Source organism: Pagrus pagrus (genome assembly GCF_965226575.1).
Source record: "Pagrus pagrus genome assembly, chromosome: 4".
Classification (NCBI taxonomy): Eukaryota; Metazoa; Chordata; class Actinopteri; order Spariformes; family Sparidae; genus Pagrus; species Pagrus pagrus.
Genome location: NC_140188.1, coordinates 12182916 through 12428475, shown reverse-complemented (window position 1 = coordinate 12428475; position 245560 = coordinate 12182916). Strand labels below are relative to the sequence as shown.

Sequence of the window (245560 nt, the reverse complement as noted above, 5' to 3'; positions counted from 1 at the left end):
CAATCAACTTGAATTGCACAGGCCAGCCCGTCCCCCGGTGTAAACTTTCCTGGAGCCCTATATGACTGTATTTCTCCAACTTACCCTAAACATGTAAGCAGAACAGTGTTGTGAGATATTTCCCTTTTTACTGGAGAACCAGTGTTATTCTGGTAACCAAAAGCTCTCTTTAAAACCTTGCTGGGTATCTCACTTTGGGAGAGGTGGCCCTCTACCATATTGAATGCTCCAAAACACATAACACTATTGACACTTCACTGATGCACTGAGGACTGAGTACATCACAGACAATGCATGTAATTCACTTGTGCTTTTGGTTGATGGCAGTGCCTGCAACAGGATAGTTTTGAGAGAAAGCAACTTTAAGTCAGCACACCCAAAGCTCTTGAAAGACAACTTTGAGAGTGCCTCTAAAACAGTTGGTAAGCCCAACAAAGGGAGTAAACGAGACATTTACATGAGGGCTGCAGCTGGCGCGTTCCCTTCAAAAGAAGAAAATGATGTCCAATTGGCACATTCCCAAAGGAGCTAAATAGAGTGACTGGGTCTATCAGTTAAATAGAATGACATCTCCAAATAATGCTAATATTGCTCTGTGTCTGCTACATGTGTAAATATAACACTTGAGTCAAACCTTTGCAACTTTTCATCACCACCAGTCTGCATTATTAGAAATCACAGTATATATTATTTACTATTTAATAGATATAAAGATAAATAGATATAGATATGCACGTATCTATATTGTTAATATATCAATGTAGAAAAGGGAAAAAATTATAATATTTAAAAATAATATTCTTATCTCTTATTTGTTAACATATACAGTTAAGATAGGCCCAAAGTCTTTTTTCTGTTTGAGCACCACCCTCCCTTGCCCACCTAGTAGGTCCACAGAGATCGAACATCACAATTCTGTTATAATGTTTATGCTGTTCCAAAATGTATAAATATCAGTGCAAGCTTTTGATTTGCATTGAGGTACATGTGATGCCACCCAGTGGTTCAGCTCTCTCAGACAGTATGACGTCCACACAGAAGTGGCCAGAACAGGGTTGGGTACTCTTACAGTTGTTGTTGGTGGTGTCGGCTTCTCAGGCTGAGGAGTCAGTGTGCAGGCTGAGAGGGGATCCAGAGAATCCCCAGCTATCTAAGGACGGGGAGATTATGTTGGGGGGGATCTTCTCTTTCCACAGCAGGTGGAAAGACCGGCAGGAAACCTACATGCACAAGCCACTGCCACTGCAATGCACCAGGTAAATAATACCTTGTAGATCTATTGAAATATCTAAGAGAAAGTGAGCATATATACAAAACAGGGGTCATCAACTGAGTGTTAAAATTAGAAATATTCCATGTTGTGTATATTTATACCATCGATATCAAATGCTTTCATGTACTGTGCTATTGTTTCTATTATAAGGACAAATTGGTTGCATTTCCAACTAATTATGGCTGCCCACATCTAGTTTGAATTTCAGAGGGTTCCAATTTGCCCAAGCAATGCTCTTTGCATTAGAGGAAATTAATAACAGCACAGAATTACTGCCTGGCATCTCTCTGGGATATAAGATCTATGATGCCTGTGGCTCTATTGCTAGGGGTGTGAGGGTCGCACTGGCCTTGGCTAATGGTAATGAAAAGGTATCTGCACCCTCCGAGGCACCATGTACGAGACCTGCCCAAGTGCAGGCTATTATGGGAGAGACCTCTTCCTCTCCTTGCATGGCTATAGCTACTGTCATCGGACCCTTTCAAATCCCAATGGTGGGTAACATTTGCAAAAAATCAAATATTATTTGCAAAAAATAATAATTATAATTGTGTAACTTTATGGCTGGTTTAAGCATAAAGAGCTTTAAAATAATTGTATGCTCTGTAAATGTTTAATATTTTACATATTGCATTGGGACACGATTTCTTTTGTCTTTTAGATCAGCCACTTTGCTACTTGTGCTTGTCTCAGTGATAAAACCAAGTACCCATCATTCCTCAGAACAATACCCAGTGACTACTACCAGAGCAGAGCCCTGGCCCAGTTGGTGAAGCACTTTGGTTGGACTTGGGTTGGAGCTATTAGATCAAATGATGATTATGGAAATGATGGCATGGCCACTTTCACAGAAACTGCCCAGCAGCTGGGTATCTGTCTGGAGTACTCTGTAGCTTTCTTCAGAACAGATCCTCCAGACAAAATACAAAAGATAATTGACATCATCAAGGCTTCCACTTCCAAAGTGATTGTCACTTTCCTCTCCCACATGGATATGGATGTGCTAATACATGAGTTGTCTAACCACAACTTGACTGGGTATCAGTGGGTAGGCACTGAGGGCTGGATCTTTGATTCCCAAACTGCGAGCATGGATAGGCATCATATTCTGGATGGTGCCATAGGCCTGTTCATCCCCCAAGCACATGTCAGTGGCATGAGAGAGTTCATTTTGAATGTGAAGCCACTCAATTCATCTAGCAATGAAATGTTCACAGAGTTTTGGGAGACATTATTTAGCTGCAAGTTCAAGCAGTCAAAGTCATCAGCAGGGAATCAGAGAGAATGTACTGGACATGAAGATGTTACTAAAGTGCAAAACAGCTTCACTGATATGTCACTCATGCCGATCTTTAACAATGTTTATAAAGGTGTGTATGCTGTGGCCCACGCACTTCATAATATTCTGAGCTGTGATAAAACATGTAACAACAAGGTGCAGCAAGATCCATTTACGGTGAGTTGCACACCAAAGACTTGCATTACAGTTTCTAAATTACGTCCCATTAATAGAGAAAATGGTTTACATTTTGATAGGTAAAGTTTTGTAGTCTGTCTACCATGCTGGCAAGAAAATAGGCCTAAAGAATCTTTTTTTACAGTTATTCATATCTTTCTAGATTTTACAACACATAAGAAAGATTAAGTTTCAAACAAAGGAAGGAGACGAGGTTTACTTTAATGAGAATGGAGACCCAGCAGCAAAGTATGAAATTATAAACTGGCAGCCAACAGAAAATGGCATTGTGGACTTTGTCACAGTTGGTCTTCATGATACATCTTTACCTGCAGACAAACAGCTGACTCTGCAAAATAAGTCTTTATTTTGGGCACAAAATTCACAACAGGTAAGCTACCATATGATCACAGTCTATTTGAATAGTGATACTGGTGTTCTTGTGTTATTAGTTATTGTTACTGCTCGATAATGTTTTGTTTCCGTGCATCAAAATGAATAATAGATGCTTGAAAAGATAACACCTTGGCAATGTGAATGGACATACATTTTTCTCAGTCATTTTGTCCATGCAGGTACCTTTGTCAGTTTGCAGTGAGAAATGTCCCCCAGGAACTCGCAAGGTCCTGCAGAAAGGAAAGCCTGTCTGCTGCTATGACTGTTTAAGATGTGCAGAGGGAGAAATAAGCAACATCACAGGTGTAGTAATAAATAATGAAAGAGAAAAGTAAAGTCTAAAAGTTGTCATGTTCACATGCCAGTTTTAAGAAATGGCAAAGAAAAACTGATACATAAATCTGAAATCAACTGTACATTCATAAGCACAGTCCATGTGAAAAATGTATGTAACTTAAGCGTAAAGGTGTACTTTTGGAAACATGACCAGAAACTAAACTGGTACTGAACACACCCTCCAAGACCTTAAGTGGTCAGTTTGAAGACATAGGATACAGTATGGAGGAGATTTAGAGTGGATCTGACCAGGACTATTACTCCAGGGATGAGAAGGTCAGGCTGGGACAGGAGAAGTGTGCAGCAGGAAACGAGCGAGAGAAAGTCAGGCATCAACAATTGGCATGTAGAGAATATTTTCACGTCTTACTCCGTAATTGAGGATTTATTTACCACCTCACCCCAGCTGCACCTTCAGATCCTGTCAATGAATATCATAAACAGGATCTAAGACAGGGATTAAATTGCCAGAGTCAAACACCCACTGGAAACATGACACAATTCTCACTTTGGTTATATAGGGATAGCTTGTGGCAAAGGCCCTGGTACTCCAATTGGACCCCACGGGGAACACAGTCATCGGCCTTCTCCAAGTTCACAAAATCCATCTAGACTGTATAAGGAAACTTCCAAGGTAGTTTCCCTGACTTCCGTGTGACAATGAAGAGTTATGTCAGCCATGACAGCCCAAACATGTTCAGAGATTGGGCAGCTAGTGGTTTGGTCAAGTCTTCCCCTTCAGATTTCAAATCTTCAGATTCTGCCTCCTCAGTGATCATGTTAGTCCGGCTCAGGAGCTCTTCCAAGTGTTCTTTCCACCACTTGCTAATATCCCCAGTCTGGGTCACCAGTTCTCCTCCTAGAGGAAAACGGCCTGAGCCAAGCCCTGCTTTTCATCCAAGTCCTCGAACAGTTTGCCAGAACTTCCTTGAGGCCAACGCAAAGTCCTTCTTCTTCTTTTTTTGCATATAGCACTAGTGCACAGGCTGACAGTTTTGCAGCAGTCCACAAAATTGTAGCACAAGTATAAATGTATAAGAAAGATTAATTGTTGTGTGAGACTATTCCATGTCTGTGTTGGGGAATTTTCCAACACAGACATGAACATTTTCCATGACTTCCAAATGAATATAGTAATGAGATGCAGACATTGTTTTACAGTTTTTTGCTTATTTTGATTATTCATGCACATAGCATTGACATATAGAGAGAGAAACTCCTGTGTATGAACTTTCTGTCATCACACAGCATAGCAAGGCTGACATATAGGCCTATGTTGCACTGTACAGCCTTAAATAGAGTGATTAACAGACTGATTAGAATAGAGTAGCGGCGCTGTGTCTCGCTCAATTTTGCAGGGGGACACTTCAGTGAGAGTTTTCTGGACAGTGAGGGGAGATGCAAATAGACATTGCTTTACAGAACACAAGTTATTCACATATCAACAAACTATATAGATACACAGTAAACATGATTGTCTAATGCCATATCTCTATTATTATTTTTTCAGATTCCATCACCTGTGTGCGTTGCCACCCTGAGTTTTGGTCAAATGAGAGAAGAGATGCCTGTGTAAAGAAGGAGGCAGAGTTTCTCTCATATGAAGAGATTATGGGAGCACTGCTCACTGCAGCTTCTCTCTTTGGAACATGCATGACTGCTGTTGTGGCGTTCATTTTCTTCAGATACAGACAGACTCCTATTGTCAGGGCCAACAACTCTGAGCTGAGCTTCCTGCTGCTCTTCTCATTGACTCTGTGTTTCCTGTGTTCTCTGACCTTCATCGGCCGGCCCTCTGAGTGGTCCTGCATGCTGCGACACACAGCATTCGGCATCACCTTTGTCCTCTGTATCTCTTGTGTTCTGGGGAAAACAATAGTGGTGTTAATGGCCTTCAGGGCCACACTTCCAGGTAGTGATGTGATGAAATGGTTTGGGCCTGCACAGCAGAAACTCAGTGTCCTGGGTTTCACTCTCATACAAGTTATCATATGTATCCTCTGGTTAACAATTTCACCTCCTTTTCCATTTAAGAATTTTAAGGAATTCAAGGATAAAATCATCTTAGAGTGTGCTCTGGGCTCAGCTGTAGGCTTTTGGGCTGTACTTGGGTACATAGGACTTCTGGCCATGTTATGTTTTATTCTTGCTTTTCTTGCTCGGAAACTGCCTGATAATTTCAATGAAGCCAAATTTATCACCTTTAGCATGCTGATATTCTGTGCAGTATGGATCACTTTTATCCCAGCATATGTCAGCTCCCCTGGAAAATTCAGTGTTGCTGTAGAGATATTTGCAATTCTGGCTTCAAGTTTTGGACTGCTCATTTGTATTTTTATTCCAAAATGTTACATTATCTTACTGAAACCAGAGAAGAATACAAAAAAGAACATGATGGGCAAAGGGGCACCAAAATCATTCTGAAAACTATATTATGTTGTGAAAGTCATTCTAACATTGTAACAAACTTTTTACATGCTAACTTGTGAACCAGACTGTGTCGTAGATATCTATGTTCATTATCAACATTTGCATTTTGGTACTGGGGTATTTTCCCACAGAATGTTATTTATTTTGTGACATTGTGTATTGCGATGATAATGTTATACTAGCTTGATACCAAATTCCTCACTGATTTCACAATTTCTAATATAAAATTACAGTCAAACAACAAAATCCACAGTTTCACAGAAAAAATAAAAGAAAACATCTGTGGCTTAACTTGTCTGGTTTCCTCTGGTCTCCAGAGGGTTGAGTTCTACCATGACAACTTCCCCCTTGTTGTTGAATGTGTATAAATCCCTGCCATGAGCTGTAGAGCTGATTGGCCCAGTCTGAAGAGCAGAGCTATGCCATTGTTGCGCCTGGTCTTCTTCGTTCTGCTAATGGAGAAGGGAGAGTCTGTGTGTCGACTGCGAGGCTCGCCACAACCAGCTGAACTGGCCCAAGATGGTGATCTTGTTATCGGAGGAATTTTTTCATTTCGCACAGGGCAGGATTATGTAATTAACACATTTCAGACAGTTCCAGAAGTACGAAAATGCAAGAAGTATGTACTGTTACTGTAGGTCTATGTAGTGAACATTATTTATGTGTATTTTGTGCTGTTTTTGAGACATTAATATAAAGATTTATTTTTTCATTCTATCTTACATCAACCAGCTTCAATTTTAGAGAATTCAAATTCGCCCAAGCAGTGATATTTGCTGTAAATGAGATCAATAACAATCCTGATATGCTTCCTGATTTTAAACTTGGCTACAAGATCTATGATAACTGTGGAACTATGGACATACTGAGAGCTGCATTGGCCCTGGCGAGTGGAGTAAAGGGAGAAGTCAGTCACAACAACTGCACTAAAACAGAGACAGTGCAAGCTATCTTGGGACATTCAGGATCAAGACCAACTATCGCATTTGCACCAGTTGTTGGAAGGTTTCAGATACCTGTGGTGAGTCTAAGAAGAACGTCACTCAAGTTATTCAGATGTAACGCTGTGTTAAGTTTGCTGTTGGAAATATCAACTGTTTATTATGACGTTCTGCAAAATTACAACCATAGCAGTGATTATGGAAGAATGTAAAATATTTGCTCTTTCTCTGCCACTAAATTATCTTTATGCTTCACTGCAGGTCAGCCATTTTGCCACCTGTGCCTGTCTGAGCAATAGGAAAGAGTATCCTACTTTTTACAGAACTATTCCCAGTGACTACTACCAGAGCAGAGCACTGGCAAAGCTGGTCAAACACTTTGGTTGGACCTGGATTGGGGCTATAGCTGTGGATAATGAATACGGCCTCAATGGCATAGCTGCATTTATCCAAGCAGCACACGAATATGGTGTGTGCATTGAGTATTCTGAAGCATTTTCATCATCAGATCCACCTGACAGGCTGCAGAGAATAGTAGAGATCATTAAGCATGGCACTTCCAAAGTGATAATGGCTTTTATGTCTCACAGAGAAATTAAGTTGCTGGCAAAAGAGTTGTATAAACAGAACATTACAGAACTGCAGTGGGTCGGCAGTGACGCCTGGATCACAGATCACTCTCTGACAGACAGTGAGGGACACAGCATCCTGGTGGGCTCCCTTGGCTTCACTGTCAGCAAAGCTAAAATCCCAGGGCTGGAGGAGCACCTGAGGCAGCTTCACCCCTCACACTTCCCTGACAGTCAGTTTGTCAGAGATTTCTGGGAAGACATGTTTGACTGCGCTCTGAACAGAAGTGCAAATACACAAAAAAAGCCATGCAGTGGCTCTGAGAGCTTGCAGAATGTTAAATCAACCTTCACTGATGTTTCTGAGCTGAGATTCACTCATAATGTATACAAGTCAGTTTATGCAGTGGCTCATGCTCTTGATAACCTGATTAAATGTGAGGGGGTTGAAGGGTTCTTTTCAAATGGGAGCTGTGCTGATATCAAACATATACAGCCATGGCAGGTGAGGAGACAGTGTGACAGAGTTATAACAGTAAAAATCGCCATTTGATTAAATGCCTGTATAATTTCTTCTAGGTCTTGCAGTATCTCAACACTGTTAATTTTACCACCGAAGAAGGGGAAAGAGTTTATTTTGACAGTAATGGAGACTCACCAGCAAGATATGAACTTGTCAATTTACAAATGGCAAACAAAGGAATCATGGAGGGAGCAACAGTTGGCATTTATGATGCCTCTCTTCCAGAGAGTCATCAGTTTATCATGAATAGCATCCCAGTTGTCTGGGGAAATAGGCTGACAGAGGTAAAGCAGAGTCCTTCACTGATTCACTAAAATTGTTCTGAAAACCTTGAGAGTTATATATTTTTTGAATTAAAATGTACATATTGAATGCAATGCATACAAATTGTGTTTATGAATTGTGTTAATGTGTGTAGGAGGTGCCTGTTTCAGTGTGCAGTGACAGCTGTCTCCCAGGAACTCGTAAGGTCCTCGAGAAAGGAAAGCCAGTCTGCTGTTATGATTGTGTGCCCTGTCCAGCAGGCGAGATCAGTAATCTGACAAGTAAATAAACAATTTATCAGTATTTAATTTGCTGTTTAAAATGCAATACAATATATAATGACAAAACTGTACCTCAAATGAAACAGAAACTCAGAACTCAGTTTTATGAGTGAAGATGTCTGAAACTATCTTTGTATTCTTTGTCATTTTGCAGATTCAATACACTGTATGAAATGCCCGTCGATGTACTGGTCCAACGAGCAGAAAGATGCCTGCATCCCCAAAGCAATAGAATTCCTGGCATATGGTGAAATCCTGGGAACACTGTTAGTTTTATTTTCTCTACTGGGAGTCTTTCTAACTATGATCACAACGCTTGTCTTCTACGGCCACCGAGAAACTCCACTCGTACGAGCCAACAACTCTGAGCTGAGCTTCCTGCTGCTCTTCTCCTTGACTCTGTGTTTCCTGTGTTCTCTGACCTTCATCGGCCGGCCCTCCGAGTGGTCCTGCATGCTGCGACACACAGCATTCGGCATCACCTTTGTCCTCTGTATCTCTTGTGTTCTGGGGAAAACAATAGTGGTGTTAATGGCCTTTAGAGCAACACTCCCAGGCAGTAATGTGATGAAATGGTTTGGGCCTGCACAGCAGAGACTCAGTGTTCTGGGTTTCACTCTGATACAAGTTTTGATTTGCATACTATGGCTGACGATCAACCCTCCCTTTCCTTCTAAGAATTTGTTAATCTATAAGGATAAAATCATCTTAGAGTGTGCTCTTGGCTCAGCTGTAGGCTTTTGGGCTGTACTTGGGTACATTGGACTTCTGGCAATGTTATGTTTTATTCTTGCTTTTCTTGCTCGGAAACTGCCTGATAATTTCAATGAAGCCAAATTTATCACCTTTAGCATGCTGATATTCTGTGCAGTATGGATCACTTTTATCCCAGCATATGTCAGCTCCCCTGGAAAATTCAGTGTTGCTGTAGAGATATTTGCAATTCTGGCTTCAAGTTTTGGACTGCTCATTTGTATTTTTATTCCAAAATGTTACATTATCTTACTGAAACCAGAGAAGAATACAAAAAAGAACATGATGGGCAAAGGGGCACCAAAATCATTCTGAAAACTATATTATGTTGTGAAAGTCATTCTAACATTGTAACAAACTTTTTACATGCTAACTTGTGAACCAGACTGTGTCGTAGATATCTATGTTCATTATCAACATTTGCATTTTGGTACTGGGGTATTTTCCCACAGAATGTTATTTATTTTGTGACATTGTGTATTGCGATGATAATGTTATACTAGCTTGATACCAAATTCCTCACTGATTTCACAATTTCTAATATAAAATTACAGTCAAACAACAAAATCCACAGTTTCACAGAAAAAATAAAAGAAAACATCTGTGGCTTAACTTGTCTGGTTTCCTCTGGTCTCCAGAGGGTTGAGTTCTACCATGACAACTTCCCCCTTGTTGTTGAATGTGTATAAATCCCTGCCATGAGCTGTAGAGCTGATTGGCCCAGTCTGAAGAGCAGAGCTATGCCATTGTTGCGCCTGGTCTTCTTCGTTCTGCTAATGGAGAAGGGAGAGTCTGTGTGTCGACTGCGAGGCTCGCCACAACCAGCTGAACTGGCCCAAGATGGTGATCTTGTTATCGGAGGAATTTTTTCATTTCGCACAGGGCAGGATTATGTAATTAACACATTTCAGACAGTTCCAGAAGTACGAAAATGCAAGAAGTATGTACTGTTACTGTAGGTCTATGTAGTGAACATTATTTATGTGTATTTTGTGCTGTTTTTGAGACATTAATATAAAGATTTATTTTTTCATTCTATCTTACATCAACCAGCTTCAATTTTAGAGAATTCAAATTCGCCCAAGCAGTGATATTTGCTGTAAATGAGATCAATAACAATCCTGATATGCTTCCTGATTTTAAACTTGGCTACAAGATCTATGATAACTGTGGAACTATGGACATACTGAGAGCTGCATTGGCCCTGGCGAGTGGAGTAAAGGGAGAAGTCAGTCACAACAACTGCACTAAAACAGAGACAGTGCAAGCTATCTTGGGACATTCAGGATCAAGACCAACTATCGCATTTGCACCAGTTGTTGGAAGGTTTCAGATACCTGTGGTGAGTCTAAGAAGAACGTCACTCAAGTTATTCAGATGTAACGCTGTGTTAAGTTTGCTGTTGGAAATATCAACTGTTTATTATGACGTTCTGCAAAATTACAACCATAGCAGTGATTATGGAAGAATGTAAAATATTTGCTCTTTCTCTGCCACTAAATTATCTTTATGCTTCACTGCAGGTCAGCCATTTTGCCACCTGTGCCTGTCTGAGCAATAGGAAAGAGTATCCTACTTTTTACAGAACTATTCCCAGTGACTACTACCAGAGCAGAGCACTGGCAAAGCTGGTCAAACACTTTGGTTGGACCTGGATTGGGGCTATAGCTGTGGATAATGAATACGGCCTCAATGGCATAGCTGCATTTATCCAAGCAGCACACGAATATGGTGTGTGCATTGAGTATTCTGAAGCATTTTCATCATCAGATCCACCTGACAGGCTGCAGAGAATAGTAGAGATCATTAAGCATGGCACTTCCAAAGTGATAATGGCTTTTATGTCTCACAGAGAAATTAAGTTGCTGGCAAAAGAGTTGTATAAACAGAACATTACAGAACTGCAGTGGGTCGGCAGTGACGCCTGGATCACAGATCACTCTCTGACAGACAGTGAGGGACACAGCATCCTGGTGGGCTCCCTTGGCTTCACTGTCAGCAAAGCTAAAATCCCAGGGCTGGAGGAGCACCTGAGGCAGCTTCACCCCTCACACTTCCCTGACAGTCAGTTTGTCAGAGATTTCTGGGAAGACATGTTTGACTGCGCTCTGAACAGAAGTGCAAATACACAAAAAAAGCCATGCAGTGGCTCTGAGAGCTTGCAGAATGTTAAATCAACCTTCACTGATGTTTCTGAGCTGAGATTCACTCATAATGTATACAAGTCAGTTTATGCAGTGGCTCATGCTCTTGATAACCTGATTAAATGTGAGGGGGTTGAAGGGTTCTTTTCAAATGGGAGCTGTGCTGATATCAAACATATACAGCCATGGCAGGTGAGGAGACAGTGTGACAGAGTTATAACAGTAAAAATCGCCATTTGATTAAATGCCTGTATAATTTCTTCTAGGTCTTGCAGTATCTCAACACTGTTAATTTTACCACCGAAGAAGGGGAAAGAGTTTATTTTGACAGTAATGGAGACTCACCAGCAAGATATGAACTTGTCAATTTACAAATGGCAAACAAAGGAATCATGGAGGGAGCAACAGTTGGCATTTATGATGCCTCTCTTCCAGAGAGTCATCAGTTTATCATGAATAGCATCCCAGTTGTCTGGGGAAATAGGCTGACAGAGGTAAAGCAGAGTCCTTCACTGATTCACTAAAATTGTTCTGAAAACCTTGAGAGTTATATATTTTTTGAATTAAAATGTACATATTGAATGCAATGCATACAAATTGTGTTTATGAATTGTGTTAATGTGTGTAGGAGGTGCCTGTTTCAGTGTGCAGTGACAGCTGTCTCCCAGGAACTCGTAAGGTCCTCGAGAAAGGAAAGCCAGTCTGCTGTTATGATTGTGTGCCCTGTCCAGCAGGCGAGATCAGTAATCTGACAAGTAAATAAACAATTTATCAGTATTTAATTTGCTGTTTAAAATGCAATACAATATATAATGACAAAACTGTACCTCAAATGAAACAGAAACTCAGAACTCAGTTTTATGAGTGAAGATGTCTGAAACTATCTTTGTATTCTTTGTCATTTTGCAGATTCAATACACTGTATGAAATGCCCGTCGATGTACTGGTCCAACGAGCAGAAAGATGCCTGCATCCCCAAAGCAATAGAATTCCTGGCATATGGTGAAATCCTGGGAACACTGTTAGTTTTATTTTCTCTACTGGGAGTCTTTCTAACTATGATCACAACGCTTGTCTTCTACGGCCACCGAGAAACTCCACTCGTACGAGCCAACAACTCTGAGCTGAGCTTCCTGCTGCTCTTCTCCTTGACTCTGTGTTTCCTGTGTTCTCTGACCTTCATCGGCCGGCCCTCCGAGTGGTCCTGCATGCTGCGACACACAGCATTCGGCATCACCTTTGTCCTCTGTATCTCTTGTGTTCTGGGGAAAACAATAGTGGTGTTAATGGCCTTTAGAGCAACACTCCCAGGCAGTAATGTGATGAAATGGTTTGGGCCTGCACAGCAGAGACTCAGTGTTCTGGGTTTCACTCTGATACAAGTTTTGATTTGCATACTATGGCTGACGATCAACCCTCCCTTTCCTTCTAAGAATTTGTTAATCTATAAGGATAAAATCATCTTAGAGTGTGCTCTTGGCTCAGCTGTAGGCTTTTGGGCTGTACTTGGGTACATTGGACTTCTGGCAATGTTATGTTTTATTCTTGCTTTTCTTGCTCGGAAACTGCCTGATAATTTCAATGAAGCCAAATTTATCACCTTTAGCATGCTGATATTCTGCGCAGTATGGATCACCTTTATCCCAGCATATGTCAGCTCTCCTGGGAAGTTCACAGTAGCTGTGGAGATATTTGCTATTCTGGCCTCCAGTTATGGGCTACTTTTCTGCATTTTCCTACCAAAATGTTATATCATTTTGTTTAGGCCAGAGCAGAACACTAAGAAACATATAATGGGAAAGACATCTTATAATGATGTACATTATTAACCATCACTATCTTTTACACATGTATAAAGAAAAAACACCCTTCCACAAATAAAAAAATAGAAAAAACTACAACAAATGAGTAATGTGAAGAATATTTCCCTATCTTATGAAAAAAGCCCTTGAACACTAGTAAACTATTGGCACCAGCAGCCACTACACATTACATCATACTACACACTGCATTTAGTAATAATTGCACTAAATTAGCAAAGTGGTATATATCATATATATGACTATGGTAATCACAGTTCATAAAACCGATCAAATGTTTGAGAGAAAAGTTTTTAAAAAGCTTTTAGAATCATTGTAACTTCCAAAAGAGATATTGTTTGTAATGTAAGCCTCCTGTAATATCTGAATATTGAAAATAAATTACATTTCTTTTTCTCATTTCCTTCCATCACTTTGGGACAAATATAATTGATGTTTCTCTGCAAAGGCCTTAAACACAGGGTATTTGTCTGCATGCTAACCACTTATATATTACACAGTTTAAGTAAAAGCCAGCTGCATTAATAACACTTCATCACCCCTTTAAATTAAACTATAGCTTAAAGGTAAGTAGACTGTAATGTACAGTATTTCTTGTTCTCCGACATGTAATTATAAGTAATCCAAATAAAGGTGCAAGTGCAAATAACCAACAAGCATAATAATAATAATAATTATAATTATTATATAATAATAATATCCAACAAATAATCAACAGCTTTGGCTCTGCTTGTTTGACTAAATCTAAAATGTTAGACTATAGCTTTATTAATGTCTTCCTAACTAACTAACTAACTAACTAAATATAAAAGTTAAAATGCAACAATAGTGGATATGTATGTCAGTGTGAATTAACATAGTATTCCCTTAAGATACACTGTAGTAGAGATAAAGAGTGACTGCAGGAAATCAACCTTATTCAATCCAATTTTGCAGGTAAGGCTGGGGTTGGGGCTGAGTTCAGGTATAGACAGAAAACAAGGTTTGCACTTATCAGAACATGAAGCCGCAAAGTATGGGAATGTGGTTGGATTGAGAAACAGGTTAGCCAGAGGTTAGAGCGCAGGATTTACCATAATCTACTGCCACTTAATTGTAACCAAAGCTGCAACAAAAATGTCAAACCACTAAATGACCAACCCTAGTTCAGAAACAAATGCTTATGAAAAATCAACTAACAACTGTGTAAGTGAGAAACTTTATGATAGCATCACTAAAGTATGACTGCATCAATAAAGCATGAGGCCTGTATCAGCCTCAGATTCCCCCTGACATGTATAAAAAAAATATTTGCACTGAAAGTTCAAATATACAATGATGCAATTCAACAGAAATAAAGGTTACACAAGTGCATACACAAAAACAACACAGAAGAAAAACAATGGAAGTCCCCATCTGTTCTGAGCATCACTTCATTAACCAGTGGCTTGACTCCATTGGGAAAACTGCAGCAGGGCCTCAAAACACAAACAGACACAGGAGATTAGGGATTGCTTCATCCTTTTCACAACAACAAGAACAACAGGTGGCAAATTGCTTCAAGGGTCTATGTTAATTAACAACTTTGTCACAACATGTAAATGTTACATTTCAAATCAATTAAGGGTTTGTTTTGATCCTTGTGTCTCTTTCTTCCTCGTTTTCCCCATCTTCCCTCTGACATCATGTTTTAGCTCTACCATGCCATCGTTGGGTCTATCAGTAATCCAAATCAAATGTTGGATTTTAAACAGTATTATAAAATTATATGTAGTTAAAGATCATGTTTCAGTTGAAACCCTGAGAGACCATGAAGGCTCTAAATCTCCTGTCCATTGTCCAAAAGTATTTGTCAACATCTGGCTGCTGTCTGTATAGTCTTGGGCCCCATATCTTATGCAATAACATGACTTATCAATCTGAAACTTTAGGAAGTCATAACCCCACAACTGCATTACAGCATATGCTCTGTTTATTGCAATTGTGCAGGTACAGTGTGTCAGGCATGCATAACATCAGGAGGGAACGTTCAACCATTGAAATGCTGTTTTAAATTCAAATTGGATTTTTCTTTTATCCCTAACAAAAAACAAATTATAATAATAAGTGAAATTTAGCAATTACACCACTGAGTGTTTTATGTAATTTTATGGTTACACTTTTTGGACATTGGATGGCAGAAGCAGTACAATCATACAATAAATCATCTTTTGATTTTAGATCATTTTGGCTTTTTATTCAGGTACCAAATAGGGGGGTTCGGCTGTTGCAATCCCTTCTGCCTGGCCTGTTACTGCTTCTATCCTCTTTTAGAGCCGCACTTCATCGCCTGAGTGTCTCGGGCCTGTGGACATCAGGCTTCAGGATTGCATTTCTTTTCACACGCACACAACAGGTGATCAACAACTGCACTATGCAATTATATGTAAATAATTTTACAAGCTCAAATTATTATTGACCCTTATTCGCTTCCATAGCCCACCTCCTTAGCTGATCAGTTGCCCGTATCCGTTCTATGGAGTATACGTACAGCACTGAATGGCTACAAAGCCATGAACATGTGATGTTCATTTTCAGAGGTTGTTTCATTTCATTGTTTTCAGTATGCAGTGAAAATGCAAGCAACTAACTAGCAGGTGCATTTTTTATCGCACCTTTGACCACATGAAATCAACAGATTGTAGCGTTTCCACACAACACATAGGACCAATATATACTGGGTAATAAAGATATGCTGATTAGTTATGAAACACTCATGAAGAGCATACCTACAAACGATGGTACATTCTATTAAGAACATGATTTTAATGTTAGAAAAATGTTGAACAATAGGTTTAATATGCATCTGGATCTGGGCTGACATCAGAATACACTGATATACACTGTGGGACAACAATACATGTATGATTTCTTTTTTCTTTAAGTGTTTCCATGAGAAAATATTAAATATTCACTTCACAATGTTAAGAATTTTCTTTTTTTTTAAACCTGTATCTGTACCTGGTTCCAGTTTTTCTTGGATTCCTGACCTAACTTTCTGCTAATTTTGAAATATCCTGTGAAGTACCAAACTCACAAACAAACAAACAAACAAACAAACAAAAAACAGAAAGCATGACCTCCATGTCAAGGTAAAAGAAACCGACTCAAAAAAAGAAATGGATTTTAGCTGAAAAGATATAAATTGAATTTTTGAAGAAAGAACCGTTGTGGTAAGTTATATCTGTTACTATTTATTTTATTTTTTTTACTGATAGATGCATGGGGTTGTATTACAAAGAAAAAAACAACAACATCTGTATGACAGTTATGAATTCAAATCTGGAGACAATAGATGAGAAACACTGAAAATAAATAATTTAAAACTTGGCATGGCTTTGCTGTGACAATAATTCAAATAGACTCATCTCATCTCATTTTCTTGACCGCTTTTTCCGTATGGGTCGCGGGGATGTTACCGCTTTTATCCCCCCTTTCAGGGGGTTGCAGGGTTACTGGAGCCAATCCCAGTTTCCATATGGGCGAAGGCCAGGGTATATCACTGGACGAGTCGCCAGCTCGTCGCAGGGCCCTTTCTGATGGCACAGGGTTCCACACAGGGTGCCACCTGCACGTCAGGAGCCATTTCGGGGTTCAGCATCTTGCTCAAGGATGCTTCGGCATTTGGCTCGGTTCCGCCCAGGGGAGCCGGGGTTCAAGCCAGCGGCCTTCCGGTCACCGGTCACCGGTCACCCGCTCTACCTACTGAGCTACAGCCGCCCCGTCAAATAGACTGCCTCTTTTAATTTGCATGACAGAACTGTGAAATGTTTTTATTACAACTGTTGTTAATCATGACAAAGTTTGTTTCGATTACAGAGCTAATTGTTTGACTTCTGCTGGTTCACAGAGATTACAGCATCATGGTGACAACACCGTGCTGCTGAGATTCACTGAATATAATTGAGACCCAAAAAACAAAGGTTTCACAGAAGCTGCTCAGTATTAGATTTTAAGACACTAATGGAAAATTAAGACAGATAACATTGTGTGTGCCATTTCCATCCTCTTTTTCTCTTTCCCTGGGGACACATGCCTCATTTGCTTTACACCCTAAAGCAGCAGGTCCATGGACATGAGAATGGGCATGAACTAGGGTTGAAAAGACATTGACAGGGTATAAAGGGTGCCACATGGTGCAGAGTTAAAACAAAAACAGCCTGCAGAGTGAAGCAATGCCACTGCTCAAGCTGGTCTTCCTGGTTCTTCTGATCAGGAGGGGGAAGCCTGTGTGCCGGCTGCAGGTGAGAGCACAACCACCTGAGCTGACGAAGGCTGGAGACTTCATCTTAGGTGGCATTTTCACCTTTCGTACTGGCTTCAGAGGCAGCGTGTCCACTTTTCAAACCTTACCTGATCCTCAAACGTGCCTGAAGTAAGTATATCTTTTTGGTTTTGTGCTACCTTGTTTTATGCATTTTTTGTAAAAAAAAAAACAAATGATCGTATTTTTTTTTAATTTATTTTTTTTCTAGCATAAATGTAAGAGAATTCAAATTTGCCCAGACCATGATCTTTGCAATTGAGGAAATAAATCAAAATCCTGCTATTCTACCTAACCACACACTGGGCTACAAGATATACAATTCATGTGGAATGACAAATATCATTAAGGCTGCTATAGATTCAGCCAACGGGCAGAGGGAGATCATAGATGAGAGGAACTGTACAAAGGCAGACACTGCACAGGCTGTATTAGGCCACTCTGGCTCTGCACCTACAGCGGGATTTGCTCGGATTTTAGGAAGGTTCCAGATACCAGTGGTAAACATTTCACTTTTATTCAGACTGTACATCAAAATTCATCATTATAGTGGTTTCTTTGTGTAGGATTAACATGTAATTATCACATTTCTGTTTGTTCTACAGCTCAGCCACTTTGCAACCTGTGCTTGTCTGAGCAACAGAGAGGAGTTTCCATCTTTCTTCCGAACTATTCCCAGCGATCTCCACCAGAGCAGAGCCCTGGCCAAGCTCGTCAAGCACTTCGGCTGGACCTGGGTGGGGGCGATTAGTAACGAAAACTCCTATGGTATCAATGGGATCACCGCATTTATAGAAGCTGCAAAGGAAGAGGGGGTGTGCGTTGAATATTACCACACATTTGGGCAAGAAGATTCTCTTCATGAGTTAAAAAAAATTGTTGAAACTGTGAAGTACTCCACCTCTAAAGTCATCATGGCCTTCATGTCCCACAGAGAAATTAAGTTGCTGGTGAAAGAGTTGTACAAACAGAACATCACAGGACTGCAGTGGGTCGGCAGTGACGCATGGATCACAGATCACTCTCTGACTGACAGTGAGGGACACAGAATCCTGGTGGGCTCCCTGGGCTTCGTTGTCAGCCGAGCTAAGATTCCGGGGTTAGAGCAGCACCTGAGGCAGCTCCACCCCTCACAGTTCCCTGACAGTCGGTTTGTCAGAGATTTCTGGGAAGATGTGTTTGACTGCGCTCTGAATGGAAGTGTCAACACACACAGAAAGGCATGTCGTGGCTCTGAGAGCTTGCAGAATGTCAAATCATATTTTACAGATGTTTCTGAGCTGAGATTCTGTAATAATGTGTATAAGTCAGTTTACGCAGTGGCTCATGCTCTCAACAACTTGGCCACATGTGAGGAGGGGAAGGGCCCCTTCGCAAATGGGAGCTGTGCCAATACTGAATACACTCAACCGTGGCAGGTGAGGAAGAAAACAAAAAGGTCCCTGATCATTGATTTGTTTCCATCCGATAAAACTCTGATGCAAATTAAATTCACACCAGATGACAAAGAACGCGAGCCTGCTGTATTTAAGTGCCTCCTCTTCTCTGCAGGTGCTACATCATTTACAGAATATCAACTTCACAACAAGTCAGGGGGAAAGAGTGACCTTTGACCAGAACGGAGATTCACCTGCAAGATATGAACTCATAAATGTACAACATGTGACCTCGGAGACAATGCATGTTGCCACAGTTGGTGTTTTTGATGCCACTCTGCCCCGTGGGCATCAGTTTATAATGAATGGCATGAAGATAGTGTGGGGAGGAGGAAGTCATACGGTACATATTCACATTGCTTTGTTCTCATATTACTGGCTGGTCAGTCACAATGCCATACTGTGTAACATTTCATAATCATCTAGAATAAAGTGCTGGTTTACGACTATTTCTCAGTGAATTCAAAATGACTGAAAACCAACAGAAAAAGAAGTGAACACAATGTAAATCACACACAACTCCTCCACTTATTCATGCACCAGGTGCCTGTGTCAGTGTGCAGTGAGAGCTGTCCCCCAGGAAAACGCAAAGTCCTGCAGAAAAGAAAACCTGTTTGCTGTTATGACTGTATACCATGTGCAGAAGGAGAAATCAGCAACATTACAGGTTTGATTCAGAAAAACATTATATATATTGTATCTAAAATGTGCATATCCCTCTCCCCGATGACCATAGGACCTGATCAATGTTTTTGTGTCTTTCAAAAACAGATTCTTTTGAGTGCCTCAAATGTCCAATTGATTACTGGCCAAACACCAGAGGAGACTCATGCATCCTGAAGGAGATTGAATTTTTGTCTTATGCAGAGATCATGGGAATAATTTTAACATTCTTTTGTTTGGTCGGGGCGATTTTGACAGCTTTGATGATGTTAGTGTTTTTTCACTTTCGAGAAACTCCTATTGTCAGGGCCAACAACTCTGAGCTGAGCTTCCTGCTGCTCTTCTCCTTGAGTCTGTGTTTCCTGTGTTCTCTGACCTTCATCGGCCGGCCCTCTGAGTGGTCCTGCATGCTGCGACACACAGCATTCGGCATCACCTTTGTCCTCTGTATCTCTTGTGTGCTGGGGAAAACAATTGTGGTGTTAATGGCCTTCAGGGCCACACTCCCAGGTAGTGATGTGATGAAATGGTTTGGGCCTGCACAGCAGAAACTCAGTGTCCTGGGTTTCACTCTGATACAAGTTATCATATGTATCCTCTGGTTAACAATTTCTCCTCCTTTTCCATTTAAGAATTTTAAAACATTCAAGAACAAAATCATCTTAGAGTGCGCTCTGGGCTCAGCTGTAGGCTTTTGGGCTGTACTTGGGTACATTGGACTTCTGGCCATGTTATGTTTTATTCTTGCTTTTCTGGCTCGGAAACTACCTGATAATTTCAATGAAGCCAAATTTATCACCTTTAGCATGCTGATATTCTGCGCAGTATGGATCACTTTTATCCCAGCATATGTCAGCTCTCCTGGGAAGTTCACTGTAGCTGTGGAGATATTTGCTATTTTAGCCTCCAGTTATGGACTTCTCTTCTGCATTTTTATCCCAAAATGTTATGTTATTCTGCTGAGGCCAGAACAGAATACCAAAAAGCATATAATGGGTAAAACAAAAGATATACATTGTTAATTTTATACTGTTGTGATTTCTTTCTTTTTTATTGTTAATTACTAATTGACTATTACATTTTGAAAACAAAATCATGTTTTTCTTCCATTTTATAAAATAAACTACCATTTTTCAATTCCCTTTTCATCCCTAATATTGAAGATGATGTACATACAGTAATCTTGCATGTAATAATGAAAAATTAGTCAATGACTGATCTTAATTTGCATTGCATAATTATTACTATAGAGTATCCTCACTAACTGACATACACTTCTCACAGCTATTTCAAAAGTGGCCATACAACAGTATGCATGAAATGACATTTGCTTTATAATGAGTGGGGGACTGTTCCTGAATAATTTCCCAAATAATAATTAGGTCAGTTTAAAAAATAAAGAGCTTTTCAGGCAAAATAACCACAATATTATGCCAGCAAAATCAATTGCGGTCTTGTCTTCAATTGCTAATCCTGAATTAAACTGTTGAGATTATAAAAAGACCATGTGTTGTGTATCTTTTGGCCAACCTAATTCCTCTGCCATCTTTCTTAGCCCAAAAAGCTTCTTGGAGAAAGGTGTCCTCAACTTATGTTTATTTATTACGGCATCACTGATGTAGAATTTAGAGATAAAGACATACACATTTTCTTCAAGGCAATGGACTATAATTTTCCTCCACAAATCTGAAAAAAAAGACACAAAATGTGATTCAGACATGATTCAGACGGACTATAGGTCAGCATGGCTCAGTTTTGTCATCTAACTACAATAAACACACTTTTTAAATTGTCATAGGTGTAACTAATGACATTAAAAGGTAACTCCACACATTTTACACATTGAAGTGTGTTAACAGGTCTTGCTGAGTACTGCTGCATATGTGAAAAAAGTAGTATAAAGTCTTTTGTGGCTTCAAGGAAGCTGCATGTAATATGATTAATTGCCTTCAGTGATGTCACTCAGTAGCTAAGTTGCATTGTGGGTAATGTAGGCCCCAGGTCTTGAAAAGGGAGTAGACTGTGTGGCATCGATTTTAATAATTTGTTTTTAGACTGTCCTTAATGAGTCCAACAAGGTTATAGGAGGAGAATGGTAGACCAGACCTGCTTTTCAAAATAAAGCTGTGTGTGCACAGAACAGGCAGCAAGGGTTAAATGATGAAGTTGTTCTTCAATAATTATTAAATTATAATTAGTTTTTACTCATGAATCCTGTGTAGTTAAATGCATAAGCAGGAAATTCTATGTTAATAATTTTATCACCCAGCTCAAAATGACCAAGTAACCAATTAACTAACCACCTTATTATCTTGTCTCATGAATAATGATGACATATATGTTTGGTACGTGACAGTTATTTGATGATTTTGTAAAAATGTGTTTGTGCACATCTGCTTGTCATTTAGTGCTTGTTTCCAGAATCAGCTGTAAAAAAGTGAACCAATTCAGCCTCAGTAAACATTCCAAACCTACTCAGTAAACAAGATTAAGATTGATTGTTTTTAGGAGACAGGGCCCGTGTGTATTCTTGTCAGATTTACTCTTCATGCCTGACATCCTTCAGGTCTTACCTCTGAGGATGGCCCACTAAGTTGCCTCCTACACCTGAGTAGCAGAGAGGAAGCTATAAAACACATCCTTCCAAGAATCCTGACTGTGCCAAAGGCGAGGCTCTGAGATGACATCAGTCACATTTGTCTTCTTAACACTGTTCACTTGGATGGTGTCATCCGGCACATGGTTCAGACTGGACCAGTGTACTGAGCTTAGTCAGCATGGGCATGATGAAGAGACAAAGGGCTTCAGCTCAAATGCATCATATAAAAAGGCTGTTACTCATGACAAAACAAAACTGTCACTGACATGTGAGAGGTGAGTATATTGTTGGTAACTTAGTGTTTTCTGTTTCCTTCATTATCTTCCTCTTGTATGTTGCTCATTAACTTGTTTTTTTTTTGTCAAGGACCTGGATACCCCAGTGTGGTTTCCCACAGATTCATCAGCAATTAACCTGTAATTTAATGATTTCCTCAGTGGGGAAACAGCCTGAATTATGGGGGCCTAAACACCATATTGAGAGACCCCTCAAAAGACAATTAGATAATCTCTAGAGGATCTCTCATGACTCATTCACAATTTGAAGACAGTTTACTGTAATTCTATACAAATTAACAGTCTCACAGGTTATTATGCTCTTCACGTTGCAGTGGGAGATTTGAAAATGTTGTTTTACAGTATTTCACAAATTTCTTGCTTCTAAAATGCCAGTTTAGCTTATGACTGGTTACAGATGGTGAGCAGTTGGGTGATTAATGCAATCTATGTAGTTAAGGGTTATGAGTATGTGATCATTTGCTATATAATGTGATCATGAATTGATGTGTGTAACTTTTTTCTCACCCATTTAGATCTACTGGAATAAGTGTTGCCTTGAAGAGTTCTTTTACACTGGACAGAATCAAAAAAGACTGCACTCTCTTTCCTGGTGTGACTTTAAACTGCATGTTCAACGGCTGTGTGAACCTGTTGCAAAGAGTGAAAGACACTGTGAAAAGAGAGAAGCAAAACAGGCATGTCTGCAAGTGTCAATTTCAGGAGTTCTTGGTATTTTTCTTATCTGAGACCCGCTGCCATCTTGAGGTGAGTGCCAGAGGTCAATATCACATTTTGTGTATCAAATGCATTTCCACTTGTTCTAATTTGTTACTAAATGTATTATGATCATGTTTGTTTGTGATTTTCCTTCAAGCAGATGAAGACTGATAATCACAGCACACATTTGAATTACAGATGTCTTTGTCCTTCATCTGTTCAACTGAGCTATGTGGCTCACTGCTCCCACATCACTACCTTTGTTGTAGAGGCCTGCTGGAAAACAATGAATTGTATCTGCATCTGTAAAGAATACAACCTTGAGATAAAAATCCTTGGACTTGGACCTGCATTTTTAGAGTTCCTCATCTTCAGCCAGTCTGAGAGCCAAGTGAGCTTGATGTCCAATCAAAGACTATCAAAGAAGTCTTATGTCTGCTATGTGCAGGTTTGCATGTTTACCCATAATATTTCTTTGCAGTGCCTAAGTTCTGCGAAAGTCTCTCAATAAAAGTGTGTTTCACAGTATAGTCAATGCTGAAATCGAAAATACAGTAAACTTTGAAAGTATTGCAATCATGCCAGCTGTTTTTAGTTGTAATTTTGCTTACAGTAATATATTTAACATTTTATTGTTGGAGATGGATGTTGCAGATTTAAAGCAATTTGCAAATTGAAGTGAATGTGAAAAGACCTTGTATGTATACTAAATGTTTATGTATTATTTGTCTAGAAGTGCAGAATTTTCAAGTTTGCATATATACAGTATATATACACACACATATATATATAGAACAACCACATGGGATAACATTACTATATTTTTCTTTATTATTGAGTGAATTTATAATTAATTTCCATATTTTGTCAGCAGGTGCCATTGAAGTTTTGTGCACCACTCGCTCCAAAAGAAATATTTCTCACACAAGCAGGTAATATTAAAAGCAAATATATCATTCTTTACAAGAAAAGCATTTGTTAATTTCCTTGAAAAGTAACATAATGATCTGAAACCTTTTTCCTCATGTGGCATCAAATTTGCTGTTAAAACAGGCAGGGTGGAGAATGTGCGGCCTACAGACACCAGCAGATGGGTTGCAAGATGTTTTCTGGCAGCTGTGTTACTGCATGGAATCTACATGACAAGAGTAAAGATATCACCAAACCGAGTTGGTCCTGCTCATGGCAGTAACTCTTCAATGGTGGTGCTTTTTACCATGACATGGCACTGTTTTTCCCCATCACGTAGCATCCATCAGCCCTCTGAGTGGTCCCGGATAGCTGTCGGGATCTCTTTTGTCATCTCCCTATCTTGTGTTCTGGGGAGAACTGTACATGTGTTAATTGCCTGCAGAACTGCTCTTTCTGTTATCAAACTGTTTTGCACCACACAGCAGCATTTTAGGGCTCTGCCTGTGACTGTATTGTTTATCTGGTTGACCTTCAACCCTCCTTTTACAAATAAGAACATAAGACACTGGTTTGAAGACATACTTGTTGATGATACTATGGGATCACCACTAAAATCATGGGCTCTGTTAAGGCAGATAGAGCTACTGGCCATGTTTTACTGTCTGTTTGTCTCACTTCCCAGTTTGCTACAATCCATCCTGACTAAATTAAATGTTTTAAGTGTCCTCTTAAATGTGCAACTGATAACCTGTCTACAGAATTCAAGGGTACCAACAAAGTATGTACTGCTAATCAAGATCAACCGGTTATTTTAAAAAATATAAACAAATGCCAGCCTGTCATACTCTAAAGTTCTATAGTTGACTTTGATGTGAACATGATGATACTGTAAATAAAAAAATCTAAAATTAGGCCATAATGTTCTATTTATCCTTCATTAATACCCTCTCAGCATGCAGTTTTACAAACCCAGTTTATTTAACAGGAGCATTTTAGCTTGAATAATAAATATTGTGATTTATCAAGCAATTGCACATTCCAAAAGTGAGGAAAAAAACAAAGAAAAAGAAAAATCTCATGTACACATTAACTCTCTTTGTGAATATAAAATTTTTTTAACATGATTTCATTCCTTTCATTTTACCTGACAACGATTGCAGACACTCCACAGCGATTGGAGTCATGACAGTTGGATGTAAAAACCCTCTGACGTTACATTTCTATTAGCTCTTCTACCATTGTACACAATTTCTGACTGTAACGAATGTACAATAGTATACTATCTCAATATTAAACTTTTTTTTTTATGTAAATGTATCCTGTGTGATCATTTGTATTAATGTTATATTATGGCGTTTTCACTTAAAATGTTTACAGTATGCTTCTATAGTAAAACATAATGATGTAGGCTATTTGACATTATTTTTCAATGAATCATAGTAAATTACTAGATAACATTAAGTGTTAAGTGTTCCTGAAAATGTATTTAATTTAAGCCCACTAATGACAAATACACATGCATACACACATAGATTTGAATTGGATTATATCTTTGTAAAGCTAATAATGTAATTAATGGAGCTGTCTCAACTAATAGACAGTTAGCTGTCAACAACAACAACAACAACAACAACAACAACAACAAAAACATTCAATGGATTAATAAACTGGACATGTTAACAAATCAAAAGCAAATAGACAAATAACATTTACAACACAGTGGATCTGAAATAACACATTTAGTGTGACCAGGTTATTATGTATTAAAAATACTTAGCTGACAATACAAAAAATATATACAATATATTGTAGTCATGTGTTATTAGTTATCTCTTTTTACAAAATATTTCAGCTTGGTGTGCAGCTGGCCATGGCAGCCAACATTTTAGGTGTGCTTGGAGTTTGTCTTGCATCTGGACAAGTGAACATCCCTGGTACTTTTGATGCCGCTCGCCACAGTGACTTCTCAATACTCACTACCCTTCCACGGAATGACCGAGATGACCAGCTGGGAGCTCTAGGATTCCCTGGCTTCACCTCGTCTGTCACTCAGTGTCTCGAACAGCTGGGAGAATTGAAGAGGAGAAGACACAGCCGTGCTGTCACCTGTCACTCACCCCTACATCTCAGTCGGTAGGACAGACAGGATGACAGACACTTCTCCACTTAAAACTGCAGTATTTTTATCCTCATATAAGCTGCCAAAGACACTACCAGTTACTACGTTACTGTTGTTTGGTCATGTAACGTTGCTTTGTCGGACATTTCTCTTTATTTTGTTGATGATCTGTTTAGTTATCAGACTGGAACATCCCCCCCATTAGCCTGTGAGTGTGTGAATAGGTGAATGAGGCAAACTGTCTTTTGGATAGAGCTGTAATTTGAGTCCATTTCATTACTTAATCAAATAATGACAAATGAGTGAAATTGAAATCAAACTACATGTGTCATTTTACCTCTGTTTAGATAAGGTCAAGCATTTCTGAAAGAAACATTGTTATCCATATTGTAGGATCAATTAATTGATCATTTGATTTGATTTGAGTGTAGAGTAAGGTGGCCAAGTCACAGGAACAGCTCTGATCATACTGGTTATATAAATACATAATACTGGACAGTACAGAATGTCCCTACATTGTATTCAATTGAAGTGTTGATTAATAAAAAAAATAAATAAAAATAAATGAAATAAAAAAATCAGATTGATCAGGTCTTCTGTCTACTTTGGGTCAATCAGAGGGATCAGTTTTGTAGAGGTGCTGTGATGCCTGGAGAACTGTATAAATAAAAAAAAATAAAAAATTTACAATGTGTTCTCATGATGATTCTTATGGTAGAAAAAGCTATAAAGGAAAGGCCCCAGGTCAGGATTTGTTTCATTGAAGGGGAGGGTAGCTCATGATGGATTGGATAACTATTGCTTTATTCACTCTGCTGGCAGTAACAAAGTCAGAGAACCAAACATGCAAATTGATTGGACAGACAGGGTTCATGGAATTTTCAAAAGAAGGTGATCTTATGATAGCAGGAGTTTTCTCTATAACTAGTACACGCACACTAATAGATAATGGCTACCAGGCAATTCCATATGCATACTGCACAAAGTAAGTGACTTAAACATGCAATGTCATAGCACAATAACATGTTTTATGTGCCACTCTGATGTGTTGCAGAGTTATCAGGTGTAATAACTTGCTTGTCAGTAATGTGTCAACCCTTACCACTTCTTTACAGGTGGAATGACAGAGAATTGAAGTTTGCCCGGACAGTGATTTTTACTGTGGAGGAGATCAACAGGGATACTAAGCTCCTTCCTGGAGTGAGTCTTGGCTATAGGCTGTACAATGGTTGTGGAAGTGAAAACCTGATACGAGCAGCTGTAGAAGCTGTAAATGGAGAGGATTCAAAAGGCTGCAGTGGTCACATCCAGGCTTTCGTAGGCCATTCATCCTCTGGAGTGAGTAAATCCATAAACAGCCAACTAAGTCCACTGTCTGTTCCACAGGTGAGAAAAAATAAATGGCATATAACTGCAATCTATCCTTATTTAACATTCTATTTGTTTTTTTGTTATATATATCTAATGTTAATGTTTATATGATGTTATATATATATGTATATATAGATAGCGTAGTTTGCACATTTTTGTTTCTTTCGTTTTTTTTAGGTTAGCCACCTTTCAACCTGTGCTTGTTTGAGTGACAAAAGACTATACCCCACCTTCTTCAGAACTGTGCCAAGTGACCGCTTCCAAATCATCGGTCTGGTGCAGTTTATGAAATACTTTGACTGGCAATGGGTGGGGATTATTCATTCTGAACAACTGTATGCAGAGCAAGGGACGGCTGAATTCACTAAGGAAGCAATGAAGGTTGGCATATGTGTTGAATACAGATTACCTTTCTCTAAGACATCTCAAATCATTTCAAAGTTGGATGCTATTGTAGAGACACTAAGGGAATCCTCATCAAAGGTGGTCCTGTTGTTTATGTCTCTGTCTTACACTAAATCATTCCTATCCAAAATGGAGAATTATAACATAACTGGAAAGCAGTGGGTCGGCAGTGAGTCTTGGATCACACAAGCAGACCTGGCTTCTGTTGAGAGAAAAGACATTTTACAGGGGGCAATGGGCTTTGCCCTCCCTCAGGCATCCATACCAGGTCTTGCTGAATTCTTACTCAGCTTGAAACCTTCTGATGAACCACAGAGTGATATAATTAAAGCTATCTGGGAGAAGTTCTTTGACTGCAGCTTCTCTCCATCAAATACCTCTGCTATGTGCACTGGCACAGAAGATCTCAGGACAGTCTCCAGTGACTACACAGATGTGACACATTTCAGGCCTGAGAATAATGTGTACAAAGCTGTGTACTTGGTGGCATATGCCCTTCATGCACTACTGCAATGTGAAAATGGGTCTAATCCCACCACGGGAAAGCCCTGTGTGAACAAGAATGAAGTTCAGCCTAAGTTAGTAAGTTCTAGTCAATTCATTTTTATTGAATCATTTTCATTCAAGGTCCAATTGGATTACAAAATGCCCTGATTGTTTCTCTTTGGCTTGCTTGTTGTAATGAGAACTATAATGTGTCAAATTGTCTCTCTGAAGGTGTTGGAACATATTAAGTATGTGAACTTCACCACAAAGAATGGGGCCAAGGTTTTCTTTGATGAAAATGGAGAGTCAGTTGCCCAGTATGACTTAGTTAACTGGCAGATGAAAGAAGATGGCTCTGCTGCGATTGTGAATATTGGTCAATACGATACCTCTTTTCCAGACGGGAAAAAATTTAAGCTTAAAGCCAACACCAAAATAGTTTGGGGAGGAAACAGTGATCGGGTAAAGACAGTGGAAAGTTGCATGTCTAACCCTTGTTCTCTGAGTGTTGAGAGAACTTTGGATGACAGCTGAATAATAACCTTAAATTCATAGTAACTTTTCCATTGCAATGTCAGTGATGTTCAAAACATTTGGTTGTATTATTGACTTTAATATCCTGTGTTTTGCCTTTTCAGGTGCCAAGGTCTGTCTGCAGAGAACCCTGCCAACCAGGGACTCGTAAGGCCATAAACAAGTTTAAGCCTGTTTGCTGTTTCGACTGCTTTGATTGCCCCGAGGGAACAATAAGTAATCAGACAAGTTAGTAAGAATTTTCAAGTTGAATTTTAGTCATGTGTATTGTTTTCCGTATGTATTAAAGGGTATGAGAATAATAATAAAAAAAAATGGTTTGATTGTATTTTAATGAGTTGTAAATGTATTTCTATTTGAATTTTGTATGATTTCACTCTTTTAACAGATTCTCTGGACTGTCTGATCTGTCCGTCTGAATTCTGGCCAAATGAAAAGAAAGATCAGTGTCTACCAAAACCTACTGAATACTTGTCCTTCAAAGAGGTCATGGGGGCACTTTTAACTGGATTTGGCTGTGTTGGTGTATTTTTATCCCTTCTGACAACTATAGTTTTTTTGACTCATAAAGAGACTCCCATTGTAAAAGCCAACAACTCTGAGCTTAGCTTTTTGCTTCTCTTCTCATTAAAACTGTGTTTCCTGTGTTCTCTGACCTTCATCGGCCGGCCCTCTGAGTGGTCCTGCATGCTGCGACACACAGCATTTGGCATCACCTTTGTCCTCTGTATCTCTTGTGTTCTCGGCAAAACTATAGTAGTTTTAATGGCCTTCAGAGCCACACTTCCAGGCAGCAATGTCATGAAATGGTTTGGTCCTACACAGCAGAGGCTCAGTGTTCTGACTTTCACCCTCATTCAGGTTCTGATTTGTATCCTTTGGCTGACAATCAACCCTCCATTCCCAAAGATGAACATGAAGTACTATAAAGAAAAGATCATCTTAGAGTGTGCCCTGGGTTCAGCTGTTGGATTCTGGGCTGTGTTGAGCTATATCGGGCTTCTTGCTCTCTTGTGTTTTATACTTGCTTTTCTTGCTAGGAAGCTGCCAGACAGCTTTAATGAAGCCAAACTGATCACCTTCAGCATGCTGATATTCTGTGCAGTCTGGATCACATTCATCCCAGCATATGTCAGCTCTCCTGGCAAGTTTACTGTAGCTGTGGAGATATTTGCCATCCTGGCATCCAGTTTTGGTTTGCTGGCATGCATTTTTTTCCCAAAATGTTATATTATTATCTTCAGACCAGAACAAAACTCAAAAAAACATATGATGGGGAAAATACAACCAATAATTCTTTAGTCTGTAGTTTAGTGTCCCCTAAAACAAATAGTAATACAGTGACCATAAATAAACTCACTTTGTCGAATAGTCTGGTAGATAATGTAGAAACACAAGCTATTGTTGGAGCCTAAATCATGACCTTTCACTTGTTGTGATGTGTTGAATAAATTAAATACACTGACTTGTGTTCTTTCCTGTGTTTCTTTTGATTATACTGTATATAGTCTATGAAATCAACCAAAATGTTTCAACTTGCAGTTGTGTAGCGGGGTATTCTAGAACAAACTAAGAAATATTGTAAAAGTCAAAATGATAGGTAGCACAAAACATTCTTTCCTTTATCAATAAATGATAAAAAAAAAAAAATAAATCTAGACACAATATGCAAAAACATTTTTTCATCACTCCACTTAATATGCATTGATTTGGGTATGAATGGTGCAGACGTGTCACTACCCTTTTCTAAGTGCCCTTCCAAATATCCATAGTTGGTTAGCTGCAGCACTTACAACAGCATTGGTGAAGTGAATGATAGGTGGTGAGCCTGAGGTGGTCAGTATCATAGTTTAAACATTTTGTATATCACATTATTAAAAACTCCTTTGCTGGACATCAGTTGACTGTTAATATTTAAATTTCAGGTTTAGTCTTATTTCTGATTAAACAAAAAACATCAGGTCAGTTTTGTAGTAACATTATGTAACTATTTTATCTAAATACAGCTTCAAAATCCTTCTGATGGGATTTAATGGTGTGTCTCAGCCACTGTGATAGACACGTCATCGATAGCAATAATCCATCATCAATTAATCAATCAATCAATCAATCTTCATTTGTATAGCGCAAATTCACACCAAAAAGTCAGATCATGACAGTTTCCAAACTGAGCTGGTCTAAACCGGGAGATTATGGTCGGCTGTAGACCTCAAGGGGAAAACACAGGTACTGAGGTGAAGGATGAATTATGCACAGGCAATGAGACATTAATACATTCCCAGGATGTGTTCTTCAATGTCACACAGCTCAGTGTCCTATGTAGAGCTAGTAGATGTATGTATATCTAGTTGCTAGATGGTTGCTAGATGGATTGAACAGCTCCAAAGGCTTGGAGCTGTTCAATCCATCTAGCAACTTGCCCTTCCAGCTCTTTGAAGGACATTAACCATGTCCTGTGGTTAAGGCAGTCTTGGCTTTGTCTTCTGGGGCCATGGCCACCTGCTAGTACCCACTCTGGAGGTCTAATGAGGAGAGCCATGCTGAACCAGAGACTCTTCTATCCACAGCAGTGGGTAGGAGTCCTTCACAGTTTTGTCATTCAGCCGGTAGCTGAAGCGGAATCTCGGGCTCCCGTCTGTCTTTGGAGCCATTACAACTGGTGACACCCATGGACTTTCTGATGGCTCAATAATGCCACCATCCCTCATCCCCCTGTATCATCTGGTCAGCCGCAGCTTGGCGGGCTTTGGGCAATCGTCTCAGCCACTGGTGGATTGGCTGTTCATTCCCTGTATTGATGGAGTGCTGAACCAAATCTGTTTGTCCCACGTTGTTGGGGCCAGTGGCAAAACTACGTCAATACTCATAGATGAGGTTCCATAGTCTATCCTGCTTTTCAGAGTTAAGGCCTTCTCGATTCTTCTCCCAAATGTCTCAGACAGTTTTGGGGCTGCTGACTCTGCTGCGGAGATGGGGACCACACAAGCAGTCTGTATGACTGCAGGGGGGTGTGATTGGGTGTGTGGACCTCATCCTGGGGTTATGGGGTCATTATCGGACAGTGGAAGAGGGGCTTCCTGCAAAAGGGTCTTCCCATTGTGGAGGACCAGGAGAACACGGTAGGTCCCTTTCTGCATCACTGTTTCCACCTATCCTGTCGGTCATTTTATGAAGTGTAAGGATCATGAAGGAAGGGGATGGACGTCCCGTCCCTCAACGTTACAGTGCATGCCCTGAAGTCTAGTGTCACCCCTGCTGCACACAGAAAGTCGGGTTGGCAGGCTGAGTAAGTCCCTATTTCAATCTGAACCTCCCACCTCCCCAGCATCGGAGCTTTCCCTCCGGTAACTGTGATGAGTGCAACATCGGTGGCTTGGAATTGGGTTCCAGTGAGCAGGAGGTCTGGGTGAAGGAGTGACACAGTCGAACCCATAACCAGCAGTGCTTGGGTCCATTGGCCATTAACCAACACAGGTACTCTACAGCAGTCAGTGGTGAGTGTGACAGGGGTGACAAGAGCATGGGTGATAGTGAGGTGGAGTGCTTTTGCAACAGGTTGTGGATCATTGTCTGTGGGGAGGGAAAGGTGGCTCGGGTTGCTCCCCTCTACACCGAGCCTTGAGCGTTTTACGGCTCTGGCGCCTGCAGGGCGGAATCAGGCACTGTACAAAGGCACCATGTATGACCTCTCTGGTGACATCTCCAGCAGGCTGGGTTCTGTCTGGCCTCCAGTGACATTGCTCTGCGTTCCGAGCCCGTGGAGGACAACTTAGGTCCAGGAGGCTGAAAGGCCTGGTTCCTAGGCCGTACAGAGGCCTTTCTGGGTTGGTAGTCCAAGCCTTCTGTGAGGATGTCTTCCACTGCCAATGCTTTCTCTAGTGCTGCCTCCAAGTTCTTGGACTTGCTGGAGTAAGGGAAGGGGCAGTAGGCCGCAAATGAAGGCTTCCTTTGTTAATAACAAACGCGTTGTATCGTCAAAATCAGGAAACCCCCTTTGTGCAAGGTAGCGCAGCTCCACCACAAACACCCCTAACTTCTCCCCGGGTTCCCGCACTCTTTTGTCGAACCTCTGCTGCATCGCGACTGCAGGGGTGGTGCTTCCAAACCGCCTCTCTAGGGCCCTAAATATAGCTTGTGGATTTTCTAGGTCAGCTGTGGTCACATCCAACAGTACCCTTCTTGTCTCCCCCTCCAACGCAAAGACTAATTGAACAGCCCTTTCAGCTGTGGACCAGCCATTGGCTGTTGCTAGGAGCTCAAACTGGGTGCAATAGGTTTCCCAAGAGGCCATCATAATGCCCCACTTTTATGTGGCTGCCCCTAGGGACAGGGTCTGGGGTTGGTTTTTGAAGAGCAACCAAGGCAGCACTCAGTGTGGTTGTCAGGGAGGCACCAGGTCCTCTTGTTGGTTAGCAACAGCAGCCATGGAACTAACAGGGGCTACAATGGGGGACCTACACCTGTCTAGCATAACATTAGCATCAGCATGGCTCTCCATTTCTTGTGGTTTATTAACACAGCCTTGTGGTTCTCCCATCGTGGACATTATGCTGCCTCTAGAGCTCTTCAGAAAATTTCCAAAAGCACGCTCCATGGTCGAGGTAAGTTTTGGGTGCATGTACATCATTTACCTCTGTGTTACCGGCGCGTGGCCGGGGAATTACGGCAAATTGGAAGGGGCTTTTTTCTACAGTGTCGGGGACATTGGTCAGCAATGTGGCCAGTGCTGAGTGAGACTGCTTTTCTGTTCTCCTTACAACTTGGCTGGCCTCCGTTGGCTTTATCCTCGGTGTTTCTGACGAGGTGTACGGGTTAAAGAGGTCGGACTTTCCGGTTCGTTCAGCCATTTCGTCCCGCGGTGTTAGCTAGCGGCCGTAGCCCATGTTTGTGTGGGAAACGGAGGCTTGGTGATCCCACTTCTGACACCAGTGTAGCGTTTGCGGCCCAACAATGCGGGCTAGCTAGCAGAATGACAAGGACACTGTGACTGAAGTTTTAACCGGGTACCGGGTTTAATTCCCCTTTTGTACAGGCTATCAACAGGGTTGCACGAGTGCCCAAAACAACAAAGGTTGATAATCGAAAACTGGCTAGCTATCTGACTATATTTGTAGCAGCTTCTCTTCACAGGGTTTTTCCCCGAACTGCCTGCCTATTTCCCTCCACTTTGTCCACCAAAAAAAAAAAAAATCAGATTAATCAGGTCTTCTGTCTACTTTGGGTCAATCAGAGGAATCTGTTTTGTAGAGGTGCTGTGATGCCTGGAGAACTATGTAAATAAATTTTTTTTTTTTTAAAATAGATAATTGAGAGTGTGTTCTCATGATGATTCTTATGGTAGAAAAAGCTATAAAGGAAAGGCCCCAGGTCAGGATTTTTTTCATTGAAGGGGAGGGTAGCTCATGATGGATTGGATAACTATTGCTTTATTCACTCTGCTGGCAGTTACAAAGTCAGAGAATCAAACATGCAAATTGATTGGACAGACAGGGTTCATGGAATTTTCAAAAGAAGGTGATCTTATGATAGCAGGAGTTTTCTCTATAACTAGTACACGCAAAGTAATAGATAATGGCTACCAGGCAATTCCATATGCATACTGTACAAAGTAAGTCACTTAAATATGGTAAACATTTATTCGATGTCATAGCACAATAACATGTTTTGTGTGCCACTCTGATGTGTTGCAGAATGATCAGGTGTAATAACTTGCTTGTCAGAATGTGTCAACCCTTACCACTTCTTTACAGGTGGAATGACAGAGAATTGAAGTTTGCCCGGACAGTAATTTTTACTGTGGAGGAGATCAATAGGGATACTAAGCTCCTTCCTGGAGTGAGTCTTGGTTATAGGCTGTACAACGGTTGTGGAAGTGAAAACCTGATACGAGCAGCTGTAGAAGCTGTAAATGGAGAGGATTCAAAAGGGTGCAGTGGTCACATCCAAGCTTTCTTAGGCCATTCATCCTCTGGAGTGAGTAAATTCATAAACAGCCAACTAAGTCCGCTGTCTGTTCCACAGGTGAGAAAAAATAAATGGCATATAACTGCAATCTATACTTGTTTAACGTTGTATTTGCTTTTTGTTATATGTATGTATGTATATATATATATATATATATATATATGTATATATATATATAGATATATAGATAGATAAATAGATAGATAGATAGATAGAGATAGATAGATATGATGTTAATGTTTATATAATGTTTATGTACTGTATATATAGCGTAGTTTGCATGTTTTTGTTTCTTTTGTTTTTTTAGGTTAGCCATCTTTCAACCTGTGCTTGTTTGAGTGACAAAAGACTATACCCCACGTTCTTCCGAACTGTGCCAAGTAGCCGCTTCCACAACATCGCTCTGGTGCAGTTTATGAAATACTTTGACTGGCGTTGGGTGGGGATTATTCATTCTGAACAACTATATGCAGAGCAAGGGATGGCTGAATTCACTAAGGCAGCAATGAAGGTGGGCATATGTGTTGAATACAGATTACCTTTCAAGACATCTCAAACCATTTCAAAGTTGGATGCTATTGTAGAGACACTAAGGGAATCCTCATCAAAGGTGGTCCTGTTGTTTATGTCTCTGTCTTACACTAAATCATTCCTGTCCAAAATGGAGAATTATAACCTAACTGGAAAGCAGTGGGTCAGCAGTGGATCTTGGATCACACAAGCAGACCTGGCTTCTGTTAAGAGAAAATACATTTTACAGGGGGCAATGGGCTTTGCCTTCCCTCAGGCATCCATACCAGGTCTTGGTGAATTCTTACTCAGCTTGAAACCTTCTGATGAACCACAGAGTGATATAATTAAAGCTATCTGGGGGAAGTTCTTTGACTGCAGCTTCTCTCCATCAAATACCTCTGCTATGTGCACTGGCACAGAAGATCTCAGGACAGTCTCCAGTGACTACACAGATGTGACACATTTCACGCATGAGAATAATGTGTACAAAGCTGTGTACTTGGTTGCATATGCCCTTCATGCACTACTGCAATGTAAAAATGGGTCTAATCCCACCACGGGAAAGCCCTGTGTGAACAAGAATGAAGTTCAGCCTAAGTTAGTAAGTTCTAGTGAATTCATATTTATTAAATCATTTTGTATTAATGGTCCAATTGGATTACAAAATGTCTTGATCGTTTCTCTTTGGCTTGCTTGTTGTATTGAGAACTACTACTACTACCTCTTTCTGAAGGTGTTGGAACATATTAAGTATGTGAACTTCACCACAAAGAATGGAGCCAAGGTTTTCTTTGATGAAAATGGAGAGTCAGTTGCCCAGTATGACTTAGTCAACTGGCAGATGAAAGAAGATGGCTCTGCTGAGATTGTGAATATTGGTCAATATGATACCTCTTTTCCAGACGGGAAACATTTTAAGCTAAAAGACAACACCAAAATAGTTTGGGGAGGAAACAGTGATCAGGTAAAGACAGTGGAAAGTTGCATGTCTAACCCTGGTTCTCTGAGTGTTGAGAGAATCTCATTATTGTTATTTAATTTTGGATGACAGCTGAATGATAACCTTAAATTCATAGGAACTTTTGCAATGTCAGTGATGTTCAAAACATTTGGTTGTATTGAGTTTAACATCCTGTGAATTGCCTTATCAGGTGCTACGGTCTGTCTGCAGAGAACCCTGCCCACCAGGGACTCGTAAGGCCATAAACAAGTTTAAGCCTGTTTGCTGTTTCGACTGCTTTGATTGCCCCGAGGGAACAATAAGTAATCAGACAAGTGAGTAAGAATTTTCAAGTTGAATTTTAGTCATGTGTATTGCTTCCAGTATGTATTAAAGGGTACGAGAATAATAATTAAAAAAAATGTTTTGATTGTATTTTAATGAGTTGTAAATGTATTTCTGTTTGAATTTTGTATGATTTCACTCTTTTAACAGATTCTCTGGACTGTCTGATCTGTCCGCCTGAATTCTGGCCAAATGAAAAGAAAGATCAGTGTCTACCAAAACCTACTGAATACTTGTCCTTCAAAGAGGTCATGGGGGCACTTTTAACTGGATTTGGCTGTGTTGGTGTATTTTTATCCCTTCTGACAACTATAGTTTTTTTGACTCATAAAGAGACTCCCATTGTAAAAGCCAACAACTCTGAGCTTAGCTTTTTGCTTCTCTTCTCATTAAAACTGTGTTTCCTGTGTTCTCTGACCTTCATCGGCCGACCCTCTGAGTGGTCCTGCATGCTGCGACACACAGCATTTGGCATCACCTTTGTCCTCTGTATCTCTTGTGTTCTCGGCAAAACTATAGTAGTTTTAATGGCCTTCAGAGCCACACTTCCAGGCAGCAATGTCATGAAATGGTTTGGTCCTACACAGCAGAGGCTCAGTGTTCTGACTTTCACCCTCATTCAGGTTGTGATTTGTATCCTTTGGCTGACAATCAACCCTCCATTCCCAAAGATGAACATGAAGTACTATAAAGAAAAGATCATCTTAGAGTGTGCCCTGGGTTCAGCTGTTGGATTCTGGGCTGTGTTGAGCTATATCGGGCTTCTTGCTCTCTTGTGTTTTATACTTGCTTTTCTTGCTAGGAAGCTGCCAGACAGCTTTAATGAAGCCAAACTGATCACCTTCAGCATGCTGATATTCTGTGCAGTCTGGATCACATTCATCCCAGCATATGTCAGCTCTCCTGGCAAGTTTACTGTAGCTGTGGAGATATTTGCCATCCTGGCATCCAGTTTTGGTTTGCTGGCATGCATTTTTTTCCCAAAATGTTATATTATTATCTTCAGACCAGAACAAAATTCAAAAAAACACATGATGGGGAAAATACAACCAATAACTCTTTAATCTGTAGTTTAGTGTCCTCTAAAACAAATAGCAATACAGTGACCATAAATAAACCCACTTTGCTGAATAGTCTGATAGATAATGTAGAAACACAAGCCTAAATCATGACCTTTCACTTGTTGTGATATGTTGAAAAAATTAAATACACTGACTTGTGTTCTTTCCTGTGTTTCTTTTGATCATACAGTATACAGTCTATGAAATCAACCAAAATGTTTCAACTTGCAGTTGTGTAGCGGGGTATTCTAGAACAAACTAAGAAATATTGTAAAAGTCAAAATGATAGGTAGCACAAAACATTCTTTCCTCTATAAATATCTGCCATCAAGGTGTCAATTAGTTGGTTAGGTAGTTATTAATTAGTACTTAAATCTGGACACACTATGCAAAAAATTTTTTTTATCACTCCACTTGATATGCAATGATTTGGGTATGAATGGTACAGACGTGTCACTACCATTTTTTAAGTGCCCTTCCAAATATCCATAGTTGGTTAGCTGCAGCACTTACAACAGCATAGGTGAACTGAATGATAGATGGCGAGCCTGAGGTTGTCAGTATCATTGTTTAAACATTTTGTACATCACATTATTAAAAACTTCTTCGCTGGACATCAGTTGACTGTTAATATTTAAATTTCAGGTTTAGGCTTATTTCTGATCAAACAAAAAACATCAGGTCAGTTTTGTTGCAACATTATATAACTATTCTATCTAAATACAGCTTCAAAATCCTTTTGATGGGATTTAATGGTGTGTCTCAGCCACTGTGATAGACACCTCATTGATAGCAATAATCCATCATCAATTAATCAACCAATCAATCTTTATTTGTATTGCGTCAATTCACAGCAAAAAGTCAGATCATGACTGTTTCCAAACTGAGCTGGTCTAAACCGTACTTCTAAGAATATAGTTGTTGATAAAATATTAGATTGTTTAATGTTTATGAATTAAATGCAAAAGCACATAGCGAATAAGCCCTGGCTTATAAACAGCCTATCATGCCCATCATGATGATGGAGTTTGCTATGCGCCGCAGCCTTGCAGCCAGCAAACACACCGACCCCTTCTGCTTCAGATAGAGCGGACAGGCCAGTTCTGCCCGTTACTACTCCACCACCTGTCCTGTGTGCTCTCCCTATGACCCAAGGGACAGCTGTGACAGACAAAGTGGTAAATTATGTCCATCTTGACAACTGCTATTGTAACTTCTTGCTTGAGGTGAGTGAGCAAGAGTCAACTTGAGGCATATTGTCCAATAAAAATGTATGTATCACCCTATGTTGGACTCATAGCAATGCAGACTCACTATAGTCATTTACCTCGAGAGTCATTAATGTACTGCCTCATTGATTTTTTGGAGATTGTATTGTTTTTTTAGTTTTTTTAAGGACGTCGTGGGCCACATGGAGATGGTCTGCGTATTTTGCGTGTGTCATATACTATAACATACAAGATCATGCAATAACAAAAGCCTTATCAGAGCAGAGATATATTCATTAGACACTACCCTCACTACCAAATAACCAACATCCGATGGACCTCCGATGGCTTAATTAGAAACCATTGGCTGTAATTTGACAAATATAGTGCCCTATTAATAATAATCAGACAAAACACAGAGCTCAGAGGATGATTCACTCATTTGGGCTTTATTTAACATAGTTTCACTTCATTACAGGGTAATTTGTTGGTAATTAATACCTTGTTAGCATATTATTATACTTTCTTTGATGCTCATTAGCGACACATTACAAAAAAAAACGTAACTGCAAAATAAATCAAAGACCATCTTTACTTCCTACTCTTTTTTTTTTTTAAGTCAATCAGCGACATATTACAACAAACCACCTGTTTGGCTTGTCCAGTACAATTCTATACTTCTGACAACATTTCCAGTAAAATATAGTTCCAAAATGCATGGCCTCTTCAGTGTGTGACTGCATCTCTCCAGCCTGGAGATAAGCAGGATGACCTGTGATGACATGAAATTTTTTTTGTAGCTCCTCAACAACAAATAACGGCTTATTACATTTTGTTAGTTTACGTAGGTTATAGCTGTCCTTGTTTACTATCTAAGAAAGACCTTATTACAGTATATCTAGTCTTTATTTAATTTGATACAAAGTACATCATATTACATCTTATGAGTACTGGCTACTGAATGTTCTGTAATCAACCCAAAGATATCTAATCTTTGTAGTAACGTTTTTAGTAACGTGTATCATGAACATTTATTGAACTACTGCCATCTGGTCACCTCATTTTCTTCATGAGTGGTGAGTTATGAGCTGATTTATTATTGTAAGGGTCATTATATCATGGGCAGTATTTATGAAGTAAAATAGCCATAGCATGTCCATCTCATTCATTGTATCATTGCATTATCATTGAGTTGTGTATGTGGCCTGAATACAGAGAGTAGACCTTTCCTTGTTGCCCTCTGGGAAATAAATCAACCATTTATGAAGAGAGCATGCCTACCTGCATCTGACACAGTTGTTATAAGAGCTGTGTCCTCTCTTTTAAAACATGCCTAGCAAACATGCATGAGCTACAGAGAGCTATTATCTCATTTCTGTTTGTTCTCTACCCAAGCACAGTTTCTGGTTGTGAACTGTTTGGTAGATTTAACATGCCAAGTTTGTTCAAGCAGGGAGACATCATGATTGGGGGAATTTTCCCAGTTTTCAACAAAGAGATAAGTAGCACTTCAACGTTTGAGAGCGAGCCACCTGGAGTAAAGTGTGCAGGGTAAGCTTTAATCCATCTCACGTTTCCATACTGCATACATTTTCCTGTACTCTTATCTACATCATTGTCATTGTATGTACATGTACAGCTGCAGCTTTGTAATCTTACAACCTATTTCAATCAACAATGCCTTTTTAGATTTGACCTGAGAGCTTTTCGGTGGACCCAAGTGATGATATTTGCAATTGAAGAAATCAACAATGATCCTGCTCTCCTGCCAAACGTATCTCTTGGCTATAGGATCCTTAACTCTTGCGCATCTCCTACAAATACATTACGTGCTGCACTAACACTGGCTAGTAGACCAGAGGAGATACATTTGACTTCCCCTTGTCCTCCGGCTATGTCTGCACTGATAGCAGAGTCAGGATCATCTCAGTCTTTAGCTGTGGCTGGTACTCTCGGACCGTTTCAAGTGCCAATAGTAAGAGATTAATTACAGGTTCTATTGCATGAGTGTTCTGTGATATTTGATGCTTTTCAGTGCTTGTTTCGAGGCTTTCTTTTCAGACTTCTTTCGGTGTTCTCTTTTCAGGTAAGTTACTTCTCAACATGTGCCTGCCTGAGTGACAGAGCTAAATATCCTACATTTTTTAGAACAATACCCAGCGACTACTTCCAGGCAAAAGCTTTGGCAGCACTTGTCAAGCGTTTTGGCTGGCAGTGGATTGGAGCCATACAGTCCGACAATGACTACGGGCGAAATGGGATCCTGGCTTTTACTGAGGAGGTTAAAAAGCTGGGGGTTTGTGTTGCGTTTGTTGGGACAGTTCTACGCACATACACCATGGATAAAATTCTGGAGGTTGTGGAAATGATCAAGAAGTCAACTGTCAAAGTCATCCTGGCTTTTGTTCCAGAGGGTGACTTTTACCCTTTGATGAAAGAGGTTGTGAAACAGAACATTACAGGAATTCAGTGGATTGCCAGTGAGGCCTGGATAACGGCACCTCGACCTTCCACACCTGAGATCTACCAAGCTTTTGGTGGAGCCCTAGGATTTGTGGTGCAGAAGATGGCTATTCCAAATCTAAAACCATTTCTAACAGGCATTAGTCCTTATACTGATCCAAGTGCAGCCTTTGTGAAGAATTTCTGGGAGATTATGGTCGGCTGTAGACCTCAAGGGGAAAACACAGGTACTGAGGTGAAGGATGAATTATGCACAGGCAATGAGACATTAATACATTCCCAGGATGTGTTCTTCAATGTCACACAGCTCAGAGTGTCCTATAATGTGTATAAAGCAGTTTATGCCATTGCACATGCCCTCCATCAGCTGTTATTCTGCCAACCAGTTGGAGAAAAGATGGTGAGGCCATGTTTGAATACATCTGAAATTCAGCAAAAACAGGTGAGAAATAGTGCAAGTAAAATTTCTAATACCTCCAATTGTCTAAAAATAAACAACACATATGTCAGTGTAGAAGTCATCATGTTAATATGAACACTTAGAAATATCAAACAATCTGTTCCCTTTCTCAGGTCACTGATCAACTACAAAGGGTCAATTTCAGGAATCGGTTTGGGGATAATGTGTTTTTTGATGTAAATGGTGACCCTCCTGCTTCTTATGATATTATTAACTGGCAGCTGAAAGATGGGCAAGTGCAACATGTCACACTGGGTCATTTTGCCTCTGCTGCTAATGGTGATTATGAGCTCAGCATCGAGGAGGAAGAAATTGTGTGGAGGACAGGGAAAACGGTAATCATGGACGCTTTCAGTGTCCTGTGTGTACATGAAATTAACTGAATTTCACTGCATTATTGTCAGATTGTTTCAACGTTATTTTCTCAGGTTCCGACATCGGTGTGCTCTAATGTTTGTCCAGTAGGAACCAGGACAGCTCAAATAAAGGGAAAACCCACCTGCTGTTTTGACTGTATCACATGCGCTGATGGAACTATAGCCAACTCAACAGGTATAAGAAGCATGTATGCCATATTTAACAAACATAGATTATCCAATATCATAGCGTGTATTTAGTTTTTACCTACATTTTGTTAGAAATATTACTGTCGGTGCTGCGAGATGTGGGATAATTTTATGTCTCTATATCGCATGTTTGCAGAGGTCAGACACTGGTCTTATTCTCTCGGTTCATGTTTGACAGGTGCAGCTGACTGCACACCCTGTCCACAGGAATACTGGTCCAATGAAAGGAAAGATAAGTGCATTCCTAAATCAGTGGAGTTCCTCACATATCACGAGCCGATGGGAACAGCTATCACAGTCATATCTTTGCTCGGAGCTTCCCTATCATTGGCCACGATGATGACCTACATCCGCTACAGAGAAACTCCTGTGATCAAGGCCAGCAACTCTGAACTCAGCTGTTTCCTGTTGTTTTCCCTTTTTTTGTGTTTTCTCTGCCCCCTCACTTTCCTCGGCAGACCCACAGTCTGGACATGCATGCTGCGCCACACAGCTTTCGGTGTGACATTTGCACTTTGTATTTCCTGTGTTTTAGGAAAAACTATTGTTGTTGTTACGGCTTTCAAAGCCACAATTCCTGGCAACAAAGTTGCAGGAAAGTTTGGTCCTGCACAGCAAAGGATCATAGTTTGCTTCTGCACCTTGATTCAGATAGTGATATGTGTGTTGTGGCTTACCTTAAAACCACCTTTCCCAGACATGGTTTTCAAATACAGCAATAAGAAGATCATTTTAGAATGTAACACAGGCTCTGAAGCTGCTTTCTATGCAGTGCTGGGGTACATAGGAATCCTTGCAATAATATGTTTGGTCCTGGCATTTCTAGCAAGAAAGTTGCCTGATAACTTTAATGAGGCCAAATGTATAACATTCAGCATGCTGATATTCTGCGCTGTCTGGATTACCTTTATCCCAGCATATGTCAGCTCTCCTGGAAAGTTCACTGTAGCTGTTGAAATATTTGCAATTTTGTCCTCAGCATTTGGCTTATTACTTAGCATTTTTGCACCTAAATGTTACATAATATTGATCAAGCCAGAGAAAAATACAAAGAAAAATGTCATGGGAAATAATAAAAAAATATGACTTATTTATCTTAATAGATGATGCTACACACTGCCCCTTACTTCTAAGTAGTTGCATCTTTAAATCAAATGTATTTGCTTCATACACATTATGACATTAAAGATGCACAAGATTTACAATACTCTCGCTGAAAACCATGGGTGGGAATTATTAACCATTATTTGATGGATGGATTAACATTAGTTGACAAAACCATTAAATTATGCAGTACCATGTTTTGTAAACTATTTTATAATAAATGATTTCCCAGTGTGTATGTGACTGCAGTGTTAAATAAAGTTGTAATTATTAATATAGATATGGTATATATAAATACTGTACACTATTTAACATTAGCTTAGAAATGAAATGTGCTGACTTCAACAAATGACCATCACCTACCACAACATGAACTCCAACACAAAGTCAAAGTTAACATTTTTGTAAAGCATGTGAGCTATATTGTGATATTGTGGCTTTAGCTGGCTAATGTTAGCTACATGTGGTTGTTTGCTTATGCAGACAAATTGTTGCCAAAATACTGTCTTGAGGGGCTCATGTCAACTACCTGATCCAGATGTCCAGGGCTAATCTGGTTGGTAGATTGGCTGGCTTGCTGTTTGAACATTGCATTGTCTACTGGCATTGCGGGCCAGCACAGGAGCCATGCTGGATAGCAAAGTTACTGCGAGCTGGCTAACCTTACTGTAGCTTGCTCACTAATATTAACACTGACAAAATGCTATCTGAGTGGAAATCTTAGTTTGCTAGCTTGCCAAATGACTCCACCAGCTTACATAGTCAATGATACTAAGTTCTGATTATGACAACTGTTGATTATAGCCAACAATATATTATGTACAAAGCAAAGGCGTATAACTAAAGATTGCTTTCTTCTATCCAAGAGGGATGCACGGCAGGGAAGAAGTATTTCATCAAAATGGTTTTATTACTCATGGAAATTAATAATAAACACATGCAAAGTACTGTCATTTTCATTTCTGCATCATGTTTTTCTTACTGTTTTTTTCTGGTTTCAGAATTATGATATAGCACTTTGGTGCAAAAATGCAAAAGAGGAGACCAAAAGCTGAGGCTAAAATAGCAAAAATATGGACAGCCACTGTGTATTTCCCAGCTGTGCTCACATAAACTGGGATAAAAGTTATCCACACTGCAAAGAATATCAGCATGCTGAAGGTGATGAACTTTGCTTCATTAAAATTATCAGGTAGCTTCCGAGCCAAAAAAGCCATTAGGAAGCACATGCAGGCCAGGATCCCGATGTATCCAAGAACACACCAGAAGCCAACCTCTGAACCAGGAACACACTCAATGATGATGGTAGCACTGTGGTAATCTGTATTGTTGTTGGCATGGGGTGGACTAGTGAACAGCCAGATCAGACAGATTATTACCTGAGTGAAGGGGAAAAAACAGGATGATTTGATTGAGTTGGAAAAAAGATTTATAGACTTATGGAAAGTGTTTCTACCTGGACAGCCGTTCCTAAAAGTGCACTGGCTCTCTGCTGGTTGGGTCCAAACCACTTCATGAGATTACTTCCTGGCAGTGTGGACCTAAAGGCCATTAGGACAACTGCTGTCTTGGCTAGGAGGCACGAGATGCAGAGGGCAAAACTAATTCCAAATGCTGGGTACCTGATGCGGCAAAGCCAGTCTGAAGGCTCGCCGATGAACAACAGGCCAACAAGGAAACAGACAGCAAGAAACACCAAGAGGAGGAAGCTCAATTCCATGTTGTTGGCCCGAACAAGTGGTGTGTCTTTGTATGTGAAGAATATAGTGAGAATAGAGAGGGAAATACAAGCTCCAAGGACAGATACAACACATAGCACAATACCCATTAAGTCATGGTAAGACAGAAACTCAATAGTCTTTGAGATGCAGAGTTCTCTGTCTTCATCGGGCCATGAGTCCTCTGAGCAGCGTAGGCACTCTAAAGAATCTGTAGATGGGGAGAGAAGAGGACTTTGTAGTTTTGAGAAGGAACATTTACAAGGAGAAAGGGTGAAAAAAGACAACACACCAGTCTCATTGCTAACTTCTCCCTCAGCACAGGGGACACAGTCGAAACAGCAGATCGGTTCCCCTTTTCTCCTGGCGATGCGGGAACCTGGAGGACAACTGTCACTGCACACAGACCGGGAAGCCTGAGAGGCAAAATTCAGCCACTCAGAAAGATGCTGATTTCAGTCAATATTCACCAGCATCTCTGCTTTGGTATGCAATACTGTAAAGACTCTGTTTCACCAAAGGTCTGATCTGATTTATTTTAAAGAAATTATTTTGAATTGAAGAGCTCAACTACAATAATACATTATTGAATTACATTGGTAAAATACCATTTTCACTCTGTTATCACCTCAGCTATCACCCATTCACAAATTCAACTATCACATGGTAATTATACTAAAATTTTTATCACAATGTTGGCTTATTGGTTGCAACATTGTAATTGATGTCAGCTTGAGTAGATTATATTTGATGGCGACATTTTCTTCTGCTTGTTTAAAACATGCACATGAACAAGAACAAATTAACTGATGTGTTGATCAGCAGAACATACAACAGTCTAAGAGGTGAACATGGCCTCAAGCCTGTTTGCAGTGAACACACCTGCTTCCCAATAGGCCACTGAATAACTGAGTCATTTATGACCAGGCTTCGGCCAGCAGGCAAAGAGGCATCGTAGAAACCTACTTTTACCAAATGTAGTGACCCGTCAGGCCTGCTTTGCCAGTTCAAAAGGTCATAATATGCAATGGGGTCACCGTTTTGGTCAAAGTTGACTTTCTCCCCCAGTGCTGAAAAATTTGCATGCTTCATGTAGTGGAGAAGCTGAGGGTGGAAAGAAAAACAAATGATCTGAACAATAAATCTGGTGCATTTGACTTCTTTTTCACTGTTTTTTCAATTTTTATATGTAAAAATACATTTAACCTACAATTAGTCTCACCTGCCAAGGTTTAAATTTCTTTGGGTCTGCGCAGGTGCCATTAAGAAAAGGCCCCTGTCCAACTATGCAGTTACACATATCTTCCAAGGCATGGGCAATCAGATACACAGCCTTGTAGACATTATAGGACACTCTTAGCTGTGTCACATCAGAATACGGAGAGTAAACATCATTTAAATCCTCTGTTCCTTTACATGGCAATCTGTCAAGGTAGTTGTCGCCCCCGTGAGAGTGGCTATTCACTGATCCGTTCAGTCGACAGTTAAACAGCTCTTCCCAGTATTCTGCCAAGAAAGCTGATTCATGAATATGGGATGGTCTGAGACTAGTGAGGTGTTGTTTCAGCCCTGGAATCACATCAGCTCTCCGGATGGCAAATCCCAGTGTTCCTGTCATTAAGTCTCCAAACTCTTCCCAGAGTGATTTGGCAGTGGCCCAAGCTTCACTGGCGATCCACTGCAGACCAGTTACATTCTTATGTTGGATCTCTTTAAGAATACCCTTCATCTCCGACTCACCAGAAAAGTTTATGATGACCTTTGAGGACGCCATCTAAACATTAAAATTTACATACAGTTAATATTTAATGACATTTAAACTATTTGAATAACTGTAATTAAGTGACAGTGTGTTGGACCCCTTCTTTTTTATATGAAATATAATTAAGATTTAAGCACCTATAATAATATAGAACATAGCAGTTTAAAATACTTCACTAATGATTATGTCTGTGAATAAGACACATTTACATTTAAATAATATTAATAAGAAGACATCAGAGGAATGTCTGTCTGAGAAGTGTCAGGTTTTGATGGTTGTTTTTCAGGACATAGTTGCAATCGTAAACTTTGTGAGCTAAAAATGGTTTTAGCTGATATCAGAATTCTTAAGTATTATTCTTATTATAAAAATAAACCTAATGGTGACAGCCAAGGAAGCAAAAGATAATGTTCCTGAGAAGGAAATAGATTTTCAGTGACACAAACTATTTGTACGTTTTAAGTATTTGTGTGCTTGATTTAATTATTTTAACTTGTAAAATGTCTTTTCTTTTGTGTGTTGTCTTAATGAATACAGCAATTATACTCAGTCAAGACTGAGTACCTCAATTAGTGAAACAAACTATACATTTAAAGATTAGTGCAGTCGATATAAATCCCCCCTCTTCTCAAAGTTGTATTTTTCTCCTTGTTCCTCCAGTGGATTGTTTGAGTTTCACTGTCCATAATGATGTATGTGCAGAGTTTAAATCTAGAAAGCTGTTTTCACATTAATTGCTGAAAGTGTGCATTTTCTCTTTGTTTATTGAAAACCTGATTTTATGATTTGTGATGTCACAAATCGGTTTGGAAGCCACCAGCGCACATACACTGAGAATGGACTTAACAGTGAAGTAGGAGACATCTTGTGTCAAGCAGTTAATCTTGTGAAATGAAAATATTTGCACAATCATATATTCTGACATTTTTTAATGAGAGAGATAAAATATGTATTATTTTAAGGATTTTAATGTGGTAACTACACTTTTAGAAAAAATATTCAAGGTCACATTTCTAATTCTTTTGTCTGACTTATCAAAGACCAATTTGCTTAAAATGCAGTAATTGCAGGTTTATATATAAAGAAAAAAACTCAGACTTAGACCTTTATTAAGGTAAAGGTATAGATGAAGGTGACAACTTGATGAAGGTCTAAATACCGAAATGTTGTTGTCATTAAATGTACTTGCAAGTAAAGCTGACAGATTTTGTTGGCCCTCTGTGTTCTCCTATGCACCTGTAGATCTTAAGGTGTGCAAAAGCTGTACTCAGGTTTATATATACACAAATTCATGAGATTCACACCACATAAGTACCTGAATAACATCCAGAAGCTCATCTAGAGCCTGCTGACTCAGGACTACAGGGTAGAAATGAGTGTAGGCAGTACACACACCATATTGCTCTGATTCCTGCAGAAAGAGCTGGATGGCAAAGCGGGCATAATCAGATTCCACCCCAATTACTCCCACCCAGGTCCAGCCGAAATAACTAACCAGACGGGCCAGGGCTCTGATCTGGAAGGCGTCACTTGGCATGGTGCGCATGAATGTAGGGAAGTCCCTTTGGTTGCTCAGACAGCTGCAGGATGCAAAATAGCTCACCTGTTATTATAGCAAAAAACAGTTAACCTTCTGCACCATTTGGATCACTGAAAAGGCTGTTGAACAAGCATCACATTTCACAGAACAATACCACCGTTCAAGCATTAGGTGGTGCAGATTTCTACCTGCACTTGAAATAAAAAAGAAAAGGAATTTGATGACCTCACTACCCAGTTGTTAAAATGGAAGATTATTTACTGATTTTAAAATACGGAAATTTGAAATTTTCTAAGTCATTTTTTCACACTATAATCTCAAAGCACTGCATATGTGAAGGTCCAATCAACAACAACAAGTATCTCATCAATGTCCAGTAAAAAACATGTTCCAGCATTTTTTTCCCAACTAGTTATAATATAATATAAACCATTATACCATAACCATTATAAACCATTTTTAAAACTCAATGGATTATCTGAAAAATTGTCACTTAAGAATCAAAACAAAACAACAGCCCCATTTCAGCTTTATAATAATATAAAGCTGAAATGGGCCTGTTGTTTTGTTTTGATTTTTAAGTGACGATTTGGAAGTGCAGCAGTTCATTAAAATAAAGAATTAATAAAAGACTTGACATGGCAAAAACACAAATTATTAACATTATTACAAGAACAGCTCTCAGCTAGTCTCACCAGGGGGATATGGAAAGAACCGAGGCTTCTTAGCAGAGCCATAGACACTCCAGAGGCAGCATCTCCTATGATTACTGGGGACACAGTCCTTTGTACGGCAGCACAGCCTAAATTAGAACCAGTGTTTCTTTTTTGACCTTTGTCTCTGTTCACAATGTCAGCTCTGTAGCCCGTCTCCGGCTGGCCATTTACCAACAGCAAAGATGCTCTCAGAGACACAGGAATGTCATCAGAACTGTCAAGGATGTGGAAACCCAGTTTCAGCTGTGGCAAGAGGTCACTGCGCTGGTTGATCTCTTTGATTGCAAAAGTCATCGTCTGGATCCAGCGCAAAGCACGAGAGCTGTAACTGTGGAAAAATTTAAAGCAGTTCATCACTGATATTATCCTGATCCTGATAGTATCCTGATATTCGCTCAACACTAATCTAATGACATGTAATCTACTGTGTAGACCAACTACAAAAGCCAACTACTATAAAATGCATTCAAGTGTTCACTTACTACTTATACATATCACGTGTTGGTTTCGTTCTGTATGTTGGAAGAGAAGACACAGGGCTGTAGTGTAGAGGGAATAAGCCCCCTATAACTACATCTCCGTCTTCATGCAGACTGTTTTTCTCCTCTTCCCCCAAGAAAACACAGTTATCCAGAGCAGCAGCTAAACCACGTTTGCCCCAAACAAGAGAAAGAAACATAAGAAGCTTTGCAGCCGGTATTGCCATGGCTCCTGCTCAGTAATGTTGAATATTTTAATGGCTGAAAATGCAAGAGTAGCTGCCCTTTCTGGTCACATACAAAGGATAATGATATTTCAGGACGCACCTGATTTATATACCGTAGTTATCACTCATAAAGCTGAGGGGACTGCCCAGATACAATCGGTGTGACATCACAAAGGGTGACACCTTGTGTTCCTGGGGTAAGATGAATATACAGTGGCCTTAATGAAAAAAAAAAAAAGTTTGTTCATCATCAGAGCCTCAGTTGTTTTCTTACTCACATATAATTTACTGTACTTGGCTGTTGCTTGTTAGATTTGTTCACGAGTTAGTGCTGTATATACAAGTTGTACTCATCCAGTACAATGTTGAGATTCTTTATTGTCATACCACATCACTTACAGTGAAGCAGTCATTGGTAATTAAATTCTTAGTTCTCTGGGTCCCTATAACAATGCTCATATATTATGTATACAAATAATCAAAGACATAGATTAGAGCAGAATTATCAGAATGGAATGAAATAACACATCATACTGTGGTAGACAGGTATCCAGAATATTCACTGTGATACTGGGATGTTCGCAAATATAGATATATATGCTCTTTAAGCCAACCAAATTATCTGTATCTTGACCTAAACCAAAAGTGGGTGGGACTAACCAGAAGTTGTTAATTTAAGCCTAAAATATATATGGGTTGAGCAGAAGTTGCAGTATTTATTTTTTATAGAAAACAATGTACAGAACAGTCTCAGAATTTAGCTTCATCAACATTTTTGATCACAGGAGTAAGGGAACTGGCTGGGGCGATTGGGATCTGTGATGATCCTGTTGGCCTCCTTTCTGCACCGCTTTTTTGGAATTGGGGTTGTAAATCAACCATGCTCTAGGTTAGAAGGGCAGTCTGTAGAAATGATGCCATGTCTGAACACCATTAGTTGTTGATCATAAAGCAGACACCCTTGCTCTTTTCACCAGATTTTAGGATGCAATATAAATTTAGCCTGACATGTAAGAAAAATTCCCATGTACAATGGTCGCTTTAAACTGATTTGCACTTTGAGTTCGAGAGAGAAATACTGTTATTTTACATTATGCACAAGTCTTACTCAAAGTAACTTCTTTTAACTCTGTCTTGTTTTTGCCCTCTCTTTTCCATGTGAAACTCTTTCCTCCTCCATCATCTGCTTCTCTGTAAAGGTGATGCAAAGGTCTTCGGCAAAAGTGATGGTGGTATTTTCAGCCGAGGGGGAGATGACACTTTTCTTGGAAGATAACATGATGAAGAACATCACTGGAATCCAGTGGGTAGCTAGTGAGGCCTGGGTCACACCGTCTGTCTTTACAGGCAGTGAGTATTACCCCTACATGGCCAACATCTTGGTCCTGCATGCTGCGCCACACTGCCTTTAGCTTCACATTTTCACTTTGCCTCTCCTGCATCCTGGGGAAGACTGGTGGTGTTGGCTGCTTTCACTGCCACCAGGCCAGGGGACAACATTATGAAGTGGCTGGGGCCCAAGCAGCAGAGAGTCATCATCTTCAGTTGCACTCAGGTTCAGGTGGTTACCTGTGCTGCCTGGCTCATTGATGCCCCCCCTTTTCCATCCTGAAATACACAATATGAACACTCGAAGATCATACTGAAGTGTAGTGTGGGCTTTAGCATCGCATTCTGGTGTGTTCTGGGATACATTGGTCTACAGGCCTGTCTGTGCTTTGTTCTAGCTTTTCTGGCCCGTAAGTTGCCAGGCAACTTCAATGAGGCCAAGTTCATCACTTTTAGCATGCTTATCTTCTGTGTGGCTGGCATTCATCCCTGCTTATATCAGCTCCCCTGGAAATTATGCAGATGCAGTGGAGTCCTTTGCCATTCTGGCTTCCAGCTTTGGCTTGTTGTTCTGCCTGTTTTCTCCAAAGTGTTGCATTATTTTACTGAAGCCAGAAAAGAATACAAAACAGCACCTAATGGCAAAAGAAAGTAAGTAATATGCCATCAGTCAACCTTTTGAAAATATCTGAAACTTTTATATAATGTTAAATGTTCTTTAAAAATAGTCTTGATAAATTGTGATTTATTTCTATTTTTTTGTATTGATTTGATGTTGATATTTAATGCAACTGATATGGCAGTATTGCAACTAAAATACTGTTTACACGGAATTAAATAAGCATTGTGACAAGAAGTTTATCATTTTAAGGTATATTTTAAGGATAATTAATAAAACAATTTTCTTGAAAGGCCGTGAGGTTAAATTTTTGAAAAAATACTTTCTGTTAATTTCCCACCCTGCTACACCTGTGAGCTTTAGTTTTGGATTGATCCATATTCAGTGGGTCTAGAACTGTATGCACTGAAGATGAAAATAGATAACTAATGATTGATTACTGTCCTAAATGATCGGTTGTTGCAAAGTAGTTTAATTTAATAAGTTTATTTGTATCAGGGACAATGTACAAAATAACATTAGTCTCGAGATGAGAGAAGATGCTTTGTACCGGATTTAGCTTACTAGCTACTTTCCATCCGTAGTCCCTGGGCAGGTGGGTAAGAACAATAAAAAGATAAAAATTGTCAACTTACATAACAGACCAAACATCCATACACATGTGCAAATATACACCCGCTCACACATCACAAACACTCAGGTATAAAACATATTTCATATCAAAAGGAAATAAAAACACACAATTATTAAAATACTTCATACTTTGACAAAGTTAAAAATAATTTAGGCTTCAGATTAATGCTGACATGTCTGGTTTCTTAGGATCCATTTTTTGACTTCCCGGGAAAAAACGTTGAAGTCTGTACAGAGTTTCAGATTAGTTGGGAGATTGCTCCATGATTTAACAGATTTAAAAGAAAAAGCAGATTGGGCAAAGGCAGAGCTACGCTTAGGGATGTTACAATCTCCACTTGAGACAGATCTTGAAGCTCTGATGGAGTGTTCAGAACGGAGTTTAACAAAGATTTTCAATGGGGGAGGAGCAACATTATGGATTATTTTGCAAACTAAATGGACATCAGAATACATCATCAAGTCAAGTACTGTGTGTTTGTATTGTAACATGGTCAGGCTCGTTTCCTGTCGGAACTAAAGATAACTGACAAAAGATCTTTTGGCTTTATGGCTTGTTGAGAAATTTCCTCCCAATGTTGGGAAAAATGGCACTCCAGGATCGGGTTGTCGCAGTGACTTGTGGACAACAGCACCAAGTGCATTGGTGTAAAGAGAAAACAAGAGCGGACCCAGAATAGAACCCTTTAGGGACCCCAGTAGTGAGGCTATAAGGTTCAGTCAGAGAACAAGTTACCCTGTAAGTGGGGTCCTTGAGGTACGATGTGAACAGGGACAGTGCACAGTCTGAGCGTATCCCAGTTTTTGAGTTCATGATTTGTGACGTCACAAATGGTTTGGAAGCTGCCAGTGCACATACACTGAGAATAGACTTAACAGTGAAGTAGGAGACATCTTGTGTCAAGCAGTTTATCTTGTGAAATGAAAATATTTATTATATTTATTTATATAGTATACATATCATATACTGTATTCTGACATTTTTTAATGAGAGAGATGCATTACTGCATTACTTATTCACACCCTGCACAAGCTATCAGTGTTCGCTAGGCTCAGTTTCAAACCATGCACCATACCCTGTCCACTATGCTCTGCTACTGTCAATCGGTTTGGTACACCCACCCTCAGAGGGAGGCCCAGCTACAACCCAAACAATGGTTACTATTTGCTGTCCTTGCTCAACAATGGTAGAAGGGTATTCTAATTTCCACCAGGATCGCAGAAACTCTACACATCTTCTGTCACAGACTGAAAACTATTCTCTATCTCTCATTGCTTCTGAATTAAAGCAGTCCTGCATATTTGATGAAGTTCATGTACTTGCATGACTCCAGCAGTTTTGGGGTTCAATCCACATGGTTGAATGCACATACTGTATGTTATTTTGGATAAAGGCTTCAGTTAATAAATGCAATGCAATATAATGTAGTAGAAATGATAATAATAAGAATAATCATAATTTATGTTAGTCATGAAAAAGTTATACTTAGGTAATCATGATTACAACACTTGTAATTCAACAGAATACATGCTGAGACTGATCAGTATTTTGGCTAACTTATTGCTAACTTATGTATGGAGAAGACTTGGACATCATTACTTTCTCTCATGACTGATAAATGTTAGTTGTTGCATTAATTAAAATGTCGTTCTTGCATTAAGTTAAACATTAGATTGTGTCAATTCATTCATTATATTCCTGATAGTTCATGAAGGTATTCCATTAATAAATACATTTTCTCCATGCACAAAGTATTAAACGTATACTTTTGATACTGGTTATACCATGTAGAGAAATTTGTACTGTACAAAACGGGAAAGAGTTTTTCCGCAACATTTTTGGAAATTAACTTTAACATAATCTCTTTCTTACAGGTGTAGTGACGTGTAGAAAAAAAAAAATTGTGCTTGTGATTCTCCTATGGTAGACAAAGTTATAAAGATCAGCCCCAAGGTCAGAATTGCTTAAGTAAAGGGGAGGTTGCCTTGTGATGGGTAGGATCATTATTTTTTTATTCGCTCTGCTGGCAAGGACAAAGTCAGAGAAGCAAACATGCAAATTGATCGGGCAGACAGGGTTCATGGAATTTTCAAAAGAGGGTGATCTTATGATAGGTGGTGTTTTCTCCATGAGTGGGAGAGACATACTGGTAGATAATGGCTACCAGACACTTCCATATAAATACTGCAAAAAGTAAGTGACTATGCTTAAAATAGGTTAAAAGTGTATACAAGTGTAGACAAGTAGCATATTTTATGTGTTGATCTGAAAATGTTAAGCTGTAATAACAAACACTTGGTTTGCAGTTGGCATGACAGGGAATTAAAGTTTGCCCGGACAGTGATTTTTACTGTGGAGGAGATCAATAGAGATGGAAAGCTCCTTCCTGGAGTGAATCTGGGCTATAGGCTGTTTAATGGCTGTGGGAGTGAAAACCAGATACGAGCCGCCATAGACGCTGTAAATGGAGAGGATTCAAAGGGCTGCACTGGTCAGATTCAAGCTCTCATAGGTCATTCATCCTCTGGAATAAGTAAAGACATAAACATCATATTAAGCCCCCTGTCCATTCCACAGGTGAACAACATATATGATTGGTAAATGAAATTTGTCCAATTTTGAATGTCCTATTGGTCTATTTACATTTTTACATCTTAAAAAACTATTTGGATTTATTGTAGTTGACATGTTTTTTTTTTAGGTAAGCCATTTTTCAACCTGTGCTTGTTTGAGTGACAAAAGGCTATACCCCACCTTCTTCAGAACTGTGCCAAGTGACCGCTTCCAAAGCATCGCTCTGGTGCAGCTTATGAAATACTTTGACTGGCGTTGGGTGGGGATTATTTATTCTGAAGACTTGTACGCAGAACAAGGTACGACTGAATTCACTAAGGAAGCAATGAAAGAGGGCATTTGTGTTGAATACAGATTACCTTTCTCTAAGACATCTCAAATCATCTCTAAGTTGGATGCTATTGTAGAGACACTAAGGGATTCTTCTTCAAACGTGGTCCTGATGTTTATGACCTTGTCTTACACTGAAGTGTTACTGTCCAAAATGGAGAATTATAACATAACTGGAAAGCAGTGGCTTGGCAGTGAGTCTTGGATCACACAAGCAGACCTGGCGTCTGTTGAGCGAAAATACATTTTACAGGGGGCAATGGGCTTTGCCCTCCCTCAGGCGTCCATACCAGGTCTTGCTGAATTCTTACTTAGCTTGAAACCTTCTGATGAACCACAGAGTGATATAATTAAAGCTATCTGGGAGAAGTTCTTTGACTGCAGCTTTTCTCCATCAAATACCTCTGCTATGTGCACTGGCACAGAGGATCTCAGGACAGTCTCCAGTGACTACACAGATGTGACACATTTCAGGCCTGAGAATAATGTGTACAAAGCTGTGTACTTGGTTGCATATGCCCTTCATGCACTACTGCAATGTAGCAATGGGTCAAATCCCACAACAGGAAAGCCTTGTGTGAACAAGAGTGAAGTTCGGCCGAAGCTAGTAAGTTCTAGTAAATTTATTCAGGTGTAGTTTACTTGTTATATTGAGTGTTTCTATTTTTGTGTCAAGCACACACAACAAAATGAAAAGTTAAGTATTCAGACAAGACTCAATTTAATACTAAATGATAGCTGTGTGTATGCTTTAATGTGCTGATTGTCTCTATAGGTGTTGGAACATATTAAGTATGTGAACTTCACCACACAGAATGGGGCCAAAGTTTTCTTTGATGAAAATGGAGAGTCAGTTGCCCAGTATGACTTAGTTAACTGGCAGATGAAAGAAGATGGCTCTGCTGAGATTGTGAATATTGGTCATTATGATAGTTCTTTTCCAGAGGGGGAAAAATTCAAACTAAAAGACAACATCAAAATAGTTTGGGGAGCAAACAGTAATGAGGTAATGTGAATGAAAGTTTGTATGTGTAACCCAGTTTCTCTGAGAGTGTCTTGCTACCCTGTGTAGAGGTGATGAATCTTAAAGTGTATCAACCTTAGCTGACCTGGTGGAGGTCAGCTCATGCACATATGGAATTTGGAGGGTGGAGAGGTGGTCTCATAATGGAAGGGAATGTCATTTTATTGAGTCTTGGTCTTTTCACAGCTAAATACCTAAATCCATAGGAAATTTTCCATTGCAATGTCATTGATGTACAAAATATTTGGTTCCATTATTGAGTTTTACATGCTGTATTTTGCCTAATCAGGTGCCAAGGTCTGTCTGCAGAGATCCCTGCCCACCAGGGACTCGTAAGGCCATAAACAAGTTCAAACCAGTGTGCTGTTTCGACTGCTTTGGATGCCCGGAGGGAACGATAAGTAATCAGACAAGTGAGCAAGGACTTCAAAATGAAATTTAATTCATGTGAATTGTAGTAATGATAAATTAAATGACATGTGGAATACCAAAAATGTTTTCTTGAAGTGTAAATATTGAATTTTTATTGATTTTTGTTTGATTTCACTTCTTTTACAGATTCTCCAGACTGTTTGAACTGTCCTTCCAAATTTTGGCCAAATGAAAATAAAGATCAGTGTCATCCAAAACCTATTGAATACTTGTCTTACAAAGAGGTCATGGGGGCACTTTTAACTGGATTTAGCTGTGTCGGTGTATTTTTATCCCTTCTGACATCAATCATTTTTTTAGCTCATAAAGAGACTCCCATTGTAAAAGCCAACAACTCTGAACTGAGCTTCATGCTGCTCTTCTCCTTGACCCTGTGTTTCTTGTGTTCTCTGACCTTCATCGGCCGGCCCTCTGAGTGGTCCTGCATGCTACGACACACAGCATTTGGGATCACCTTTGTCCTCTGTATCTCTTGTGTTCTCGGCAAAACTATAGTAGTTTTAATGGCCTTCAGAGCAACCCTTCCAGGCAGTAATGTGATGAAATGGTTTGGTCCAACACAGCAGAGACTCAGTGTTCTGACTTTCACCCTAATTCAGATATTGATTTGTATCCTTTGGCTGACAATCAGCCCTCCATTTCCAAAGATGAACATGAAGTACTATAAAGAAAAGATCATCTTAGAGTGTGCCCTGGGTTCAGCTGTTGGATTCTGGGCTGTGTTGAGTTATATTGGTCTTCTTGCTCTCTTGTGTTTTATACTTGCTTTTCTTGCCAGGAAGCTGCCAAACAGCTTTAATGAAGCCAAACTGATCACCTTCAGCATGCTGATATTCTGTGCAGTCTGGATCACATTCATCCCAGCATATGTCAGCTCTCCTGGCAAGTTTACTGTAGCTGTGGAGATATTTGCCATCCTGGCATCCAGTTTTGGTTTGCTGGCATGCATTTTTTTCCCAAAATGTTATATTATTATATTCAGACCAGAACAAAACTCCAAAAAACACATGATGGGGAAAATACAACCAATAACTCTTTAATCTGTAGTTTAGTGTCCTCTAAAACAAATAGCAATACAGTGACCATAAATAAACCCACTTTGCTGAATAGTCTGATAGATAATGTAGAAACACAAGATATTGTTGGAGCCTAAATCATGACCTTTCACTTGTTGTGATGTGTTGAATAAATTAAATACACTGACTTGTGTTCGTTCCTGTGTTTCTTTTGATCATACAGTATACAGTCTATGAAATCAACCAAAATGTTTCAACTTGCAGTTGTGTAGCGGGGTATTCTAGAACAAACTAAGAAATATTGTAAAAGTCAAAATGATAGGTAGCACAAAACATTCTTTCCCCTATCAATATCTGCCATCAAGGTGTCAATTTGTTGGTTAGGTAGTTATTAATTGGTACTTAAATCTAGACACACTATGTGAAAACATTTTTTTATCACTCCACTTGATATGCATTGATTTGGGTATGAATGGTACAGACGTGTCACTGCCATTTTTTAAGTGGCCTTCCAAATATCCATAGTTGGTTAGCTGCAGCACTTACAACAGCATTGGTGAACTGAATGATAGGTGGTGAGTCTGAGGTGGTCAGTATCATTGTTTAAACATTTTGTACATCACATTATTAAAAACTTCTTCTCTGGACATCAGTTGACTGATAATATTTAAATTTCAGGTTTAGGCTTATTTCTGAATGAACAAAAACATCAGCTCAGTTTTGTAGTAACATTATGTAACTATTTTATCTAAATACAGCTTCAAAATCCTTTTGATGAGATTCAATAATGTGTCTCAGCCGCTCTGATAGACACGTAAATTGATAGCAATAATCCATCATCAATTAATCAATCAATCAATCTTTATTTGTATTGCGCCAATTCACAGCAAAAAGTCAAATCATGACAATTTCCAAACTGAGCTGGTCTAAACCACTGTAGCTGTTGAAATATTTGTAATTTTGTCCCCAGCATTTGGCTTATTACTTAGCATTTTTGCACCTAAATGTTCAGAGAAAAATACGAAGAAAAATGTAATTGGAAATAATAAAAAAATATTACTTTAATTTATCTTAATAGATGATGCCACACACTGCCACTTACTTAAGTAGTTGTATGAGTATGGTAACTTTATGCAGCATTTTATAGAACAGATTTTGCATCTTTAAATCAAATGTATTTGCTTCATACATTTTATGACATTAAAGATGCACAAGATTTACAATACTCTCGCTGAAAACCATGGGTGGGAATTATTAACCATTATTTGATGAATGAATTAACATTAGTTTACAAAACCATTAAATGATGCAGTACCATGTTTGTTAAACTATTTTATAATAAATGATTTCCCTGTGTGTATGTAACTGCAGTGTTAAATAAAGTTGTAATTATTAATATAGATATGGTATACATGTATATAAATACTGTACACTATTTAACATTAGCTTAGAAATGAAATTTGTTGACTTCAACAAATGACCATCACCTACCGCAACATAGACTCCAACACAAAGTCAAAGTTAACATTTTTGTAAAGCATGTGAGCTATATTGTGAAATTGTGGCTTTAGCTGGCAAATGTTAGCTACATGTGGTTGCTTGCTTATGCAGACAAATTGTTGCCAAAATACTGTCTTGAGGGGCTCATGTCAACTACCTGATCCAGATTTCCAGGGCTAATCTGGTTGGTAGATTGGCTGGCTTGCTGTTTGAGCATTGCATTGCACATTGAATGTCTACTGGCATTGCGGGCCAGCACAGGAGCCGTGCTGGATAGCAAAGTTACTGCGAGCTGGCTAACCTTACTATAGCTTGCTCGCTAATGTTAACACTCACAAAATGCTATCTGAGTGGAAATCTTAGTTTGCTAGCTTGCCAAATGACTCCACCCAGTGAGCAAAAAGTGGTCTAGATCACGGCTTTTAGACGTCATTTATGGACATCCAAGACGTCTAAAAGACGTACTCTGGGGAGCCAGAATGAAAGTTTTTTATATGTCTTTTCTGGACTTTGCATAGACGCTTATATGTCATTTATCAACTAATTCTGGCTGTCAGTGGACATCAAGATCATAGCCAGTATGAACGTCTATTCTCAACTAATTCTGGATGTCAGTGGATGTCTAGATTATGGCCTGACTGGATGTATTTTATCAACGTCATTTATATTATTTAGGTCTGAAGTTGGTTGCTGTGTGGAGTTTGCTGATGGAGTGATCTGGAAGGCGCCACTTGGCATGGTGCGCATGAAGTCCCTTTGGTTGCTCAGACAGCTGCAGGATGCAAAATAGCTCACCTGTTATTATAGCAAACAATAGTTAACCTTCTGCACCATTTGGATCACTGAAAAGGCTGTTGAACAAGCATCACATTTCACAGAACAATACCACCGTTCAAGCATTAGGTGGTGCAGAATTCTACCTGTACTTGCAAGAAAAGGAATTGGACGACTTCACTACCCAGTTGTAAAAATGGAAGATTATTTACTGATTTTAAAATGTGGAAATTTGAAATTTGAGATGTATATAAAGAAAATCACAGAAGGAAAAATTTGAATCAAAGACATAGATTAGAGCAGAATTATAAGAATAGAATAAAATAAAACAGCATACTGAGGTAGACAGGTATCCAGTATATTTACTGTGATACTGGGATGTTTGCAAGTATAGATATATATGCTCTATAAGTCAAACAAATTATCTCTATCTGGACCTAAACTAAAAGTGGGTGGGACTAACCAGAAGTTGTTAATTTAAACCTCTTCTCTTTGAATTTAGCTTCAGATCAACATTTTTGATCACAGGAGTAAGGGAACTGGGTGGGGTGATTGGGGTCTGTGATGATCCTGTTGGCCTCCTTTCTGCACCGCTTTTTTGGAATTGGGGTTGTAAATCAACCATGCTCTAGGTTAGAAGGACAGTCTGTAGAAATAATGCTATGTCTGAGCACCATTAGTTGTTGATCATAAAGCAGACATCCTTGCTCTTTTCTGATTGTATTGTCCGGTTCTGGCAATAAATGGAGAGCCACTTAAGTACAATGGCAACGTCCTGGACCAAAGGGTTGAGCCAAGTCTCGATATAAACCAAAATGTTACAGTTCCACATATTTTCATTCCATTAGTTTTATTTCATTTTATTCCACAATTTTTGATAAATTGGAATGAGATTCAAAAATCAACTTCTTATAAACCTTTAAAGTGACCACAAGGAATTTTCAATTTTTGATCTTTGCTAGCACCTGCTGGCGGCAGGAAGCGAGTGACAGAAAGACCGCAGGATGGATCGTGATGTTTTTTAAATTTATTTTTTGTCCTTTCCACAGCTTTACTGACAGGACAGCTTAGAGAGATGACACAAAATGGGGATGATAGAGAGGGGGGATGACATGCAGCAAAGGACCATAGGTTGGAGTCGCACCCTGGACCACTGCTGCAAGGACACAGCCTCTGTACATGGGACACATGCTCTACCAACTAAGCTACTGGCCCTTATGTGTGATTTTATATGTGATATATGCTATACATGTGATCTGACCCAAGCACAGGCATTAATAATAACTCTTTTCGCTGATGGTCTCATTTGCTGTTACAGGTCATTTATAATCATCAAAGGAATCACAACACTGTTTTATAAACACTTAAAACTTCCTTGTAGTCACTTTAAGCAAAGCATGTACATAATACATTCTAAGAGTGCCAAAAACTACAGCCTCCAAAAAGGCGATAATTTTGAATTTACACCTCTCTAAAACAGATTTGCAGAACTGATCATTAGAATTTTCATTAAGGTAGGATTTATCACATTAGACTGCATCAGTTTTAACTAGGTATATACCTAATAAACTGGGAGATGAATATGCATCCACAAAAATATGTTTGTTCGTTTGTTTTTTTTTTATCCCCAGTGCCTTTGTCGTGTTACATCAGTTATTTTTCATCATTCAATCTGCATCAACACACTTTAGTAAATCAGGCGGGGCTGCTGATGTCCAATGTCTTGATGATATAAGGGGGTCACATACTGTATATAGCTTGCCTAATTCCATTCTCTTCTCTTTTGGAGGCTCTGTAACAATATGACTCTACTTGTTTCATTTGCCTTGCTTTACTCTGTCTGTGTCCTCACTATAACTTATAACACGATTGCTAGCGTCACCTCTGCACCTCCATCTGCAGCCAAAATGTGTACGCTTCACAACAGCTTTCATCCAGGCTTTGTGGCCAAGGGTGACTATGTTATCGGGGGGATCTTCCCCCTTCACTATAACCAGGAGATGCCAGATATCAACAGCACCTACAGACCACCACCAGTGAAGTGCAATGGGTGAGTTTAATATATGTGCATTGGAAATTATAGTTTGAGTCCAATCAAATGGCAACAAAACAAAATGTTGTGAAAGTCTTAATCAATGGATTATGTATCTTTATATATATATATATTCACCAGATTTTAGGATGCAATATAAATTTAGCCTGACATGTAAGAAAAATTCCCATGTACAATGGTCGCTTTTGCTCTTTGACTTCAATAGATTTAGGTTCCAGAAAGAAACTTACAAGAATATATAATGCTTTTTTTTATGGGTTCATGATTAACTGATAATTTCCAAAAAGTCTTGTAAAGATGCGATTCAATTTGACTTTTAAAATTAAAAACATCAAATCTGCCTTTGACTTTACCTTTTTTCTATACTTGCTGTGTTAATGTGTGTCTGCTGGGTTGCAGCTTTGACCCCAGGGCTTTTCGCTGGGCACAGACTATGAGGCTGGCAGTGGAGGAGATTAATCAGAGGACTGAGCTATTGCCCAATTACACCCTTGGATATAAAATCTTTGATTCATGTGCATATCCATTGACTGGCCAGAGGGCTGCTATGGCTGTCCTTAACGGGCTGAGCGAGAACGACTCTCCCATGTGCAGTGGTGCCTCTCCGCTCCTTGCTATAATTGGGGAATCTGGTTCTGCTCAGTCTATTGTGGTGTCGAGAATTCTGCAGCCATTCAGAATCCCGATGGTAATTCATGTGTAATTCCCCAAAAAACATCAACATGTCACCCTATAATGTGGTTTACTGTACTCCTTAACTGTACAATTTTTGTCCTTGTTCACACAGATCAGCTACTTTTCATCATGTGCATGTCTCACTGACAGAAGAAAATTTCCTACCTTCTTCAGAGTAATCCCTAATGATGACTATCAGGTGAAAGTCTGGCATTTTGATAACATTTCAGTGCTTTAGCAGTAAAAAGATATCTTCTGAAAATGTCATATATTTCTATGTCATCTAGTGTGGTTTTATGAAAATATACGATTTAAATGATCTTTTTTTCTTTTTCAATATCTGTGTTTTCAGACAAAGTGAGTTGACACTCATTTCTGTTGAACACAGGTGAAGGCCATTGCTCAGCTGCTGGTGCGCTTCAACTGGACTTGGGTGGGGCTGGTGCGAGGGGACCATGAATACGGGCGTTTTGCTGTGCAAGGTTTGCTCAGAGAATTACAGGGTACAAAAGTGTGTGTAGCATACCAAGAAATGATCCCTCTGCTCTACAATCGCCAGAGGGCACTGGAGATCATCCAGGTAGATACAAAGACAAAGTTTTATAGTGTTAAAGAGGTTTTCACCTCAAAACCATTTGATAGTAGGTGCTGATTACACATTAGTACCTTTGTGTAGAATGTTTCTGTTATTTTGTCATAAAATATTAGACAATCCTGCTGAAAATTGCAGTCTATGTGCTGCTTACAGTGTCTCTGTCCCCAAGTTGGACCTATGAAGGGGAGGGGTATAGGATTGCACTGCTTTTCCCACATTGTCTTTAATTTATCAAGATATGTGTAAAATTTCAAGTCCTGCATACAGTGAGGGAATATAAAGAAAAACAGTTATTTTACATTATGCACAAGTCTTACTCAAAGTAACTTCTTTTAACCATGTCTTGTTTTTACCCTCTCTTTTCTGTGTGAAACTCTTTCCTCCTCCACCATCTGCTTCTCTGTGAAGGTGATGCGAAGGTCTTTGGCAAAAGTGGTGGTGGTATTTTCAGCCGAGGGGGAGATGACACCTTTCTTGGAAGATTACATGATGAAGAACATCACTGGAATCCAGTGGGTAGCTAGTGAGGCCTGGGTCACAGCGTCTGTCTTTACAGGCAGCGAGTATTACCCCTACATGGGGGGCACCATTGGGTTTGGCATCAGGAAAGGACATATATCCAGACTCAGTGACTACCTGCAGACAGTAAACCCTCAGATGTATCCCAATAATCTCCTGGTTAAGGAGCTGTGGGAGGCTCTGTATGGTTGCAGTCCTTCTCTGTCCTCAGGCTCTCAGTTGCCTCCCTGCTCAGGGCAAGAATCCCTGTTGGAGCAGCATTCAGCCTACATGAATACATCCAGCCCTAGAGTTGCGTATAATGTCTATAAGGCTGTATATGCAATTGCTCATTCCCTCCGCAACCTTCTTCTCTGCCAACCAGGCAGTGGGCCCTTCCAAAACAACTCATGTGCTCCAAGCAACAATATACAACCCTGGCAGGTATGGGTCCTGTTTCCTAACTGCAAAAATAACATGTTGAAAATCTTGAAGTAATTCATATTATCTCTTGATTTTCAAGCTCCAATACTACCTTCAGGAAGTGACATTTAACATTGCTGGGGAAGAGGTGAACTTTGACCTGAAAGGCGACTCCATACCCTATTATGATATCATAAACTGGCAGAGAGGCACAGGCGGGAACATTGAGTTTGTCAATGTGGGGTTGTTTGATGGAACCAAGCCTGTTGGAGAGGAGCTGGTGATCCAGGAGGACAGGATAATATGGGCAGGCCATCAGAGTGAGGCAAGCTGCTCACACTGTGTTTTTACCTTCATCAGATGCCAACTGTTGAAGTTCTGTAGGTTGAGGTGGAGGTAAGTCAGGTGGTCAGGACAAGGTGGATCTGCTGTGAGTGGCTTTGCATTCATACAGTAAAAAGTAGAGACTAGTAGAATGTGAAGAGATGCATGGAAATGCATCATTTGAACACAAAGGCATATAGGGCTTTATCTCTGAGTAAAAGTATTCTTTGAAACAATCAATGGTGATCTGGTGATTTTGTTTTAATGTAATTTTTATACACATTCATACATATTGACTTAAACTTCAGATACTTAAATACTTTAAATACCCCATGGACAATAACCCGGTCCACAGTGTGTAAATTACAGCTTCCTCTAATAGTTTGGTGGAAAAAATTCTAAAGTGGAAAGTGCATCATGATTAAACAAAATCTATTGATTATATGCATTTTATGGTGGTTTATACAATGTCAGAAAATAGACACAACATCACAATCCTCTAGTCTGAAGTGATGACTGCAAATTGCTTGTAATTTCCAACCAACAGTACACAATTCAAAGAAATTCAATTCACAGAAATATTGAACAGAAAAAGCAGCTTGTATTCACATTTGAGGAGCAGTTTAATAATGTGTTTAATAATTAAGCAAATTAATTAGCCATTATTAAATTAGTTTTTTCAGACAATAGATTGATTGAATAATTGGCTGTCAATTTCACCTCAGTCACTGCAGAGCTGAAAGCCATTATCTGCTCCCCAGGTGCCGGAGTCTGTATGCAGTGCCAGCTGTTATCCAGGGTCCCGGAAGGCTGTCCGTCGTGGGGAGCCTGTTTGCTGCTTTGACTGTGTACCATGTGACAGTGGCAAAATTAGCAATCAGACAAGTGAGCTTAAAACCATGAATATAAATCACAACCATAAATATATGTAATGGATTTGATTATAATCAGGTAATATTTGAATACTGAAAATGTTGACCCTCTTCCCTTTAGATTCAATAGAGTGCACATTTTGTCCTGAGGACTTCTGGTCAAACAAAGACAGAACAGCCTGCATCCCCAAGAAGGTAGAGTTCTTGACCTATGATTCCTTGGGTATAGCCCTAACAGTGACCTCTGTGGTGGGTGCCTGCCTCACTATAGCTGTCTTTGCAGTCTTTTTCTATCATAGAAACACAGCCATTGTCCGTGTAAATAACTCTGAACTCAGCTTCTTCATCTTGTTCGCATTGACTTTGTGTTTCCTGTGTTCCCTGGTGTTCATTGGAGAGCCAACATCTTGGTCTTGCATGCTGCGCCACACTGCCTTCAGTATCACATTTTCACTTTGCCTCTCCTGCATCCTGGGGAAGACTCTGGTAGTGTTGGCAGCTTTCACTGCTGCCAGGCCAGGGGACAACATTATGAAGTGGCTGGGGCCCAAGCAGCAGAGGGTAATCATCTTCAGTTGCACTCAGGTTCAGGTGGTTATCTGCGCTGCCTGGCTCATTGATGCCCCCCCTTTTCCATCCCGAAACACACAATATGAACGCTCGAAGATCATACTGGAATGTAGTGTGGGCTCTAGCCTCGCATTCTGGTGTGTTCTGGGATACATTGGTCTACAGGCCTGTCTGTGCTTTGTTCTAGCTTTTCTGGCCCGTAAGTTGCCAGGCAACTTCAACGAGGCCAAGTTTATCACGTTTAGCATGCTTATCTTCTGTGCTGTGTGGCTGGCATTCATCCCTGCTTATATCAGCTCCCCTGGAAATTATGCAGATGCAGTGGAGTCATTTGCCATTCTGGCTTCCAGCTTTGGCTTGTTGTTCTGCCTGTTTTCTCCAAAGTGTTACATTATTTTACTGAAGCCAGAGAAGAATACAAAACAGCACCTAATGGCAAAAGAAAAGAAGTAACATGCCATAAGTCAACCTTTTAAAAATATGTCAGAAATATTATATTCAATCTGTGGTGGGTGCCTTCGCAATTTCAAAATCTTTACAATTTATGTTTTTTGCACATTTGTATTGACAGGGTGGTGACAGTTTTAGCAATCTGATAAAATGTTCCTTGCCGTTCCGGAGGCTCAGTTTCTTTCTTGATTTTTTGCTAATCCTCTATGCTGCTACACCTGTGAACTTTTGTTTTTTTATTGATGCAAGGTCAAGGGGTTTAGAAATGTACACACTAGACAAGAACATTTTAATAATAATAATACGCTTCTTGTATGTCAGCCGCAGTTGGTAATTTGGCGATAGTCAAATGAAAGGCCAGACACCCACCTTGCTGGCCTAACCCCTTAAGAACATGCTTGGATGACATAGTGACTGTACTCATCCTGAGATATATAAAGATTGGTATTGTAAATCATGTTGGTGTGTTTGGTAGAGTAAAGCTATAAAACTGCTGTTGGGGAAGAGGATGCAGTGTCAATCACAGCAGGCACAGGAGAATCTGACAAACATGAGGGCAAATTTTCTGATTGTGTACTCCTGTCCATTATATCTTCTTTTATGGAATTTCCAGCTTACCAATAATTAAACTCTCTTTTTCACTGTGTTCAGTTTCCCTTTCTTTACATGCTAGTACCCTTGTCCTTTGGCCCATCAATCTCTTTCAGTTTCTTCAATTTGTTTCACCTCACATAGCAGCATTTAAATGTATGATTTAAGGGAAAAGGGCTTGCAGGATGACATGCCACAGTCACAGCTGTCCATGATCAAGGAATAAAATGTACTGCAGATGCATGAGGTATTCATTGCTCCTTTATTCACACAAATATAATAAGAAAAATAATTAGAAGAATGCCCTGAAGTAGGATTTTCCATTTATAAACCTAACTTACAATAGTAAGTGAGACATGGCTATGGAAATACACACATATCAAGCAACTAATTAAACTATTTTTTTATCTTTTATTCTACATGTAAATTCAAATATGACTCAAAACTGTTTTCCTTGTGAAGAGTTTTTGTCAACTGTTTTAAAAAACAAGCTGGCTGGTAATCAAACATAGCATGTAGCAGTTGCACTTCATAGACGAATACTGTCTGCATTTATATGAATTATGTTTTTTTATAATACATTTATGCCAGAAAAACGTATACCAGAGTGTAGAATAAGGTGCCCAAGTAACAAAAATAACAGAGGTAATTAAAGAGGTAAATTAAGCTTTCTGTATTCTACATGTCAATCAGCAGGATCAGTTTCTCAGAAGTTCAGTGACGCATGAAAAACCAAATCATCTTTAGAGAATTGAGAGTGTGCTGACATTGGCTGGTGATGTTTCTCTGACAGTAGAAAACGCTATAAAGGTCAGCTCCCAGGTCAGAATTGCTTTAGTGAAGGGGAGGTTGCCTCGTGATGGGTTGGATCACTCTTATCTTATTAACTCTGCTGGCAAGGACAAATTCAGAAAGCCAAACATGCAAATTAATCGGACAGACAGGGTTCAAGGCATTTTCAAAAGAAGGTGATCTAATGATAGGAGGAGTTTTTTCTATGAGTAGTACACGCAAACTGATAGACAATGACTACCAGGCGATTCCATATGCATACTGCACAAAGTAAGTTGTTTAATAATGTTTAAAATATGTAAACATTTTTGCAATGTAGAATGTTAACAATATATGTTTTACTTACCAATCTGATGTGCTACAAAATGATCAGCTGGAATAAGTTGTTATGTTATGTGTTCAAATTTAACACTGTGTTTGCAGGTTGAATGACAGAGAATTGAAGTTTGCCCAGACAGTGATTTTTACTGTAGAGGAGATCAACAGAGATACTAAGCTGCTTCCCGGAGTGAGTCTGGGCTATAGGCTGTACAACGGTTGTGGAAGTGAAAACCTTATACGAGCAGCTGTAGAAGCTGTGAATACAGAGGATTCAAAGAGCTGCAGTGGTCAGATTCAGGCTTTCTTAGGCCATTCATCCTCTGGAGTGAGCGAAGACATAAACCTCATACTAAGCCCGCTGTCCATTCCACAGGTGAGAAGAATTATTTGAGAAATTAGAGCAAACTGTCCAGTTTTCTTTGTCCTATTTGTGTATCCCTTCTTTAAAGATGTTTCTTTTTTCTTTGAAGGTTAGCCATCTTTCAACCTGTGCTTGTTTGAGTGACAAAAGACTATACCCCACCTTCTTCAGAACTGTGCCAAGTGACCGCTTCCAAATAATTGGCCTGGTGCAGTTTATGAAATACTTTGACTGGCAATGGGTTGGGATTATTTATTCTGAAGGTTTGTACTCGAAGAAAGGTACAGCTGAATTCATTAAGGAAGCAATGAAAGTGGGCATATGTGTTGAATACAGATTACCTTTCTCTAAGACATCTCAAAACAAGTTGGATGCTATTGTAGAGAGACTGAGAGAATCTTCATCAAAGGTGGTCCTGTTGTTTATGTCCTTGTCTTACACTAAATCATTCCTGTCCAAAATGGAGAATTATAACATAACTGGAAAGCAGTGGGTCGGCAGCGAGTCTTGGATCACACAAGCAGACCTGGCATCTGTTGGGAGAAAAGACGTTTTACAGGGAGCAATGGGCTTTGCCCTCCCTCAGGCATCCATACCAGGTCTTGGTGAATTCTTACTCAGCTTGAAACCTTCTGATGAACCACAGAGTGATATAATTAAAGCTATCTGGGAGAAGTTCTTTGACTGCAGCTTCTCTCCATCAAATACCTCTGCTATGTGCACTGGCGCAGAGGATCTCAGGACAGTCTCCAGTGTCTACACAGATGTGACACATTTCAGGCCTGAGAATAATGTGTACAAAGCTGTGTACTTGGTGGCATATGCCCTTCATGCACTACTGCAATGTGAAAATGGGTCTAATCCCACCACAGGAAAGCCCTGTGTGAGCAAGAATGAAGTTCAGCCGAAGCTAGTAAGTTCTAGTAAATTTATTCAGACATAATATACTTACGTAGTATTTAGTGTTTCTATTTTTTAATTCATTAAGGGTTCCACATCTATACAAAATGTCTTGATGATTTCTTTTTTGCAAGTGGTATGTATACTAAAATGTGCCAATTGTCTCTCTGAAGGTGTTGGAACACATATATTACGTGAACTTCACGACACAGAGTGGGGCCAAAGTTTTCTTTGATGAAAATGGAGACTCAGTTGCCCAGTATGACTTAGTTAACTGGCAGATGAAAGAAGATGGCTCTGCTGCGATTGTGAATATTGGTCAATATGATACCTCTTTTCCAGAAGGGGAAAAATTCAAACTAAAAGACAACATCAAAATAGTATGGGGAGCAAACAGTAATGAGGTAAAGACTATAGAAAGTTGCATGTGTTCTCTGAGTGGGAAGATTTTATTTGTACCCTAATACTGTTGCGGTCACAGTGAAGTGTCTTAAAGGGAATTTCTGTTAGCTGTGGGGTGTAGGGTGGAGAGGTAGTCTCGACATTTTAGATTTTGATCCTTTTACAGCTGATTGATGAATGTTACTTCATAGGAACTTTGGAAACATCACAATGCCCCTGACATCCAAAACATTTTGTTGCATTATTTAGTATTTATGTGCTATTTTGCCTTATCAGGTGCCAAGGTCTGTCTGTAGAGAACCCTGCCCACCAGGGACTCGTAAGGCCATAAGCAAGTTTAAGCCTGTGTGCTGTTTTGACTGCTTCGAATGCCCTGAGGGAACAATAAGTAATCAGACAAGTGAGTACGGACTTAAAAATGTAATTCATTCATGAGTATGCTAGGGGTAAATGAAAAGACTGATAGTATGATGAACAATATATATATGTATACATACACACACACACACACACACACACATATATATATGTATATATATATATATATATATATATATATATATATATATATATTTGTTGTTGTTGCTGTTGTTCTATAAGTGTGATGATTGTATCTCTGTATGATTTCACTTCATTGACAGATTCTCCAGACTGTTTGATCTGTCCTCCTGAATTTTGGCCAAATGAAAAGAAAGATCAGTGTCTTCCAAAACCTTCTGAATACTTGTCCTACAAAGAGGTCATGGGGGCACTTTTAACTGGATTTGGCTGTGCCGGTGTATTTTTATCCCTTCTGACATCAATAATTTTTTTGACTCATAAAGAGACTCCCATTGTAAAAGCCAACAACTCTGAGCTTAGCTTTCTGCTACTCTTCTCATTAAAACTGTGTTTCCTGTGTTCTCTGACCTTCATCGGCCGGCCCTCTGACTGGTCCTGCATGCTGCGACACACAGCATTTGGCATCACCTTTGTCCTCTGCATCTCTTGTGTTCTCGGCAAAACTATAGTAGTTTTAATGGCCTTCAGAGCAACACTCCCAGGCAGTAATGTGATGAAATGGTTTGGTCCTACACAGCAGAGGCTCAGTGTTCTGACTTTCACCCTCATTCAGGTTGTGATCTGTATCCTTTGGCTGACAATCAGCCCTCCATTTCCAAAGATGAACATGAAGTACTATAAAGAAAAGATAATCTTAGAGTGTGCCCTAGGTTCCGCTGTTGGATTCTGGGCTGTGTTGAGTTATATTGGACTTCTTGCTCTGTTGTGTTTTATACTTGCTTTTCTTGCTAGGAAGCTGCCAGACAGCTTTAATGAAGCCAAACTGATCACCTTCAGCATGCTGATATTCTGTGCAGTCTGGATCACATTCATCCCAGCATATGTCAGCTCTCCTGGCAAGTTTACTGTAGCTGTGGAGATATTTGCCATTCTGGCGTCCAGCTTTGGTTTGCTGGTGTGCATCTTTTTCCCAAAATGTTATATTATTATCTTCAGGCCAGAACGAAACTCAAAAAAACATTTGATGGGGAAAATACAACCAAGAACTCTGTAATATGTAATTCAAAAATGTCCCCCAGAACAAAGGGTCTTAGTGTGACAACAAATAAAACGATTTTACTGCATAGTCTGCAGATTATGTGGAAACGCAAGACAACCTTGTAGTTGATGACCTTTTACATCTGATTAAAATGAATACACTGACTTGGGTCTCGTTTTTCTTTATTTTTATTTGATCATAAATGCTATTAAGTATATGAAATTTGGTTTGCAGCTGAAATATATTCATCTTGGCCATATGATTCATTAATGACAAAACATTTTGATAGAAAACAAGATAGGAAACTCAAAGTTTCTCCCCTCTCTCGATAACTTCCATCAGATACAGTAGTGCTGTGTTAAACTTTTGAATTAAAGTGAATTCTATGTTGTGATCAGAGCTGTTTTTGGCCATTCACAACTGCTTTAGAACTTTAGAAGTGATATTTTAAGGTGCATGTATTATTGCAACAATCTTAAATTATATGTCTAAAGAATTACCATTTACCAGTCATTACCTTCATCATAAATTGTAATGCTGGCATTACCACTCAACTCTGACTCTTTCCATACTAAACTCATTAAAGTTTCCTTTGGGGAATATTAAAGACCACCTGACACCTCATCCGCAAGACCTCTAATTTTGATCAACCAGCTAACATAAAATTAACTATTGTTACAATCGTCATTCTCAAGACCCTTCTTCATCACATCTAAAACAGATTGTAAATATTGTCATTATGGCATTTTAATTGATTAAACGCACTATAACATTACAAAAAAAAAAAAAAAAAACACATACTGGTTTATATGTTTCACGGGGCCACATTTTCAGTTATCACATGCAGGGACCATCCTTTCTAGAGGTTCCTCAGGTCTAAAAAAAAATAATAAAATCGCCATTGCTTAGTGATTCTATACACACCTTCAAACCTTTGAAATGATGAAGTACTGGTCTCCCCATGCTATATGGGGACTTCCGTAAAATCCAGTTAACATGTTTACAGGGGGACGTGCAAAAAATTGCATACTTCTCATATTGGTATGTGACTACTGGGGACCTATTTTTACAAACAAATCAAATCATTTTGTTTGGATGAACCACTGTTCTTTACCTTGGCAAGTCTAAAAAATAATACAGAAGATTACTTATGAACTGGGTACATTTATGTACATGTGAGGAGCACTTAAATCTGAACACACAAAAAAAAACATTTTTTTCATATTTTCACATTGTTGGTGTCAATTAGGTTACCAATTTTAATGTGCTGCTTAGTAGTCCCTACCAATATTTTTTACAAATCTCAAACTATATTGTCATTTTAAATCCTCATAGTGTTTCTATACAGAGGTACTGGAATTGTGTATTTTTGAAAAAAAGCAGCTTATTTTAATGGAGAGTTAAAGGACAAGATATGGAGGAGTCCTTACCTAGTGGTCTGCAAACCTTTGGCTATAACTACTACACGTTCTTGGTTACCATCTTCAGAATTTGCATAGAGGTGTTTGGTACCCTCCAGCAGAGATGGGGACTCAAGTCTGAGACTGGACTCGAGTCGAACTTTAGTCGCACAAACGGTGACTTCAGACTTGACTTGCGACTCCACCTCAAAAGACTTCAGACTTGACTAGGACTCGAGCTTTGAGACTCGTGAACAACCTGTATTCCATTAAATTGTTGCTTTTTTTTTTTGCCTACATTTTATTTCAGAAAAAAAAAAAACATGATAGAAACGTTGCAGTATTAGTTGTGAGCTATATCCCCCCCAGAACACGTCAGTTTTATCAGGCAGATTTTATAACACTTTTACCAAAATGTTGAAAAATACAAGTATGCAATTGTGTTCACTTTCAATACAGATGTTTTCCACTCACTTTGAACACTGAAAAATGTAATGCATGATGAGGTTGGGCTTTACAGTTAGTAACACAGACAAACAGCATGTATCCTTTGAGCAGATACCAAAATGTTGAAAACTGCAGTTATGAAATTGAAACAGAGTTCTTAATTTGTGTTTCTGCAGATTGCATTGCAGTAGACCCCATAAATTATCCTACAACTGATTTTGATACTGTACTGTATGGATGGTAGCTACAGGACATGCTTTGAATTCATAAGATTTAACAATACAGTGTTAGGGACAGATCAGATGGCCAGAGACTTGAGACTTGAGACTTGACTTGGACTTGCCCCTCAGAGACTTGAGACTTGACTTGGACTTCCAAAAAATGACTTGTGAACATCTCTACCCTCCAGTAGCTGAGAGGGTCAATTTTTCAAACATGGGAGAATTAAATGTGTGGGGGATTCATTTCAAATTAATTGGAAAGGAATTTTAATGAACAAAATAACTAGACCCGGGAAGGCAACTTTATTTCTATTGCACATTTTATACATTAGGACAATGCAATGTGCGTTACAAGGTAACACTATACAGCAAAGGCAAACTAGAAAAGGGGAGTTTTAGCGGTGTGAGGTGTAAAGATTAACACCTTAGCTTTAGCTTACACATTAACCAACCCAATGCTGGCCTGGAAGCATGCTCATTCATTTATTATTTTGCTAAAAACTTTTGCAAGAAAAACTGACTTCCAACAAGGCTATACCAACATGCAAATTTGCTACAAGCTGACATCGACTGCCCAGTAAGACTTAGCCAACGATAACAAATTAATATGCTTGGTTAACACTGGGACTTAAAGTTAGCTAACTTACTGAAGCATGAATAGCAGGGTGGTACAACTTCTCGTGTCTCTTTAGGTGAGCTGTAGCTACTGCGAGTCTCTCTATTTCCCTTCACTACAGTGCACTGTTTTCCCTTCTGCCAAATTATATATAACGTGTCCATAGAACATTTTTAACCATACTGTTTTTGGACCATCATGTCACTGTCATTAACTTGCGATCGGTTTAGGACGTCATCACCTGAATTATGTATGTCAGTCAATTACAGCAATGCATAGTTAATATTTTGACAGACAGACTAGACTATTGGGGGAATATATCGTGCATTTTTTAATTAAACGTAGTCTGAATTGTCATCAACCGTGACACATACATGTTGTCATTGTTTTTTTTATCAAATATTTATTTTAGCGACAGTATGTCTCATTTTAGTTATGGATGAAGGTTCTTGACAAACATTGGCCGCGTTTCCCAGATTCGATCGTTCTTAAGGACTTAAGAAGGCTCTTAAGAAGGGTTCGGCTAAGAAGGAGCGCTAAGATACGGGTGTTTCCCAGATGCGTTCTTAACTGCCTTCTTAGGAGAACCTTAAGATCAAGCCAAAGAAGCTTCTTAAGAAGCTACTAGTGGGAGCTGTCCACCGCGCTGCTGCTGTGCTGAATCAATCGATGCCAGGCAAATCGATCACCCACCTCTTTATCAGCGCATAAGTGTGTGTGTGTGTGTGTGTGCGCTGTCAGACCGGGCTGTCCAGGCAAAGAGATCCAACGGCCGTTGGATCTCCGCACGGGGCAGCCAGTACTTTGCCTGGACAGCCCGGTCTGACAGCACGTCCAGTGGGGAGAAGTGCTGACGCACGTATGCATTTATGTAAACCGTCTGGCTTCGCGCACGGCGACGCTGTTGGTTCGCAGGGAGAATGTGCTGTATTGCAGCCATGGTTTCTCACGCGCGCGGACTTTGGCAACGCATTTATATACTGTAGAGTAGCAGGTGAAGCCTCTCTGGATGAGGTTCAGCTGAGTTTAATACATCTGTTCCCTTGATATCTGTGAAATGCCACAGGGTTGTTGTTTTTTTATGTGTAGTACTATAAACTCATATATGCAGATGTTGCGGAAAACTTAAACGTGTAATTCAATAAAAAGGTTTTTTTTCATCTACCATTTTCTTATTTGTTTTTCTTGCGCCAGTGGTCCGCAGCTATGAGCGCATTTCAACACTGAGCATTGTTTTATTATTTCGAAAAGTGGAGGATATAAATTTCCCTGACGCGGCTTGATCACTGAGCATTCGGTCACTAAGAAGGCTGTTAAGAGTGGGTCAGCTCGATCTTACATTTCCTTCTTAGTGAAAGATCTTCTTAAGCTAAGAGCGACTCTGGGAAACGCATCCTTCTTTCACAGCGTTCTTAAGAGCGCTCCTAAGAAGATCTTAGCACTTAAGAGCTTCTTAACGAATCTGGGAAACGCGGCCATTTTTTGTCATAGTTTCTGTTAACTGAATTAACACTGCTAGTTTGTGGCAATATAACTATAGGCCTGCATACTTACACCATTGATAGATACTTTATTTCCTGCATAAGGCCTGTGTGACAAATTGGGAATCCACAGGATTGAGTAGTGGAGCCAACTAGTGTAAAATAATGCTCTGTGTTGGTTTTCCTCCTGTTTCCTCAAATCTTTGGGAGTCAACAGTTGCCACTGATTTCCATTCTCATTTTCTTTTAACTTTCATCAGCATTTACTATTCTTCATTCTGCATTTACCAATTTAGGCAGGGCTGCTGACGTTTAATTCCACAATGTATTGATGATGCAAGAATGAGAGGGTCACATTCTGTATATAATTTGTCTTACTGTTTGCTTTCTCTCTCCTTTTGGGGATAACTAACAACATGACTCGTGCCTTATTTCCATTGCTGTACTCTTTGTGTGTCCTCATGATAATTTATAACACAATTACTAGCATAACCTCTGCACCACATTTTGCAGACAAAGTGTGCATGCTTCGAAACAGCTTTCATCCAGGCTTTGTTGCCCAGGGTGACTATGTTATTGGCGGGATCTTCCCCATTCACTCTAAACAGGACATGCCAGACCTAAACAGCACCTACAGACGACCACCAGTGATGTGCAATAGGTGAGTTTAATACATGTGGATATACAGCGATACTTGTATGAGGGCTTAAAACTCACTTGCACTTTGAGTTAGGAGATTTAAAGTTAAGAAATGTCCAGGGAGAGATACACAGACACACATGGTGGTGCTTTATTTTAGCATTTGTGATTCCCTAATAATTTGAAAACAATGTTCCTGAACTTTCCTGGAAAGAACTGTGTAATTTGGTACTATATTTGGGGAACAGTAATAGGATTAAACAAGCAACTGCTACTTGTTCTTACAATAAGTAGTTGCTTGTGTATTTAAAAATTGCTCAAGGGCAATGCCCAGGAAGTGAACTGGCACTTCTCCAAGTACCAGTCCACCTCCCGAACTGTGATCAATGCTGGATTAAACCACTCAGCCTTTTCTTCCCAGGTCAAGTCCAAGTAAACTGAGCTATGACTGCCCCAAACTAAATTTATTTTTTGTTTAGCTTTTACTTGCTGTGTTCATGTGTATGTGCATCTGTGTTTGGTTGGTTACAGCTTTGATCCCACAGCTTTCCGCTATGCTCAAACTATGAGGCTGGCAGTGGAAGAAATAAACCAGAGTACTGAGCTATTGCCCAATTACACACTTGGATACAAAATCTTTGATTCATGCGCACATCCACTGACCGGCCAGAGGGCTGCTCTGGCTGTGCTGAATGGAGTGAGTGAGGTCGACTCTCCCATGTGCAGCGGTGCCTCTCCTCTCCTCGCTGTGATTGGGGAATCTGGTTCTTCTCAATCTATCGTGCTGTCGAGAATCCTGCAGCCATTCAGAATTCCAATGGTAATGATGATGCTTTCCTCTGTATTTTATACTCTTTTATTGTACTCTATGATATTCTCGTTTTCCTTTTCTACACAGATCAGTTACTTTTCTTCATGTGCATGTCTCTCTGACAGAAGGAAATTTCCTACATTCTTCAGAGTAATCCCTAATGATGACTATCAGGTGAGAGTTGAGCTTCAGATTTAAATGGGTACTGCACTGATCATTCAGTGCTGTACAAGCAAAAAGACGTTTGGAAAATGTCAATGCTGTGTGGTGTTATTCAGCGAAAATCTTTTACCTCCTCAATTCAAATTTAATCAACGAAAACAATGAAAAACAAATGACACCAGTTAATTATTTTATCCAAACAAATGTTTTTTGATGTGTGAGTTGACACTCATTTGTGTTGACCACAGGTGAAGGCCATTGCTCAGCTCCTGATACGCTTCAACTGGACTTGGGTAGGGCTGGTGCGAGGGGACCGTGAATATGGGCGCTTCGCTGCTCAAGGTTTACTCAGAGAATTAGAGGGTACTAAAGTGTGTGTAGCATACCAAGTAATTATTCCCCTGCTCTACAATCGCAAGAGGATATTGGAGATCATTCAGGTAAATACAAAGATACACTGAACTCAATTTTAAACAATTAGAGAGTTTTCATTTCACCTCAGTACCCTTTTATAGTATGTACTGATTACAGTTCAATGTCATTACAGGTCTCCTTTGTAAAAAGGGTTGGGTTTGGGTTCCCCAGTTCGTCAAATACTGACACTTTGGATTGGAGGTTGGGTCCGCAGCCTCCCCAAAGTGTCAGTATGTGATTTTTTCTTTAATTCTGTCATATAATTAGACAATCCAGATTCATGGGGAGTATGGGTATTATTGTCACTAATGACACTACGTGTCAACTGCTTTGGAAATCCTATGGACTTTTAAGTTTAAAATATGCAAATGTTTTTCCATTATATATCTGTGAGTTTTCATCAATGTCAGTTTTTTATAACCTGTTTTATTTATTGCTCTTTCCTCCTCCACCATCTGCCTCTCTGTAAAGGTGATGCGTGTCTCTTCAGCAAAAGTAGTGGTGTCATTTTTATCAGTGGGGGAGATGACACCTTTCTTGAGAGATTACATGATACAGAACATCACTGGAATCCAGTGGGTGGCTAGTGAGTCTTGGATCACAGCCTCTGTCTATTCAGGAAGCGAGTTTTACCCTTACATGGGGGGCACCATTGGGTTTGGCATCAGGAAAGGTCATATATCCAGACTCATTGACTACCTGCAGACAGTAAACCCTCAGATGTATCCCAATAATCTCCTGGTTAAAGAGCTGTGGGAGGCTCTATATGGTTGCAGTCCTTCTCTGTCCTCAGGCTCACGGTTGCCTTCCTGCTCAGGGCAGGAATCCCTGTTGGAGCAGCATTCAGGCTACATGACTACATCCAGCCCTAGAGTTGCGTATAATGTCTATAAGGCTGTATATGCGATTGCTCATTCCCTCCACAACCTTCTTCTCTGTCAACCAGGCAGTGGGCCCTTCAAAAACAACTCATGTGCTCCAAGCAACAACATACAACCCTGGCAGGTAGGGTCCAGTATTCAAACTTTTACAGTATTACATTAAAAATCTTATTTGAAGTATTTTAGAGTAACTCGTGTTATCTTTTGGTTTTCAAGCTCCAATACTACCTACAGGAAGTGACATTTAACATTGCTGGGGAAGAGGTGAACTTTGATCTGAAAGGAGACTCCATACCCTATTATGATATCATAAACTGGCAGAGAGGCACAGGCGGGAACATTGAGTTTGTCAATGTGGGGTTGTTCGATGGAACCAATCCTGCTGGAGAGGAGCTGGTGATCCAGGAGGACAGGATAATATGGGAAGGCCATCAGAGTGAGGCAAGCTGCTCACACTGTTTTAACATTCATGTGGTGGAGAGGGAGAACGATAGGTGAATAGCACAGCTGACTGTATATTAGTACAGGTACCACCAAGAGTGGCCCACCTTCCTTAAAATAGAGGGGGCAGTAAGTCTGTGGGGGTTCTAACCTAACTTGTTATAAAACACACACACACACGCGCGCACACGCACACACACACACACACACACACACACAAAGGGATAGAAAGATTTAGGGAAAGATCAGCTTAAAGTTTTGCATAATTAAGGGCATGAGCAACAGCTAGCTCTAGTTAGTTGTCAGCAACGAGGCTTTGAGTGGCTCAAATCAGCTCCACTATGTTTCACCTTTTTATGTAAGCAGAGTCAGCACTGCCAATATGGCAACAATAGAAAATAATAATTTAGTGTTTTCCACTGGCATTCATTATGGTGGATTTTTCAAAAATAAGAGCATTAGTAATGTTTTGTTTCAATGATGCATGAAAATGAAACATTTCATTTTTACTACAACCATACGACAGCACAGAGACGGCACTGGTGAAAGTTACAAATGACCTCCTAATCGCTTCTGACAAAGGACTTGTCTCTGTCCTGGTCTTACTAGATCTTAGTGCTGCATTTGATACCATTGATCATCACATTCTACTACAGAGACTGGAACACTTAATTGGCATTAAAGGACCCGCATTAAACTGGTTTAAGTCCTATTTATCGGATCGATTTCAGTTTGTACATGTTAATGATGAGTCATCCCTGTATACCAAGGTTAGTCATGGTGTTCCTCAAGGCTCCGTGCTTGGACCCATACTATTCACCTTATATATGCTCCCTCTAGGAAATATAATTCGGAAACACTCCATAAACTTTCATTGTTATGCAGATGATACACAGTTATACCTATCAATAAAGCCAAATGAAACTAATCAGCTTACTAAACTCCATGCATGTCTCAAGGACATCAAGACCTGGATGACCTGCAATTTTCTGCTGTTAAACTCAGATAAAACCGAAGTTATAGTACTTGGTCCTAAACACCTTAGAGATGCATTATCTAATGATATAGCGAGTTTGGATGGCACTAACTTGGCCTCCAGCACCACCGTCAGGAATCTGGGAGTTATCTTTGATCAAGATATGTCCTTCAACTCCCACATAAAACAAATTTCAAGGTCTGCATTTTTTCATCTACGTAACATTGCAAAAATCAGGCCCATCCTGTCTCAAAAAGACGCAGAAAAGCTAGTCCATGCATTTGTTACTTCCAGACTGGACTATTGTAATTCTCTATTATCAGGCTGCCCTAACAAGTCTCTAAAGAGTCTCCAGCTGGTCCAGAATGCTGCAGCACGTGTACTGACAGGAACTAAGAAAAGAGATCATATTACTCCTGTACTGGCCTCTCTGCACTGGCTCCCTGTAAAATCAAGAATAGAGTTTAAAATCCTTCTCCTCACTTACAAAGCTGTTAATGGTCAGGCACCATCATATCTCCAGGAGCTCATATTACCCTATCACCCAACTAGAGCATTACGCTCCCAGAACGCAGGATTACTTGTAGTTCCTAAAGTCTCCAAAAGTAGAATGGGAGCCAGAGCCTTCAGTTATCAAGCTCCTCTTCTGTGGAACCATCTTCCTGTTTTGGTCCGGGAGGCGGACACCCTCTCTACCTTTAAGAGTAGACTTAAGACCTTCCTCTTCGATAGAGCTTATAGTTAGGGCTGGTCCAGGACAGGCCCAGGCCTGTCCTGGACCAGCTCTTAGTTATGCTGCTATAGGCCTAGTCCGGGGGACAATGACACACTGAGCTTCTCTCTCCTCCCCTCTCCTCTCCTCTCCATCTGTATACATTATGCCTGTATACATGCCCCATCTCTGCATGTCACTGACTTGCTTCTTCCCCGGAGTCCTTGTGCTTTCTAGTCCTACAGGCTCCCTTGGATCCTGGCCGCGCCCGGGTCGTGGATCGTGGATGCGCCCACTGCTATGGCCCTGCCTGATCGTGGATGCGCCCACTGCTATGGCCCTGCCTGATCGTGGATGCGCCTACTGCTATGGCCCTGCCTGATCGTGGATGCACCTACTGCCATGACCCTGCCTGACACCCACCACTACTGTCGCTAATATTAGTCACATCTCTGTTACATACGTTCCACTACTATTATCGTACTGCATTGCTACATACCATCCTTGCCATTGATCATTACTACTGTTATCACTAGTAATCACATTTCCATGTGCATTTCATCATTATTGCTGTAATACATCTTTGTGTACTTTCACTCCTGTCAACCATCGCTTATAATTGAATACATTGTGATCTCGTTGATCTGCTCTGTACATGCGACATCTATTGCACGTCTGTCCGTCCTGGGAGAGGGATCCCTCCTCTGTGGCTCTCCCTGAGGTTTCTTCCGCATTTTTTCCCTGTTAAAAGGGCCTTTTTTGGGGCAAGTTTTTCCTCACTCGAATCGAGGGTCGAAGGACAGAGGGTGTCGTCTCTGTACAGATTGTAAAGCCCTCTGAGGCAAACTGTGATTTGTGAATTTGGGCTATACAAATAAAATTTGATTTGATTTGATTTGATTGATCTCAGATTTTTTTTTTTTTTTCAAGCAATCATGCAATTGACTAATTCTTTCTGCACATCCACTGCAGAGCTGAAAGAAATTATCTGCTTTCTAGGTGCCAGTGTCTGTCTGCAGTGCCAGCTGTCATCCAGGGTCCCGGAAGGCTGTCCGTCGTGGGGAGCCTGTTTGCTGCTTTGACTGTGTACCATGTGACAATGGCAAAATAAGCAATCAGACAGGTGAGCTTAAAAATATTTTTTCTTATGATATACTAGGGTAATATTTCAACACTGAATATGTATAGCTATTCTTGTTTCTTTTTTTTTTTTTTTAACCCTCTTGCCTTTAGATTCAATAGAGTGCACATTTTGTCCTGAGGACTTCTGGTCAAACAAAGACAGAACAGCCTGCATCCCCAAGGAGGTGGAGTTCTTGGCCTATGATTCCTTGGGTATAACCCTGACAGTGACCTCTGTAGTTGGTGCCTGTCTCACTATAGCTGTCTTTGCCGTCTTTTTTTACCATAAAAACACAGCAGTTGTTCGTGTAAATAACTCTGAACTCAGCTTCTTCATCTTGTTTGCGTTGACTCTGTGTTTCCTGTGTTCCCTGGTGTTCGTTGGAGAGCCAACATCTTGGTCCTGCATGCTGCGCCACACTGCCTTTAGCATCACATTTTCACTTTGCCTCTCCTGCATCCTGGGGAAGACTCTGGTAGTGTTGGCTGCTTTCACTGCCACCAGGCCAGGGGACAACGTCATGAAGTGGCTGGGGCCCAAGCAGCAGAGAGTCATCATCTTCAGTTGCACTCAGGTTCAGGTGGTTACCTGTGCTGCCTGGCTCATTGATGCCCCCCCCTTTCCATCCCGAAATACACAATATGAACGCTCAAAGATCATACTGGAGTGTAGTGTGGGCTCTAGCATCGCATTCTGGTGTGTTCTGGGATACATTGGTCTACAGGCCTGTCTGTGCTTTGTTCTAGCTTTTCTGGCCCGTAAGTTGCCAGGCAACTTCAATGAAGCCAAGTTTATCACTTTTAGCATGCTTATCTTCTGTGCTGTGTGGCTGGCATTCATCCCTGCTTATATCAGCTCCCCTGGAAATTATGCAGATGCAGTGGAGTCCTTTGCAATTCTGGCTTCCAGCTTTGGCTTGTTGTTCTGCCTGTTTTCTCCAAAGTGTTACATTATTTTACTGAAGCCAGAAAAGAATACAAAACAGCACCTAATGGCAAAAGAAAGTAAGTAATATGCCATTAGTTAACCTTTTGAAAATATTTGAGTCTCTATATAATGTTACATTTTATTTTAAAATAGTCCTGGTATTGAGTGGATGTTGATGTTTAACACAACTGATAACACAGCATTGCAACTAAAATATGTTGCACACAGAATTAAATAATCATTACAACAAGAAGTTTGTCACTTTAATGCATATTATGAGAAATTGATTTAAGAATTCACTTTGCCGGTCGTGAGGCTCAGTTTAAAAAAACAAAAACACGTGAGCTTTAGTTTTGGATTGATCCACATTCAGTGGGTCTAGAATTGTATGATACTGTAGATACAAATAAATAATTAATTATTGTTTACCATCCAAAATGCCTGGTTGTAATGTAGGAGTAATGTGGGTATGTATTGTAACATGGTCAGGATCTTTTTCTGAAGAAACTAAGGATAACTGATAAAAGATATTTTGGCTTCATGGCTTGTTGAGAACCCCCCCCCCCCCAAAAAAAAAAAAAAAAAAATGAATATATATACCTTGCCTTTGATTATTATCTGGGGATGAAATGCTGAGGAAGAGAGGAACATGGAGCATGTCACAAGCACTAGTGTAAAAAAAAAGAAAACTGTTGAAATATAGAGTTGACCCTGACTGCCCCTCCTGGGTTAGGAATGGATGTTTCCTCCGAATGTTGGGGAGAATGACACTCCAGGATCGGATGTCACAGCGATGTGTGAAGAACAGCCAAGTGGAAAGGAGACCGGAATAGTACCCTTACGGACCCCTTTCTCTCCAACATCAGGAGGATTATGTTCCTCAACCAGAGGCCGGAGCAGGTTCTAGTTCAGGTTCTAGACTAGACTAGACAATGTGCCTTTAAGTGCCATCCAAGTAGCTGAGAAGGTCAAGCTTTAAAACATGGGAGAATTAGGGATGTGGTAAACACATCGGAAAACAAAAGAACGACATGGGGGAAAGCAACATCATTCATTGCAATGCAATGTGCTTTACAGGGTAATACAATACAGCAAAGGCAAACTAGCAAAGAGGAGATTTCATGAACAGGCAACAAAGGCTTTAGCTTACACATTAACCCAGCCAACCTTGGCCTGGAAGTATGCTCATTCATTGATAATTTTGCTAAAAACTTCTAGCAGGAAAAACTGACTTCCAACAAGGCTAGGCCTACATCCAAATTTGCCACAGGCTGACATAGACGACTGCCCAGCTAATGTTAGCAAATTAATATGCTTAGTTAACACTGGGACTTAAAGTTAGCTAACTTACTGTGGCATGAATAGCAGGGTGGTACAACTTCTCATGTCTCTTTAGGTTAGTCTCCCTATCTCCCTTCACTACGGTCCACTGTTTCCCTTTCTGCCAAATTATAAATTATAAAAAAAACGGTGTCAATAGAACATTTTTGACCAAACCTGTATTTGTGGCCATCATGTTGCTGTCATTAACTTGGGATTGATTTAGGACATCGTTACCTGGATTATTTATGTCAATCAAATATGAGGATGCATAGTTAATATTTTGACAGACTGACTCGATGCACTATTAGGGGAATATATCATGCATTTTTTAATGTACCATAATCTAATTTTTTGTCAATCATGACACATACATTTTGTCATTGTTTTTATTATTAAAGATGTACTTTTTAGCTACAGTACGTCTCATTTTAGTTATAGATAAAAGCTGTTGGCAAATATTTTTTGTCATAGTTTTTGTTTACAAAATTAACACTGTGGCAATATAACTATAGGCCTGCATATCTACACCATTGATAGATACTCCATGTCCTGCATGAGGCCTGTATGACAAATTGGGAAACAACAGGATTGAATAAAATTACATTGCTTTAAAGAAATGAAAACATGGTTTTGCTGCTTAATTTTTATTGAATATAAGACAGTAAGTAGCCAACTAGTGTAAAAAAATGCTCTGGGTTGGTTTTCCTCAATTTTTGGGAGTCAACAGTTGCCACTGATTTCCGTTCATATTTTCTTTCATCTTTCATTATCATTTACTATTCATCAGCTTTTACCCATTTAGGCGGGGTTGCTAATGTTTAATTTCACAATGTCTTGATGATGTAAGAATGAGAGGGTCACAAACTGTATATAATTTGTCTAACTCCTTGCTCTCTCTCTCTCTCCTTTTGGGGACAATTTTTTAAACTAACAACATGACTCATTGTGCCTTATTCCCATTGCTATACTCTGTGTTTGTCCTCATGATAACTTATAACACAATTACTAGCGTCACCTCTGCACTCCCATCTGCAGCCAAAGTGTGCATGCTTCAAAACCGCTTTCTTCCAGGCTTTGTTGCCCAGGGTGACTATGTTATTGGCGGGATCTTCCCCATTCACTATAACCAGGAGATGCCAGACATCAACAGCACGTACAGCCCAAGGCCAGTGAAGTGCAATGGGTGAGTTTAATATATGTGGATTAATTTACTCGTTCCCATTGAAAGGTGTCCAATTGTTGGAAACAAACATGTTGAAACTATTTATGGATAGATTATGTTATTTTGCATGTTTTATATTTACCAGATTTTAGAATACAGCGATAATTTTATGAGGGCTTAAACTCACTTGAACTTTGAGTTAGGAGATTTAAGTTTGGGAAATTTCTAGAGAGATACACAAAAAGACATGGTATTGCTTATTTTATAAGTGTGTGATTCCTAATAATTTGAAAACAAACTTGGAGAAGTTTCCTGTGTAGTTTGATGCTATATTTGGGTAGTAGATATAGGGTTACACAAGCAACTAATTTTAATTCATACTTGGAAGTGTACTAGTGAACAATGTATTGTTAAACAATGTATACTGTACACAGTCAAAGCAGCAAACAGGCTCCCCACGACGGACAGCCTTCCAGGACCCTGGATGACAGCTGGCACTGCAAACAGACACTGGCACCTACAGAACAGATCATTTCTTTCAGCTCTGCAGTGGATGTGCAGAAATATTTTGAAAAAAACATGATTAATTACCAAGGTTGTAAATGTATTTTCCCCCTAAAATTTGTTCAAAATGACATGAGGTTGTCAAGACAATTTATCAAAAATTATGTGGAAATTATTTAATTGTCATTGTTTAAAATGTACAGATCTGAAAATTACAGCTATAGACATATCTTTTAAACTTATTTTGGAAAATATGGACAAAGCTTAACAAACCCCAACTCAAAACACCGTCTCTGCCTTTGGAAGAAGACTTAGTTTATGAGTCCCTACAGGGGAAAGTCAACATTTTCACTTTATTATGTGTTATTATTTACACAGACAAAGTTCCAAAATACATACAAGCACACACAGGACCTACAGATATGCAATTGAGGGGCAAGATATGCGGCAGCTGTCACATAACAACACCCCTGATCATGTTCGGGTTTGGTGCCTTGCGCAAGGGCAATGCCCAGGAAGTGAACTGGCACCCCTCCAATTACCAGTCCACACCCCAAACTTTGGTCAATGCTGGTATTGAACCAGTTAGCTTTTGATTTACAAGTTAGGTCCATACAAATTGAGCTACTACTGCCCCAAACGTAATGTAATGTTTGTTTCCATACTTGCTATGTTCATGTGTATGTGTATGTGTATGTGTATGGTTTGGTTGGCTACAGCTTTGATCCCAGAGCTTTCCGCTATGCTCAGACTATGAGGCTGGCAGTGGAGGAAATAAACCAGAGTACTGAGCTATTGCCCGATTACACTCTTGGATACAAAATCTTTGACTCATGTTCATATCCACTGACTGGCCAGAGGGCAGCTCTCGCAATGTTGAACGGGCTGAGTGAGGATGACTATCCCTTGTGCAGCGGTGCCTCTCCGCTCCTCGCTGTGATTGGGGAATCTGGTTCTTCTCAATCCATCGTGCTGTCGAGAATCCTGCAGCCATTCAGAATCCCGATGGTAATGTTGACTCTTTTACTTTGTAATCTATAATCTGTTTTGCAGTACTCTTTAATTGTACTCTATGGTACTCTCTTTTTCCTTTTCTACACAGATCAGTTACTTTTCTTCGTGTGCATGTCTCTCTGACAGAAGGAAATTTCCTACCTTCTTCAGAGTAATCCCTAATGATGACTATCAGGTGAGATTTAAATGAGTTTGGTGACCATTCAGGTCTGTAACAGCAAAAAGACATAAATATCATATATTTCTTTTTTATGCTGTCTGGCATTATCCAATGAAAATCTTGTACCCCCTGAATTCAAATGTATTCAACAAAATGAGGCCAGTGATTTTTATTTTTTATTTTTTTTAATCCAAATGTCTGTGTTTTGATACTAAGTCAGATGACACTCATGTCTGTTGAATACAGGTGAAGGCCATTGCTCAGCTGCTGATACGCTTCAACTGGACTTGGGTAGGGCTGGTACGAGGAGATCGTGAATATGGGCGCTTTGCTGTGCAAGGTTTACTCAGAGAATTACAGGGTACTAAAGTGTGTGTAGCATACCAAGAAATTATTCCTCTGCTCTACAATCGCCAGAGGATACTGGAGATCATCCAGGTAGATACAAAGATGCACTGAGCTCAGTTTTAAACAACTACAGAGTTTTCATTTCACCGCAATACCCTTTTTTAGTCAGTGCTGATTACACCTCAATGTCATCAAAGGTTCACTTTGTAAGAAAGTTTGGGTTTGAGTTACCAGACTTGTCAAATACTGACAATTTAGTTGGGAATGAGACTCAAAAATGTACTTTCTTACAAATTGGACCTTGGAACCTTTGTGTTGAGTTTTTCTTTAAATGTGTGCCCAGATGCATGTGGGCACAATTATGTATCTCTGAGTTACTGTCAATGTCAGTTTTTTATAACCTGTTTTATTTATTGCTCTTTCCTCCTCCATCATCTGCCTCTCTGTAAAGGTGATGCGTATCTCTTCAGCAAAAGTAGTGGTGTCATTTTCATCAGTGGGGGAGATGACACCTTTCTTGAGAGATTACATGATGCAGAACATCACTGGAATCCAGTGGGTGGCTAGTGAGGCCTGGGTCACAGCGTCTGTCTTCACAGGCAGCAAGTATTACCCCTACATGGGGGGCACCATTGGGTTTGGCATCAGGAAAGGTCATATATCCAGACTCAGTGACTACCTGCAGACAGTAAACCCTCAGATGTATCCCAATAATATCCTGGTTAAGGAGCTGTGGGAGGCTCTGTATGGTTGCAGTCCTTTTCTGTCCTCAGGCTCTCAGTTGCCTCCATGCTCAGGGCAGGAGTCCTTGTTGGAGCGGCATTCAGCCTACATGAATACATCCAGCCCTAGAGTTGCGTATAATGTCTATAAGGCTGTATATGCGATTGCTCATTCCCTCCACAACCTTCTTCTCTGTCAACCAGGCAGTGGGCCCTTCCAAAACAACTCATGTGCTCCAAGCAACAATATACAACCCTGGCAGGTAGGGTCCTGTTTTCTAACTTCAAAAATAACACATAGAAAATCTTAAGTATTTTGGAGTAATTCATATTATCTCTTGGTTTTCAAGCTCAAATACTACCTACAGGAAGGAACATTTAACATTGCTGGGGAGGAGGTGAACTTTGATCTGAAAGGCGACTCCATACCCTATTATGATATCATAAACTGGCAGAGAGGCACAGGTGGGAACATCGAGTTTGTCAATGTGGGGTTGTTTGATGGAACCAAGCCTGCCGGAGAAGAGCTGGTGATCCAGGAAGACAGGATAATATGGACAGGCCATCAGAGTGAGGCAAGCCAATACACTGTTTTTACCTTCATTAGATGCCATCTCTTGAAGTTCTGTAGGTTGACGTGGAGAACGATAGGTGGTTAGCCTAGCTGACCATGTATTAGTTTCTTAAATTCAAACCAAGCAGCAACCTTTAGGGCTGAAAAATGAAATCAATGCAGAAGTGGTCAGCAGGGAAAACTGGTTTCAAATTTTAACTGTTTTCAAAAGAGTGATTCTAAACAGACATTTTAATTTTGATCTCCTTGTCAGTTCCAAATCAAATTTCACCAACCCAAGTTTCAAAGCAGCGTACTGCAAACACCCATATAATCTACCAGGACAGTGCTACTTGCTGCATCTCATGTGAGTTGAATGCATGTCCTTCGATTTCCAAATCAGCTTAATTCACAAATGCTATGCGAGAAAAACCCTTCCCAAGGATGGGACTGGACTGCTCTACCGTCACACAAAAGTAATGTTAGCCTAAGTAAAGCGCAAAAATATTACAGAAACGAGAAAAAAAGTTAGTTTAAGTAAACCCCAAAATATTACAAAGCTAGACAAAAACATTTAGACTGTGGGGTGCTAAGCTAACTTGTTATAAAATATACACACAAAGGTAGATATAGTAATAGCCGTGGCTACATCAGGCACACTTGGTAATATGGAGTGGTGCTTTATGAATAGAGTGTGTGCCAAACCTTCTACTGAGCCAAGCTCGATTTCTTTTATGGTGGATACGAATGTGCTTCTAAATGAAAGAACTTGTTCTGGAAAATCCGCAGACAAGTCATCTTTGTATTGGTCTGCTAAAGCACTTGCTGATGTATACAGTTCACCATCGGATTTTAACAAGTTCTTGTGGGCGTAAAAACCCAAACCTCCGTGCCACCTCTTGCATGCCCTGAAATCTGTGTGTTACCTGCGTAATGGCAGTGTCTAGAGCTGCGTAAAATACTGACACTTTGAAGTACTCTTCTGCATTTGATAGCCTCTCATCCTCGCATAACTCATCAAAATGTCTTTTGGTGCGGTTAAAAAAAAAAAAAAAGATAGTTGTTTTACAGGCGGGGGCGGGGCCCATATGGGATGCGGGGCCCCCCAACCTCGTGGGGGCTGCGGGGGTATACTTTACGGCCCAGGGCAACAATGGAAAATGATAATTTTGTGTTTTCCACTGGCATTCATTATGGTGGATTTTTCAAAAGTAAGAGTAATTAGTAATGTTTTGTTTCAGTGCTGCATGAAAATGAAAAATTTCATTTTTACTACAACCATACAAAGACTAACACTGAATTATTTTTGTTTGAATTATTTCTGCAAATCCACTGCAGTGCTGAAAAAAATATCTTTCTCTTTAGGTGCCAGTGTCTGTCTGCAGTGCAAACTGTCATCCAGGGTCCCGGAAGGCTGTCCGTCGTGGGGAGCCTGTTTGCTGCTTTGACTGTGTACCATGTGACAATGGCAAAATAAGCAATCAGACAGGTGAGCTTAAAAAGATTTGTTCTTATGTTATACTAAGGTAATATTTCAATACTGAATACTTATAGCTACTCTTTTTTTTTTTTTTTAACTCTCTTCCCTTTAGATTCAATAGAGTGCACATTTTGTCCCGAGGACTTCTGGTCAAACAAAGACAGAACAGCCTGCATCCCCAAGGAGGTGGAGTTCTTGGCCTATGATTCCTTGGGTATAACCCTGACGGTGACCTCTGTGGTTGGTGCCTGCCTCACTATAGCTGTCTTCGCAGTCTTTTTTTACCATAGAAACACAGCATTTGTTCGTGTGAATAACTCTGAACTCAGCTTCTTTATCCTTCTATCGCTGACTCTTTGTTTCCTGTGTTCCCTGGTGTTTGTTGGAGAGCCAACATCTTGGTCCTGCATGCTGCGCCACACTGCCTTTAGCATCACATTTTCACTTTGCCTCTCCTGCATCCTGGGGAAGACTCTGGTGGTGTTGGCTGCTTTCACTGCCACCAGGCCGGGGGACAACGTCATGAAGTGGCTGGGGCCCAAGCAGCAGAGGGTCATCATCTTCAGTTGCACTCAGGTTCAGGTGGTTACCTGTGCAGCCTGGCTCATTGATGCCCCCCCTTTTCCATCCCGAAATACACAATATGAACGCTCAAAGATCATACTGGAATGTAGCGTGGGCTCTAGTCTCGCATTCTGGTGTGTTCTGGGATACATTGGTCTACAGGCCTGTCTGTGCTTTGTTCTAGCTTTTCTGGCCCGTAAGTTGCCAGGCAACTTCAACGAGGCCAAGTTTATCACGTTTAGCATGCTTATCTTCTGTGCTGTGTGGCTGGCATTCATCCCTGCTTATATCAGCTCCCCTGGAAATTATGCAGATGCAGTGGAGTCCTTTGCAATTCTGGCTTCCAGCTTTGGCTTGTTGTTCTGCCTGTTTTCTCCGAAGTGTTACATTATTTTACTGAAGCCAGAAAAGAATACAAAACAGCACCTAATGGCAAAAGAAAGTAAGTAATATGCCATTAGTTAACCTTTTGAAAATATCTGAGACTTTTATATAATGTTTAATATTTTTTAACAATAGTCTTGATAAATTGTGATTTATTTCTCATTTTGTATTGATTTGATGTTGATATTTAATGCAACTGATTTGGCAGCATTGCAACTAAAATACTGTGTACACGGAATTAAATAAGCATTGTGACAAGAAGTTTATCATTTTAAGGTATATTTTCAGGAAATTAATAAAACAATTTTCTTGGAAGGCTGTGAGGTTCAATTTTAAAAAAAAATACTTTGTTAATTTCCCACCCTGCTACACCTATGAGCTTTAGTTTTGGATTGATCCATATTCAGTGGGTCTATAACTGTATGCACTGAAGATGAAAATAGATAACTAATGATTGATTACTGTCCTAAATGATCAGTTGTTGCAAAGTACTGTGTGTATGTATTGTAACATGGTCAGGCTTGTTTCCTGTCAGAACAAAAGAGACTTTGGCTTTATGGCTTGTTGAGAACCCCATAAAAAGAAAATCTATGAACTTTGCCTTTTGATTGTTTTCTGGGGATGAAATACATAAGGAAGAGATACACATGGATCATGACACAGGCACTAGGGCAAAGATCAGGGGGAAAAACATGAATCTGAAAAATGAACAAAGGACCAGTGCCGTCTCCCAGGTGAGGAATGGAAGCTTCCTCCCAATGTTGGGAAAAATGGAACTCCAGGTTTGGGTTGTCACAGCGACTTGTGAACAACAGCGCCAAGTGCATTGGTGTAAAGAGAAAGCCTAAGCCTATCCCGGTTTTTGAGGTTGGAGAGTATGATCTGGTTTTTAACTGTGTCAAATATTGTCGATAGGTCAAATAGGAGGATGGCATTGACTTACTCTGTGATAGCAAAGAGGGCAGTCTCAGTTGAGTGGCCTCCCTTGAAACCAGACCAATTGGGGTCAAGAAGCTTATTTTTGTGGGAATATGCAGAAAATTGAGTGCATACAGTTCCCTCAAGTGTTTTAGGAAGAATAAGAAGAAGAGAAACATATGGAATTCTTAACATCAGGGCGAGTTTATTTAAACGAGGGTTAACTCTAGCTGCTTTTAGAGCATTAGGAAAACAACCAGTTGTCAAAAATATTGATAAGAGATGTTGATGGAGTTGGTACCTCATTGGGTGACCCCATCTCAGACTGCTGGGAACCTGGGTTTTGGCACAGCTTTCCTATACTGCAAATATCACTATGAGAGCCCCTTGCTGTAGATTAATTCTCTCCAGCATGGATTATGTTCCTCAACCAGGGGGCGGAGCAGTTTCTAGTTCAGGTTCTAGACAAGACTAGACAATGTGCCTGTAAGTACCATGCAACCTCTCTGCAGCAGCCCAGTTAGTCTTCAAACTGCCCAAGTTCCTTCTCACTGCATTACTTATTCACACCCTGCACAAGCTATCAGTGGTTGCTAGGCTCAGTTTCAAACCATGCACCATACCCTGTCCACTACGCTCTGCTACTGTCAATCGGTTTGGTACACCCTCCTCAATGGGAGGCCCAGCTACAACCCAAACAATGGTTATTATTTGCTGTCCTTGCTCAACGATGGTAGAAGGGTATTTTCATTTCCACCAGGATGGCAGAAACTCTACAGATCTTCTGTCACAGACGGAAAAGTATTCTCTATCTCTCACTGCTTCTGAATTAAAGCAGTCCTGCATATTTGATTAAGTTAGTGTACTTGCATGACTCCAGCAGTTTTGGGGTTGAATCTATATGGTTGAATGCACAAACTGTATGTTTTTTTGGATAAAGCCTTCAGTTAATAAATGCAATGCAATATAATGCAGTAGTAATGATAATAATAAGAATAATCATAATTTATGTTAGTCATGAAAAAGTTATACTTAGTTAATCATGATTACAACACTTGTAATTCAACAGAATACATGCTGAGACTGATCAGTATTTTGGCCTGTTCATTTTACTGCTAACTTATGTATGAAGAAGACATGGACATCATTACTTTCTCAGAAATTAAGATGATTGATAAATGTTAGTTGTTGCATTAATTAAAATGTCGTTCTTGCATTAAGTTAAACATTAGATTGTGTCAATTCATGCATTATATTCCTCATAGTTCATGAAGGTATTCCATTAATAAATAAGTGTTCTTCATGCACATATTATTAAACTTATACTTTTGATACTGGTTATACCATATAGAGAAATGTGTACGGTACAAAACAGGAAAGAGTTTTTCCACAACATTTTTGGAATTTAACTTTAACAGAATCTGTTTCTTACGGGTGCAGTGACGTGTGGAAAAAAAAATGTGCAGGTGATTCCCCCTATGGTAGACAAAGTTATAAAGATCAGCCCCCAGGACAGAATTGCTTTGTTTTGTTGGAAGTTGCTTTGTGATGGGTAGGGTCATTATTTTTTTATTCGCTCTGCTGGCAAGGACAAAGTCAGAGAAGCAAACATGCAAATTGATCGGGCAGACAGGGTTCATGGAATTTTCAAAAGAAGGTGATCTTATGATAGGTGGTGTTTTCTCCATGAGTGGAACAGACATACTGGTAGATAATGGCTACCAGACACTTCCATATAAATACTGCAAAAAGTAAGTGACTATCCTTCAAATATGTTAAAAGTGTATGCAATTTTCGAGACAAGTAGCATATTTTATGTGTTGATCTGAAAATGTTAAGCTGTAATAACAAACACTGGGTTTGCAGTTGGCATGACAGGGAATTAAAGTTTGCCCGGACAGTGATTTTTACTGTGGAGGAGATCAATAGAGATGGAAAGCTCCTTCCTGGAGTGAGTCTGGGCTATAGGCTGTTTAATGGCTGTGGGAATGAAAACCAGATACGAGCCGCCATAGACGCTATAAATGGGGAAGTTTCAAAGGGCTGCACTGGTCAGATTCAAGCTCTCATAGGTCATTCATCCTCTGGAATAAGTAAAGATATAAACATCATATTAAGCCCCCTGTCCATTCCACAGGTGAAAATATATGATTGGTAAATGACTGCAAGTTGTCCAATTTTGAATGTCCTATTGGTTTATTTACATTTTTGCATCTTAAAAAACTATTTGGATTTATTGTAGTTAACATGTTTTTTTTTAGGTAAGCCATTTTGCAACCTGTGCTTGTTTGAGTGACAAAAGGCTATACCCCACCTTCTTCAGAACTGTGCCAAGTGACCGCTTCCAAAGCATCGCTCTGGTGCAGCTTATGAAATACTTTGACTGGCGTTGGGTGGGGATTATTTATTCTGACGACTTGTATGCAGAACAAGGGACGGCTGAATTCACTAAGGAAGCAATGAAAGTGGGCATATGTGTTGAATACAGATTACCTTTCTCTATCACATCTCAAATCATCTCTAAGTTGGATGCTATTGTAGAGATGCTAACGGATTCTTCTTCAAATGTGGTCCTGTTGTTTATGCCCTTGTCTTACACTAAAGTGTTACTGTCCAAAATGGAGAATTATAACATAACTGGAAAGCAGTGGCTTGGCAGTGAGTCTTGGATCACACAAGCAGACCTGGCTTCTGTTGAGCGAAAATACATTTTACAGGGGGCAATGGGCTTTGCCCTTCCTCAGGCATCCATACCAGGTCTTGCTGAATTCTTACTTAGCTTGAAACCTTCTGATGAACCACAGAGTGATATAATTAAAGCTATCTGGGAGAAGTTCTTTGACTGCAGCTTTTCTCCATCAAATACCTCTGCTATGTGCACTGGCACAGAGGATCTCAGAACAGTCTCCAGTGACTACACAGATGTGACACATTTCAGGCCTGAGAATAATGTGTACAAAGCTGTGTACTTGGTTGCATATGCCCTTCATGCACTACTGCAATGTAGCAATGGGTCAAATCCCACAACAGGAAAGCCTTGTGTGAACAAGAGTGAAGTTCGGCCGAAGCTAGTAAGTTCTAGTAAATTTATTCAGGCGTAGTTTACTTGTTATATTGAGTGTTTCTATTTTTGTGTCAAGCACACACAACAAAATGAAAAATTAAGTATTCAGACAAGACTCGATTTAATACTAAATGATAGCTGTGTGTATGCTTTAATGTGCTGATTGTCTCTATAGGTGTTGGAACATATTCAGTATGTGAACTTCACCACACAGAATGGGGCTAAAGTTTTCTTTGATGAAAATGGAGAGTCAGTTGCCCAGTATGACTTAGTTAACTGGCAGATGAAAGAAGATGGCTCTGCTGAGATTGTGAATATTGGTCATTATGATACTTCTTTTCCAGAGGGGGAAAATTTCAAACTAAAAGACAACATCAAAATAGTTTGGGGAGCAAACAGTAATGAGGTAATGTGAATGAAAGTTTGTATGTGTAACCCAGTTTCTCTGCGAGTGTCTTGCTACCCTGTGTAGAGGTGATGAATCTTAAAGTGTATCAACCTTAGCTGACCTGGTGGAGGTCAGCTCATGCACATATGGAATTTGGAGGATGGAGAGGTGGTCTCATAATGGTAGAGAATGTCATTTTATTGACACTTGGTCCTTTCACAGCTAAATGATAACCTAAATCCATAGGAAATTTTCCATTGCAATGTCATTGATGTACAAAACATTTGGTTCCATTATTAAGTTTTACATGCTGTATTTTGCCTAATCAGGTGCCAAGGTCTGTCTGCAGAGAACCCTGCCCACCAGGGACTCGTAAGGCCATAAACAAGTTTAAACCAGTGTGTTGTTTCGACTGCTTTGGATGCCCGGAGGGAACAATAAGTAATCAGACAAGTGAGTAAGGACTTCAAAATAAAATTGAATTCATGTGCATTGTAGTAATGATAAATTAAATGACGTGGAATACCAAAAATGTTTTCTTATAGTGTAAAGATTGAAATTTTCTTCTTTTACAGATTCTCCAGACTGTTTGATCTGTCCTCCTGAATTCTGGCCAAATGACAATAAAGATCAGTGTCGTCCAAAACCTATTGAATACTTGTCTTACAAAGAGGTCATGGGGGCACTTTTAACTGGATTTAGCTGTGTCGGTGTATTTTTATCCCTTCTGACATCAATCATTTTTTTAGCTCATAAAGAGACTCCCATTGTAAAAGCCAACAACTCTGAACTGAGCTTCATGCTGCTCTTCTCCTTGACCCTGTGTTTCTTGTGTTCTCTGACCTTCATCGGCCGGCCCTCTGAGTGGTCCTGCATGCTACGACACACAGCATTTGGGATCACCTTTGTCCTCTGTATCTCTTGTGTTCTCGGCAAAACTATGGTGGTTTTAATGGCCTTCAGAGCAACGCTCCCAGGCAGTAATGTGATGAAATGGTTTGGTCCTACACAGCAGAGGCTCAGTGTTCTGACTTTCACCCTAATTCAGATATTGATTTGTATCCTTTGGCTGACAATCAGCCCTCCATTTCCAAAGATGAACATGAAGTACTATAAAGAAAAGATCATCTTAGAGTGTGCCCTGGGTTCAGCTGTTGGATTCTGGGCTGTGTTGAGTTATATTGGACTTCTTGCTCTCTTGTGTTTTATACTTGCTTTTCTTGCTAGGAAGCTGCCAGACAGCTTTAATGAAGCCAAACTTATTACCTTCAGCATGCTGATATTCTGTGCAGTCTGGATCACATTCATCCCAGCATATGTCAGCTCTCCTGGCAAGTTCACCGTTGCTGTTGAGATATTTGCCATCCTGGCATCCAGTTTTGGTTTGCTGGGATGCATTTTTTTCCCAAAATGTTATATTATTATCTTCAGACCAGAACAAAACTCAAAAAAACATTTGATGGGAAAAATACCACCAAGGACTCAATAATAATGTGCAATTCAAAAGTGTCCTTCAGAACAACTGGCCTTAGTGTGAAACAAATAAACCAACTTCACTGCATAATCTGACAGATAATGCAGAAAATGTTACTCATGACCTCCTACTTGTTCAGATGTGTTCAATAAATTAAATACACCGACTAAGGTCTTGTTTTCCTTTGTGTGAAATTCCATATCTAACTGAATTATATTCATCTTGGACACAAGATTTATGAATGGCATTCGACCAAAATCTTTCAACTTGCCATTTTTAATCGTGTCATTTTAGTGTAGGACAGACTAAACAATATTGCAAAAGTGACCATGATAGGGAACTCAAAGTTTCTACCCTCTATCAATCACAGCCACTGGATACAGTAGTGCTGTGTTCAACTTTTCCCAACTGCTTCACAGTCAGTTACAAACCACCCCAGTGCCTGCTGGATGGACTGAAGAAGGCAGCAGAACCACATCTTCTGCAGAAAGCAGAGACGCATTTCTGTGGTAGACACTCCCCTCACCATGGCTGCGCCTTGAGATCCTGGCGGCGTTAAACACCCACTTGAAAAGTGTTTGACCTTGATTCATACTCGTACAGTACTCCCTGGGGGACACAGTTGTGGGCTTTCTCCAAGCAAACTCCCATGATCCCCCCAGCAACCCTGAAAGACTAAAGAGTTCATCCACTGTTCTACTAACAGGATGGAATCAGCATTGTTCCTTCTGAATCCATGTTTTGACAATCGTTTGGAGGCTCCTTTCCAGCACTCTGGAATAAACTTTCCCAGGCAGGATGAGCAGTGTGATATACCTATAAATGGAGCACACTCTCTAGTCCCCATTTTTGAAAACAGGAACCATCACCCTATTCTGCCTCTCCAAAGGCACTATCCCCATTCACGTGACATTAAAGAGGCATGTCAACTAAGACAGCCAAGCGATGTATAGAGCCTTCAGCATTTCAGGGTGAACCTCATCCACCCCTGGCAGCTTGCCACCAAAGAGCTTCTTAACAATCTCAGTGACCTCAAGGCTATGGACAAGTTTAACCCTGAGCCTTAAGACTCTGCCTCCTCTACAGTGGACATGTAAGTCGGGTTCACAAGCTCCTACAAATGTTATTTCTACCCCGCCCCCCCAAAAAAAATTCCAGAGTCCAGCAAGACATTTGTTCTTGCCTGCCATGCTATGGATTGCTCAGGCCGAACCTACATACACCCCATCCTGTCCACTACACTCTGCTAATGCCAATCAGTTTGGTACATCCTCCCACCAAGGGAGGCCCATCTAACCCTAACCCTCAACAAACCATGACTGTTTGCTGTCCACAATGGTGGAAGGAGCAACTAATTCAAAAGAATGTCAACTGCTGAGACTGATTAGTCTTTTGGCCTGTTAATTTAACTGTTAACTTTCCTATGAAGATGACATGGGCACTGTTATCTACTCAGAAATCATGATGATTTACTAGTGTTAGTTATTTAATTTTTGATAATAAATGAGGTACCACATAAATACATTTTCTTCATGCGCATAGAAATTAACTTATACTTTCAATACTGGTTATACTATATCCAGAAATCTATACTGTACAAAATACTGTACAGTGTAGTATTTTAAATATTAACTACCTTAAAAGGCCTTCTGTCTACAACTTGTCAGTCACGAGGACCTGTTTCGTACACGTGCAGTAGAAAAAGTTATAAAGATCAGCGCCCAGGTAAGGATTGCTTTAGAGAAGGGGAGGTTGTATCGTGATGGGTTGGATCACTATTATCTTATTCGCTCTGCTGGTAAGGGCAAAATCAGAAAGCCAAACCTGCAATGTGATCGGGCAGACAGGGTTCATGGAATTTTCAAAAGAAGGTGATCTTATCATAGGTGGTGTTTTCTCTATGAGTAGTACAAAAATATTGGTAGATAATGGCTACCAGACACTTCCATACACATACTGCAAAAAGTGAGTGACTATGCTTAAAATATGTTAAGATTTTATGGTATCTTAGAATAAGTTGCATGTTTTAAGTGTTGATCTGATGCATTAAAAGATTATCAGATCTAATTACTTTGTTTATAACTGATTTGTCAAAACTTAGCACTTTCTTTGCAGTTGGCGTGACAGGGAATTGAAGTTTGCTCGGACAGTGATTTTTACTGTGGATGAGATCAACTCAGATGCAAAGCTCCTTCCTGGAGTTAGTCTGGGTTATAGGCTGTACAATGGTTGTGGAAGTGAAAACCTGATAAGAGCAGCCATAGAAGCTGTAAATGGAGAGGATTCAAAGGGCTGCAGTGGTCAGATCCAGGCTTTCTTAGGCCATTCATCCTCAGGAGTGAGTAAAGACATTAACATCATACTAAGCCCGCTGTCCATTCCACAGGTGAGAAGAAATAATTTGAAAATAACTGCAGACTATCCAGTTTTCATTGTCATTTTGGTTCATTATTATTTCCATCTTTAAAAAATATATTGATTTATTGTATTGCACTTTATTTTTCTTCAAAGGTTAGCCATCTTTCAACCTGTGCTTGTTTGAGTGACAAAAGACTATACCCTACATTCTTCAGAACTGTGCCAAGTGACCGCTTTCAAATCATTGCTCTAGCGCAGCTTATGAAATACTTTGACTGGCGCTGGTTGGGAATTATTCATTCTGAAGAATTGTACGCAGAGCAAGGTACAGCTGAATTTACTAAGGAAGCAATGAAAGTGGGCATATGTGTTGAATACAGATTACTTTTCTCTACCACATCTCAAATCATTTCTAAGTCGGATGCCTGAGAATCTAAGTCGGAGCCTGAGAATAATGTGTACAAAGCTGTGTACTTGGTGGCATATGCCCTTCATGCACTACTGCAATGTAGCAATAGGTTAAATCCCACAACAGGAAAGCCCTGTGTGAACAAGAGTGAAGTTCGGCCTGAGCTAGTAAGTTCTGGTAAATGTATTCAGGCATAGTATACTTATGTTGGATTCAGTGTTTCTATTTTTTGTGTTTCACACACACAACAAAATAAAATGTTGAGTATCCAGACAGGATTATATTTGAATACTAAATGTCTTGATGGTTTACTTTTGCTTGCAAGCTGTATGTAAGCTAACATGTACTTACTGTCACTATAGGTGTTGGAACATATTCAGTATGTGAACTTCACCACACAGAATGGGGCCAAAGTTTTCTTTGATGAAAATGGAGAGCCAGTCGCCCAGTATGACTTAGTTAACTGGCAGATGAAAGAGGATGGCTCTGCTGAGGTTGTGAATATTGGTCATTATGATACATCTTTTCCAGAGGGGCAAAAATTTACACTAAAAGACACTGCTAAAATAGTTTGGGGAGGAAACAGTGGTCAGGTAAAGTAAATGGAATGCATGTGTAACCTGGGTTCTCTGAGTAGAGAGAGAACCTTGCTACCCTACGTATTTCTGTCGCCACCACAGGTGATGTGTCTTAAAGAGTATCTACATTAGCTGCCCCTGTGGTGAGTAGGGTGGAGAGGTAGTCTCAACATGATAAGAGAATATCATTGTTATATAATATTAGTCCTTTCACAGCAGAATGGCATTCTCTATAGGACAGTGTAAACATTGCAATGTCATTGAAGCACAATACAGTTGCATGTATGAATGTTGAGTTTTTCTTACAACCTGTGTTTTGCCTAATCAGGTGCCAAGATCTGTCTGCAGAGAACCATGCCAACCAGGGTCTCGTAAGGCCATAAACAAGTTTCAGCCAGTGTGCTGTTTCGACTGCATTGAATGCCCTGAGGGAACAATAAGTAATCAGACAAGTGAGTGAGGACTTAGGAATAGATTTAATGAGTGTGTATTTATAGTAAGGAGAACTTTAATGACAGAATATCAAAAATCATTTTCTTATAGTGTAATGATTGTATTTCTTCTGACTTCTGTATGATCTCCTTCCTTTTACAGATTCTCCAGACTGTTTGAACTGTCCTCCCGAATTTTGGCCAAATGAAAAGAAAGATCAGTGCCTTCCAAAACCTATTGAATACCTTTCATACAAAGAGGTCATGGGGGCACTTTTAACTGGATTTAGCTGTGTCGGTGTATTTTCATCCCTTCTGACATCAGTCATTTTTTTGGCCCATAAAGAGACTCCCATAGTAAAAGCCAACAACTCTGAGCTAAGCTTTATGCTGCTCTTCTCCTTGACTCTGTGTTTCCTGTGTTCTCTGACCTTCATTGGCCGGCCCTCTGACTGGTCCTGCATGTTGCGACACACAGCATTTGGGATCACCTTTGTCCTCTGTATCTCTTGTGTTCTCGGCAAAACTATAGTGGTTTTAATGGCCTTCAGAGCAACACTTCCAGGCAGTAATGTGATGAAATGTTTTGGTCCTGCACAGCAGAGGCTCAGTGTTCTGACTTTCACCCTCATTCAGGTCGTGATTTGTATCCTTTGGCTGACAATCAGCCCTCCATTCGCAAAGATGAACATGAAGTACTATAAAGAAAAGATTATCTTAGAGTGTGCCCTGGGTTCAGCTGTTGGATTCTGGGCTGTGTTGAGTTATATTGGACTTCTTGCTCTCTTGTGTTTTATACTTGCTTTTCTTGCCAGGTTGCTGCCAGACAGCTTTAATGAAGCCAAACTTATTACCTTCAGCATGCTGATATTCTGTGCAGTCTGGATCACATTCATCCCAGCATACGTCAGCTCTCCTGGCAAATTCACTGTTGCTGTGGAGATATTTGCAATCCTGGCGTCCAGTTTTGGTCTGCTGGCATGCATTTTTTTCCCAAAATGTTATATTATTATGTTCAGACCAGAACAAAACTCAAAAAAACATTTGATGGGAAAAATACCACCAAGGACTCTATAACAATCTGTGATTCAAATATGTCCTAGAGAACAAATGGCCTTACTGTGACAACTAATAAACCAATTTTATAGTATAGTCTGACTGATAATGTACACAGAAATTGTTACTCATGACCTCCACCTTTTTGTGATGTGCTGAATGAATTAAATACACTGACTCGTGTCTTGTTTTCCACTGTGTGAAATACATTTATTCATCTTGGACACAAGAATCATCCATGACATTCAACCAAAGTCTTTCACCTTGAAATATCTAGTGGTGTGACTTCAGTGTAGGACAGACTAAAAATATTGCAAAAGTCAATAATCAATTACTGCCATTGGATACAGTAGTGCTGTGTTCAACTTTTGACATGTGAAATTTCTGTTACAGTCAGATACTGGTCATATCTCGTTTTGGTTATTCCCAACTGCTTTGAAACTCAAGTGTTATTTTCAGGTGCATGTATTACTGACCATTAATGCATCATAAATACATATTTTCCATCACGCGTGAAAACGACCCCAAGATACTTAGACTCCTTTGCTTGCGGCAGGAGCTCACCCCCAAACTGGAGGGGGGAATCCACCATTTTTTGGCAGAGAATCACTGCCTCAGACTTGGAGGTGCTGACCCTCACCTCAACCACTTCACATTCAGTTAGAATAAACCTTCTTAGGGATAAACAGATAATTGGAGCACACCCTCTGGTCCTCTTTTGTGGATAAGGGAACCACTACTCTGGTCTACCACTTCACAGGTCTTGTCCCTAACCTTCACATGGCAGTGAAGTCAACATCCGCAGGATCCGGTCTTTCCTCACAAAGGACGCAACGCAACTCCTGGTCCTGGTCCAGGAATCGAATCGAATCGAATCGAATCGAATCGTGAGACACCCAAAGATTCACAGCCCTACCTGCACTAGCTACAAGCAACTGCTTGAATCAGTTTCCAGACATTAGTTCTTGCCTGCCTTACTATGTATTGCTCAGGCCTAATCTACATACAGTATATGGTCAAACCAAACATTCCACCCTGTCCACTACGCTCTGCTATTGCCAAGCTGTTTGGTACATCCTTCCTCTGAGAGTGGCCCATCTATTGCTCAACAAAATCATATCTGTTTGCTGTCCACAATGGTGGCAATAGCTACCCATTGACACCAGGACAGCAGAAACTCTTTACATCTGGAAGAGACTGAAAATTCTTCTCTATCTCTCATTAATTCCAAATAATACTTTAAATAGTTCATATCTTTTATAGTTGGTGTACTTGCGTGACCCTAATAGTTTTGGGGTTGCATTTAATCAAGCATTCCTATTAGTTAATAGGGTACTACATGAATAAAAATGTATTTTCTTCATGTAAGTAGTAATTTACTTGTAATTTTGATACTGGTTATACCATATCCAGAAAAAATGAAACGTACAAGTGTTTCCACAAGATTTTCTGTAATTAACCACCTTAAAAGGCCATTTGTTTGCAACATGTAAGTCACCAGGATACATTTCTTACAAGTGCAGTGATGCATAAAAAAATCATCTTTGGTGCTGGTGATTTTCTTGTGGCATAAAAAGTTATAAAGATCAGCTCCCAGGTCAGAATTGCTTAAGGGAAGGGGAGGGTGCCTCATGATGGGTTGGATCACTATTATGTTTTTCGCTCTGTTGGCAAAGACAAACGCAGAGAAACAAACTTGCAAAGTAATTGGACAGACAGGGTTCATGGAATTTTCAAAAGAAGGTGATCTTATCATTGGTGGAGTTTTCTCTTTGAGTAGGACAAGCATACTGGTAGATAATGGCTACCAGACACTTCCATATACATACTGCAAAAAGTAAGTGACTATGCTATAAATATGTAAAACACTGTATACAATGTTAGAGAAAAGTAACATGTTTTATGTGATCTGAAATGATGAGCTGTAATTACAGACACTGTCTTTGCAGTTGGCATGACAGGGAATTGAAGTTTGCCCGGACAGTGATTTTTACTGTGGAGGAGATCAATGGAGATAAAAAGCTCCTCCCCGGAGTGAGTCTGGGCTATAGGCTGTACGATGGCTGTGGGGATGAAAACCTGATAAGAGCAGCAGTAGAAGCTGTAAATGGGGGAAATTCAAAGGGCTGCACTGGTCAGATTCAGGCTCTCTTAGGCCATTCATCCTCTGGACTGAGTAAAGACATAAACATCATACTAAGCCCGCTGTCCATTCCACAGGTGACAAGATCTTATTCAGAAAAAAACAAAACAAAACAAAACAAAATGTAAATTGTCCAGTTTTCACTGTTGTATTGATATTTTTTATTTGCATCTTTAGGTAATACAGATTTATTGTATTTAACATATTTTTTGCTCTTTAAAGGTAAGCCATTTTTCAACCTGTGCTTGTTTGAGTGACAAAAGACTATACCCCACGTTCTTCAGAACTGTGCCAAGTGACCGTTTCCAAATCACTGCTCTGATGCAGTTTATGAAATACTTTGACTGGCGCTGGTTGGGGATTGTTTTTTCTGAAGACTTGTACGCAGACCAAGGTACAGCTGAATTCACCAAGGAAGCAATGAAAATGGGCATATGCGTTGAATACAGATTACCTTTCTCTATGACATCTCCACTCATCCAATCCAAGTTGGATGCTATTGTAGAGACACTAAGGAATTCTTCGTCAAAGGTGGTCCTGTTGTTTATGTCCTTGTCTTTCACTAAATTGTTCCTGTCCAAAATGGAGAATTATAACATAACTGGAAAACAGTGGCTTGGCAGTGAGTCTTGGATCACACAAGCAGACCTGGCTTCTGTTGAGAGAAAAGACATTTTACAGGGGGCAATGGGCTTTGCCCTGCCTCAGGCATCCATACCAGGTCTTGGTGAATTCTTACTCAGCTTGAAACCTTCTGATGAACCACAGAGTGATATAATTAAAGCTTACTGGGAGAAATTCTTTGACTGCAGCTTCTCTCCATCAAATACCTCTGCTATGTGCACTGGCACAGAAGATCTCAGGACAGTCTCCAGTGACTACACAGATGTGACACATTTCAGGCCTGAGAATAATGTGTACAAAGCTGTGTACTTGGTAGCATATGCTCTTCATACATTATTGCAATGTAAAAATGGGTCAAATCCTACCACAGGGAAGCTGTGTGTGAACAAAAATGACGTTCAGCCGAAGCTAGTAAGTTCTACTTTATTATTCTGGCATAGTATATTCATGCTGTATTTAGGGTTTCTATTTTCTGTGTTTGGCTCAAAATGAATAAATCTTAGGTATTCGTTCAGGATTCCATTTGAATGCTAAATGTCTTTTTGGTTTTTCTTTTGCCTGCAAGCTGTATGTATGTTAAAATGCACTAATTGTCTGTAGGTGTTGGAACATATTAAGTATGTGAACTTTACGACACAGAATGGGGCCAAGGTTTTCTTTGATGAAAATGGAGAGTCAGTTGCACAATATGACTTAGTTAACTGGCAGATGACAGAAGATGGCTCTGCTGAGATTGTGAATATTGGTCATTATGATACTTCTTTTCCAGCGGGGGAAACATTCAAACTAAAAGACAACATCAAAATAGTTTGGGGAGCAAACAGTAATGAGGTAATGTGAATGAAAGTGTGTATGTATAACCCAGGTTCTCTGAGAGTAATTTGTTCTCTGAGAGTAATTTGCCACCCTCTGTACTGGTGGCTGTCAGTTTATGCACATATGGAATACAGAAGGTGGAGAGTTGGTCTCATAATGGTAGAGAATGTAATTTTATTTAGTCTTAGTCCTTTCACAGCTGAATGAGTATCTTAAATTCATAGGACCTTTGTAAACATTACAATGTCAGTGATGTACAACACATTTGGTTGTATTATTGATTTTTGTATGCTGTGTTTTGCCTCATCAGGTGCCAAGGTCTGTCTGCAGAGAACCGTGCCCACCAGGGACCCGTAAGGCCATAAACAAGTTTAAGCCAGTGTGCTGTTTTGACTGCTTTGAATGCCCAGAGGGAACAATAAGTAATCATACAAGTGAGTAAGGGCTTCAAAATTGAATTATTTTACATACATTATATTAAGGAGAACTGAAATAGAATATAATATAGAACATCAAAAATGTTGTATTTATGCATTTCCGTCTTTTTAAAGATTCTCCAGACTGTTTGAACTGTCCTCCCGAATTTTGGCCAAATGAAAAGAAAGATCAGTGCCTTCCAAAACCTATTGAATACCTTTCCTACAAAGAGGTCATGGGGGCACTTTTAACTGGATTTAGCTGTGTCGGTGTATTTTTATCCCTTCTGACATCGATAATTTTTTTGGCTCATAAAGAGACTCCCATTGTAAAAGCCAACAACTCTGAGCTGAGCTTCCTGCTGCTCTTCTCCTTGACTCTGTGTTTCTTGTGTTCGCTGACCTTCATCGGCCGGCCCTCTGAGTGGTCCTGCATGCTGCGACACACAGCATTTGGGATCACCTTTGTCCTCTGTATCTCTTGTGTTCTCTGCAAAACTATAGTGGTTTTAATGGCCTTCAGAGCAACGCTCCCAGGCAGCAATGTCATGAAATGGTTTGGTCCTACACAGCAGAGGCTCAGTGTTTTCACTTTCACCCTCATTCAAATTGGGATTTGTATCCTTTGGCTGACAATCAGCCCTCCATTTCCAAAGATGAACATGAAGTACTATAAAGAAAAGATCATCTTAGAGTGTGCCCTGGGTTCAGCTGTCGGATTCTGGGCTGTGTTGAGTTATATTGGACTTCTTGCTCTGTTGTGTTTTATACTTGCTTTTCTTGCTAGGAAGCTGCCAGACAGCTTTAATGAAGCCAAACTAATCACCTTTAGCATGCTGATATTCTGTGCAGTCTGGATCACATTCATCCCAGCATATGTCAGCTCTCCTGGCAAGTTCACTGTTGCTGTGGAGATATTTGCCATCCTGGCATCCAGTTTTGGTTTGCTGGCATGCATTTTTTTCCCAAAATGTTATATCATTGTCTTCAGTCCAGAACAAAACTCAAAAAAACATATGATGGGGAAAATACCACCAATAAATCTTTAATCTGTAATCCAGAAGTGTCCTCTGATACTAATGGCCTTAGTGTGACAACCGTTGACAGTAAAAATAGTGGACAGAGTCACTGTGACATCACCCATTGGTTTCTGAAGAGCCAAAATAAAGCTAACGTTGCCAGCTTCCGGCTGTTGCTATCGTGTCAGTACAAGACTGAACTGCACTCTCGGCTAATTAAAAATGGGAAAAGAGGTGGAGCGTAGGTGGAGATGAAGCAAGCCTAGTTAAATAAGCCTACCTATCTCAAAGCTACCTACCTAGCTAATGGTAACAAGCTAAATTGCATGAATTTTATTGAGACATTAAAGGAAGACATTATGGCACATGTGGTTTGATGTATTGTGTCATCATACCACTAATTGCCAAACATTTGAAAACCTGAATGGTTATGACCACATCACAATCAACCAAAGAAAAAAGCTGTATTTTTTTATCATGTTTCTGAAAGTGGAAGCGTCATAACATCTTTTAAAAATTTTATTTTGAACATGATAGATGACATGGATGAAATGATGCATACTATGAATGACTGTTCCACAAGGTGATTGTTTGAATCCTTTCATAAATGTAGAATCATATTAACTTTATTTATTGAAAGCAATTTCACAGGCAAAAACACAACGCAATGTGACAGAGACAACTTCCATACTGACCATTTTTCCCTTATCTTTTTATCCCTCCCACATTGTATATACCTTAATGTCACATTAATAATACAGAATACATATAACAAACACATAAGTAATAAAAATAGGTAGGTAAATAATGTCCATAAATGTAGAATCAAGTGGTGCCCAGCAGATGTCACCGTGTTAACAGTATCAAGGACAGCAAAACAATTACCCCTTTACAGTAGTTCCCCCAAAATGGTCCAGTGATCTGGAAGTTTTGGTTTTGCAATCATTTCTGCATACACATAAAGGCAGAAGAAGTGTATACAGTAGTCCTGAGTTCACTTCTTAAGTGCTGTGTCCAGGCTATCTGACTGGCATGTCAAAGTATTTGACCACAAAAAAATCACCAGCAATGTATGTGCATGCGCACATGGCAACACACACACACACACACACACACACACACACACACACACACACACGCACACACACACACACACACACACACACACACACACACACACACTCACTGTTATTGTTTTCTTTTTTAAAAGATAAATACACCTAACAATCAACATAACAGAGAGACAGCATGAACATGAACATACAACTTCCATACTTTACTTTTTTAAGAAATAGCATCTCCACAGGTAATTTAGATACAAGAGAAAACTGTGCACATTCAAAAATCCTCATCAAATACTTGTTACAACTAAAGTCGCACCTCTGACCAAGCACATAACCAATCATAGTTTTGCATTATGGCAATGGTACCTGAGGTGACCAATAGGATTTCAGGGGTGGGCTGTGCCACTCCCTGTACATATCTCTGCAAGTCTTGAAGTCACTTCTGACCAATTAGACACTCTGTTCAGATCGCAACTACTTTGTTAGTTATAATTACAGGTGCATATATTGCTGAACAGTCTTTAGATATAATAAAGGTCATGTATGAGTCATTTTAGCATGCACTCTTCTTAATTAATCTGAACTCACTAAAGTTTCCTCTGGGCGATACGAAAGAACACCCATCACCACATCTGCTACGACAAAGACCTCTCACTCTAATGAACAAGTCAACCTAAAATTCACTTTTCACAATCCCCATTCTTAGCCCTCTTCCTAGTCACCTTGTAGAACAGGTTTGAAATAGTATATGTATACATGTTATCATTATTAGATGTTATTATACTTTCAGACTGACTACACATGATGAGAGTACATAATACAAGACTATGGAGCCCTTATGCAGTCAGGGGAGAAAAAAAAAAAAGTCATGTGTAAATCCGTACTCAGTTTCCAAATCTGTATACATAGTTTATAAACTATAGCGGACCGATCACAGGAATCTACGAAGAAACTAAATTATTGTGTTGAGTGCACAGAGACACAAAGACCCAGTGATCCCTGACTGTGAGGAGAACAAATGTCATGATGTGTGTATGTGTGTGTATACATATATACACTGCTCAACAAAATTAAGGGAATCGCACATCAGATCTTGATGAACAAATTATTCAAGTTGAAAATCTTTACTGATGTACATTGTATAATTTGTCGAGAACAAAACGACGTAACAACATTAAGTTTAAACCAAAATCATCAACCCACTGAGAGCTGGATTTAAAGTCACTTGAAATCCCGGGCTGATCCAACATGCGGAAATATATCACAGCAACTCATAATGTGGCTCAGTAGTGTGTATGGTGTAGTGCCTGTAACGTCCCATAGGGGCCCAATTGGATTTAGGTCAGGGGAAGAAGAGGGCCAATTAATGGCATCAATGCCTTCATCAGGAATGCCTTCATACATGAGGTCGGGCATTGTCCTGCCCAGCATAAGGTCTGACAATTGCTCTCAGGAATTTATACCAGTACCCTACAGCAGTCAGAGTACCATTAACTATGACATGGAGGTCATAGCTAATAGTGCGACCCTCCAAGGATATGCCTCCCCAGACCATCACTGACCCACTGCCAACCCACTTTTAACACAATGATAAAAGGAAATGCCAGAGTATTTAATGTTAACCAATGTAATTTTCTTATGATTTCAGATCTTTTATAATTTATTATTTTAGATGTGCTCCACTTTTATATAATCCTAAAATGCTATTTATTCTCTGTATGAATGTTAATATGGATTATTTAGGGCAAAATAAATAGGCCTAAACACTGGATTTGTAAACAATTTATGTGCATGAACTGCAGATCTGTGCACACGGTTTACACATCCACAGGCATGGCTTGCAAATTCTAGACAAGGGTTATGAATACAATTATGAATGTGGCTCCATCCTCTACCATGCTTTCCCTTTCTTGCTCAAAACCATGTTTACCTGTAGAGTAAGTTCTTAACCAATCATTTTTATTGCTGTGCTGGCTATCAAATATTGTATGCCTAAAAGGCTATAATGGGTAAAAAATAATTGACAAATGTTTGTTGTGAAGAAAATTATCCATGTGTTTATTTTGACCATTTACAGTCAATGTTGATAACCATTTTTTCAAACACTATAGAGAAACTTTGGAAATGGTCAAATCTGCCATTTCAAATCAGCCAACAATGGTAATTGCAATCTGAGGTGGAAAAAGCCAATGTGGGAAAATGTATAGGTATGTATATAGGTGTATTTTCACCTCCTTCTCTTAACCTGAGGAAGATCATCTGTGATTAAATTAATTCCAGTCATACTTACATCAAATAAACAACAGTAATGTGCTCATGTTTTCCTTGTTTATTTATTTCTGAACTTATTCGCTCTTCAAGTAATTTCAATAAATAGGAATTCTATCTCAAGCAATTTTTTTGATGACTATTTTTACTGTTTTTCTTACATTTACTGTACTTATACCCACCTCTGACACACTGGTGCCAATCAATGTCCATGGGCTCAGGCATGTAAATTTGACTGCTATAATTAATTTGTTGGTTAGGGTTAGTGGCAAGCAGCACCAGGTCTGAAAATGGTGTACTCCAGTTTCTTTTTTTTTTCAAAAAGGGAAGCACATTACCTTAACCCATCCCTTACCTACCCATCTGAGATTACAGTGCCCTGTGGGAAATAGATCAACTTTTTATGAAGAGAGCATGTGAACCCGTATCTGACACAGTTGTTTTAAGAACTCTGTCCTCCATCTCTTTAACAAAATGCCACGCAAACATGCATGAGCCGCAGAGAGCTTTTATCTTATCTCTGTTTGTTCTCTACCTGAACACAGTTTCAGGCTGTGAACTGTTGGGTAGATTTAACATGCCAAGTTTGTTCAAGCAGGGACACATTATGATTGGAGGGATTTTCCCAGTTTTCAACAAAGATATAAGTAGCACTTGGACATTCGAGGGTGAGCCACCTGGAGTGAAGTGTGCACGGTAATATATCGTCTTTTTCCCTTGTGATGTCTATACATGTACAGCATCAGCTTTGTAATCTTACAACCTGTTTCAAATCAACAAAACCTTTTTAGATTTGACGTGCGAGCTTTTCGGTGGACCCAAGTGATGATATTTGCAATTGAAGAAATCAACAATGATCCTGCTCTCCTGCCAAACATATCTCTTGGCTATAGGATCCTTAACTCTTGTTCCTCTCCTACAAATACATTACGTGCTGCACTAACACTGGCTAGTAGACCAGAGGAGATACATTTGACTTCCCCTTGTCCTCCAGCTATATCTGCCCTGATAGCAGAGGCAGGATCATCTCAGTCTTTAGCTGTGGCTGGAACTCTTGGACCATTTCAAGTGCCAATAGTAAGAGATTAATTACAGGTTCTATTGTATGAATGTTCTGTGATATTTGATGCTTTTCAGTGCTTGTTTTGAGGGTTTCTTTTCAGACTTCTTTCGGTGTTCTCTTTTTAGGTAAGTTACTTCTCAACATGTGCCTGCCTGAGTGACAGAGCTAAATATCCTACGTTTTTTAGGACAATCCCCAGCGACTACTTCCAGGCAAAAGCTTTGGCAGCACTTGTCAAGCATTTTGGCTGGCAGTGGATTGGAGCCATACAGTCCGACAATGATTATGGCCGAAATGGGATCCTGGCTTTTACTGAGGAGGTTAAAAAACTGGGGGTTTGTGTGGCATTTGTTGGGACAGTTCTGCGTACATACTCTAAGGATAAGATCCTGGATGTTGTGGAAATGATCAAACAGTCAACTGTCAAAGTCATCCTGGCTTTTGTTCCAGAGGGTGACTTTTACCCGTTGATGAAAGAGGTTGTGAAACAGAACATTACAGGCATTCAGTGGATTGCCAGTGAGGCCTGGATAACAGCAATTCAACCCTCTACACCTGAGATCTACCAAGCTTTTGGTGGAGCCCTAGGATTTGTGGTGCAGAAGATGGCTATTCCAAATCTAAAACCATTTCTTACAGGCATAAATCCTTATACTGATCCAAGTGCAGCCTTTGTGAGAGATTTTTGGGAAATCATGGTCGGCTGTAGACCTGTTTCACAAGGAGAACTCATGGCTACTGAGGCGATGAATAAAATATGCACGGGCAATGAGACATTGATGAATTACCAGGATGTGTTCTTCAATGTCAGAGAGCTCAGAGTGTCCTATAATGTGTATAAAGCAGTTTATGCCATTGCACATGCCCTCCATCAGCTGTTATTCTGCCAACCAGTTGGAGAAAAGATAGTGAGGCCGTGTTTGAATACATCTGAAATTCAGCCCAAACAGGTGAGAAATAGTGCAAGTAAAATCCTCAGTACCTCCTATTGTCTTGAAATAAACAAAGTGTATGGAAGTCATCTTGTTTACATAACACTGATACAGAAGAAACAAAATGTGTTCCCTTTCTCAGGTCACTGATCAACTACAAAGAGTGAATTTCAGGAATCAGTTTGGGGATAATGTGTTTTTTGATGTAAATGGTGACCCTCCTGCTTCTTATGATATTATTAACTGGCAGCTGATAGATGGGCAAGTGCAACATGTCACACTTGGTCATTTTGCCTCTGATGCTAATGGCAATTACAGGCTCAGCATTCAGGAGAAAGAAATTGTGTGGAGGACGGGGAAAATGGTAATTGTGGAAGCTTTTTTTTTTTATTAAATTAGCTTGTAGACTTTGAGCCCTGTGTCCTGTTTGGATGTAAGATTAACTGAATATAGCTGCACAATTGTTACATTCTTAAATCTTTTTCTCAGGTTCCGACATCGGTGTGCTCTAATGTTTGTCCAGCAGGAACCAGAAAAGCTCAAATAAAGGGAAAACCCACCTGCTGTTTTGACTGTATCACATGTGCTGATGGAACTATAGCCAACTCAACAGGTAGCAAAAGCATGCCAAAAACCAACAATGATGATCCTATATTATAGCATGTATTTCATCTGAATTTATATCATGTTAATCATGTTGAAAATATTATTGTTAGTGTTACTGAAAGTCCAAAATCACATATTTTCCTCAAAGGTCAGACACTAATCTTATTCTCTCGGTTCATGTTTAACAGGTGCAACTGACTGCACACCCTGTCCACAGGAATACTGGTCCAATGAAATTAAAGATGAGTGCATTCCTAAAATGATTGAGTTCCTGACATATCACGAGCCGATGGGAATAGCTATCACAATTGTATCCCTGTTAGGGGCCTCCCTGACTCTGGCTACAATGATGGTATTTCTTTGCTACAGAGAAACTCCTGTGATCAAGGCCAGCAACTCTGAACTCAGCTGTTTCCTGTTGTTTTCCCTTTTTTTGTGTTTTCTCTGCCCCCTCACTTTCCTAGGCAGACCCACAGTCTGGACGTGCATGCTGCGCCACACAGCTTTCGGTGTGACATTTGCACTTTGTATTTCCTGTATTTTGGGAAAAACTATTGTTGTTGTTACGGCTTTCAAAGCCACAATTCCTGGCAACAAAGTTGCAGGAAAGTTTGGTCCTGCACAGCAAAGGATCATTGTTTGCTTCTGCACCTTGATTCAGATAGTGATATGTGTGTTGTGGCTTACCTTAAAACCTCCTTTCCCAGACATGGTTTTCAAATACAGCAATAAGAAGATCATTTTAGAATGTAACACAGGCTCTGAAGCTGCTTTCTATGCAGTGCTGGGGTACATAGGAATGCTTGCGATAATATGTTTGGTCCTGGCATTTCTAGCAAGAAAGTTGCCTGATAACTTTAATGAAGCCAAATTTATTACATTTAGCATGCTGATATTCTGTGCTGTCTGGATTACCTTTATCCCAGCATATGTCAGCTCTCCTGGAAAGTTCACTGTAGCTGTTGAAATATTTGCAATTTTGTCTTCAGCATTTGGTTTATTGCTTAGTATTTTTGCACCTAAATGTTTCATAATATTGATCAAGCCGGAGAAAAATACAAAGAAACATGTCATGGGAAAAACTATGAACAAAAAAATATGATCTCATAATTTCAAGAAGAGATTATGCTATTTTTATCTAAAACATTTAAATAATATACTGTGTACTAGTATATGAGTATAGCAAGATTTTATGGATGTTATATTATTCAAAGTTGCATCTCGCAGTCTGATAATTAATAAATGTTGTAAACATCATAATATGACATTAAGATGCACAAGATATACTATACTGTAGGTGAAAACCATAGATGGGAAATATTACTTGATATTTCATAACATAAATATTACTGTTTGCATGATGTTGTTGTGAAACATCTAAGCTGTAGCTGTCAATTAGGCCATGTACAGAAAAAAAATGTGATAAGAAGATTAGTTGGTTCTATTTTGGGGAGAGACTTCAAATAATTAAATGTACTGTACATAATATTAAACAAACAAATTGATGACTTACCATTAGAACTGTTTAGTATAATAACTTGATCGTTTTGTTTTAAGTATATTTGTCAATATAAACAAAATCAAACATCTGGAACTGAGAATGTTTGTGTTTTTAAAAATTGTGTATTTGTGTTTGTGTAATTAAAAGAACTTGCTTTCATATGTGAACATTTTCCCTCAAAATTAAATCCCATGATCATCCAGATATTATCATGATCATGTTATTATTATTAAGGGTTGTTCTCTAAAATGTTTAGTAAGTTAGCAATTTCTGATCAACCCCTATGAATTTCAGGCCAAAATTAACAACAGAATATTGCTAAATGGATAACAGTGTAACCAGAAGTAGTTATGAGTATGCAATCATAATTAATTTAATCTTCAAGCAGTTTGATTTGATAGTGATGATGCTTGAGCCCTCCTACCTGACCTAACTGGAACAGACTGCTGACATGAATGAAAAAGTTCATTTTCAAATTTTGGCTGAGTTGATGATGTCAGAAATTACCTCAGACAAGTTTGGAATTCTGAAATAATATATGTGTATTGCACTTGGGAACCAATATTATTATTTTGTCTTAAATTATTATGCAACAAACCAAGCCATTACAAGCTGTAACTAGAAATTTGCTGAACCCAATGAAAAACAGGCTCAATGGGTATCAAAAAAAAAAAAAAAAAAAAAAATATATATATATATATATATATATAAATGTAAACAAATAGACAAAGAATAAATACAATGAAACCTTGCACATGTAAACATTTAAATCATCAAGGTAACGACTGTATTGAATTGAATGCCGTTACAGAAACAAAAACATAAATTTCCCATGTTCCCATTTGCAAAAAATACATGTGGTCACGTGTGATTATGTGTCCGTGGGATTTTGCACATGGGAAAGGTGAAAACATTTTAAAAACACTTGTGAAATATGTGGATTAGGTACATGTGCTTTGCACGATTGAAACATATGCTTTGCATATGGGAAACATAGTTTTGGAAAATTTTCATGGTACAATATGTGAAGACCATGTAAATGTCCAAGTGAAACCTATGGGATTACATGTGAAATCCATGGGATTGGATGTGAAACCCATAGCATTGCATGTAAAACCCATGTAAATACCCATGTGAAACCTATGGGATTACATGCGAAACCCGTGCAAATACCAATGTTTAAGTCATAGAGATATCTATCTGAAATTTTTGGGATTACTTGAGAAACCCATGTGATACATGCACATCCTTCGTGCAGGTAAAATATGATCTATTGTTACTGATTTGAATACTGTGAGCACTCTTCAACAATGATCTAAATTAATATGTGTTGCAAATTATCCTTGGGGGTTATCAAATGTTCAGGAAATATTTGTGATTAATTTCCCACAGTGCACGGAGATCTTAGATGGGTAGACAAGGGATGGGTTAAGGAATGTGCTTCTCTGTTTGAAAAAAAAGGGCTAAAGATAAAAAAAAAATCCTTGTTAAAAATATTGTAAGCACAGCTAGGATTTTGCAACTTCCCATAAAAAAAGGGCTAAAAATTCAAAAAAATTCCTTACTAAAGAATATTTTAAGTGCAGCTAAGATTTTGCAACTTCCCATGAATGATCTTGAAGTTTTAACTTGAATTTTTTCAAGAAAATCCATTAGATGAGCTGGAATGGCGAGGTGAGTCGATATGGAATGAGTAATTTAAAAAAAGGTTTCTGCGTAATTGCAATTCCAGAATGAATCTTTAATATGACAACACAAATACATTTAATTTAAATTACTTACTTACAATATGATGTCTTCATCAACAGATGTAATGTACTTGAATTTTAATCTTTTCATCATGTTATCTTTGCTGTTTTCTTTCGGGTTTCAGACTTACAATATAGCACTTTGGAGGGAAAATGGATGGACACAGGTGTATATTCACTTCTTTAGTTTTATCTAAGTAGATAATCTGTGATTGAAATAATTTGATTCATATCCACATCAAATAAAAGACAGCAATGTGCATGATTTTTCTTGTTTTTTTCCCCCCTTGTTTTCTATTTTTGAAGTTACTTGCTTTTCAAGTCAAGGTTAGTGGCAAGCAGCACCAAGCTTGCAATATGTTTACAGCAATACTTTATTTTATTTTTTTTTTCAAACAGGGAAGCACTTTCCTTAACCCATCCCTATCTTAGATCTCCGTGCCCTGTGGGAAAAAAAACACCCTTTGATGAAGAGCGCATGTGTACCTGTATCTGTACAGTTATTTAAGAGCTATGTCCTATTCACTTCTAAGAAAAAAAAAACATGCAGGAGCTGCAGAGAGCTATTATCTCATTTCTGTTTGTTCTCTACCTGAACACAGTTTCAGGCTGTGAGCTGCTAGGTAGATTTAACATGCCAAGTTTGTTCAAGCAGGGAGACATTATGATTGGGGGGATTTTCCCAGTTATCAAAAAAGATATGAGTGCAACTTGGACATTTGAGGCTGAGCCACCCCGAGTGAAGTGTACAGGGTAATGTATCTGCTTTTTCCCTTTTCATGTTTATACATGTACAGCATCAGCTTTGTAATCTTACAACCTGTTTCAAATCAACAAAATCTTTTTAGATTTTACATGAGAGCTTTTCGGTGGACCCAAGTGATGATATTTGCAATTGAAGAAATCAACAATGATCCTGCTCTCCTGCCAAACATATCTCTTGGCTATAGGATCCTTAACTCTTGTTCCTCTCCTACAAATACATTACGTGCTGCACTAACACTGGCTAGTAGACCAGAGGAGATAGATTTTGCTTCCCCTTGTCCTCCGGCTATATCTGCATTGATAGCAGAGTCAGGATCATCTCAGTCTTTAGCTGTGGCTGGTACTCTCGGACCATTTCAAGTGCCAATAGTAAGAGATTAATTAGAGGTTCTATTGCATGAATGTTCTGTGATATTTGATGCTTTTCAATGCTTGTTTTGAGAGTTTCTTTTCAGACTTCTTTTGGTGTTCTCTTTTTAGGTAAGTTACTTCTCAACATGTGTCTGCCTGAGTGACAGAGCTAAATATCCTTCATTTTTTAGAACAATCCCCAGTGACTACTTTCAGGCAAAAGCTTTGGCAGCACTTGTAAAGCATTTTGGCTGGCTGTGGATTGGAGCCATACAGTCCGACAATGACTACGGGCGAAATGGGATCCTGGCTTTTACTGAGGAGGTTAAAAAGCTGGGGGTTTGTGTTGCGTTTGTTGGGACAGTTCTACGCACATACACCATGGATAAAATTCTGGATGTTGTGGAAATGATTAAGAAGTCAACTGTCAAAGTCATCCTGGCTTTCGTTCCAGAGGGTGACTTTTACCCTTTGATGAAAGAGGTTGTGAAACAGAACATTACAGGCATTCAGTGGATTGCCAGTGAGGCCTGGATAACGGCACCTCGACCTTCCACACCTGAAATCTACCAAGCTTTTGGTGGAGCCCTAGGATTTGTGGTGCAGAAGATGGCTATTCCAAATCTAAAACCATTTCTTACAGGCATAAATCCTTATACTGATCCAAGTGCAGCCTTTGTGAAGAATTTCTGGGAGATTATGGTCGGCTGTAGACTTCAAGGGGAAAACACAGGTACTGGGGTGAAGGATGACTTATGCACAGGCAATGAGACATTAATACATTCACAGGATGTGTTCTTCAATGTCACACAGCTCAGAGTGTCCTATAATGTGTATAAAGCAGTTTATGCCATTGCACATGCCCTCCATCAGCTGTTATTCTGCCAACCAGTTGGAGAAAAGATGGTGAGGCCATGTTTGAATACATCTGAAATTCAGCCCAAACAGGTGAGAAATAGTGCAAGTGAAATCCCCAATACCTCCTATTGTCTTGAAATATAGAAAGTGTATGGAAGTCATCTTGTTTACATAACACTGATACAGAAGAAACAAAATGTGTTCCTTTTCTCAGGTCACTGATCAACTATACAGAGTGAATTTCAGGAATCAGTTTGGTGATAATGTGTTTTTTGATGTAAATGGTGACCCTCCTGCTTCCTATGATATTATTAACTGGCAGCTGATAGATGGGCAAGTGCAACATGTCACACTGGGTCGTTATGCCTCTGATGCTAATGGCAATTATAGGCTCAGCATTCAGGAGGAAGAAATTGTGTGGAGGACGGGGAAAATGGTAATTGTTGAAGCTATTTTCCATACAATTAGCTTGCAGACTTTGAGCCCTGTGTACTGTTTGGATGTAGATTAACTGAATATAGCTGCACAATTGTTACATTCTTAAATCTTTTTCTCAGGTTCCGACATCGGTGTGCTCTAATGTTTGTCCAGCAGGAACCAGAAAAGCTCAAATAAAGGGAAAACCCACCTGCTGTTTTGACTGTATCACATGTGCTGATGGAACTATAGCCAACTCAACAGGTAGCAAAAGCATGCCAAAAACCAACAATGATGATCCTATATTATAGCATGTATTTCATCTGAATTTATAACATGTTAATCATGTTGAAAATATTATTGTTAGTGTTACTGCAAGTCCAATATCACATATTTTCCTCAAAGGTCAGACACTAATCTTATTCTCTCGGTTCACGTTTAACAGGTGCAACTGACTGCACACCCTGTCCACAGGAGTACTGGTCCAATGAAATTAAAGATGAGTGCATTCCTAAAATGATTGAGTTCCTGACATATCACGAGCCGATGGGAATAGCTATCACAATTGTATCCCTGCTAGGGGCCTCCCTGACTCTGGCTACAATGATGGTATTTCTTTGCTACAGAGAAACTCCTGTGATCAAGGCCAGCAACTCTGAACTCAGCTGTTTCCTGTTGTTTTCCCTTTTTTTGTGTTTTCTCTGCCCCCTCACTTTCCTAGGCAGACCCACAGTCTGGACATGCATGCTGCGCCACACAGCTTTCGGTGTGACATTTGCACTTTGTATTTCCTGTGTTTTAGGAAAAACTATTGTTGTTGTTACGGCTTTCAAAGCCACAATTCCTGGCAACAAAGTTGCAGGAAAGTTTGGTCCTGCACAGCAAAGGATCATTGTTTGCTTCTGCACCTTGATTCAGATAGTGATATGTGTGTTGTGGCTTACCTTAAAACCTCCTTTCCCAGACATGGTTTTCAAATACAGCAATAAGAAGATCATTTTAGAATGTAACACAGGCTCTGAAGCTGCTTTCTATGCAGTGTTGGGGTACATAGGAATCCTTGCGATAATATGTTTGGTCCTGGCATTTCTAGCAAGAAACTTGCCTGATAACTTTAATGAAGCCAAATTTATTACATTTAGCATGCTGATATTCTGTGCTGTCTGGATTACCTTTATCCCAGCATATGTCAGCTCTCCTGGAAAGTTCACTGTAGCTGTTGAAATATTTGCTATTTTGTCTTCAGCATTTGGTTTATTACTTTGCATTTTTGCACCTAAATGTTTCATAATATTAATCAAGCCAGAGAAAAATACAAAGAAACATGTCATGGGAAAAACTGTGCACAAAAACATATGATCCCTTAGTGTCAAAAGGTTATGCTATTGTTACTTAGGATTGATATGCATCATCACACCTTGTTTATTATTTTATGAGAAATTATTTTTTACTTTTTGCATGAGGGTGTTATGAAATTCTCAGTTAATTCATCATTATCATAAAAAAACTGTCACTGTCCTTGAATGTTTTTTTTTTTTTTGTCATGATCATTTACTGTAATTAATAAATTTCAAACTGAAATAATACATGAAGTAAAACCTGTTTTAACCATGTTTAAGATGTTTTTCACTTGATTTAATATTCAATGTAATACAGTTTGCAGTATACTGATGATATACCTTTAGAGAGCTATTCACAAGAGGTATTTAAATTAAAAAGTAGGATTGAATAGGTACTCTGCTTATCTTATACAGATAATGTACTTTTGACGAGTACCATCTGAGAAAAATGTCATTATCCATGTGATGAAGGAAAATCCTCATTGGGCAACTGGCTGAAATGTATTGACTCAAGTTTATATTACTTGTGATCAAAACCTTGATCTGAAGCTTAAGTGATGTTCTGTAATAGTTGTTTAATGAATAATAAACAGCAACTTCTGACCAACCCATATGAATTTCAAGCCTATATTAAAGATGAAATATTGCAAAATGGATTGCAATATAACCAGAACTATTTAAAGTTTCCAATCATAATCCATTTCATCATTAGAAGTTTGATGTGATACAAAGATCATGGAGCCCTGCTCAACTGGAAAAAGCCTAAAAGAAAAGCCAACCTAACAGACTGCTTACACTAATGTAAAAATTGATCTTTTGAGTTTGGCTGAGTTGATGATGTCAGATATTACTTCAGACATGTTTGCAATTCTGAAATAATATATGTGTATTGAGCTAAGGGACAAAGATTAACATTTTGTCCACAGTATGCAACAAATCAAGCCTTTACAAGCTATAACTCGCAAATTTCCTGGACCCAATGAAGACTAGGCTATCAAACAAAGATATGCAACCTTGAAGTCAACACAGTACATATTAGGGGTGCAACAATATTTTATCGAACCATTCAATACGCCCTGTTAGGTTCAATACACAAAGGCAAACAATACAATACAATACAGTACAATACTACAATAATGTTTGCTATTTAACTTGATTGGATACTACATATGTTTTTTTTATGGAAGGCAATTAAGATAAGTGTTAAATTTTTGTAATAAGGTTTGTGGTTTAACTATATCTGCTTTTAATTATTTTTACATGCAATATTGCCTTTGCTAGTGTGAGTAGTTTTATATTAAGATATCGAAACCGTACCGTTACCTTGGCCCAAAAACTGTGATGCATACCGAACTGTGGGAAAACTCTCGTTTTCGGGGAGATTCAGGTGACATGATGCCTTATGTTGAAGTATTTAGTTAAGCTGGATTGAGGAGAATAGGCTCAACAGTACATGTAATAACACAGTGTAATGCCATGCCAGTTCTGAAAGGCTCTTCTGGGTCTGTGACTATTTAAACATAACAAACAGTAGCCATATTAGGCTATGCCTGAACCCGAAATATATCATACCCGCTACCGAATACTCTGTGTGCTTACCTAAGTCATTTTGGAATTAATGGGAGAATATAGTGTTTGGTCTATAGTGGAGCCAGTCCATCTCTTGTATGAGATATAGTCAAGGTGAGACGCTGGAGGAATAAGACTGTGACCTTGGGTGTCTGGGTCTTTATTGCTGCAGCGATAGCTCAAAGGGTCCAAATTTATAACTTCAAAAGTATTTGAAGTACAGCTATAAGATTTTGCAATGTATCATTAACTTAAAAGAACATTTTTATGATTCTTTTAAAAGAAAAAACACAAGATGAACTGGGAGGGCCTGGGTGACTTGGTATGGAATGAACCACGTCATTTATTTATTTATTTTTTGCTTTATCGTATTTCCATGATGATTCTTTAATATGACAACATGAATATATTTCATTTAAATGGCTTCCTTTTGAATGTAAAAAAAAATCTTTATTGACGGATGTAATGTACTCTCATTTTCATCTTTTCATCATGTATTTCTTGCTGTTTTTTTCAGGTTTCAGAATTATTATATAGCACTTTGGAGCAAAAATGCAAAAGAGGAGACCAAAAGCTGAGGCTAAAATAGCAAAAATATGGACAGCCACTGTGTATTTCCCAGCTGAGCTCACATAAACTGGGATAAAAGTAATCCACACTGCAAAGAATATCAGCATGCTGAAGGTGATAAACTTTGCCTCATTAAAATTATCTGGCAGCCTCCGAGCCAAAAAAGCCATTAGAAAGCACATGCAGGCCAGGATCCCGATGTATCCAAGAACACACCAGAAGCCAACCTCTGAACCAGGAACACACTCCATGATGATGGTAGCACTGTGGTAATTTGTGTTGTTGTTAGCATGAGGCGGACTGGTGAGCAGCCAGATGAGAGATATTATTACCTGAGTGGAAACAATAGGAAGAATGTTCATTTTCAATTGATACTGTTGAAAAAACCTACAGAAAGTGTTTCTACCTGGACAGCCGTTCCTAAAAGTGCACTGACTCTCTGCTGGTTGGGTCCAAACCACTTCATGGCATTACTTCCTGGCAGTGTGGACTTAAAGGCCACTAGGACAACTGCTGTCTTGGCTAGGAGGCATGAGATGCAGAGGGCAAAACTAATTCCAAATGCTGGGTACCTAATGCGGCAAAGCCAGTCTGAAGGCTCGCCAATAAACAACAGGCCGACAAGAAAACATACAGCAAGAAACACCAAGAGGAGGAAGCTCAATTCCATGTTGTTGGCCCGGACAAGTGGTGTGTCTTTGCATGTAAAAAATATGGCGAGGATGGAGAGGGAAACACAAGCTCCGAAGACGGATACAACACATAGCACAATACCCATTAAGTCATGGTAAGACAGAAACTCAATAGTCTTTGGGATGCAGAGTTTTCTGTCTTCATTGGGCCATGTGTCCTCTGAGCAGCGTAGGCACTCTAAAGAATCTGAAGATGGGCAGACAAGAGTGTTTAGAGAAGGCAAATTTAGATAAAAGCAGTTCAATATACACCAACCGATCAGCCACAACATTAAAACGACTGTCAGGTGATGTGAATAGCCTTGATCATCTTGTAACAATGCAATGTTCTGCTAGGAAAACTTGAGACCTGGCATTCGTGTGGATTGGATCGGACTTGTTCTGTCATGACCTATGGATGTTCAATTGGACTGGAATCTGGGGATTATGAAGAGCAGGTTGACGCCATGAGCTCTTTGACATGTTCCTGGGGCCACTTCTTTTTTCAGTTTTTGTGGTGTGTCAGGGTGCATTGCCACTAGGGAGTGAAGTTGCAATGACGGGTTGAACTTTGCCTGCAACGATGTATGTGGCAAGTGGCATCCACATGAATGCCAGGACAAAAGGTTTCAGTACACGATGCTGCATTGTAACAAAATGATGAATTTAACTCACTTCACCTGTAAGGGGAGAAAGTCTGATAAAAGACAAGCCATAACACACCAGTCTTATTGCTGACTTCTCCCTCTGCACAGGGGACACAATCGAAACAGCAGATCGGTTCCCCTTTTCTCCTTGCGATGCGGGAACCTGGAGGACAGCTTTCACTGCATACAGACCGGGAAGCCTGAGAGGAAAAATTTAGCCACTCAGAAAGACATTGATTTCAGTTGATATTCACAAGTGTATTTGCTTTGTTATGCAATAGTAGTCTCTACGGACTCTTTCAGATCCAGATGAAAGGGGTAAAGTATGTAAAACAAATTTAGTCTGATCTATAAGAGCTGTGTTAAAACTAAAACTGAACACAATTCCGTGAACTATGATGAATAATGAACAGAATTATAAGGAAGTGTGAAGGAAATGCTTTTATCAATATGTAACACCATTGATAACAACATACTAGTAGTCTACTTAATAATCTAAGGTAAGCATGGTCTCAAGTCTGTTTACAATGAACACACCTGTTTCCCATCAGGCCACTGAATCACTGAGTCATTTATGACCAGGCTGCGTCCAGCAGGCAAAGAGGCATCATAGAAACCAACTTTCACCAAATGTAGTGACCCATCAGGCCTCCTTTGCCAGTTCAAGAGATCATAATATGCAATCGGGTCACCGTTTTGGTCAAAGCTGACTTTCGCCCCAAGTGCTGAGAAATTAGCATGCTTCATGTAGTAGATTAGCTGAGGGAGGGAGCAAAACAAGGTTTACTTCTTTCTCAATGTTTTGTTTTTCTTAAAAATAACATTTAACCTGCAATTAGTCTCACCTGCCAAGGTTTAAATTTCTTTGGGTCTGCGCAGGTGCCATTAAGAAAAGGCCCCAGGCCAACTATGCAGGTACTCATATCTTGCAAGGCATGGGCAACCAGATACACAGCCTTGTAGACATTATAGGACACTCTTAGCTGTGTCACATCAGAATACGGAGAGTAAACATCATTTAAATCCTCTGTTCCTTTACATGGCATTCTGTCTTGGTAGTTGTCACCCCCATGAGTGTGGCTATTCACTGATCCGTTCAGTCGACAGTTAAACAACTCTTCCCAGTATTCTGCCAAGAAAGCTGATTCATGAATATGGGATGGTCTGAGACTAGTGAGGTGTTGTTTCAGCCCTGGAATCACATCAGCTCTCCGGATGCCAAATCCAAGTGTTCCTGTCAGGAGATCTCCAAACTTTACCCCGAGTAATTTGGCAGACGCCCAAGCTTCACTGGCGATCCACTGCAGACCAGTTATGTTCCGACGTCGGATCTCTGTCAGAATACCCTTCATCTCTGAATCACTACAAAAGTTAATGATGACCTTTGAGGATGCCATCTAAAGAGTGAAAATGTACATATAGTCAATATTTAATTAAATTCAAACTGTTCTATGAAAGAGATGGTGTGTTGGGGCTCCTCTATTTCTAATCATATTGATCATGGCACTTTAAAATACTGCAGTGGTGAAATGTTAATAAAAAGGAAGGGGTTGCAAATTCAAATAAATGAAGATTGATTAAATAACCACAACACATTACATAATAATTCACTCCAATTCATCAGCCTGACACACTTAAATAAAAAAACTTGTCCTATCACCAATGAGGCCTTCATTTTATTATTTTAATACAAAGACCATCAATCAAAGCTAAGGCAGCAGAGGCTGTCCCCTAAACAAGAATTGAGTTTTAGTGACATGCATTATCAAACTTTAATGTACTTTTTTGTAAATACAGCATTTATAATTTCAATAAAACAAAACAATAAACTATGATTTTTAGGATTTTGGTCACACATGATTCTTTTCCGAGATTTATGGAATACACAAACAAACATGGCCTCAGATGACCTTGAATTTAATCAACACTTTTCCTAAACAACGTCTTGATGGTGTTCATGTCATTTTGTCTACCTCCGGCATTTACGAAAAGTTTATGTTGACGGATTGGTACCTGAATAACATCCAGTAGCTCATCTAGAGCCTGCTGATTCAGGACTACAGGATAGAAGTGTGTGTAGGCAGCACACACACCATATTGCTCTGACTCTTGCAGAAAGAGCTGGATGGCAAAGCGGGCATAATCAGATTCCAGACCAATGACTCCCACCCAGGTCCAGCCAAAATAACTAACCAGACGGGCCAGGGCTTTGACCTGGAACGCGTCACTTGGCATTGTGCGCATGAATGTGGGGAAGTCCTTTTGGTTGCTCAGACAGCTGCAGGATGCAAAATAGCTCACCTGTTATTACAGCAAACAATAGTTAACCTTTTGCACCATTTGGCCCACTGAAAAGGCTGTTGAACAAGCATCAAATTTCACAGAACAATACCACCGTTCAAGCATTCAGTTGTGCAGTATTTAAGGCAGTCGTAAGGTGATTTAGGTGATTTTAAACTATGCACATTTGAAAAGTTTTATAAAAACATGTTAAACATAATTTTGTCATATTTTATACCATAAGCTTAACAGTGGTGCATTTACAAACAACACACTGTATAGTTCAAAGTCCAAAAAAGCAGCAATAATTATTTTATCTCACTATCTTTATCTATTTTATTTCTTCATCTGAAAATGAAAGATGAAAAGAAAGCTGAAATTTGTCTGTTGGCATTTGGAGAAACACTTTTTTCACAGAATAGCAATGATTTTCACCTAATTTTGCACCTCATTAACATGAAGAAACTGGTTACAACTGATCTCAAATGGCAAAAACACATTTACTGTTTACATTTTTACAACAAAACTCTAAAACCCTAGCCCCCTCCCACCCCACCATCTGACCTCGGTCGGGTGGAGGGGACTTGTATTATAAGTATTTTAAACTATTTATTGCACTCTCCGCACTTTCTTTCTTTCTCTTTTCTTTCTTGGATATGTGTGCCATTGTTACTATTGTAATGTATGTATTGTGTATGTATGTATTGCAAGCACAAGCAGCTGTTACGACACCACTTGCCCAAGACAAATTTCCCTTGCGGGACAAATAAAGTTAATTTGATTTTGATTTGATTTGAAAACTGCTCATACAGTCAGCCAGTCTCACCAGGGGGATATGGAAAGAACCCAGGCTTCTTAACAGAGCCATAGACACTCCAGAGGCAGCTTCTCCTATGATTACTGGGGACACAGTCCTTTGTATGGCAGCACAGCCTAAATTAGAACCAATGTTTCTTTTTTGACCTTTGTCTCTGTTCATGATTTCAGCTCTCTTGCCTGTCTCTGGCTGGCCATTCACCAACAGCAAAGATGCTCTCAGAGCCACAGGAATGTCAGCAGAACTGTCAAGGATATGGAAACCCAGCTTGAGCTGTGGCAAGAGGTCACTGCGCTGGTTGATCTCTTTGATTGCAAAAGTCATTGTCTGGATCCAGCGCAAAGTTCGAGAATTGAAACTGTACAGAAGTGAAAATCAGAATCATTCTCACAACACAAATGTATAACAATACTACAATACCATAAATGCAAATCCAATAAAATGTAATCTGCTATGCTCCACACAAGCCAATTACTATCATACTTAAAAAGTCACTTACTATTTATATGTATAAGGAGTTGGTTTTGTTTTGTATGTTGGAAGAGAAGACACAGGGCTGTAGTGTAGAGGGAATAAGCCCCCGATAACTACATCTCCATCTTCATACAGAATGTTTTCCTCCTCTTCCCCCAAGAAAACACAGTTATCCAGAGCAGCAGTTAAACCAGGTTTGCGCCAAATGAGAAAAAGAAACATAAGAAACTTTGCAGCTGGCACTCCCATAACTTATTTGAAGGAAACCTCCTGCTCACTTATGTTAAATATTTTAATGGTTGAATATGTGACCGTATCTACCCTTTCTGGTCACATACAAAGAATAATGATATTTCAGGTCGCAGTGGATTTTTCTGCTGTAGTTAGCATAGATAAAGCTGAGGGGACCGCCCAGACACAATAGTTGTGACATCACCAAAAATAACACCTTCATGGGTTAGGGTAGATATACAGGACTTAGACACAAACACACATACAGTATATATATATATATATATATATATATATATATATATATATATATATATATATAAATTGTATATATATAGTTCAATAATTTTAATTACCTGTTTTGAGAATAATGAATTAAATTATTTATTTTGACCCACTCATACCCATCAAACTTTATTCAAGTTTATATTACTTGTGGTCAAAAACCTTGATCTGGAGCTCAAGCAATGTTCTATAATAGTTATCTAATAAATAATAAACATAGCAACTTCTGACCAACCCATATGAATTTCAAGCCTATATTAACAATGGAATATTGCAAAATGGATTGCAATAAAACCAGACCTATTTAAAGTGTGCAACAGACTGCCTTCAGTAATGGAAAAGTTGATCTTTTGAGCTTGGCTGAGTTGATGATGTCAGATATTACTTCAGACAAGTTTGAAATTCTGAAATAATTTATGTGTATTGAGCTAAGGGACGAAGATTAATATTTTGTCCACAGTAAACAAAATTACATTGTCTAGTATGTAACAAATCAAACCTTTACAAGCTATAACTTGCACATTTCCTGGACTCAACGAAGACCTTGAAGTCAACACAGTACATATAAGTGTTTTCGTTCATCTGATCAACCCAGGTGAGAAGGGCGATTCAGGAGACATGATGCCTTATGTTGAAGTATTATGACGCTGGATTGAGCAGAACAGGCTCAACAGTACATGTAACACAGTGTAATGTCATGCCAGTTCTGAAAGGCTCTTCTAGGTCTGTGACTATTTAAACATAACAAACAGTCACCATATTAGGCTATGCCTGAACCTGAAATATATCCTACCCGCTACAGACTACTCTGTGTGCTTACCTAAGTCATGTTGTAATAATGGGAAAATATAGAGTTTGGTCTATTGTGGAGCCAGTCCGTCTCTCTACATTATGCAATGTATCATTAATTTAAAAAGACAATTTTTATATGATTCTTTTTCAAGAAAAAAAACATCTGATGAACTGGGAGGGCCTAGGTGAATTGGTAAGGAACAACACTGTCATTATTTATTTATTTTTTGTTTTATTATATTTAGTTAGTTTTCATTATATTATATATTTCGTACTTCATTGTATTTACATGATGATCCTTTAATATGACAACATGAATATATTTCATTTAAATTGCTTCCTTTTACATATAAATAAATTATTTATTGACAGATGTAATGTACTCTCATTTTCATCTTTTCATCATGTATTTCTTGCTGTTTTTTTCAGGTTTCAGAATTATTATATAGCACTTTGGAGCAAAAATGCAAAAGAGGAGACCAAAAGCTGAGGCTAAAATAGCAAAAATATGGACAGCCACTGTGTATTTCCCAGCTGAGCTGACATAAACTGGGATGAAAGTAATCCACACTGCAAAGAATATCAGCATGCTGAAGGTGATAAACTTTGCCTCATTAAAATTATCTGGCAGCCTCCGAGCCAAAAAAGCCATTAGGAAGCACATGCAGGCCAGGATCCCGATATATCCAAGAACACACCAGAAGCCAACCTCTGAACCAGGAACACACTCAATGATGATGGTAGCACTGTGGTAATTTGTGTTGTTGTTGGCATGAGGCGGACTGGTGAGCAGCCAGATGAGAGATATTATTACCTGAGTGGAAACAAAAGGCAGAATGTTCATTTTCAATTGATACTGTTGAAAAAACTTACAGAAAGTGTTTCTACCTGAACAGCTGTTCCTAAAAGTGCACTGGCTCTCTGCTGGTTGGGTCCAAACCACTTCATGGCATTACTTCCTGGCAGTGTGGACTTAAAGGCCACTAGGACAACTGCTGTCTTGGCTAGGAGGCATGAGATGCAGAGGGCAAAACTAATTCCAAATGCTGGGTACCTAATGCGGCAAAGCCAGTCTGAAGGCTCGCCAATAAACAACAGGCCAACAAGAAAACATACAGCAAGAAACACCAAGAGAAGGAAGCTCAATTCCATGTTGTTTGCCCGAACAAGTGGTGTGTCTTTGCAAGTAAAGAATATGGCGAGGATGGAGAGGGAAACACAAGCCCCGAAGACGGATACAACACATAGCACAATACCCATTAAGTCATGGTAAGACAGAAACTCAATAGTCTTTGGGATGCAGAGTTCTCTGTCTTCATTGGGCCATGTGTCCTCTGAGCAGCGTAGGCACTCTAAAGAATCTGAAGATGGGCAGACAAGAGTGTTTAGAGAAGGCAAATTTAGATACAAGCAGGTCAATATACACCAACTGATCAGCCACAACATTAAAACGACTGTCAGGTGATGGGAATAACCTTGATCATGTCGAAACAATGCAATGTTCTGCTAGGAAAACTTGAGTCCTGGCATTCATGTGGATTCTCTTGGAATGCAGCACCCACCCAAACACTGGTGCAGACGAAGTCCACCCCCTCAAGGTAATTGTACCCCTTGAAGACAGTGGCCCACCAGTGAGACAATGTGCCATGTAACACCACAAAACGTGCTCACAAATGGCCTGAGGAATAAGACAAAGTGCTCAAAGCATCAACCTGGCCTCCAAATTTACCAGATGACATTCCGATCAAGCATCTGTAACATTTACCTGAACAAGACCAATCTGTGGTGGCCCCACTGTGGATACGACTTGTCTCTGAGCGGTTAACACAAGGAAGCAGGACCTCTGGGAGTGTTCTGTGGTGTCTGGCACCAGTGTATCAGTGTTGGCAGTGGATCCTTCGAGTCCAGTGGGTTGCGAGCTGGGGCCGCCATGGATCGGTCTTGTTCTGGACTGGGATCTGGGGATTATGAAGAGCAGGTTGATGCCTTAAGCTCTTTGACATGTTCCTGGGGCCATTCCTTATCAGTTTTTGTGGAATGTCAGGGTGCATTGCCACTGGGGAGTGAAGATGCCATGACAGGTTAAACTATGCCTGCAACAACGTATGTGGCAAGTGGCGTCCACATGACTGCCAGGACAAGAGTTTCAGTACATGACACGGCATTGGAACAAAATGATGAATGTTAATCACTTCACCTGTCAGGGGTTTTAGCGTTGTGGCTGATCTGTGTATATTTGGATAACATAGGTGAAAGTCTGATAAAAGACAAGCCATAACACACCAGTCTTATTGCTGACTTCTCCCTCTGCACAGAGGACACAATCAAAACAACAGATCGGTTCCCCTTTTCTCCTTGCAATGCGGGAACCTGGAGGACAGCTTTCACTGCATACAGAACGGGAACCCTGAAATGAAAGATTCAGACACTCAGAAAGACACTGACTTCAATTGATATTCACCAGTGTATCTGCTTTGTTATGCAATAGTAGTCTCTACGGACTCTTTCAGATCCAGATGAAAGGGGTAAAGTATGTAAAACAAATTTAGTCTGATCTATAAGAGCTGTGTTAAAACTAAAACTGAACACAATTCCGTGAACTATGATGAAAAATGAACAGAATTATAAGGAAGTGCGAAGGAAATGCTTTCATCAATATGTAACATCATTGATAACAACATACCAGTAGTCTACTTAATAATCTAAGGTAAGCATGGTCTCAAGTCTGTTTACAGTGAACACACCTGTTTCCCATCAGGCCACTGAATCACTGAGTCATTTATGACCAGGCTGCGTCCGGCAGGCAAAGAGGCATCATAGAAACCAACTTTCACCAAATGTAGTGACCCATCAAGCCTCCTTTGCCAGTTCAAGAGATCATAATATGCAATCGGGTCACCGTTTTGGTCAAAGCTGACTTTCGCCCCCAGTGCTGAGAAATTAGCATGCTTCATGTAGTAGATTAGCTGAGGGAGGGAGCAAAACAAGGTTTACTTCTTTCTCAATGTTTTGTTTTTCTTAAAAATAACATTTAACCTGCAATTAGTCTCACCTGCCAAGGTTCAAATTTCTTTGGGTCTGCACAGGTGCCATTAAGAAAAGGCCCCAGACCAACTATGCAGGTACTCATATCTTGCAAGGCATGGGCAACCAGATACACAGCCTTGTAGACATTATAGGACACTCTTAGCTGTGTCACATCAGAATACGGAGAGTAAACATCATTTAAATCCTCTGTTCCTTTACATGGCAATCTGTCTTGGTAGTTGTCGCCCCCGTGAGTGTGGCTATTCACTGATCCGTTCAGTCGACAGTTAAACAACTCTTCCCAGTATTCTGCCAAGAAAGCTGATTCATGAATATGGGATGGTCTGAGACTAGTGAGGTGTTGTTTCAGCCCTGGAATCACAACAGCTCTCCGGATGGCAAATCCAAGTGTTCCTGTCAGAAGATCTCCAAACTTTTCCCAGAGTGATTTGGCAGTGGCCCAAGCTTCACTGGCGATCCACTGCAGACCAGTTATGTTCCGACGTCGGATCTCTGTCAGAATACCCTTCATCTCTGAATCACTACAAAAGTTAATGATGACTTTTGAGGACGCCATCTAAAGAGTGAAAATGTACATATAGTCAATATTGAATTAAATTTAAACTGTTTTATGAAAGAGATGGTGTGTTGGGGCTCCTCTACGTCTAACATATTGATCATAGCACTTTAAAATACTGCAGTGTTGAAATGTTAATAAAAAGGAAGGGGTTGCAAATTTATATAAAAATCTAGATTAATTAAATAACCACAACACATTACACAATAATGCAGTCCAATTTATCAGCCTGACACACTTCGAATGGAGGGCTTATTGGTGATTTGAAGTTTTTTTATTTATTATTTTAATACAAAGACCATCAATCAAAGCTAAGGCAGCAGAGGCTGTTCCTTAAACAAGAACTGATTTTTAGTGACATGCATTATCAAACTTTAATGTACTTTTTTGTAAATACAGCATTTATAATTTCAATAAAACATAACAATAAACTATGATTTTTAGGATTTTGGTTAAACGTGATGATTTGCCTAGATTTATGGAATAACACAAACAAACATGGCCTCAGATGACCTTGAATTTAATCAACACTTTTCCTAAACAATGTATTGATGGTGTTCATGTCATTTTGTCTACCTCCGGCATTTACGAGAAGTTTATGTTGACGGATTGGTACCTGAATAACATCCAGTAGCTCATCTAGAGCCTGCTGAGTCAGGACTACAGGATAGAAGTGTGTGTAGGCAGCACACACACCATATTGCTCTGACTCTTGCAGAAAGAGCTGGATGGCAAAGCGGGCATAATCAGATTCCAGACCAATGACTCCCACCCAGGTCCAGCCAAAATAACTAACCAGACGGGCCAGGGCTTTGACCTGGAACGCGTCACTTGGCATTGTGCGCATGAATGTGGGGAAGTCCTTTTGGTTGCTCAGACAGCTGCAGGATGCAAAATAGCTCACCTGTTATTATAGCAAACAATAGTTAACCTTCTGCACCATTTGGCCCACTGAAAAGGCTGTTGAACAAGCATCAAATTTCACAGAACAATACCGAACCGTTCAAGCATTAAGTTTTGCAGAATTTTACCTACACTGAGTATTTAAGGCAGTTGTAAGGTGATTTAGGTGATTTTAAACTATGCACATTTGAAAAGTTTTATAAAAACATGAAAACATAATTTTGTCATATTTTATACTATAAGCTTAACAGTGATACATTTACAAACAATGCACTGTAAAGTTCAAAGTCCAAAAAAGCATGAAAAGAAAAGAAAGCTGAAATTGGTCTTTTGACATTTGGAGAAACACTTTTTTCAAAGGATAGCAATGATTTGCAACTGTATGGCACCTCATTAACATGAAGAAACTGGTTACGACTGATCTCAAATGGCAAAAACACATTTACTGTTTACATTTTCACAACAAAACTGCTCATACAGTCAGCCAGTCTCACCAGGGGGATATGGAAAGAACCCAGGCTTCTTAACAGAGCCATAGACACTCCAGAGGCAGCACCTCCTATGATTACTGGGGACACAGTCCTTTGAATGGCAGCACAGCCTAAATTCGAACCAATGTTCCTTTTTTGACCTTTGTCTCTGTTCACGATTTCAGCACTGTAGCCTGTCTCTGGCTGGCCATTCACCAACAGCAGAGATGCTCTCAGAGACACAGGAATATCATCAGAGCTGTCAAGGATCTGGAAACCCAGCTTGAGCTGTGGCAAGAGGTCACTGCGTTGGTTGATCTCTTTGATTGCAAAAGTCATTGTCTGGATCCAGCGCAAAGCTCGAGAATTGAAACTGTACAGAAGTGAAAATCAGAATCATTCTCACAACACAAATATATAACAATACTACAATACTATAAATGCAAATCCAATAAAATGTAATCTGCTATGCTCCACACAAGCCAATTACTATCATACTTAAAAAGTCACTTACTATTTATATGTATAAGGAGTTGGTTTTGTTTTGTATGTTGGAAGAGAAGACACAGGGCTGTAGTGTAGAGGGAATAAGCCCCCGATAACTACATCTCCATCTTCATACAGACTGTTTTCCTCCTCTTCCCCCAAGAAAACACAGTTATCCAGAGCAGCAGTTAAACCAGGTTTGCTCCAAATGAAAAAAAGAAACATAAGAAACTTTGCAGCTGGCACTCCCATAACTTATTTGAAGGAAAGGCCTTTCCACTAATGTTAAATATTTTAATGGTTGAATATATGACCGTATCTACCCTTCCTGATCACATACAAAGAATAATGATATTTCAGGTTGGAGTGGATTTTTCTGCTGTAGTTAGCATAGATAAAGCTGAGGGGACCGCCCAGACACAATAGTTGTGACATCACCTAAATTAACACCTTCATGGGTTAGGGTGACTATACAGTACTAAAACACACAACACACACACACACACACACACATATTGTATATATATAGGTCAATGATATAACGTTGTTTTGAGGCTGGCAAATTTTTGAGAATAATGAATGTAATTATTTATTTTGACCCACTCATGTACTCATCACGCATACCCATCATTCTTGTTGGGGTTGCTGATGTTGTTGTATAGTGATTATGTATTGTCTTGTAATATTTTTCATACTCTGGTTTTCTTAACAGGGACTACAGATATAAATTAGGTTATAGCTATCTCTGCTACAGCTAAGATGTTCTGCACTGTCCCTGTCAAATAAACAAATAAAGGAAGAAAGAATGAAAATAGACTTGAAGCCACAATAAGAAGCTTCAGATTGCAGTTACATGGCCTACATTCTGTGTAGATGAGGTTTAAGTGACCTCACACACCCTTTTTTGGAGTTTGCTTTTTCTTATTAGGCAGTCCCCACAGTGTGTCCACCTGTGTTATCTTTGTAAAAGTTTTGTATACATTGAAATATGAGACTGATTTTTCTGTTTACCACTTTTCTACTAAACTAGCTGATCTGACTTGCTAGCTTGCTTGCATATATATATATATATATATATATATATACAGTATGTGTGTGTGTGTGTGTGTGTGTGTGTGTGTGTGTGTGTGTGTGTGTGTCTAGTACAGCATAATTATCCTTTTACACTATTTCTATCAATCTGCATCAACCCACTTTGGTAAATCAGGCTGGGCTGCTGGTGTCGAATGTCTTGATATCTTGATGACGTAAGAATAAGGTCACAAACTATATATAACTTGTCTATTAACTTGCTCTCTCTCTCTCTCTCTCTCTCTCTCTCTCTTTGGGGCTGTGTTACAATATGACTCTACATGTCTTATTCTCCTTACTTTACTCTGTGTTCACTATAACTTATAACCCAATTTCCAGCTTCATTGCTCTACCCCCATCTGCAGCCAATGTGTGCAAGCTTCAAAACAACTATCAGCCAGGTTTTGTGGCTAAGGGTGACTATATAATTGGGGGAGTCTTCCCGATTCACTATAACCAGGAGATGCCAGACCTCAACAGCACCTATAGACCCCCGCCGGTAAAGTGCAATGGGTGAGTTTAATACATGCAGATGTGAAAACATATGAGGTTTGATTCTGTATTTACATTCACCAGCTTTTAGAATACGGTAATAATTTAGCCTGACATGTGAGAAAACAATATCATAAACATTGATGGCTTGAACTAACTTGCAATTTGATTTATAGTATAATCCAAATATATTGGAAATGTATTGTGTGTATATATATATATATTGTAATAATATAAAAATTGTAATACTTTATTTTATGGGTGTGTAATTTCCTCATGTTTTCCAAATGATTTCCAAGAAATGTTTTGGAATGAACTGTTTAATTTGGTCCAATTTATATTCTGAAAATTCCTCTAGGTTGCACAAGCAATTAACTCAAATTCATACTAGCAAGCGGACCAGTTGAACATTATATACATTTTCCCTAGAATATGTTTCAAATAAATGGGAATTAGTATTAGGGAATTATTTGCAAATTACAAAACTGTGATATAAAGCATTACCCAAGATATCTTTGTAACACATTAGAAAAAAGGATGATAATGTATGAACAAAGCAAAAGGACTCAGTTACTTAATCTCAAGTGTGATGCAACAGTGCAATTTAACTCGTTTCAAATCGAAACATAATCTCTGCCTTTAATTTAACCTTTTCTCCATACCCGTGTGTGTCTGCTGGGCTGAAGCTTTGACCCGAGGGCTTTCCGCTGGGCTCAGACTATGAGGCTGGCAGTGGAGGAGATAAACCATAGTACAGAGCTATTACCCAATTCCACCCTTGGATACAAAATCTTTGATTCGTGTGCATATCCACTGACTGGCCAGAGGGCTGCTCTTGCTATGCTGAATGGGCTGAGTGAGGATGACTCTCCCATGTGTAGCGGTGACTCTCCACTTCTCGCTGTGATTGGGGAATCTGGTTCTGCACTGTCTATCGTGTTGTCAAGAATCCTGCAGCCATTCAGAATCCCGCTGGTAATTATGAATCGTTTCTTTTATAATCCCCCCAAAAAGTTACCCTATAATTTGATTTAGCATTTTTCTTTTCTTTTTTAAAATTGAATTTAACATAAATACATACATACATACATACAGAAATATAATATAAATCAAAATATACATCATATACACTATTCTCATCAAAGACACAAGGACCCATCAAACAGAAACCAAACCAACAATACCTACAACAACACACAATTACCCACAGATAAGAGAAACAAGCTCAACATCAGTGTATTTATATTTGATCAACTTAAATGATATACATGGCATATAAACAGACATAAACGTGCATGATATATAACTCATAGAATACAGTCAGTCTCTATCGAGTACACACATCCTTTTTGCTTCACCACTTGACACTTCATCAATACAATCAGGGCTGATGCCTGTAATATGTCACCCCATAGGATTTCAAATGCAGAGAATTTGTTCTTTTCAATATCAATTGTATTTTCCATATTTTCCAATGTAGTAGTGAAGTGAGTTTTTGAATGTGGTTTGCAGGTGTCTGAGAAGAAATTTTAAAATACAATTAAAATACATGGATACCTTACTGTATCCTGTGATATATCTTGCAATATACAAATTGATGGATTAAAATAAAATTTTACCCACAGTATCTCTGATAACCAATGTGCTACATCAAACCAAATCTTCTGAATTTTAAAACAGTCCAAAAACTGTAGGTCAATTAATCTGTAAATCTACATTTACCAAGGCTTGTCTTACCAAGATTAGGGGAGGTAGACATTGTGTTATGATCAATGGTGCTTGATGCTCAAACATAGTCAAAGTTGATGGACAATGTTTCCCAGACGACACACTGTTTTTAATATTAAAATGCCTGCTATCTTATAGATATACTATCTATAAGAGATTCACCAATGTTTTTGTCGCTGCTGTTTACATTACCCCAAATGTAAACATGTAAACAAGTACTTTACGATGTCATCAGCAGTCACATGACAAAATAACAGTGTAGCTATTGATTTTAATGGACAGTCTATAACAGACCTTAGACCTTTTTCATCTAAATTCCACCAGCATGTGCACATCAGGAAACACTGAAGAGTCACCTCAACAATGAAGACATGGCAGGCAAGCCAGATCACCACAGACTACAAATGCAGGAGCACCTCCATCATCTTTGAGGCCACATTACAAGATACGCTAAACACAGAACTCTGAAGTCTACTCTGTCTCCAGAGCAGTATCTCTCCAGACTCTCAGTATCCATAGCTGAGTAAATGTGAGCAAAATGCTGCTGGGCCTGACAACATCCCTGCCAGCCCATAGACAATTCCGATTGGCAGTCACACCTCCTCCACAAGTGCTCAACTATGAAGCAGCCCAGGGTTTTGTTCACAGCACTCTCTTGTTCATGCTGTACACCCACAACTGTAATCCCCAACATGGAGAGAACACTATTGTGACATGTGTGGACAACACCGTGAAGCACTACGCCCTCCCCCTTGGGCAATCATACTGGTTGAACCAGTTATATCTGACAAAAACAGGCATTCAAGGTGCAGTCGGAAGAGACACCATTCTCTGAATTACAAGTCATTAAAATTATTTCAAAGCTTTTTTTTACGTAATAGAGTTGCATAAAATCGCTTCAAACAAAAAAGCCATTCAACATGATTGAATGTTTGTGTGTCCCTATAATCTTTTTTACTCTACTCTGTTTTCCCTTCTATACACAGATCAGCTACTTTTCTTCATGCGCGTGTCTGTCTGACAGAAGACAATATCCTACATTCTTCAGGGTAATCCCTAATGATGACTATCAGGTGAGAGTTTGGCTTAAGAATTTGGAAGTGTTTGATAACCTTTTAGTGCTGTATTAGTAAAATGACATGTTTAGTATTCATTGTTAAAAAACCTTATACCTGCACCAGAATTAACAATTATATATATCTTTTTTTTTCTTTTCTTTTTTTAAATAACTGTTTTCAGATCCATTCAGTTGACACTCATTTCTGTTGAAAACAGGTGAATGCCATTGCTCAGCTGCTGGTACGCTTCAACTGGACTTGGGTTGGGCTGGTGCGAGGGGACCGTGAATATGGGCGCTTTGCTGTGGAAGGTTTACTGAGAGAATTACAGGGTACCAATGTGTGTGTAGCATACCAAGTAATCATCCCTTTGCTGTACAATCGCCAGAGGATATTGGAGATCATTCAGGTAGAAACAAAGACACACTGAAGTCAGTTTTATAACATTAAATAGTTTTTATTTCATTTTATACCTCCATGAAACCAATCTGGAGGGTCTCTAGCTCACATTGCTGTCTACCACAATGTTTGTTATTTTTATCTTTTAAACAGTTACAGTTATTTAACATTACATAACTTACTAAAAGTCACATGTTGTTTTTGTCTTGTTTTTGCTGTCTCTTTTCCCTGTGAAACTCTTTCCTACTCCATTATCTGCTTCTATGAGAAGGTGATGCAAAGTTCTCTGGCAAAAGTGGTGGTGGTATTTTCATCTGAGGGGGAGATGGCACCTTTCTTGAGAGATTATATGACGCAGAACATCACTGGAATCCAGTGGGTGGCTAGTGAGGCCTGGGTCACGGCATCTGTCTTTACAGGCAGCGAGTATTTCCCTTACATGGGTGGCACCATTGGGTTTGGCATCAGGAAAGGACATATATCAGGACTCAGTGACTACTTGCTGACAGTAAAGCCTCAGATGTATCCCAATAATCTCTTGGTTAAGGAGCTGTGGGAGGCTCTGTATGGTTGCAGTCCTTCTCTGTCCTCAGACTCCCAGTTGCCTCCCTGCTCAGGGCAGGAGTCCCTGTTGGAGCAGCATTCAGCCTACATGAATACATCCAGCCCTAGAGTGGCATATAATGTCTATAAGGCTGTATATGCGATTGCTCATTCCCTCCACAACCTTCTTCTCTGTCAACCAGGCAGTGGGCCCTTCCAAAACAACTCATGTGCTTCAAGCAACAACATACAACCCTGGCAGGTAGGGTCCAGTATTCTTACTGTTACAGTATAACGTTGAAAATCTCATTTGAAATAGTGATTAATGTTATCTGTTGGTGTTCAAGCTCCAATACTACCTACAGGAAGTGACATTTAACATTGCTGGGGAAGAGGTGAACTTTGACCTGAAAGGCGACTCCATACCCTATTATGATATCATAAACTGGCAGAGAGGCACAGGCGGGAACATTGAGTTTGTCAATGTGGGGTTGTTCGATGGAACCAAGCCTGCTGGAGAGGAGCTGGTGATCCAGGAGAACAGGATAATATGGGCAGGCCATCAGAGTGAGGCAAGCCAACAGTACAACAGTACAACAGTACAAATGCACAAAATGCATGTTGATGTATATATTGTCAGACTGTCAAATTCTCAGCACAATTTCTTAGTCTAAATTGACTGTTGCAAATTGCTTATGTCCAATCAACAGAACAAAAAGCCATCCAATATAAAGCAATGTTCAAAAGAAAAAAGAAGCATGTCCTCACATTTGAAAAGGTGAATCTACCAAATATAAGTGATTTTAAATGGCCCAGGCAATGATCAAAATAGTCTTTTTTGTTATGTTGTTATGACCTGCTTGTGGCTCAGATCTGGCAAACAGGCGCACTCCAAGTGCCATCATTCCACATGGAATGTGGACCGATGAGGGTGTCTGGTACAGTTTTGCTATCTGGGATTGGACAAATTAAGTAATTGACTAATAATTCCAGCACACTAATTTAACACTGCAGAGCTGAACGGAATTATCTGCTCTCTAGGTGCCAGTGTCTGTATGCAGTACCAGCTGTCATCCAGGGTCCCGTAGGGCTGTCCGTCATAGGGAGCCTATTTGCTGCTTTGACTGTGTACCATGTGACAGTGGCAAAATTAGCAATCAGACAAGTGAGCCTCAAACCAAGCAATAAAAATCACAACACTTCAAATATGTTCAATATTCAATATACTATTTTACAATCAGGGAATATTTAAATACTGACTATTTGAGCTATTCTTCTTTTGACTCTTTTCCCTTTAGATTCAATAGAGTGCACATTTTGTCCTGAGGACTTCTGGTCAAACAAAGACAGAACAGCCTGCATCCCCAAGAAGGTGGAGTTCTTGGCCTATGATTCCTTGGGTATAGCTCTGACAGTGACCTCTGTGGTGGGAGCCTGCCTCACTATAGCTGTCTTTGCAATCTTTGTCTACCATAGAAACACAGCCATTGTCCGTGTAAATAACTCTGAACTCAGCTTCTTCATCTTGTTCGCGTTGACTTTGTGTTTCCTGTGTTCCCTGGTGTTCATTGGAGAGCCATCATCTTGGTCCTGCATGCTGCGCCACACTGCCTTTAGCATCACATTTTCACTGTGCTTCTCCTGCATCCTGGGGAAGACTCTGGTGGTGTTGGCTGCTTTCACTGCTACCAGGCCAGGGGATAACATTATGAAGTGGCTGGGGCCCAAACAGCAGAGGGTCATCATCTTCAGTTGCACTGTAGTTCAGGTGGTTATCTGCACTGCCTGGCTCATTGATGCCCCCCCTTTTCCATTCCAAAATACACAATATGAACGCTCGAAGATCATACTGGAATGTAATGTGGGCTCCAGCCTGGCATTCTGGTGTGTTCTGGGATACATTGGTCTACAGGCGTGTCTGTGCTTTGTTCTGGCTTTTCTAGCCCGTAAGTTGCCAGGCAACTTCAACGAGGCCAAGTTTATCACGTTTAGCATGCTTATCTTCTGTGCTGTGTGGCTGGCATTCATCCCTGCTTATATCAGCTCCCCTGGAAATTATGCAGATGCAGTGGAGTCATTTGCCATTCTGGCTTCCAGCTTTGGCTTGTTGTTCTGCATGTTTGCTCCAAAGTGTTACATTATTTTACTTAAGCCAGAGAAGAATACAAAACAGCACCTAATGGGAAAAGACAATAAGTAACATGTCATTAGTTAAGGGGCCACTTTAGAGAGAAGTTGATTTTGGAGTCTCATTCCCAACTCGTCAAATACTGATGCTTTGAATTTCCCAACTTGTCAAAGACCAACACTTAGGGATTGTCGGTTAGGTTGGTGATCAGTATTTGATGAGTCTTAGAAAGTGGACCTTTAACCTCATTCAATGTTGTTTAAAAATAGTCTTGACAAATGATTCTGATTTATTTCACCTTTGTATTGATTGGATAGTGACAGTTCTATGCAACTGATATTGCAGCATTGCAACTGTAGTACAGTGTACAATGAATAGGTGTACTTACTATACACTTACCACTAAATGTATATTTTGAAGAAATACATGTTCTTTGGAGTTTGGAGTGGGCTCAGTTTTTGGGAAAAGACTTTCTGCTGATGCTCTTCTACCTTGCTACACGTGAGTTTTTTGTTTTGGATTGATCGAAGTAGGCCTGGGTGATAAACCAATAGCAATATGTATCAAGATAGACACTTCATCGATTGCAATAAAAAAATAGTTTGATAAAATGTGTGTACATGGCTTGCATTTTAAACAGCCCATCATATCCCTTGAAATTGGACTGTGCTACTGTGCTAAGTGACATGCAAACAGCCAATCATTTAACAGGTGTGTAGTTTGGTTGCACTATTGCCAGGTAACTGACAACAACAGAGAAGCGTGTCAGAGGGGTTATTATGGATCCAGTCACAGTCTTGACAAGACCAGCCGTGCTCTGCCTATAAAACTGTAAACTCGCAAAGCATCTGGATTTCCTGTGGTCTGATATGACGGCCTACAAGCCACAGCCCTGCCGGCAAAACGGACCAACCTCTTTGGCATCTGTCCTGGTCTTCTGCAGCTCCTCTCAGTGTCACTGAGGCCAGCTCTGCCTGCCACCGCTCCGCCATCTGGCCTGTTTGCTCTACCTACAAGCCCAGAGACACTGCAGCTGTGACAGCCATTGTGGTCTACCAGAGAAATGGAGAGCAATTGTGCACAAAGATAATCATGATAAAAGGTGGGACTGAGTAGACTGAAAATGTTAGATTCCTATACCAAACTGTAAATGATGATCATTGTATAGGCAGGGTGGCCCTTTCAGGTCAGATGTGTTCATGTTGAACTTGTGTAGACGCCCGTGAAGGGTAAGATTGATGTGGTTGAGGATACGACTGCATGATCTGATGCTATCATTAATGCAATGGTGAAGCAATGGCCAGCATTTGTCAAGGATTTAATTGGCTTCATTGCAACCATTGCACACTCAATGCTATTCATTTTTTTTTTTTATTATTATATTATATTATATTATTTCCACCCACCCATTTGAATTCTTACTCCCTGGGGTAATGATAGTACTCAGCATGCTGTGGCTGAAGGTGTTTAATATTATGAGCATACAGCTCATAAAGCATCTTAGCACCAAAACTGCTGTTTTTCATTGTGATTGGTTGATCCAGCAATGACTCATAGACCTATGACATGATGCAAGCATTAGACTCATTATATAGTCTACTCCATTAGCCTTACAGAAACTATGTTGGACAACCATTGGCTCCAGCACACACACAGTCTTTATGAGGTCAGTATGGACACTGCATTCAATGCTTGTTGGGGCTTCATGCTGGCTGCTTCTTTGAGCACATTTAGCCTGCTTTTTCCAGTTTTGTCAGATGGTCTGAAAAGTGCAAAGGAAAGAAAAGAACAAAGTTTAGAAAATGGTGTGGTGAAAGAAGAAGATGCTTTTACAGAGAGACTGAATGGTTTTGGGGTAGAGGGAGTGCGTGGTATTGCTTTTAGCTTACCTAAGTGTGTGAAAATGGCAGACAGTGAGCCTCTGGCCCTACAGTCTGGAGGGGATGTTGTGATTGGAGGTCTTTTCCCTCTGCATTATGTGGCCCCTATGCCACAACATAGCTACCAAAGCAAACCTCAGCTCATGCCTTGCAGCAGGTGAGGAAACTCTTGATATCTGATATAGTCCCACATTATAAAATATCACATTTAAAAAAAATAAGTGACTGAAATAATTTCCTCTTGCTGTGTGTTGCTTTAACATTGTTTATGTGTTGAGATTTATATTGTGTTATGATACTGTTTTCTGTCTCATTATGAATTTCATAGAGCGATACAGCTTTATTTAATTTTCTGCAGTTTTGATCACAGAGCATTTCGCTGGATGATGACCATGGTGTTTGCAGTGGACGAAATTAACCATAATTCAAGCCTGTTACCAGGTCTTAAATTAGGCTACCGGATCATGGACAGCTGTGACCATATCCACACAAGTTTGCAAGCACTCTTCTCTTTAGTCAGTCACTCCAAAGCTGTGATGTATGACATGAACAGGGGGTACAAAATGAAGGGGGGAAACATGGGAGGAGGAACTGGAAAGACAAATATTCTGAGAACTTTGAAAAAGAGAGGCACTGCAGTTTATGTAGCAATGCCTCGCAGTCTTGAAAATAATGGAAATTACATAAAGGAAAATGTAACAGAGGAGAAAGTGGATAGCAGTACACAAGCTGAAAATTTGCCCTCATGTCTTGCTGATTCTCCTGTGCCTGCTGTCATCGGCCTTGCATCCTCTTCTCCTACAAGGGCTGTAGCTCACACTCTGGGCCCTTTCAACCTCCCACTGGTAAGAAAGCAATACAGATGGCAGGATCACACACAGTATTCTTACTTAGTATGCTGTCCTTCCTTCTACTATTTGAGTTTTGCAATAAATCACATAAAAATATTAAAAAATATGATTTTTTTTGTATTTGGCTTCTGTCTTACCTCAACAAGGATAACATTAGTATTATCTCCCCATAGGTGAGTTACTTTGCCACTTGTACCTGTCTTACTGACAAGCATATGTACCCATCATTCTTGCGAACTGTGCCGAGCGATCTCTTTCAAGTTAGCGGTCTTGTTCAGCTGGTCACCTTCTTAGGCTGGCTCTGGGTAGGCACATTAGGAACCACGGTGAGATAAAAACTTTTTTTTTCACCCCACCATTAGTCTGTTAAAGACACTAAAATGATTTACGAAACCTTTCTTTATATATTTCAGGATGACTACAGTCACTATGGCATCCAAGCATTCTCTAATCAGTTCCGGCAACGAGGTGGGTGTCTGGCATTTCATCTGACTATCCCCAAATCACCCAGAGCAATAGATATACAAGAAATGGCAGAGAGACTGCAGAGTTCAACTGCAAAGGTAGTGGTGGTTTTTGCCTCAGAGGTACAGCTTCTGGATCTGTTTATAGAGGTAAAAATCTCAGTAAATGTATTTGACAAGTCATCAAATATGAGAACATGCAGTGTCTAAATTAACAATGTGGGAATTAGGAATATCCAAAGCATGTTGGTAATCTATTTTTTTTTTATTTTATTTTTTTTATACTTAATTTTCCAGCTGGCTCAGAGAAATGTGACAGGGATCCAGTGGGTAGCTAGTGAATCCTGGGTGGCCGCTAGCCTACTGACCTCACCTCACTTCCACCCTCTCCTAGAGGGCACTCTGGGCTTCTCCTTCCCTGGGGTTAGGATCCCTGGTTTGAAAGAGTTCCTGTTGAATGTCCGACCATCTCCCAAACCTGGGATGGAATTTGTCAACATGTTCTGGGAAGAGCTTTTTGGCTGTAAGCTTGAGTTTAGAGGAATCAGATCCAAAGACAGTGAAGCAGATACTGAAGATGACTTATTGGGATTGGAGGCTGTTGGTTCCAATTCAGACTTGCCAAACAATTCTAGGTCCTTGGTCAAGCCTATTGTTGGAAAAACAAGCATATTCAAGGGATTGGCTGATGAAAACTATAAAGGAGCTGACAAAAAGCCTGCATGCACTGGTTCAGAGGATCTCAGGTACACTGACAGCAGTTATACTGACATATCTCAGGTCAGAATATCCTATAATGTGTATAAAGCTGTTTATGCCATCGCCCATGCTTTGCACACGTTATTGAACTGTGATTCTGCAGAATACAACAATGGAATGTGTGAGAGACATAAAACATTTACTTCTAGGCACGTAAGTTGAAAAACCAATAAATATATGTATAAATCAAATTTTGAATATGTTTTTGTGTTTCGGCATAATTCTTTGGCCTGCTGGTCTCGTCCCTGCAATTTGTTCTTTCTTCCTCCTTTCATACAGTTGCTGCATCACCTGAAGATGGTGAATTTCACCAACCAGTTTGAGGAGAAGGTGTATTTTGACTCCAACGGAGAGCCGGTCCCTCTGTATGATATTATTAACTGGCAGAAGGACAGCGAGAGTGAAATTAGGTGGAATATTATTCTTCAAGACACATGAATACAATGAATCCTAATTGAGAAGCTAAGTTTATGCTTTTGTGGCTATACCTGTCATTCAAAATTGTTCAGCCTGACTGCAAAAATGTTGTGCTGTTTTTAGATTGGTCAAAGTTGGAAGCTATGATGGTTCAGCTCCATTGAGACAACAGTTGCAGATGAAGCAGAGCACCATTGTATGGAGCAAAGGAGAATCACAGGTTGCTCACATGTCCCAAAAACTGATTTCATATGTGTCTAGGGTTAGGGGTGTAATTAGTTCCTTTACAGGATAATAAATTTGACCTGGGATACATCATTAAAATTCCTGTAATTTTGCACCTGTAAGAAAGCCTTTTTTCCACCAAGCATCTGGTCTGCAGCAAACAAAATATTGATAATTTTATACCTTTATTTGTTCAGGTTCCTGTATCTCAGTGTAGTGCTCCATGCCCCCCTGGCAGCAGGCAGGCCAGGCGTCCAGGAGAGCCGCACTGCTGCTTTGATTGTTTGCCCTGTGCAGATGGAGAGATCAGCAACCAGACTGGTAGCCCAAACATGTTTTGTTCAATCATACATGTTCTAACTTCTCTAAGAACCAGAAGGCCATTAAAACCACATGAATCCAAACAGTTTTATAGTCATCAAGGCTTGTGCAGATTTTTACTGTACTGAGTTTGAGTTTGTATGTTTTTACACATTACATGTTGACTGTTTCTGCTCCCAAAGGTTCCACAGAGTGCACAAAATGTCCTCAGTACTACTGGTCAGACAAAGACAAGGTGAAATGTGTGGCCGGGGTCGAAGAATTCCTTTCTTTCTATGACACCATGGGCATCATCCTGGTCACACTCACACTGCTGGGTATCATCCTGACAACCATCATCACGACTTTCTTTCACCATTTCCGTTCCACACCGATCGTCAAGGCCAACAACTCAGAAATAAGTTTCTTGCTTCTTCTATCACTCAAGCTCTGCTTCTTGTGTTCCCTGGTTTTCATCGGCCAGCCATCTGTGTGGACATGTAGGCTCCGCCAGGCAGCGTTCGGTGTCAGCTTTGTCCTCTGTCTGTCTTGCCTCCTTGTGAAGACCATTGTGGTTCTATTGGCTTTCCGGGCTAATGCACCTGGTTCCAGGGCTCTGAAGCTGTTTGGTCCCTCTCAACAGAGGACTCTGATCCTCTGCACCACAGCTCCTCAGGTGGGAGAGCTAAAGAACAGCTTATTATTTTAACTCAACTTGATCAATGTTTTGCATTTGTTTAAAATATTTGGCAATCCTCCTCTCTTGCTGTCAGGTATGTCTCTGTGCTGGTTGGCTGTTGGGTGCGCCTCCCTTCCCATTCAGGAATCCAACCTACCAAGCCTCAACTGGAAAAGTAAGAATGACAGTGTCCTACAGTGTTAAATCCTGCACATAAGGCTTTAATGTTTATTATTAGTTGTATAATGGATCACAGCATAAAATTACAAATTGTGCTATATGTATTTATTAATCTGTTTTCATGTATTGTTGTACATTATTAGATTGTTGTGGAGTGTAAGGAGCCATGGCCTCCTGGATTTTATCTGGTTCTGGGCTATATTGGTCTACTGGCCTTCTTCTGCCTACTCCTGGCGTTCCTCGGACGCAAACTACCTGATACATTCAATGAAGCCAAGCTCATCACCTTCAGCATGCTGATCTTCTGGGCCGTGTGGATCTCTTTCATCCCAGCTTATGTCAGCTCTCCTGGGAAGTTCACTGTGGCCGTGGAAGTATTTGCTATATTAGCTTCCAGTTTTGGACTGTTACTATGTATTTTTGTGCCCAAATGTTACATAATATTACTGCGGCCTGAGCAAAACATTAAGAAAGGCATGACCGGAAAATCTGTCAGATGAACCCAACATTTATGTTTATTTAATTTTAAGTGATCATCAAACAATTAGAAGCGCATTCTTTTTCATTTTAACTACAACAATACATTTCCAAAGTTTTAGTTTATATAGTTGAATGTGAAACAAAATAAAATGCCTCATGTAAAAAGCTTCCATGTTTTGATATCATTATTTTCAGGTAGATACTGCACTTGATGCTGAAGTGCACTGGTCACTACGCTCTAGTCCAATGAAGGAAATAAACGAAAAGCCATTGTCATTGAGTACCTTTATTGCCGTCAACATCACTCACAGGGTAATGGCAGACTCTCCTGTCTCAAACTGATAGTCCTAAGCTTTAATTGAGTTGGAATACACCTGGGGAGTACACAACATGTAGTAAACACCCCCCAATGGTGTGAGTAGGCAGCCCTAGTGTAAGGTGCCTTAGCCAGTTCGATAGTCTACAGGCTCTGGAAAGCCTAGAGACAGGATCCAGTCCCCTTAAGGACCCAGGCCACACATTTGAGCCCCACTGGGAAATTGTAGAACAATGTTTGCAGGTCCCTCCTGATTGGAAGCTTCCACGGCATTCCATCCAAGACGTCCACATTTCAAATGCACAGCTCTGCAATAAACCATGGGTCCTAATATAGGTCCTCCACCAGCAAAAGGCTGGTCTGGTGAGACGTCTGTGGACAACATCAGCAGGGACCTTTGGACAGGTTGCATATACAGGAGGGCGAGAAAGATCACTTGTAAAATGGCTGTGATTAAGCCCACAAGCAAAAAACAGTGTCACCACTCAACCAAAAAAAAAAAAAAAACATTTGCTGGATATTGCAGATTCAGGCTTCAAGAAATGTACATTCTGCTAGAAATATATCTATACATACAGTTTAATAAATAATGCTACAGTTGAAATATTGGTTATTGCACATTATTTGTTGTAATTATTGCACATTATTTGGTTTGTGAACTCAATACAAAATACAAAAGAGAGTCCTCCTATTGACTCAGAGTGTCTGACACTCAGAGCGAGGAGTTGAATAGTTTGATGGCCACAGGCAGGAACGATTTCCTGTGGCGCTCTGTGGTGCATCTTGGGGGGATCAGTCTAGTACTGAATGTACTCCTGTGGATGACCACCACATCATGGAGTGGATGAGAGCCATTGTCCAAGATGACATCCAACTTGGACAGAATCCTCCTCTCTGACACCACTGTCAGAGAGTCCAGCTCCAGCCCCACAATGTCACTGGCCTTGCGGATCAGTCTGTTCAGTCTTTTGTCGTCCGCTACCCTCCAGGGATGGCTTTCTTCACCCATTTTCTAAAAGGTCACTTAGGTCATTACAGGGGGTCTGTGACAACTGTAACTGGCAGTCATGGGTAATGGTGAACACAAACCCGCTGGACTGCCCCTAAAGCCAACCATGCTGCTTTGTAATGGACTAACAGGGGCTGGCTGTTAATACCTCATGTGCAGGTTCTAGGAAACGTCACATCTATTTACAGTAATTTCAGTTAGGTCACCACTTGACGAATATTATTAAAAACAAAACATGGAAGCATTTTTGAAGTAGCACTTTATTTTTTCACATTCAAATATTTAAACTTTTTAAAAGTTTGACCAGGAAAATGTATTTTAATAGGTCAAACAAAACCGTGCTTCTGTTTGTAGACTTAAATAACCTAAGACATAAATGCTTCATCTGACAAATTTTCCGGTCATGCCTTTCTTAATGTTTTGCTCAGGCCGCAGTAATATTATGTAACATTTGGGCACAAAAATACATAGTAACAGTCCAAAACTGGAAGCTAATATAGCAAATACTTCCACGGCCACAGTGAACTTCCCAGGAGAGCTGACATAAGCTGGGATGAAAGAGATCCACACGGCCCAGAAGATCAGCATGCTGAAGGTGATAAGCTTGGCTTCATTGAATGTATCAGGTAGTTTGCGTCCGAGGAACGCCAGGAGGAGGCAGAAGAAGGCCAGTAGACCAATATAGCCCAGGACCAGATAAAATCCAGGGGGCCATGGCTCCTTACACTCCACAACAATCTAATAATGTCAGACAATACATGAAAACAGATTAATAAATACATATATCACAATGTGTAATTTTATGCTGTGATCCATTCTACAACTAATAATAAACATTAAAGCCACTGTGGGACACTGTCATTCTTACTTTTCCAGTTGAGGCTTGGTAAGTTGGATTCCTGAATGGGAAGGGAGGCGCACCCAACAGCCAACCAGCACAGAGACATACCTGACAGCAAGATAGGAGGATTGCCAAATATTTTAAACAAATGCAAAACATTGATCAAGTTGAGTTAAAAGAAGAATCTGTTCTTTAGCTCTCCCACCTGAGGAGCTGTGGTGCAGAGGATCAGAGTCCTCTGTTGAGAGGGACCAAACAGCTTCAGAGCCCTGGAACCAGGTGCATTAGCCCGGAAAGCCAAGAGAACCACAATGGTCTTCACAAGGAGGCAAGACAGACAGAGGACAAAGCTGACACCGAACGCTGCCTGGCGGAGCCTACATGTCCACACAGATGGCTGGCCAATGAAAACCAGGGAACACAAGAAGCAGAGCTTGAGTGATAGAAGAAGCAAGAAACTAATTTCTGAGTTGTTGGCCTTGACGATCGGTGTGGAACGGAAATGGTGAAAGACAGTCGTGATGATGGTTGTCAGGATGACACCCAGCAGTGTGAGTGTGACCAGGATGATGCCCATGGTGTCATAGAAAGACAGAAATTCTTCGACCCCGGCCACACATTTCACCTTGTCTTTGTCTGACCAGTAGTACTGAGGACATTTTGTACACTCTGTGGAACCTTTGGGGGCAGAAACAGTCAACATGTAATGTCTAAACACACACAAACTCAAACTATACTTGTACTTGTAAGTCTTGATGACTATAATGTTGTTTGGATTTCTGTGATATTAAAGGTGTTCTGGTTCTTATGAAGTTATGAACATGTATAATTGAACAAAACATGTTTGGGCTACCGGTCTGGTTGCTGATCTCTCCATCTGCACAGGGCAAACAATCAAAGCAGCAGTGCGGCTCTCCTGGACGTCTGGCCTGCCTGCTGCCAGGGGGGCATGGAGCACTACACTGAGATACAGGAACCTGAACAAATAAAGGTATAAAATTACACGTCAAGATTTGCTTTGTTGCTGACTGAATGTAAAATGACAGGAGAAATTATAGGAATTTTAATTATGTGTCCTTTTAATTATGTAATTTAATTTTCCTGTAAAGGAACTAATTTTTAAGATACATATGAAATCAGTTTCGGGGACATGTGACCCACCTGTGATTCCCCTTTGGTCCATACAATGGTGCTCTTCTCCATCTGCAACTGTGATGTTGATGGAGCTGAACCATCATAGCTTCCAACTTTGACAAATCTAAACAGAATAAAATTCCTGCAATCAGGCCAAATACTATGTGTGACAGTTTACATGATAGCTGGCTGAATGCTAAAATAGCTACAATAAGTTCAAATAAAGTTTCTCTTTCATGACTTGTTGTGTTGTTGTGTCTTAATGAATAATATTCAACCTAATTTCACCCTTGCTGTCCTTCTGCCAGTTAATGACGTCATACAGAGGGACCGGCTCTCCGTTGGAGTCAAAATATACCTTCTCTTTAAACTGATTGGTGAAATTCACCATCTTCAGATGATGCAGCAACTGTATGAAAGGAGGAAGAAAGAACAAATTGCAGGGACGAGACCAGCAGGCCAAAGAATTATGCAGAAACACAAAAACATATTTAATATTTGATTTATACATGTATTTAGTAGTTTTTTAACTTACGTGCCTGGAAGTAAATGATTTATGTCTCTCGCACATTCCATTGTTGTATTCTGCAGAATCACAGTTCAGTAACGTGTGCAGAGCATGGGCGATGGCATAAACAGCTTTATACACATTATAGGATATTCTGACCTGAGATACGTCAGTATAACTGCTGTCAGTGTACCTCAGATCCTCTGAACCAGTGCATACAGGCTTTTCATCAGCACCTTTATAGTTTTCATCAGCCAATCCCTTGAATATGTTTTTTTTTCCAACAAGAGGCTTTACCAAAGACCCAGAGTTGTTTGATTTGTAACCAAAGGCATCCAATCGTGTAAATGTATTCATTGTTTCATTGTCCTTGGATCTGGCACCTCTAAATTCAAGCTCACAGCCAAAAAGCTCTTCCCAGAACATGTTGACAAATTCCATCCCAGGTTTGGGAGATGGTCGGACATTCAACAGGAACTCTTTCAAACCAGGGATCCTAACCCCAGGGAAGGAGAAGCCCAGAGTGCCCTCTAGGAGAGGGTGGAAGTGAGGTGAAGTCAGAAGGCTAGCGGTCACCCAAGCTTCGCTAGCTACCCACTGGATCCCTGTCACATTTCTCTGAGCCAGCTAAAAAATAAAGAACACATAAAAAAGAATTGATGATAATTAGAAAGCAAATAGATTTATGTGAGCATCAACATTATTTTTTTTTATTCCTAATTCTCATATTTTACTCATCATTTAAATACTGTTTAGCTGTACTGTATGCATTAAGTGAGATCTAGGGTGCTAACCTCTAAGAGCAGATCCAATAGCTGTCCCTCTGTGGCAAAAACCACCACTACCTTTGCAGTTGAACTCTGCAGCCTGTCTGCCATTCCTTGTATCTCTGTTGCTCTGGGTGATTTGGGGATAGTCAGATGAAATGCCAGACATCCACCTTGCTGTCTGAACTGATTAGAGAATGCTTGGATGCCATAATGACTGTAGTCATCCTGAAACATGTAAAGAAAGATATAATAAGTCATATTGGTGTCTTTAATGGACTAATGGTGCCAGTAAAAAAGTTTTTATCTTACCGTGGTTCCTAATGTGCCTACCCAGAGCCAACCTAAGAAGGTGACCAGCTGAACAAGACCTCTAACTTGAAAGAGATCACTCGGCACAGTTCGCAAGAATGACGGGTACATATGCTTGTCAGTAAGACAGGTACAAGTGGCAAAATAGCTGACCTACAGGGAGATAAAATTAGCTTTACCTTTACTGAGATAAGACAGAGGCCAAATATAAAACATTATTAAGGAATGACAGCATATGAAGTAAGAATACTGTGCATGACCCTGCACTGTCATTCCTTTCTCACCAGTGGGAGGTTGAAAGGGCCCAGAGTGTGAGCTACAGCTCTTGTAGGAGAAGAGGATGCAAGGCCGATGACAGCTGGCACAGGAGAATCAGCAAGACATGAGGGCAAATCTTCAGATTGTGTACTACTGTCCACTCGCTCCTCTGTTACATTTTCCTTTATGTAATTTCCATTATTTTCAAAACTGTGAGACAGTGTTAAACTAATTTCACTCCCTCTCTTTTGCACTGTTTTAAGCATCTCTGTCTTTCTTGTTTTTTCTTCTGTAATTACCCCCTCTATTCTGTTACCCCTGCCTCTGAGCATGTGTGATCTTGTTTCAATTTCATCAGTTGGTTTCACCTCACTAATCACAGCTTTGGATTGACTGACTAAAGAGAAAAGAGCTTGCAGGCTGGTGTGGACATGGTCACAGCTGTCCATGATCTGGTAGCCTAGTTTAACACCTGGCAACAGGCTTGAATTATGGTTAATTTCCTCCACTGCAAACACCATGGTCATCATCCAGCGGAAGGCTCTGTGGTCAAAGCTGTGGAAAATTAAATAAAGTTGTATGCAGTCTACATAACAGAGAAAGCACAGCATCTGAGCACAATATAAATCAGAACATAAAAACACTGTTGAAGCAGGAATTATTCAGTCACTTATTTGTGTAAAAGTGTAAGATTTGCAACATGGCACTATATATATCATGTTTCCTCACCCGCTGCAAGGTGTGAGCTGAGGCTTGCTTCGGTAGTTGTGTTGCGGCTTTGGGGCAACATAATGCAAAGGAAAAAGACCTCCAATCACAACATCCCCTCCAGAATGCAGGGCCAGAGGCACACTGTCTGCCAGTTTCACACACCGAGGTAAACTAGAACCAACACCACGCACTCCCTCTATCCCCAAACCACTCAGCCTCTCTGTAATCTCTTCTTCTTTCACTACACCTCCCTCTAAACTTAGTTCTTTCCTTTCCTGTGCACTTTTCAGAACATCAGAGAACACTGGGGAAGGAAGGCTAAATAATGCCCAAAGAAGGTGCCAGGACAAAGCCCCAACATGCATTGAAAGCAGTGTCCATACTAAACCCATACAGACTGTGTGTATACTGGAGAAAGTGGTTCTCCAACATAGTCTTTGAAAGACTAATGCAGTAGACTATATAAAAATGGTGTTGCTTGCTCATATCATAGGTCATATGAATCATTGTTGGATCGACCAATCACAGTGAAAGGCAATGTCACAAGAGACAGGACAAGACATGGCTCACATGAACTATGAGTCCTGCCAGACATGACTTTATTAAAGAAATGACTACAGTTTTAGCCCAGACTTATAAAAAACACACTTAGGTCTAAGGGATACAGAAGATGTTTGATTTGTTCAATCTTCAGTGTGATTACACTTTTGTTAGTTTTAGAAATACTAAAGGGCAAAGCAACTGAAACAATCCAGATCACCATGGAGAATTTTAATGACATGATGAAAAGAATGTCCTGTGGAAAAATATTCTGTAACCCCAGTGATTTGCAATTACTATGTGGGATAACTTCCTCGGAAATTTAACAATTAAATTTTAGTTTCACATTTAATTTCTACTGTTGCATTCTCAGAATACTCAGAAATATTCAGACTCTTAAACCAAGTAGAAAATGAAGAGGAAATGTTAAGATATATATATATATATATATACACACATATATATTTATCAAAAATGTAAAAAATGGCTGCCACTCATTGCTAAATTAAAGACTATAAGAAAAAGGCTTAGTATACTGCTACCACCTACTGGTCATCATATAGTAAAGCTACTCGGTATGTTATGAAGTTGCCTCTGGCTGAATCACAGCTGTGCATTGTTGTATTAGTTGGTTTGCATAGTGTTATGTATACAATCCCATAATTTCCTCTCCATATTAGAATTGTTAAAAATACATGGGATTGTTCAGTCACTGACCTTTGTATTTTCTTCCCAACTAAATAAGATGTGCTTGACCCATTTGAAACATGGAAAAAAGCAAGTAGGAAGTGGACAAATCAATTCAACCCATTAATCTAATGCCTCATTGATTTTTACTATCAATTGGAGAATGTTTATTAGGTCATGCCTCTAAATCACCAAGAAAATTGGGTGGCGTAAAAGATTAAACAAACTGTGACGTAAATCAGGGAGGGGGTGCCCTAGTCCTGAATATAAAATTAAGTTCAAAAGGTTTAGAAAACAGATGTACGAGGGCAATCATGGTGCCTTTTGTTGACACGCACCTGTGTGTCTTGGTCCTGTTCTCATCCTCTGTCTTACTGCCTGTGTTTTCCTCTATTCCCACATTTTGTAAATTACAGACAAAATTCGATCTAAATGGTATGCGCAAGTCTGGTGATGTGGTCCTGGGTGGGCTGTTTGAGGTCCACTACACATCTATCTTCCCTGAGCTTTTGTTCACTTCAGAGCCACATCAGCCAAAGTGCCAAGGGTGAGTTTCACACACACTGAGCAGAAAAGTGTCCTGAAAAGTATATAGGGCAGGAAGGGAGTTTTTGTTTTCGAAATACTTTTTGTTAGTTGTTAATGCTGATATTTTGTGTGTTAGCTTTGACATTCTAGGGTTCAGGCATGCTAACACCATGGTCTTTGCTATTGAGGAGATAAACAGAAACTCCAACCTGCTACCTAATGTGACTCTGGGATACAATCTTTATGACAACTGTGCCACACTTGGCATTGCGTTTCGTGCTTCATTGTCACTGGTCAGTGGTCAAGAGGAGCAGTTTATTTCGGATGGCACCTGTGCAGGGAGTCCTCCAGTCTTGGGGATTGTGGGTGATTCATACTCAACTTTTACAATTGCCGTGTCAAGCGTGACAAGTTTATACAAATTGCCAGTTGTAAGTTTCTTACATTTTATCTTTTTCCACTTGCCAAAAGAGAGTGATTTTGATGTGCTCTATTTTCATAAAAAGTGCATATTTAGTTGTTTAAAGTTGGTCAAAAGGTTCAACAAACCTGCTCAAGGTGGTGACTGTGTTTCACAGGTGAGTTACTTCGCCACATGTCCCTGTCTGAGTGATCGGCAACGCTTTCCATCTTTTTTCAGAACCATCCCAAGTGATACTTTCCAGGTAATCTAAAGCAGCATAAAAAGAAATTGAAAATATGTTTAGCTGCATCATATACTACTACCCTGCAAGGAATGCAGCAGTGCAGTTCCGCTCACTCTCAAGTACAGTACAGTATATGTGCTTTACATGCCATTGGTTAAGCTATGTGGATTTGATGATGCACATGAATGTGAAGAATTGTTTTCAAGAGTTTAATACATACATTTTAGCATGCACATTAATTATTTTCATGCTCTATTCACTTAGGTGCGTGCTATGATTCAGATAATGAAGCGTTTTGGCTGGACTTGGGCAGGTCTGCTGGTCAGTGATGATGACTATGGACTCCACGCTGCCCGAACCTTCCAATTTGACCTGGCTCTGTCCGGTGGAGGATGTCTGGCCTACTCAGAGGTTTTACCCTGGGGAAATGACCCAGCTGAACTGAGGAGGATTGTGGATTTGATAAAAATATCCACAGCTCGTGTGATCATTGTGTTTGCACATGAGACTCACATGATTCACCTCATGGAGGAGGTAAGTAACTTTAAAGAAAGTGATAAAAGTGTTTATGTTCCTGGAATGATGGAATTATATCAGTTTCTATATTTGCAGAAGATGATTTGATATTATATGTAAATGTCATACTTACATTCATCATCTTCATCATCATCATCAGTATAAAAATACTGCTACCAACAGTCTAAATGACACATGTGTTGTATTCAATTGAGTGACACTGAAGTATGAACTAACATATTTAGTATAATGCAATGCACAGGTGGTGAGACAGAATGTGACAGGCCTGCAGTGGATGGCCAGTGAAGCTTGGACATCAGTTTCTGTCCTCCAGACCCCTGACCTCATGCCGTACCTGGCTGGCACACTGGGCATTGCCATCCGTCGAGGAGAAATACCAGGGCTCAGGGAATTCCTCTTACGAATACTTCCTGAACAAAACTACCACAGCGGCTATGGAAATAGCATTGTGATGGCCTTTTTCTTTATCTCATTGTCTGATCAGCAATGTTATGTCACATCATTGTCATTATTGTAACCATCATTTTCTTTCTTCAGGTGAGGCAGTTTTGGGAATACACATTTCAGTGTAGATACCCACCACCTCCAGCAGGTTGGGTGGAGGATGGGGGAGCATTATGCACTGGACAGGAAAATCTAGAGGATGCAGAGACTGAGTTGTTGGACGTTTCCGATCTCAGGCCAGAGTATAATGTGTACAAGGCTGTGTATGCCCTGGCCTATGCCCTTGATGACATGCTGCAGTGTGAGCCAGGGAGAGGGCCTTTCAGCGGGCACAGCTGTGGCAGTTTGCAAAAACTGGAGCCATGGCAGGTGTGATATCAGTTTACACTCCATCTGTTTATATTTTTAAACCCTGTTCTACATCATGCAGTGCCAACAAAGTGTTTTTGTTTTCAAAACAAAATGGTACAAATAGTTATTACTATATGACATCTATACACTTCCTAAAAGCATACCATCCCAGCATAATAGAAGGACACAACTGCTCCTAATTTGATTGGTATGACAAGAAAGAATTGAATACCAATCACTACACTTTTTTGACAGTCTGTTTCTACCATTTTTGTTTCTGTTTTGTCTCATCTATTTGTAGCTAGTACATTATTTGCAAAAGGTCAATTTCACCACATCATTTGGTGATCAAGTGTCATTTGATGACAATGGGGATGCCTTACCAATCTATGATGTCATGAACTGGCTGTGGCTCCATGATGGAAGATCTGAAGTTCAGAATGTGGGTGAGTTCAAGAGGTCGGCTTCCAAAGGTGAAGAACTCACAATTGATGAAGACAAAATCTTCTGGAACTTTGACTCAAAAAAGGTTATTTCTGATTTTTCAGATACAGTACCTCATGGATAACTCATTATGGCATTGTAAAGTAGTGTATAATAACAAATACTCATTTTTCTCTCTATAGCCTCTCCGGTCAGTGTGCAGCGAGAGCTGCCCTCCAGGTACCCGCATGGCCAGAAAGAAAGGGAAACCTGTGTGCTGTTTTGACTGCATCCCTTGTTCTGAGGGGATGATCAGTAATGAGACTGGTTGGTATTCAGCTTTAAAGATTCTAATTTGGAGATATAATACAAACATGTATCTCAATAACTCCCTTATTTTCACAGACTCCATGGAGTGCACCAGTTGTCCAGAGGACTTCTGGTCCAGCCCCCAGCGTGACCACTGCGTTCCTAAGAAAACAGAGTTTCTCTCCTACCATGAGCCTCTGGGTATCTGCTTAACAACAACATCATTGCTGGGGACATGTATTTGTGCTCTTGTTCTGAGTGTCTTCATCTGTTATCGCAGCACACCCATGGTACGTGCCAACAATTCAGAACTCAGTTTCCTGCTCCTAGCTTCACTCAAGCTTTGTTTCCTATGTTCACTGCTGTTTATCGGTCGTCCCCGACTGTGGACATGCCAGCTGAGACATGCAGCATTTGGGATCAGCTTTGTGCTTTGTGTCTCATGCATTCTGGTGAAAACCATGGTGGTTCTGGCTGTGTTCAAGGCCTCCAAGCCAGGAGGTGGAGCCAGCCTGAAGTGGTTTGGTGCAATGCAGCAGAGAGGAACAGTTATGGTTCTTACGTCTATTCAGGCAGCAATTTGCACTGCGTGGATTGTCTCTGCCTCGCCAGCTCCTTATAAAAACACTCAATACCACAATGACAAAATAGTTTATGAGTGTGTAGTTGGGTCCACAGTTGGCTTTGCTGTGTTACTGGGCTATATTGGCTCACTGGCTATCCTAAGCTTCTTGTTAGCATTTCTGGCTAGGAATCTTCCAGACAACTTTAATGAGGCCAAACTCATCACTTTCAGCATGCTGATCTTCTGTGCTGTGTGGGTGGCCTTTGTCCCTGCTTACGTCAACTCACCAGGCAAATATGCAGATGCAGTGGAGGTATTTGCCATCCTGGCCTCCAGTTTTGGCCTCTTAATGGCACTGTTTGGACCCAAATGTTTCATAATCCTGTTGAGACCAGAGAAAAACACAAAGAAGGCAATCATGGGTCGAGGCACCACAAAGTCATAAAACATCACTTACTTTAATGCAGCACTGATTTGCTCATGAGCACATATTTAAATGCAACCACACTTATGAGAAGACATGAAACAAAACACCTCAGGTATCCCATTGACCTTAGTGAGATTAACTACACCAAATGTCTGAAAATGTTGATTAACTTTTTATTTTTTATTATCTTGGCATGATCTTTTTATAACTGATTAAAAAACAGCCATGTAAAAAAAGAACCACAACACTCAAATAAATCACCTCCTTCTCTTGAGAATGAACTGCATCAATGTTTTGCACCATGAACAGCCTGTTCCAGTACCATTCGGGATTAAATATATATAGAATATAAAGCATTTCTGCATTAAAATCTCTGAAAACGACTACAGCTTTTGTTATAGAGAAATCCTATTTTTATTCAAGGTAAGGGTGCGTTTCACCTGTCACTATAACTTCTGGGGGAAACATGTTTGTCTCTGCTTCAGTCACCTCAAAAAGATTTTCATCAGCAATGTTTTTTGTTTAACAAACAAGACAGCAACTCTATGATCCTTTGATACTTCAGAACGTCATCAAACTCTATCTTTTGTTTTCATTGTTTTTATTGAGGGAATTACATACTGTGTGTTTAACATAACTCTATGTCTGTGTATTGGGAACTATTGATATTTACTGTACATTTATTATTAAATGTTCCCTATCAGACTGTTTTCATGTTCATGATGTAAAATATTGACATGAATAATAATTGAAAAATGTGAAAGTAAAAATAGCTAAAATTGAGATTACATCATGATGACTCAAGCTCCTTACTGTATGGATACAGGGTCACATGTTGCTGGCTCCCTTTCATGTTGGCCTGCCATCATACTGATAATTTCTCTGTAAATGAGATTGAAGCCTTGAACCTTAAAACCTACTTTTATGGCATTTAAATGTCAGTGTCCAGATTGTAATAATTAGATAGCTATGCTATAGCAGAGCACACACTAGTGGAATGGAGTATCAATCTTTTAGTCTACATCCCATCACAATCAAAGTTTAATGAGTGTCATTATATATTGTTTCATGCTGGAAAGTAAACATGACTTCTACAATTGCTACATACTTTTAAATAATTTGTTGGTGGCATGGCAGGACAGATGTTTAAACAGTTTATGGCAATATGTTTTTTGGTAGTAGAACCAGCTTATCTTTAGACTACACTGTTTGTAAAATGTTTTTACTGATCTCATGATTCTTGATCACACTTGGGTCCATTGCACCATTTGGTGCTTATTGTTTTCGGTCAAAAAGAAATTTTCAAATTCAAATGATTTTATCAAAATGTTGAGAGAATTCAGTACTGCACATTTTTGTTATGAATTTTGACTTTATTTATCAACTTAATATTTAATATTTTTTAAGCACATTATGAAAAATACTTGTAAAATAAGACAGTAACTATTATATTTAAATTTTATTCACAAAATAAGGGTTAAAGAAGCAAAGATTTAAAAGTAAAAAACATTGCGAGTGTAAATATTACAATAACGTAGGTGGAGTATTTGTTAAATGTGCCATCTTAACTTAGTCCAACCTTCAGATGTCTTACGATTGATTTTTATTCATTAAATGTTTCTTGGTGTTCTTCTCCGGCTTGAACAATATGATGTAACACTTTGGAGCAAATATACACAGTATTAGTCCAAAACTGGAGGCCAGAATGGCAAATATTTCCACAGCCACAGTAAATTTCCCAGGAGAGCTGACATACGCTGGGATAAAGGTGATCCAGACTGCACAGAATATCAGCATGCTGAAGGTGATCAGCTTGGCTTCATTAAAATTATCAGGTAATTTCCGGGCTAGGACAGCTAACACAAAGCAAAAGACAGCCAGTAGGCCTATGTACCCAAGTACAACCCAGAACCCAATAGCTGATCCTAATGCACACTCCAGGATGACTCTTTCCTTGTATAAAGTTAGGTTTTTCATTGGAAAGGGGGGGCTAAGACCCAACCAAATGATACATATTAAAACTTGAATGAATGTGAAAGACACTACAGTCATCCTTTGCTGTAGGGGACCAAACCATTTCATGACATTACTACCTGGGAGTGTAGCTTTGAAGGCCATTAGCACTACTATAGTTTTCCCAAGGACGCAAGAGATGCAGAGGACGAAGGTGATCCCAAACGCTGTGTGGCGCAACATGCAGGACCAATCAGAGGGTGCTCCAATGAAAGTCAATGAACATAAGAAACATAGAGTTAGGGAGAAGAGCAGCAAGAAGCTCAGCTCAGAGTTGTTGGCCCTGACAATTGGGGATGTCCTGTGATGAAAGAACACAGCCGCTGTTATGATGGCAAGACAGGCACCACCAACTGAGAATGCAGCCAGGATGATTCCTAGGACCTCGTCAAAGGAAAGAAACTCTACAGGCTTGGGGAAACAAGTGTCTCTCTCTGCATTAGGCCAGAACTCCTTGGGGCAAGGGAAACAATCAGGGGAGTCTGAAACAATAAATCAAAATAGGCTTTTAGCAGACATATATTTGATGTTTTAAATATGCATTAGAAAATAAATACCTGTAGCATTGCTAATCTCTCCCTCAGGACATGGTAAACAATCATAACAGCAGATGGGTTTTCCTTTTTGCAGCACTTTACGAGTTCCTGGAGGACAGCTGTCACTGCACACTGACACAGGCACCTGGTACATAGATACAAACAATCTCACACATCGTCAGATGTGCGATGAGGCTCTAAGGGAATAGCAAAGATGTTAAAATTTTTCAAGCCTGTCTTCAAAAATCATCTTCTAAATTTACAGTTTGAATACAAATTTCCTATTCCTATCACAAGCTTTTTGCCCTCTACTTGACTCTATGGGTATTGCCATAACCTCTCCAATCACACACGTATTTGCCCACATTAAATTTGCAAGTGCGTACCTAGCCAATGAGGGATTGGCTACCAAATATCTGTTGTACAGTATACCAGGCCATGTGTATACTGTCAGCCATTTTTTCCCTCAGCAACAGCAAAGTTGGCTCACTGAATTTCTTTTCTCCTATGACGCTGTTGCCGCTTTAGGAAGTTCTTCTTTGCCCATTGTACCTCACCCACATCACCATTGCTGACCCATATCATCATATCAGCTTCGAGTATCTGAGAAGGGACCACATGGAGGAAGGTGTCCCATCAGCTGCCTCTGCTGAGATGATGCCAGTTCCTCTGTTTGCAGAGGATGACAAGATCTTCAGCACTCAGAACATCAGCGACTGGCAGTAATCCAATGCTACCTTCTGTCCGCAAGACTTCCTGAAAGTGATGACACATCATGATGGAGTGAATTGGGCTGTCTCTGCTTCCACCACTCCCATGAAGCCAGCAAACTGGCTCCATCAAGGTTCTTCTGGCCTGGCTCGCAAGACCCAGGCCAACTTCAGGGGAAGGGCATCTTTGGCTCCATCTTGTCTGTCACTTAGCATGCCCCAAATGGCTGGAAGAATGGCTGAAAAGAAGGCACAGCTGAGCCATCAGCCGTCAATGCCACTCCATCTCATCAGAGAAGAGACAAGATGTAATGTTGCAACACACAGCTGTACAGCAGAGTGGCCACAGTGTCAACTTTTGCAGTCACTCAAAGCATCCTGGAAAAAGTACCACAGGACCACCCACCTACTGACCTGTCCGGGAGAGCTCACACCATTGCTGAAGGGTTTCTTGAAGGAGTCATGCACAGAGCACCGACAAGACCCCTTGAGAGCCATCAGCGCCAAAGTGACGTCCTGATGGCAAGGGCCGTGCATACAGCCCACATTCAGCCTATACCCTTGCCTCCTCTCCCAGAGTAAAGTTAGATGGCCGGCATATATATGCCACTGTGTGCAGTAATGATGATTACATAATGGCGCTGTAACTGTTGATGAGCATTATGTCAATATGTCATTATGTCTTCACTAAAGCAGTCTTGGTTATAAGAACCTAACCTATAGCCAATCAGGGTCAGCGGGCTGTGTCTGATGAGGACTCCACCTGCTGCATCCAAAGAGTCCAGTAGAGTGCTGAGCCTTTGTGAGATGGAACGAAGGTTTACATATGATAGCCTGATATTCTGTAAGCACAGGAGGAGCCCTCTACCATCACTCACATTACCCACAATGTATAGAGGAGATGAGTGAAGGGGCTGCTACATGCATGGCGCCCAACGAGCATCAACAACACAAACACAAACACGTGAGTGAGCAGCAACAGCGCAGCTGCCACACACTAAACAAGCATCCTGTGTGGCCAGCCTATAACACGCACATACTGTATATGCCCACTGAAAATTTGCCTGTGCACAGCAAGTCAGGGCTTTGCCCCAAGTATGTATCTCACAGTATCTAAGGCAGCACGCCTGCTGTGTGGCATCCAACAGACCCTCCAGCAATTGTTGCTGGAACACCAGGGTGCATGTAGCAGCCCCTTCACTCATCTCCTCTATACATTGTGTGTAATGTGAGTGATAAAAATAATTTCCCCTTGCGGGATTACAATGAATTTAATTAACCTTATGTTGATCCCTCTACCCTGGCAAAATGAAATTGTATTTGGAATATATTATAAACATTCTAAAACTAGGAAGACACCTACTTGATTTTTTAACTCCTTCTGCTGAACTGTTTTACAATAACAATTACAGCAGCAAAAACCTTGTTGAGTGCACACATATCATTCACTTTAAGATCACAAATTTAAAAGTTCAATTATTTCATATACTACTTACCTGTGTGCCACCCTCGACCCAGGTGAGGTTCCTGTTGATAAGGAACTCCTGGCCCACCAGGAATGATGCATCATAGCGCCCTACTGTCACCAACTCATTGCTGCCACTCTCACTTTTTTGCCAATTAACCAGCTCATATGTAGCCACAGGATCCCCGTTGGCATCAAATGACACATCATAACCATTTTTGGAAAAATTTAATTTCTTCAGTTGAGTGAGAACCTGTGTGGGTGCATTCAATTAAAATAATGATAGAGTGAAAATAAATAATTAACAAAAGGTATATTTTAGCAAAAAACAGGAATTAACATGTTCACTTAATTACTTTTACTGACCTGTTTGGACTCTATCCTGGCGTATTTGTCACAATGAGTTGAAGAATTTGTGTCCTGACACACTGCATTATGAATGGCATGTGCTATTGCATAAACAGCCTTATATACCATGTTAGTGATTCGTAGCTGAGATATGTCGGTGTACGGGTCTTGGAGCATTTGTATGTCTTCAGTTCCATCACACACACGCTTGTTCATGGTTGGACCTGAAAACATGAAACAAATATGTATTCTGGAAACATTATCAGTGCAGTACTGTACAGCTACATTCTAATAATTTACATTCTTCTGTTGAGTACTTAAATGTTGGTGCTGTGAAATCCCTGCAGCCGAGTTCAAACAAAATCTTCAACAAAACAGCAGAAGGCCTAAACTTGACCTGACATCATCTAATAAGATCATTTACAGAGATACACCGTATGTCCACCACATTGTTCATTCAATCATTTTAATTCCTTCAATAAAAATCTAGGGGTTGACTTTAAAGAAGCTGCTTCTTTCTTACCTTTTCCCAGCCTGCAGTTGAATGCATCCTCCCAGAACTCAGTGAGCACTGGAGAAGCAGCCACTTTAGTGGGTGACAGATCCAGCAAGAATTCTCTCAGACCTGGGATGACAGATTGCTGAATGCCAAATCCAACGGCTCCAGCACAGATGCTAAAGCTCAGCATGTCTGGGTTAGTTACCCAGGCCTCACTGCCTATCCACTGGCGAGGTGGAGAAGGCTTGCGTGACAACTCCTTGAGCAGGATCCTCATGTCTCCTGAGGCTGCAAATGCCACAACAACCATAGCAGTCGACCTGGGGAGACATTATAGTGCATTATATAATCAATACAAGCACCAAATAAACAATCATTAACACAAACATGAAATTATCCTTTTAAATAAGTATAAAGATACACTTACACATGATAACAGTTTTTAAAGAATATCATTAACGAATATGGGAGAAATTAACATGCTTTATATTTTTTTCTTTATATATTTTTTTTATTGTGAGCACAAGATACAAATTCAATCAGTTATTTAGGAACCTGCGGATAACGTCAGCTACTCTCTGGATCCTGCTACGTGGGTGTGTCCGGTAGAAAGATTCAGAGTATTCCACACAGATCCCCTCCTTCTGTGCTGCATCCAGGAAAGAGGCCATGCCATTATTGCCATAGTCCGAATCTGAACGGACAGCACCTATCCAAGTCCAGCCAAAGTGTTTCACCAGCTTGGCCAGTGCATCAGCCTGAAACTGGTCACTGGGGATTGTTCTGAAGAAACTCGGGTACTGCTGCTTATCAGACAGGCATGCACAAGTGGCGAAGTGGCTCACCTAAGGCAGTACAACAGTGTGATTGTTTAATGGCGCAGACATAAAAAATAAGCATTGGCCCATATTTAACACATAAAGTTTGCCAGAATTAAAAATATTTACCTGAGGAATGTTAAAGGACCCGATGATGCGTGCCATGCTGATTGATGGCGTGGACCCGGACTCACCAACAATAGCCATCACCATACCGGATTGCAAGCAGTTGTTGCCTGTGGAAAACACCGGTTCCAGCCCATTTGAAAGCTGGAATGCCACATGCATTGTCAGAGGCACTGAGGCGCACGAGTCATGGATCTGATAACCAATTTTGATGCCTGGCAGCAGCTCTGTGCTGTTGTTAATCTCCTCAATGGCGAAGACCATTGCACGTGAGAAGCGCAGTTCACGAGACTCAATTCTGCACACACAAAATCTTATCACTGTTTAAATTTACACGATTTACGATTGCAAAAGAAAATACACAATAAAGAAGAACTTCAATTCAGAGTTATGGATGATAATTCATAGCTGCACTGCTGTATTCATAGGAATTTGAATAATACATGGAAAAACATTAGTCATTTCAGTTTAAAGTCTTAATTTGCTTAAACCCTATGAATATTCATACACACTTTGTGAAGCATATATTTTCAGTAAAGAAAGACACTATGATGTGACTATATTAATTGTAAATTACATGGCCAAATACTCATTTGGCATCCAATGTAACAAAAAAGAGTAACATTGCACAAAATGTTTGCACAATTGTAAGCACATCATACAAATCAAAATGTTTCTATCCCTTCACAGTCTAACATCCACTTATCCAACACTTGTTCCTCTTACTAACCTCCCTGTGCACTTTAGTGGCTCAGGCTTGGTGGTGTAGTTATTTTTGACTGTGCGCATGTAGGTGTGTATGGAGAAAACACCCCCGATAGCATAGTCACCATCCATTGAGAATGCAGGTAGACGAGTGGTACCCTGGAGTTTACATTTCACAGATAAGGCCTCAGTGCTGACCCTAGCACCAGTCCTTTCCTCTGTAAGCTCAACCCTTTGTTTCAGAGCTAAGTTCAGCTCACACAGACTCAGAGACAGGATCAGGCCAATAAAGAGAGCGGATACCTTCATCCCTCAAGTGTCTGTATGTAGACCACCTGTATGTGTGTTTTCACTGGTTTATATAGATTATCAGACAAGAGAGTCCCTCCTTCTCCTGTACATCAGCCTATTATTGATCAGAAGGAAGATGCCCTTACCCAATGGTCTTTGATGAACTTATTATCCAAGTCTTTTCTATAGTTTCTAAGTGTTTCTGTCTCTTTTCTTTTCATGTAAAGTTACCATTGTGAACACCACATATCTTCCTAATATTGTCTACACCTCTCTTGCTTTCTTCCAGCTCATATTCTAGCATATAGATGAAAAGTGTTCAGATGAATGCCATAAGCTCAAATGTATGGAAACTGAGAACGTCGGTAGGTTCCGATGCCAATGAAAATTATATTGGTTGTAGCATACACAGAATAGTAATACACCTGATTTAAGTTGACCACTGTGTGAAAGCCTATTGTTTCGTTCTGCCCTTACTACACTAAACACTATGGATGAGTAAAGCATTTTCAGCTTCTTAAACTATTAATAAAATCCCTCACATATATACATACATGTCATAGTCAACCCTCTACCCAGCTACTTTTCACAAGTGTCTCTTTTAATAAAAACTCTAACTTCCCTTAGTTGCTGGAAAACACAATTGGTCCACATCATATAGCCATACATGGTCCAAGTTCAAATTGATAACATCTCAAAATGAAGATTTAACACCTGACAACACCAAGATTTACACCTGACAAAAAAATGAGTAAAAAATAACTCAAAATACTCCTATAACATATGCATTAAACTCATGATAGTTCTTTATTTCCTTATTAAGAATAGCTTTGTGCATAAAACATAGTCAGAAAAGTGCTTAGGTGTAAAAAAAAACAAACAAACAAACAAACAAACAAAAAACAGCCTATACAAAGAGCTAAATACATAAAATTATATAAACTTGCATAATTTCCAAGGCCTTAGAAAACCCTTAGAAACTGTATATTGCTGGGTTTTAAATTTCAATGGCTACATGAATGTCTATGCAAGCACTCACTGGCTGTTGTGGGCTCAAGGGAGGTCAAAGAAGCTTATATCATGTCAAATGAGGTGTTATGTATGGTGGTAAAGCTGATGTGTATTTTCATTTTAATATGCTTTGTATTAACTCAATCATTCTGTACAAAACTAGCATTCTCATAGTTTAAAATGCTTTTCAGTCATACAAAAACATTCTTAAAATGGCAATAATTTAATCACACTGCTGAGGACTCAGTACCATGCATTTTTGTTTGGAATATTTATTTATAATAGGATGAAAAGTCATAGTAAATTGTAAGAAAATAGCATTAAAAGGACCTTCAATCAAAACAAGCTACCCAGTGAGCAAAGAGTGGTCTAGATCACGTCTTTTAGACATCATTTATGGACATCCAAGACGTCTAAAAGACGTCCTCTGGGGAGCCAGAATGAAAGTTTTTTATACGTCTTTTCTGGACGTTGTATAGAGGTTTATATATGGTTTATCGACTAATTCTGGATGTCAGTGGATGTCTAGATTATGGCCTGACTGGACGTCTTTTCTCACTGTCATTTATCAACTACTTCTGGCTGTCAATGGACGTCCAGATCATGGCCTGGCCATGTCAATAGTCAGGCCATAATCTAGACATCCACTGACATCCAGAATTAGTTGAGAATAGACGTTCATACTGGCTATGATCCTGACATCCACTGACAGCCAGAATTAGTCGATAAACCACATATAAACGTCTATACAACATCCAAAAAAGACGTACAAAAAACTTTCATTCTGGCTCCCCAGAGGACGTCTTTTAGACATCTTGGATGTCTTTAAATGACGTCTAAAAGATATGATCTTGACCATGCTTTGCTCACTGGGTAGTTGGAGTCTGTCCTGACTACACAGCATAAGCCTTATATGTGGCCATCTTAACTATTTCCAAAACTCAAATGTTTTAGGATTAATTTTTGTTCATTAAATGTTTTTTGGTGTTTTTCTCTGGCTTAAACAATATGATGTAACACTTTGGAACAAATATACACAATATTAGTCCAAAACTGGAGGCCAGAATGGCAAATATCTCCACAGCCACAGTAAATTTCCCAGGAGAGCTGACATACGCTGGGATAAAGGTGACCCAGACTGCACAGAATATCAGCATGCTGAAGGTGATCAGCTTGGCTTCATTGAAATTATCAGGTAGTTTCCGAGCTAGGACAGCTAACACAAAACAAAAGACAGCCAGAAGGCCTATGTACCCAAGTACAACCCAGAACCCAATAGCTGATCCTAATGCACACTCCAGGATGATTCTCTCCTTGTATAAAGTTAGGTTTTTCATTGGAAAAGGGGGACTAAGACCCAACCAAATGGCACATATTAAAACTTGAATAAATGTGAAAGACACTACAGTCATCCTTTGCTGTGGAGGACCAAACCATTTCATGGCATTACTACCTGGGAGTGTTGCCTTAAAGGCCATTAACACTACTATAGTTTTTCCAAGAACACAAGAGATGCATAGGACAAAGGTGATGCCAAAAGCTGTGTGGCGCAGCATGCAGGACCACTTAGAGGGTGCTCCAATGAAAGTCAATGAACATAAGAAACACAGAGTCAGGGAGAAGAGCAGCAGGAAGCTCAGCTCAGAGTTGTTGGCCCTGACAATTGGGGATGTCCTGTGATAAAAGAACACAGCCGCTGTTATAGTGGCAAAACAGGCACCACTGACTGAAAATGCTGACAGGATGATTCCTAGGACTTCGTCAAAGGAAAGAAACTCTACAGGCTTGGGGAAACAAGTGTCTCTCTCTGCATTAGGCCAGAACTCCTTGGGGCAAGGGAAACAATCAGGTGAATCTGAAACAAAATAAAAAAGGGCTTTCAGCAGTCACATATTTGATGTTGTACATATGCATTGAAAAAATGAAATACCTGTAGCATTGCTAATCTCTCCTTCCGGACATGGAATACAATCATAACAGCAGATGGGTTTTCCTTTCTGTAGCACTTTACGAGTTCCTGGAGGACAGCTGTCACTGCACACTGACACAGGCACCTAGTACATAGAAACAAACAAACTCACACATACTATACAGCTCTGAGGAATAAAGTTACGTAAAAGTTACTTAAAGTTAAGTAAGATTACAGTATCCGAGGCAACATGTCCACTGCAAGCGATTATTTTCCCTTCAGAAATTAAATAGTTTACCCACTGATTTCATATTTCCTAGAATGGTGTCACCACTTGTAATTTGCGGGACCTCAGACCGGAGTATGTGTGCGCATGTGTGTGTCAGTGAGAAAGCGTTTGCACTTACAGCGACGGTATGACACGTTAAATATTTTCTGCGTTATTATGAGGTGAAAAACAATTTCTCAAAATAAGACTGTAATGCAGCAAATTAGACTATGGCGGGCTACCAGAGTCTCGTTAATTAATGGGAAAAACTGATTAACTTCATGATCACAAATTTGAAATCTGAATATGTTAAATGATTGCGTTTAGGCTACTTACTTGAGTGCCACCTTCGACCCAGGTCAAGTTTCTGTTGATGCTGAACTCCTTGCCTTCTGGCAGTGATGCATCATAATGCCCTACTGTCACCATTTCAATACTGCCACTCTCACTTTTTTGCCAGTTAACCAGCTCATATGTAGCAACAGGATCACCATTGGCATCAAATGACACATCATAACCATTTTTGGAAAAATTTAATTTCTTCAGTTGAGTAAGAACCTGTGAGGATGCATTAAAGTACAAGAATGATGGAGAGAACATAAATAATTCACAAAAGGTATATCTTAGCGAAAACAGGAATCATTTTGACTGACCTGTTTGGACTCTATCCTGGTTAATTTGTTGCACTGATTTTTAGAATTTGTGTCCTGACACACTGCATTATGAATGGCATGTGCTATTGCATAAACAGCTTTATATACCATATTAGTGATGCGGAGCTGAGATGTGTCGGTGTACGGGTCCTGGAGCATCTTTATGTCTTCAGTTCCATCACACAAACTCTCGTTTATTGTTGCACCTAAAAACGATGAAAAAATAAATACTCTGAAATCCCTATCAGCAAAATAGTACTGTCCAGATACATGCTAGACATTTACATACTAGTGTTCAGGACTTAAATGTTAGTATCATGAAACCGCTATAGACAAGTTCATATGAAATCTTCCCCAAAACAGCAGAAGGCCCAAACTTGACCTGACATCATCTTATTAGATAATTTACAGAGATGCACCTTATGTCTGCCTTATCGTATTGTTCAACCCTTACATTTCCCTCAAATACAAGGGATTTACCTGAAAGAGGCTGCAGAGGCTGGGAGGATCCATTAGATTCAATTGTAAATGTCATCTAAAAATGAGTACAACTTACCTTTTCCCAGCCTGCAGTTGAACACATTCTCCCAGAACTCAGTAAGCAATGGAGAGGCAGCCACTTTAGTGGGAGAGAGATCCAGCAAGAATTCTCTCAGACCTGGGATGACAGATTGTTGAATGCCAAATCCAACTGCTCCAGCACAGATGCTGAAGCTCAGCATGTCTGGGTTAGTTACCCAGTCCTCACTGCCTATCCACTGGCGAGGTGGAGAAGGCCTTTGCGACAACTCCTTGAGCAGGATCCTCATGTCTCCAGAGGCTACAAATGCCACAACAACTATAGCAGTCGACCTGAGGAGACATTACACCAATACAAGCACCCAGACAGACAACACACACGCACAGATACACGCAAAATTAACAATATCAGTGACACGAACATGAAATGACCCTTTTAAATAAGTATAAAGATAGTTAACATAGACATGAGAGGAACATTGTATCCTTTGGTGTGTTGAACACTTTTAACACTTTTTTTTTTTTAGAATAATATGATTAATAACTACAAGAGAAATTAAAATGTTGAAGAAAGGATTTTCAAATTGTCACAAAGATAGTAAAATTATCTTTCACCTTCTATAATGTTATTGCTTATATATATACACACACATTTTATTGTAGATTATGTGTATTGTGTTCTTTTGTATTTTATGAGCAAAAGGTACACAATCAAACAGTGATTTAGAAACCTGTGGATAACGTCAGCTACTCTCTGGATCCTGCTACGTGGATGGGTCCGATAGAAAGATTCAGAGTATTCCACACAGATTCCCTCCTTCCGTGCTGCGTCCAGGAAAGACGCCATGCCATTATTGCCATAGTCCGAATCTGATCGGACAGCACCTATCCAAGTCCAACCAAAGTGTTTCACCAGCTTGGCCAGTGCATCAGCCTGGAACTGGTCACTGGGGATTGTTCTGAAGAAACTCGGGTACTGCTGCTTATCAGACAGGCATGCACAAGTGGCAAAGTGGCTCACCTAAGGCAGTACAACAGTGTAATTGCTTAATGGCACAGACATAAAAAATAAGCATTGGCCCATATTTAACACACAAAGTTTTCCAGAATTAAAAATATTTACCTGTGGAATGTTAAAGGACCCGATGATGCGTGCCATGCTGATTGATGGCGTTGACCCAGACTCACCAACGATAGCCATCACCATACCAGATTGCAAGCACTTGTCACTGGTGTTAAACTCCGGCTCCAGCCCATTTGAAAGCTGGAATGCCACATGCATCGTCAGAGGCACTGAGGCGCATGAGTCATGGATCTGATAACCAAGTTTGATCCCTGGCAGCAGCTCTGTGCTGTTGTTAATCTCCTCGATGGTGAAGACCATTGCGCGTGAGAAGCGCAGTTCACGAGACTCAATTCTGCACACAGAATATCTCGTCAGTGTTCAAATTTACATGATTAGGACAATTCACCATTTCAACAGAGAAGACACAATAAATAAGTTCGACTGAGAGTTATGGATGATAACTGACAGCTGTACTGCTGTATTCAAAGGAATTTAAATGCATGGGATAACAAAAGTCCACAAAATTTAAAGTCTTAATTGCTTAAAACCTTCAAATATTTATAAAATCTTTAAGCACATCTATATTTTCAGTTAAGAAATACAAAAATGCTTCTTTTTTTCAGATCATAATGCACAATGACAATATAAATTGTAATTTATGTCCAAATACTCAATGTAACAAAAAAGAGAAATTCTAGTTTCAAAAGCTTTCAACATTGCATAAACATTTTGCACAATTGTCAGCACAGCATACAAATCAATACATTTATATCCTCACACAGTCTAACATCCACTTATCCAATACTTGTCCCTCTTACTAACCTCCCTGTGCACTTTAGTGGCTCAGGCTTGGTGGTGTAGGTATGTTTGACTGTGTGCATGTATGTGTGTATGGAGAAAACACCCCCGATAACGTAGTCACCATCCTTTGAGAATGCAGGTAAACGAGTGGTACCCTGGAGTTTACATTTTACAGATGATGCCTTAGTGCTGACTCCAGCACCAGTCTTTTCCTCTGTAAGCTCAGCCCTTTGTTTCAGAGCTGAGTTCAGCTCACACAGACTCAGAGACAGGATCAGGCTAATAAAGAGAGCCGAGACCTTCATCTCTCAAGTGTCTGTATGTAGACCAATTGTAGGTGTGTTTTCACTGGTTTATATAGATCATCAGACAAGAGAGTCCCTCCTTCTCCTGTACATCAGCGTATTATACATCAGAAGGAAGATGCCCTTACCCAACGGGGTAACCATTTTGGTTCTAGTATATACTGAACAGTGTGTCACTGTTCAGTATATAATACAACCAAAATAATCTGATTTATAATCTGATTTAAATTGACCACTGTATGAAGACTTATTGTTTTATTCTGCCCGGACTGCACTATACAGTATGGATGACTGAAGCATTTTCAGCTTCTTAAACTAGTAATTAAATAGCCTCCAGCATAGAGTAACAGAAGCATTGAACTCATGATAGTTCTTTATTTCCTTATTTACGCTAACTTCATGTATTTAGGATAGTCAAAAAAGTGCTTAGCTGTAAAAAAACAAGCAAAAGAACAGCCTATACAAAGAGCAAAATGAATACAACTATAAAATCTTGCATAATGTCCTAGTTAGGGTCTTAGAAAACCCTTAAAACTGTAAATTGTTAGATTTGAAATTTCAGTGGCTACATTAATGCCTACATGATCACTCATTGGCTGTTGTGGGCTCAAGGGACGGCACAGAAGCTTCTGTCAGGTCAAATAAGGGTGTTAAGTAAAGTGTTTTTGTCGGATTAATGATAATGTGTATTTTTATTTTAATATGCTTTTTATTAGGTCCCTCATCCTGTATCAAACTACCATTCTCACAATTTAAAATGCATTTCAGTCGTGCAAAAAACATTCTTAAAATGGCAATAACTTAATCACACTGCCGAGTACTATGCATTTTTGTTTATGTAATTTTTATTTGCATTAATATTTACATTTTTTCGAATATGAATAAAAATATGAGTAAATTTTAAGACAGTAACATTAAAAGGACCTTCAAAAATGAAAACAAACTAAGTAAAGACTGTGCTGACTGCACAGCAAAAGCCTTGTATGTAGCCATCTTAACTATTTTGAAAGCTCAAATTGTTTAGGATTAAGTTTTGTTCATTAAATGTTTCTTGGTGTTTTTCTCTGGCTTAAACAATATGATGTAACACTTTGGAGCAAATATACACAGTATCAGTCCAAAACTGGAGGCCAGAATGGCAAATATCTCCACAGCCACAGTAAATTTCCCAGGAGAGCTGACATATGCTGGGATAAAGGTGATCCAGACTGCACAGAATATCAGCATGCTGAAGGTGATCAGCTTGGCTTCATTGAAATTATCAGGCAGTTTCCGGGCTAGGACAGCTAACACAAAGCAAAAGACAGCCAGTAGACCTATGTAACCAAGCACTACCCAGAACCCAATAGCTGAGCCTAATGCACACTCCAGGATGATTCTCTCCTTATATATACTTAAGTTTTTCATTGGAAAAGGGGGACTAAGACCTAACCAAATAGCACATATTAAAACTTGAATAAATGTGAAAGAAACTACAGTCATCTTTTGCTGTAGCGGACCAAACCATTTCATGACATTACTACCTGGGAGTGTAGCTTTAAAGGCTAGTAACACAACTATAGTTTTTCCAAGAACACAAGAGATGCAGAGGACGAAGGTGATCCCAAATGCTGTGTGGCGCAGCATGCAGGACCAATCAGAAGGTGTTCCAATGAAAGTTAATGAACATAAGAAACATAGAGTCAGCGAGAAGAGCAGCAGGAAGCTCAGCTCAGAGTTGTTGGCCCTGACAATTGGGGATGTCCTGTGACGAAAGAATACAGCCGCTGTTATAAGGGCAAGACAGGCACCACCGACAGAGAATGCTGACAGGATGATTCCTAGGACCTCATCAAAGGAAAGAAACTCTACAGGCTTGGGGAAACAAGTGTCTCGCTCTGCATTTGACCATAGCTCCTCGGGGCAAGGGAAACAGTCAGGGGAATCTGAAACAAAAATTAAAAAGGGCTTTCAGCAGTCACATTTAATGTTGTACATATGCATTAAAAAATAGACAAAGACATACCTGTAACATTGCTAATCTCTCCTTCCGGACACGGTATACAATCATAACAGCAGATGGGTTTTCCTTTTTGCAGCACTTTACGAGTTCCTGGAGGACAGCTCTCACTGCACACTGACACAGGCACCTGGCACATAAATACAAACAAACTGACACTATTCAGGTGTGCTATGCAGCTTTTTTTTATCTCTATTTCTTTTAGGGTCTGCCCTTCTTTTTCCTTCAGAAATGATAAGGTTTACCCACTGATTTAATTTTGTCTAAGGTGGCATCGCCACTGTAGGAAGTTTGCCATTGCCCATCATGCCCCACCTTTATTGCCGCAGCCAGAGTGGTGAGATGCTCGCCGACTTCCCAATGGACGACTAGCCCTCAATAGTGACAGATGACTCACCATTACCTCCCTTAACCTTTGTTAAGATGATGGCCATTCCTCTGTTTGCAAAGGGGCGGTAACATCTTATCAGTGTCTTGGACAGTGTTCATGGAATATTTAGACAAAATACTTCACTGGCTCATTGTTGCTGTAGGGGTTTGTAAAATGAATTGTACACAGAACACCTGCAATGCCCCTGCATCCTAACCCGCAGACATACCACAAGACCAAGAGGTTGTCACCAGTCCAGGACATGTCATGCGTAAGCAAAACACCCCATGACAGCCATTAATGCCAAAATGACTCCAGAAATATCATGTGGACTGTGTGTGTTATGGAGGCTTTGTATCACAAAGCACCCTATACCCCTGCCTCATCTCTCAAAGTAAAGTTGGATGGCCAGCATAACCATGATGCTGTGTGCAGGAAGGACAATCACATGATGGTCCTGTAACTGTTATATTCCCAGTTTAATGTTGTCAGAAAACAGACCTAATGTGTCATATCAACATTAAAAAGCATGTCTGCCTCCCGCTGTGCTTGCTATCTCCTAGGAGTACAACAGACTACAGTCTGGCTACTCCATGGCTCCCCTCACTTTCAGCAGATGTGAGGATGCCATGCTCAGTCCACTGTGTTATCCTGGATTTTGCTTTATCTCTATGCCCTGTCATGGTGAGGTGCAAAGAATGGGTAATAATCCACACAGCTCAGTTGCAGAGCATCTGGGTGTGGTGCTCATGTCCACAAGGTTCCAGGCTTTTCTGTCAAAACTTCTGGAGGCAGTCCACAGACAATGGGGTGTAAAGATGACAGTGTTGGCTATTATGCAGGTATTTGGGCTCATGGCAGCAGGGTACCACTCACTGTACCAGTGAATGATTTTGAAATAACAGTTTCAAAATCATTTTGATGGTACAGTGTAGGGGTGGTCTGCTAAGGAAGGTCAGGGCTTGGTTATTACAATGCCAAGAGATGGAGAAAAGCCTGTGCTAAAGGCAGGAGAGAACTGGTGGTGCAGAGAAGGTCACAGAACACAGAAGGTCAATACAGGTGCAGGCATGACAAGGTGCTCACAGAAAATGCCAAATGGACAGATCTGAAACCAACAAACAACACCTGAAGCTCTCCATTTCTGAAGGCAAGGAGACAAAACCCCCAAAGCAGAAACAGCTGCCAAAAGCCCATCCGCATTTAGGTGGACCTAGAGAGGAGGCTCGTCTTTCCAGAGGAGGTGGCAGTGACCTTGCTCCGACTAGACATGGTTCTTTTGCAGAGAAGTAGAGCTAAAGCTAACAGTGCCCTGGGTGGACAGGCTAGCCAACTCACACCAGCTTAAGAGCGCTAAGTACCAGGACCTGAACGATGAGGCCCCAGTCAAAGGATGACACGCAATCCTATTCCCCATCGAGGTTGGCTGCCGTGGCCATGGCAGACCAGTTGGGGTTGGTTATGGCTGATAATAGCCCGCATTTGGAACCCCTTTGCATGAAGCCATTAAAGCCATCGCTGCCCCACTAAGGTGAGGCTTCTAGGTTAAGGGGCAAAAACGTTAACTATCCTGAGGCCCCTGCTGATGATGCAGAGGGGCTCCCAACATTGCAAGTGCTCTGACCACCTTAAAATACTAAGCAGCAAGTTCTTCATGGTGCTCTCTCCGTGAAGAACTTGCTTCACTCCTCCTGCAGTTTGTCTGCTTGTAGCAAAGCATCTTCAATGTGTATAATAGGGTGAATGCTGTCTCTGTCTCAGCGACTCCACCCCCCTATCACTTGTTTCTGCACTATATACAGTGTTTCCTATTAATTCGCTAGACTCTGGCAGCCTGCCATAGTCTATGTTGCTGCACCATAGTCTCATATTGGTCCAAAAATGTTTCACACTTGTCATAATAGCGCTGAAGATCACCGTTTTGTGCCGTTGCTTCAGCAAAGCATTTTTAACTCTCAGAAACGTAGCCATTTAGTTTTTGAACAAAACTCTGTTTGTCTGTCTTGTTAACCTAGCCAGGCAGTACATAGCCTACATCTGTCTGCCTGTGTTTTATTTACCAGCCACTTCCAGCACTGTTCTGTGACTCTGTGCCTGAAAACTGTGAGACTGAAATACAACTCATGTTATTTATTACATTTGATAAATGCCAACGGATAGTGGTGTTAATGAACAGCGGCTCGGAAAGATAACTGCGTTGCATGTTTAAACACGTTGAAATGCACACGCGGGCACTAAGTGATATTTTCCAGCAGCAACCTCAATCACACAGACCAGACAAAATATAGTTAAGATGGCACTCAATGGCGCTCATGATTTTAAAACAAGACATGATTTTCTGGTCTCTCAGTCAACATTTAGTTATAAGTCAGGACTAATAGGCTACAAGATCAAAAGCAAAAGAAACATGGTATAGCCAGAGCTGTAGAGTAAATTGTGAGGTCTGGACTAATCACCAGGCAGCAGAGCCGAAGCTTTGTTATTTATCATTTTCTACATTTTATAATACCTATAATTTCTCATTTATGGTCATGTTTTTCAAAGTGCACCAGAGAAATACATTTAACTGTTAAATGTGCAAAATTTTCTTCTGGGGGAACATGCCCCCAGACCCCTTAGTGCAAAGCCCATCCACCATAGTCTCACAAAATCCTGTGGGAAACATTGATATAACTTCAGTGAGAGGGTAGGATCACAATGTTACTTACATGTTTACCTCAAGATACAAGTTTTTAACAAAAAACATTACTATGATGTAATGAGTTTTGTTCATAGTAAGCGCCTACATTACGTCTGAAAAATTGTTACAGATCTTGGATTTGTACTGTACATACGACAGTGGTGTTGCACTCAAAAACTGTGGGGGTTGCCAAATGGCAAAAAATGCCAATTTCTAAATAAAGTTATTTTGAGGAAGGTGGAAGTGGATTTTGTAGCCAATTGGTGCATGAAAGTGTGAGTAGTGTGCATCTGACCTCTCCTTGGACATTTGGAGAGGTCAGTTGCTCACAGGGTGCAGATAGACACCCTGTTTTTGTGCAGTGTGAATGTTGCATGTCTTTGATCCCTGCATGGCAAGGTAAAAGTCCCACCCACTTCCAGGTGCATGGGTTGGGCTCCTTACATCTCTACAGAAGTGTTCTTGGTTATAAGAAGTAGGAGGGCTGAGGCACCTAACCTATTGCCGGTTAGGATCAGTGGGCTATTTCTGATGAGGACTCCACCCACTGTAAGCACAGAGTCCAGTGGAGGGGTGAGCCTGTGTGAGATGGAAAATGGTTAAGATGTAACCATAGTTTCATAAAAGGGCGAATAGGTGTGTGTGATTGGAGAGCTATATTGATAGGGTCCAGTAGAGGGCTCCGCCTGTGCTTATAGAATTAGGGTCACCATTTCGTAACCCCACATTATTATCCCTCTGCCACAGAATGCAAAATGTCATTGGAAAATATTAACCTACAAAACATACTGTAAATTTGGACGGCAAACACTTAATTTGTCTATCTCAGTCTGCTACACTCTATTATATCAAAAGTCACAGCATCCAAAACCTCTTTCAATATACACATACAGTTCACTTGAAGATAAATTAACATACTTTGTTTAGGCTTCTTACTTGTGTGGCACCTTCCACCCAGGTGAGGTTTCTGTTGATAAGAAACTCCTGGCCCTCTGGCAATGACCCATCATAAAGCCCTACTGTCACCATCTCAATGCTGCCACTCGCACTTTTTTGCCAGTTAACCAGTTCATATCTGGCCACAGGATCTCCATTGGCATCAAATGACACATCGTAACCATTTTTGGAAAAATTTACTTTCTTCAGCTGAGAAAGAACCTGTGAGGATGTAGTCAATTAAGCAAGAAATAGGAAGAAAGGAAATAATGTGAAATAAATGTAATATTTGGTTTCACAAAACATACATTTTAGCAGAAAAAGGGACTATGGTTATTCACACATTCATTTTTGACCAACCTGTTTGGACTTTATCCTGGTGAATTTGTAACACTGAGTTTTAGCATTCATGTCCTGACACACTGCATTATGAATGGCATGTGCTATTGCATAAACAGCCTTATACACCATGTTAGTGATGCGGAGCTGGGATGTGTCAGTGTACAGGTCCTGGATCGTTTCTATGTCTTCAGTTCCATCACACACACTCTCATCTTTGGTTGCACCTAAAAATACACAAAGACAGAGAAAGGTGGTATTTTTTAGCCTTGACAATAATATTACATTATTATTCTTCCTAATGTATTTATCATTCTCTTGTACTTTCTTTTTATTTCATTCTATATTTCTTCTATATTTATACCACCTCAAGTTAAGTAAAGAGTCATCAGATCATTACTCTCATTTATAAAAGGAAAAAAAAAACGTACAATTTTTTCTTTCATCATCAGCTGACTTGACCTATTTTCATGTCTTGAAATCACTGTCAGAAGAATGAAGAATGTCTACTGTTTGGGTGTCTTGGTATTGTGAAACCACTGCAGTCAAGTTCATACAAAATCTTCTCCAAGACAGCAGAGGGCCTAGACTTGAAATCATTAATTTAGATCATCTACAGAGATACACTATAAATCCGCCTCATGTTGTTGTTCAATAACCTGAGATTTCCCTCTCAAGGGTTTGACACTAAAGCAGCTGCAGAGCCTAATGACTGAATTTTAAATGTCACCAAAAACTCAGCACAACTTCCTTACCTTTTCCCAGCCTGCAGTTGAACACATCCTCCCAGAACTCAGTAAGCAATGGAGAGGCAGCCACCTTAGGGGGAGACAGATCAAGCAAGAATTCTCTGAGACCTGGGATGACAGATTGCTCAATGCCAAATCCAATGGCCCCAGCACAGATGCTGAAACTCAGCATATCTGGGTTAGTTACCCAGGCCTCACTGCCTATCCACTGGCGAGGTGGAGAAGGCTTGCGCGACAACTCCTTGAGCAGGATCTTCATGTCTCCAGAGGCTACAAATGCCAAAACCACCATAGCAGTTGACCTGGGGAGACATTGTAGTGCATTATATTACACCAATATGATAACTATTTTAAAAAAGTATTAAGATAGTTAAAACAAACAAATGTGCAAAATGCTTTAGTGTTTTGGAATGTTGAACAATAGTTTTTATAACAATATCATTAATGGTTAGAAAGATGGTAAAGAAAATCATTTTCAATGTATTATGAGGATAACAAAAATACTTTTGTGGTTTTATGTGCAGATGGTCACTGTCAGGACAGGCAACAACTCATCACCTGGAAAGACATTAGTTCCATCAAATTATAACAATACAGGTGTCAAGATACACAGAGAAACACAGGTGATACTTTAGTTTGTGATGTATTGTACAGTTGCCTGTCTGTCTCACTATGAATATGAAAGACAGAAAAGTGCTGAAAAAAGAGTTTTCAAGTTGAAAAAAAACAAAAAACTTTCATCCTTGATTTGACCCTTACATCGTATGTGGTTTTGTGTGCATGTCAGTGTCAACAAAAATACAATCAGTAATTTAAAAACCTGCAGATAATGTCAGCTACTCTCTGGATCCTGCTGCGTGGGTGGGTCCGATGGAAAGATTCAGAGTATTCTACACAGATCCCCTCCTTCTCTGCTGCGTCCAGGAAAGAAGCCATGCCATTATTGCCATAGTCAGAATCGGACCGGACAGCACCTATCCAAGTCCAGCCAAAGTGTTTTATCAGCTTGGCCAGCGCATCTGATTGGAACTGGTCACTGGGGATTGTTCTGAAGAAACTGGGGTACTGCTGCTTATCAGACAGGCATGCACAAGTGGCAAAGTGGCTCACCTAAAAGACAAAACACAGTCTAATTTTTTTCAATCGGCAATCATCAAAAAAGTTGCATTGACCTAAACTAAAGATATAGTTTGGCAGAAATTCAAATGATTTACTTGAGGAATGTTAAAGGATCCAATGATACGAGACATGCTGATGGATGGTGTCGACCCAGATTCACCAACGATAGCCATCACCATACCAGACTGTGAGCAATTGTTGCTGGCATAAAACACAGGGTCCAGGCCATTTGAAAGCTGGAATGTCACATGCATTGCCAGGGGCACCGAGGCACACGAGTCGTAGATCTGATAACCGAGTATAATACCCGGCAGCAGCTCTGTGCTGTTGTTAATCTCCTCAATGGCAAAGATCATTGCACGTGAGAAGCGCAGTTCACGAGAGTCAATGCTGCAAAAACACAATCGTACTGTTCAAATTTACATCCTTATCCTGTTAAATACTCAGAAAACTGACATTTAACACACTTATATTTACAGTTGAGAAAGACAAAAGTCATTTATCATGTATTTATAATAGTTCTTTTGTGATAAAATGCATGTTATATATGGCCCAAGACTGATTCCTACTGACTCTAGTAGTTTTGTGACTATAATAATTGCAAAAGTTTTCCATTCTACACAAAAGCTTTGAAATATGACGGTAAGCACATCATACAAATGAAAACATTTATATTCCCACACAATGTAATAGCCTCTAATCTACCACTCCTCCCTCTTACTGACCTCCCTGTGCACGCTGGTGGCTCAGGTTTGATGGTGTAGTTATGTTTCACTGTGTGCAAGTAGTTGTGTATAGAGAAAACACCCCCAACAATGTAGTCACCGCCCATTGAGAATGCAGGTAGACGAGCTGTACCCTGGAGTTTACACTTCACAGGAGTGGCCTCATACATACTCAGAGACAGGATCAGGCCAATAAAGAGAGCTGAGGTCTTCATGCCTGACTGTATGTGGGCACACTGCATTTGTGTTTTCACTGGTTTATATAGATTTTCAGATAAGGACCTCCGTCCTTCTACTGTTTGCCACCTCACTATACATCGGCGAGAGGATGCCCTTAGCCAATGAACTGTAATGAACTCTTGTCCAAGTCTTTTCTTTGGTCTGCAAAATAACCTCATGAAATTGCTATTGTAAGCATCATATATCTTCATAAATTGTTCTATCCTCCTATCCTACGCCACTATCCATCATATTTCATGACATGTAATGAAAATGAGGCATTATTAAATAATCAGACGTGTTCTCAATAGACAACTATTACCAGTAAACCAACTTAGATAATTTTTAGTTGTAAACAGTTTAATCACAGATGTTCATTTTATTTCACAGTTGCTGTCTGATGGAAATGTACTTCAGTGACATGGTAGGACAGGAATTGGCAAACATTGTTGTTGAAGGGTTAAGATTTGTGGTAAAGCAATCAACTTCCTTTTAATTACTGCTTATATGTTTTTCATTTGCTCACTCATTCTATATCCCATGTGCATTCTTACTATTTAACTGTTTTTCATACAAAAATATTCTTAACAGAACAATGTTTTTTATCAAAAAGCTGAGAGAGAAGTCTGCCATGCATTTTGTTATGAATGTTTACTTTACTGAGAATATGATGAAAAATTATTGTTAATTCTCGTACAACATGCAAAGGACATTCCAACAAACTGTGCTGACTGCAAAGCCTAAGCTCTATTTCCAAAGCTCAAATGGTTTAGGAATCATTTTTGTTCATTAAATGTTTCTTGGTGTTCTTCTCTGGCTTAAACAATATGATGTAACACTTTGGAGCAAATATACACAGTATCAGTCCAAAACTGGAGGCCAGAATGGCAAATATCTCCACAGCCACAGTAAATTTCCCAGGAGAGCTGACATATGCTGGGATAAAGGTGATCCAGACTGCACAGAATATCAGCATGCTGAAGGTGATCAGCTTGGCTTCATTAAAATTATCAGGTAATTTCCGGGCTAGGACAGCTAACACAAAGCAAAAGACAGCCAGTAGGCCGATGTACCCAAGAACAACCCAGAACCCAATAGCTGATCCTAATGCACACTCCAGGATGATTCTCTCCTTGTATAAAATTAGGTTTTTCATTGGAAAAGGGGGACTAAGACCTAACCAAATAGCACATATTAAAACTTGAATAAATGTGAAGGACACTACAGTCATCCTTTGCTGTAGCGGTCCAAACCATTTCATGACATTACTACCTGGGAGTGTAGCTTTGAAGGCCATTAACACGACTATAGTTTTTCCGAGAACACAAGAGATGCAGAGGACGAAGGTGATCCCAAACGCTGTGTGGCGCAGCATGCAGGACCAATCAGAAGGTGCTCCAATGAAAGTTAATGAACATAAGAAACACAGGGTCAGGGAGAAGAGCAGCAGGAAGCTCAGCTCAGAGTTGTTGGCCCTGACAATTGGGGATGTCCTGTGATGAAAGAACACAGCCGCTGTTATAATGGCAAGACAGGCACCACCAACTGAGAACGCAGCCAGGATGATTCCTAGGACCTCATCAAAGGAGAGAAACTCTACAGGCTTGGGGAAACAAGTGTCTCTCTCTGCATTTGGCCATAGCTCCTTGGGGCAAGGGAAACAATCAGGGGAATCTGAAACAAAAATTAAACAGGGTTTTCAGCAGTCACATATTTAATGTTGTACATATGCATTTAAAAATAAAGACATACCTGTAACATTGCTTATTTCTCCTTCCGGACACAGTAAACAATCATAACAGCAGATGGGTTTTCCTTTTTGCAGCACTTTACGAGTTCCTGGAGGACAGCTGTCACTGCACACTGACACAGGCACCTTGTATGTAGATACAAACAAACTCACACATGAAAAGGTGTGCTCTGCAGCTCTAAGGAGTAAAGGGTAGGTTTGTTGTTATGTCTATCCATCTCTTTAATATCTATCACTGTCCTTCAATCACATGCACTTATACAAGGCAAAAAGTCCACTGTCTGCCATTCTTTTTCCATCAAAAATGACTGTTTTTATTTCTCCTAGGATGGCACCACTTTAAGAAGTTCGTCATAGCCCCTCAAACCCCACCCTTATTGCCGAAGCTGACCCATGTCATTTTTTTTTTTGAGGGCCTCAGACAAGACAACACAAAGGAAGGTGTTCTTCAGTCCCTACCCTGCATGGACTCCATTTCCCAAGATCATAAACCAGCAGTGGTGGAATGCTCGCCAACTTCCTGATAGGAGACTAGCCCTCAACGCTGGCAGACGATTCACCCCTACCTCCACCCATGGTTCCTTTGCTAGGATGATGCCCGTTCCCTTGTGTGCAGAGGGTGACAACATCTCATCAGTGTCTGGAATAGTATTTATGGAATATTTGGACAAAATACTGGTTGAGCAGGTCAAACAATCTAGACACCTGACCAGGCCATAAGACTAACTGCCTTGTGACTGGTCTGGGACGGATCACACTGTTGGTGTAGGGGTTTATATAATCATCTGTGCACAGAACACCTGCAAGACCTCTTGACAACATTCAGTACTGACTTGACTGTCTACGGAAATGTCCCGACAGTGAGGGCCACACATACACCCCACATACAGCTTTAATTCTGCTCCCCTCACTTTCAGCAGATGTGAGGATGCCATACTCAGTCCACTGCTTGGATTTTGCTTGATCTCTATGCTCTGTCATGGCGAGATGCAAAGAATGGATCATGTTCCAAACAGCCCAGCTGATTCTGCAACTAACCAGGTCAACCGAAGAAAGAGCACCCCCTGACACACCACCAGGCAGAGTATCTGGGTGTGGTGCTCAATTCCAAAGGGCTACAGGCTTTTCTGTCAAAACTTAGACATAGAGCCCTTCTGCAGGCAGTCCAAAAACGATAAGGTGTAACGATGACAGTGTTGGCTGTCTTGCAGGTGTTTGGGCTTACGGCATCAGGGCACCAATCGCTGTACCAGCAAAATGATTTTGAAATAACTTGAATGGTGTCTCTGTCACAGTCACTCCACCCCCATGTCACTTGTTTTCTGCACTATATAACGTCAGTGAGAGGGTAGGCTCACAGCGTCACACACGTTTACTTCAAGATACATATATAGATACATTTTCTACATATACAATTGTTATGATGTAATGAGTTTTGTTTGCAGTAGCACCTTCATTATGTCTGACAAATTGTTACAGGGATTTGTATATACCACAAACATTGTGGGGGGCGCCAAATTGCACAAAATGCTTATTTCAACATAATGTTGCTTAAAGGAAGGTGGAAGTGGATTTTGTAGCCAACTGGTGCATTGAAGTGTGAGTTGTGTGCACCTGACCTCCCCTTGGATTTGGTGAGGTCAGTTGCTCACAGGGTGCAGACAGACACCCTGTATTTATGCAGGGTGAATGTTGTATTTCCTTATTTCTGTTTTTGGTTGTAAGAAGTAGGAGGGCCAAGGCACCTTATCTATTGCCGGGCAAGATCAGTGGGCTATGTCTGGCGTGGACTCCACCTGCTGTACCCACAGAGTCCAGTGGAGGGGTGAGCCTGTGTGAGATGGACAATAGGTAAGATATAGTAACCATGCTTCTGTAAGTACAGCCGGAGCCCTTTACCTTTGGACCCTGCTGCTCCAACAACACATGTTGAAGGCGCTGTCGGATGGCACGCAGCAGACACACTGCCTTAGATACATTGAGACACCTAATTGGTAGCAAAGCCATGATTTGTTATTCATGTGCATATTTTCAGTGAGCAAAGAAGTGCATGTGATTGGAGGAGAACTATACCCATAGAGTGTGCTTATAGAATTAGGGTCACCATGCCATAACCTACGTTATTATCCCTCTGCCACAGCATGTAAAACTTCATTGGAAAATATAACCTACAAAACATACTATCATTTAAGAAGATAACCACTTCATGTTCTCTATCTCAGTCTGCAACATTATATTGTATCAACATTAGGCTTCTTACTTGTGTGCCATCATCCACCCAGGTGAGGTTTCTGTTGATAAGAAACTCCTGGCCCTCTGGCAGTGATGCATCATAAAGCCCTACTGTCACCATCTCAATGCTGCCACTCGCACTTTTTTGCCAGTTAACCAGTTCATATCTGGCCACAGGATCTCCATTGGCATCAAATGACACATCGTAACCATTTTTGGAAAAATGTACTTTCTTCAGCTGAGAAAGAACCTGTGAGGATGGAGTCATTTAAGCAAGTAATAGGAAGAAAGGAAATAATGAGAAATAAATGTAATATTTGGTTTCACAAAATGTACATTTTAGCAAACAAAAGGGACTACGGTTGTTCAAGCATTCATTTTTGACCAACCTGTTTGGTCCCGGTGTATTTGTCACACTGAGTTGTTACATTCCTGTCCTGACACACTGCATTATGAATGGCATGAGCTATTGCATAAACAGCCTTATACACCATGTTAGTGATGCGGAGCTGAGATGTGTCAGTGTATGGGTCCTGGATCGTCTCTATCTCTTCAGTTCCATCACACACACTCTCATCTATGGCTGTACCTAAAAATACACGAAGACAGAGGAAAGTGGTATTTTTTAGCCATGTCAATAATATTGCTTTATTATTCTTCCTTATATATTTATCATTCTGTTTTGATTTCTTTTTTTTTTTAATTTAACATTATAATATTAAGTCTCACATGCCCTTGTAGAAGCTTACCTATTTTGTTATTTCTTCCTTATTTATACGAACTCAAGTTAAGTAAAATCAGTCATCAGATCATTACTCTCACTGATGAAAGGAAAAAAAAAGTTGTACATTTCATTACCAACTGACATGACCCATTTTCATGTGTTAAACATAGTGGGCATTCTGAAATCACTTTCAGTACAATGGTGTCATTAGACCTTAAACAACTGTAACTAATACATGCTGGTAATGAAACATTTTTTTTATTGTTTTTTAGCTTGGTGCCATGACGACATTTAGTTCATGAGACAATATGTTGGGTTCATAAGAATGAGACGAGATGCAACTTAACACTAGTTTTAAGAAGACTTCAATGATGACATATATGACTGGAAAAAACTGTCTTTTATGCAAATGAAAGTCACAAAATGCCAAACAATGCAGATCAATTTTGAAATGTTTTAACTAATACTCATCTTGTAATGAATGTCACTTCAGTTCTACTTTCTTGGAGTATGAATTTTCATATACAGTGAAAGACACGAGCAATATGTAAGCACTGTAAATTGAAAAGAAAATTAAAAACTGTATTAATAACAAAATAAATAACACTGAGTTTTTCTTAGTCTTATTTTTTAAGTGCAAATATTAAGTGCAAACCATAATCAAAGTAGTACTCTCTCAATACTTAAGGTGCAAACAGAGACTGACCAAATGTTTCTTCAAGCATGATACAGAGCTAAGAGCTGGCTACAACTACACTGCCCAGCCTAAGATATTCTAGGCTATTGCGCGCATTGTCAGTCACAATAGTGATGCCATGATTTGGCCTATTAAGCTCCCAGTCAGTGTTTTTTATGTGACGTCCTTGGTCAGTGACAGCTGCTTATAAAACTTTGGCTATGTTTGCCCCTGTTTGGGACTCTAAAAGTGGGCGAGTCTGCAGTACAACATTTACCATTTCCCAGGCATTTGTCAGCATTGTCTGGCCTTTCAGTGTTTCCTTCACAGGCACAGTTGATTTTAGTAGAGAGGTGTGGTGGTTCTGTAGGGGTTGTTGCATAGTGCTCATGTTAGCCGTGGTGTACAGCGCTATTTTCTTACAGTCCTTAAGTATTGTTCGTGTTTTGTCTGTCATTCTGTGGCCATTTATTGTTTCCACCGGGTACCCAAAATGCTGCCATACAAGCAATTTAAAAGTGGCGGAGGCATCTTCCAAGCTAATTTCGAGTTCAACGCAAGAACATCATATTACATAGGTTCATCGTCAGACTCCGTCATGCTGGCTGCTGATATAATGTCCTTGCTCTGCCTTTGTTATTTACTGATATCGCGAGACAGCTTTTCACCTTGACGAGAAATATGGCCACGTTTTAATATTGGCATGAGATCTCGTCACACTACTACCTTATGCCTACTGTTTGCGTGTGTTCAGGACTTAAGTCTTGGCATTGTGAAACCCTGCAGTCAAGTTCATACAAAATGTTCTCGTCAGACAGCAGAGGGCCTAAACTTGACCTGAAATCATCAAGTAAGATTATTTACAGAGATACGCTATAAATCCACCTCATTTTGTTGTTCAATAATCTGAGATTTCCCTCTCAAGTAAAATCTAGGGTTTGATCCTAAAGCAGCTACAGAGGATGGGAGGGTCCAGTGGACTCCATTGTAAATGTCACCAAAAACTCAGCACAGCTTCCTTACCTTTTACCAGCTGGCAGTTGAATGCATCTTCCCAGAACTCAGTAAGCAATGGAGAGGCAGCGACTTTAGTGGGAGAGAGATCCAGCAAGAATTCTCTGAGACCTGGGATGACAGATTGCTCAATGCCAAATCCAATGGCTCCAGCACAGATGCTGAAGCTCAGCAAGTCTGGTTCGGTAACCCAGGCCTCACTGCCTATCCACTGGCGAGGTGGAGAAGGCTCGCGCAACAACTCCTTGAGCAGGATCCTCATGTCTCCAGAGGCTACAAATGCCACAACAACCATAGCAGTTGACCTGGGGAGACATTGTAGTGCATTATATTACACCAATATGAGCATAAAATTACCATTTGAAATAAGTATAAAGATAGTGAGCACAAACAAACATGCAAAATGCTTTAGTGTTTTGGTGTGCTGAACAATATTTGTTTTAACAATATCATTAATGGCTAAAAACATGGTAAAAGAAGAATTTTCAATTAGTCACAAAGATAATAAAATAATCTTTTGTCTTATATTTCACAATTTTTTGTGGTTTTGTTTGCAGACAGTCACTGTCAGGACAGGCAACAACTCATCACCTGCCGTGCCTTAAAAAGATACATTTTCAATTTGCTAAAAAAAATCTTCCATCCTAAACATAACAATTTATGTGGTTTTGTGTGCATGTCAGTGTCCGCAAAGAGACAAAAGTACAATCAGTGATTTAGAAACCTGCGGATAACGTCAGCTACTCTCTGGATCCTGCTATGTGGGTGGGTCCGGTAGAAAGATTCAGAGTATTCTACACAGATCCCCTCCTTCTGTGCTGCGTCCAGGAAAGACGCCATGCCATTATTGCCATAGTCGGAATCCGACCGGACAGCACCTATCCAAGTCCAACCAAAGTGTTTTATCAGCTTGGCCAGCGCATCTGATTGGAACTGGTCACTGGGGATTGTTCTGAAGAAACTTGGAAACTGCTGCTTATCAGACAGGCATGCACAAGTGGCAAAGTGGCTCACCTAAAAGACAAAACACAGTCCAATTTTTTTCAATCAGCAATCATCAAAAAAGTTGCATTGACCTAAACTAACGAAAAAGTTTGGCAGAAATTCAGATTATTTACTTGAGGAATGTTAAAGGATCCAATGATACGAGACATACTGATGGATGGTGTCGACCCAGATTCACCAACGATAGCCATCACCATACCAGACTGTGAGCAATTGCTGTTGGTAAAAAACACAGGGTCCAGGCCATTTGAAAGCTGGAATGCTACATGCATTGCCAGGGGCACCGATGCACATGAGTCGTGGATCTGATAACCAAGTTTGATGCCCGGCAGCAGCTCTGTGCTCTGATTAATCTCCTCAATGGCAAAGACCATTGCACGTGAGAAACGCAGTTCACGAGTGTCAATGCTGCAAAAACACAATCACACTATTTAAATTTACATGTGATGGGGAGAAATCACAATTCTAACAGAAAAAACCCCTCACCTGACCACCAAATAGGCATTCAACTTAATCTAAAGTCTTAAATTGTTATCCTGTTAAATATTCAGAAAACTGATAATAAACACACTTATATTTACAGTTGAGAAAGACAAAACGTGCTTCTTTATCATGTAGTGACAATGCTATTTTTGAGAATAAAATGTCTGTAATATATGGCCAAGCATTGATTTCTCCTGACTCTACTAGTTTTGTGACTATAATAATTGCAATCAAAATGGTCAAATACTCATTTGGCATCTCATGTGACAAAAAAGAGAAATGTGTTTTTAAAGCTTTCAATACTATGGGTTAAGGTCATTTCAGTTTTTGTCATGCGTTTGTGAGCCATGCAGTTTTAGGTCAGCATGGTCATCTGTCGTGTGCAGTGTGTGTTGTGTAGACTGCTGTTATCTTAATATGTGAAATGTGAAGCACCAGGTTCTGTTCTGACAGTCTGAAAGTATTGGTAACGAATAAAAATAGATCAACAAGCTTTAACTTTTGTCGTTTCACAAGATTCTTAAATTGAGAAGTTGTACAAGTGGTCTCACTCTTAAATGAAGGAAAACAATCTTGTTCCTCTGCTGGGATATTATGTAAAAAAAATGTATAGCTTGTTACTGGTTCAAATTAGCTCAACAATAGCTGGCATATCTTATTAAGACAAAGTTAGATGTATTTTCTTGAAATGAGATTACCTTTCTAATGCAAAACATGCTTGACAAGATTATTTTTCTTTTCAGACAAAAACAAGACCAATTTCCCAGAAACATGCCTTTTTTTTACTTTCTTGAAATTCTATTTTTGCAGTGTACATAAAGGCTTTGAAAAATAACTATAAGCACATCATACAAATCAAAACATTTCTATTCCCACACAGTGTAATAGCCTCAAATCCACCACTTCTCCTTCTTACTAACCTCCCTGTGCACCTTGGTGGTTCAGGCATGATGGTGTAGTTATGCTTCACTGTGCGCAAGTAGTTGTGTATAGAGAAAACACCCCCAACAATGTAGTCACCATCCACTGAGAATGCAGGCAGACTTGCGGTACCCTGGAGTTTACACTTCACAGGTGAGGCCTCATACAAACTCAGAGACAGGATCAGGCCAATAAAGAGAGCTGAGGTCTTCATCCCTCCAGTGTCTGTATGTGGGCACACTGCATTTGTGTTTTCAATGGTTTATATAGATTTTCAGATAAGGGCTTCCCTCCTTCTACTGTGCATCAGCTCATAATACATCAGAGAGACGATGCCCTTAGCCAATGAACTTTAATGAACTCTTGTCCAAGTATTGTCTTTAGACTGCATGGACAATGTAACCGTCTGAAGTTGTGGGCGCCAGATGTCTTCATAAATTCTCTATTGTCCTATCCTCCTCCACTGCCCATCACATTTCATGGAGTGTAATGAAAATGAAGCAGTGTTCTTGATAGAGAACTATTACCAGTAAACCACATTACATAATGTATATATGTTGTAAACGGTTTAATCTTAAATCCTCATTTTATTTCACAGTTGCTGTCTGATGGAAATGTACTTTGGTGACATGGTAGGACAGGAGCTGGAAAAACATAATTCCAAAAGAGTTTTTCTTTCACTACTAGTAACAGGTTTTATATTTGCTTATTCTATATCCCACTTGCATTTTCACCATTTAACTGTTTTTCACACAAAAATATTCTTAAGAGAACAATGGTTTTATCAAAAAGCTGATAGAGATGACTGCCATGCGAGAATATGATGGAAAATTATTGTTAATTCTCGTACAAATTGTAAAGGACATTACAACAAACTGTGCTGACTGCATAGCATAGGCTCTATTTTCAACAGTTTAGGATTGATTTTTGTTCATTAAATGTTTCTTGGTGTTCTTCTCTGGCTTAAACAATATGATGAAACACTTTGGAGCAAATATACACAGTATCAATCCAAAACTGGAGGCCAGAATGGCAAATATCTCCACAGCCACAGTAAATTTCCCAGGAGAGCTGACATACGCTGGGATAAAGGTGATCCAGACTGCACAGAATATTAGCATGCTGAAGGTGATCAGCTTGGCTTCGTTAAAATTATCAGGTAGTTTCCGGGCTAGGGCAGCTAACACAAAGCAAAAGACAGCCAGTAGGCCTATGTACCCAAGTACAACCCAGAACCCAATAGCTGAGCCTAATGCACACTCCAGGATGATTCTCTCCTTGTATAAAGTTAGGTTTTTCATTGGAAATGGGGGACTAAGACACAACCAAATAGTACATATTAAAACTTGAATAAATGTGAAAGACACTACAGTCATCCTTTGCTGTAGAGGACCAAACCATTTCATGACATTACTACCTGGGAGTGTAGCTTTGAAGGCCATTAACACAACTATAGTTTTTCCGAGAACACAAGACATACAGAGGACGAAGGTGATCCCAAATGCTGTGTGGCGCAGCATGCAGGACCAATCAGAGGGTGCTCCAATGAAAGTTAATGAACATAAGAAACACAGAGTCAGGGAGAAGAGCAGCAGGAAGCTCAGCTCAGAGTTGTTGGCCCTGACAATTGGGGATGTCCTGTGATGAAAGAAGATAGCCATTGTTACAATGGCAAGACAGGCACCAGCAACTGAGAATGCAGCCAGGATGATTCCTAGGACCTCATCAAAGGAAAGAAACTCTACAGGCTTGGGGAAACACGTTTCTTTCTCTGCATTTGGCCAGAACTCCTTGTGGCAAGGGAAACAATCAGTGGAATCTGAAACACATAAGAAAGGGCTTTTAGCAATGATATATTTGATGTTTTAGATATTCATTAGAAAAATAATTACCTGTATCATTGCTAATTTCTCCTTCAGGACACAGTATACAATCATAACAGCAGATGGGTTTTCCTTTCTGCAGCACTTTACGAGTTCCTGGAGGACAGCTGTCACTGCACACTGACACAGGCACCTGGCACATAAGATACAGACAAACTTGAAAATATCAGGCGGGCTATGCTGCTCTCATGATTAAAGGAAAGGTTATTTTTTTGGTACCTTTTTGAATGATTATGTCGTTTTGGGAGTCGCTGCCAATTGACCTATTCACTTGTGAGCTTCCAGTAGTCAGAGTTAGATGAGTCAAGTGTTATCTTTCAAAATTAAAGATGTTTTAAGACAAATTCCCTATTTTGGTTAGGCCGATGAGAGAACACAGTCTTAGAAAAATATAAAGGGGGCATTTCATATGAAAAATATTGTAGCTTCGGAAGATACCCACCTTATTTGCCAGTCTCAGACTGCTTTAGTGTCTTATTAATGTGTAGTGTGACTGAATTTTGGATTGCATTTTTACACAGAATGAGGACTGTGTTGTCCTGCATCCATTGCCTTGAAATTGTATTGATAGGAATGGATCTCTTCACAGCAACCAAAAACTCTTTCAATACACGTATAGTGTCCTTTGAGAACAACAGATCTGAAAATTGTATTTTTATGTTATTTTGGCTCCTTACTTGTGTGCTACCCTCCACCCAGGTGAGGTTCCTGTTGATAAGGAATTCCTGGCCCATCGGTCGCGATGCATCATAGTGCCCTACTGTCACCATCTGAATACCGCCACTCTCACTTTTTTGCCAGTTCACCAGTTCATATGCAGCCACAGGATCCCCATTTGCATCAAACGACACATCATAACCATTTTGGGAAAAATTTACTTTCTTCAGCTGAGTAAGAACCTGTGAGGATAAAGTGATATATTTTGTATTTTTATTGTTGTTGGTGATTTTAATTAAACACACCTTTGAACTTCTTTAAAAAAAACCTTACCCCGTTCTTATTTTGGTCTGACAATATTTCCTTGCTTCTCCTGACTACTTACTCTGAGCTGATTAAAAAAAAAAAAAAAAAAGTTTCAAACCATGAGTAAAAACCATTGAATTTTGGACAGATGAATCCATTGCAGCTTTATCAGACTGTTTTGAGTGCAAGGACTGTCATATGTTCACGGATGCTGCCACCCAGGATAATCACAATATTCTTGCATTCTTGATGAACATACATCACCAGTGACATCATACATCAGCAAATGTATTCGTGATGTAGTGATCACAAAGAGAATAAGAACAACTAAAAAGCCTGGATGATTGGAGAGGTGAGGGCCCTATCCAGAGCCAAAAAAGCTGACTGAGTCAGGTGACAAGGAGGCATTCAACCTTGCCAGAGCAAGACTGAAAGCTAGCATCAAGGATCCAAAGAGGAGACATCATCAAAGACTGGAGAGAGACCTCAAGAACAACAACACCAAAAAAAATAAATAAAATTGATTGAAAACATCATAACTACAAAACAGGGGTGCTGCTATCATGTGTGAGGCCACATTACCTGATGACCTTAAAACCTTTTATGCTTGCTTGTATCTACTGTGAACCAGCTCCAGTAGGCTGATCACTGTCAGTATCCACAAGAGATATGAGGAGAATCTTGGAAGTGAGTATGAGTAAGACTGCTGGGCCATGTACTTAAAAACATGCCAGCTAGTTGATGTTACTACTGACATTTCAACATCTCACTTTCACAGGGGAGTGTTCCCAGCTGCCCCAAGAAAGCCTCCATTGTCCCTGTACCAAAAAAGTCTGGTGTGTCTAGGCTGGTTTACCAACACAACAAAAAAAACTTTCCATCCAGCCTGGACCCTCACCGGTTTACATTCAGAACCACAGAGAATGCCATATCCACTGCCCTCCACTCAGTCTTCACACAACTTGAAAATAACAACACCTACATCAGAAAGATGTGTGTTGGTTTCAGCTCAGTGTTCAACACAATGTCCCCCATGAAACTGTCTGGAAAAGCACTCTGAGCTTGAGTATCACATTTTGCAACCTGACTTTCTCACAAATACACCCCAGAAAATTTAGCAGTCACAACTCATTTACTAGAGAGCTTTGTTGTAAAGTTTGCAGACAACACCACCATCATCAGTCAGACAAATGAATGAGTGTTCATATCAGGAGGAAAGCAACAATCAACAATCATGCAAAGTGGTTCACAGATAACGGTCTACTGCTCAACGTCAACAAAACCAAGGAGCTGATTCTTGAGTTTAGAAAAAAATGGGGAAAAGACACACACACTGGGTTTATGCCGGTAGAGCTGAGGTGCAGCAGCTGAACAGCTTTAGGTTCCTGGGAATCAATATCACAGAGAACCTGACATGGACATCACATCTCCGGCCTGGTTAAGAAAGCCCAAAAATAACTGTATTTCTTAAACAATCTGTGGATGGGATTTGCACAGCCCAGGACATGAGGGCTATGTAGTGGGTGATTAAAATCGCCAAGAACATCACTGGTACCCATCTACCTAGTATCAGCAATATCAATGAGGTGGGGACCTGTGCAGAGCCCAAAGGATATTAGAAGATGACACCCATGCCAGCCAAAGCCTGTTCATACTGCTTCCGTCTAGGAACAGATGCAGGCGATTTGGACTACAGGGCTTTTTTTTCCCCCCCTCAGTCTGTGAGACATCTTAATCCATCCTCTGCACTCAAACACAAAAATGTGTTCTAGTGTTTAATGATCCATTAATTATTAATCCATCAATGTAATTTGTCATTAGTAGCATAAAGAAATCTTTTTTTTTTGTTATATGAACTTGTGTTGTAAATGATAATATATTAATCTTGCATCTCATTCACATTATCATTAAAAAGGGGGGAATGGGGTATTCGCTTATTCATTTCACCTGACCTGTTTTGACTCTTTCCTGGTGAATTTGTCGCACTGAGCTGTAGAATTTGTGTCCTTACACACTGCATTATGAATAGCATGTGTGATTGCATAAACAGCCTTATACACCATGTTGGTGATCCTGAGCTGAGAGGTGTCAGTGTACCGGCTGTTGAGTGTCTGTATGTCTTCAGTTCCATCACACACTCTCTTGCCTATGGCTGCACCTAAAACACACAGACAGAGAAAGAGTTTTTTTCAGCTTTGAAAATTATACTTATTATTATAAGTCTTTATTATTATTATTATTTTTATTTTTTTGCTTTCTTGACACAGCAAATGGGATTTAAAGACACTTGAATATCTATATTGTTCCATTTTGCATTGCAAAGCACTGTTTTGCACTCATCTATTTTTATATGAATAGCTGCTGTTTCAGTTTGTCAGGCGTTTTCTTTTCACTTCCACTTCTTCACTTCTAAGGGACTAAACTTGACCTGAAAGATCATCACGTGAGACTATTCACCGGGATGTACCACTTAATGTATTTGATCAATATCAATAGATTTCCCTCTCAATAGAAATCTTAGGTTTGATCTGATTGCAGCTGCTGGCTTTTTAAGACGGAAGGCTACACTCACAGAGACAATTGACATAGCAGCACAGCCCAAGGGTCTAACTTGAATGTCAACAGGCCTTGCAGAAACTCATAACTACAGTACATTGTTCTAATTAAATCATAAAACAACCTTATTTTACATGACATTTAAAAGTACTGTTTTGCAGACATTACTCCTTTTTTTGCTGTTTCAATTTATGTCAAGCCCTGACCCAACTGTTAAATCAACAATGTTAAAATTCAGCAAAAGATTTCTCACTTTTTTCCAGCCTGCAGTTGAACGCATCCTCCCAGAACTCAGTAAGCAATGGAGAGGCAGCCACCTTAGTGTGAGAGAGATCCAGCAAGAATTCTCTGAGACCTGGGATGACAGATTGCTCAATGCCAAATCCAACGGCTCCAGTACAGAAGCTGAACCTCAGCATGTCTTTGTTAGTTACCCAGGACTCACTGCCGATCCACTGGCGTGGTGGAGGAGGTTTGTGCGAAAGCTCCTCCAGCAGGATCCTCATGTCTCCAGAGGCTACAAATGCCACAATAACCACAGCTGTAGACCTGAACAGACATTTCTCGATAATTATATTAGATAAATGCAAGTATCAAGACAGAAGACAGACACATACGCACACAAATAAACAATATCAGTAGGCTAAAAATGAGAGAATTATAATGAAAAATATTCATTTTCAATTTGCCAGTAATATAATGTGACAAAATATGTTTTGTGTGCAGAAGGTCAGTGTGAGCACATGTTACAAAAGTACAATCAGTGATTTAGAAACCTGCGGATAACGTCAGCTACTCTCTGGATCCTGCTATGTGGATGGGTACGATGGAAAGATTCAGAGTATTCCACACAGATCCCCTCCTTCTCTGCTGCGTGCAGGAAAGAGGCCATGCCATTATTGCCATAGTCCGAATCTGACCGGACAGCACCTATCCAAGTCCACCCAAAGCGTTTTACCAGCTTGGCCAGTGCGTCAGCCTGGAACTGGTCACTGGGGATTGTTCTGAAGAAAGTCGGGTACTGCTGCTTATCAGACAGGCATGCACAAGTGGCAAAGTAGCTAACCTAAAGAAATTCAGCACTGTAATTGTTTGATAGGTGCAGACATAAAACATCAGTATTGGCCTGTATTAAACACAAAGATAAATAAAAATGAAAAAAATATTTAGCCGTACTTGAGGAATGTTAAAGGACCCGATGATACGTGCCATGCTGATTGATGGCGTTGACCCAGACTCACCGATGATAGCCATCACCATACCAGATTGTGTGCAATTGTTGCCTGTGTAAAATACTGGATCCAGGCCATTTGAAAGCTGAAATGCTAACTGCATTGTCAGAGGCACTGAGGCGCAGGAGTCGTGGATCTGATAACCAAGTTTGATGCCTGGCAGCAGCTCTGTGCTGTTGTTAATCTCCTCGATGGCAAAGACCATTGCGTGTGAGAAGCGCAGTTCACGGGACTCAATTCTGCACACAGAATATATTGTCACTGTTCAAATTTACATGATGTCGACAATTCATAATTTTAACAGAAAACACACGATAAAGGAGACCTGCAATTCATAGTTATGGACAATACAGTAACCTATAGCTGCATTGCTTCTGTGAGCCAAATATACATCACACCACCAAAAAGAGACAGTCACTAAGTTTAAAATCCTAGAGAGAGAGAGAGAGAGGGGGAGAGAAACTAGTTTAAATTTTTTTATATTGCAAGAGCTTTGCACATTTGTAAGCACATTATACAAGTCGAAACATTCCACCCCACAGTGTAACATTCTTTTATCCAGCACTTGTCCCTCGTACTAACCTCCCTGTGCACTTTAGTGGCTCCGGCATGATGGTGTAGTTATGTTTGACTGTATGCATGTAGGTGTGTATGGAGAAAACACCTCCAATAACATAGTCACCATCCAATGAGAAAACTGGTTGACGAGCTCTACCCTGGAGTTTACATTTCACAGGTGAGGCCTCATACAAACTCAGAGGCAGGATCAGGCCAATAAAGAGAGCTGAGGTCTTCATCCCTCAAGTGCCTGTTTGTGAGCATACTGTATGTTCGTTTTTACTGGTTGATATAGATTTTCGGTCAGTAGCTTCCCTCCTCCTACTGCACGTCAGCTTACTATACATCAGAGAGAGGATGTCTTTAGTTGTCTTTGATTAACTCTTGTCCAAGTTTTTTCTATGGTCTACACGTAAAATATAATAACCATTAAGATTCCTTTCCTCTTTCCTCTTTCCTCTTTTTTCTCCTTTTGTAAAATAATCATTGTAAACACCAGATATTTCTACTCTTGTCTGATCCTTACACCTTTTTTGGTTTGTTTTTGCTTTTGCTTGTTTTTGAGTCAATTCACGTCAGGAAAATCACCATATCGTTAATATCGTAAATATTATTTTCTCAAAGGAATCCGAGAGTACTCTCAGCGGTGGAGGACATATCCTGATAACACTATAAAAATGTTAAGTAAAAGTACTAGATTGAGCAATTTTTTAAGGTCCATTTTGTTTGTTGATTATTGACTCTCACTCCGAACTCGTGAAATACTGATACTTTGGGATTGTAGTTCAGGTCGGCCACCATCCCAAAACGTCAGTATTTGACGAATTTGGATTGAGACTCAAAGATAAGCTTAATAAGCTTGATGTAACACCTAGTTGGTTTAAATATTTTCAAGCTAAATTTACATTATATAAATTTCTAGATTTCATTTGAATGTCCTTTTAACATTATAATTTCACAAATATTTTGATATGTGCCAAATAAAGTAGGCATTCATAAAAAAAACTGTGGTTCTGTTTAGATTTTTTAAGGCTTTACTGTAATATGACCTACAACAAACCAAAAAAGGTATATATAAACAGACAGGGACACTTAATGAAATTATATTTTACATACAGCCTATAGAAAAGACTTGGATAAGAGTAAATCAAAGAACTTTGGGTAAGGGCATGTATTGTGCAATGGCCTGATGTATTGATGACGCACAGTAGAAGGAGTGAGCTCTTGTCTGAAAATCCATATAAGCCAGTGCAAACACACGCACAGCATGTCAACATACTGTACAGACACAGAGGAATGAAGATCTCAGCTGTCTTTGTTTGCCTGATCCCGTCTCTGAGTTTGTGGATGGCGAACTCAGCTCTTGCCGTGAATAGTTCTGGGGATGGTCTGAAACAAAGCGCTGGCCTTACAAGGGAAGGGACTGGTGCTGGGGTCAGCACTGAGGCCTCATCTGTGAAGTGTAAACTCCAGGCTACCACTCGTCTACCTGCATTCTCAATGGATGGTGATTATGTAATTGGTGGTGTTTTTTCCATACACTACTACAAGCACACAGTGAATCATAACTACACGACCAAGCCTGAGCCACAAAGGTGCGAAGGGAGGTGGGTAAGTGAGAGAAGTGGTGGATAAAAGGATGTTAGATCGTGTGGGGATATAAATGTTTCGATTTGTATGATGTGCTTACAGTCATTTTGCAAAGCATTTTTGTTCTTTTCAAAACTTGAAAAGAATTATATTTTTTAGCAGGGAAAAAAATCAAATTATGACTTTAGATTTTTTGACTTTTCAACTGCACATTCAAATTTTGCTGAATTTTTGACTGATACCTGATTGTTTGTTTTGATTGTTGATGGTCAGGCAATTCTGTGATACTGTATATTTGTTTCAAATATGGAGTGAATGCGGCTATCAGTTGTGGTCCATAACTATGAAGTGCAGTTTTGTTTTATTGTGTATTTTCTCTGAAAAATGCCAAATTGTCATCATCATTTGTAAAACAGTAACATCATTATCTGTGTGCAGCATAGACTACAGTGAACTGCGCTTCTCACGCGCAATGGTCTTCGCCATCGAGGAGATTAACAACAGCACGGAGCTGCTGCCAGGCATCACACTCGGTTATCAGATTCACGACTCGTGTGCTTCAGTGCCCATTGCAGTGCATGCTGCATTCCAGCTTTCAAATAGTCAGGATCTGGTGTTTTACACCGGTCACAATTGCTCACAATTTGGTAAGGTGATGGCTATTATCGGTGAGTCTGGGTCCACGCCATCCATCAGCATGTCGCGCATCTTCGGGTCCTTTAACATTCCTCAAGTAGGCCTTAATTTTTCATAATTTCTGGTAAACTTTTAAGCCCAGTGCTGATTTTCTTTGTCTGTCTTGTTTAAGATTACTCTGTTTTTTTTTCTTTAGGTGAGCCACTTTGCCACTTGTGCATGCCTGTCTGATAAGCAGCAGTACCCAAGTTTCTTCAGAACAATCCCAAGTGACCAGTTTCAGGCTGACGCACTGGCCAAGCTGGTGAAACACTTTGGCTGGACTTGGATAGGTGCTGTCCGTTCAGATTCAGACTATGGCAATAATGGCATGGCGTCTTTCCTGAATGCAGCACAGAAGGAAGGAATCTGTGTGGAATACTCTGAATCTTTCTACAGGACCCACCCACGTAGCAGGATCCAGAAAGTAGCTGACGTTATCCGCAGGTTTCTACATCACTGAATGTACTTTTGACATGCACACAAATCACATAAAATGTTAGGTCAAATATAGGATGGCAGTTTTTTTTTCTTTTTTGCTATTTGAAAATGTATCGTTTTTCAGCACAGTTCTTTCTTTCATATTCATAGTGAGACAAATAGGCAACTGTACAACACATCAAAAACTACAGTGTCACATGTTTTTCTGTGCATCTTCACATTTGACATATAATTTGATAGACTAATGTCTCTCCAGGTCAACAGCTATGGTTGTTGTGGCATTTGTAGCCGTTACAGAACTGAGCATCCTGTTGGAGGAGCTGTCACTAGAGCCTTCTCCGCCTCGCCAATGGATAGGCAGTGAGTCCTGGGTAACTAACCATGACATGCTGAGGTTCAGCTTCTGTGCTGGAGCCATCGGATTTGGTATTCAGAAATCTGTCATCCCAGGTCTGAGAGAATTCTTGCTTGATCTCCCTCCTAAGGACGTTGCTGCCTCTCCATTGCTTACTGAGTTCTGGGAGGATGCTTTCAACTGCAGACTGGGAAAAAGTGAGAAAGTTGACAATGCTTTTCATTGTCATGGTCATTGCTTTCTGTGTTGAAAAGTTATCAAGCTCCTTTAACATCAAACAACAGATTTCTAATTAGAGGCAAATCAATGACTATTGAACAAAAACACGAGGTTGATATAAGGTACATTGAGTTTCAGTGCTGCTATCTTTGAAAAGATTCTGTGTGAACTTAATTGCAGTGGTATCACAATACCACCACTGACGCCCTGAATACAAGCACAGGGTATATAAGCATGTTCTTGGCCAGCAAGCTAAAAGACTATTCAAGGTCCTGTTTACTATCATGTATGTGTAATCATAATATGTAGGTCTGATTAGGCTGTTGTTCTGACGGTGATTTCAGATGATTTATTTACTTGAAACCCACAAAAACGATCAAGTCAGTTGGTGAGTAACGGAAAAATTGTGGCCATTTCTTGTCTTTCGGAAATGTGACTTATCATCTAATTACTGATTGTTGTAAACATAAGTTGGCGTACCTGAAGTAAAAATAAAACAGGGTCTGACAAAAACTGAATCAGACCCTGATTAAAAAGATATAAATAAATAATGCCCAGCTGCAAAACAGTACTTTGAAATGCAATGTTTAGTGATTTTAAACCGCTTCATGACTATGAGTTAGAAAGATAAGAAAGTATTATAATGTAATATACTTGTCAAAGCTAAGAAAAAATAACCTCTGTCTCTGTGTTTTTACGGGCAGCCATAGATGAGAGTGTGTGTGATGGAACAGAAGAGATACAGACTGTCCAGAATCCATACACTGACACATCTCAGCTCCGCATCACTAACATGGTGTACAAGGCTGTTTATGCAATAGCTCATGCCATTCATAATGCAGTTTGTCAGGACACAAATTCTACAGCTCAGTGTGAGAAATTCACCAGGATAGAGTCCAAACAGGTCAGGTAAAAAAAAGATGTGGAAGTGAACACTGTAATGCTCTTTTTAAAAAGAAAACCCCAAAAAACTTTTTTGAATTACTAATCCTATCTTGCATATTTTCCTTTGTGTCCCTTGCTGTCTGACTTTACTTATCCTCACAGGTTCTTACTCAGCTGAAGAAAGTTAATTTTTCGCAGAATGGTTATCATGTGTCATTTGATGCCAACGGGGATCCTGTGGCCAGATATGAACTGGTTAACTGGCAAAAAAGTGAGAGTGGCAGCATTGAGATGGTGACAGCAGGGCTTTATGATGCATCACTGCCAGAGGGTCAGGAGTTCCACATAAACAGAAACCTCACCTGGGTGAATGGTGGCACACATGTAAGGAGCCCTAAGGCTAAGGTTTGACATCCAATTGGCCAAGGTGCATGCTCTCGGTTCTGGTGCAGAATAGAAGAACAAAAGAGGAGAGGGGTGGGGAGGTATTGATAGGAAAGCCTGGAAGAGGCCCATGTGAGGTGTAGTTCTGCTCCTAAAATGCTGCCTGAAAGCTTCAATTAAGATGAACTTGCAAAATGTCAACCAATTCTTTAATCCTATCAGCTGCAGAGCACTTCATACATTAGTGACATGTGAACATAATTGAATTGAGTATTGTTTGAAGAAGAAATTGAAAAAATGTCCTTGATGCAAAAGATCTGTGCAGTAAAATTGAAAACGTGTGTCTATGTACCAGGTGCCTGTGTCAGTGTGCAGTGAGAGCTGTCTTCCAGGAACTCGTAAAGTGCTGCAGAAAGGAAAACCCATCTGCTGTTATGACTGTATACCATGTCCTGAGGGAGAGATTAGCAATGCCACAGGTATTTTTTGTATTTTTTAATTTTTTTCAAATGCATATAATCAACATCAAATACATCACCACTAAAATCCCCTTTTTATTTTGTTTCAGATTCCCCTGATTGTTTCCCTTGCCCCAAGGAGTTCTGGCCAAATGCAGAGAGAGACACTTGTTTCCCCAAGCCTGTAGAATTTCTTTCCTTTAACGAGATCCTAGGAATCATCCTGGCTGCATTCTCAGTTTCTGGTGCCTGTCTTGCCATTATAACAGCAGCTGTGTTCTTTTGTCACAGGACATCACCGATTGTCAGGGCCAACAACTCTGAGCTGAGCTTTCTGCTGCTCTTCTCCCTGACTCTGTGTTTCTTATGTTCATTAACTTTCATTGGAGCACCCTCTGATTGGTCCTGCAGGCTGCGGCACATAGCATTTGCGATCACCTTCGTCCTCTGCCTCTCTTGTGTTCTTGGAAAAACTATTGTCGTGTTAATGGCCTTCAGAGCTACACTCCCAGGTAGTAATGTAATGAAATGGTTTGGTCCTCCACAGCAAAGGATGACTGTTGTATCTTTCACATTCATTCAAGTTTTAATATGTACTATTTGGTTGCTTCTTCGTCCTCCTTTTCCAATGAAAAACCTTACCATACACAAGGAGAGAATCATCCTGGAGTGTGCATTAGGCTCAGCTATTGGGTTCTGGGTTGTACTCGGGTACATAGGCCTACTGGCTGGATTTTGCTTAGTGTTAGCTGTACTAGCCCGGAAACTACCTGATAATTTTAATGAAGCCAAGCTGATCACCTTTAGCATGCTGATATTCTGTGCAGTCTGGGTCACCTTTATCCCAGCGTATGTCAGCTCTCCTGGGAAATTTACTGTGGCTGTGGAGATTTTTGCAATTCTGGCCTCCAGTTTTGGACTAATACTGTGTATATTTGCTCCAAAGTGTTACATCATATTGTTTAAGCCAGAGAAAAACACTAAGAAACATTTAATGAACAAAAATCAATTCTAAGACATCTGAGGTTGGAAATAGTAAAGATGGCAGCATTTACAATAGTATAGAGCTCCACTGAGTTGATTAAGATATTTATGTTTACAGGTTAATTTAGATTAAATGTTTTTCTTATTTCAAATGCCAGTGTTTTGGATGTAAATTTAATATATTCTTTGCAAATCATGTTTTCACCACATGCTCAATAAAGTTTAAATTAATGACAAAAATGAGTGGTACTGCTTCTATCTCGACATTTTGATTAAACTATTTTAAATACTGTTCAAGTTAAACCATAAATCTTTTTAACCTATTAAAGGTGTGCATTTGTCTGGATTAACTGCAGTATGGGTTAAAATAAAGCAGCAAGGGTAAGGTAGGACGTATTTATGAGGATGTCGGGTGTTTACCATGGTAACTTTACAGGAGGAGGAAACGGACAGATATTTTCCAGTGAAAAACTTGGCCCATAGCAACCTTGGACAAGAGCTCATCAAAGACCAGTAGTTATGGGTGTCCACTTTCCAATGTTTAGCAGGCTGACTTACAGATGAAAGAGGGAAGCTGTTGTCAGAAAATCTATAAAATCCAGTGAAAACATTTATGCTCACATACAGACACTTGAGGGATGGAGATCTTGGCTCTCTTTATTGGCCTGACGTTGGCTGTGGGTGTGTGCAGGCTGAACTCAGCTCTTGCCCTGAATGATTCTGGGGATGGTCAGAAACAAAGCGCTGGGCTTACAGAGGAAAAGACCAGTGGTGGGGTCAGCAATGAGAACTCATCTGTGAAATGTAAGCTCCAGGCTACCACTCGTCTACCGGCATTCTCAATGGATGGTGACTATGTTATTGGGGGTGTTTTCTCCATACACCACTACAAACAGACAGCGATGTATAACTACACCACCATGCCTGAGCCACAGAAATGCACAGGGAGGTCAGTAAGAGGGAGAAGTGTTGGATTAGATTATGTTACACTGTGTGGGGACAGAAATGTTTTCATGTGTCTGATGTGCTTCCAGTCATGATGCAAAGCTTTTGAGTGCATTCAAACTAAATGGAAAAACAATATTTCTGTTTCTTATACGATGTGTCAAATCAGTATTTGACCACTTAAACAACATATTATTTTCACAAATTAACAGAGTGTGACCGTATGAAGAAGAAGCCTTTTGTGTTCTGGACTAAAAATAAATGTCTTGTGATCATTTTTTTATTCATTTTTTTTATTTAACAGGGTAAATATAATATTAATATAAATATAATTCTAAAGTTTATAAAGTTTTTCTATCAGTGCAATAATATCCTTGTGATTTTGTTGCTGTCAGTCATGGTCCATAACTTTGAATTGCAATTCTGGTTTGTTGTCTGTTTTTTATTGCCTTCATCATAAATACATTTGAAAAGTGACAAGTGTCTGTGTGCAGAATTGACTCTCGTGAACTGCGCTTCTCACGTGCAATGGTCTTCACCATCGAGGAGATTAACAACAGCACAGAGCTGCTGCCGGGCATCAAACTTGGTTATCAGATCCACGACTCATGCACCTCGGTGCCAGTGGCAGTAGATGTGGCTTTTCAGCTTTCTAATGGGCTGGACCCGGTGTTTTACACTGGTGACAATTGCTCGCAATCTGGTATGGTGATGGCTATCATCGGTGAGTCTGCCTCCACACCATCCATCAGCATGTCACGCGTCATCGGGTCCTTTAACATTCCTCAAGTAAATATTTTTTATATTTGACAAACCATGTGTCTAATATAGGCCAGTTTTTTTCTGCCTTAAGTTGAATAATATCATTGCTGTATTACATTAGGTGAGCCACTTTGCCACTTGTGCATGCCTGTCTGATAAGCAGCAGTACCCGAGTTTCTTCAGAACAATCCCCAGTGACCAGTTCCAGGCTGACGCGTTGGCCAAGCTGGTGAAACACTTTGGCTGGACTTGGATAGGTGCTGTCCGGTCGGATTCAGACTATGGCAATAATGGCATGGCATCTTTCCTGGACGCAGCACAGAAGGAGGGGATCTGTGTTGAATACTCTGAATCTTTCTATCGGACCCACCCACGTAGCAGAATACAGAGAGTAGCTGATGTTATCCGCAGGTTTCATTATTACTTGTACTTTTGTTTCCTGTGCTTTCACTGAACCTCTGCAAACCACTCAAAATGTTTAGTCAAATTTTATTAGGCGCAAATTTGCATTGTATCTCTATTCATCACATATGTCTCTGTCATATCTACTTTTTATGTAAAATAGAGTCCATGAAACAAAAAGGCCTAGGCTTACTATAGCCACATTCAGTCCACATCGGTATAATATAATGCACTCTAATGTCTCTGCAGGTCAACAGCTGTTGTTATTGTGGCATTTACAGCCTCTACAGAACTGAGGCTCCTGCTGGAAGAGCTGTCAAGTGAGCCTTCTCCACCTCGCCAGTGGATAGGCAGTGAGTCCTGGGTAACCAACAAAGACTTGCTGCGGTTTAACATCTGTGCTGGAGCCGTTGGATTTGGCATTCAGAAATCTGTCATCCCAGGTCTGAGAGAATTCTTGCTGGATCTCCCTCCCTCTAAAGTGGCTGCCTCTCCAGTGCTTACTGAGTTCTGGGAGGATGCATTCAACTGCAGGCTGGGAAAAAGTGAGAACATTTTTTGCTGATTTTTAACATTGTTGATTTAACAGTTGGGTCAGGGCCTGACATAAATTGAAACAGCAAAAAAAATGAGTAATGTCTGCAAAACAGTACTTTTAAATGTCATGTAAAATAAGGTTGTTTTATGATTTAATTAGAACAATATACTGTAGATATGAGTTTCTGCAAGGCCTGTTTGGTGTGTTTAAGACATCAAGGAAGTAGGAAGAATAATAAACACATAAGAATGAATGATAATGTAATATCATTGTTGACGCTCAAATAACACCTCCCTCTGTCTCTGTGTTTTAGGTACAGCCATAGATGAGAGTGTGTGTGATGGAACTGAAGACATACAGAGGCTTCAGGACCCGTACACTGACACATCTCAACTCCGAATCACTAACATGGTGTACAAGGCTGTTTATGCAATAGCTCATGCCATTCATAATGCAGTTTGTCAGGACACAAATTCTACAGCTCAGTGTGACAAATTCACCAGAATAGAGTCCAAACAGGTCAGGTGAAATTATTGTGTGAACACCTAATTTTTTTTTCCATTTCTTCCTCTCTCTTCCTTGCTGTCTCACATAACTTCATCCTCACAGGTTCTTTCTCTGCTGAAAAAAGTACATTTTTCCCAAAATGGTTATGATGTGTCATTTGATGCCAATGGAGATCCTGTTGCCAGATATGAGCTGGTTAACTGGCAAAAAAGTGAGAGTGGCAGCATTGAGATGGTGACAGTAGGGCTTTATGATGCATCACTGCCGGACAGCCAGGAGTTCCTAATCAACAAGAACCTGATCTGGGTCGATGGTGGCACACATGTAAGAATCCCAAAGGCAATAATTAAACATATTCAAATTTCAAATTTGGTGCACATAAGGGGTAAAGATGTGTGCTTTTGGTCCCCGTTCCCCTGTCCATATGATTGTAAAGAGATCCAAATAAATGTCCATTGTAAGAGGTGGGGTAAAATCCACAGTCCTCAATCTGTTCAAAAATTGCTTAAAAAAATCAGAATATATGAGACTTCAGTTGTCTTCGATTGACCAATCAGGTGGGTATCTTCCAAAGTATTTTCAGTGTGAAAAAGTTGTCCCTTGCAGAGCTGCAGAAAAGGGATAGTAACAAAAACCAGATAGCAAAATTGTACCAGACAACCTCTTCCAGCTCGGAAATCACATACTGTAGAATGATGGCACCTCAGTGTCTCTTGGCTGATTTCTGGCCATGCTATGGCCTGCTTGTGGCCCATATATGGCAAACAGAAGCAGACCACTCAAGTGCCATCTTTCTACGTGGTATGTGGGCCAGATCTGGGCAGCAACAACTTTGCTATCTGGAAAGGACAATTTGTACTTAAACAACTCTTTGGAAGATAACCACTTGATTTGTCTAATTCTGACTGCTGAAGCCTTGTTTTAGTTACACATTCACAAACATTCATATTGCTATGTGAGTATTGTTTTCAGACAGACTTAAAAAATGTTACTCTCTCCTTTAATCCCGAGATATGTGTAGTACACCTGAAGATGTGTCAGTTTGTTTGTATGTAACTTGTGCCAGGTGCCTGTGTCAGTGTGCAGTGACAGCTGTCCTCCAGGAACTCGTAAAGTGCTGCAGAAAGGAAAACCCATCTGCTGTTATGATTGTATACCATGTCCTGAAGGAGAGATTAGCAATGCAACAGGTTTTTCCTTCTTTCTTTTTATTGTTATAAAGCATATTTACAAAATTAAACATATGACTGCTAACAGCATGTTTTTATTTTTATTTTTTCAGATTCCACTGATTGTTTCCCTTGCCCCAAGGAGTTATGGCCAAATGCAGAGAGAGACACTTGTTTCCCCAAGCCTGTAGAGTTTCTTTCCTTTGACGAGGTCCTAGGAATCATCCTGGCTGCATTCTCCGTTGGTGGTGCCTGTCTTGCCATTATAACAGCGGTTGTGTTCTTTCATCACAGGACATCCCCAATTGTCAGGGCCAACAACTCTGAGCTGAGCTTCCTGCTGCTCTTCTCCCTGACTCTGTGTTTCTTATGTTCATTAACTTTCATTGGAGCACCCTCTGATTGGTCCTGCATGCTGCGCCACACAGCGTTTGGGATCACCTTCGTCCTCTGCATCTCTTGTGTTCTTGGAAAAACTATAGTTGTCCTTATGGCCTTCAAAGCTACACTCCCAGGTAGGAATGTCATGAAATGGTTTGGTCCTCCACAGCAAAGGATGACTGTAGTATCGTTCACATTCATTCAAGTTTTAATATGTACTATTTGGTTGGGTCTTAGCCCCCCATTTCCACTGGAAAATCTAACCATATACAAGGAGAGAATCATCTTGGAGTGTGCATTAGGATCAGCTTTTGGGTTTTGGGCTGTGCTTGGGTACATAGGCCTGATGGCCACCTTTTGCTTAGTGTTAGCTGTCCTTGCTCGGAAACTACCTGATAATTTTAATGAAGCCAAGCTGATCACCTTCAGCATGCTGATATTTTGTGCAGTCTGGATCACCTTTATCCCAGCATATGTCAGCTCTCCTGGGAAATTCACTGTGGCTGTGGAGATATTTGCCATTCTGGCCTCCAGTTTTGGACTGATACTGTGTATATTTGCTCCAAAGTGTTACATCATATTGTTTAAGCCAGAGAAGAACACAAAGAAACATTTAATGAACAAAAATTAATCCTAAAACGGTCAGGTTAAGGTCTGGACTGTGGTGGCCAATCCATTTGTAAAAATCTCATGCCCCTGAACCACTCGTTCACAATTTGAGCGATCAGTCATGGCATTGTCATCTTGGAATATGCCCATGCCATCAGGGAAGAAAAAATCCATTGATGGAAAGCTGACCTCAGTTTTAGGCACATACTGTAACATTGCTGAACCTAGACCAGACCAACTGAAGCAACCCCAGATCATAACACTGCCCCCACAGGCTTGTACTTTAGGCACTAGGCATGCTTGGTGCATCACTTCAACCGCCTCTTACTTTCCCTATTAAACATAGCTGTGCGCTCTACTGTTGATATTTTATGATCTGAATTGCAATCTCAGTTGTTTCCGTTGCTTGATGCAGGCCAATAATTTGACCCTTCTGAAACAGAGTAACATCTTTTCCATGACCACAGTGTGTCTCTTCTGACATGGTTGTTTAAGAAATGGGAAGCTTGTCACTACATCAGTTAGGGTTAAATAACTTGTTGCCAGCTGAAACATGTTAATCACTGCAGTAATTATCCAATGGAAGGCTTTTGCCTATTTGCTTAGTTAAATCCAGGTGGTGACTTTTTTTTGGTCAGGCAGTAATATTATACATACATACATACTAGGGGTGTGCAGAGCAGCCGATATTTGTATCTGTATTTGCATTTGTTGAGGGGGGAAAAGTATTTGTATTTGTATTCGAGTAAAATTCAAAATAGGCGTAAAAATATATATTTTTTTGAGTTACACTTCTAATTTTTGTTATAGTGTAAGTATTCTTTAATTATCCATTATAATAATTATGGATATGCAATATTGGTTGATGTTTTTCCATAAATCTAGCAATGAACATGTAACAAGGAATGTCATTGAAAAGAAAATAACATAACAGCCATTACCTCATCCATGGTTAAACCAACAACTAATAAAATATCATTGTGAACATTATGAACCCCACCACACTCCCGTCCTTGTTGGAGGACGTTGAACAGACAGAATAAAAACAAATAATACTTAAAAGAACTGTTCTTTCTAATGCACAGAATTCCAAGAACTTGATCTGTAAGTAATATGACATAGTAGCCTATAGCTAAAGGTCATTATGCTTCTGGCCTCTACCTGGTCTTTTTACTAAACTTAACCAACTCCTTTCTTCATTGCCTAAAACCCAACCAAAGCACCGAGCAAAGAATTTTTTTTCTCCCCCGGTCTGCTGTCAGCAGGGTCGCCGGCTGCAGCAGCCTCGTGCCCGTGAAGTGGGCTCAAGCCGCGTTCATCCGCGCTCCTCGAGCGGAGCGGGGGAGAGAAACAATGTGTATTTCTTTTACTCTGTGGAAGATCTCCTAACGGAGTGAGGGACAAAGCAAGTGGGACAGATCTGCCCAGTCCCTGAGCAGCGCGCCTTTCACAGACAAGCCACAACGCAGAGTGTAAACAACGTCACCTGGTTCAGCAGCACCATGGACAGCTGCGGGGGCAGGGGGGTCGGAACAGCGGTGTTTTGACGCCCCCACCCCCGACTCCTGAACGTCACTCACTCACTCATCCGGGCATGTACTGCGGTCTCATGAGGAAACGTAGCTTTTTGATATGATGTTTTTCTTGTTCCCGAATACAAGTATTTGTCGAAATAAATATTCATAAAAAACACGTTATTTGTGCCTTTCCGAATACCGTATTCGGGTTCGGCGCCACCCCTAATACATACATATCTAGTTTTCGTAGCTTTGTTTCAGTTTGGTTAAGTTGTTTCTTTGTGTTAGGGTAGAGGGTAAGTCCTAGCTCCGACGGCCCTAGTGTCTGGGAGGCTGCCCTTCTTTTGTTTATTTTGGCTTGCTGGATTGTTTTAGGGTTTTCTCTCTGTTTGGTTACTGTTTATTTAATAAATTAATTCCCTTTAAGTGCAAATTGACTTGGTTGTTTGTGTTAGACCTCTTTTGGTGTACTTCCAGTAGGGTGTCATAACATAAATTGGGGCTCGTCTTAACTAAATTAAGATGTATTCTCTAGGTGTTGGCTTAGTGGCAGTAAGCCACTCCTGGACGAGCCCCCAATTTATTTTACGATCCCCTACAGGAAGTACACTAAGAGAGGCTAACTAGGCAACAGAACCCATCAGATAAACGTTAAACAAGACAGATCACCCCAGCCTCCAGGCTGACTGACTGCTGCTGCTCTGGTCAGATGGTGGAATGAAGCGAAAGAGAGAGCCTGGTGCCCTACCCCCTCTTATAGGTTATCAGCAAGACTGCTTTCACCTGGGAAGACATGAGGCCAAGCATCAGTCACAGGCTGTATCCCAATTCAGGGGCTGCATCCTTCGAAGGACCCGGCCTTTGCGGCCTTCGAAGGCGAGTCCTTCGGAGAGACCTTCGAAGGCCACGTCAACCGTTGTTAAATGGGACAGTCTAGACTTTGGAGCATTTCCTGGTTGCGTCACCAGATGTTCCCGCCCCTTACCCTTACGTCACGATTTCTGCCGCCCAGGCCCGCGAAAGTGACGATCTACACCACTTGATGTCGCCATTTTCTTTCTTTCTTTCTTCTTTTTCGGGTGCGCAAAGGATCTTGGAATATGGGAGGCCGCGAAGGATAGTAGCAGTGCGTCCTCCAAAAAGAGGGAAAAGAAGGCTGCATTTTGATTTTGATCGAATTGGGACACAGCCATAGTTGTTCATCTTGGCCAGCAGAGGTGGAGCATGTAACACATGTAATCTCATAGGTTTCACAGAGACATTTTAATGTGTTTAACATGAGTCTTTATAAGGGTTTTACATTTAATCCAGTAGATTTTACATGTAATTGGTTTCACATGGGAATTTACATGGACACACTGCAGATCACTGAGGGTTCAGGCAGACCAGCTGGAGAACATTAAAGGGAAAACCAGAAAACCTTTTATCCATTAAAATATGATGCATTTTCACCCAAATCATTGCATAAAGAAAAACTTTTAATTATGAATTACATCACAACATACAGGATTTTGATAGGTTTCACATGCAATCCCATACAATTCACATCTGTTTGGGTTTAACTTTAATATTATATGGGTTTCACATTTAATCCCATGGGTTTCACATGTAAAGCAGTAGGTTTTAAATGTAGTCTCATAGGTTTCACATGGACATGTCCATGGTTTAACAGTGGCATTTACATAGGTTTCACATGCAATCCCATAGGTTTCACATATGATCTCATAGGTTTCACAACTGCATTTGTATGGGTTTTAAAAGGGTATTTACATTGGTTTCACTTGTAATCCCATAGGTTTCACATGTAATCACCAAAGTTTTACATGGACATTTGTATGGGTTAAACATGGGTACTTACATGGGTTTAAATGCAGGGGCATTCAACAAGGGCACTACCTGGTTAATTTCAATGTGCACATTCTTTTTTTTTTACATGATACATTTTTGGGATTTTAATATCATTATCTTAATATCCTTTTAATATGACACCATCGTTTTTCACATGAACATGTTTTGTCTTGTGCTACATAAATTCTAAAATCAAAACAGAAAAGTGTGATGATGCTTTCTCAACAACTATATTACAGTCCAACAATAACCATTGTTCATTCAAAAAGGTATTCAATCAAATCAACAACCATTCATAGGTGTTCATTTGTTAGGCTTAGCTGATTATAAGCTGAACAATTAGCAAAAAGTTTTATGAGTGGAACAAACTTACAGAGATATATGGTGTTTACAATGGTAACAATGTAAAATTAGAAAAGAGACAGTGACATTAAATGGAGATTAAATTGTGCTGACAGTCCATAGAAAAGACTTGGATAAGAGTTTATGAAATACCGCAAGGTAAAGGTGTCTTCTCTCTGAGAATGACGTACAGTAGAAGGAGGGAAGCTTTGGTCTAAAAATCTACATAAGCCAGTGAAAACCCACATACACTCCATCTCTCACAGACACTTGAGAGATGGAGGTCTCAGCTCTCTTTACTGGCCTGATCCTGTACCTCAGTGTGTGTGAGCTGAACTTAGCTCTTGCCTTTACTGGTTCTGGGAATGATCTGAAACAAATGGCTTGGCTTACAGAGGAAAGGTCTGGTGCTGGGGTCAGCACTGAAGCCTCATCTGTGAAATGTAAACTCCAGGGCACCGCTCGTTTGCCTGTATTCTCAATGGATGGTGACTACGTTATTGGGGGTGTTTTCTCCATACACCACTATACGCACACAGTGAAGCATAACTACACCACCATGCCTGAGCCACAAAGGTGCAAGAGGAGGTCAGTAAGAGGGAGATGTGATGGATCAGAGGACTTCACACTGTGTGGGGACAGAAATGTTTCTATATGTATGATGTCACAAAGCTTTTTTATAGTTTTGAGAAATCTTTAAAAGAATATAATTTTTTAACAGCATGAAAACAGTGAAAGATTTGAGATTTATTTGTTTATAATTAATTCACAATTTACAATTTCTGTGATTTTTGGACTGATATCTAATCCTCTGATTTGATTATTTACGATTATGCAATTGAATTAAGTATTTTATTCACAGATGCAGTGCAGCTATCATATTTTTGTCCATAACTATGAGTTGCAATTCTCCTTTATTTTGTGTTTTCTGTTAAGATTTAGGAATTGTCCTTATCACAATTATGTACATTTGAACATTGACATGAGTGTCTGTGTGCAGCATTGACTCCCGTGAACTGCGCCTCTCACATACAATGGTCTTCACCATCGAGGAGATTAACAATAGCACAGAGCTGCTGCCAGGCATCAAACTTGGTTATCAGATCCACGACTCCTGCGCCTCAGTGGCCTTGGCGATGCATGTGACATTCCAGCTTTCAAACAGCCTGGACCCGGTGTTTTACACTGGTGAAAATTGTTCACAATCTGGTATGGTGATGGCTATTGTTGGTGAGACTGGGTCCACGCCATCAATCAGCATGTCACGCATTGTTGGGTCTTTTGACATTCCTCAAGTAAACACTTTTAATTTCTGGGAAACTCTGTGTTTGATATAGGCCAGTGATTTTTTTTGTCTGTACCACTGAATAATTACAATGCTGAATGCCTTTAGGTGAGCCACTTTGCCACTTGTGCATGCCTGTCTGATAAGCAGCAATACCCAAGTTTCTTCAGAACAATCCCCAGTGACCAGTTTCAGGCTGACGCACTGGCCAAGCTGGTAAAACACTTTGGTTGGACTTGGATAGGTGCTGTCCGGTCGGATTCAGACTATGGCAATAATGGCATGGCATCTTTCCTAGACGCAGCACAGAAGGAGGGGATCTGTGTGGAATACTCTGAATCTTTCCATCGGGCCCACCCACGTAGCAGAATCCAGAGAATAGCTGACGTTATCCGCAGGTTTCTAAATCACTGATTGTACTTTTGATCCCTTTGCCGACACTGACATGCACACAAATTGAATGTTTATTCAAACATATGATCAACTTTTCATTATCAAATATTGGCACGTACTATCTTGTCCTCATAATTTTAATTTCTCATATTTTTTGCTAATATTGTTGTAAAGAGGCTTAGTGAGAACAATACTGTAACTTCACCTAAGTATTTCTCGTTTTTCTTTTTCCTATCTTGATAATTATTTAAAAAGAGTGTATTTTATGTTTTGTATGTTGATATAGTAAAATGCACTATAATGTCTCTCTAGCTCAACAGCTATGGTTGTTGTGGCATTTGTGGCCCCTGGAGACCTAAGGATCCTACTGGAAGAGCTGTCGCTTGAGCCTTCTCCACCTCGCCAGTGGATAGGTGCTGAGGCCTGGGTAACCGACCCAGAAATGCTGAGGTTCAGCTTCTGTGCTGGAGCCTTTGGATTTGGCATTGAGCAATCTGTCATCCCACGTCTGAGAGAATTCTTGTTGGATCTCCCTCCGGCTAAGGTGGCTGCCTCTCCAGTGTTTACTGAGTTCTGGGAGGATGCGTTCAACTGCAGGCTGGGAAAAAGTGAGAACATTTTGATGATTTTGACATTGTCAACACTCACAGTTTGTACCATGTGGTTTGTGTCGTCTCATTGATTGTATGTCTGAGTTGAGCTTCCTGTGTTAAAAAGTTTGCAGCTGCTTCAAGAATGGATCAAATCCCAAAGTTCTATTAAGAGGGAAATCTGATGATATTCAGCCGAAATATGAGATGGATATCAGTGCATCTCTCTGAAAAATCTCACTTGATGATTTCAGGTCAGGTTCAGGCCCTCTGTTGTCTTTGAGGGCGTGACGTTCGATGCACTGGTTTCACAATACTATGAAACCCTTAACACAAGCACACAGTGTATAGAGAGTCTCCACTAAGCCAAATTAATAATCATACCTACTTGCATGTATCAGTAACAGTACATGTAAGCCTAATTTGGCAATTATACTGACAGTGTTTTCCAGTCCTTTATTTATTTTAAACATATTTAAACTGGTGAGGTTAGGTGGGGATTAATGGAAAAGTTGTTGACTGTTTTGATTTTTATGAATGTGATTAATAGTTTGATGATTGATTCATTTTAATGTGTGATCCACTCCAAACAAAAACAGTCCCTTTTTTAAAAAAATAGATGGGGGCATTCCTGCAACACAATACTTTTACTAACGTAAAATAAGCATGTTTAATTCATGACTTTGAACAACCTAGAGCAGATTCCACAAGATACACTTACCAAGTTAAATAAACAAATTTTCTCTGTCTCTGTGTGTTTTTAGGTGCAGCCATACACAAGAGAGTGTGTGATGGAACTGAAGACATACAGACGCTCCAGAGCCCGTACACTGACACATCTCAGCTCCGCTTTAGTAACATGGTGTATAAGGCTGTTTATGCAATAGCTCATGCCATTCATAATGAAGTGTGTCAGGACACAAATTCTAAAACTCAGTGTGACAAATTCACCAGGATAGAGTCCAAACAGGTCAGGTGAAATGAATAAGTGTAGGCCCCGATTCCCATTTTTTCATGATAATTTAACTATTATAAAAAAATATTAATATTTATTTCAGATGTTCTTCTTTGTCTCTATTGCTCTCCATTTTACTCCACTTAATCACAGGTTCTTTCTCAGCTGAAAAAAGTAAATTTTTCCCAAAATGGTTATGATGTGTCATTTGATGCCAATGGGGATCCTGTTGCCAGATATGAGCTGGTTAACTGGCAAAAAAGTGAGAGTGGCAGCATTGAGATGGTGACAGTTGGGCTTTATGATGCATCACTGCCGACAGGCCAGGAGTTCCACATCAATGGAAACCTCACCTTTGTGGGGGGTGTCACACAAGTAAGAAGCCCAAAGGCAATAATTTGACATTAAATTTGAAATTTGATGTTGACAACCAGTTAAGATATATGTTTAGCCAGGGGAAACCCTAGCCATGCTGGTTTGCAAAGAGATCCAAATACAATTCTAGAGTAAGAGATGTGGGACACAATCCACAATCTGTGCAAAAAATTGCATCCAAAATTGAATCGGAGATGATAGGGGACTTTACCAATACAAGATAGAAAATTAAGTCAGCATCGTCCAAAGTTACAGCATTTTCAGTATGAAATTCCTGCTTTATATATTCAAGAAAGTATTCCCTAATTGAGCTGTGTTCGAAAGATAGAGACAATCTCATTTTAACTTCACCTTAACTTCACAACGCAATTTTACACAATAAAGTAGGGCTTCTGTGGATTTTTTTCCCACAGCATTTACGTACATGTAGATTGTTATGCCTTTTTTCTTGACAGCCAGTACAAAAAAGAGTAATTGTTATGATGACCAAAAGCATTAGTATGTGAGAAATGCTTTAAGACAGACTTCACAGATGTCACCCTCTCCTTTAATCGCAAGATCTGTGTTGCACACCTGAATATGTGTCAGTTTGCCTGTATCTATGTACCAGGTGCCTGTGTCAGTGTGCAGTGACAGTTGTCCTCCAGGAACTCGTAAAGTCCTGCAGAAAGGAAAACCCATCTGCTGTTATGATTGTATACCATGTCCTGAAGGAGAGATTAGCAATGCTACAGGTATTTTCTGTTCTTTGTTCTTTTTTTTTGAGTAATGCATATTTACAAAATCAAGTACATGACTGCTAGCAGCCCTTTTTCATTTATTGTTTCAGATTCTACTGATTGTTTCCCTTGCCCCAAGGAGTTCTGGCCTAATGAAGGGAAAGACACTTGTTTCCCCAAGCCTGTAGAGTTTCTTTCCTTTGACGAGGTCCTAGGAATCATCTTGGCTGCATTCTCAGTTGGTGGTGCCTGTCTTGCCATTGTAATTGCGGCTGTGTTCTTTCGTCACAGGACATCCCCGATTGTCAGGGCCAACAACTCTGAGCTGAGCTTCCTGCTGCTCTTTTCTCTGACTCTGTGTTTCCTATGTTCATTAACTTTCATTGGAGCACCTTCTGATTGGTCGTGCATGCTGCGCCACACAGCATTTGGGATCACCTTCGTCCTCTGCATCTCTTGTGTTCTTGGAAAAACTATAGTTGTATTGATGGCCTTCAAAGCTACACTCCCGGGTAGTAATGTCATGAAATGGTTTGGTCCTACACAGCAAAGAATGACTGTAATAGCTTTCACATTCATTCAAGTTTTAATATGTGCTATTTGGTTGGGTCTTAGTCCCCCATTTCCAATGAAAAACCTAGCCATATACAAAAAGAGAATCATCCTGGAGTGTGCATTAGGCTCAGCTATTGGGTTCTGGGCTGTTCTAGGGTACATCGGCCTGCTGGCTGTCTTTTGCTTAGTGTTAGCTGTACTAGCGCGGAAACTTCCTGATAATTTTAATGAAGCCAAGCTGATCACTTTCAGCATGCTGATATTCTGTGCAGTCTGGATCACCTTTATCCCAGCGTATGTCAGCTCTCCTGGGAAATTTACTGTGGCTGTGGAGATATTTGCAATTCTGGCCTCCAGTTTTGGACTGATACTGTGTATATTTGCTCCAAAGTGTTACATCATATTGTTTAAGCCAGAGAAAAACACCAAGAAACAGTTAATGAACAAAAATCAATCCTAAACCTAAAGGTTTGGAATGACAAGTGAAGTGAATAACAATGATCATCTCATTACAATGCATGGTTCTGCAAGAAAACCTTGGGTCCTGGCCATCATGTGGATTCCACTTGACACTAACCACCCACTCTAACACCATCGCAGACCAATCATGGGACATGCTGGAACAAGTCCAATCAATGGAGGCCCCACCTCACAGCCAACAGAACTCAAAGGATTTGCCACAAACACCCTGGTGCCAGACACCACAGGACAGCCCCAGAGGTCCTGTGCCCATGGCTTGACAGGTTAGAGCCAAGTCTGGTCCACTATTGGGCCTCCATGGATGGGTCTTGTTCGGGGACTTCTCGCAAATGCTCAATCGGGTGGGGATATGAGGAAACTGGAGGCTGGGTCAACAGCTTGAGCTCTTTGTCACACTCCTCGGGCCATTCCTGAGAAGTTTTTGCGGTAAGGCAGGACCCATTGTCATTCTAGGGGGCACTGCCATCAGGAAGTGCCATTGCCAATGGTGGTCTACAACAATGTTTGGCTGAGTGGTGCATATCATCCAATTGAATGCCAGTTCTGAACATTTCATTGTAACAAGATGACCAATGTTATTCATTTCAACTGTGACTGGTTTTAATGTTGTGGCTGATTGCTATATATACATATCTATCGATTTCAATGTCATTATTAGAGTGTCCTGTAGTTCTGTTTCAACATTTTGATAAAAGGTACTTTAAATATATGTGGAACAATAAATATTGTTTGTTATTGTTTTGTTATTTAATATAGCACCTTTCACAGAGCACGGTCACAAGGTGCTTAACAAGTACAATAACAACCAAAACATTAAAAAAAAAGAGAGGAAAAAAAACAATAAAAGCATACAGATTACAACACTAGATAGCAGCAGGTGAGACAAAAGCCAGTTTGAATAAATAAGTCTTCAGTTGCTTTTTAAAAGCCTCAACAGAAACTGCATAGCGTAAGTTTACAGGAAGAGCATTCCACAGTGTTGGGGCCACTACTTCAAAGACACGGTCACCCTTACCCGCAGATTCCACTGGATACGGTATGGCTGCGTTACTCTGTAGCACTTTAGTCTATGTGTTAACTTCCACCAGGTCCGCTGCGCTGCGTGTCTGCTGCGTGCCAGCTCCGGCAGTCCGCAGCCCTGCGGAGCAGATACGCAGGACTTCTATTCTGGCGGATGCCGCAACACAACGCAGCAATTCAGCCGAATTTAGCACAGAGCAGACAGGAAGTCAGACACGAAACAACAACAAGAAATCCGGTTGATTTTCAAAATAAAACACTCCGTGTTGATACAAACACAAAAACCTCAAAAAAGAGACAAATACAAGCTCTTCTTCTAATCCGTCGGTCGGGAACACTTCGTGTTGTTGTGTTTATAACACATACATATAACTGCGTTCGTGTGTGATAATGTAATTATCGCGGGAATTCCTCGGTTCCGTTTCTCCAGCTGATCGGCGGAGCTGCGCCGTAGCGGACTCAAAACGCAACTGGTGGGGGTTGCTGGACGAGGACGCCGGAGCACAATCGTACCGGAGCCGCAACGCAGCCGTAACGTAGCTGTACCGTATCCAGTGGAATCTGCGGGTTAGTTTTTAGACGGAAGCGGGGCACAACCAATAAGCCTGGTCAGAGGACCTAAGTGTCCTATTAGGGAGATAGGGATGGAGCATAGGCAGGTGCTTGATCGTATATGGCTCTGTATGTGAAGACAAGAACTTTGAAATGAATCCTGAAATTAACAGAAAGCCAATGTAAAGAATGTAAAACTGGCATGATGTGTCATCCTGCTGGACCTGGTCAATAGGCTTGCAGTAGCGTTCTGGACTAACTGAAGATGGTCTAGGGATGACTTGTTTTTTTTTAAATATATGTTTATTAAATTTTCAAGAAATATGACAAAACAAACAAACATACATTTGGCTCACATACACATTACATTCCAATTTATACAGGCGAGAGATTTAGGAGTCACCTCCTACACAAAGAAGACAAACAAATAAGTAATCAAATAATATATATATATATATATATATATATATATATATATATATATATATATATTATAGTAAAACAAAGGCCATTGAGGGGTTCACTTTTTCATTTCACCTGACCTGTTTAAACTGACTTTGTCACACATATATACACACACACACAAGGGATGACTCGTTGAGGCGAAGGAGGGAAGCTTGTGTCTGAAAATCTATATAAACCAGTGAAAACATTTTCAGTGTTCCCAGATACAGACACTTGAGGATGGAGATCTCAGCTCTCTTTATTGGCCTGATCCTGTGTCTGAATTTGTGTGAGCTGAAACCAGCTCTGAAACAAAGGTTTGAGCTTACAGGGGAAAGGACTGGTGTTGGGGTCAGCACTGAGGCCTCATCTGTGAAATGTAAACTCCAGGGTACCACTCGTCTACCTGCATTCTCAATGGATGGTGACTACGTTATCGGGGGTGTTTTCTCTATACACCGTTATATGCACACAGTGATGCATAACTACACCATAATGCCTGAGCCACTTAGGTGCGCAGGGAGGTGAGTAAGAGGGTAAAGTGGTGAATAAGAGGATGTGACACTGTGTGGGCATAGAAATGTTTTGATATATATCATGTCTTTACAATCATCTTGAAATTATTTGCATTTGTTTTTTTTCCTCTTGGTTTTTTGTTGTATTGACAATTAAAAAAGTAATTATTTTTATTATTTTTAGCAGTAACAAAACAAAGTAAGATTCTAGGTTGATTTATTATAAATGTGTGCATTCAAATTCATGTTAGTTTTGCACTAGTATCTAATCTTGTATTTTGAATTTTGGTGGTCAGGAAATTCTTTGATGTCTATGGCTCACAGATGCAGTGCAGCTTTTACTTACGATCCATAACAAATAATTGCTATTGTATTTTATTGTGTTTCATATGTAAATTTGAACAGTGACATGATTGTCTCTGCGTAGAATTGACTCCCGTGAACTGCGCCTTTCACACACAATGGTCTTTACCATTGACGAGATTAACAACAGCAAGGAGCTGCTGCCCGGCATCACACTCGGTTATCAAATCCACGACTCCTGCGCCTCAGTGCCTCTGGCGATGCATGTGACATTCCAGCTTTCAAATGGGCTGGACCCGGTGTTTTACACCAGTGACAAGTGCTCACAATCTGGTATGGTGATGGCTATCGTCGGGGAGTCTGGGTCAACACAGTCAATCAGCATGTCTCGTATCATCGGGGCTTTTACCATCCCTCAAGTGAATATTTTTGAATTTCTGGCAAATTATGTGTTTCATATGAGCCAGTGCTGATTTTCTGTTTGTCCTGCTAAAGAATTACACTTTAATTCTGCCTATTTTTTCTTCAGGTGAGCCACTTTGCCACTTGTGCATGCCTGTCTGATAAGCAGCAATACCCGAGTTTCTTCAGAACAATCCCCAGTGACCAGTTCCAGGCTGATGCTCTGGCCAAGCTGGTGAAAAACTTTGGTTGGACGTGGATAGGTGCTGTCCGGTCAGATTCAGACTATGGCAATAATGGCATGGCATCTTTCCTGGATGCAGCACAGAAGGAGGGAATCTGTGTGGAATATTCTGAATCTTTCTATCGGACCCACCCACGTAGCAGAATACAGAGAGTAGCTGACGTTATCCGCAGGTTTCTGCATCACTGATTGTTTTTCCCCTGTACTGACACTGACCATCTGCACACAAAACCACAAAATTGATAACAGAAACATAGGATGAAGGATTATTTTTAAATCTTAAATTTGAAGTTTCTTTATCTGATGTTCAATTAATTTATGTTTATTTCTGATGCTTTCATAAAAAAATTATTAGTGAAACCAACATTGTACCATTAACATATCAAAAACTAATTTCTTCTTGTCTTTTTGTGTTATCTATCCCAATACGTTTTTCATTTAAGAAAAAATATTTTGTGTTTTCATTGGTTTAATTTGATGCACTATAATGTCTCTCTAGGTCGACATCTATGGTTATTGTGGCATTTGCAGCCTCTGGAGACCTGAAGATCTTGCTAGAAGAGCTCTCACGCAAGTCTTCTCCACCTCGCCAGTGGATAGGCAGTGAGTCCTGGGTAACCAACCCAGACATGCTGAAGTTCAGCTCCTGTGCTGGAGCCATTGGATTTGGCATTCAGAAGTCTGTCATCCCAGGTCTGAGAGAATTCTTGCTGGATCTGTCTCCCACCAAGGTGGCTGCCTCTCCCGTGCTCACTGAGTTCTGGGAGGATGTGTTCAACTGCAGGCTGGGAAGAAGTGAGAAAGTTGTGCTCATCTTTTGAAATAGAAATACATTCACAGTTGGGTCCCTGTGGTTGTGTTATTTTTGATTCTGTGTCTGATTGGAACATCCTGTGTTTTGAATGAACTTGGCTTCAGTGGTTTTCACAATACCAACACTGACATCCTGAACATGAGCACACAGTACATAGACAGTCTCCAGGGCAAAAAGCTAAATGAGAGATTAAAAATAATAACTTACTAGCATGTGTATTTTAAATGAGACAAAAATAAGGCAAAAAGAAAAACAAATGCATAAAAATAACTGATAGTGTGAAGTCAATGCCAATGCTTAAAAAACATCTTCTAAAAAACACCTCTGTCTGTGTGTTTTTAGGTGCAGCCATAGATGAGAGTGTGTGTGATGGAACTGAAGACATAAAAACGCTCCAGGACCCGTACACTGACACATCTCAGCTCCGAATCACTAACATGGTGTACAAGGCTGTTTATGCAATAGCTCATGCCATTCATAATGCAGTGTGTCAGGACACAAATTCTACAGCTCAGTGTGACAAATTCACCAGGATAGAGTCCAAACAGGTCAGGTGGAATGAAAAAGTGAACTCCTCAATGGCCTTTGTTTTACTTTAATATATATATATATATATTGAAAAGAAATATTGTTTTTTTTCTGTTTTCCTTTCTCTTCCTCACTGTCTCAATTAACTTCACGTCACAGGTTCTTACTCTGCTGAAGAAAGTTAATTTTTCCAAAAATGGTTATGATGTGTCATTTGATGCCAACGGGGATCCTGTGGCCAGATATGAGCTGGTTAACTGGCAAAAAAGTGAGAGTGGCAGCATTGAGATGGTGACAGTAGGGCACTATGATGCATCACTGCCTGAGGGCCAGGAGTTCCGCATCAACAGGAAGCTCACTTGGGTGGAAGGCAGCACAGAAGTAAGTGGACCAAAGGCATCAATTTACCATATTGTAATTTAGAAGTTGGTGTACAAAAATGGTAAAGATAAAGATATACAAATACATTTCCAGTAGAAGAGGTGTGGGACAAAATCCAGAGTTGTCATTTTGTTCAAAAATGGATTTAAAAATTTTGAATATATTGACAAATCAAGTAGGTATCTTTCAAAATTGCTAGTATTTTTCAGTATGAAAAAGTGTTCCCTTGCATAGCTGCAGCACGATATGTAACCATTTGATTTGTCTAACTCTGACTGCTGAAGCCTCATTTTTAACTTCAGCTGAATTTTTGAATGCATTTTTATGCAAAAACTATTAATGCTTTCAACACACATACTGGTACTTGATTATTGTTTTAAGACAGACTAAACAGACAAAATATAATTTTCTGCTTAAATCCCAAAATCTGTGTAGCACACCCGAATATGTGTATGTTTGCTTGTATCTATTTTGTGCCAGGTGCCTGTGTCAGTGTGCAGTGACAGCTGTCCTCCAGGAACTCGTAAAGTGCTGCAGAAAGGAAAACCCATCTGCTGTTATGATTGTACACCATGTCCTGAGGGAGAGATTAGCAATGCTACAGGTATGTGTTTCTTTCTCAATTTTACAAAATCAAATACATGACTGCTAACAGCTGATTTTTATTTCATTTATTTCAGATTCCACTGATTGTTTCCCTTGCCCCAAGGAGTTCTGGCCTAATGCAGAGAGAGACACTTGTTTCCCCAAGCCTGTAGAGTTTCTTTCCTTTGACGAGGTCCTAGGAATCATCCTGGCTGCGTTCTCAGTTGCTGGTGCCTGTCTTGCCATCATGACATCAGCTGTGTTCTTTCATCACAGGACATCCCCGATTGTCAGGGCCAACAACTCTGAGCTGAGCTTCCTGCTGCTCTTCTCGCTGACTCTATGTTTCTTATGTTCATTAACTTTCATTGGAACACCTTCTGATTGGTCCTGCATGCTGCGCCACACAGCATTTGGGATCACCTTCGTCCTCTGCATCTCTTGTGTTCTTGGAAAAACTATAGTTGTGTTAATGGCCTTCAAAGCTACACTCCCAGGTAGTAATGTCATGAAATGGTTTGGTCCTTTACAGCAAAGGATGACTGTAGTTTCTTTCACATTCATTCAAGTTTTAATATGTACTATTTGGTTGCTTCTTCGTCCTCCTTTTCCAATGAAGAACTTAACCACATTTAAGGAGAGAATCATCCTAGAGTGTGCATTAGGATCAGCTATTGGGTTCTGGGTTGTACTTGGGTACATAGGTCTACTGGCTGTCTTTTGCTTTGTGTTAGCTGTACTGGCTCGGAAACTACCTGATAATTTCAACGAAGCCAAGATGATCACCTTCAGCATGCTGATATTTTGTGCAGTCTGGATCACCTTTATCCCAGCGTATGTCAGCTCTCCTGGGAAATTTACTGTGGCTGTGGAGATATTTGCCATTCTGGCCTCCAGCTTTGGACTGATACTGTGTATATTTGCTCCAAAGTGCTTCATTATATTGTTTAAGCCGGAAAAGAACACCAAGAAACATTTAATGAACAAAAATCAATCCTGAGACATTTGAGGTTTGAAAAAACTTTTGATCGCCACAGACAGTAAATAGTTTGAGTTATACACATTTCACACAGTCATCAGCTTGATTTCAATATGTAAAAGTTTTGTTTTACATTGTTATTACAGTGTCATCATTTGATGTGCATTTATATACGTATTTCACAAAATAATTTTCTTTGTGCTAATGTCTAAATTCATCAAACAATGTGTGATACTGAGTTCTGTATCAACATTTTGAAAACACTTCAAATATATGTGGAATAATAAATATTGTGATTTATTCAGGAAGTGATTAAATCACAAAGACAACCCATCGTTGTGTTCATTTTTTAGGGTAAACGGTCTAGCTAGTACAATTTAGGAGGATGAATGGACATAAACGGAATTTAATATTAATTATTATGTTTTTATTCATAATTAATCACCTTAAACTAAGAATTGTTGTCTTCTCGTTACCTTAGAATGAGCCTTTCATATCCAAAGAGGTCTACATGTTGCATGGCCATGTTTCGACAGTAGCCCAGAGAGGATAAAACAAACACTTTGTCTCGAGAAGGCCTTTCGTGTTTTTCAATTTTTCGGTGGCCACCTTTGGAAGCTTGAGACAAGGTGTTTTAAGCTGATTGAAATCTGCAACCTCACCGCTAACTGCCACTAAATCCCACTCACTGGACACACTGAACGGTTATATGAGCTAAAAATAGCAATAAAGGGTTGTAGGTAGAACATAATCATTAAGGGATGTGTGGTGTTACAGTGATAACTTTATAATATGAGAAAAGAGACAGTGACTTTTAATAGACATTATTTTGTGTACACAGCCATCCATCCATTGTCTTCCAGTGGTCAGTCACAGTGGCAGCAAGCATGCGGGGTACTCCAGACATCCTTTTGCCCAGCAACACTTTCCAGCTCTTCTTGGGGGATCCCGAGGCATCCCCAGGCCAGATGAGATTCATAATCCCTCCAGCGAGTGGTCTGCCCTAGAGTTTCCTCAAAGTTGGTTGTGCTTGGAAAACCTCCAAAGGGACCCAGGAGGCATCCTAATCAGATGCCCGAACCACCTAAGTTGGCTCCTTTAGACACGAAGGAGCAACAGCTCTACTCAGAGCTCCCCCATATGCCCGAGCTCCTCCAATGCTGAAGACAGCCTGGGCTAAGCCCTGCTTTGCCTTCCACAGTTGCTGGATGGTTTGCCAGAACTTCCTTGAGGTTGACGAAAAAGTCCTTCCCCATAGCCTCCCTGAGCTTCTCCCACACCCAGGTTTTTGCTTCAGTGACCGCAGAGGCTGCAGCCCTTGTAGCCTCCCAGTAACTGTCTACTGCTCCAGAAGACCCCAGGGCCACTACATGTTCGCTGTTGGGCGCCCCTCTGCCTAAGACCAGTTTGCCTTCGGAGACCCGCCAGGAGCTGCTAGGATTGTTTGTTGATTGATGGACAGGGTTTTGAGACCATCACATTCCTTCTGAGGGAGGTCAATCTATCCTCTAAGGAAGAGATAGATTTATAAGACGAGAAAAGAGACAGCGACACTTAGAGAGATCCATGACTTGCTACAGAAACTGTGTCTGTCGTTTCCACTTACGACAGATAGTAAGGGTTTAACTCCATATACATCCTGGTCCTCAAGAGGACAAGATTTCAGACCCATTTTGTATCTCTGCATTTGAACTAGTACATTGGATGCAAATCCTTCAGTGTACTAACCATCAAGTAGTTGCTGAAACTAGTTCAGCCGGGCCAGGTTCACCACCATCAACCTAAAGGATATGTAAGTTGATGTTGAGGTGGAGTCTAAAGACAAATGAATTCCAGGTCCGTGGATGCAGTGCTCCAACTGCGGCACAAACAAGGGATGAAGATCTTCTGTTATCCTGATGGCCTTCTTTTCAAGAATTAAAATGGTATCATAAAGTAAAGAGCTTAAGCTCTGCTCATTTAACACAGTCCTCACCTAGTTGATTTAAATGTTTAAATACTCAAGTTTTTTTTAATTACTTTTAAATTCAATGTAATTATTTTAGTTAAATTGACTTAGTTTAAGTTTATTTAGTTATTTTAAATCAAGTTAAGAGTAACCTTGGTGTTACAACATAACAAAATGCTCAAGCACCAGAAACATTGTACTTGGTGTTACACCTGTCCACGTGAGGCCTTTTGAAAAAAGTAGAAGAAGAAAAGACAAGAAAACACAAAAAGGATATACTGTAAATAAATAAAACATAGGCACAAGAGTACAATATTATATAAAATGCATTTTAATGTCTATCTATCTATCTATCTATCTATCTATCTATATACTGTATATATATATATATATATATATATATATATACACAAGAGATAGGGATGTGTAATGGACTTTATGTTTAGCATGTAACCAGTTGAAAAGACATGGAACTTGGACATGAGCTCATGAAAGACCAATAGGTAACGAGGTCTCGTCTCTGGTGTATAGGCTGACGTACAGTAGAAGGACGGAAGCTTTTGTCTGAAAATCTATATAAACCAGTGAAAACACATTCAGTATTCCCACATACACACACTTTAGGATGGAGATCTCAGCTCTCCTTATTGGCCTCATTCTGTCTCAGCTGAACACAGCTCTGAAACAAAGTGCTGTGCTAACAGAGGAAAAGACTGGTGCTGAGGCCTCATCTGTGAAATGTAAGCTACAGGGTACCACTCGATTACCGGCATTCTCAATGGATGGTGACTATGTTATTGGGGGTGTTTTCTCCATACACCACTACTTGCACACAGTGATGCATAATTACACCATCATGCCTGAGTCACCAAGGTGCACAGGGAGGTTAGTAAGAGGGTGAGGTGATGGACGAGAGGACAGTAATCTTTTTATTTGAATGATGTGTTTACAAACATGTTGTTAGTGTTTGCAGTTGTATTACCGCAGTTTTTTGTAGTATTGACAACTTAAAATAAAATAATTTGTGTATTTTTGCAGTAACAACAAAGTAAGATTTTTAGTTTGTGGATTAAATTTCATGTTATATTTGGACTAATATTTGTTTTGAATTTTGATGGCCAGGGGATCTCTATCAGTTATTGTCCATAACAAATAATTGCAGCTCTTCCTTTTGTTCATTTCTGTTTAAAAGAAGCATATGTTAATTCAGACAGTGACATGATTATCTGTGTGCAGCATTGACTCCCGTGAACTGCGTCTCTCACACACAATGGTTTTTGCCATCGAGGAGATTAACAACAGCACAGAGCTGCTGCCAGGCATCACACTCGGTTATCAGATCCACGACTCCTGCGCCTCAGTGCCTCTGGCGATGCATGTGACATTCCAGCTTTCAAATGGGCTGGACCCGGTGTTTTACACCAGTGACAAGTGCTCACAATCTGGTATGGTGATGGCTATTGTTGGTGAGTCTGGGTCCACGCCATCAATCAGCATGTCGCGCATCATCGGGTTGTTTGACATTCCTCAAGTAAATATTTTTTTACTTTCTGGTAAACAGTGTGTTTATATATATTTATATATATATATATATATATATATATATATATATATATATATATATATGCCAGTGCTGACAGATGTTTGTTCCGTTAAAGAGTAACAAACATTTTCTTCAGGTGAGCCACTTTGCCACTTGTGCATGCCTGTCTGATAAGCAGCAATATCCGAGTTTCTTCAGAACAATCCCCAGTGACCACTTCCAGGCTGATGCATTGGCCAAGCTCGTGAAACACTTTGGCTGGACTTGGATAGGTGCTGTCCGGTCAGATTCAGACTATGGCAATAATGGCATGGCCTCTTTCCTGGAGGCAGCACAGAAGGAGGGAATCTGTGTGGAATACTCTGAATCTTTCTACCGGACCCACCCACGTAGCAGAATCCAGAGAATAGCTGACGTTATCCGCAGGTTACTAAATCACTGATTGTTTTTCCCCTGTACTGACCTTCTGCACACAAAACCACAATAATGTTATCTTTACATATATTAACATAATAATATACATCTAAATAGCTAAAATTGCAGTTTCTTTTTCTTATGTTTAATTGTTGTATGTTTATTTCTGATATTGTCATGAAAATAGAATTAGTGAGAACAACACTGTACCTCCAACATATCAAAAACAAAATTTCCGCCTTTCATTCATTTATTGTGTTAACAATATCTATATTTATTTAAAAATCATAATTTTATTTTCCTTTGGTTTTATACAATGCAATGTAATGTCTCTCCAGGTCGACATCTATGGTTATTGTGGCATTTGCAGCCTCTGGAGACCTGAGGATCCTACTGGAGGAGCTGTTGCTTGAACCTTCTCCACCTCGCCAGTGGATAGGCAGTGAGGCCTGGGTAACTGACCCAGATATGATGAGGTTCAGCTTTTGTGCTGGAGCCATCGGATTTGGCATTGAGCAATCTGTCGTCCCAGGTCTGAGAGAATTCTTGCTGGATCTGTCTCCCCCTAAGGTGGCTGCCTCTCCATTGCTTACTGAGTTCTGGGAGGATGCATTCAACTGCAGGCTGGGAAAAAGTGAGACATTTAGCTGACATTTACTGTAGGGTCCTTGTGGTTGTGTTGTTGTTGTTGTTTTTGACCATCTGTCTGAGAGGAGCATCCCGTAATAAAAAGTCGGTAGAAACTTTAATATCAAACCACAGATTTCTGTTGAGAAGGAAATCTATTGATATTGAACAAGACAAGGGGTGGACAAAAGGTGCTTCTCTGTCAATAATCTCGATCGATGATGTCAGATCAAGTTTAGGGCTCCTACTATCATTATGCACACATTAAAACAGGTGAAGTCAGTTGGGGATTCATGGAAAAGTTTTTCAGTTATTGCTATTTATAAATGTGACTGAATGTAACTGAATGTTAATGCCTGACCTGACATAGAAGGAGAAGTAGGGCCTGAAACAAACTGAAATAGCAGCTACAAGAAAAATATAGATGAAGCCATGTCTTCAAAACATTACTCTAAGGTACGAGAAGCATGTTTTAGGAATTAATTTGATTCATTTAAATTAATTTGGTTCTGCAAGACAGGTTTGCCAAGTCAAATTAAACCTAAAAAATACAAATAATAATAATAAACACATGAGAGAGAATACTAATGTAATATCATTGTTATTTCCTATTTCGGTGTGTTTTTAGGTGCAGCCATAGATGAAAATGTGTGTGATGGAACTGAAGACATAAAGACGCTCCAGGACCCATACACTGATACATCTCAGCTCCGAATCAGTAACATGGTGTACAAGGCTGTTTATGCAATAGCTAATGCCATTCATAATGCAGTGTGTCAGGACACAAATTCTACAGCTCAGTGTGACAAATTCACCCGGATAGAGTCCAAACAGGTCGGATAAAAATGAATAAGTGAATCCCCTAATGCAATTTTTTTCACTATAATGTAACTATAAGAAGTTGAAGTATCCATTTGAATTCATGTTTTCTTTTCTCTCCTTTATTGGCTTACTTAACTTGATCCACACAGGTTCTTACTCAACTGAAGAAAGTACATTTTTCCAAAAATGGTTATGATGTGTCATTTGATGCCAATGGGGATCCTGTGGCCAGATATGAGCTGGTTAACTGGCAAAAAAGTGAGAGTGGCAGCATTGAGATGGTGACAGTAGGGCACTATGATGCATCACTGCTGGCAGGCCAGGAGTTCCGCATCATCAGGAACCTAACCTGGGTGGATGGCCTCAACCAAGTAAGGAGTTCAGAAGCAATAATCACATATTAAATTTTTAGAGGTGATCTCAGAGGGCTTGATATTTCTTTTTGGTATCTGTTTTCCCTGTCCATACTGGCCATAAAGAGATGTATTCCAAATACAATTTAGTGCAAGATATGTGGGAGAAAAACATGTTATAGTATTTTCAGTGTGAGCTGCAGCCAAGAAAGAGGGTGTTTGAACGAAAACGATTACTGTGGGTTTTATCACCGAACAGCTACATTGTAGCTTTGGGAACGGATTTCCTCACAACTAGTATAAACAAATGTAATTGTTCCAAAGATAAATAACACTCTCAATACATATATTTGCATTTGGATATTTTTTAAGACAAATTGAAAAAATGTTAACCTATATTATATTCATAAGAGATGCATAGCACTTCTAAATATGTGTGAGGTGGTTATATCTTATGTACCAGGTGCCTGTGTCAGTGTGCAGTGACAGCTGTCCTCCAGGAACTCGTAAAGTGCTGCAGAAAGGAAAACCCATCTGCTGTTATGATTGTATACCATGTCCTGAGGGAGAGATTAGCAATGCTACAGGTATTTTCTTTTTTTTTTTGTAATTTGTAATTTATTTTTGTAACATGTCTACAGCATTGGGTGTATTACTGCTAAAAGCCCTTTTTATTATTTTGTCAGATTCCCCAGAATGTTTCCCGTGCCCCAAGGAGTTCTGGCCCAATGCAGAGAGAGACACTTGTTTCCCCAAGCCTGTAGAGTTTCTTTCCTTTGACGAGGTCCTAGGAATCATCCTGGCTGCATTCTCCGTTGGTGGTGCCTGTCTTTCCATCATAACAGCAGCTGTGTTCTTTCGTCACAGGACATCCCCAATTGTCAGGGCCAACAACTCTGAGCTGAGCTTCCTGCTGCTCTTCTCCCTGACTCTGTGTTTCTTATGTTCATTAACTTTCATTGGAGCACCCTCTGATTGGTCCTGCATGCTGCGCCACACAGCGTTTGGCATCACCTTCGTCCTCTGCATCTCTTGTGTTCTTGGGAAAACTATAGTTGTCCTTATGGCCTTCAAAGCTACACTCCCAGGTAGTAATGTCATGAAATGGTTTGGACCTACGCAGCAAAGGATGACTGTAGTTTCTTTCACATTCATTCAAGTTTTAATATGTACTATTTGGTTGCTTCTTCGTCCTCCTTTTCCAATGAAAAACTTAACCACATTTAAGGAGAGAATCATCCTGGAGTGTGCATTAGGCTCAGCCATTGGGTTCTGGGTTGTACTTGGGTACATAGGTCTACTGGCTGTCTTTTGCTTTGTGTTAGCTGTACTAGCACGGAAACTACCTGATAATTTCAATGAAGCCAAGCTGATCACCTTCAGCATGCTGATATTCTGTGCAGTCTGGATCACCTTTATCCCAGCGTATGTCAGCTCTCCTGGGAAATTCACTGTGGCTGTGGAGATATTTGCCATTCTGGCCTCCAGTTTCGGCCTTATACTGTGTATATTTGCTCCAAAGTGTTTCATCATATTGTTTAAGCCAGAGAAAAACACCAAGAAACATTTAATGAACAAAAATCAATCTTAAGACATTCAAGGTTTGGGAATGGTAAAGATGGCAACTTTCAGTAAAGAGCTTATGCTATGTACATTGAACACTGAGTTTAGGTCTATTTATTAACAATGCTTGATTATATTACAAATGTTGTGAGTTTTGATTGTCCTGTTGCCTCCTTTTATAAATAAAGTTCCAAATAAAGTAAACATACATAAAAAAAAAGCATGATACTGAGATCTATCTTGACTTCTTGATAAAATCTTTGCCATTTGACCCTGACCCCCTACAAAACCAATTTAAATGGTGAGAATGTGAGAAGGTTTGATGCAGAATGAGGAAGGTAAAACAGCATATCACATGCAGTATAGGATTGGGCGGTATCACAATTTTCATACTGTTAAACCTTCCCCAAGAACTCCGTACAGCATACGGTATTACCATCAGCTGATTACAAATCACATTGTTGGGCTATTGAGGGAGCTGCTGTACGCTTTTCCGCCACAAGGTTGCTGCACTGCTTTAATGAACTTCAACTGTAAGTTTTCCATCTGATGTAACATTAACATTTTAAAATTGTTTTTATGTTAATTTTAACGTCCAACATTGTGGGTAGCACTCACTGTATGTAATTTATTTGTTGCAAAGTATGTTGAGCTGCAGTTCTTGTATTAGAATATTATTATTATTATTATTATTATTATTATTATTATTATCAAGACACTTTGTACAAGTATAACCCAGGAAGAGCAGCAGCCAGCCAGGCAGGAGGGATTGCAACAGCCAAAAGGGTGACTGCTAAGCACCTGAGGACAAACCAAAAAATCCTCCCTTCTGAGGAGAAGCTGACAAGGCTAATATGTGAAATTTTCTTTTCTTTGTTTGACAAATTATATTGTTAACAAAAAGTTCACTCATGGCATTCATTATATACATGCAAGGATAATGAAAGGGTCACCGTATTTTTAAATACCCAGAGATACAATACTAATGTTCGGACCCTCACCACATGGTTCTGACAAAAGAGTGGCCTGTGTGTAGACCAAAGCCTAAATGCGGCCTCCTTAAACTAACAAAGCCTGGTAAAAAAAGGAAAGCTAATGTCCAGTAGGTGGCGCCAGGAAATTGAAGGCCAGGAAAATGTGAACCTGTATCGTTCAACATTTTGAAACAAAGGTAAGGATACACTTCCTGCTTTTGTCATAAGACCCATTAAAATACCTAAATCCCCAAAAACCCTAACTCCCTGCATAACTAAGCTCTGGATGGTAACACAGCAACAACACCGTTGCACCCCAACAACATCTTTTGTTGGGAATACTGCTGGTATCTGAAGTATCGCAGCTCATCCTACACTGATAGGTGCAGCAGTGTGCTGTTCCTTTTTGAATCCAAGCTAAGACAAAGGCAAACTATATCTGCAGGCGGTGCATATGCAGATGTTTGCTGGGCAGTGCTCTTCTTACAGTTGATCACAAATTTTATCAAATTATTCCAGCATGTTCACATCCTTTATTAGCAACGGCAGCTCTCTGACCAGTCAGCTGAACTATTCAGAAATAGCCAGTCATTTTTTCTGATGATCTTGTTTGCTTATGTAGGTCCTGTTTTATAACCAGTTAAAAGTTTCTGGTAGTATGTTCAAGATTATACCTTAGTATTACCTAGCAAAAATCCCTGTGCATCTAAGTGGCTCAGGCATGGTGGTGTAAAGTAGTCATGCTTCACTGTGTGCTTGGTTTTTTTTAGACAAAAGCTTCCCCTTCCCTTACCCAGTGGTCTTTGATGAACTGCTGACCAGGTCTTTTCTATGGGCTGCATGGACAATATAATCTCTTGTCATGATCTCTTCCTTCTCTTCTAAAGTAACCATTGTGAACACCAGATATCCTTTTACTTGATTTAAACCCATTTTTAATAAATCTCAAAGTTTGATGATGATATATTTGGAATTTCATCAAAAGACAGAACCCAATACATAAATTGTTGCACAATTATACTTAATGTAACACATGATGAAAAATAATTTGCAAAATAAAACAATTACATGACAGAAATTACACTGAACAAACAGTCAAACACACACTCAATATTTAAATCAACTATGTGAAGACTCTGTTGAATAAGCACAGCATAAGCTCTATTTTTTATTTCATATTCTAACTATTCCCAAGCCTTAAATGTCTTAAGATTAATTTTTGTTCATTAAATGTTTCTTGGTGTTCTTCTCCGGCTTAAACAATATGATGTAACACTTTGGAGCAAATATACACAGTATCAGTCCAAAACTGGAGGCCAGAATGGCAAATATCTCCACAGCCACAGTGAATTTCCCAGGAGAGCTGACATACGCTGGGATAAAGGTGACCCAGACTGCACAGAATATCAGCATGCTGAAGGTGATCAGCTTGGCTTCATTGAAATTATCAGGTAGTTTCCGAGCTAGTACAGCTAACACAAAGCAAAAGAGAGCCAGTAGGCCTATGTACCCAAGTACAACCCAGAACCCAAGAGCTGATCCTAATGCACACTCCAGGATGATTCTCTCCTTAAATGTGGTTAAGTTTTTAATTGGAAAAGGAGGACTAAGAAGCAACCAAATAGTACATATTAAAACTTGAATAAATGTGAAAGATACTACAGTCATCCTTTGCTGTGTAGGTCCAAACCATTTCATGACATTACTACCTGGGAGTGTAGCTTTGAAGGCCATAAGGACAACTATAGTTTTCCCAAGAACACAAGAGATGCAGAGGACGAAGGTGATGCCAAACGCTGTGTGGCGCAGCATGCAGGACCAATCAGAGGGTGCTCCAATGAAAGTTAATGAACATAAGAAACATAGAGTCAGGGAGAAGAGCAGCAGGAAGCTCAGCTCAGAGTTGTTGGCCCTGACAATTGGGGATGTCCTGTGACAAAAAAACACAGCCGCTGTTAAAATGGCAAGACAGGCACCAGCAACTGAGAACACAGCCAGGATGATTCCTAGGACCTCGTCAAAGGAAAGAAACTCTACAGGCTTGGGGAAACAAGTGTCTCTCTCTGCATTAGGCCAGAACTCCTTGGGGCAAGGGAAACAATCAGGGGAGTCTGAAAAAATAAATGAAAAAGGGCTTTTAGCAGTAATATATTTGATGTTTTAGACATTCATTAGAAAAATAATTACCTGTAGCATTGCTAATCTCTCCCTCAGGACATGGTATACAATCATAACAGCAAATGGGTTTTCCTTTCTGCAGCACTTTACGAGTTCCTGGTGGACAGCTGTCACTGCACACTGACACAGGCACCTGTTACATAAGATATAAACAATCTCACACATATTTAGGTTGTTATACAGATTTCAAGATTAAAGCAGAGGTTAACATTTTTGACTGTTCTGTTTAGGATGAAAAAGACAAAAAAAATTTAAATCTCTAAATTAATTAACAGTATTTTATTTGATAGAAAGTGTTAGATCACTAAACTACATGATTTTAAAATAGTACCTCCAGAGCTTTTCGAAATGAATGTCAAATTGAATCACTATTTTATTATTTTCTGGGGAAGGTCCCCCATGTCCCCACTCTAAGTTCAGCTAAAGCAAAAATGAGGCATCAACAAGCTGGTGTGATGAAGTTAAATTTGTTTTAGCACAGACCTCCCTTTTTGTTACTATCTCTCTGCCACAGTTCAGCAAAGGAACTCTTTTTCACTAGAATTGTATTTGAATCTCTTACACGGCTTCTTACACGTTTGTCACCATCCACCCAAGTGAGGTTTCTGTTGATATGAAACTCCTGCCCCTCTGCCAGTGATGCATCATAAAGCCCTACTGTCACCATCTCAATGCTGCCACTCTCACTTTTTTGCCAGTTAACAAGCTCATATCTGGCCACAGGATCCCCATTGGCATCAAATGACACATCATAACCATTTTGAGAAAAATTTACTTTTTTCAGTTGAGTAAGAACCTGTGAGAATAAAGTAAGATAAGACAGTGAAGGTGATAAATAAAAAAAATAAAAATAAATGTACATTGTGGTTGAAAAAGAACATTTTAGTGTTATCTTGTGTATTATGCCTGACCTGTTTGGACTCTATTCTGGTGAATTTGTCACACTGAGTTTTAGAGTTTGTGTCCTGACACACTTCATTATGAATGGCATGAGCTATTGCATAAACAGCCTTGTAAACCATGTTAGTGATTCGGAGCTGAGAAGTGTCAGTGTACTGGCTGCTGAGCGTCTGAACGTCTTCAGTTCCATCACACACACGCTCATCTATGGCTGCACCTTTAAACACACAGAGACAGAGGAACATGACATTTTAGCCTCGGCAATAATAATAAATTACTATTTTTTCTTATTTCATCAGACCCTATTATTTATGACTCTACAGATGATTAGCCTCTTGTACCTACTCTCGTCTGTACAGTGCTTTGGTTAACGTGAGTTGTTTTTAAATGTGCTTTATATAGACATTTGACTTGAATTGATTCACAAGAGACAGAAATGACCACAATTTTTCTATTAGTGACCATCTGACTCTGACTGATTTAATGTGTTTAAAACAAATAGATGGTCTGAAATCACTGTCAGAATAATACCCTTATTAGACTAATATATACTGTTACCAATAAATGCTATATGTACAAAAAACAGCTGATGACTTTTAAACAACTTTCTCACTTTTTACCATCCTGCAGTTGAATGCATCCTCCCAGAACTCAGTGAGCACTGGAGAGGCAGCCACCTTAGTGGGAGAGAGATCCAGCAAGAATTCTCTTAGACCTGGGATGACAGATTGCTGAATGCCAAATCCAATGGCTCCAGCACAGAAGCTGAACCGCAGCAAGTCTGGGTTAGTTACCCAGGACTCACAGCCTATCCACTGGCGAGGTGGAGAAGGCTCACGTGACAGCTCGTCAAGCAGGAGCCTCATTTCTGTTGAGGCTAAAAATGCCAAAACAACCATAGCTGTCGACCTGGAGAGATATTATAGTGCATGAAATTATGACAATATGAGGAATCAAGATAACTGATGCAAAGAAACAGGAGAGACGCTTTTTTTGGTGTGTATAACAAACTGTAAAGGTCACACTATTTCCATTTTTTTAGAAAATATCAGGAATAATTATGACAGCATTTTATGTGCATAAGGTCAGGGTCAGCAAATGGAACTAAAGTACAGTCAGTGATTTAGAAACCTGCGGATAACATCAGCTACTCTCTGGATCCTGCTATGTGGGTGGGTCCGATAGAAAGATTCAGAATATTCCACACAGATCCCCTCCTTCTGTGCTGCATCCAGGAAAGACGCCATGCCATTATTGCCATAATCGGAATCTGACCGGACAGCACCTATCCAAGTCCAGCCAAAGTGTTTCACCAGCTTTGCCAGTGCATCAGCCTGAAACTGGTCACTGGGGATTGTTCTGAAGAAACTCGGGTACTGCTGCTTATCAGACAGGCATGCACAAGTGGCAAAGTAGCTCACCTAAAAAACAACAACAGTGTAAATATTTTACAGGACAGAAAAATCAGCCCTGGACAATGTTAAACACACAGTTTGCCAGATATTCATATTTACTTGAGGAATGTCAAAGGACCCGATGACACGCGACATGCTGATGGATCGGGTGGATGAAGACTCACCAACAATAGCCATCACCATACCAGATTGTGAACAGTTTTCACTGGTGTAAACCAACGGGTCCAGGCCATTTGAAAGCTGGAATGTAACTTGCATCGCCAGAGGCACCGAGGTGCACGAGTCTTGGATCTCATAACCTAGTTTGATGCCTGGCAGCAGCTCCGTGCTGTTGTTAATCTCCTCAATGGCGAAGACCATTGCGCGTGAAAAGCGGAGTTCACGAGAGTCAATGCTGCACAAAGACAATCATGTCACTGTTGAAATTTACATATGTTGAGGACGATTCACAATTTTAGCAGAAAACACAACAAAGGAGAAGAGTTTTACATAGTTATTAAGGACCATTACTGACAGCTGCACTGCATCTGTGAAAGAAATGTACATCACAGAGTAACCTGACCAAGATTCGAAAACAAATTACCAGTCCAAAATTCACACTAATTTTAATGTGCAGATTTATAACTAACTTGATCAAAAGTCAGTTATTTGGTTTTCCTGTTAATTACATACATTTGCAGTTAAAAAATGTTCACACTCTTTTGTTTTGTGAAACTTGTACCTGCAATTTCGTTTCTGTAATACTAATTTGGCACTTTCTGTGTCTTCTGTTCTTCAACACTAGACAGTGACTTTGTAACACAATTGTAAGCGCATCATACAAATTTTAACATTTGTCCCCACACAGTGTTACAGCCCCCTACACATCACATCTCCCTCTTACTAACCTCCCTGTGCACTTTTGTGGCTCAGGCATGGTGGTGTAGTTATGCTTCACTGTGTGCATGAAGTAGTGTATTGAGAAAACACCCCCAATAATGTAGTCACCATCCAATGAGAATGCAGGTAGACGAGTAGAACCCTGGAGTTTACATTTCACAGATGAGGCCTCAGTGCTGACTCCGCCAGTCTTATCCTCTTTAAGCAAAGTCCTTTGTTTTAGACCATCCCCAGAACCTTTCAAGGCAAGGGCAGAGTTCACTTCACACAAACTCAGAGACAGGATCAGGCTAATTAGGAGATCTGAGATCTTCATCTCTCAAGTGTCTGTTTTGTCGGCATACTGTATGTGTGCTTTTGTGATTTATATAGAGTAGATTTTCAGAGAAAAACTTCCCTCCTTCTACTGTGCGTCAGCTTACTGTACATCAGAGAGGGTACGCCCTTACCTAGTGTTTTTTTTTTTTTTGGTTGCATTATAATCTCCAGTAAATGTCCCTGTCACTTGAAAACAGAAAATACCAGGTATCTAATTTTGTCCTACCCATATACCTTTCGTGCTTTATTACATATGATAAAGCATGAATCCCAGCACATGCACAACTTCAGTGTTTTTTTTATGGTTTAATCCGGTCTCAAATAAATTACAGGATTTATTGTTCCCCGATATGTATGTAACAGTTTTCAAATCAAAAAGTCGAGACAGAACTCAGTACCACTTTTTTTGGTTACAAATGTAAATTTTATTTAGAAAATGAAGAAAAAAAATATTCATGAAAAATGGCTATCAGAAAATTTAAAAAAAGAATGGATGAGGCCATTTTTTCACAGACATTTGGGGTATCGTATTATGTTTATGGGTGTCTCATTTTCGTTTGTTGTAAAGCATGTAAACTTTTGCGTTATGTATTTTGTATTTTTTCACCTGGTATGTTATGATTGTTTGCATAGCCTCTGTTTTTTGAAGTGAGGAATGAATTGAATGTGCACAACATAAGCTCTGTTCTATATATTAAAATCCTAACAATTTCCAAACCTCAGACGTTTTAGGATTGATTTTTGTTCATCAAATGTTTCTTGGTGTTCTTCTCTGGCTTAAACAATATGATGTAACACTTTGGAGCAAATATACACAGTATCATTCCAAAACTGGAGGCCAGAATAGCAAATATCTCCACAGCCACAGTAAATTTCCCAGGAGAGCTGACGTATGCTGGGATAAAGGTGATCCAGACTGCACAGAATATCAGCATGCTAAAGGTGATCAGCTTGGCTTCATTGAAATTATCAGGTAGTTTCCGTGCTAGTACGGCTAACACAAAGCACAAGACAGCCAGTAGGCCTATGTACCCAAGTACAACCCAGAACCCAATAGCTGAGCCTAATGCACACTCCAGGATGATTCTATCCTTAAAAGTGGTCATGTTTTTCATTGGGAAGGGGGGACTAAGACCCAACCAAATAGCACATATTAAAACTTGAATGAATGTGAAAAATACTACAGTCATCCTTTGTTGTAGAGGGCCAAACCATTTCATGACACTACTACCTGGGAGTGTAGCTCTGAAGGCCATTAACACAACCATAGTTTTTCCAAGAACACAAGAGATGCAGAGGACAAAGGTGATCCCAAACGCTGTGTGGCGTAGCCTGCAGGACCAATGAGAGGGTGCTCCAATGAAAGTTAATGAACACAAAAAACATAGAGTCAGGGAGAAGAGCAGCAGGAAGCTCAGCTCAGAGTTGTTGGCCCTGACAATTGGGGATGTCCTGTGATGAAAGAACACAGCTGCTGTTGTAATGGCAAGACAGGCACCACCAACTGAGAATGCAGCCAGGATGATTCCTAGGACCTCGTCGAAGGAAAGAAACTCTACAGGCTTGGGGAAACAAATGTCTCTCTCTGCATTAGGCCAGAACTCTTTGGGACAAGGGAAACAATCAGGGGAATCTGAAAAAAAATATCAAAAAGGGCTTTTAGTAGAAATACAGCTGGTGTTGTAGATGTACATTAGAAGAAAAAACATACCTGTAGTATTACTAATCTCTCCTTCAGGACATGGTATACAGTCATAACAGCAGATGGGTTTTCCTTTCTGCAGCACTTTACGAGTTCCTGGAGGACAGCTGTCACTGCACACTGACACAGGCACCTGGTACATAAGATATAAACAAACTTAAAATGTTTTTGGTGTGCTAGGTAGATTTTAGGATTAAAGGATAGTTCCACATTTTCCGAAGTCTTAAAACAACATACCAATGTGCCAGTATGTGTTTTGAAAGTGTTACTGGTCATTGTACCCATTCCTCTTGATTATACTTTTATACTTATAGGATTAAATAATGAAGTGAGGACATTTCGAATTGAAAGGTCAAAGGTCAACTTCATTGTTACATCAGAATGTTCTGCAAAAACACTTCTGGCATTTTAGGAAAAGAAGGGGAGATGGTGATTATATACAGTGAGTACAGTTTTCTTGTAATGTGTCATTAATTAACCTCTAAGAAACTCTTACAAGGTGCTAACAAGGTTGTCATTAGCAACAAATTACCTTATGATGAAGTTAAACTGTGTTAAATAAAGCCCAAATGGATCATTCTCTGAGCATTGTGTTTTGTCTGACAATTATTAATATGGTACTAACCCTAATCCATTAGTCAAATTACAGTCTGTGTTGTCTAATTTAGACATCGTAGGACCATTGCATAAAGTGTGTAGTGTCTACAGTGCTATTTGGTAGAAAGGCTTAAATAGTTTTTAATTAATATATTTTGGACCTGATATGGCATTGCATTTGATTTCTAATTTTAGCCCTGATAAGGCATTATATGGGGTGTATGGTTTAGTTGTATGGTTTATGATTAGACTATGAACCATACCTGTAATTTCTTATTTCTATTTTTTCACTAATTTGATATAAACTTCAGCTCCTTACATGTTATTATTGTACGCATACGATTTCAATTTTTTGTCTAATTTGATACAAATTATAGCTTATTACATTTTATTAGTGTAATCTAAAATAAAGTGCGACCCTTCAGGTGACTGTCATTGTCATTGTGACAAAGCTGTCTATCAGTCCCCTGTACTTCTCTGTAAAAATAGTCTAAATGACAACAGCATGTTTCTCACTGGAAATTGTTCACTGGAATCATAAATAAATGAAACTTTGAGCGCTCAAAGAACTGCAGTTATTATCTTTTATCAAAATCTGTCAATGTCTTCACTTCTTGACTATATTAAAATAAGACAAAAATAAGTCTGAAGAGAAATGGATGACAACTGCACAGAGGCATACAACTGCAAGCTGGTAATTCTAGTTGTGCTACAATTTGTTTTCCACAGCAACAACAATTTCTTGGAAACATGTAGGGGTTGGGTGAACTAAAATTAATGTAACTTTGGAAGATAACCACTTGATATGTCTGTCTCAGACTTATGAAGTCTTGAATCATCTCTGATGGAATGTAGGTTGCTATGTATGCACAGAATGAGAACTGTGGATTTTGTCCCACATCTCTGACACAGCGATGGATATCGTCACAGGAAGTAAGGACCAGAGGAACAGGGACCAAAAACACATCGCTTGTTTTGTACACCAAATTTGAATAGAATAGAATAGAATAGATATACTTTATTGATCCCAAGCTGGGAAATTAAGGTTAAATTCTGCCATTGGGGTCCTTACCTGTGTGTCACCCCCCAACCAGGTGAGGTTTCTGTTGATACGGAACTCCTGGCCCACAGGAAATGATGCATCATAGTACCCTGCTGCCACCATCTTAATGCTGCCACTATCACTTTTTTGCCAGTTAACCAGTTCGTATCTGGCCACAGGATCCCCGTTGGCATCAAATGACACATCATAACCATTTTTGGAAAAATTAACTTTCTTCAGCTGAGTAAGAACCTGTGTGGATGAAGTACAGCGAGACAATGAGGGACATAATATTATAGTGACAAAGGGGGCATTAGGGTATTCACTTAATCATTTTGACTGACCTGTTTGGACTCTATTCTGGTGAATTTGTCACACTGAGTTGTAGAATTTGTGTCCTGACACACTTCATTATGAATGGCATGTGCTATTGCATAAACAGCCTTGTAAACCATGTTAGTGATTCGGAGCTGAGATGTGTCAGCGTACGGGCTGTTAAGGGTCTTAATGTCTTCAGTTCCATCACACACTCTCTTGTCTTTGGCTGCACCTACAAAGAACAGAGATAGAGGAGTGTCTGATGTTTTTGGCCTTCACACTGACATTACATTAGAATTCTTTCTAAAATTCTTATTTTTTTTATATTTTTGTTGTATTTGATTTGATAAAAGTGTCTGAAACTCAATTATTTTCATTGTTCTTATTCTTTATGAAACATGCTTATTTTACAGACAGTTACGAATAAGCACCTTCATCTATTTCCAGACGATCAGATTACACACAAAAAAGACAGAAATGTCCACAACTTTTCCATTAATTACGTTCTGACTTCAACTGTTATTACGTGTTTAACGTACATTATCTGAAAACACTGTTAGTATGATTGCCAAATTAGACTTATATACATTTAGCTTGGTGGCCTGGAGACTGTGTGTTTGTGTTCAGGGCTATAGTGTTGACATTGTAAAACCACTGAAGCCAAAAGTTTACTTGAAATCGTCAAGTGAGATTATTTACAGGAATATACATTATGTCCACCTCATGTCTTCGTTCAGTATCAATAGATTTTCTTCTCAATAGTCTATAATCTGGGGTTTGATCTTGACTTTTAGGAACCACAAGGACCCAACAATGATTGTCATCTTTGTTTAAAAATCAGATCAACTTTCTCACTTTTTTCCAGCCTGCAGTTGAACGCCTTCTCCCAGAACTCCGTAAGCAATGGAGAGGCAGCCACTTTAGAGGTAGAGAGATCCAGCAAGAATTCTTTCAGACCTGGGATGACAGCTTGCTCAATGCCAAATCCAACGGTTCCAGCACAGAAGCTGAACCTCAGCAATTTAGGGTTAGTTACCCAGGACTCACTGCCTATCCACTGGCGAGGTGGAGAAGGCTGAAGCGACAGCTCCTGCAGCAGAAGCCTCATTTCTGATGCGGCTGCAAATGCCACAATAACCACAGCGGTTGACCTGGAAAAACATTATAGTGCATTATATTTTACCAATAAAAGTATCAAGATACTTAACACAAAACAATGTGAGAGATACAGTAGTTTGTAGTTTAGGAAATGTTCAGTGCAGGTCTCACAAATTCTGTTTTCATGATTATAAATAAGAAAGAAATAAACGTCATGAAAAAAGTATTCCAATTTGCCACTAAAATAATACAATCAACAATAATCAGATCAGTGTCAGCATTGACACTGTGAGCACTAAGCAATCAGTGATGCAGAAACCTGCGGATCACGTCAGCTACTCTCTGTATTCTGCTACGTGGATGGGTCCGATGGAAAGATTCAGAGTATTCAACACAGATCCCCTCCTTCTGTGCTGCCTGCAGGAAAGATGCCATGCCAGTATTGCCATAGACTGAATCTGACCGGACAGCACCTATCCAAGTCCAGCCAAAGTGTTTCACCAGTTTGGCCAGTGCTCCAGCCTGGAACTGGTCACTGGGGATTGTTCTGAAGAAATTTGGGTATTGCTGCTTATCAGACAGGCATGCACAAGTGGCAAAGTGGCTCACCTAAAAGAATTCAGGATTGTAGTTATTTAAAAGGGCAGACCAAAAATCAGCACCGGTCTACATTAAAGACATAGTTTTCAGAAATGTATAATATTTACTTGAGGAATGTTAAAAGAACCGACGATGCGCGACATGCTGATTGATGGCGTGGACCCAGACTCACCAACAATAGCCGTCACCATGCCAGATTGTGAGCAATTGTCGCTGGTGTAAAACACCGGGTCCCGGCCGTTTACAAGCTGGAATGCCACTTGAATAGTCAAGGGCACTGAGCTGCACGAGTCGTGGATCTGATAACCGAGTTTGATGCCTGGCAGCAGCTCCATGCTGTTGTTAATCTCGTCAATGGCGAAGATCATTGAACGTGCAAAGCGCAGTTCACAAGAGTCAATTCTGCACACAGACAATCATATCACTGTTAAAATATACATGTGATAAGCAAAAGTCGACGTTCTAACAGAAAACACACAATTGCACACAATTGCAGCTTTCTGACTGAGAGCTGTACATCATCTGTGGACCAAATATATCACAGAATTGCCTGACCAGCAAAATTCACAACACAAGATAAGATATAATTCCATAGTGCATATATTTAAAAATTGGCAGCTAAATCAGAAGCCTTTACTTGTTCTTATCTTCTTTATAAACCATATATTATTATTCTTAAGTTTTACTACACAACGGCTTTGCAAAATGATTGTTAGCACATCATACAAAGTAAAAACATTTCTGTCCCCACACAATGTAACATCCTTGTATCCACCACTTCTCCCTCCTACTGACCTCCCTGTGCATTTTTGTGGCTCAGGCATGGTGGTGTAGTTATGCATCACTGTTTGTTTGTAGTAGCGTATGGAGAAAACACCACCAATAATGTAGTCACCATCCATTGAGAATACAGGTAGACGAGTGGTACCCTGGAGCTTACATTTCACAGATGAGGCCTCACTGCTGCCCCAAGCACCAGTCCTTTCCTCTGTAAGCCCAGTGCTTTGTTTCAGAGCTGAGCTCAGCTCACACAAACTCAGCGACAGGATCAGGCCAATAAAGGGAGCTGAGATCTCCATCACTCAAGTGTCTGTATGTTTGCATACGGTGTTTGTGTTTGCACTGGTTTATATAGATTCTCAGACAAGAACTTCCCTCCTTCTCCTATACGTCAACATACTACACATCAGAGAGATGCTATTGTTGATGCTTTTGATGAACTCCTGCCCAAACTTTTTCTTTGATTTACATGTAGTAATGTGTAATGTGTAATTAAGAGTCACTGTCACTATTCTCAAGTTACCATTGTAAACAGCAGATATCATCTCAATTAGGGCCCGAGCACTGACCAGTACGAGGCCCTATTGTATTTGCTGAGATTATTTTTATTCATCCCAAACAATTGCATATTTGGCGGCCTGAACATACTCCTAAACTCACCAAACTCGGAACCCACGTCATATTTGCACGC

At 39.9% G+C, this 245560-nt stretch overlaps 31 protein-coding genes across 31 annotated transcripts; 22 read left to right on the top strand and 9 right to left on the bottom strand.

The window, feature by feature from the left end:
* Positions 1 to 1023: 1023 nt before the first annotated feature.
* Positions 1024 to 9537, top strand: LOC311255836 (uncharacterized protein; the record flags this gene model as incomplete). The annotated part of the gene is made up of 12 exons (XM_084350488.1): positions 1024 to 1256; positions 1470 to 1767; positions 1935 to 2729; positions 2893 to 3120; positions 3305 to 3428; positions 4972 to 5875; positions 6280 to 6510; positions 6624 to 6912; positions 7094 to 7906; positions 7981 to 8172; positions 8343 to 8469; positions 8624 to 9537. 12 exons carry the CDS (start codon positions 1024 to 1026, stop codon positions 9535 to 9537), a joined length of 5148 nt encoding a protein of 1715 aa, XP_084206614.1.
* Positions 9538 to 9962: 425 nt separating this feature from the next.
* On the top strand, positions 9963 to 20589 carry LOC311255835 (uncharacterized protein; the record flags this gene model as incomplete). The annotated part of the gene is made up of 13 exons (XM_084350487.1): positions 9963 to 10065; positions 10311 to 10564; positions 10746 to 11558; positions 11633 to 11860; positions 11998 to 12121; positions 12276 to 13183; positions 16765 to 16892; positions 17421 to 17579; positions 17680 to 17968; positions 18074 to 18886; positions 19020 to 19247; positions 19448 to 19571; positions 19676 to 20589. 13 exons carry the CDS (start codon positions 9963 to 9965, stop codon positions 20587 to 20589), a joined length of 5085 nt encoding a protein of 1694 aa, XP_084206613.1.
* Positions 20590 to 26974: 6385 nt separating this feature from the next.
* Positions 26975 to 37814, top strand: LOC311255834 (uncharacterized protein; the record flags this gene model as incomplete). The annotated part of the gene is made up of 16 exons (XM_084350486.1): positions 26975 to 27177; positions 27308 to 27578; positions 27741 to 28550; positions 28686 to 28916; positions 29093 to 29216; positions 29377 to 30289; positions 31417 to 31561; positions 32051 to 32107; positions 32314 to 32394; positions 32698 to 32761; positions 34434 to 34596; positions 34739 to 35009; positions 35260 to 36066; positions 36199 to 36429; positions 36617 to 36740; positions 36901 to 37814. The coding sequence occupies 16 exons, from the start codon at positions 26975 to 26977 to the stop codon at positions 37812 to 37814; spliced, it is 5409 nt and encodes a 1802-aa protein (XP_084206612.1).
* Positions 37815 to 40451: 2637 nt separating this feature from the next.
* Positions 40452 to 43594, top strand: LOC311255833 (extracellular calcium-sensing receptor-like; the record flags this gene model as incomplete). Its single annotated transcript, XM_084350485.1, has 6 exons — positions 40452 to 40570; positions 40709 to 40994; positions 41106 to 41924; positions 42056 to 42277; positions 42371 to 42494; positions 42687 to 43594. The coding sequence occupies 6 exons, from the start codon at positions 40452 to 40454 to the stop codon at positions 43592 to 43594; spliced, it is 2478 nt and encodes an 825-aa protein (XP_084206611.1).
* A 974-nt stretch (positions 43595 to 44568) lies between these two features.
* LOC311255832 (extracellular calcium-sensing receptor-like) lies at positions 44569 to 50054 on the bottom strand (the record flags this gene model as incomplete). The annotated part of the gene is made up of 8 exons (XM_084350484.1): positions 44569 to 44991; positions 45069 to 45541; positions 45623 to 45746; positions 46213 to 46434; positions 46553 to 47104; positions 48408 to 48695; positions 49328 to 49676; positions 49831 to 50054. 8 exons carry the CDS (start codon positions 50052 to 50054, stop codon positions 44569 to 44571), a joined length of 2655 nt encoding a protein of 884 aa, XP_084206610.1.
* A 4572-nt stretch (positions 50055 to 54626) lies between these two features.
* Positions 54627 to 58036, top strand: LOC311255831 (extracellular calcium-sensing receptor-like; the record flags this gene model as incomplete). The annotated part of the gene is made up of 6 exons (XM_084350483.1): positions 54627 to 54829; positions 54943 to 55213; positions 55338 to 56147; positions 56316 to 56546; positions 56854 to 56977; positions 57123 to 58036. 6 exons carry the CDS (start codon positions 54627 to 54629, stop codon positions 58034 to 58036), a joined length of 2553 nt encoding a protein of 850 aa, XP_084206609.1.
* A 4157-nt stretch (positions 58037 to 62193) lies between these two features.
* On the top strand, positions 62194 to 66749 carry LOC311255830 (extracellular calcium-sensing receptor-like; the record flags this gene model as incomplete). The annotated part of the gene is made up of 8 exons (XM_084350482.1): positions 62194 to 62336; positions 62739 to 63027; positions 63127 to 63213; positions 63403 to 63594; positions 64018 to 64551; positions 64631 to 64855; positions 65616 to 65739; positions 65848 to 66749. The coding sequence occupies 8 exons, from the start codon at positions 62194 to 62196 to the stop codon at positions 66747 to 66749; spliced, it is 2496 nt and encodes an 831-aa protein (XP_084206608.1).
* A 1447-nt stretch (positions 66750 to 68196) lies between these two features.
* Positions 68197 to 71668, top strand: LOC311255829 (extracellular calcium-sensing receptor-like; the record flags this gene model as incomplete). The annotated part of the gene is made up of 6 exons (XM_084350481.1): positions 68197 to 68399; positions 68553 to 68823; positions 68921 to 69724; positions 69885 to 70115; positions 70390 to 70513; positions 70755 to 71668. 6 exons carry the CDS (start codon positions 68197 to 68199, stop codon positions 71666 to 71668), a joined length of 2547 nt encoding a protein of 848 aa, XP_084206607.1.
* Positions 71669 to 76342: 4674 nt separating this feature from the next.
* LOC311255828 (extracellular calcium-sensing receptor-like) lies at positions 76343 to 82989 on the top strand (the record flags this gene model as incomplete). The annotated part of the gene is made up of 8 exons (XM_084350480.1): positions 76343 to 76479; positions 76989 to 77277; positions 77356 to 77442; positions 77679 to 77870; positions 78316 to 78849; positions 78942 to 79166; positions 81854 to 81977; positions 82088 to 82989. 8 exons carry the CDS (start codon positions 76343 to 76345, stop codon positions 82987 to 82989), a joined length of 2490 nt encoding a protein of 829 aa, XP_084206606.1.
* A 2284-nt stretch (positions 82990 to 85273) lies between these two features.
* On the top strand, positions 85274 to 91184 carry LOC311255827 (extracellular calcium-sensing receptor-like; the record flags this gene model as incomplete). The annotated part of the gene is made up of 8 exons (XM_084350479.1): positions 85274 to 85410; positions 86613 to 86901; positions 86996 to 87082; positions 87314 to 87505; positions 87867 to 88400; positions 88488 to 88712; positions 90056 to 90179; positions 90283 to 91184. The coding sequence occupies 8 exons, from the start codon at positions 85274 to 85276 to the stop codon at positions 91182 to 91184; spliced, it is 2490 nt and encodes an 829-aa protein (XP_084206605.1).
* Positions 91185 to 93584: 2400 nt separating this feature from the next.
* Positions 93585 to 96977, top strand: LOC311255825 (extracellular calcium-sensing receptor-like; the record flags this gene model as incomplete). The annotated part of the gene is made up of 6 exons (XM_084350475.1): positions 93585 to 93787; positions 93903 to 94173; positions 94298 to 95107; positions 95276 to 95506; positions 95818 to 95941; positions 96064 to 96977. 6 exons carry the CDS (start codon positions 93585 to 93587, stop codon positions 96975 to 96977), a joined length of 2553 nt encoding a protein of 850 aa, XP_084206601.1.
* A 1747-nt stretch (positions 96978 to 98724) lies between these two features.
* On the top strand, positions 98725 to 101815 carry LOC311255824 (extracellular calcium-sensing receptor-like; the record flags this gene model as incomplete). Its single annotated transcript, XM_084350474.1, has 7 exons — positions 98725 to 98927; positions 99078 to 99348; positions 99474 to 99645; positions 99751 to 99896; positions 100092 to 100322; positions 100636 to 100759; positions 100902 to 101815. 7 exons carry the CDS (start codon positions 98725 to 98727, stop codon positions 101813 to 101815), a joined length of 2061 nt encoding a protein of 686 aa, XP_084206600.1.
* A 1613-nt stretch (positions 101816 to 103428) lies between these two features.
* On the top strand, positions 103429 to 106842 carry LOC311255823 (extracellular calcium-sensing receptor-like; the record flags this gene model as incomplete). The annotated part of the gene is made up of 6 exons (XM_084350473.1): positions 103429 to 103631; positions 103744 to 104014; positions 104160 to 104972; positions 105162 to 105392; positions 105688 to 105811; positions 105929 to 106842. 6 exons carry the CDS (start codon positions 103429 to 103431, stop codon positions 106840 to 106842), a joined length of 2556 nt encoding a protein of 851 aa, XP_084206599.1.
* A 3789-nt stretch (positions 106843 to 110631) lies between these two features.
* LOC311255822 (extracellular calcium-sensing receptor-like) lies at positions 110632 to 113847 on the top strand (the record flags this gene model as incomplete). The annotated part of the gene is made up of 6 exons (XM_084350472.1): positions 110632 to 110840; positions 110936 to 111221; positions 111333 to 112157; positions 112282 to 112503; positions 112629 to 112752; positions 112934 to 113847. 6 exons carry the CDS (start codon positions 110632 to 110634, stop codon positions 113845 to 113847), a joined length of 2580 nt encoding a protein of 859 aa, XP_084206598.1.
* Positions 113848 to 116538: 2691 nt separating this feature from the next.
* LOC311255821 (extracellular calcium-sensing receptor-like) lies at positions 116539 to 119744 on the top strand (the record flags this gene model as incomplete). The annotated part of the gene is made up of 6 exons (XM_084350471.1): positions 116539 to 116747; positions 116843 to 117128; positions 117240 to 118058; positions 118183 to 118404; positions 118526 to 118649; positions 118831 to 119744. 6 exons carry the CDS (start codon positions 116539 to 116541, stop codon positions 119742 to 119744), a joined length of 2574 nt encoding a protein of 857 aa, XP_084206597.1.
* A 2029-nt stretch (positions 119745 to 121773) lies between these two features.
* LOC311255820 (extracellular calcium-sensing receptor-like) lies at positions 121774 to 127002 on the bottom strand (the record flags this gene model as incomplete). The annotated part of the gene is made up of 8 exons (XM_084350470.1): positions 121774 to 122196; positions 122271 to 122743; positions 123259 to 123382; positions 123720 to 123941; positions 124028 to 124579; positions 125196 to 125483; positions 126289 to 126637; positions 126779 to 127002. 8 exons carry the CDS (start codon positions 127000 to 127002, stop codon positions 121774 to 121776), a joined length of 2655 nt encoding a protein of 884 aa, XP_084206596.1.
* Positions 127003 to 128452: 1450 nt separating this feature from the next.
* Positions 128453 to 134152, bottom strand: LOC311255819 (extracellular calcium-sensing receptor-like; the record flags this gene model as incomplete). The annotated part of the gene is made up of 9 exons (XM_084350469.1): positions 128453 to 128875; positions 128950 to 129422; positions 130345 to 130468; positions 130806 to 131027; positions 131114 to 131665; positions 132282 to 132569; positions 133063 to 133411; positions 133553 to 133676; positions 134149 to 134152. 9 exons carry the CDS (start codon positions 134150 to 134152, stop codon positions 128453 to 128455), a joined length of 2559 nt encoding a protein of 852 aa, XP_084206595.1.
* Positions 134153 to 134766: 614 nt separating this feature from the next.
* On the top strand, positions 134767 to 141015 carry LOC311255818 (extracellular calcium-sensing receptor-like; the record flags this gene model as incomplete). Its single annotated transcript, XM_084350468.1, has 9 exons — positions 134767 to 134771; positions 134935 to 135108; positions 135774 to 136062; positions 137802 to 137888; positions 138091 to 138282; positions 138544 to 139077; positions 139163 to 139387; positions 139857 to 139980; positions 140114 to 141015. 9 exons carry the CDS (start codon positions 134767 to 134769, stop codon positions 141013 to 141015), a joined length of 2532 nt encoding a protein of 843 aa, XP_084206594.1.
* A 2191-nt stretch (positions 141016 to 143206) lies between these two features.
* Positions 143207 to 147198, top strand: LOC311255817 (extracellular calcium-sensing receptor-like; the record flags this gene model as incomplete). The annotated part of the gene is made up of 9 exons (XM_084350467.1): positions 143207 to 143668; positions 144088 to 144288; positions 144436 to 145050; positions 145177 to 145307; positions 145438 to 145534; positions 145737 to 145860; positions 146043 to 146515; positions 146613 to 146693; positions 146842 to 147198. The coding sequence occupies 9 exons, from the start codon at positions 143207 to 143209 to the stop codon at positions 147196 to 147198; spliced, it is 2541 nt and encodes an 846-aa protein (XP_084206593.1).
* A 1686-nt stretch (positions 147199 to 148884) lies between these two features.
* olfcu1 (olfactory receptor C family, u1) lies at positions 148885 to 152844 on the bottom strand (the record flags this gene model as incomplete). The annotated part of the gene is made up of 11 exons (XM_084350466.1): positions 148885 to 149241; positions 149372 to 149452; positions 149550 to 150022; positions 150198 to 150321; positions 150506 to 150602; positions 150757 to 150887; positions 151014 to 151613; positions 151781 to 151981; positions 152066 to 152218; positions 152350 to 152505; positions 152722 to 152844. The coding sequence occupies 11 exons, from the start codon at positions 152842 to 152844 to the stop codon at positions 148885 to 148887; spliced, it is 2496 nt and encodes an 831-aa protein (XP_084206592.1).
* Positions 152845 to 154575: 1731 nt separating this feature from the next.
* On the top strand, positions 154576 to 158510 carry LOC311255814 (extracellular calcium-sensing receptor-like; the record flags this gene model as incomplete). The annotated part of the gene is made up of 8 exons (XM_084350464.1): positions 154576 to 154808; positions 154926 to 155220; positions 155368 to 155454; positions 155701 to 155970; positions 156215 to 156421; positions 156511 to 156786; positions 157070 to 157297; positions 157395 to 158510. The coding sequence occupies 8 exons, from the start codon at positions 154576 to 154578 to the stop codon at positions 158508 to 158510; spliced, it is 2712 nt and encodes a 903-aa protein (XP_084206590.1).
* Positions 158511 to 160082: 1572 nt separating this feature from the next.
* On the bottom strand, positions 160083 to 165292 carry LOC311256492 (extracellular calcium-sensing receptor-like; the record flags this gene model as incomplete). Its single annotated transcript, XM_084351573.1, has 7 exons — positions 165011 to 165292; positions 164619 to 164908; positions 164088 to 164383; positions 163583 to 163788; positions 163248 to 163469; positions 161063 to 161186; positions 160083 to 160987 (listed from the first exon to the last, which is right to left on the bottom strand). The coding sequence occupies exons 1-7, from the start codon at positions 165269 to 165271 to the stop codon at positions 160083 to 160085; spliced, it is 2304 nt and encodes a 767-aa protein (XP_084207699.1). The 5' UTR covers positions 165272 to 165292.
* Positions 165293 to 167970: 2678 nt separating this feature from the next.
* On the bottom strand, positions 167971 to 172400 carry LOC311256483 (extracellular calcium-sensing receptor-like; the record flags this gene model as incomplete). The annotated part of the gene is made up of 8 exons (XM_084351565.1): positions 172252 to 172400; positions 171487 to 171781; positions 171095 to 171384; positions 170401 to 170696; positions 169845 to 170050; positions 169528 to 169749; positions 168945 to 169068; positions 167971 to 168869 (listed from the first exon to the last, which is right to left on the bottom strand). Exons 1-8 carry the CDS (start codon positions 172308 to 172310, stop codon positions 167971 to 167973), a joined length of 2391 nt encoding a protein of 796 aa, XP_084207691.1. The 5' UTR covers positions 172311 to 172400.
* A 1161-nt stretch (positions 172401 to 173561) lies between these two features.
* LOC311255813 (vomeronasal type-2 receptor 1-like) lies at positions 173562 to 190690 on the bottom strand (the record flags this gene model as incomplete). Its single annotated transcript, XM_084350463.1, has 15 exons — positions 173562 to 174460; positions 174541 to 174664; positions 178521 to 178742; positions 178881 to 179086; positions 179615 to 179910; positions 180429 to 180718; positions 180823 to 181117; positions 182451 to 183345; positions 183424 to 183547; positions 185682 to 185903; positions 186043 to 186230; positions 188059 to 188372; positions 188792 to 189081; positions 189186 to 189480; positions 190476 to 190690. 15 exons carry the CDS (start codon positions 190688 to 190690, stop codon positions 173562 to 173564), a joined length of 4875 nt encoding a protein of 1624 aa, XP_084206589.1.
* Positions 190691 to 191390: 700 nt separating this feature from the next.
* Positions 191391 to 197826, bottom strand: LOC311256486 (extracellular calcium-sensing receptor-like; the record flags this gene model as incomplete). Its single annotated transcript, XM_084351568.1, has 8 exons — positions 197693 to 197826; positions 197055 to 197349; positions 196655 to 196944; positions 196132 to 196427; positions 195275 to 195480; positions 193037 to 193258; positions 192369 to 192492; positions 191391 to 192295 (listed from the first exon to the last, which is right to left on the bottom strand). Exons 1-8 carry the CDS (start codon positions 197749 to 197751, stop codon positions 191391 to 191393), a joined length of 2397 nt encoding a protein of 798 aa, XP_084207694.1. The 5' UTR covers positions 197752 to 197826.
* A 1291-nt stretch (positions 197827 to 199117) lies between these two features.
* Positions 199118 to 218011, top strand: LOC311255812 (extracellular calcium-sensing receptor-like; the record flags this gene model as incomplete). Its single annotated transcript, XM_084350462.1, has 8 exons — positions 199118 to 199275; positions 213680 to 213974; positions 214073 to 214362; positions 214670 to 214965; positions 215712 to 215917; positions 216056 to 216277; positions 216888 to 217011; positions 217107 to 218011. The coding sequence occupies exons 1-8, from the start codon at positions 199169 to 199171 to the stop codon at positions 218009 to 218011; spliced, it is 2445 nt and encodes an 814-aa protein (XP_084206588.1). The 5' UTR covers positions 199118 to 199168.
* Positions 199731 to 203690, top strand: LOC311255685 (extracellular calcium-sensing receptor-like; the record flags this gene model as incomplete). Its single annotated transcript, XM_084350334.1, has 7 exons — positions 199731 to 199991; positions 200091 to 200380; positions 200631 to 200926; positions 201653 to 201852; positions 201996 to 202217; positions 202573 to 202696; positions 202786 to 203690. 7 exons carry the CDS (start codon positions 199731 to 199733, stop codon positions 203688 to 203690), a joined length of 2298 nt encoding a protein of 765 aa, XP_084206460.1.
* On the top strand, positions 204460 to 208994 carry LOC311256482 (extracellular calcium-sensing receptor-like; the record flags this gene model as incomplete). The annotated part of the gene is made up of 8 exons (XM_084351564.1): positions 204460 to 204608; positions 205099 to 205393; positions 205488 to 205777; positions 206018 to 206313; positions 206620 to 206825; positions 206916 to 207137; positions 207880 to 208003; positions 208096 to 208994. The coding sequence occupies exons 1-8, from the start codon at positions 204502 to 204504 to the stop codon at positions 208992 to 208994; spliced, it is 2439 nt and encodes an 812-aa protein (XP_084207690.1). The 5' UTR covers positions 204460 to 204501.
* Positions 218012 to 220422: 2411 nt separating the features above from the next.
* Positions 220423 to 224819, top strand: LOC311256476 (extracellular calcium-sensing receptor-like; the record flags this gene model as incomplete). The annotated part of the gene is made up of 8 exons (XM_084351558.1): positions 220423 to 220571; positions 220990 to 221284; positions 221395 to 221684; positions 222011 to 222306; positions 222668 to 222873; positions 223013 to 223234; positions 223715 to 223838; positions 223915 to 224819. Exons 1-8 carry the CDS (start codon positions 220465 to 220467, stop codon positions 224817 to 224819), a joined length of 2445 nt encoding a protein of 814 aa, XP_084207684.1. The 5' UTR covers positions 220423 to 220464.
* Positions 224820 to 227470: 2651 nt separating this feature from the next.
* On the top strand, positions 227471 to 232096 carry LOC311256473 (extracellular calcium-sensing receptor-like; the record flags this gene model as incomplete). The annotated part of the gene is made up of 8 exons (XM_084351555.1): positions 227471 to 227631; positions 227983 to 228277; positions 228426 to 228715; positions 229042 to 229337; positions 229959 to 230164; positions 230302 to 230523; positions 230969 to 231092; positions 231192 to 232096. The coding sequence occupies exons 1-8, from the start codon at positions 227525 to 227527 to the stop codon at positions 232094 to 232096; spliced, it is 2445 nt and encodes an 814-aa protein (XP_084207681.1). The 5' UTR covers positions 227471 to 227524.
* Positions 232097 to 234254: 2158 nt separating this feature from the next.
* On the bottom strand, positions 234255 to 244481 carry LOC311255811 (vomeronasal type-2 receptor 1-like; the record flags this gene model as incomplete). Its single annotated transcript, XM_084350461.1, has 15 exons — positions 244197 to 244481; positions 243809 to 244098; positions 243247 to 243542; positions 242418 to 242617; positions 242104 to 242325; positions 240444 to 240567; positions 239472 to 240365; positions 238423 to 238651; positions 237635 to 237929; positions 237252 to 237541; positions 236734 to 237029; positions 236132 to 236337; positions 235795 to 236016; positions 235230 to 235353; positions 234255 to 235153 (listed from the first exon to the last, which is right to left on the bottom strand). Exons 1-15 carry the CDS (start codon positions 244455 to 244457, stop codon positions 234255 to 234257), a joined length of 4848 nt encoding a protein of 1615 aa, XP_084206587.1. The 5' UTR covers positions 244458 to 244481.
* Between the last annotated feature and the right edge of the window lie 1079 nt (positions 244482 to 245560).